Raw genomic sequence first — 288,358 nt, forward strand, 5'->3', positions numbered from 1 at the left:
GGTTATTGTAATGTTTATCATTACTTGTATGTATCATTTGTTCTGTCTGGGTTAACCTTTAGCATAGTATAGAAACAATTTCCCCATTCCTGACACTCATCTGAATTTTATGTAAAAAATGTATATGTATATTTTTTCTCTCTAATAATCTCTCTTTAATTATACTCTCAGATTTGGGGGGAAAATCTAAAAATGTAATACATATTTTCCCCCTTATTTTAGATTGTAAAGAAGAAAAAGTAAATATTTTTTCACTATACATTGCATTACTTTACAAAATGGGAAGGAATGATTAATGAAGTTTTACATCAGTTCTTTCTCAAATATAGCCACAAATGGTGAGAAAATTGAAAAAAATAAAGCAATGTTTATTTAAAGGTTTTAAATGACGGTGGCTCTGAATCTACACAAACAAATGATTTTAGATGAAAGGTGCTCCTAATAAATAATAATATTAATGTTAATAATATATTTTTATAATAATTATTTAAATGTCTCTTTCTACACTGCAAAACCAACACAATACAGGCTATAATATACTACAAACAAGATATGTATACAGTACCTGTCTGTTTGGACACACCTCTTCCCATTCAATGTATTTTTACAGCGTAAATGTAATATTGAAGACTATATTAAAGCTATACAGGAACATGTGGAATATATTTTTAAACAAAAAACAGAATATGTTTATACTTTAAATTATTCTAAATAGCACATTTAGCTTTGAGGGCAGATAATTTATGCACATTTTAACTTCAGTGTCTCTACATGAGGGAGAGTCACCTGGAATAGTTTTCTCAGTCTTAAAGGAAGGAGTTACTGGAGGTGCTGAACAATAGTTACTGCTTTTCCTTTACACTGTGAAGCTCCAGCTCATCCCAAATCACCTCAAATCACCATCTCAGTTCATCAGGTTTAGATCATGAGATTAATGTGGAGGACAAACTCTTTTTTTTATGTGTAAAATTTCGTATGTGTCCCTTAATTGTTCTTCAATTAAGAAGTAAATACATTAAACAAAAAAATAAAGACATTAAATGAGAATGTGTGTCCAAACCGTTGACTGGTACTGTAGGTAAAGTACAAACAATACATATAAACAATGTTGAATCAAATTGAATCAATGTAAAATAGATATGCACAAATAAATCAATTCTGACATCAGAGATGTCATTGTTAAAATGTCTCTTGCTATCTGGGTTGGTATAGAGATTTTACACAAGATATACACAGTGAACTCTGTAGTTTCCAAGTTTAAGGACATTGATTGATAACCCCTGCTCCTTGGTGGATCTGTTGATGATTGATTATTGATGATTTGTGCTTTATTTTTCCAGCGTTACCTAATGCTGAGTCTTAGCTTGTCTTAGTTTAGATTAAAAGCAAACTCTGAGGAAGCCCAATCACATCTAGTTTTATAATATATCTTCCTCTCTGTTCAGTCAGATGAATATTAAAACAGACTGGTGTTAATATTTTATGTCAAAGCAGTTTAAAGACAAGGTGTGCTGCAATTTACCATTGACTTCCGTTAAAACTGAGCGGAATGTCCCCCCGTGGGGGTGTGGTTTTCCTCAGATGACGCGGCGTGCTCTGTCTGCGCAGATGTCTGTACAGTGGCTCTCACCAGGGCACTCTATTTTTAGCCCACTCTGCAGCCCAAAGCCCAGGCAAAGTATTTCTAATCTGCTCACTTTCCCTGCCTGGAATTACAGGAGGAGCCATAATTAGTCTGGGCCAACAGCTGTAGTGTGCGTGTGCCTGTGTAAGTACTTAGTAGTCTGGTTTATGTATGAATTCATTACTGATTATTGATTTTGTGCAGATTTTACAGTGCAGTAAAGTATCAGGATATTATATAGCTAGAAGTCTTACATTTTACAGAGCAAAATAGGGATTAAGCGATATGGCTCTAAAATAATATCATAATATTTCAAGTTTTGTTTAAAACTGGTTGATGGTCATATCTAAGCTGTTGGAGCCATCATAGTGTAGGCTTTTACAGTATGTCATTAATGCTGAACAACAAGATGCTTATTTAGTTCTAGATATGCTTTGGTTTAAATACTAAGAAGAATCATTGTTTTAATTGATTGTTCTTAGTGTTGTTGTTTTTTTTATATCAAAAACCTTTAGAAAACCATCAGGCAAAACATGTTATTATGAGCCTGGCAGTTGTTCTTTACACTGTGTTAAAAGTTCAAGAAGAACTGACCTATAGAAATGTTCTAAAAATGATGCTATATATATATATATATATATATATATATATATATATATATATATATATATATATATATATATATATATATATATATATATATATGTTTTACCTTGATTTACATCTAAATGTACATGAAAGTTTTTTTCTTCCAGAAAACTTGTATTTTGGAGCTATATGGAGGTTTCTGTTCAGCAGCAACAGTATTAGGCTTGCAATTGTGTGTTTTATTCATGGTATAATTGTCGTTTTAGGACTAACTGTATCACAATGTACAGTATTTCACAATTCTTTCTCTTGTTATTCTTCTTCTTTTTATTATTATTATTTTACATTGGCCCTTAATGTAACAAAAATAGGGTATAACCTACTATAGTTAATGTTTAAAATCAATTTAGTAGATGTAAACAGATGTTTATGCAAGTATATATATATATATATGTATTATTATAAAAAAAATATCATTAATTGTTTTATATTAATAGCAATTTTGAGGGATTCTCAGTTTGGGTGCCTTTTTCGTGTACTGGTATTAAACAAATGTACGTGGTATGATAATGAATTTTTATACCACAGTATATCATTGCAACCCTATATGACATTTTTAACTGAGGTTTCCCATCAAAGTAAAAAATATATATATAGTCTAGGACTAGGCTTAATTCCTGTCCAGGAAACTGACACATCATCTTTTAACTTTTAAACTCCGGCTCATTTTTTACAATAATTTATACTGACAAAGTGAAAATAATCTAATACAGCTCTGGAAAAAAACAAGAGACCACTTAAAAATGATGAGTTTCTTTGATTTTACCAAATTGAAAACCTCTGGAATATAATTAAGAGGAAGATGGATGATCACAAGCCATCAAACCAAACTGAACTGCTTATTTATTTTTTTACACCAGGAGTAAAGCAGCACAAAGTTATCCAAAAGCAGTGTGTAAGACTGGTGGAGGAGAACATGCCAAGATGCATGAAAACTGTGATTAAAAACCAGGGTTATTCCACCAAATATTGATTTCTGAACTCTTGAAACTTTATGAATATGAACTTGTTTTCTTTGCATTATTTGAGGTCTGAAAGCTCTGCATCTTTTCTGCAAATAAATGCTCTAAATGACAATATTTTTATTTGGAATTTGGGAGAAATGTTGTCCTTAGTTTATAGAATAAAACAACAATGTTAATTTACTCAAACATATACCTATAAATAGCAAAATCAGAGAAACTGATTCAGAAACTGAAGTGGTCTCTTAATTGTGTGCTGTAAACAGAGACAAACTCTCACACTTACACACATTATTGTTTTAATTCTTTTATTATATCAAAATACAAAACATTTCTGAAGCAGAGTAAAGGTTACATGACACTATAGCATCTGAGCATGTTAACTCGATGAGCTTTGGAGCGTGTGAAATAAAAGAATGAAAAGAAAAACCTGGTGTTTTTAGATGATAGTGTTTAGTGATAGCTCTTTCTTTATCAGGGCTACAAGTTTCAAATGACATGCCACGGTACGAAGTAATGAGTCAATATGACTGACCCTGGAGATGTTCCCAAAGGCTGAATCACTCCAGGCTATTACCGCACTGACATAGCTTGTGTAACCCTAGCTGGATTAAGGAAAACGTTCCGTTCTTCACCTTTTAGCCCTCTTTTCAGTGTGTTTTCACAAACTGAAAGGGGAATAGAGACACTACAGTTATAGAAATGTTCTTTTGGCCTTTTGGCTGGGCCTTGATCCTCTGCCTGTGTCAGTGAGTACAGAATAAACGGATGGAAAATGTAAAATATGCTGGCTGAAGTACAATAAAAGACAAGCTTTTCACATTCCATCCAGATCCTCATCATGATTCTGTACTAGGAATTGGGCTATGTATCACCATGTGATATAACATAATTTATTCTGTGAATATAACTGTGAATAATAAGTAATAATAAGTCATTACTTCAAGTCACACTTACAGTATATGATTCATTTTGCTTCTAGAAATTCTAGGCCTATTGTAATAGGCTATAATGAGCGGAAAACAGGTAATAAACGTTTTCAATACACAATATCCCGTTTGATACAATTGATAGTCGTGATACTTTGCTATATCGTAGTTTTGGGGCGTAAGGAGATAAGAGCAGATAAGAAAAGAATGATTAAAAAAGAAATTCAAGACATAAATTAAACAAAGAGAATATGAGCAGGAACATGTTGGATGGAGCTTACTGCGTAAAAGCAAATACTGCAGTTTCTAGAAGAGTAAACATTCCTATAGGAGATACAGCAACTGTAAGAAGAATGAATCAATATCTGGTTGGGGTAAATATATATTAAAAAAATAAAACGTAAAAGACCAGGTTAGGTAACAAACAAAAAAGCATGAACAATGAACTTTTCTGTCTTTCTTTCTGATATTTAATGAAACTTTCATTTTTTCTTGTATAATCTGCAGTATAAATGCATTTTTATTATTTTAATCACCCTACACATACAGTATGTGAGTGTTTATGTATTTTCGTCGATGACAAAGGCTCTTTTACAGCATTTATTTCATTTTAGTATCATTTATGCATCATTATATGTTGTTATGTTTTCTACCTGTTGTTGGTAAAACTGCAGAAACAGCAATAACAGAATTTTTATTTTCTGTTTTCTATCAAACATGATTCTCAGCTGAGTTTTCTGAGATGTGGGAACCTGTACGTGTGATATGGTGTATCGCTGGGACATTTCATTAGAGATGGAGTACCTACAATGAGAGTGCGTACCAGAGCCCACTCTCGTCTAGACCACAAAATGGATCAGAAATAGCACCATAATATTCATAAAGTGGTCGATGGTTCAGCTGAGTAAATATGCACCACATCGATGTTTCTAGAAAAGGTAACTGTGAGTGTAAGAGTTATTCACTACAAAAGCAGTTTTGTAACTTCTGCTGTATTAATAACCGCTAATAACCACACTTTCGCTACCACTGCAGCAGAAAAAGGAAACAAGCAAAAAAAACATACTTTTCTCTTTTTTTTTCTCTTCAAAAACAAGACATCTAACTCGTATTACACGTTCTTGACTTTTATCTTAGTACAAAAGTAAGATTCCCCCTTTTTTCTTTTAATATTTAGCTATAAATATCTGTCATTTTTACATACAGTACACTGCCAAAATATCTCTACTTGTACAGTCTGCTTACTAGAAGAATACATATTACACATATCTTGCACTGTGCTGCTATACATATTGCATGTGCCCCACACCTCCCATCCATCTGAGACTCATCTACAGGACATCAGTAGCTAATCTGAGCAGACCAGCCACTGACAGCATTCGACAGCGTTAACCTACAGGACAACAACACTTTGTGGCAATCAATGATAACATGTGATAAACAGAGCAATAAAAAAAAAAAAAAAAAAAAAAAAAGATTTCTGCAGCTGTAGGCAGACTACACCTGTAAGAAGAAGTGTTGAAGTGTGAGAAGACAAAACTGATCCTTCACAGTTCAGACTTTTGCACAAATGAGAAACAATGGTACAATGTGTCACATAGTTATGCTGTTTTTGGTCATTTTTAAAAGAAAAGAAAAGAAAAGAAAAAAAAGAAAACAAACAAACATGACAATCAAACGTCTCATAAAGAATGTCAAGCCTAATATTAGGATTTAATTTTCTTCATTGTTTTAAAAAAGAACATACACATATATAATAACGAAAACATTTAACTCAAAAACTGCAGCATGATGTTTTATCCTCAAATAAAGTAAAAATAAAATTTAAATAAGGCTCATTTATACTCAGTGTTAAATATCCAGGTATGAATACAGCCAGAGGATACATATCTCTTCCGTATTTGTAAACATTCTTTAAAAGTTTATGGAAAACAGACACGATTAAGAATAAGCTCAGGCATTATGCTGTGTTCGAGTGCTCATCAGAAGGTTATATATACTGTATCAGATAAAGACTGGTTTACTAGTTAATATAGCTTCATTTAGTTTGGCTTCTTATTGGAGAATCACTTTACCCATTAAGTATTGAGATATCTATCGCCCTATCGCCCAACTGTACACCCTGCACAAGGCGTGTTGTGATGATGATCTTTGAGTTGAATCAACTAATTATACTAACTGAGTTTAGTCAATGAAGTTGCCACTGGCAGCTTCCTTAAGAATATTATTAGCAAACTGGGCATGTCCCACAGTTTCTCACACTCATCGTCAATGTGTAGTCAGTCACTCTATAGCATTTTCTTTCTCTATTTAAAAGTTCAAATCTATATTAGTATTTTTATATCTGTATTTTAGTTAAATTAAGTGAAAAAGTTAAAACAGCATATCCAGGCTTACAGTGCAGCACTCGAATGCAGCATAATGGTGGTGTCACGGATACCCAGGCAGGTAGACGAGGAGGCGGACACAAGTGCAGGTAAGAGCGATATAAATAATTTATTAAATAAATAACAAATAAACAATGAAACAAGAAACAAGTAAACACTTAACAAAGATAAACGAATAACCAAAAACCAAAACAACCCAGTGAAACTAGAGAACATAAACTAAGTCAACAAGAGATAATAATAATAACAAAAATAAACAAGGAATATATATATAAGAAAATTAACGAGGAACAGAATAAGTACTAAACTAAATAAGGCAGGGATATATACAGGGAATATATTTACACAGCAAAAACAACAAGAAGCAAAACACTAAGCAGGGAACTAGGGAGCGACGAATGAAATAATGGATAAAAAAACAGGAAACTAGAAATAAACAGAAAAACACAGAATAGGGAGCAAGGGAAACAAACTATGAATAAACACTGAACTAGGGCTATAGCAACACAGAAACGCGGAGAGACAGACAACAGAGGAAGGTGCAAAGACCGACGGAGGACAAGGTGGCAGAGGAGGGCTATTTATAGTAACATAAAACACACTAGAATTGGAAACACCTGGGGAAGGGGCGGAGCTACAAATGAGAAACACATGGTGGAAATCTACTGACAGGAGACACAGAGAGGCACAGGTCACGTGGGGAAGACACACAGAGACATGAGACAGGGCTAAGACGTGACAGGTGGAATTTTTTGAAAGGTTTACTCAATGCTGCTTACACAACTGTCTCTTTTGTATTTTTGTAGTAAGTAAATTATAACCACCTCCCTGATTGCCACACTTGTCACCACGACTCTGAACTGCCCTCTCTAGTGGATGGGTTGTTTTACCATCCATGCCAACATAAAGGAAGCAAAAAAATAAAAAAAGAAACGTATGTGGGCAGTGATGGATACAACATTTAAAAATCAATATATTTATTTTAATTTATAAAAGGAGTATAAATGAGCCTTATTGATGAAATTGCAATTGCGAACACAAAGTTACACTTTCAGATATTGCATCTGCATCTGTGTTTGTGCACTATTCTAAAGCCATTCAATATAAAGGACTGAAATTGTTTGTACTAGAAACGTAGCGTACCAATCTTAATCTTAACATACCGTATCGCTAAAAGCAGAGCTGTATGTGGAATTGATGAAGGGATGAAATGCTTTTAACCACAAACAAACAGGTTCTTCCCCTTTCCCCCCAATAGTAGATAAAACCATCCACTTTGGTTTGTACATACAGTAATCATTCACATTGTAAATATCTGGAACTGAGGGCCTGCTACATGTTTCACTATACAGACCAGTCTATCGTCTATCATTCATCCATCAATATCCACAGTGCAACAAGTTATCACGTACAAAAAATAGATATATATTGCAAGATATGTGTTCTTTTTTATTTACACCATGTGATAAAAGTCCTATTGTTTTGTTTGTGTCCGTTTGTGTGTGGTACTGTAATCTTGTCTTTTGTATATGTAAGTAGCTATATCTGCTGTGGGTTGATGTCCTGATAATTTCTACGTATTTCCTGCAAGAACACGGAGTGCCAGATAAGGACAGAGCATCCCATAATGCCCCCCGTTCTCCACATTGTGCTGATCCCGCGCCTCCCTCTCCCACTCTCTGAAATGTACACTGAAACGATAAGCAGCATGGTTCTCCTTTGAATCCCTGATGTTCTTTAAGAGGTCAACTTTCAAAGGGACAGATCAACCACACATGCTAATGTTGCTAAAACAAATGGAAAGCTAGTCGTCGCCAATTAGCATGATGTCACTTGCTAATCTGAGGCATTTCACGCTTATTCAAGTGGGCAATTTGCAGATAGTATAAGATATCTGTATTAATGTCAAGCATTAAGCCAAGCCCTACACAAATGTATGGTTTATTTTTCAAGAATTATACGTAAAATGATTAAAATGTGATTCAGATCTCTATACCGAAGTGTATAAGGTGAACAGGTAGTAATGAAACAATTTTATTGATGTGCAACTGAATAAAACAATATGGAAAATGGATGAACGCAGTGTTTCGAACATCTACACAAATTATAATTTCATTGCAGACAGATATTAACCCAAGATATTTTATGTTTCTCATTTGATATTCAAATACAAATCCAGTCCTGCTTTTTAGTCCTGCTACACATTTCCCCCAAAAAGTTTCAATTTCAATTTCAGTAAACAACAGCTGATTGAACTATAGTTACATTCAAACAGCAGTTCCAAAGCCTTAAGCCTTAAGTATAAACCGTGTTCAGAAGTGGAGTCAACTTCTCTGAGCTCTGAGGCATCTGGGATCAACCATCACACAGTGGAAATATATGTTCTCTAGTCAGACATATCAGTATCACTATCCCAGATCTTTTTTTTTGGTTGAAATAATAGACACTGTGTGCTCCAGGTCAAATACAAAAAGGATCATTTAAACTGTTACTGCCTTTGCAAAGGTAATGTACACTTCTGTGATGCAGCATTAAACAAGAAAAGTGCAAAAAGATCTTAGAACAACATGCAGATATCCCAAGTAGTGGGCAAGACTCATTTCATTGTTTTGTACTTTTACCAGACATGGATATACTTTAGAGTAGTGAGAGATGAAAGGAGTTTTGATGGGAGCCATGATGCTCCTAAACGCATCCCATCCAGGAGGGAAAAAACACTGCCCGCCCACACTAAAAACTGATTGACTGACTCACAGACTCTTTACAGAGAACAGGCCAATCAGAACCCTGTCTGTTTTGCAAACGCTTTGGCTTGCAGGCATCAGGGAGACGTTATTAATATGCGGTAGATTCCCGCAACTACTGGGAGACTTGGGAAGTCTGAACATGTGCTGATTTTAAGACGACATCTTTTCCAGAGCTGCAAATATTTATTGTTTCAATTTTTTTTTAAATGTGTTGCAGACTTGAATTGCAGGAATGAATGAAAACATGGGTTAATAATATCTGTAATGAAATAGAAGTCAAATATAATAATGTAAATATAAGAAACACTGCCTTTTTGTTTGCATTTCCCATAATGCCCCAACTTTTTCTGACTTAGGTTTATTTCAAGTCAAATAAAATCTAGATACAATTTCTAATTTTCAACTAAGACAACGAAAAACAAAACTTTTTTAAGTTATCCGCACTTAAAAAAAAAAAAAAACAGTGTTTTGAAAGTTTGTCATTTCATGTTAGAGTACTGGTGGCAATAACTAACAATAGGCAATGTTGGCAGTTTTTTTTTTCTCATTAGAATATCTCACCATCTCTGTCATCATCGCTATAGGTGATATAAAAAAGAACAAACAAAAAAACAAAAAGAATCTACTTCATTCAGGCAGACCAATAGCAGGCAATGCTCTCCACGCATACTGGCACACATCTGTTCTGCTTACTAACATTCAACCCAACTGCAAAATCATGCAAAAACATCCACCTGCTACTCTATATGTACATCTGTTACATCTGTGTCAAGAATGTGACGAGTGACAACTAAGCTTCAGTTAATAACATGAACTAAATCATAAGAATACGAATCATAAGCTTCACATTAAAATCACATTTCAATGTTTCAGACCCCTGCTCTGAAATGGAACTAACTTATATATCTTCTAAAGTATATTTATATGAATTGAAACTAGTGTATTTAATTATTTTTGCTCATATATGTCATTCATTTAGCCTATGTTTGCCTATGTCATTTTAGAGAGCAAACAAACTCGTAAAAAACTATGTAAAAAACAATGTAGAAATGCAGAGGTGGGAACAATCACATGGCATCTCACAATAATGATGATATCATGATATAGTGATTCTGATATGCGATACTCAATATATCGCAAGACAATTCACTCACTATGATATTTTACAGCATCACAAAATCATCCTAAATAAGCAAATACCAGAAATTATGGATTTATTGGTGTCAGTTTCACCGAATTTCACAACCAATATTCTTCATCAAAGCTTTACTCTATTCATTTGATTACGAATATAATATGATATGATATGAAAAAGATATGATATATCGCGATATCAATATTTTGTCCAACCCTGTATCTAAACTAGATAAACCAGAAGTTTGTTTATACCATAGACTGTGTATAGCTGGACAGAGCATAGTCTCTCAAAAGTGAAGCCACCACAGGTCGGACGCCCTCTTCTGTTCGGTTTCAGAAAGCTGTGTAACTCCACCCATCCCCATAGGTTTCAATGGCAAAACAGACAACTTTCAATCACGTTTTTTTCTAATATACTGTAATTCTACCTCCATTATTTAAATGCAACAGCTAGTTTAACCTCTGCTTATATTGTCAATTTATTATATCCCCACAGAATTCGTTTTTTTTAAAACGTTATTCAGCTCTATTCAAAAAAGGTGTGGTTATTGTAAAAGGGCTGGTTATGGGCGGGGCCAATAACAGACCGTGCGCTCCGCTCTGCAGCCTGTGACCGTGAGGCAGCCCTCAGGGGCGTGGTTATTTAAATGAGTAGGCGGTCTCTTCACAGTCTTTCTCCCTCCTCTGGTCTCTACTGCGCAGACTCGGGTATCAGGATCGCCAACATGGCGGAAGATTTTGGCTTCATTTTCATTAAATGAATGGGAACAGAGACACGGCGTCCATCTTTTTTTACAGTCTCTGGTTTATACATGCACTATAGTCTAATTACTGCAGAACATCTGAGTTTGTCAGTAATCTGATCAAAGCAATTACATGATCTTGGGCAATCAGGTAATTGGAAATATTTTTGATTTGCAACCAGCCAGTAAACTCAACATTAAGTAAAACTTAAACTTCTGCTGCTTTGAAAGTGATTTGTATCCATATCACAGGTGCTGTATTAAACGCTGCTTGTTTATTGACAGTACAGTTATCTAGGTCTGTTTTCACACATGCACAGACTGAGATATCCGAGAACACTCTGGTTGAGAAATACATTTACTAAGATTTTGTCAGATTTCTTAATCAGATTTTCAGACCATTCGCTAATCTAAGAAATCAGAGTATGCTGTTTTTATGTCTACTTGAATTATCAGATTCAAACAACAGAATTGCATGTAAACACACTCACTGAATCACTGAGTGGATCTGCTTATAAAGTCATCTAAAATTAAACAGGCCAAAAACTGTGTTGTTTAGAATTTAACCTAGCTACATTCTCCCACACTTAGCACACTTAGGCCTGTCAGAATAATTACATTATTGATTTACCATACTTGATTGATGGACATGACCTCAATCCTTTTTTGCGGACTTTATATTATAATATTGTCAATTATGTTTTGCTTAGCACAAAGAACCATGTAACATTAATTAAGTTTATTTCAATACGTTTAATTTATTTCTATTTCTATTCTAATTCCAGTGTCTAAATATAACTCTAAATAATTAAACATTCATGTGCATTATTTGTTATGCTGTTATGTATCATTATATCAGTGGCATAAAATATTTATAAGTCTTAAAATGACAATAAAATCATCTATTCAAAGTTTTTGGGACAATATATTGTACAAACAACATACATGGTTATCGAGACAGGCCTGCTTGGCATCATATAAAACACATAAATGAGACAAAAAATGAGATGAAAAATGATTCATGCACAATCAAAACTCAAAAGACTCAAGCTTTACTAAGATGATCGTTTTATTCAAAATTATGCAAACTCAAACGATGGCTTGAAATGGAAAACGTTTATCTTGAAATAAAACTGTAAAAAATGTCATTTAATGTTTGTTCTGTGTATCCATATATATATGTATATAAATGCCATGTAAAATAAATAAATACAATGCAATAAAAAAAAATAATAAAAATGTTCTATTCAGCTCTATTAAGCTCATTGCCACTCTAGGACGTCTACAGTGCTACTGAATGACACAATCAGCTGTGAGCTCCAGAGTTCACTTTATCATACCCTCAGAGTTTTTATTGCAAGTGTTTTAGTTTTGATTCTACACTGATGGTGAATGTGCCAGTTTTATGATAATCATCCAGACGTAGGTCTGTAAGAGCGTTCACACACTTCCTGCTTGGCACAGTCTCTTTACCAGGAGACGCTGCTACACAGAATATTGTTTAATTTATAACGGGGCCTAAATGATCTTATTTTCCACTTGGATGCGTAAAAAAAGCTCTATATGACTAACAGCAAAATAAACCCACCCCAGTTCAATATGAGACTGATGAATATTTCAAACGCAGGGTCAGCTGAAATGTTTTTTTTCTTCTTCTTCTTTTTCTTATTCTCTTTTTTGTTCTTTCTCTTTTTTTTTGTTATTCTTGCGTTTTTCCGAAGCTTAAAAAAATGCTTTCATGCATCGAAACCCTCATGAAAAAGTAATATACAAACACACTGTTAGAAACTGAATCCAAAATATGGGAATATGTTTCATGAATATATTCAGTTGCGTGCATATATTGTCCAATTTATTCAAAATTACTAAAATTTTATCATACATTGTGCAATATATGCTATATTATATACAGTCTTTTGACATAGTACAGTACATTCCTAGTATTTTGGATATTCCTCTTGATATTACTCTTTTGAAAATAACAACAAAAAAAACAATATATTTGTATTTATATATATATATATTTTTTTTTCTTTCATTTAGGTAATTAAATAGTTCTATATCTTTTACAAAGCACCATATTTGACAAAGAATTGCCCAGATAAATGTATTGTAAATACTTGATGAGCACATCTTCAAACTGAACTACGTGACCTATACTGAACGTCTCTATCTAAACTTGTGTTGCCACTTGCATCGTGGTGGCGTTCCTAACTCAGCTCCCTATAACTGGAGGAGTAACTCCTTTCTAATTAGACATGTTTTATCTTTTCTTTATTATAAATGGAACAGCAATTACAGATGTTAAAAAAAAAACAGAACTGAAAAAATACAAAAAAAAAAAGATACTGAAAACAGTTCACACAACATAAAAAGGTAGCAAAACTTTGTGCCAACTTAAAAATAAAATTGTGTTTAGCTTAGTACAGTACATCTAGATCTATAAGCTTAAATGGAAAATGGTGTTGAACTAATAGACAATCAAAACCCCCCCCTGACCAAGGCAAAGTGAATTTTTCGTCTTTATCGTCATAATGTCTACACGTGGACACTTCTTCTTTATTCTAGTGCGCTGGTCTCGATTAAGCAGAGAATACATCAAAGGACGTCCTGTTTTTAACAAAGTGCAATCACAACAGAAAGGACTAAAAGGGAACTGCATCGGCAGGCAGTTTCCAGCAGGCGCTCTCCCTACTTCAGCTCAGTCTGAGGTACAAGCCAGCTCTAGTGTTAACATCCACATGTTCTCAACGTAAAATGCTGAAAACGTAAATGCAAGTTGGTGATCACATTCAGCACCCAGGTGTCAAGTCAAGTATGAATACGGAAATCCATAAAAACAGAAAAATACACGTGATGCTATCAAGATGCCACGGTAGACATCAGAAGAGTTGATCCGAAAAACGTACGTGGATGATGTCATACTCCTAAACATCGAATACTGTGGTGTTAGAGTGACGAGCAGTGGCCACGTCCGCTGGAAGATCAACTCAGTTGAACTTAAGCAACATCAAGTGATTACAGTCTCGTCTGAAGACTCCCGAAGTTGGATAGCACCTGAAACAGGCTGTTTAAAAAGAACTAAACGCCTGGATTGGCCAATGGGAGGGGCTTAATCATGATCGTGAACAGTGAACGCCATTGACTCGCGTTTGAACCAACCAAAAATCTTCTTAATCCTATCTTTAATCTTTGCTCTATCTTAATTTCTGTTCTGAGTTCTGTTAGGGTGACAGAAGAAGTAGCAGCAAACTGTTCAGCCAAGCTACAGTACATACAGTACACCCTTCTGAGCTTTTCCATGACCGGGAAAAACTACCAAAACTAATCTGAAAAAACAACAAGCAAGCCCACAAGTGGAGCACCGTTATCATTTTTTACCAGCACCAGCAATAGCATCAGCACCAGCATCAGCATCAGCATCAGCACCAGCACCAACAACATGCTCCTTCATGTTAAAACACATTGGCCACTAAAAGTGAATGTACATATGAGCCCAGATATGTCTGTCTGTCCTGACAGTGAGAATACATATTAACCGGTAGAAAAGAAGCACCCTTGGATGATAGATAGATAGATAGATAGACAGATACACAATAAAAAACTTTGGCCACACGGGAAAGCCTTTGTCATCTCGCAGGCGTTTCCCTCTAAGGTCTTTCCAGAGGAGACAGACCGGCGCTGGGGTGCTGCTTCCACTCGCAGCCAAGTTAAACCACACACACAAAAAAAAACAAAAGGCTACAAAAATGGCCCACGAAGGCAGTCGGTTTACGTCTGTTTGATTCAAAACTTGATTATAAACGAACGTGAGGAAAATTATGGTAAAAAAAAATAAAAATAAAAATGGAGGCAAGCATTCAGGAGCCCTATTAAGGCCTAAACATGCCTGTTTTTTTGGATAGAATAGGGATAAAGGGAGTATCTCATAGATCTCACATATAAATCTCACATATAGATCTCATACAGATCTCATATAGATGGAAAAGAAATACTACAGTATAATATGGCACAAAATCCTATCCTCCTCACAGTACAGTACACTTAATAGGTTTATTGATTAAGAAAGCTGTAGTATTCTTATATAATTTTTTTTTGGCATTTCTATAGCATGGTTGGAATCGGAGCTCACAAAAACAAAAACCAGCATCAACTAGCATCAACTCAAAACATCACATCAATCACAGTGATTACCAAGATTTTGCTCCAATGCAGACAGAAATTGAAACAAGAAAATGAGCGAAAACGATGAGTATATTCAGAATAATGCACATTCATGGCCATAGCAGCTTTCTGGTTTCTGTGGAAATTAGTCTGTGTGCATCTCTGGGTAAACCTTTTGATCCCTTTACAGTATTATTGTATAATTTCTTCATTAGTGCTTCAGCGACAGCAATACAGACCCTCCCCCATCATCATCATCATCATCATCATCATCTCTTCACTTCTCGTCTTTCCCTACCTACTGCTCTACTTCAGCGGAAAAAAAGAAGAAGAAGAAGAGAAAAAAAGGCGTGAATCTGTTGTGCTTTGAAAAAGTGAGGCCCCTTCCTCTGCCAGAATGGAAATACTGATCATTCCATGTGTCTGGAGGAGCAATGAAGGATCCTACGCTCCCTGTGTAAATTAAGAAAAAAAACATAAAAGTACATAAACATAAAAAGACTAACAGAACAGCTTAGCTTAGCACGGCACACACATATATGTACATGCACATACATACATACATACATACAAACAAATAAATAAACACACACACATGCACACACAATGCTTATTATTACTACATACTTTTAGCGTATGTAATAATACCATCCATAATGAGCATAACAGTCATGGTGCCTTAAAGAGACCTGAAACGTATCTATTCTTTATACTCTCAGTGTAAATCCTCTATCAGAGACTCTAAATCTCTCTAAATGCCATGTATATGTATGTCACTTCTCGAAAAACGAATGAATCTGAACCTGACGCTTGGACTTGCCCGGAGGTTACGGTTTGTACTGAACGCTTGTCTGTACAGCAGTGTTGAGCTGATGAGTCTCGTGTGACTCTGAGGTATATTTGGTCTACGTTCGAGAACCCTGTGTTCTACTGAGACAGAGTGAAACTACTGGCAGAGTGGTGGTGGTGGAACAGGTGCAGGAATGTGAGGAGTCGTGAGAAGTCACGAGGAGCCCGGAAAGCTGTAAACTATACGCATGAGCCGAAAAAAAAAAAAAAAAAAAAAAAACTACGCTGACCTTGGAAGAAGAAGAAGAAGAGGAGGAGAAGAAGAAGAAGAAGGGGGTGGAGCCAATACTGAGGGGAGTAAAAGTGTAAAAAAAAAATAATCTACCAATTCTTTATTTGAGGTAATCTTGCATTGGAGCAAAACCTTGGAACACTACTTGCTAACTAACTAATTATCTAACCAGCAACTGACAAATAAACAAATGTCTTGGTGAGTCTTGGTGAGAAAAGAAGAAAAGAATCGGACAGTAAAAAAGAGAGGAGGAGGTGACGGAGGTGTGGAGGTGTAGAGGTGTAGACGTGGAGCGTGGCTGGCTGAGCCGAGGTGCCCGGATGAACTCAGTGCAGGATCTCAGTGGGCTTTGGGAAGAGTGTGCGGCCTGGTCTGTGGGCCCTCACAGGAGAGTGGCGTGGTCCGAGTCCGCTGTGTCCATGCTGGCCAAAATGGCCTTCTGGTCCTCTCGCGGCGGGCGGCGGTACAGCAGAGCGGAGAAGCGGGTGTACGGGTCCTGTCTGGTCAACTTCCTCTTCTTCTTGCGGAGGTAGAGAGCTTCTTCTGGCGGGAGGACCTGAGAGGTGTGGGGCTGCTGGGTCTGAGAGGGCGGCACACCTGCATCCAGTGAAGGGATAGGAATCACTGAGGTTACAGAGTCGGACGGAAGTGGACAAGGGGTGTAAGAAATAAGAAATAAGAAAAGAAACAGAAATCTAAGATGAAGGAAAAAAAAGCAGGAGATTATAAATGAGTGAAATATTAGACATGACTTACACAAGCTATTTTGGTACCACTTTAAAATAAGACTACCCTTATAAATGGTTTATAAATGGTTTATAAATGGTTTATTAACTAGATTATTAAGTATTATCGATTTGGTTGTAAATGCCTTAAAACCATTGATAAGCAGTTACAACACATCAATTAAAAAGACAACAGTGATCTGTTGTTTGCTTACTCATTTAATTCAACTGAGTAATTTAATTTATAGTAAAGAGTTAAACATACTTACAAATATTAAAATATCAAAACATTAATATGACAAGTTTAATGCTGATTGATGGAAAACACAAAGTAAGATCAGTATCTAGAAAGATCTGAGGTTTGACAGTAGAAATGAGTGTGAAATCACTACTTTGCCATTTTTGTTAACTCACTGTTGTCATTATTAACTGCTTATTAATTTGTTCTAAAGTATTTGCAGCCTAATTAATAACCATTAGTAATCTCTCCATTCATTAACCCTTTATAAAGGTAGTCTTATTTTAAAGTGGTACTGCTATTTTTACTCAAGTGATAATTTCACAGCTCAGTGAGGATTAAAAGTAATATAAATCTAACAAAAAGAATTTCCAGCATCTACATGAGCTTCTGAGAAGGCATGGAAATTAGGCTAATCTATAAATCCGCTGGAAGTAATACGAGGAACGACTTCACTTGATAAAGCTTGACAAGCGTTATTTTAACCACTTCATACTGTGTGTGTGCGAGCACTGCTGTTAAGCCAGCATCAGTGCTTGCATACTCTTAAGGCTCTTTCACATCGATTGAGTGACTTTATTGGTTAAAAAAAAAAAACTCATATATTAATGTTATTTTTCACCTCAAGCCAGACATCAAAGGTTGTTCAATTTTCTGCATTGTCAGATATGTCAAAATCAGGCTGACCAATCTCTGCTGAGCTCCAACGAGCAGCAGAGCTCCACTGTCATGGTTGTGGACCAAACAAATGAGCCAGCAAATTAAGAAGGCAGCAAAACAGCTTATTATGTTCGAATCAAAAGACAAAGGAATATATGATGAGCAACTCGAAAATCCATTCCAGACCAGGGCTAAAAAGGCTGAGGAATGAGGTAGTAGGTGCACCTTAGTGTGTTCATGTCTACAAAGAAACTGCTCGCTATTTAACAGCATAGAAATTAAGGAGAGAAGCTAAACTTTGTGACTAAAATGTCACCATTATCAGAGTTTCTTCACTTCACTGTAGTGGGCAGAAACATTTCATAAATAGATCGAAACATGGCTTTTGATTTGATGCATTTTTACACCTCTAGTAGTATGCAACCAACATGAATTCTCTCAGTCCACCAATTTTACTGGGCAAGACATTCTACTTCCCCTCACTGGCTGCCACAATTCTGTATGGAAATGAGGCTAACAATGGTTACGATACATTGATTTCAGAACTAAGAACAATAGTTGTTAAGAAAGCATTATTGTTAATATTGCTATTTAGGATTCATGTATAGCTCTTTATATTACAGCACTGCTAGGGCAACTACACAAGCATGTAGCAGTTAGAGAGACCAACTGGCTCAGCCCCTGATGTCTTTACTTTCAAAGAGAACTGAGACTGCAATTTTTAGTCATGTTGATGCAGTTCTATTGGTCCATTCATCACGTTTTTAATTTTGTGAAAGTTTGATATAATGTAAAAACTGCAACTGCAATGAACACTGGTGAAGTACACTACACTCTAAGAAATATAAGTACAGATTTGTACTTAAAAGAGTACAAAGCTTGTCGCTGGGGCTGTACCTTATATTAAGGTTCAAAAAAGTACCTTTCAGTGAAAGTACTTTTTTGTACCCATGGTTTTTGTGCCAGTATAGATTATAAAGATTATAAACATTGTCATCAACTAAAAATAGCTCAAAAACTTGATGATACAAAATTGTCTGGCTTTCAAATAAAAAATGTGCAATTTAAATATATACTGTTCATTAGTACAGTGATGCAGAATACTGAATGTACCCTTTGGCTGGTTAAATGGTACAAATTTGTACTTATTGCTGTTAGAAATGACTTTGTACTTCAGAGGGAACAAATCTGACCCTGTAAAGACCAATATTGTACCTTTGAGGGTACAATTATAAAGAATGTACCTTCGAGTACAAAAAAGTACTCATATCGTACCTCTGTTTTTTAGAGTGTATGTATTATATACAGTCGTATGTTGTGTGCAATTTGGAACACAACCCAATTCTTTAAGCATACATATGATATGTGTGCACACATACATACACGCACACATTCGTAGGTAAAATCAAATATACAGTAGTGTATGGTATATATTTAAAAAAGTCTAATTGGTTTTCTGGAAGCCAAACTGACTCAGACACTTGAAAGTGATGATTCAGAACATTATGAGTTAGGGCTGCAATGATTAGTCGATATAATCATTTAATCATTAAATTGTAACAGTACCAAATTACACAAAGTGCTGGGGACAGAAACGCTATGGGAGATAAATGGGGTAAATGGCTCACTCACATAGTTTATACTCAACTTAGTCTGTGTCTCCAAAAGTGCCCAAACTCAACAGATTACATATTTCATCACTAAATATCAGTACTTTCCACATTTAAATAACATCTAGACATTTAAGTGCCCTTTAAATCTCATGTCCAGCTGTTTCTATTGTTTTAGAGGTGGAGGACATTGCAGAAATAATCACTGACTAATCAACTAATCAAAAAAAAATAATCATCAGATTAGTCGACTACCAAAATAATAATCAGTTGCAGCCCTATTTTGAGTAAGAAAGTTGTGAAAAAGTTTTGGTCCCACACTGAAGAGTTTTAGAAAGATAGGATATAGGGAGCAGTCACTGAAAGCACTAACTACTCACACCTCTGTGTGAGTGCTGTGCTGTAGCTGCTTGGATGCAGTCAGCTGATGTATATACTGTAGACTATGTGACTGAGGCCTGCAAAACAGGACGCATTTGTTAAATGTATGGGGAAACAAAGTTCCAGAACCAGGGACCTGTAAAGAGAGCACCTTCCTGAGTGGATCATCACTACAGCATAAGGCTATCATTGGCTATTTTGGATAGATGCATGGCGCTTGTACACTGCATCATACCTTTACTAATGAACTTGACTCTGCTCTGCTTGTTTGTAGTTTCACTAGGTACTTAATTTGGTACCTGGTACCTAAAACCGTGTACTTTTTTCAGTGCCTGCTCACTTGTGGTTCCTAGCAAGCTGTAATGGGACTAAAATGTGATTTGTAAACCTTGCAGGGCACTGATTGATCACAGAAAATCAGCACTTATACAGGAAGAAATGCAGACATCCAGCCCGAAACCAGCAGTTTGTAAAATCTCCAACCTACAGTGGCAATCACATTTTTTATTTAACATTATTTTTATTTTTAATGAGATACAAATGTTTCTTAAATTGGTGGCTAAGGAGTCTAACCTTACGACAACAAAAAATTGGTCCTGGTCTCGTCACAGTCTCAGAGTGAGGTGGACTCTTTGAAAATGGTTGTTAAGAATTGATGTAGTCCTTCTGTTCCCCTATGAACTTTATTGACCACCATAGAGCTGCTATTATTTGGGTGGTGGATCATTCTCAGCACCTCAGTGACACTGGTGGTATTGTGTTAGAGTTTGTGGATCAGACACAGCAGTGCTGCTGGAGTTTTTAAACACTGTGAGCACTGTGTCCCTGCCTCATTCACCTACGTCGCCATCGTTTACCAAAACGAGGCTGTGGGGGACGGAAGCAGCGTCAAAGCGCTGGGTCAAACCTTTTATAGTTTCCCCAAAGATTGCGTCCTTCACTGTGAATGGATTCACAAAATCAGTCTAGATCGCTATTTCAATTTAAGATGTATGTTACTGTGCTAGCTATCTAGCTAGCTAGGGCTAGCTATATCAATATTACCCAGCCAGCCAATCTAGCCAGATTATCGTTAACAGAGAGAGACAGCAAGCTAGCTAAACCCAGTTTTCCAGCTAAGACTTAATAAATAAGAATAAATAATTGATTAACAAGTGTATTTAACGGTCAGTAAAAACAGAATATAATAGTTAACTAGCTACAGTATCAAGTTAGCTAATATGAGAGTGTTCAATACAGCAAACAAAGGCAATTACCTAGCTACCTTCCACGTACTGCACATTATCCTTTAATCCAGTTGCTGAAGTGTTTCAGTGAAACAGCCCGGGGAACCTTGCACTTATTTTCTGCCCATTTTTTGACCGCTTTCACTGTTAATTCATGGAGGTGTGCTCCTAAACTACCCACCCAGCCTCACTTTCGTTTAAACATGGGCATGGATTGAATAAGGTGCATTATGTACTCCTTTCTAGCTGCTCCACCTTATGGGTGTATGGTCGTCCTCAGGACACAAGATGCTGCCCTGAGGACATCACCTCCTCATGGTGAACTATTTTCAGTCCAGCAGTGACTCTAAAGTGTTTAAAAACTCCAGCAGCACTGCTGTGTCTGATCCACGCATACCAGCACAACATGCACTAACACCTCATACACCACCACCATTTAAATCAGGGCTAGTCAATGTAGTGCTGAGAATAACCACCCACCACCCAAATAATAATAATAGCAGCTCTGTGGTGGTCTATCCTATGGGGTTCTGATCACTTAGGAATAGGGTAAAAGGAGGATGACAATAATAATAATAAAGTATACAGGACTACATATAATATATGGCACCACTTTAAAATAAGACTACCCTTATAAATGGTTTACAAACTAGATTATTAAGTATTATTGATTAGGTTGTAAATGCCTTAAAACCATTGATAAACAGTTACAACACATCAATCATTAAAAAGGCAACATTGATCCGTTGTTTGCTTAGACATTTAATTTATAGTAAATAGTTAAACATACAAATATATTAACATGACCAGTTTAATGCTGATTGATGGAAAACACAAAGTAAGATCAGCATCTAGAAAGATCTGAGGTTTGACAGTAGAAATGAGTGTGGAATCACTACTTTGCCATTTTTTTAACTCACTGTTGTCATTTCTATCCATGTTGTTATTTATTTATTAACTGCCTATTAATGAGTTTTAAAGTATTTGCAGCCTAATTTATAACCGTTAATAATCTCCTTTATAAACCATTCATAAACCCTTTATAAAGGTAGCCTTATTTTAAAGTGGTACCTAATATATATATAATATGATTATATAACTACAAAGTGTCCTATTTGCTCAGTGGAGATGAAAGATAAAAAAATAGATAATGGGTGTACAAAACAAGGAGGTGGTCATAATGTTATGCTTGATCAGTGTATGTTATGCAAAATGAATGATAGTGAATGCCTTGATTTGAACTCAAACACGCACAGAGTGGAGTAAAGTCGAGGAGTGTCGGTACAATTCAGTGGGAAAGCGCCAACAGAGGGCATCCTGCAGCACTCTGCTGATAAAAGTTTCAAAGAGCGAATCCTCACCTATTTTCCGTCTGGTCTTCGAGTTGTTGTTGTTGACAGCAACCTTCTTGGCTTTTCTGACTCGTTGGTATCTCAGTGCTTCTATCCTCTCAGACCCTGCAGGGCCACTCGGCATACCTCGACGTTTTCTGCGCAGAGGACAAAAAAGAGGCAGAGCTATCACACAGTGGCAGAGCTGCCCAGTGGCCCACTACTGATAAAACACTGGCCACATATGGCTTGGCCCAATCCTTCTTAAGTTACTGCTGTCAGTGCCAAGCTATAGGCGCACCAGATTACCTATAAACCAGTCCAAGACATCCACACTGTCAGAATCGGGCTTGTTTTAGCATGACAATTATGGAGCAGAAAGTTATTTGAGTGGAAAGAGAGGTATACTTTTTTTTTTTTTTTTTTTTTTACTTTTGCTTTTATTATATGAGCTACAGTATCAGTGTACAGTGTCTTTCTGCATGCTCAGAAAAACAAATAAATCAGTCAATTTTGAATACTGAGCTTGACATTACTGTAAGACATTACTTAATGAGGCATGCCTTACTATATAATACAGGGGTATCCAAACTTTTTTTGTTGGGGGCCAGAAGGAGAAATATATTTGAAGTCATGGGCCACACTCTGTAATAAAACAAATAATGAAATATACCACTTTAAATAATACTTTTTTCCTGATTATTTCATTTACACACCATTTTACTTGACTTACTATCTTTATCTTTGACAGTGTTGTGTAAACTAAAATTTTTCAAATTCATGTTTAATTTCATGATGTCTCTTAATATTAAACTCTAGACAACTTTTAGACACTTTGGCCTGTTTTTCTGCGCTAGAAATGCGCACTCTCTCCGCTTTTAGACTCTTTTGCCCCGTTTTTCTGCGCTAGAAATGCGCACTCTCTCCGCTTTTTGACTCTTTGCCCCGTTTTTCTGCGCTAGAAATGCGCACTCTCTCCGCTTTTAGACTCTTTTGCCCCGTTTTTCTGCGCTAGAAATGCGCGCCCTCTCCGCTTTTAGACTCTTTGCCCTGTTTTTCAGCGCTAGAAATGCGCACTCTCTCCGCTTTTAGACTCTTTTGCCCCGTTTTTCTGCGCTAGAAATGCGCGCCCTCTCCGCTTTTAGACTCTTTTGCCCCGTTTTACTGCGCTAGAAATGCGCACTCTCTCCGCTTTTAGACTCTTTTGCCCCGTTTTTCTGCGCTAGAAATGCGCACTCTCTCCGCTTTTAGACTCTTTTGCCCTGTTTTTCTGTGCTAGAAATGCGCACTCTCTCTGCTTTTAGACTCTTTGGCCCGTTTTCCTGCGCTAGAAATGCGCACTCTCTCCGCTTTTAGACTCTTTTGCCTCGTTTTTCTGCGCTAGAAATGCGCGCCCTCTCCGCTTTTAGACTCTTTGCCCTGTTTTTCTGCGCTAGAAATGCGCACTCTCTCCGCTTTTAGACTCTTTTGCCCCGTTTTTCTGCACTAGAAATCCGCACTCTCTCCGCTTTTAGACTCTTTTGCCCCGTTTTTCTGCACTAAAACTGCGCACCCTCTCCGCTTTTAGACTCTTTTGCCCCGTTTTTCTGCGCTAGAAATGCGCACTCTCTCCGCTTTTAGACTCTTTGCCCTGTTTTTCAGCGCTAGAAATGCGCACCCTCTCCGCTTTTAGACTCTTTTGCCCCGTTTTTCTGCGCTAGAAATGCGCACTCTCTCCGCTTTTAGACTCTTTTGCCCCGTTTTTCAGCGCTAGAAATGCGCGCCCTCTCCGCTTTTAGACTCTTTGCCCTGTGTTTCTGCGCTAGAAATGCGCACTCTCTCCGCTTTTAGACTCTTTTGCCCCGTTTTTCTGCACTAAAACTGCGCACCCTCTCCGCTTTTAGACTCTTTTGCCCCGTTTTTCTGCGCTAGAAATGCGCACTCTCTCCGCTTTTAGACTCTTTGCCCTGTTTTTCAGCGCTAGAAATGCGCACCCTCTCCGCTTTTAGACTCTTTTGCCCTGTTTTTCTGCGCTAGAAATGCGCACTCTCTCCGCTTTTAGACTCTTTTGCCCCGTTTTTCAGCGCTAGAAATGCGCGCCCTCTACGCTTTTAGACTCTTTTGCCCTGTTTTTCTGCGCTAGAAATGCGCACTATCTCCGCTTTTAGACTCTTTTGCCCCAATTTTCTGCGCTAGAAATGCGCACCCTCTCCGCTTTTAGACTCTTTTGCCCCGTTTTTCTGCGCTAGAAATGCGCACCCTCTCCTCTTTTAGACTCTTTGGCCCGTTTCTGACACCTGGTGTCCAAACTTTGAATCTCACATTATAAAAACCTGTTTAACAGCGGGCCAACTTTCATTCTATTTCAAAAATACCTCGCGGGACGCTCCAAAAAAGGAAACGGGCCGCAAATGGCCCGCGGGCCGTAGTTTGGACACCCCTGATATAATATATAAAAACACAATTATAATACTGTATATAACTATATATAATACTGTAGCAATTGAATATAATATAATTAAGCATTGTCAAACATTTAGGGTGTATTCACAGTCTTCCCATCCAAATACAATATGGAGGCAATAAAAATGGCAGCCCACATACTCTGCCACTCGCACGCACACACACTCGCACACGCAAACACACACACACACACGCACGCACGGCTCTGACGAGGCACGGTAAAACAAGAAATAGATATAGCATTATAGAGAGAGGGGCTGTCCTTCTGCCGGGGCTGCCGAGAGAAATGAAGAACCATTAGTAGAGGGGGGAAATCACAGCTGAGCGACAAAGCATCATCAAAAATGTGTTCATAGACATGAATACTGTCTACAATGGGCTTCACCATGCTGACAGGGGGAGAGATGGCGGGAGGGGAAAATGGCTACTTGGGAACAGTCACATAATGAAAAATAAAACAAAGCACTCGGACAACAAATGTAACAAGAATTTAATCAGATATTTCTTCGTTTTTCAACTGAAGAGCAATATTTAGCGATGGCATGCATGGAAATTTTGCACATGGAACAGAACTTTAAAGGGGAATACTCTGAAAAGCACTTCACTGGGCAAAAAAAGAAGGTAAATCAAAAAGCGATGGCTGATTTGGTGCCCAGAGCCAGTAGTATTTTCCCCATTACAAAGGTAAGTGCATGAGCTGAGTGTTCTGCAGTCCAAACAGTTTTGGTACAAATGTACTTTTTGACTTTATGGCGATGTATATGTGAACGTGAGTTGTGAACACAGTAAATGTTTAAAAACATTTCTCCTTAATGTGCTGGTAAACAGTGTAAAGTGACTCCTGGACAAAGCACTTACCCAAAATGAACCACAATATGCAACTCAGTCTCATGCTTGAAAAGTCCAGAAGGCAAAACTGCTGCTTTCCTACTTTGAAGCTGAGCAATAATTCACAGTAAATGTACTGCGAATGCTGCTTATAGTGTAATTAACCATGCAAATGGAATACGGAGAACATTTTACTCCACTGTGTGTTTTCAAGCCCTCATTATCTTGTATGAACTTACACTCATTGACCAAAAAATAGCGCACCAGGAAGGAGTTGTTGAAATAGAATTATACATGGATATACGGGCTCTATTTTAGAGATCTATAACACATGGTTCAATTGCGGATCACGCAGCTGGATTTAAGGCTTGTTGGTGTGTCGCTCAAAACGTGCAAAAGGTATGAAATAATTCCCTTAATTAATCAGGAGTGTGTTTTGACAGGTGCACTCTGATTTTGGTGCGTTCGTATCTTAACAGCACGGTACTTTGTGTGTCTCAGCAGGAGATTTTTTTTTCTTTATTCTTTATTCTGTTTATTGTTGAGTTAAAAGTCTCAACAATAGTAGCAGTTTTCTGCTGCTAAAAAAGCAACATGCCAGAAATTTACCTGAACACACCTCACTTACCAGACCATCAGTGTAGATTTATTCCTAAACTCTGACGCTATTTTAACAGCGCGGTTGGAAGACTTGAAAATAGACTGTTAACAGGGTGTAAGGTAGCCAAGAGCATTGTGATGCTCCTTGCACAGGGTGTACGATAGGAATGTAATAATGATATATGTAAGAGAGTGAATACAATTATTGCTAAAAGATACAAAATAAGTTAAGGTTGAGCATGGAGACATGACAGATTTCGTATGCCATCCTGCGCCACGGCTTTCCACAGATGTTTCAGCTGGGCCTGTAGATCCTGCACATTCTTAGGTTGGCTAATCTGGCATCCAGCAAGTCCCATAAATGCTTGATTGGCAATGGATCAATCTGTGAACTGGGAAAAATGTACAAAAAGTACACTACCCAAAGCAACCACTGAGAGACTTTATAGGACTGTGGAATATAGAATTTTATTCCCTCCTGTGGCAAAATCCAGTATGTAATCAGACCACATCTGTAATAACTTTTAAATCCAGGTTGTGTTATTTTTTGTCAATAAGGGTATATCAATGGAGTTTTTCAAAATGTACTTCCTGTCCCTGAGCAGTTCAAAGCATGAGGTTGTGTTGACCACATGATATATGCCAGATTTGCTAATCGATAACTAGGAAATTCACATATGCATACCAAGATGAGAATGCATATAGGATTCAAAGACTGCAGAACGTAAATGTGTGGCTACCTATAAAACAAAAAGAGAACAAAATTGCAGGTTGGTGCAACAAATTAAAGAAATCAAGATCCACAGACTCGTATTCCCCTTTAAAGAACAAGGTGAATAAAAGCCCCACCTGCTGCCCCCCCCCTTTCAGACATGGATCCAACCCTTACCTATTGCGGTGTAGAGGACCTGGTCACAACAACGCTGCCCAGATAGCTGAGATCAATCAAAAACAAAGCAGGTAAGACTCCAGGAGTCATCAAGAATGACCAACTGCCCCTAATTGAGATGATGACGACATTGCAACAGATGAGAGCGGACAGTCCCTGCAACGCGATTCGCCCAACAAGCCTCCCCCTGGCAGTCAGAGCTGGGGTGACCTGGGTGATGGGGCGGGGGTGGGAGAAAGGGGGTGTGTGGGAGAGGCAATCATGCGGTCAGATTAATAAGGAACAGGCGATGAGCCCTGTGCCTGCTGTGCTGGACACGTCTAAATCAACCTCGTTTCATTCATACTGTAAATCATCCTAAAAAGCCTGGAGTTAGTCAAAGCAGGGCTTCATTTTGACTTCATTTTGAATGGTCAATTGGGATGCACATGTGGGGTTCCTCCTGTTGGGTGAAAGGCAGGGTAAAGCATGACACAGAATGGAAAGGCTGGGGTCCAGTGGTGGTGTCCCTCTGATTCCAGGCTTTTAAGGGGCTTTGGTACTGCATTTTAAATGGACTTAAAATGGCACTTCTCCAGAGACTGAGCCCCAAAAGGTCTGTCACCATATCTGTGAAGCAAATAATCCATCCTGCCTTGGACTGCTATCTGCAACGTCCTAATCTCACAACGTTAAACTTTTGGTAGTTCATTTCCTTTTTAATCTAAGACAAGTGTCTTTAAGTGCTTCACAGACCTTATGAATGAAATTTGATGTTTGACATGAAAAGCAGCATTAGTGAGACTGAGAGCTACATTGCTGTAAAGCACGGAATCATCTATGTAGAGAATGATTTTTGAATGGTTTGAAAAATGTAAGGCATCTAGGGCAGTTTAGCATAGAGCACATGACTTTTCAATGCATATTTTTTCTTTGGCATACATTGCTAAATCTGCTGTAAACAATATTTATTAATATTTATTTTAGTTTTATTTAACAAAACTGATACATTTATATAAAAGCTATTGCAGTATGGTCTTAAGAAAGTGTTAGACAGAGGACAAATGGTAATTGAACCATTTGACTGATTTCCTGTAAGTCCATTGCACCTACCCTGAAGCTGATAACTGGGGCGGAGAGGGTTCTGATGGAAGGATCTCCTCCTCAGTCCTCCTCTGGCTTGGCATCTGCCCAAAAAGGTTGCTGCTTTCCATGGGGGGTGATGGGGACTGGGATGGATAGCTTGTTGCTGAGGAAGCAAAGGCCATGTGGGAGCGGTAACTAGGACTTGCCCTTCGGCTGCCCTGGCCTTGAGCAGGAGAGGAAGAGGGCGAGGACCTCCTCGAGAAGGCGACAGAAGAGGGGGGCTGCAAGGTAATTTCAGCCATCTCGGGAGGGATGGGTGGGTGGATGCTAGGACGGGGCCTGGGACGCACTACAATCTCTGGTGAGCCCTCGTGAGAGCTAATGGGGCTTTGAGTAAGAGGTGAGAGGCGGGAGGGCTGGAGAACCACCATACTGGGTTCCATCCTGCGGGGCTGTCTGGGGCTGAGCCTGGGAGTTAGCTCGTACCAGCGCGTATCCAGGCTTCCGAATGAGCTAGGGCCAACCATGTGAGACGCTGGGTCAGGGTAAGGCAATACTGGCACACCCAAACCGTGGCTTGTGTGTCTTAGCTGCCCTAGACTCTGTGCCTCTTGCATAGGTAAACGCTTGGCTGGAAGGCCCTGAGGCTTGACTTTGCTGGGAGACTTGCCTGGCCGACTTTTTGGGGCCTCCAGCTGCAGGATACCAGGGTAGGAGGGTATGTGGATGGAAGCGGGTGGGAGAGCACTAGGAGGGAGAACAAGTGGAGGAGGAAGAGGAGGTTCCCGGTGAAACTGCAAAGGGTGAGGGGGTGGGAATATGAAGTGAGGACCCTCGATGGTGGCAAAGGAAAAATCAGGCCGTTGCCAGATGTCCGGGGAACGGGATGTGTGCGTCAAGGGAAGGGCGCAGCCAGAGACTGCATAGTGTTGAATCTCTCCCTCGCCAATCTCTTCCGGTATTGTGGGATGACCAAAAGGCCCTTCGATGTGGTAAGGGGGTGAAGACATGACCGAGCTAAGCGGGCTGGTTTCGGGCATGTAGAAAGGAGGAGGAGGCTCAGGTTCTACATGACTGCCCAAATAGCCGTAGAACTGGCCATGGGAAAAGGCTCGAAAATGAGGAGCACCACGGATTTGCCCTGTGGCCTGAAGTCGGCTGCTCTCCATGATGGTCATACCTTCCAAGGGCCTCTGGAAGCGAGGGCTATAGGCTGGAGGCTGCAAGTAAGACTCCTGGCTGGAAGAGATAGGAGAGATTTGATGGGGTCTGAGAGTGGCCATCATTGGAGGCATGGGTCCTGGATCATCGTTCTCTTCGTCCGACTGCCGGAATTCAGGGTAGAGGTCTGACTCTTCCACAAAAGGGAAGCCCTCGATACGCCTGGGCTTGACAGGCGTCTCCATGTCAGTGGGATCCATGACAAAGCGACCGTCCGGGCCGCGGCTTATCAACTCAATAGGTGTGGTAGCCTCAGCTTCATGCTTAGAGACACTGTATTTCTTGCTAATTATTGCTCGTTTGGTCTTCTTGTATAAGGACAGCTCTTTCTCCTTGGCAGGACTCTGAGGAAACTTCTTAGCTCGTGAGCCGTCCTCCGAGGACTCGGATGGTGGTCCAATAGACCGGACACTCTCTGGACTCATCTTTCCTGAAGAAGACCTGAAGGAGAAAGAAAAATACGATTTGTGGTGGCACCATAGTCAGAACTCTTTGCATCTTTACCACTGACAACATCCACATCAAACACATTTGATCCTGTTGAGACTGTAATAGTCTGGGCTTTCCTTAGATGGAGCATCCAAACCTATTTCAATTCCTTGGAAAGAAAATAAATCATGTTAGCCGGAGTCAATAATATAAGAGATCTGTCTCTGATGTATGATATGCAGCTTATCAAATGAGCAGCAAATGTTGTGAGTACCATTAATGTCATACAACAAGTCTTGCCTCTTTTCCTTGAACTAGAAAAATACCTTAACAAATTACTTTAACCAGAAAGAGAACGTATTCATGGTAGAAATAGGGGATGGAGATCAACCTATGCACCTTTTAACAAATTTCTCTGCCTGAATATGTCCATTAAATGTGGTAATTAAGAGCTGAATTGGATAGGGTGGGTTTGAGCAGGAAAATCACCAGCCCTCCGGGACTGCAGTTCTCCATCACTGGTTTATGAAGTCACCTTGTGAGTAGAGTAGTAGAGTAGGTTGGAAGGTTTGTTGTCAATGAACAAGACAAGGTGTCACTTAAAAAAGCAGATTTATTTGACTGTTATGATTATTTAGGCCATTTGAATGAACTTACACACAATCGACCTATTCTGTACAGTTCTCTGTACACTTTTTTTATGAGAGTACTGTTTCTGTTGTGTTTCATCAGTTTCACCCAGATGCACAATGTTAGCTGCTAAGAAATAACTTAAGATGCCACAAAGGGTTCTTTGACCATTGCCATGGAGTGGGGTGTCTGGTCTTACCCAGAAAGTTCCAGTGTGTGAAGCTGCAGGTTTTCATTGCACACCTTCTAGTTTTTTGCCAAATCTGCATCTAAGCTATTTGACCATGTGATTTTTCTGGTTATAAGACTGGACACCCTTGCCACAGATGCTGTGTATGCCACTTTATGTTCTCTTATGAGCCGTGTTTGACATGTGTCAGTTTCAAGAACCTTTGAAAAGCTTCGTCGCCAGGTAAGGACTTCCTCCAATAGCTTTTACCTTTATAATATATGGAGAATCCTAAAATATTTATTTTGAACCAATTAAGAGTGGCCATTTTTATGCCATTGCATTGCATTAACATTGTGGGCCCTGAGTGAAAGCTGCTGAATCTTGCATGAAAATCTCTTCTTTCTGGATATGTCTACTCATATCTCTTTGATGAGAAACGCTGAGAGCATACTTTTCACTTTTTATTAATATTTGAGTGTTTTTTTATTGTTTTAATTTCATGTTTCATCCTTTATTCGAAGAAAATGAAAGAATAAGAATTCTAAACATCTAAAACATATAACTAAAGTAATGAGAATTTTAAGAAGGATTTTAAGAAGAAGTGAATCAGATTGTGGGCTAGGAGAGCATTTATTACACCAAGAGAGACAAAGCAAGCAAAATCCAGAGAACAAGAGATAAAATCTGCAGATTTAAGGAGCCAGAATGTTTTTTTTATCATTAGTAGTAGTAACACCATGTCTTCGCTGAAGCTGCAGTTTCTGCTGAATCACTACGGGTTGGACATGTGCTTTTAATGGCTGCAGTGACGAAACTGGGTTTCCACAGCAACTGCCTACTGATGATCAACTCTGGAGGCAGTGACGTCACCCCGGCTTCAAGAGACAATATGATGCACCAAAGAGGAGAATCCAGACTCGTCTTTAGGACGGAGATACTGCACGCTTACACAGAAATAGAATCAGAGCACTTAGGTCTATCTATTTCAACAGATTCATTTATAATAGGAAAAATATGTATTAATTAAAAAGATTTGCTTATCAATAGTCTTTTGTATATATTTTTTGTATATAGTTTTCCACATGGATTAAAAACACCTCTCAGGCAATGTAAAGACACAATAATTTTTTTTGGTTGTCAATAAAACTCGATAAACGCATTACACATCTATAACACATTATAATGCACTCATAAGGCATTGCTGTAAACATGGCTGTAAAAATATAAAACAAGCATAATACTTATCTGGATTTTTTATGGAATGTATTATCATAAGTTCATAGTGTTCATAGTATGTTCTACATCAATAACTAGAAATGCTTGCATAGTGCATTATGCTTTATTTATTTCTAACCACCAATCTTATATACTATGAGAAATATACTAGACTCTGACATTACAATAGCTTATAGTCATTTATAACATATTATAACATGTCTTCATATACTCCAAGTAAAAAAAAAAAAAGACTTTCGTAATGGAAATAGACAGCTTAATACAGCTTATGATGCATTATGATGCATTTTAAATATATAAAATTCATTAAGCTTAATAAGCAAGGATATAATGTGTTACGCATTTCTATAAATACTTCTATAACCATGTTTATAATGCATTATATGTTAAATGCGTTCATAGAGTCTTATAGACATGACACCATAGAAAGTGATACCTGAAGCACATCTAACTGACGTTGTTGTAGTTGATACAACATCAAGTGATTGTCAAACAGATTACCGTCATACACAATAAAAATAATACAGCATAAACAATAAAATAGAGATAATAAATTTTATCTCATTTCAATATTTCAATTCTCTGCTTTCATAAAGTGTCAGAAGATTAAAGTTAGGATTGTCAATGCAATTTTTTTAGTGAATATAAGGACAATAAGATTTAAATACAGAGACAAATACAGCTCCCTTCTCTTAACCCATCTTTTAAACATGAAAATATATAGCCATATAATACATTATATTACAAATAAATGACCCGTGTAAATTGGCCCATCCTCCAGACTCTCCAGACATACTCCTGCCATTTCAGCTGATATGATATGATATAATATGAAAAGTTTAACACTGGAGATGTACTTTTGGAAAAATATATCTGCAAAGATCACTTGGCACTAAACAATAACTGTAGAGTAAGCTCAAATTGAACACTATCAAATTATTATATTACCAAAACAACAAACAACCACACCTTCTTTACATTTCATTACACAGTGTACTGTAAATAAGAGTCATATTTATGGAGCTTAAAAGCTGACACAAGTACCATATGATATGTATTAATCTACATTTTGTATGTTTGAATGAAATGCACTTGACTTTTGATTAACCTGAAATGTTTAATGTCGCAATTAATAAATGCTTTGAACTTGTGAAATTTAATAACTTGAAAAATAACAACTTAAAATTGTAAGATAAAAAATGTTTCAAATGTAAAAAATCCAGATCCATAATTTCAAACCTATTTCATTTTAAAAGTCAATACAAATGTAGTGCGAATGTTAAACCTATGGTATATTTAAATGTGATGTTCACTGTAACCAATTTCTCTATTTTTACAGTAAACTAATACAGTAAATAATGATGTTTAATGATGTTCTATTATAAATCTGTAGATAAAGATATGCAATGTATATTGGGATGCCTGATAAAAACAGCTACCACACCTCTATATATAACAGTAACTTTTGGGGGGAAACATAGGTGATTAGAAGTGATTAAAAACGTTACCCAAGATTTACCATTAGTTCCAAAACTAAACACCAGATAAAAACACACAAATCTACCTTATGCAGAAGCTCCCCAAACACATTTCCACTAAATACATTTGAATCAACAGTTTACACTTATTTGGGTTGGGTAGAATTTACTCCATATTTTGACCAAATATTATCTTAATTAAACATTTTTTTTTTTTTTACATTTTATACAAAAGTTACATCTTTCCTATTGAATCCCATTGGCATTTGATATTATTCAATTAACTCACTGTCAGTGTGAACTCTTGCCTACCAGGACGACCATTGCCTGGGTATTCAGTTATATAGTGTTGTAGGCAATAAGTGCAAGTTGCAGTTTTATTTACTGCAAAGCATGACTTGTGTTTATGTTAACTGCAGTGTTTCTGCTGCCACAATTTTGCTGCTAATTTACAGAGAAATGTATTTTACAGTGTATGGCTAGCTCTACTTTTACAGTACTTCAGTGGCTACTAAAGACCCCAAATATTAAAAGTACGTATTGTCACTGTCCTATGAAGAACACTTATCTCCATTTTTGTAGATTTTTTGTTTACAACATAATTTGAACTGGCAAACTGTCCCTTACGCTGTGCCAAAATTTCTTGATGAATGGACCAATAGAAACTCTTCAAAATGACCTGAAATGAACTCTTTTTTACATTGACTTCTATTGAAAGTTTACAAGTTTTTTTCTCCCTCTGGTAAAGTTGCTGTTTTGGAGATAAGTGTTTTTCATTGAACAGCGACGATATGGTTATTGTAAAGAGTTTTATTGTGCATTTACTTATGACAAAAAAATCTGTAATACTCTTTAATTTATTTACAGTGAATTACTATTCTTATTATATGTTAATATGCTGAAATCTTTCTCCACAGTCAATTACTTTATTTTATACTCCTTTATTGGTAATTGTTGCTGTTATCTTACTGTATGATTTACATTAAACTTTTTACAGTGTAAATCTGATCCTTTAATGTGAAAATTGTAAGTTTGTTCATTTCACCACCTCACAAGTTCAAAACACACACAAAAAAAAGCATTCTTAAAATTTAAATGTGTAAATTACACCATTAAATATTTCACATGTATCAAAAGCCAGGTAAACTTAATTCAAATAAACAAAATACAGATACGCTTCATATATATTCAACACATTACACCTGTATTATATCTGCAACATAAACATCAAAGTGGAAAATGTAACATTTAAGAGGTTTAGACGCAGGAACGCACGTCGCAGCGCGGTCACGCTCGCGTATGCAGGGGTGTGCTGGTCACAAAGAGGCGGTACAGAGGACGCTTAGCAGCGAACTCTGCAAATCTGAAATGGAGATGATGTGGGATGATGATTAAAACACTAGAAATTGTGTTTCAGTGCATCCACCTACACCACGAATAAAATAACACAGAATAAAATCAAATAAAATACTAATAACTAAATATATGATAAAATTCAAGATTCGGCTACAGAAGAGAGGTAGATTGCATTTCAATTGACATTAAAAGTGTTTACTGTCTAGGAAAGGCTTTCTAAAGGACTTCGGAGCATTGCTGCAAGAATTTGATTGAATTTAGTCAGGATATTGCATAATCACTACCCCAACTTCCACAACCCCCATCATTCTCAGTTCATCCCAAAAGTACTGGATGGAGCACCATCATTCCAGAAAACACAGGGGGTGGGTGGGGTTTGGGTGCTTCATACCTACAGTACATGGTGCCAACTGGTTCTTCTCTAATCTTCTCTAAAGTGGTGTTCGCGAACAATGGGTCATACTGTATGGTATATCAGAATTGAAAATTCTAACACAGTACCTGGCAAAAGTCTGGACACATCTCCTCTCATTCATTGTGATTATTTTTATTTTTTGATTTTGTACACTGTAAATTTAATAATGAAGACTTGAGGAACAGTCCCCTGGAATGGTTGGTGTTGTGTGACACACTGGATCACATCACTTCCTGCCTGTGAGCTAGCACATCATGTTGGAGACTACGGTTAAATTCCTGCTCTGGGTAAATAGATGCTGTACTACACCAATTAAAGTCCTTGGGCAAGACTCCTAACACTTCATTGGTCCAATTATGTAATAATAGGAACAACCTAGTAAGTTGCTCTGGATACATGTGTCCACAAAATGCCATAAATAATTAGTTAGGTGGTATTAGGGGGGCATGGGCTCTGGGTCGGTTTGTACATGAGCTGTTACTGGGACTCTGTTGGACTTCTCTAATTGGCCCCATCATTAAAACCCACTTTAATCTAACATAGGTCCAATATAAGCCCCATGTGCAGTGTACAATCCAGATCCAGGACCCATGTTTAACTCTGCCTGGTTCCATCACTGACACTAATAGGGTCCATCAATGACATCCATGTATGGGGCCAAAATGGAACCCATTTACCCACCAAAAGACAAACCCTGATTTGTTTGGCAATGGACCATTTTTACTGGCATGCAGGTTTTAGTGCACTAGGATCACTGCATAAGAGACTTTTTTTAAAACTTTGGTACATTTGCCTTCTTGGTACACATTGTAGGTGTTGAAACCATGTTTTTGTCTTGCCATTCACACTGCTGTACACAGTGTTTGCTACCATTCACCAGTTAACTACAGTTGACCACAGAACCTGTGCTGGTTGGATATTCTGGCTTGTGGTCTATTTTTAAAGGTGGTGCACACTTTGCAGCAATACCTAGACATGTTGTAAAAGAACAGCACCTACAAAACATCAGGCAGGTCTTACATGTTTTTTTTTTCTGGTTAGCAGGGGTTAGTACCTATTAAAAGTGGGTCACAAGGGATAACCTGCAAATTGGCAACAGGATCATGAGCATCTTAGTGGCAAATCTGTTGTGGTAGCATACTGGGACCTACTTAATGTTATGTGGTATGTTTGATTTGTGCATACTGTACTTATCAGCCACTACCATGTTGGTGTTACTGCTGTGCTGAGAATGGCCCACCACCTCCCACATGGTATCCAGTCAGCGTGAAGTGTGGCTGATTAAACCACATGCATCAATAGATGAGCTATAGACAGTGACCAAAAACCTATATACCTACAGAGGTTACATATAATACAAAAGGAGTACATACTATGTATAGGTACAGGTAGTTTTAGCTGACACTGTAGATAAAAGTAAGCATGTGCACGTAATAATGCGTCTATGTACACTGCCTGACCAAAAAACATATTCCCCATCTGGATTTAAGCAAGTAAATAATGTGGGGTTGGTTGTTGCTGCAGTTGGTCTGCAGGTTTAGGTTCAGCAACAGTATGTGCTGAAAGAATGAGGTCAGCTGACTACCTGAATATATTGAATATAGACCAGGTTATTCCATCAATGGAAGATTTTTTTCTTCCCTGATGAACACGGACATATTCCAAAATAACAATGTCAGGATTCATGGAGCTGGAATTGTGAAAGAGTGGATTCAGGGAGCATGAGATCATCATTTTCACAAATGGATTGAGAGAGTTCACCACAGAGTCCAGATCTTACCCTCATTGAGAATCTTTGGGATGTGCTGCTGCAAGATCTTGATGAAAAATTAATGCAACACTGGATTGAAATAAATCTTGTGGCATTGCAGAAGCTTATTAAAACAATGCCACAGTGAATGTGTGCCCTTTTTTTTGGACAGGCAGTGTATTGAAAAAAATCCAGCATACCCTGTTTTTATCTTCCCTGTTTGCATTACATAAGGAAGCAGGATCTCTCCAAGCCTTTCCCTGTAAATAAATCATTACGTGGAGCCTGTGTGGGGATTCCGCCACGAAGAAACTACGTGAAGCAGCATTGCCCTCTGCTGGACATATACGACAGCTGCAGCAGTGAAGGTCAGCAGGCTTGTTTAGAGCTAGGTGTGCGTGCGTTATAAAGACAGGCAGGCGTGGTAAGAGGCCGGGGTCTCCTCTGAGCGCAGCAGGGAGTGAGCGGGGGGTCACCTCGGGGGCAACAGCCCCCCACAACAACCGTGCCCAGCAGCGCATATGCACAGCACGAGCCCCACTGTTGAACTAACCCGTGCAGTGTTCATTTCAAACTTACACTTTGAAAAATAAAGGTGCCAGGCAAGCATGGTGTAATGTTCTGTGTAGAGAGATGCATTAAATGAAAAGGTAAAATGTGTGCATGTATAGTTAAATAGTTAGTTTAACCTAAAACCCTACAACTGAGACACTAAGAAACCTTTATTTCTTACGAGTGTATCAACTTGAATGAACACTGCACGTGTTAATTCAGCGCTGGGGATTCCGCTGTGTTGGGGCATGCGGCCAAGCCAGCACACACAGCTGCAGGAGGTGCAGGCACTCACTTAGGGCTTGAAGGTGGGGGCTTGTAGCTGCTCCCATTAGTCCCCTCCCAGAAGGGCTCTACGCCAGGCAGGGGGGTCAGAGGAGTCCTGCGTTGGGAAACATAACAGAAAGAGGAGGAAAAAAAGGGGAAAAGGGGGCAGGAGAGGATGAGCGCCATCAAAGAGCTTCAGCTTCCATAAAACCAAAAAGAGCAGGAGACGAAAAGTGACAGGGGAAGAGGGAAAGCAAAAAAAAAAAGGAAAAGAAAAAGAACTAAAAGGCACACCAAAAAAATATGAGCACTTTGGGTAATTCTGCATTTATTATGTTACACCATGAATTATATAACACACACATCTGAAAGCCTGGGCTGATATTGCTGGTTTCAGGACACACAGGTAAGACTGAGTCACATCCTGTAGCTTCAAGGCCACTGGAGACATTCCTTAACATTACTACACCAACATTCACAACACTTCACAACACAACTTTATACTGTTCCAGAATAACAACCACCCAGAGACACGGTTAAACAGGCCACTGTGAATAAGAGGATTCTGAGGCAGTCTAAAAAAAGAGGAGAGCATTATACAACAGCAATGATAAAAAACAAAAAGAACATTTTAACCATTGTGAAAATCTCTATCTGGACAGGATTAGTTTCTCAGGGGGTCCTGAGGTAAATTTCTCTTTAATAGGAGGTCCTCTGTGATTTTATTCCCGTCCAGAATGACCATGTATCTTTTTTTTTCTAAAACATCTTCTGAGAAAATTACAGCCAGAGTTATGTACTGTTTTTCACTGAACTCTGTGGTCCTCCGGTAGTTTTACTCCCATCCGGACGACAGAGTTTCGTCTCCTCGCATTTAATAACACACCCACTCTCCACTCAACATCGACGGGTCCTCTGTGGAGATTGTTCCTTGGTGTCCACTTAGCAGATAACCTCACCTGGACCCTGAACACCAGCTCTACAGCCAAGAAAGCCCAGCAGCGTCTCTACTTCCTCCGGAAGCTGAGAAAGGCCCGTCTCCCTCCACCCATCCTCACACTCTTCTATAGAGGGACCATTGAGAGCATCTTGAGCAGCTCCATCACTGCCTGGTTTGGGACCTGCACCGTCTCTGACCGCAAGACCCTCCAGCGTATTGTGAGGACAGCTGAGAGGATCATCGGCGTCTCTCTCCCCTCCATCACGGACATTTACACCACCCGCAGCATCCGCAAAGCAACCAGCATTGTGAATGACCCCACTCATCCCTCACACGAACTGTTCTCCCTCCTGCCTTCGGGAAGAAGGTACCGCAGCATCCGGTCCAGCACGACCAGATTCTGCAACAGCTTCTACCCCCAAGCCATCAGACTCCTTAACTGCAGAGACTGAACTGATGGTTACCCCACTTACCCCAGAAAATGGAAAGCACTAAAACCCCTACTACCTCACTGGACTCTATTGCACACTGTGTAATAGAGTAATTACTACCTCACCTGGTCTTTTTTGCACACTGCAAAATTTGCACACTGTCTTGTTATTCATTATTCTTTGTCTGTATTGTGTTGTATTGTCTGTCTGCACTTTTGTACTGTTGCACTATTGTTCTGTCTACACTGTGTTTATGTGCACCATGGTCCTTGGAGGAACGTTGTTTCGTTTCACTGTGTACTCTGTATATAGCTGAAATGACAATAAAAACCACTTTGACTTTGACTTTGACTTAATAAAATAGCTATTTATCCACTGCCACACACCACAATTACACTTTGGGTGTGTGCTTCCAAGGAGATCCACGTAAACACAAAAGCGAGAGGAAATCGAGGAGCTACTGAACGTGATGTCGTGTGAACGAGAAAGCAAAAAAAAAGTCAATGGTCATCCTGTTTATCACTGAATATAAGTGTGAAATATTTTTCACAGACTTCCCCCTGAGAAACTAATCCCGTCCAGATAAAGGGTTAAAGAGATATACGTACCCCATTCTTCACTGGATACTCTGATTTCTTAGATCAGATTAAAAATTCTGATTAAAAGCTGAATTAAAGCTAGGGACACACTGAAATAAATAATTTGGCAAAAAATTAATTTTTTTAAATAAAGATTTTAGCCTTACTTAGAAAAAACAGTTCACGTTTAATATTAAAATGATACATGAAATTAGTTTATCCAGCTCTGATAGCATACATTTTTCAACTGTTTTTTCAACAGTTCAGTTTGTGAAGAAGTAAAAAAAATACAGTACCAGCCAAATGTTTGGACACACCTTCTAATTAAATATTTTTCTTTATTTAATGTATTTCCTTCATTTTAGATTAATATTAAATGACACATATGGCATAACTTAGTTAACAGTAAATAAAATAGTTTGTCCTCCACCTGACCCAATCCCCTGATCTAAACCTGATGAACTGAGATGGTGATTTGAGGTGATTTAATTGGGATGAGCTGGAGCTTCACAGCATGAAGGAAAAGCAGCAACTATTGTTCAGCACCTCAAGGAACTCCTTCCTTCAAAACACTGAGAAAACGATTCCAGGTGACTCTCCCTCATGAAGACACTGAGATTAAAATACCAGGATCTGTTTTCAAAGATAAATGTGCTACTTAGATGAATCTAAATTATAAAGCATATTCTGTTTTTTTTTTAACACTTTTTATTCACGGAATAATTCTGCATGTGTTCCTGTATAGCTTTAATACAGTCTTTAATATTAAATTTGCAACGTAAAAAAATCTGAAAAAGTGAGAAGAGGTGTGTCCAGACATTTGACAGGTACTGTATACCAAGTGTAATAATGAAGTGATGGTAAATTATGTGTGCAAGATAGTAATTGAGTACCATTGGCATTACAATCACTTATTATTTGATTATCGTGTAAAGAACTGAAGAGGCTAGCATTACTACAAAAATCTGACTTTTAGAGTTTAGGTAGTTCTAAGTAGCCAGAGGTCATAATTCACACCACATGTCTTTAAAAAAAAAAAAATATATATATATAAAAAATAATTGTGATACCAAATATGGTAAAAAAAAGTGATCACAGCTGCCAGTATTTGGTGCTGGGTTGTGCATTATGAGAACTCCCAATTTTATTCAGTTAACGTACAGTAAATGAAGGATTATAGACAAAATTAACATCCCAAGATCAACCCGTTGTATAATATCAGACACTAAGTATCAGACATTCTTAGGCAAGGCTGAGGGTTAAAAGTGCTCCAAAAAATCTCTAAGAGAAAGCGTAACAATGTGCATATCTATTTCTTTAAGCTTTAACGTTTCTGCATAAAAACATTCTGTTATACCATCAACACAACAACAAAACAACAGTGCAGGAGGTAAATGCTGTACATAACACACACATACACTAAACAAACAAGCACTCACTGTATACAGTATATAATAATATGATTATTTGTGAAATTACCACAGGTTACAGTTAATTTCATTACAGGATGAGAAACAGAAATGACAGAAGAGAAAGATTAGTCCACTCACAATCCTGCCTCTATATACTGTACAGAGGAAAAGAATGCAGCCAACTTTAGCAACTTTATGATTTACCTACCTGATAGTGGTTACATATTATTGAAAATAATTACAAATATATATTTTAGTGGTGTAATATTAGGATAAAATTGTGAATAAGCCTGAGCAGGGAGTGTCAATGATAAAAGCAAGGTAATGACATTTTTAAAAACCAAAGCAAAGCAGAACTCACACGTTTACCATGGTAGGACATTTTCTTTTAAATACTTTATACAAAAATGAACAGATCTTAATGCATTTTACACCTATAATTGGTTAGTTCTGGTCCAAATTAATTAATTAATTAATTAATGAACTGCAAATGTTAAGTGTTTTCTACTTGGTTCTGTTTGTTTTTATACAGGGAATAGTGTCTGGGGGCGGAGCAAGAAAGTAAATACAGGAAGAAACGTTCTGTTTTCAATTTAACAATGGAGTAATAGCAGAGATGAGCATTTTAGCTTAAACTACTGTAGTAAAGCTCATAGTTGGATAAGATCAAGGTTCAAATCTTGTTTTTACCATAAACAAACCACTCCAGAGTTTGTTTGAGACCAAACAGATCTTATCTTAAGGTTTCAGGTGTGGTTGTTTTGTCCATATCAGGATGCAATAACTGTATTCACACCTGCCCAAATGAATCACACCATGGTGGAAAAAATATTTGATTCTATTAAATTTATTTTTATTTTTTTATTTTTTTAGACTATTCTTATCAAGGGCTTATAAATGATTTATAAATGAGTTATAAAGGGATTATAAAGTGTTTTACTTTAATGCTGTTAAAAGTTTAATACTATCGTTGGGTTATCAATACTTAAAATGCTTAAAAATAAGTAAGAACCGGATAAAATAGGCAACAGTGGCCAATTTGTCAAATTGTGCCTGGCATTTATTTACACTGTTAAACTTCAGATCCTTGTCCTTATTTTATAAGCTACTTATTCTAGTTCTAATCTTTTAAATCAGTCTTTATTAAACTATATTATGTTTAGTAATATGTTTAATCATCAAACTACCTATAACTAAACTATAATTATCTAATAAGTAATGATGGCCCTGATTTTGCAGAATTTATTTCTAGTTTTATTCTATTTTATTTTATTTCATCTTCAGTTGCTCCTTTGAGTGTAACTGGACTGTGAGAATACAAATTTGTTCTCCTTCATTTATCACGTGTGATGTGAAGAACAATAAAGTCTCCTTAAACCCTTGAATCTATGAGCATGCTAGCTGACAAATTGTTGTGTTTAACTGGTTTTTAATTATTTATAAAAACCTAATAATTCACTTTTAATATACTTATTTAGAAGTATAGTCTATTTAGAAACCATATAGTGTTAGTCTAAAGTGATACCTATATATGATATACAGTATGTGATAAACAAACCAGTATAAATAATCTAAAATAATTTTCACATTAACTTACATTTAAATACACAATTAGTTTAAAATCAAATAAAGTCTTTTTAAGTTAAATTTGATGCACACAATCTCCCAGTTTCTGACAATCACCATCAGTGTGTATTGATTCCCCACCAAGCTACTTTAGGTAAAATTTTAGATTATTTGTATTTTATGATTAACTGCCTGGCCTCTATGTTGTAGGCTGTAAGGGCAAGCAACTCTGTGTTGGCTATACTATGCTATACATTTTACTCTTCATCATTTTCTTTCTAAACCTAATTTATGTAGTGTTTTAGATCTTCGTTTAGCTAAATTAAATCTTATCTAGGCTTACAGTGTAGATTACATTGAAAATCTCCATTCAAAATAGAGATTCAATAGTCAAAAGCTAAGCTTATTTCTTCTCTGGGAAACTTCCCCTAGATGTTTAGAATATAATGTTTTATTATTTCCTGGAAAGCAATGTAAAGCACTATTACACAGAAGGAGACTTCTAATATTGTCTTACTTAAGCAAGAACAGTGGAGGACAGCTTACAACAAAATACATTTAGTTAAATTCAGTTATTTATTACCCACTCCTGAACCTGTGTTTACTACACTTGAGAACAAGCCAGCAGTCATAATGATCCATTCTTTCATGCACACAATAATCATTTTAAAAACGCATTCAAAAGGAACATAAAAACATGAGTGTACTCTTTATTGAGTCCCTACTGTTTTTCCATTTGTCTGCATATCCTGTTAGTAAAATTAAAATAAATGCCTTAGAATAACCAACACACCATCTCCACAGGAAAACACATATACACCTCCCTCTCACTGAACTCAATATGCAGAGCTAATTAAAGAAAACGCAGAGCTGCTTTTTTCAGGACTGTATTTACCTGCATGACAGCAGTATGGCACTGAATCCCTGCACTGTGCAGGTTTTTCTGCTTCTGTTCTGTTTTTTAATTCTGCTGTGTAACTACCCACACTGCACCTGGCCACCTGAAAATCTATTAAAAACACACACATACAAACTGAACTCACCACCCAATGCTCTTTTAATAACAACCAATAGCACAGAGGACTAGACTGAAACTGAGCATGTCTATAAGTAATCAGAATATAAAAATGTATGGGTCATTATATCAGAATATTATAACTTTTGGCTATTCATATTTATAATTTACTTCAGACTACTATAAATCTTATTTTTACATATTAATCACTTTATATTTTTTTATTTTCTGTCATGCATGCATGCATGTGTCCAACCAGTTATCTGTATTTGATTAAAACATAATCGACCTATAGTTACCAACATTACAAACTGCGCATGGTGACCATGTTCTGTTTCAAACATACATTTTATATTTTAAAATAATTTTAATTATTGTAATATTTTACCACAGTAATAATTAAGTAAAATTAATGTTATTAATTGCTAAACATGCAGACTCTTGTAAATAAAACAGCATAAAGGTTGTGATGTGAGGTTATCCCAAGATGATTGGATGGACAAAGAATTCTTGGACAAATATTAATAGTTTGATATTTATAGTAAAATAGCTAAATATAAATTGAATAATAAATAAATGTTAATAGTAAATTATTAAACCACCTTCAGAACAGAAATAATTATTTTTTTCAAACAATTATGCTATTTATTAAGAATTAAGATTATTAAGAATTGTTCAACTTAACCAGGCAGAACTTCAAACCTGGCAACCCAACATAAAAAAAAAACTGCAATAAATGTACTAAAGGTTAAATACTACTTGAAATCAATATTAAAATTTCTCTATATACTGTATGTAATAATGTGTTTAATCAGAGTAAATCTTTAAAAAAAACTATGCTGCGGCCCATTATATTGATATTAAAACATATAGTGCATAGTGTTAATTGTAATATTTTAAATTGTAACAGTTAATTGTAAACTGTTAAAATAACAGTTATTTTTACATTTTTAGATTAACACTTTTTAAGATATTACAATACTTCAACTGCTAAAGGAGAAATGTTCACCACAGAGACGTTCAGAACTGGTGTTATACTGGTGTAATGGGGCATGTTGTTGCATACAGTATACACTATTAACTGAAAACTCTGCTTTATAGTGACATTTACAAGAAATCATTTACAGTAAATATATTCTAGAGTAGACTCTACAAGTTAAGACATTTTTTACAATTTGTTTAAACTGGATTATTTTATAGTTTATAGTTATTTTGAGAGTTTATTAACTTGAAGCAAATAAAAATAAAAAGAACTGCATGTAGAAACAGTAACAGTGGGAAACTGTGTGCTTTAAGTACAAATTATAACAGCTGAATATTTTCACTTATTCAAAATGTATGTTAAATATGTTTTTTATGTACTGTTATGCAAAATGTTACTCAATGTATTGAATCAATCACATTCCATTACCTTCTGAAATAAATTTACACAATTTTGAAAATATTCAGTAGAATATGATGATAATGGTATTAAAAAAGTAATTTATAAGACAATACAACATGTCATCATATTCAGTTTTATATGCATATATACTCAACATCAAATATGTACTCAAATATATACTCAAATACTATTCCTGAATAGTATTAGTGCAGATTTAATTTTTTCTAGTTTTATGTCACCATATTGAATCAACATATCAACACATACAAATTATTTTTAAAAATGTCCATATTTACTTTGGTCCTGAGGCTTTAATATTATTAATTCATGAGCTGATCTACTTCATTTAGGTGTTTAATTTAACTTTTACATTATTAACGCAGTGATTTAGGCAAGCAAATGTAATAAAGACTCTACTGGCCACCAGTGGAAAACCTGCTACTCTGCTATTGGGATTTAATATCATGAATTTGGGTCTACTTTACTTGGACAGTGATCACTGTATGTCTATGAGTTACTGACCAATCACCAACCACTGACCAGTGATTTATAATTAAGCCAACTGGGGCTTGAATTGAGGGGGTAGGAAGTTTAAGAGTTTACTTACGGAGTTTCCACGCTTTTCCTGGTGTGTGTTATCGAGAGCGGAGGATCTGTGGTAAAATGATAACATGGTCAGACCAAGAACAAGAAGTAATCAACAGGATATTTTATTTTATTTCAGAAATCAAAACATGCTAAAAACGGATGTTTTCTAATGTCATATGATATAGAAAAAAAGGTATTTTACATGACTTTTACTCGAAAACTGATTACTAGGTATGATCCAATAGCTCTTAAAACTCTCACATATTTTTATCCATATGCATTTCTTTTAAAGATAAGTAGTATCCTTTAAACATATACCTTTATCAGTTTTTGCTAAATAATTCATTTTTTATTCATATTCATATTATTTTTAATAAACATATTTGTACAGTTTATAGCTGAATGAATCAGGCATGATATAGACTCTGCTGTTAGATATTCTTACATATTGTTACATATAATTGATATATTTGTGTATATCTTGATCCTATTCTCTACAAACTAGCTAGGACTGTTGTAAGTCGCTCTGGATAAGGGCGTCTGCTAAATACCTTAAATGTAAATGTAACTATTGTGATGCCATAAAATACACAGTACCACTTTAAAATAAGACTACCTTTATAAAGGGTTTATAAATGGTTTACAATTTGTTTATTAATGGTTACTAGTTAGGTTGTAAATGCCTTAAAAATCATTAATAATCAGTTATAACACATACATAGAAAGGGCAACAATATAGATGGCTGTGAATTCACTATTTGGCAAACAACAGGTCATTGTTGCCCTTTCCACGTATGTGTTATAACTGATTATTAATGATTTTTAAGGCATTTACAACCTAATTAGTAACCATTAATAAACTAATTGTAAACCATTTATAAGTCCTTGGTAAAGGTAGTCTTATTATAAAGTGGTACCCAATACACTAACAAAACTGTGAGAATAAATAAGCTAAAGTATTAATTAATAATTAGTAGACACATAACTTAACCATTTAACAATTTTAAACAATATTATCACAATGTTATCATGACACTGGGATTCTGGGATACTTAATGTACAGCTCTTGAAAAAAATAAGAGACTACTTAATAACCTCTGGAATATAATCAAGAGGAAGATGGATGATCACAAGCCATCAAACCAAACTGAACTGCTTGAATAATGTTATCCAAAAGCAGTGTGTAAGACGGATGGTGGAGGAGAACATGATGCCAAGATGCATGAAAACTATGATTAAAAACCAGGGTTATTCCACCAAATATTGATTTCTGTACTCTTAAAACTTAATGATATGAACTTGTTTCCTTTGAATTATTTTAGGTCTAAAAGCTCTGCAGAAATGTTAATTTTCTGCAAAAAAAATGCTCTAAATGCTCTAACAATCTTTTATTGATACTTCCCGGCATCTGTAGTTACTGAAGAGGATAAAATACTCCTAAATAAGCAAAAATGAGGAATTATGGATTTACTGGTTTCAATGTTCACAAGTACTCTTCACAACAGGTTTACCTCATTCATTTTAGATTATAGCGCCACCATGTGGAGTAATGGAGCACAGAGGCGAGTCTTAGGGAGTTTTGAGCACCTATGTTTCAATAAAAATAGCAATATTTGACGGCCCGTATCGATAATACATTGCAAAAAAATACTATACAATATATCGCAATAGCAATATTTTGTGCCACCTATATTGTATAAATGTCTAATATGGTCAAAATACCCATGACTAAATTTGAACAGACAACATTATCACTGCTATCGAAAAAAAAAAAAAGTTTTTTTTAATTTTTTCACATAATATAAAAAAATTCAAAATCATTTTACACTGATGTTCACTTAAAGTTTGGAACTTTTCTGTCCGACAGCGATGCTACGCTAAAGATTAGTAAGCGATATGCTGTATTATTGCACGGCCCCGGCGCAGGCCTGTTCCGCCGGCTGTGCAGCAGTGTGTGACGGGGAGCAGCAGTGGGCTGAGCTGCAGCATGTGTGTCAGGCTGGGATGAGATGGAAGGAGACGTCTGAACTGTGAGGGCACCACTGACCTCGTCTCCTCTTGAGCTTGCGCCGCCGCTGCTTGTTGACGAAGCAGGCCGCCAGCGTGCTGAAGAGGATGGCTGCTGCCAGGAAGCAGATGGTGGCCACAATGCCCGCCACCACCGGCCGCGCCAGCCCCTCGTCTGGCATGTCTGGCGGCGGGAAGAACTCTAAAAGACACAAAGGGTCTTCTTAGGGCAAACACACTGGCACAGAGATCAGAGGAGGCACTTTACTGCACATACAGGCCTAACACACATGCTTTAGTACGAACACGTAAAATCTGTTATGGCTGGGAAGTTTTTAGTATTTAAGTACATTCACTTAACATAAAATTCACTTTAGAATTTTTAAGGTATATGGTATTTTATAGTAATTTAAGGTACAAAACATATGCTGTTATCTAATCTGACCTACTGAATGGGGAGTAGCTACACACTAAGAAAAGTAAGTACAGATTTGTACTTAAAAGAGTACAAAGCTTGTCGCTGGGGCTGTACCTTATATTGAGGTACAAAAAAGTACCTTTCAGTGAAAGTCCTTTTTTGTACCCATGGTTTTTTTTCAGTATAAATTATAAAGATTATAAACATTATCATCAACTAAATATGGCTCAAAAACTTGATGATCCAAAATTGTCTGGCTTTTAAATTTAAAAATGTGCAATTAAAATATATATTGTTTATCAGTACAATGATACAGAACACTGAATGTACCTTTTTTTCGGGTTAAATGGTACAAATCTGTACTTATTGCTGTCAGGAAAGACATTGTACTTCAGAGGGAACAAATCTGACCCTGTAAAGACCAATATTGTACCTTTGAGGGTACAATTATGAAGAGTGTACCTTTAAATACAAAAAAGTACTCATAACGTACCTCTGTTTTTTAGAGTGTAGTGTGAACAGGTACGAGTTCAAAGAAACCTTTAAGCTTAGATGCCATACAGTGCATACACTACTGCTGCTTGAATGTCATTAAAGTGTCATTAAGTGACATAAAGAATGTCATCAAGCCTTACATAAAGGCAATATTACTGTTAAGCTAAATCAACCTCATGTGGCCATTCTATCTCCAGAAGGCAGGAGTAAATGTATCACAATCTACTGTTCACAGAAGAATATAGATTAACCTTTACCAATGTGATGAAAAGGCTAAAAAGCAGCAATTGGTAGCCAGTGGAGCTCAGTGAGAAGTCGGGTGACATACTGTATACTGTAAACATTTGGTACAGAGTCATTAACAGTGGATTATAAAAAGATAAGCACTTTTTACATCTTCTTGAGCATATATTATTAGGTTCTCACACTAGCTTTAAGCTTTAAGCTGAATGAACAGGCTGGTGTTGTTCCTGTGTGTGTTTTTCCTTGGCTTGAATTGAGAACCACCATAATTACAGATCATGTCACACGTAATTAGCTGCTGACTAGTATCTTACTAAACGCTACTCTCCAGCAATGCTCTTAGTGCTAATAGTGAGTATCATAGAGAATCTTTTGTATGAATAATTCATCTCAGTAAGTCTTGATTATACAAGATAATCCTTAATTCTTGAAGCTGCATTAATCTGCTGTTAACTGTGGTTTGAATTGGACTGGGGCAGTTTATATTATAATGGCTGTACAATAACTTTGAAGACCAATGCAAAACCATCACTGATTGTGGAAACTTCACACTAGACTTCTTCTCTCTTCCTCCAGACTCTGCTCCCTTGATTTCCAAATGAAATGTACATTTTACTGATGGTCACTGATGGTTTCGAGAGACATGTCATCTGCTGGTGTTGGTCCACTGTGTTCTATCAAGTCCAAAGTCAGTGCAGTTTTGTTTTCCTAGAAAATCTTACAGCACTTCATGCTTCCCTCTGCTGACAACTTTTATAGAGACGCAGATTTCATTTTCCAGCAGGACTTGGCACACTGCCCACACTGCCAAAGGTACCAGTTGGTCTTATATAATATTCTAATTAAATGAGACACTGATTTTTTTATTTTTTTATTGGCTGTAAGCCATAATCATCAACAATAAAAGGAAATATATGCTTAAAATAGATTACACTGTGTGTAATAAATACATCTATATAGTATATGAGTTTTACATTTTGAACTGATTTACTGAAATAAAGTAACTTTTCAATGATATTCAACTTTTTTGAGATGCACTAGTATACCCTTATTTTATTGGCCAAAACTAATGTCAGCAATTGACTCTACAACTTTCCTTACATGATATTTATCCCTCAGACTTTGGAAAGAGTGTTATTATTTTTTATTATTTTTCAGCAATTGTAAGCAAGTGAGTACGTTCTATAATAGTAATAGTGACTACAGAAAAAATATTATACTAATATTTACTTGCAATGTAAGGGTTGGTTGGACACAGAAATTAACCCTACTCCTGCACTATACGGCACCACAAATGGAGATTATCCATTGAAAGTATGGGAAACCAACCCTAAATCTTTCATAATAAAGCAGATCAACACTACATTTAAATAATGCAATAATGTAATAATGTAGTCTGCCCAAAAGTCCTGTAGGTGGCACTAAAGTATCATCAAACATGCTGAAAATCTTCTATAACGTGGCCTTTAGTGTGTAAACAGTGCAACAGCACTTCCTATGATGTACAGTGAACAAAATGAACACAAATCCACTGTATAATCAGGAGTTTCTGTATACTGCATATGTGTGCACTGTTCTCCACTGACCTGTACTGGAGACCCCAACTAAATTACTGGGTTCACTGATGAGGTCCTCCATTACTGCCATAACTCTGAACTCATACCATGCCTCCTGGAGAAACACAAACACACAAAGGATTACTAAATTCAAATTATAATCCTCAATAAACCTTTTTTTTGCACAAATAGAGGAACAATTTGCTGAAAAAAAGATTTGATTTGATAAGATTTGATACACATCCACACGCAACAATGCAAGCCGCTCCGACACACCAACAAGAGACAAACTTGAGGGGAAGTGAATGACTTGTCACCTGGCAGTGTGAACACAATTTTGGTCTGTTTTATTATAGCCAGTTAAACTGTGTGTAAACTGAAAAATACATACATTTTTAATGCATTTATTGTCATTGCTGTTTCTACCTGATCTTCACATTTTATCTCTCACATTGCATCTTCTAATGCACTTGGGGCATATACTGTAGCTAAACAGCTTTGCTTTCCCTGTTTAAAGTATTCTGGGAGCAGAAACAGGACAAAACACTCCAAATTTCTCTTACATCCAGTCTTTGGAGACGTCTGCCTCTCCATAACGATTTCCTCTTCTGTTCCAGCTTCATGTTTTTAGATGGATTTATCAGGGGCTTTCTGTTTTTTTTTTTATTAGACATTTTCTTCACTTCAAGACGTTTCAGACTAAGCTGATACGAGTGGATTAATAGAAAGACAAATTTGACTCTTAATTCCAAAGAGCCGTTATTCCTGATAAAATGGAAGTTTGGGAAATGGGTTACAGAGTGACTGATGAGCAGAACAAAGCTCTTGCTTTGGGCTTTTTTAAGAGTGACACAAAATCTTTCCTCATCCTCCATCCCTAGAATATATAACAAGTAAGCATTATGTAAATACGTGGTGTGACAGAGAGCGCTGTGCTGCTTAATCAAACGCAGTCGAGTCTGCAGAAACACATGAATCTGCACATTCTCTGCACAACTTCTGATCTGGAGAACGGCATTAAAAGACGTGTAAATAAAGTGCACACAGTATAAGAAGACACTGTGTCAGCTGACACCAGTCACACATGTACCTGAACAAGATCTCTGGCCAACAGCTCCGTCTCTCCAGCAGGGATTGCATCATCCAGGACTTCCCACCTCTCCCCGAGGCGAAACTCCATGATGTAATGATCAATTGGCGACGTGTGATTGGCTGGAGGGATCCATGTTAGTAGGACTCCCTGTTGTGTCCGGTTGGCTGTGAGGCACCGTGGTGGGGTAAGCAGCACCAGTGGTTCAGGGGTACTTATAGGAAATACTGCAGAGATAAAAAAAGAATATCCACCGGAAGTCAGCGAGAAGTGGGATATTTAATAGAATTAAGAGAAAACACTGGGGACTGTTTATGGTTCTATGCCATGGTGTTGCCAAAGAAATCACTTTGTATTTCATAATTGAACTGTCCCATCCCCTTTATTTTTATTTGTTTTGTTTATATATATATATGACTCGGAATTCAAACTTGTGACTCTTGGATCACAGTGTCAGCACCTTATTCTGTAGATTTACCATTTTAAACATACAAGGGGCACTATCTTTGCGATCTATCGCACACCGGTCAATTGCAGATTGAGCAGCTGGATTTAGTGCCAATGTGTCTTTGGTATCGTGAGGGCGCAAAAAATCTGCATGAACGAATTATCTTAATTAATCACAGGTGTGTTTTTTGGGTGTAACATAAAATAAACCAATCAGTGTATCACATGTCATTCTCTTTAAGAGCCAGGTGCACTCTGACTTTGGTGTGTTTGTTTCTCAGCAGTGCGGCGCCTTGCTGACCTGCGTGTTCACGCTGTAAAAGTACAACAGCAGCTCATTTAAGGGAACAGCAATGTTATTTTGTTCTTTGTTCTGTTTATTGTTGAGTTAAAAGTCGTGTTTTTGCTTTGCAGCCTGTCTGTGGGTGTGTGTTTTTAATAAGTGGTGGTATACTCAGCATTAAGCGCACCTATAGGAATGGACTCTGACGATTGACTGTTGTCTGGGTTCATTTCAGTCAGTGGAGCCCCTGTGTTTTCCACCACCAAAATAACAACACGCCAGAAAAATAACCTGAACCTGACCTCACTTCCAGACCATCACACCCATCAGTGTAGATTTATTCCTAAACTAAATAACTGATGCTATTTTACACCTAGCGCAGGGTATCGATAAGGTCCAAGGTCATTTTAGAACGACCATGAATGACTATATTGTATTGTATTGTGCAAATTATCCAGGTGCACCAACCTACCTAGAGTGTTCACAGTGACGACCTCGCTGAAGGGCCCTGTCCCCAGCTTGTTCTGGGCCAGGACGCTGAACTGGTAGGCCGTCTCGGGCTCCAGGCCCTGTACCAGCAGCCAGTGCTGCCCGCTGGGCACAGGCGTGGAGAGCCAGTCATGTGGACCCAGCTGCTCCCTCTTCACCCTGTGGAGGGAGCCACACGCACAGAAAACCAGCTCAGCTCTGAACCCTAACTCTCTCTTATAGACACACACACACACATTCCTATGCACACGCGCGCACACACACTTCCTCAAATAACGATCATCATGTCACTCGTCGTATTGATGAAAGCGTTGCCTGCAGCTAGACACGTTCTCAAAAAAAAAAAGAGTAAAGAGAAAGCCTGTTTAGCTGGCGGGGTTTAGGGGTAAGAGCCTGGTGATATCTAATAGCGCTGAAGAACCTGCCAGGAGAACAGCATGCATGGGCCAGTGGACTATTTTTGGGCTATTTTTTATATCAGTTGCAAAAAATGTATGTGAACTATTTGGGATTACTTGGATTTCTGCATAAATTGGTCATTAATTGGTCAAATTTGTGTAAAAGTCACAACAATAGACAAACACAGTCTGCTTAAACTAATACTACACAAAAAATTATATTTTTGCTTGGTTTTATTAAACACAACATGTTAACTCTTAACTCTCAGTGCAGGGTGGTAAAGGATGTGAAAATTTGGATTTAATAACCGGTTGACCCTCCTTTGGCAGCAACAACCAATAATCAACCAAAGACCTGAACAATGGTCAGGAGGAATGAGTCACAAAACTCAGCAATATTCTTGGGATATCTGGTGTGAATCGCTTTTTTGGGTCGTTGTCCTGTTGCGTCATCCATGCCCTGTTGAGCTTCAGGTGGCAGACAGATGGCCTTAAGTTGGTCTCAAGTCCTTACTGTAGATTTGCAGTCATCTTTACAGGACTTTACCACACCTAGGGAGAGTAGCAACAGTGCTGAACTTTCTTCATTTGTAGACCGTCTGTCTTACAGTGGACACATGAGACACACCAAGGCTTTTAAATATATATTTTTAACCCTTTCCAGCTTCATGCAAGTCAACAATTCTGGAACGTAGGTTTTCTGAGAGCTTGATCTTTTGTGCGAGGCATGATTCACATACTTTCCCCCCCTTACTGTAAATGTTAACATGTTGTGTTTAATAAAACCATGCAAACATATAGTTTTTGTGTGGTATTAGTTTAAGCAGACTGTGTTTGTCTATTGTTGTGACTTAAATGAAGATCAGAACACTTTTAACGACCAATTTACGCAGAAATCCAAGTAATCCAAAAGGGTTCGCATACTTTTTCTTCTGTATACAGTGGGCTGAGACTTGGGCTGAGACAGCACTCATAACGTGAAGCAGAATCAGTGCATTAGCGTAGATTAGGGTGAGTCATGGAACGGCAGGAGCTACTCCTGACAGTGTGTGAACACAGACATAACTCCAGGTGACAGACGTGAGCGGAGGACAGTGATTGTGTGTATGATAGGGGCGGAGGCCTGGGAGGGACATAAATCAGAGTGTGCTTACTGTGCGCTTACTGTCAGCATGCTCTCTGCTCTGATATACTGCCCACGGCATGCACGGTGAACCTGAGCCTCATTTCAGCACAACACTCATTCATCCTGCACAGCCAGCAGGGGGAAGGCGTGAGGGGCTGCTGCCTCATTCTGCTGATGTTAACCCACACTCTGCTCCTGTCAGTCTGCGTGTCTGCTTCTGTCTGTGCTAATTATGAGAGCGGGAACATTTCACAACTGATTGCTTGAGAGAACTAATCAGTTAATCATAGCAGGTATCAATATTACAATACTGAACTCACTTTTTGCAGTAATTTAAGTAAAGTATTAGTTACAATGTCATATCATTGTTTTTATTTCTCTATATCAGAGTATCTTAGGGTAACATAGTTCCTAGGGGTCACAAGAGTGATGCTATACTCAGGGATGTATAAAGTACTAGAGGCCCAGCTTTGAAAAAGTAAAAGTACTCCGTAAAAGTGCTATATCAAAAAAACTCACATGAGTAGACTTGAGTGGAAGTACTCAACTCAATTACTCAACTTTTTTTGTACTTACATATTGCTTAAGTAGTTTATTGTAAAATGTATTACTGAAGTACATAAGTACGGAAGGTTTATTACAGAAAGCAGTGTAGCATGGCTGAACAAGCAGTCTACTAATTTTTAAATAAAAAAATATTACTATAAATATATTACAAGATTGGTCAAACCCTAATACTTTATTAATGGTCACAGGGGGCTGCTGGAAGTTGTTTCTGTTGGTTTTGGAGGTGGCGGCAGTGCATAAATCGAGCAGCCACTCCCATCTCAGTCAAATAATTCAAAAGTTTTCATAAATTTACAGACACCCCATATTGAAATTACATTACTCTGCTTGCCCAAGTAAACTGAATTGCTAATATATAATATTTAAGTGCTTGGTTGTGTAATTAATCTTAGTAACAGTAAAAACATATATACATATATTTTTATTAATTTATTTCCTATTTATTTCATATCATACTTTGTCCTTATGTGTGCTTCATAATTTGGTGTCACATACAAATTCTTAAACAAAAAACCTAATTAATGAATTACTTTCCACATATATCTTTCTGTAATTTAATTGAATTGCTTTTTCAATTTTTACAGATATATTTTCGATATAAATTATGTACAGTAACAAAACGCGAATGCTGTAATTTTAAACTGTGACAGGATGTGCTCTACTCCACTACACAAAATACTTAATCCCATGTTGCTTTTTAATACTTAATCTCGCAGTGCTCTTGTCGTAATAGCTCTGTATAATAGAAGAGCTGTGACTCCGGCCTGTGTGTTACTCACACCGGCACAGCGGTCGTCCGCGGCTGCATCTCGCACAGGAAATGGCAGCCGCATGCCAAGGGTCTACGTCAATGGGCCTGATGTGGGCTGCTGTGCAGAGTGGCGGAGGGCACCTTTAAAGGTTAGGCAGGACGGCCATTCATTCAGAACCTTTACAGTGTGAGTCACTCGGCTCCACTCTTCCTCCGACACCTTTACTCAGTCAGCTCTTGGCAGTGGCCTCCGCTCAGGAGGGGCTCCCGCTGCGCACAAATCAGGCCGGAATGTGCCAGAGTCGGACGCAAAGGTTGAGGGAAGTGTTCCGGAGTTCTGCTGCAATTCAGTCCTGGCTCTTTTCTGTCATTTTTCACATTTTTGCTAAAAGCTAATGTACTTTCCTTTTTCTTTTGATTTCACTCTTCCTGTTTTTAAATGCTGTATGAATTGCTTATGTGCTGTCACGGTGTTCCTGCAGGTTTCAGTGAGTTAAATTCAAGACTTTTCTAAATGTAGACTTTTTATGACCATTCTAAGTGAAATTTTAGACCCGAGTTATTACTTTTACCACCAATCTTAGCGTGTGTCAAACTGCTTAAGCCTGCTGAGTCTTTTCGTGGCAAGATGGTATTTTTCCGACTTGGCGTGAGACTCATGCACCATCACGACTATACATCGTTTGCATCAAGCTTCACATTGATTACTGGGGACCACTTGAAACCAACTGTTATCAAGCCAAGACTCACTGAAAACACATTTTAACATGTTTTTCATTACCATAGGTCTCAAAAAACCTAAGTACATAAATAAGTATCTATTTATCTATACTTTACTGGAGGTATTATTTTTCAGACAATGAGACACACTAACAGCAGTTCAGTCTCACGCTGTCCTGCCTGGAAAAACTGAAATCTGCTGCTGATCCTTACAATATGAGTAACTATAGCCCTTTTAAATATATTAATATTGTAGAGTGAAGAATAATCTTAATGCACACTGAACAGAATTTATTTGTTAACTGGAGAACCAAGGAAAACTGCAATAAACTGATAAACAGCTGCTTAAATATACTTTAATGTCTCTAATAGCTTCAATAATAACATATTGTAAATTGATATTAAACTTTTATTGTTTTATTTGTGCAATAAAGCTTTTGAGAAATATCTATTTTTAATACTTAAATATTGAGTATTTTAGGTCTGTTCATATTGTTTATGAAATCATGTAATATATTTAGTTTTGTAGGAAGGAAGCCGTGTAAAAAGTTGTTGGCGTATCTTTTTGTAAGGTCTATTTTTGCATTCTTCAGCTGTTTTTCTGCTACTGAAGTCTGATTTCTTTATATATTATATAATTCTGTAGGACAAAGTAAACCCTATAGTAATCAAAGCCTTAATTTAAAGACATAATGTTTATTATTCATTATTTAAAGTATAAATATATAAAGTAAATACATAATAAAAATACCATGATATACAGTAAAACTATCAGAATCTTAAAAAATATCGTGATATTCATTTTTGGTCATACTGCCCAGCCCTACTTTAAATGCAATTACATAGCACAGCAGTGGGGAGAGTTCTCATAAGGTAATAGAGCAGTTTAAAAGTAAAAGTGTTGAATTATTATAATACAGAAACACATGAAATCCTCTGTGGTTTCAGACACTGTTCTGCTAGAAATGTATCTGTTTTCTTCAATTTTACATAAATGAACAAGATATGGTAATTAACTCTATAGTACAGATGCGACAGACAGTGACAGTATTAGTATTGGCTTCTGATAAATATGCTTGGTATTCTATACAGCCCCTCACATTAGGGGTGGGCGATATGGCTCTAAAATAATATCACGATATTTCATGGTATTTTCACAATAATGATACTTTTGGTGATATGAGAAAACACTGAATTAGAAAAAAAATATTTAGAATTTTATTGTTGCATGCAATATGATATGGCTAACTGAGATATAAAAAAATAAGAATTTTATCAGATTTGTAACAGAAGTCAATGATTCAGAATGTCAAGATATTAGTAATGCACTCCATATATTAGTATATCTCCACATATCCAGAATTATAGTCATATAATCTGTCTCTAGTAGATATATAATATAATATTTTTCTTTTGCTAAAAACGGCAAAAAAGTAGTACTCTGATGCAATAATTAGGGGTGGGTGTCATGGCATGATATTTCAGGGTATAATATCATTCACGATATTCAAAATGTTTGATGACAAAAATGCTGAAAATGACAATGATGATGAGGTTAAAGGACTTTTATTTTGCCTTTTTTCCCCTAAAGCTGCTCTGCTACAGGTTACAGGATGTAGGACAGGTTGGCACTCTGCCCAAACAACAACAACTGGGACATATTCAGGCGGATGTAAGGCGTATAGTCTCTTGTATATGGGTGTGTTTGACTGTGTGTGTGTGTGTTTGACTGTGTGTGTGTATGTGGGAGCTGCTGCATTAGCTGAAGGGCTCAGAGATTAGGCTGCTGGTCTTAATCTGGTGGGCGGGGAGGGCATGTGTCATGAATATTGATGCTGACGCTGTCCTCTATCAGTGCCTCTGCCTGCAGTTCAAAGGCACAACGTGAGCAGCTCTCTAACACACACACTTTCATCCACCAGCAGGGCCGCACAATTCTCAGCATCACCCTTACAAAGTGTAGTGAGCAATTATCATACTGCAGGAAGTGCAATATCACGTCGCACTACTGCTTGAACTTTCTGTTCCATATTTATCAGGTAGATTTTACACTAATCATCAAAAAAAACCACTAATTTAATACCCAAAAAGTAGTGTAGGACTGTAATGCTGTTAGGAACACTGTTCAAACAGGAAAAAAAACACATAAATACTACAAAATTCTTTAATATTGTAGAATATAGGCCACGGCTGAACTATACAGTTCCGGAAAAAATAAGAGACCGCTTAAAAATGATGAGTTTCTTTGATTTTACCAAACTAAAAACCTCTGGAATACAATCAAGAGGAAGATGGATGATCACAAGCCATCAAACCAAGCTGAACTGCTTGAATTTTTGCACCAGGAGTGCCATAAAGTTATCCAAAAGCAGTGTGTAAGACTGGTGGAGGAGAACATGCCAAGATGCATGAAAACTGTGCTTATAAAACAGGGTTACTCCACCAAATATTGCTTTTTATATGTTATTTATAGGTATATATTTAAGTAAACTGAACATTGTTGTTTTATTCTATAAACTACGGACAACAGAGTTCAGAAATCAGTATTTGGTGGAATAACCCTGGTTTGTAATCACATTTTTCAAGCATCTTGGCATGTTCTCCTCCACCAGTCTTACACACTGCTTTTGGATAACTTTATGCCACTTCTGGTGCAAAAATTCAAGCAGTTCAGTTTGGTTTGATGGCTTGTGATCATCCATCTTCATCTTGACTATATTCCAGAGGTTTTCCATTTGGTAAGATCAAAGAAACTCATCATTTTAAGTGGTCTCATTTAGCATAATAAGCCCACATTACTAGATAAAGCCTTACCTAATATCAATGATTTTTTTTATATCATATCAATTAACTATGGGTTTATGGTTAAAAATAAGACAGCATTTAAGGCAAATATAACATATAAACACTAAAACATTACAGTACATATATATTGTTTGTTGTTATTTTATCGCCAACAAGTTTCTGCATTCACTGCATTCACATCAGCAGCTGTAACTGTGGCATTCCTTTATTTAACCATATTATCTGCTTACACCACAAAGACAAATAAGCAAAGGCACTGCAAAGCATGTTTCCATTCTATAGGGAAGAGAGCAAGGGGAGCTATAGAATGCTGATATTCATGGCGAATATCACTGGGGACTGCGCCAGTGCGGTAGCAGAGCTGGGGGCAAGCGCAGGCAGCATACACAGGAGGAGAGAAAACGAGAGAGAGAGAGAGAGAGAGAGAGAGAGAGAGAGAGAGAGAGAGAAAGAGAGCAGGGGAAAACAGAGGCAGCTCAGTCGCAAAACGTGCTGCTAGTTAGTTAAGCTGAGGCAGGAGCTTGGCGAGATGAATCCAGTCATTCTCACAGCAAGAAATACACCCCCAAAACATCCCATAATAGTCCCTTTTACAACACTGTCCGCTCACCCACATTGAATGGAAGTTAAGCACATTCTTCGATGTTATACTTACATACTGGGGAAATATGGCCTTTTGTATAGGATTCACCTACTGTAGCAAAAAGTGTGTGTTTCACTGGATTGGGAGAGGGCATACGACACAGTCTGCACATTAATACGTCAGATTCATGCATTCTCAATCTCGTTCATTCTTAATATCTGCTTTATAAAACTCTAAAGAGATGGAATACCTTTGTCTGGGTCATGTTGGACACTGGACCAACCCATTACAACCCATAACCAGATGAATTAGACTACATTTTACATAGAGGACAATATGTCAGAATAAAAGAGATAGTTGTACAGTATAATGTTAAAGCTCCACTAGGTAGGATTGAGATTTTGTGCTCGTGGGCTCCCCCTACAGTTGTAGAGTGTAATAAATGTTTCAGGTGGATTAGTTTCTCTTTCTCATTTTCTGGCTTTCACAGACATATTCGGTCTCTTTCCAGCTTCAGCCAGAAGTGTCTGTATGTTAGTTTGTAAAGAATGAACCAGTAGTTCTTGTAGAACTGTTAGAAATAAAGGTCGGAAAGCAGGTCGCAGTTCTCGCGAGCGTTGGTCGCGGCCGCCTCGGTAAACTTACAGAGTCTGGTTTGAGCTCAGAGGAGCTCGGGCACAGACATGAGAGCACCGCTATTCCTCCTATTACACCTCAATGCAGCGCTGCAGTGAGTTTCAAGCTGTAATTTTACTTCTTTAAAAAGATCAAAAATCAAGGAAATCCTACCTAGTGCTGCTTTAAGTGGGACAACATAATCAATCTGTCCACAATGGCCCTATCCTGTTACAATAACCAATATAGATTTTTTAATGCACCCAAAATATACAACATTATAGGCTAACTATTGATATATACCTCTGGTATGTCTTTTGTCTGATGTCAACATCTTATACGTATGTCCATTCCTCATCAAATTAAGTCTTTAGTTTTAATTATTGATTCTGTATCTAGTTTAATATTGTCTGTATGATTTCGCTTATTTTTTTGTTACTTGTCTCAGTAGCTTGCATATGAAAATTAACTCTTGAGTCTAGAATTATCATATAATGCACACACCTTTTATAATGCAATACTGGTAATTATGCCGCATATTGTACAACAGTGGATATTGCATATTATATAACGATCATCATGCTTCTCTTTTATTAACTTTCATTAAGTCAGTTATAACTCAGGCAAATCACATAGACACTATTTCTCATACATTAAAAGTTGGGCCACCACCCTTTCTATAAAGCTCATATTTGTACAGGTGTACAGTAGTACAGTACAATAGTGACCCCCCCCCCCCCCCCACTCAACCTGCCTGCTCTGTTAACTCATTAATCAACCATTCTCAATACTAATAAACATTCTCAATACTATTAAAATTTTACCTTCAAATATCAGTTTCAAAATCATAAAATGAGGACTGAAACTGTAATTTTAACATTTATAATTTTTCATTGAGATTTTTTTAGAATATTAAAAAAAAAAAAAAAAAATCATACTCAGCATGAACTTTAAAATTTTTACCTAACAGTAGGGGTGGGCAATATTATATCGTATACAATATATCGTGACAGAAATATTGTGATACTAAAAATCCATATCGTGATAATAGGGCTGTTCTGTCTTAAAAGTAGTCTATTATTTACTGTGAAGCTTTAGGTGTATTTATTGTATAATTGTTTTATTTGCAGTTTATATGCATGCACTAAATATTCTGCAATATTATTTGCTGCATTATATTATTTTATGCTATACTATTTATTTTGCCACATTATGATTATGCTGTTATTCTCTTATACTATATTCCTGAAATGTATTAATTATTTTTCTGTTTTCCTATATCGCCAAGTATATCGTTATCGCAGAAATACCCTGAAATATCGTGATATTATTTTAGAGCCATATCGCCCACCCCTACCTAACAGGCCATTAAAGATAATAGAGATATAACCCCTAATTTTTTTTTTTCTGTGGCCCTCCTTGCACCAAATTGTGGACCCCTAGGGTGCCACAGCCCCCCGTTTCTGAACAGCTGGTCTAGACAAAAAAAAAAAAAAGGTTCCAGACAAAAGTATTCCATTTCCATTTATTTTCTCATCTCTGTTAAAAGCTAAACTGCTATAAGGTAATCTGTTCTCTTCTGGTCTCTTCAGGCCAATGCAAACCTTGTAAAGTAGAAAAGCCCCCCCCACCCCACACAGATGCAGCAGTCTTTCAGCAGCAGCACAGCTCAGAGTCTGTATGCATCAAACGTCTTAGTATGAGAGAGCTGATCTAGAGTCAGTATACATGAAGAATACATGACCTTAGATCATAGAGGTGGGAAAAAAACTGATTTAACTTTTTATATTTAACATTAATAACTCACACATTTCAAAAGTTACGAGTTGAAAAGTATGTTTTAAAGTTTTAAAGTAATGAATTCTAACCTCTTACACCAGAAAAAAGCCAGAAACCACTTTGATTGGACAAGCGTACCACACCATTAATTGTGTGCGTTAACGCTTTAACTTTGACAGCTCTAGATAAAAGTTTAGCAGTTTAGTTAATACTTCAGTTATGGCTCTTTCACAAAGTTTATCCTCTTGAGACCCTACGTCCTCATAAGTGGACATTAAATTTCTGCTTCTCTGCACCATGATAATAAATTATTATAATATTTTTTTTAAAGTTGACCCTTTGGCCTCATATAGAGATACTGCCCATAGCAGCAGAGATACAACATTATACTCAATTGATTAAACAAAAGATGAGATGAGAATCCCAATCAAAAGTTAAACGGTCCAGGTAACAATTCTCATTGAATTTTATGATTGAATGTAGTTCATTTTACTTACTGTAGAGTTGGGTCCTTCTGATCCCAAATGGCAAGGACATTTTTTTGTTTTGTTTTACTACTGTCCCCATATAAGGACATTGTTTTTTTGTATTTTTTTGTTGCAAAAACGATTTCCTGTACAAACACAACGTTCAGTTTTTATACTTTGTAGGTCCTGCTAATCTCAAATTGCTAGGATAAATTTAAAATACACACTAAGCAAAAGTCTGGGTCTAAGGAGGATATATATAAAAGGGTAGAGTTTTTAAAGATGGTGCCAGCATCTTCAAAAGCAAGTGTAGCTTTTGATCGGGAGACCTTTGGTTCGAATAATCTCCGGTCATGCAGCTTGCCATCAGCTGCCAGAGCCCGAGAGAGCACAACTGGTGTTGATGCATCATTAGTGATGGGGATATACAGCTGGCTAGCAGCAGTTTAAGTAATTGTTGCTTTAAATCAGCTAAATGACACTGCAAAACATCACTAAATTAAAAAAATTACTGTATCATGATCCTCTATTGTATCATGGTTCCCACCTCTACTAGTTCAGCCCTGTTTTCCCAAGACGTGTGATAAATACCACCACTGAGGAACAGAGTTAGGAAAGGAAGCAGAAAGCAAAGCATGCTGGGATGACTCACACATGGCCGTACCAGACTGAGAATGTCTGCTCGAAACCTCCGTCATAGCCGGGCTCCCATGACACGTTGGCCGAGGTCGTCGAGACCAAAACGCGGACGTTTTTTGGGGCGTGAGGGCTTGTGCCTGCGGGAAGTGGACAACGTGTGTCAGAAAAACAAGTTCTAAGATCACACTCCCACATGTTAACACTGATACTGGCCTGTGTATTTCATTCTCATACTTGTCTTTTGGCACTTTCTGCAGACAGGGGTCCCTTAGCTCCTTTAGTCACACTAGGATTAGTTTAGTTACTCCCCCTTATACACCCACAAGCCCATGCAGAAACACACACTCACTTACACACACTTACACACTGGAATTACAGTATATCAACAGTAAATGGACACAGAGAACAAAAAGACGGAGAGTGAGTCAATTCTACCGTATCTTTTAACCAAAGCCAGCAGGCCTGTTAACAACCAGATGGTTTGAAGTCAATTACAATGAACAACATGCCTTTAATTAATGAATCAATTAAATCACTCTTTTGAACAGAACCTTAAAACAGAAGATGCATTCTTCTGTGAAAATACAGATAAAAAAAAAAACAGGTAAAAGAGGCAAAGATAGAGACAAGCTGAGCCACAGATCGGGTATCGAACACCTGCAAATTGCCCATCCAGCTGCAGCCCAGCTGCTAATGACAGAGGCTGCAAAGATTTTGCCTCACGCTGCCCACTTCTTTCTCATTCATATGGAAGCAGGCCCCACACAAGCAACTAAACCACTAGGCTACTCTGCACTGAAAAAAATGATGAGTAAAATTTACTTTAAAAAAGTTTTACAACTTTCTGCATTTGCTTTTTTTAAGTAAATTTATTTTCAGATAAATTTAAGTAACTTCAACTTGGTTTCAATACTAATAATTAAGTAAATAAATAAGTGAACTGAACTTTTCTTTTCTTAAACTTTACTTAATTTATTTTTGCTGAATCAAACCTTACTTTAGTTCGCTTTACTTAATTTCTGTATACAATATTACCTAATTACAATTACTTAATTTATACAATTACTCAAAAAATGGATGATACATAATATATTATAATTCGTGAAATTCAATTTTTTTGTTAAAACACACATATTACACTCTCTTAACACATGGATGGCATGTAATGCATTCTTTTTAGTATATGTAAATTTATCTGAAATTAAATTTACTTTCGCAACTTTCTGCATTTGCTTTTTTTTAAGTACATTTAATTTCAGATCAATTTAAGTAACTTCAACTCTGTTTCAAGACTTGTTACATAGTGTTACATAGAGTAAATAAGTGAACTGAACTTCAGTCAATCCTTTCTTTTATTAAACTTTACTTAATTTATTTTTGCTGAATCAAACCTTACTTTAAGGAACCTTCACTTCATTTCTACATACAATGTAACCTAATTGCAATTACTTAATTTATACAATATTACTCAAATCATTTATGATAAATAATATATTATAATTCCTGAAATTTAAATATTTTAGTTAAAAAACATGGATGGCATGTAATAATTTTTTTTAGTATACTTAAATTTATCGGTAATTAAATTTACTTAAAAAAGCAAGTGCAGAAAGTTGCCAAGTACATTTTACGCATCATTTTTTTTCAGGGTGGACTTCTAAAACTAGGCTGATGAACGAACCCTTCTGCAGCTGCACCGCTAATACAGGCCCCATCTAAATCTAAGCTGAAACGAAACAAGCACAACACTATCTGTGCTCCACTCAACCAACACAAACCCCCTCTCACAAACCAAATTGGACTGTACGCCTCCTTGTGTACGCTCCCAGCCAAACTAGATACTTGCTCGTCTGTGATATTCAAATGGCAGCGGCACTGCAATTCACTGGCCTGGCAAATTGCTCCTCACTATGTCTACCAGGTGCTGCAGTTTACAAATTGAGCTTTCGCGAAGCATCAAATCACGCTGATACGACGATACCGCCTCCAGAGCCCAGAGAGAGAGCCACAGAGCCGCCTCCGCTTTCAATTTAGTGAACGGAAACGCCTGGACTCTGGAAATACATTCACTCTAATTATAAAACCACCCCCCCCCACAGGCAGGAAACGTCAAATTAGCCCACGTAGACACGTCACAGGTTTGCATCATCAGCGAGCCTCGTCCGCCGGCTCCTACCGATTACGAGGAGGTGCGTGCTGGCAGTGATGCTTGTGGCGACGTTGCTGGCGACACACTCCCACTCCCCGTGGTCCTCCTTGCTGAGAGATTTGAACTGTAAGCTGCCTCTCGATAGGACGTTGTGCTTGCCCCTGCTGGGCTTCCCTACCTTTGTGAGAAAGAGAGAGAGAGAGAGAGAGATATCAAATGAAAGTGTATTAATTCTGTTGAGGAAGACATAGAATTAAAGGGTTAAATTGTGCTTAACGCTTTGATGCACAAAAAAAAACAACAAGATATTTAAGAACCTAAAATAGAACAAAGAATACCTCAGCCAGTATGAAATAAGCTAGGAAAAATAATGCGGGTAATTTTTTACTTATGCTGTGCATTAGAGGGGGTATGCATATGTTGTACATTAAGGGGTTAATTGGCTGATATGACTGTGAGTAGTGTGACTTTTTTTTAAGTATGATTAGGCTAGGTCACAAAGTTCTTTACATGGTTATGTCTGTGTTTCATGCCTGTCTCGTAGCCATTCACAATCATATGACACTGCACATAGTACTTCCAGAAAGTAAATCACCTGAGTATTGATTTCACCTATTCACCACAATATATATATATATATATATATATATATATATATATATATATATATATATATATATATATATATATATATATACACACACTCTTACTTTACATACGAGTATTGATGGATTTTCCTCGTACAAAGGTGGCTTGCCTGCCCTCTGATATTGTATTGCCTTGCCTGTGTATGAAACTTGGACTGTTTATCGTTTATGGTATGTTTACTTCCTCTTGCTGTTGTTGATTCTTCTGGTTTTGACTATTCTTTTGGCCACTACTTTATTTAATGAAGTACTTTATTTGCATTTGTGTGTGTCTGAGTTCTGTACGTGTGTAAATTAAAATCTGTTATCTGTAGAGACAGATGCATGATCAATATATTGGATTCTGGTCGGTCACTATACATATAAATATATATATTTTTTTCACCAGCTAAATGTGCAAAGCAGAGGTTTTGACTGTGTGTTGAGATGACTTTCTAAATGAAATAAATCTTTCAGTCATGTTACCTTTCTCCAGGTAATGTTGGGGAATGGGTCTCCTTCTGCCTCACAGGGGATGACCAGCTCTCTTCCTGCTTCCTGCCTGTACTCTCCTCCAGGTACCACCAGAAACTTAGGGGGATCCTGCAAATGAGCAAAGACTAGAAATGTACCAGTATCAAATACATACCACCATCATCATCATCATCATCATCATCATCATCATCATCATCATCATCATCATCGAGCTCAAACTATGAAACAAATTTCCGTTACCACTTTAAAATAAGACTACCTTTATAAAGGGTTTATAAATGGTTTACAATTAGTTTATTAATGGTTACTAATTAGGTTGTAAATGCCTTAAAATCATTAATAATCAGTTATAACATATACGTAGAAAGGGCAACAATATAGATGGCTGTGGGTTCACTATTTGGCAAACAACAGGTCATTGTTGCCCTTCCTACTCATGTGTTATAACTGATTAATAATGATTTTTAAGGCATTTACAACCAAATTAGTAACCATTAATAAACTAATTGTAAACCATTTATAAACCCTTTATAAAGGTAGTCTTATTTTAAAGTGGTACCAAATTTCCTACATTCCTCTGTCTGTAGTCTGTATATGCAAGTACCTTTAGCACCAGGGGGGCGGGAGAGGACGGTCCCATGGTACCCAGGGCATTGTAAGGCACGCAGGTGTAGGTGCCGAGTGAGTCCTCCGTCACCTCAGCCACTCGAATACTCCCATCCTCCATCTGGCTCCAGCCAGGGTACTAAAACACACATACAACAGCACTGTTACTCCAAACACAGGATATATGGCCTTTAAAATATGTAATTTTAGATGCTTTAAACTTTTCCCAGTGTATTTGGATCTAGGGATGACATTTTGCAAATATTCTTGAATATAAGTCCCAATCATTTACACAGAACAATGACTAATTAACTATATCTGTTGGAGACAGATGTCAGGGACAGGTAAAGCTAATTTTTACATTGTACTCAGACAAATTAAATGAAATAAGAAAATTAGAATCACTTTTCACTCAGTAATCTCAGTGTCAGTTTAATACCTTTTTTCCATCTGTAAGATACAAGCTGTACAGGGCTAGAAGAGTAACGTTAGCTAAGCTAACCTAGTCTTCGCATTTTTTTTGCTTATGTAGTTTATTGTGGGATTTTTTGATAATTATTAGTTTATCCATTTAAGATATTTAGAATTTAAGGCCCAGTAAAAAACATATGTCCCACACAGACTCACGTTACATCAAGCCAGGAAGTATGAGCAATAGTGTGAAAACAATTAGTGCTGGGGCGCCTGGCACATCCTGGGGGAAGAAGACTAGTTTATGACCTAAAGACCTGACTTTTGTTCAAATCAAGTTTGCATGTATTTTCCATGTCTATGCGTGAAACCATATGTTTCTTATGTGTGTGTGTGTCCCCTGGATTGAATAAACTTGCTTTTCTCTGAACCTGAACTTGTTTGATAAAGTACGAGTAGAGAATCGATACTGTTGAGGTCAGCAGCAAAACAAAACCCAACATTATCTATGATTAGAACAGCAATACTGAGGTAAATGTATGACTAAAATTGCAATGTTAAGGTAAAAAAGTGGCAAATTGAATGAAAACCCATAGAAAACCACATAGGTGTTTTGTATTTGGTATTCTGCCTTTGGCCAAATGTCCCATTTTATTCTGATTCAGCAACAATGTTCGTTTTGGTGCATCTCTAAGTATCTCCTAAATATTAACTAAGAACAATAGTTCTATACAGTATTATAAACAGTTCACCAGAAGTTCCTTAAATAACCCCTTTTTCATGTAATTCACCACAGTAAAAAAAAAACAACAGTCCAACCAGGCCAATAACTATTTAAGCAACCATTGAGATTCTTGTCTCTAAGCTTGTAGAAGAGAAGAGAGGATGAGATGATATCCTGTTCTCTGAGTGAATGGTGAGTCATTGATCGCTGACAGCGAGAAGCTAGAAACCAATGTGAAGCTCTGAGTCAGTCCCACCTCACACACTCCTTCTCAAAAGCCTCCAGACATTTGTTGCTAAAGCAGAGCTTCACAACACAGCCGAAGCACGAGACGGAAAAGATAAACAAAAAAAGCAGAGGATACCCTTCTTCATAAAATCCTCCCCACAGCCTCGCTGCTTTAGCCGGCCTTTAGCAGCCTAACCTTCTCTATCCGCAGAGGCAGGCCGTCTTTTCTCCACTTCACTGAAGTGACAGGTGGGTTGGCATCCACCGGGCAGCGGATGAACCCCGGCAGTCCGATGGCCACATAAATGACGGGTGGCATGTTCACCACGCGGGCAGGGTCTGCAGGAAACACATAGAGAGAAAGAGCGAGAGAGAGAGAGATACTTGTTTTAATAACATATACTTAAAAGTAAATCCACAGTGTCTGCTTATAAGTCATAGAAGTACCACCCAATACAATACCACCCACAATAAACAGAGCAGAGGGTGGTAATGATTGTGTCCGGCAGTGTCTGGCTAAAACTGTCCATGTGAACAGACAAGCAACTCAAGCAATTCAATACAGGAGGTCCTGTATTCTGCACACAGCGTTCTTTAGCTTCTATGAGACAAGGCACAAGCCATGGAACAGGATACTAGTTATTATCTAAGGACATTTGGCATGTCAATGTATATAGCCCTACATTTTCCAAGGAAGTATAACTAATATTAATAATGTCCAAATGACAGTGGATATCCATTCTAATGAATGCATTGAGCCATTTTTTTTATGTTGCATCCATTGCTGACACAGATGTGCAAATCTCTATGTGCAAACCCACAGAATGTATATCTTTGTAAAGAGGTACTGTCAATAGAAGGAGATTCTCTGGAGCAGATGAACATACATCCATTGTCCTGATAGAGGGGACTAGCATTGAGCTATGGAGCAGTAGAACTGTAAAGCAGCAGCAGAGCTTTGGGATGAGTTGGGAAGTTAGGGATGATGTGGGGTGGTGTACATCAAACTCCTGTCCTCACGTATGCTCTTTGTCTTGTTAAATGCCATCAAGTTCTCACAGTAATGCTCCAGAATCTAGTAGAAGTCTTTTATGGATGTTAGAGGCAGTTACTAGGACATTTACTAGTTATAATACAAGGGATGCACTCAAATGAACAAAAGACAAGGAAAATGAAACATCTGGTTGAACACAAACATGGTTTTTGGTAGGTATTTTTTTTTTATTAATTTGATTACTTTTTTTTTTTTTTTTTTTACAATTGAATACATTAAATAGCCTAAATAAACTTTTTCTTGATTTTCAAAAAACAAAAACAAAATTGTTATGTATTTTGTATACCAAAGTATTTTTGTCATTTTTGTTACAAAAAAGGTACAAATATTTGATGCATCCATAGATAATACCCTTGAATTTAGAAGAAACATTTTTGGGCAACACTCTGCAATAAGGGGTCATTAAATAACAGTACTATTGATATAATGTGTTATCGAATTATTAATTGACACTCGTTAAGACTTACTAGTTAATCATTACAAAAATGTCTCCATTTACTATTAAGCAACAGTATTTACAACATTCTTAAGCATTAATACAATGTTTATTACTGTCATAAGTACTGTTACTACGTCATAAGTAGGGTTTCCCATGTTTCTATATAGAAGGATGTAGACTTTTACTACATCCTCTTGAGACCCTTTGTCCTCTTAAGAAGACATTACATTTCTGCATCATGACCCTACATTTCTAAAAACGTTAACCCTTTGTCCTCATATGGAGACACTGCCTGTACCGTCTGGTGGTTGCATGACAACATTACTCTCAACTGATTAAAAATAAGATGGCGGGAATCCCAGTCACAGGTTTCTACAGCCAGTGCAGACTGAAACATGGGCCAGGTAAAAATTCTCATCCAATTTTACGTTTGAAACTAGTTTATTTACTTACTGTAGACTTTCTGTACAAAGACAACATTTAGTTTTTAAACTTGTTCAGTCCTACTGATCCCACATAGATATGATAAATTAAAAATGCACACCAAGCAAAGGTTCAGGTCTCAGGAGGATATAGAAGAACCTAATAAGAGTGTATTATGGTGTATAAAGGGTTCTTTAGGGAATCAAACTAGTTCTTGCTTCATTTTTTCAAGATTACAAGAAATAGAGAAAGCTGTTGTACTGCTACTGGACTTTAGCAGTCATTAGGCCTCGCTGTTGAACCATTGGCCGCCTTTCAACCATTAGCTAACATGGAGATGAGAGAAGATAGTCCCATCAGATTCCAACAGCGGCAGCAAGCAAGGGGATAGCCATCTGAGTGATTAGGCTGGCACGCATGACACAGATCCTCTAATGATGGAGTAATCCCCTAATCAAGGATCATGTGCTCCCGTGCTGCGGCCAGAAATATGGATGACGGTAGCTCTGCTGGACGGAGAAAATGAAAAGCGTATTGAGCCACATGTCTGACCTTGTATGTATGAAGCAGCACCAGAAAAAGCACCAGAAAAAGCACCAGAAAAAGCAGACAGGCGTGAAAGGGACGGACGGGTCCTGCTAGTGCAGATGGGGCTTCTTCTTCTTCTTCTTCTCTTTTTTTATTCTGGTTAGTGGGAGAGTGGATATCTTAGACACCATCGCAGGTACGCAGTCAGTCATGTGTAACGCACAGCCAGCGTAGATCACTGTCTCTCATTAGAGTGCAGCCTCCCACTGTAGGAGTCGCCGGCGGGGGAATATGCGCCAGAGCACTTTGAAGAAATCCACTGCTCCATCTTTACGCTCGGCAAAGTGCCGGGATCTATTTTTAGCATTGGTGGAAGGAGGAGGAGGAGGAGGTGGAGGTGCGGGGAGGGAGGGGGGTGGTCATGGGTGCAGACGGAGGGATTGGGATAGGGAAAGATGCGATAAGACCAAGAGGAGACCAAGAAATGGATAAAAAAAAGAGAAAAGAAAGGGGGACGAGAGACAGAGAGTTAGTCTGAGAGAGATAGAGAGAGATACAGAGAGAGAGAGAGAGAGAGAGGGATCAGAAAAAAAGCAGGTTAAAAAACGGTGCTGAGTGTAGGCCAGAGCTGCACTGCCGCCAGCCGCCTAGTGGGGGTGCCAGTGCCCATAAGCGCCAGCCTGCCAAGTGTCTGCAGGTGACGTCACTGCAGAGGAGAGGGTTTCCACACAGGATGATGTCACCCTCTCCTCCACATCGCCCCCTCCTCTATCTTTCTCTCTCTCTCTCTCTCTCTTCACACATCAGAATAGAAATCACTTTATTGGCCAAGTGCATTTGCATGTGGGAAGATTCTGTCTGGCTGAAAATGGTGCTTACATAAATGGGCAGAATGCAAATGTAACACAGAAATAGCACATATGCATAAGCACATCTTATCATATAGAATCAAATCTGAATTATGACCTATGTGTCATATGTGTAAACATACCGATGAACTTTGTGGATTAGTTAAAATGGCACAAATGCAATAGATTAATATATTTATTTTCTGCATTATGATACATTAATACGTAGACGTCAGTTTAAATATAAGTACAGGTTGAGAACTAAGCAATGGCAACAATGGTATGACAGCATGACAATGCACTACACTATGCTATAATACACTGCAGAAATGCTGTAGAACATGCACAGGAGTGTCCAAAGCTAATTACTGGTCCACGAGACCCCAGAACATCAGGGTTCAGAGACTGGAAACAACCCTGAGACTCTTCACAATACCTCAGCACCCACACAGCACCTGTCCCTTCTGCTCCAAAACCAGATTCCTGTCCAAAAACAGCCAGGAACGGCACAAAACCGCCGCCACCAGCTGTGCCTGTTCCGCAAGACAGCAGGGGGAGGAGGTGTTGCATAACTGGAGCAAACAGATCGATGCTACGGTTCTGAATTAGAGCGCTGATTGGGTTTTTATAAGCATGATAGGATGAGCCTCCTGCAGCCTGCTCAGCTAAACTATGATGTAATGCCTCTTTCTCTCTCTCTTTCCCTCTCTCTCTCTCTCTCTCTCTCTCTCTCTGTTTCTCTCTCTCTTTCCCCACCGCCACACTTCCACAAACCGGCGCAGGCCAATCTCGTGCCCGAGACTGAGGGAATTCAAAATGTCTGTTGCCTTGGATACCGCAGTCACCACCAATGGCACGCCGTCTCCTCAGGACAGTCACGGCGCGAGTGCACCCACGTCCTGATAGCATTCTCCCTAAAATAAAAACCTCTGGGTTCAAAAATAAGACTCAGGTAGACTCTCAATACGCTGAACATTACCTGAATTCAGTCTGTGCTAAATTCTGAATTCCTGTACATACAGTATATAAACATACAGCACACTGAACCGTGACTGACTGACTGATCTCCTGGCTTCCGCACTCAAGGTCACTGTTTCAATTCAAGCCCTGACCCCAGGGACAAACAGCCATTCCAATCTCCAGGCTGCAAGTAGAAAGCGCCGGGCTCCTGGCTGAAGCTAACACGCCCCAAAGCCTGAAGACCAGCGCACGGAATTGGCTTGGAGACTGGAGTAACCTCCGATCAATTACAACACAAAAGATCCTAATAGAAAAGAAAGATATATACTGCATGTATTACAGTGTAGCTCTATTGTTCAGCATACAGGAAGTATGAAGATCAAGGTAATTGAATTACACGTGTTCCAACCCAACCCACTAAAGTGATAATACAGCCAAGAGAAAAGAAGATTTCACTTAATGTTCTTACAGCATAACAGCATATAAGGATACAAAATATATTTACAAAAACACGCAAAAAATGAATATGAAATAATAATAAAAAAAACAGACAAGAAGCCGAACTTGATTTAGATTTTTCACCAGCGTCTTATTCAGATTTTCGTTCCACCTTAAACGCTTACTGTAGTAACACACAGACAGTCATACTTGACCAGTAAAAGTTTCTTTTCTTTATTCAAAGAATAGAGCCACTCATAAAAAAGAAAAAAAAATATTACGAGAAGAATATTACGAGATTAAAGTCGCAATATTAAAAAACTAAAGTCGTAATATTATGAGATTAAAGTCATAATATTATGAGATTAGAGTTGTAATATTACAAGAATAATGTTGTAATATTACAAGAGAATAAATTTGTAGTAAAATGAGATTAAAGTGGTATTATTACAAGATTAAAGTCATAATATTACAAGATTAAAGTCATAATATTACAAGATTAAGGTCTTAATATTACAAGATTAATACAAATGTAGTTGTAACTGCTTGGGCTGCAGTTTAAGAGCAGCATTGAAGAAAAACATTTTTTTGCTCATGATCTGTAACAAGGCTGCTGTGATAACCATAAGTTATCTACACATCTAACCTGCTGATTATTAATGCTTTGGTGTTATAGTTGACATGGTGTTGTCGCTACAGATATAATACATTTTTTTATTTATTTTAATTCTTTATTTGTATATCAAATTGAACTGGTATGAGGAAACTAGAGAGGATCAGCTGTTGTTGCACCACAGACATTACCATTCTCTGTTATAATAGTAGTCATAAACATTACCAGAGGCTGCTGACCCACATCTGCATGATGCCGTTCATGCACCGCACAGCTGTCATCTGATTGGACGATTAAAAATCTGCTCAGTGAGGGTATATGTGCAGGGTATCTGAAACAGGATGTGTGGTTTTACTCACATTGCACTATCAGGTATGCTGATGCTGAAGGAGGCCGGCCAAGGCTGTTACTGGGACTGCAGGTGTATTTCCCAGCATCCTCAGGTTTCACCTGGGCTATGATGAGGGAGCCATCGATCAGAATGCTCACTCTGCGCTTCAGATCACTGCAGAGAGAGTAAGAAAGAGCACTTCAGTAACATTACCATGACCATGCTGATAAATACTTTTATATTTATGATATTTAACTATTATCTAAAAGTACTCTGGCCAGACACTCTAAACGATCCTAAAGACTCTTATAAATAAAACACTCTCCAAATGCTATCCTCAGCCAGCCAGAGAGAGGAATACAGGGGAAATCAAAACAGCCTGAGCACACGGAGTGCCAGAGCCAGCTCTATTCATACCCCCGCTCTCCTCCCCTGTGCTTTCAGCACAGCAAAAAAGCCATAAGATCCTTTTTCTATAGAGTGTAGAGGCCACGCATGAGGGAGTCGAGGATAGCTCAGGGCTACGCTACTTATAATCAGTGCTAGTGGAGCATGTGATGACACAAGCACCGTGTCACTGGAGATTTCTGTCAGGGGAGCACAGAGAGCAGAGGCCATGCGGCCTGAACCTGAGCCTGCTCACACTCACACTGAGATCAGATCAGACCGAGATCAGATCAGACTGAGATCAGATCAGATCAGATCAGATCAAGATCAAATCAGATTGAGATAAGATCAGATCAGAGTGATATCAGATTAGATTGAGATCAGGTCAAAGTGGGGTCAGATTAGACTGAGATCAGATCAGACTGAGATCAGATCAGATCAGATCAGATCAAGATCAAATCAGATTGAGATAAGATCAGATCAGAGTGATATCAGATTAGATTGAGATCAGGTCAAAGTGGGGTCAGATTAGACTGAGATCAGATCAGACTGAGATCAGATCAGATCAAGATCAAATCACATTGAGATCAGTTCAGGCTGAGATCAGATCAGAATGAGATCAAATCAGAGTGATAATAGAAAAGAGTGAGATCAAATCAAAGTGAGATCATTTCAGGCTGATATCAGATAACTATGAAATCAGATCAGATCAGACTAAGATCAGATCCAAGTGAAATCAGGTCAGAGTGATATCAGGAAACAGTGAAATTAAATCAGAGTAAGATCAGATCAGAGTAAAATCAAATCAAACTGAGATCAGAGCGGACTGAAATCAGATCCAAGTGAGATCAGATCAGAGTGACATTAGAAAAGAGTGAGATCAAATTACATTGAGACCATTTCTGGCTGAGATCACATCAGACTGAGACCAGATTAGACTGAAATCAGATCAGAGTGAGATAAGATTCAAGTGAGATCAGATCAGAGTGATATCAGAAAAGAGTGAGATCAAATCAAATTGAGGACAGATCAGGCTGAGATCAGAGCAGACTGAGATCAGATCAGAGTAAGATCAGATCAGACTGAGATCAGAGCAGACTGAGATCAGATCAGAGTAAGATCAGATCAGACTGAGATCAGAGCAGACTGAGATCAGATCAGACTGAGATCAGATCAGAGTAAGATCAGATCAGACTGAGATCAGATCAGACTGAGATCAGATCAGAGTAAGATCAGATCAGACTGAGATCAGAGCAGACTGAGATCAGATCAGACTGAGATCAGAGCAGACTGAGATCAGATCAGAGTAAGATAAGATCAGACTGAGATCAGATCAGAGTAAGATAAGATCAGGGTGAGATCAGATCAGAGTAAGATAAGATCAGGGTGAGATTAGACCACAGTAGCAATGCCAGAGGAAGCTGGTAACTGGCATGCTGTGGTAGCAAAGATGGATGAGGCCAGTAGTTGGCATTTTAACACTGAAGTAGCCATGTTGGATAAGACTGGTAGTCAGTGTGCAGTACCACTTTAAAATAAGACTACATTTATAAAGGGTTTATAAATGGTTTATAATTAGCTCATTAATGGTTACTAATTAGGTTGTAAATGCCCTATAAATCATTAATAATTAGTTATAACATACGTAGAAAGTGCAACAATGACCTGTTGTTTATAAACTTGGGATTTAAATGGTTAAACTGATGTTAAATGATGAATATGATGAAGAATATGGAGATGTTAGATGTTAGCAAGTTGAGTTAGATGGAGAAGACAACATAAGTTGAGTATCTGACAAGATCTGAAGTGTAATAATATGGATGGCTGTGGGTTCACTATTTGGCAAACAGGTCATTGTTGCCCTTTCTACGTATATGTTATAACTGAATATTAAGGCATTTACAACATATTTGGCAACCATTAATAAACTAATTGTAAACCATTTATAAACCCTTTATAAAGGTAGTCTTATTTTAAAGTGGTACCCAGTGTGCTAATGCCTCAGTAGCAATGCTGGATGAGTCCAGTTGCACATCCTGCTTCTGAATTAGCAACACAGTAAATAGAAAAAGATAATAGATCCGTAGCAGAACAGTATGGCAAGGTCTTAGTACCTTTTGGCCCTGTAGTGGAAACAAGGCATTTGAGCAATGAAGAGAACTGTTTTTATTCCATACAGAACCACTTTGTAAATAAGTATATAACATGTGTCACTCAAAGAACTCTCTGTTGTACCTTATTTTTATATTAACAGTGTTTGAAACTGAGGATTATCTAGTCTCTACTTGAGAACATCATTAAACTCAAACCACAGGCAGAACCGCCTAAAGAACAAATAGCAGCTTACACTTAATTACTCAGTAATGACCTGTCAAATTACAATTACAACTACACACAGAGACACATAAGAGAGACGTGTGAGAAAGCTCAGAGGAGGATATGATCCAGAGGCAACAAGCTCAGTGACACGCTGACACATGTAGACAATGTGAGGTGGATGAGTGAGACATGCATCAGCAGTGCAATAATTCAGCAGCTACACTCAGTGACGGCTGTGTGGAGATCTGCTGCTCAGTGTTTATTACAGTGCTCTTAGTGACGGAAATGAATTAGATACGTTTTCAACTCAAATACAGCTAAAAGATGGTAAATTAACTAACACACTGAGTTTAAGTGTAATACTGCTCAAAAAAAGAGATTTTTTTTTATTATTAATTATTAATGATGACCCACTGTTGTAATATTCCTTTGTTTGTGCCTGCTGCTGTTTATTCTGGGTTTTTTTTTTGTTTGCAGTGTGCAGTACCATGATTGACCACCAGTTAAGCTGTATAGGTTCCCTGACCCAAAGAGAAAGGTTCAGGGCTCCTCCCCTTTCCTGACCTGGAAAAATATCCTGCTCAGACCAGCAGCCAATTCCAATTTTGTTGCAGCCTGACCCTAGATCAGATTGTCTCATAAGGCAAAAATATCAGGCTACATCTGATTTAATAGATAGACCAATTAAATTATTACCAATAATACAGCTATTAGTAGCAATTAGATAGATAGATCTAAGGGGAAATTAAAGAGGGTTTAGAATGTTACATCTCTCAGTGATTGAAGAAGTTTGTACACATAATAAAGCAATATATGGTGAAAACCCTACATTTATATGGAAACAGCAAATGCTTAAACAGCTTTGCCACTTGGAGAGCCTTGGAACCTCGCTTATATTACATGATAGCAATATATGTCCTGGTTAATCATATCAAAAATAAGGCAGAACCTACATTTTTTATTCGTGGTAGTAACTGACATCATGACAATACTTTATCATATTGTTATTTTAAAAATGTGTTTAAAAATACTCTGACACAGTATTTTTACCATTTCAAACAATTACTTAAATTTACGTCTTTTTAAGAGCCTATAGCAAGTTAAAATATATCAATACAAATGGCTGGAATTTTCATTCTCTTAAAATAGTAATCACATGTATCAATTCCACAAAGAATGGCACAAGTTCATCCCTTTTTTTTAACCAAATAACGTCCATTGTAACCACACAGTAGCTGTTTGTTGCAATCAAATTTAGTAAGTAAGTAATTCTTAAAAGAAAACCACATTTTCTTGTTAATCTACACAGATTTCTCTACTGAAAACTGTTTATTTGGGTGAGTAAAGTGCCTCCATTTATTTACAGTAAGCTTAGACTTCCAGTATTTTAGTGTCGTTGTAGCAGCTCTAGCAGTAGTTAGCAGTACTTAGTGCTAGTAAACGCTGCCCGACAGCGCTATACTGATATCTATCTATCTAAAAGTCTGATATACGTATTTTAGTGAGCCTTAAAGTGTGAAAAATAGGGTAAATGGATTAATATTTTTGCAAATGTATTTCTTAGTGTGATTGTTAAGGATTTAAGCATCCTAAATTATTTTTGACACAGGAGATCTTTAACTGCGTCCTTTATGTGGAGCATCTTTAAGCTTCTGAAAGGTTCATCTTCTACATCTTATAGATAAAAACTAAAGCATTCATTAAAAAACTAAAGTTTCTTCACGTATGAGGAGGATGGTCAGTGCATGGACAGCATGTGGAGAGTGTAAGGAAGATGCATGGAGAGTGTGTGGGCAGTGAAATAGCCCCAGTGCTGCAGTGAGGTATGGTACAGTAATGAACCCGATCATAACTTTACTTCTTGAAGAAGACGTTATCTTCCTCCCAGAACCAGGTGTACGTCAGGTTGCCAGGATACGCCTCGGCCTGGCAGGTGAAGAATGCATCCTGGGATATGTTTACGGTTATGTTCTCTGGAGGGGACACGATAAATGGAGGTCCTGCAAGCCAAAGCGAAACACATAATGAACCAATAGGTCTTGCTTTATCACATTCGCTGGGATTAAAGGTTGAAGGTTAAAGAGAGAACAGCAGGATCAAGTTGTTGGTTCTCATAAATCACTCACAACACATCTTCATAACCCTGACAGACTGAGAGCTCCTGGACACTGTGAATCAATCACACGATAAAATCTGTCACGGCTCGAGCTGGCAGAGCTCAAGTGTCTGCTGAACCTTGTAGTCAGTAGTTTCTTACTGCAGAGCTTAGATATAGACAACGTTAATAAAGATGAAGCTTCTCTCCATACAATAAATACATACATTAGCAAGATACAGTAAATCATAAACTTAATATAAGCCTGCTAACTAGGGCTGTGCATTGACAACACAATATATACCCCTCATAATATCACAATACAGGAGTTATAATTGAATATAGCACAGTATAATGCTCTACTGTAAGCAAGACATATATAGTACAAGAGTATAACGTACAATGCTGTTATTTAATGGGTGGGGATTAAATTCAACACAAAATGTACCTTGAACATAAATGTAAAAAAAAAAACATTTGATAGCTCTGAATGATGCTGTTTGTCACTATTTTGGCACATCTACAAAATAATCCAAATCACAAAAATCACTCATATATAATAATATGTAATAATATGTCACATACAGTTCTGGAAAAAAATAAGAGACAACCTAATAATGATGAGTTTATTTGCTTTTACCAAATTAAAAACCTCTGGAAAATAATCAAGAGGAAGATGGATGACCACAAGCCATCAAAACTTTAAGCTGAACTGCTTGAATTTTTGCACCAGGATGTAACGCTGTGTGTGAAGGCAGGACGAGGAGAGCGGACGCTAATGCAAGCAACATTTATTATAGAACAGAAAACAAAACATAAACCAAACAGAAACTCAGAGACAGGAGACTAACTAACAGACGGGATTTAACACAGCCGTGACAGAAGTATAAGCGCACAAGAACCGACCAACTAACACTAATGACAGAGATGCTTAAATACACACACAAGGCGGGAAAGAGAACAGGTAACACCTGGGGACTGACTAATGAGGGGCGGAGCTACAAATGGACACAGGTGAGTGGAAAAACACCAGGGAAGAAACACAGAGAAGCCGGGTCACGTGAGGATAACAGACATGAGAATAGACAGAAAACAGGCAAAAGATGTGACACAGGAGTGGAATAAAGTTATCCAAAAGCAGTGTGTAAGACTGGTGGAGGAAAACATGATGCCAAGATGCATTAAAACTGTGTTTAAAAACAAGGGTTATTGCACCAAATACTGATTTCTGATCTCTTAACACTTTATGAGTATGAACTTGTTTTCTCTGCATTATTTTAGGTTTGAAAGTTTTGCATCTTTTTTTTATTTCAGACAATGTTCCATTTTCTGCAAATAAATAAATGCTCTAAATGACAATATTTTTATTTAGAATTTGGGAGAAATATTGTCCGTAGTTTATAGAATAAAACAACGTTCTTTTTACTCAAACATAAACCTATAAATAGCAAAATCAGAGAAACTGATTCAGAAACTGAAGTGATCTCTTAATTTTGTCCAGAGCGGTATTATATTTATTTTATTTTTTACAATATATATACATATGTATATATATATATATATATATATATATATATATATATATATATATATATATATATATATATATATATATATATATATATATGTATATATATTGTAATTTATATATATTTACAAATAGATTCTATTACAAATATCCATCCATCCATCCATCCATCCATCCAATTATAAAAATAATACAATAAAGAAATGACATTAAATAAAATGGGGATTTTTGTAGAAAAGAGATACAAACTCACATACATTTACAAACAGATATGTCTGAACTCTTCATAGTCGACCGCACACTTGGTAAAAATAGTAATTAAATGCAATGTTTTCTAGATTTAACAGAATCAAAGGGTACATATAATTCTGGAGGGCACTCTAAATATATCAATACACTTTACACATATGTACTGTGTGTATCAACACAGTCTGTGGCTGAGTGTTTGTAAGCTAATATGGGCAGCGCCAGACTGCACCTCGCAGGCCACAGACTGAGAACAGACGCTAGATTTGAATATCAATGGCTGAGGTGATGATCAGAGTCATCCCCAATGGGAGTGTGTATGTGTGTGTGTGTGTGTGTGGGTATGTATTTGTGTGGGTGTTTGTGTGGCTCTGTGTTGGCTTCTCCACATATCACACTTTACCCCCTAACTGAAGAGAGAGAGAGAGAGAGAGAGAGAGAGAGAGAGAGAGAGATGGGGGGATTATGAGGCCCGGAGAGAGCTTGCCCTGAAGACAGGACACTGTGCAGCAGAGCAAAAGAAGATACAGATACTCCATGTTCCTTTCTACAGTTCTACACTCTTCTACAAACACAAACAAACAAGCACACACACATACACACCCCAGCCTAACAGCCTTCAGACACCCACACCAGCTCACAGAAATCTCACATATATGGACACATGCCATTTACAGTCTGTGTGTGCATTATGGAAGCACTCGCATGTACTAAACAGCGACATATGAGGTGTCATTACTGAGTACTTCACCATATGCATCCAGACAAGCCCAGGAACAAAACAGCATTCTGTGTAAATTAAAAGAAAATGCCCCAAAGCTTACATATACACCTGTTGGACATAACAATTCTACATTAAGGGAGTTACCTCCCAAAGCACGGCTCACTTGACTAGTGTGATCGCTCCAAACTGTGCCCAGGCATGGTCATTAAAAACTTGCTCTGGCCCACTTAAAGAGTTCTCTTGGATTCCCTTGGAAGAGCACGCTATGTTATCTCTGCACTCCCGAGAGAGGGTGCTTTTCATAGCAGGGGTGCTGAATTCAGCACAACACCGGCTAGACCACCTCGGGCACGGATTCTTTAAACGCAGAGATCTCACCAGCTCTATTCTCGCCAGTTTCAGTACCTTTCAGAAAGAGCCGTTTAAGGGCTCTGACACTTTTATGCAAATAAGCTGTTGCTGGCCGCACTAATGCTGTTAATGCTGAGTGTTTACTACACAGATAAGCTAGTTCTTGCTTGACTTTAATAGAAGCACAAAACTCATTATTTGAGTCTTAAAGTCTTTACATCTGTTAACTAGCCACCGACCCACCCTGACTTGCCACAGATCCCTCCCTCAGACAAAGTCTGCTGGCTAATAGTGTTGTGTACTGAGGTTTGAGGTTCTCAACCTTTAACTAATCTAGTGTGTGGGGGTCTGGTGGGGGTTAACAGGTGAGGGGTCGTGCCAGGGAGGTTTTATACATCCACGTGGCTCATAGAAGCATATGATTCCTGACACCAAACTCTTTCAGCTGATTTACAGAAACTACATGTATGTTCCCTTTTTATAGGGGCAGTCTAGACTAAAGTGAAAATAAAGTGAAAATACTAAAGCAAGCAAAAAGTGCATTTTGCAGAATATCCACTTTAAACATTAGGGTTAAATGTGGAGCTGCTATAATAATAATAATAATAATCCTGAATGAATAAAATCTATGTAGATGTATGAAGACTTTTTAAAATGAATTTAAAAGTCGTTTCACCAGTGGTAGGATGGTCCCACCTTAAATGTGAGTCTTGGTTCTCCCAAGGTTTCTTCCTCCTCCTGCAGCTCTGAGGAGGTTTTTCTTTGCCTCTCCACACTTGCTGGGGGTTCTGTATTCTGTATTTTCTATGTTTAATGTTTTGCCTGATTCTGTGTCATGTGATCATGTTTCTGTAAAGCTGCTTTGTGAAGACACCAGTTGTACACAGCTCTATCCAAATAAATTTGATTTGATTTGACATTTATGTCTTGACTAGTGACAATTAATAATTTTCAGAAATGTAAAAAAAATAAAATTTATTTCTCTAAACTACTGGTCCAACTTTATAATACGTGTCCCTAAGTACTATGTAGTTACACGATAACAATCCCTGTAACTACAGTGTAACTACTAATGAAGTACACATTGTTACAGATTAACTACAGAGGTGCAGGTTATGTAATTACACATGTGTATTAAGGTTAATTTTAACTTGTTTAAGTACACATTTGTACCAGGGTGAGTGTACTTACACAAGTAATAGAGTAAGTGTACTTACACATGTGTAACAATGTGTGTGTACTTACATGTATGTAATAGTGTGTGTGATAAGTTGAGTTTAAACTTATCCAACAGCTATTGTCTAGTATGTAATTAGGGCTGATTGAGTACACTTGCTCTATTACTTGTGTAAGTACACTCCCCCAGTACACATGTGTACTTACACAAGTCAAAATTAACCTTAATACCCATGTGTAATTACATAACCTGTACTTCTGTAGTTCATTTGTTACAATGTGTACTTCATCAGTAGTTACACTGTAGTTACATGGATTGTTACCGTGTAACTTAGGGACACTTATTATAAAGTGGGACCAAACTACTAAATGACGCAAGGAATCTCAGGGGGTCTACAGAGGGTCATGCAGTTAGTTGAGTTGACTACAGCACTCAGCCTTGTTGTAACACCCTCCTCACAGTAAACACACCTCACACGAGTGCCTGGAGACTGTCCTCAAGATTACCTACTGAACCAGTGTGTGCTAGAGTGCATGCCTGGACAGCATGTGTGTTACATAAGCCTGAGAGTGACTGAGTCTCCGTTCACACACACACACACGCACACACACACCGCCTCAGCTCAACTCTTCTTCAGCTCCGCAGCATAATGTGCTTAGCCATCTCCATCCCTCTGGCCCTGTGTGTGCAGGAATCCCACAGGAAAGCTGCCAAGCTACAATTACCTCTTTGTCATAACTTTGTCATGTTGGCTCGTACCTCGTGACATAAGAGAGGCCTAAATAAGTGAAGCCCCTGGCTACAGAGTCTCGGAGACTTGGAGAATTGCAATTTTTAAAAAGAGGCATGTCTAAATTGAACACTAAACCTCCTTTACCCAGTAGACAGAAAAACATGACACGTTGCACATACTGCTGCACATACAGGAGTCTCTGTTGCTGGAGCGACACTGATCTGTCCCACAGAGGAGATTAGAGTTCGGGGACTAAATCCTGACCGATATGTGGGGTTCAGCTGATAAAATCAGCCCAATATTAAAGTATTATAGATTTATGTAAATCCCTCAGATAAAGCACAAATATATCTGATGCTATTTTGAATTATAACCAAAAACAGAGGCTTAATATTTTGGCTTAAAATTTTGAGTTAAAATCTCTTACAAGCTATTCCTGTGTGAGGACGTGAGGAGATTATATAATAATAAAATACAGCAATATAAAAAATATAATTCAAATTTGTCAGGGATAATGAACTGCTCCAATTTGTCAGATCAAGTTAAATAAATGGAGCACTATAAATACAGTACTCTGGGATCTCGAAAAATGTGCTATTCACATTTCCAAAAAAAAAAAAAAAAACTCTTTACTGCTGCACAACTTATAACTTTAACATCCCCTCAACTGTTTTGGTAGAGCACATTTTAGTCACTGGGCCCTATTTTACACCCTGCGCTGGGTGTGTTGCGATGCTCACCACTATCTTACTATCCTATCATTTTCATGTCTTGCACCTGCATTGTTTAAATAGTGATGGAGCTTATGAATATATCTATGCTGATGGGCGTGGTGGTCTTGTGGTCGATGTGTTCAAAAACATTCCTGGTGTATTGATATCTCGGCAGCAGAAAATAAAGGTGCGCCACTGACTAAATCGAACCCTAACAACATACAAATGGACGCACTACAGTACACAGAGGCTGATATACAGCAACAAAACTAAGGATTAGAACTGGACTGTGCCTTAAAAGCTGCTGTCAAAAATGGCTGGATCAGTTCGAGACATCCCTAGCTTTAATCTTTACATTATAAGGCTAGGTTCTGTAGCTTAATTTGCTGCTTTATGAATTATGAAACAGCTTGGGGCAGTGAGAGGGTTTGGTGTCCACTCAGTCCAGAGATCTGAACCCACAAAATGTGGTTTCCAGCTCTCATCAGTTTCCAGAATAATCATATCTGACAACTGACAACTAGAGATGCTTTGGAGTGACAGTAGAAATTTAATGTATTTTTGGTGAGTTTAGCTGTTATCCTTTTAGCTGTTGCTGACCTACATTCATATGCATCTGTGGAGGATTTAACAGCACAGCAAATAAGAAAAAGAAACTGTGAGTGCTTTCAAGACTTCACACAGCACTCTGAGACCCATTAGCTGCACTCTAAAATGACTAAATGATACTTTTTCTTACTCATAAAATAATTGCTTATTAATTCTATCACTACATAAGCTGTTTTTTTTTTGTTAAGATAATTTTTAACTCGCTAAACAGTTTCAACTGAAGCCCAGTGATTATCAGTGATATATGTATATATATTTCCCTTAAATGTATTACTACATTACTGTGATATCAGTTTCATGGGCCCCACAATAGAACCATGCAGGACTCCACAAGATCCAAAACCAAACAGTTACCAAAATTTTACAGTTAATGTAGTTTCTGCATTAGGACTCATTATTACGATAATAAATGTAGTCATCTACATTGCATCTTTTGTCAAGCAAGAACTTTAAATCCCTCTAACTAGCACATTTATTTTTGAGGACAGATCTGCACACTCTTGGTATTTTAATCTCAGTATCTTCATGAGGAGAGTCACCTGGAATAGTTTTCTCAGCGTCTTGACGGAAGGAGTTCCTGGGGGTGCTGAACAATAGTTGCTGCTTTTCCTTCACGCTGTGAAGCTCCAGCTCATCCCAATTAAATCACTTTAAATCACCATCTCAGTTCATCAGGTTTAGATCAGGGGATTAATGTGGAGGATAAACACTATCACTTACTGTATACTACTTAATTCCATATGTGTCCCTTAATCGTTTTCATGTTTTTAATATTAATCTAAAAAGTAGAAAATAAATTAAATAAAGAAATAAAGAAAAAAAAACACTGAATGAAAATGTGTGTCCAAACTTTTGACTGCTACTTTATCCAAGTTCTGCCCCGTGGTGAGGGGGCTCTCCCACTGTCAATTCATTACCTCCTGACCCTCTTTCACACAGCCAACATACTGAGACCAATTAGCTGCTGCTCTACTGCTCTACTGCTTGGACACCATGGAGCTGTAATGACAGGAAATACACACACTCTTCCTCGAAATAGATTCACACACTTTATCTCTCTCTCTCTTACACACATACATAAGTACACTGCCTGGCCAAAAAATCGTCACACACTCTAATATTTGGCTGGACCGCCTTTAGCTTTGATTGCAGCACACATTCACTGTAACATTGTTTCAATAAACTTCTGCAACGTCATAAGATTTATTTCAATCCAGTGTTGCTGGATTAATGTTTCACCAAGATCTTGCAGCAGCATTGATGATGGTAGAGTCTGACCACTGCACAAAGCAGCACTTCTCCATCCAGCACATCCCAAAGATTCTCAATGAGGTTAAAATCTGGACTCTGTGGTGAACTCTCTCTCAATCCATGTGTGAAAATGATGATCTCATGCTCCCTGAATCACTCTTTCACAATTCCAGACCCATGAATCCTGACTTTGTCATCTTGGAATATGGCCGTGCCATCAGGGAAGAAAAAAATCCATTGATGGAATAACCTGGTCTATATTCAGTATATTCAGGTAGTCAGCTGACCTCATTCTTTCAGCACATACTGTTGCTGAACCTAAACCTGCACACCAACTGCAGCATCAACCAACCCCACATCATTTACTTACTTAAATCCAGGTGAAGACTTTTTTATTTGCCAGGCAGTGTACATACACACAAACCTTGTTAACCTTCCCTATAGATATCACTCCGATACAACCTAGAATATGATAGCATGATATTTTAATGTATTTTTGCGATATCGATACTCTTGGCAATTTGACAAAACACTGAATTAAAAAACAAATATTTCAAGAATACACTACCGCAACAAAATAAAAATAACATTTTATTATCGGATATGATATGATATGGCACATTAAAACATTAAAAATATTAAAACATACAAGAATTTTATCAGATTTGCAACAGAAGTCAATGATCCACGATGCCATGATACTAATAATAATGCACTCCAAATATCTCCATATATCCAGGATTAAAGTAAAATAAATGATACTGGACAGATATAATCTGTGTCTAGCAGAAATATAATGGGAAATGAAAACAGTGTGAATTTTTCTTTTGCTAAAACAAGCAAAAAAGTATTACCCTGATGTGATATTCAAAAATGTTGGCGATATTATCGCATACGATACGATACACCTACACCTGCCCAAAACTAAGAACATCCAAAAGTCAATGTCAAAATACACACACCCGCACACACTTGAAGATGTGAAATGCTGTGGACTCTACCTTGGACGAGTAGGCGTGTGGTATGGATGGCCTCTCCCTGCACACTGTACGCCCTGCACATGTACGCTCCTCTGTCCTCCCGGCTGATAGATAACACAGTCAGACTGCCGTCACTCACCTGGAGACACAAACAACAGGTTCTCATCCACAATCCATTACACTTCAAATGAACTGAGCTATTATGATATGTGTATAGTCATTCGTCTGCAACTAAATACATGCAGAGATCAGCAAATATGCAAACAACTACAAAATGTTATTCAAATCTGTACAAAACTGGTTAATATTTTTTTTTTCATGATTTTTCTTTATAAAGCACTTTCAGTTAAATATATCATATAGCAGACAAATACAGTGATAACTGAGAAGTGAAATAAAGTTTACAGGATTTACAGAAAGTGTGCAATAATTCTTTAAACAAAATTAGGCAGGTGCATAAATTTGGGAACCCTGATAGAAAAATCCATTATCATTTATTAGATCTTTCTTTTGCAGAAATACCAGCCTCCAAACACTTCCTATAGCTTCCAATAAGAGTCTGGCTTCTGGTTGAAGGTATTTTGGGCCATTTTTCTTTACAAAAACATCTCCAGTTCAGTCAGGTTTGATGGTTTCCGAGCATAGACAGCCCAAATGTGCTTTAGCATACCTCAAGCGACTCTGTTTGTGGCGTGTGCACAGAAAAGGCTTCTTCTGCATTACTTTCTCATACAGGACTCCTTGTGCAAGGTGTGCTGAATAGGTGATGTAGATCTGTAATCGTTGAGATTATGAGATTTTTGCATCCTTTCTCTAAACCATGATGTTGAACAATCTTTGTTTTCAGTTCATTTCTTGAGTTGTGTTTTGAGGCTCACATGTTTCCACTCTTCAGAGAAAATGCAAAAAGGAGGAAAATGTGTATGTGTATGTGTATGTAGGTCAAGGGTCAGTGAGCTTACCAAATAAATTTTGTGTTACAACAATTAGTGCTAAATGTATTTAAATCAATATACCGACAAAAGTGCCCAAATTGATGCACCTGCCTAATTTTGTTGTAAAAAATTATTGCACACTTTCTGTAAATCCTATGAACTTAATTTTACTTCTCAAATATCACTGTGGTCATCTGCTTTATGATATATTTAACTAAAATTGCTGATCCGCTTGGTCTCATTTTAAGAGTGTATATGATGGGGCATTTTATTTGTACATTTTTTTACACTTTATAAACCTTTAGAATTTAAGAATTTAAGAATCCCTAAAGCAGCACTATCATTACATAAGCACAAATAAAATGCTTTGCATACATTATTCACTGTAACTTGATCCATGTTTAGCAGGATAGTCATTTTAACAAATTGCCACTATAATATTTCAGCAGGACAATTTTCGCCCACACACACCAGAGTTTCCCAGTAATCAGGATCAGGTATTTTTTGATACTTTATAAAAGTGACTTGACTCTAATATTCCTTGATGAGCAGCAGAAGCAGCTGGATTCTATAAGCCCAAATGAAAGACTTTTACTAATACAATATGCAGTGTAATATGGTCCATCTGTCAATGAAACTTTTAATTTAATCACAGGTCTGCCAGCGAATCAGAAAAAGGCCCCACTGCCACGAGGCATGGAGCAAAGGCAGCGAGACGCGTAGGAGAGATCAAACAAACCAGGCCACTCCATCAGAGACTTAAAGATCAATGTGCTGCTGTTCCCTCTCTCACTCGCCCCGCGCCCACACATGCACCATTTCCATTTTATTATAGCCCCCTCCTGCTGCTGCCACTACTACCACTGTAACACAGCTCTGAGACCACCCCCCCCTTCAAACACACACTCACAGCTTCTCCAATACACTCTCACGTCCCAGCTGAACCAGGAGGACTACTACACTCCTACCAGCACATACAGCAGTGATATAGAGAACACTTTCTACAATGTATTTTTTCCACTAATTCACTGAATTATGCTCATAAGATAAATGAATAATTATTAAAGTGTTACATAAGTGCTTTGTAAACACTTTCTATAAAACTTTCTTTTTGGCCAGGCAGTGTATACAGCTCTGGAAAAAAATAAGAGACCACTTAATGATGATGTTTTCTCTTGATTTTACCAAATTGAAAACCTCTGTAATATAATCAAGAGGAAGATGGATGATCACAAGCCATCAAACCAAGCTGAACTGCTTGAAGTTTTGCACCAGAAGTGGCATAAAGTTATCCAAAAGCAGTGTGCAAGACTGGTGGAGGAGAACATGCCAAGATGCATGAAAACTGTGATTAAAAACCAGGTTTATTCCACCAAATATTGATTTTTTAACTCTTAAAACTTTATGAATATGAACTTGTTTTCTTTGCATTATTTGAGGTCTGAAAGCTTTGCATTTTTTTGTTATTTCAGCCATTTCTCATTTTCTGCAAATAAATGCTCTAAATTACAATATTTTTATTCGGAACTTGGGAGAAATGTTGTCCATGGTTTATAGAATAAGAAGTTCAAAGTTCATTTTACTCAAACATATACTTATAAATAGCAAAATCAGAGAAACTGATTCAGATATAACTGGTTTATATTATAGCAATGTTAATTATGCATTGTAAACATGATGCATCATCAGCTGTGTTTATAGGATGTTTTATGTCAATAAAAACCAAGAACCTTAACAAAGCTGCCCTAACAAAGTATGCTATAATTATGATTTCTAAGCACTCATAATTACATTTACAATAAAAAATTATAACAGCTGATATTCATTTATAATATATAATAATGTTTCATTGTATACTCCAAGTAAAGTGACAGATTACAGATGTCCATCATGGGGATATACTGTATATTAGTTGTAACAAATGTTTATAATAATTTGATATTTAATGCAGAGATGTAATATACTGTATTACAAGCATGTATATAAGTATATGATGCTGCGTTATAATCACAATTCATAATGCATGATAAACATAGCTGTAATATGTTATACATTTTTATAAATGTGTATAATCATGTTTATAATGTTTTATGAATGCACTATAATGTGTTATAAATATGTGTATAGATTCAAACAGACACAACATTCATAGAAAGTGTTTTCTAAATATTTAGATATCAGCCAATACTGATATAATTTTGATATCACTTTTATAAATGTGTATAATCATGTTTATAATGCTTTATAAATGCTTAATAATGCATTATGAGAATGTGTACAGAGTCTAATAGACACAACATTTATAAAAAAGTGTTACCGAAATATGTAGATATCGTCCGATACTGATAACACTTCTATAAATGTGTATAATCATGTTTATAATGCTTTATAAATGCATTATAATGTGTTATGAGTATGTGTACAGAGTCTAATAGACACAACATTCATAGACAGTTTTACAGAAATATCTAGATATCGGCCGATACCAATTTAATTCCGATATCATTGTGCCTTCCTATCTAATATCACATTTTTTTTCTTCAATGGCCGTACAATATGTCCACAACCAGACCCTGTTCTGTGCCTCTCAGAGCTCAGAGGACTATTACAGCTTTTTGCTATTTTTCCTAGACAGCTCTGTGACAACAGAGCTTTAAAAATGTATGAGGAGCTTTCTGAGGAAGGCCTACACTGAAAAGTATTGCTGTGCAGAAACTGGGCGAAGAGCAGACAGACCACAATTCAGGTAGGACAAAATATCAGTATTGTGATACATTGTATTGTTTTTTGTTTACGAAATTGCATTATTAATATGTGGCATCATCAAATATAGATTTTTTTAACTGAAACATAGACACTCTAAACTACCTTAGACTATATTTTGTTCACAAAATTACATTATCGATATATGCCGTCATCAAATATATCAAATGTATCTTTTTTATTTTATTATTCGAGTTTGATCTTGGTTTATCTGTTTTTTTAAGGTCTTAAGGTAAATCTTAAGGTAAAGAATTTGAGGCAGCTTCCCAGACAGGATGTCAGTCCTGACACTGTCTGCCTACCTGCACTTGTCACTAAAGACTCCATTTCCCAGCTTACACCCATACTGGACTTCCCACAACACTTCCGTGTTCCCGCTCTCCAGGCTATTGATTGTTTTCACCTGGTCTCCCCTCTATTTATACCCCTCAGTTTGTCTTGCTCCTCGCTGAGTATTGAGTATTTGTTTTTTGCTCCCCACACATTTTTGTATCAGTTTTTCATCTTTCGCCATGCCCATTCTTTTGACTACCTGTTGATGACCTTTTTGTATTCTTCACTCCTCTTTTGCCTTCTCCCTTTTACTGCTGGATATACCATGTATGACCCTGGTTTGCCTGACTACTCCTTGGTATGTTGTTTATATTTTCTGTCATTTTGTTACTGCCCCTGCCTGCCCCTCACTACTCCTGTAAGCCTAGTCTGTGAGTGGCTGACCTAAATCTGGCCTGTGTAACACAGGGATTAAGCCTAGTCTTGGATTACTCAGCATTTTCAATAGAGACTTTCTATTGAAAAGAAAAAAATATGGTCTCTAACTGTTTTTAACCCCTGTCTGGGAAACTGAGCCCTATTATTTGATTGCAGGACAATAATACTCTGAAGTGTTCTTGACTTGACTAGATCAAACACACCATTTGTGTACCATAATGTACCACATTATGTATTAATCCACTACTAAAAGTTCTGCTTCTTCTCTTATAGGTTTGGTTTGATTTTTTCAGCCTAATGATGTCCTCCCTCACTTTCATTGACACTTTTTTGGACAGGATATTGACCGTTCCCACGGACAGCTACCAAATGCAAATTCAACACTTGGAATCAACTCAAGACCTTTTATGTCCTTAATTTGTCATCGAATAATGAGGGAACAGGCTGCACCTGACTATGAAAGTGCTTATCAGTCAATCGTTCAACTGTTTAAGCCAAAGAACCTGACTATAGACTCATGTTTATGTAAGGCTCTGCTCAGAGAACGGGAAGCTCTTGGATAAATATGTCACCTCTCCACCAGAATAGATGCGAAACTACTAGCATGCTTATCACAAACATATCGCAAACATATCGCAATCAGGGGGTTCTGTATGAATCAAGCATGTAAGATTGAAGACTAGCCTAGGATAAGCTTTCTGTGTTCATTACTGTACTTTACTATGAATTGTAAAGTTGCCACTATGATCGGAAGTTCGCTGGTTGAAATCCCGGTCATGCAGCTTACCATAAGCTGCCAGAGCCCAGAGAGAACACAACTGACCTCGGTGGGAAGATGAAGTTCTTTTCCCTCTGCTATTTTTCACCCTGCGTCACCAGTGATGGGGAATATACAGCTGAGTGAGTCTAGGTGGCCAATGGCCACCTACAATTACAAGCAAATACTTATGGGCTGATAAATTTAAAATGTTTTGGCATCCTTTTTGTTTATAGCTTATTTACCAAAAAGCATTTTTTTATACCATTCAATATGAATGGTGTTGTTAACTTCAGTGGCAACCTTAGATATTGGGGTAGTTTAAGCTTCTGACGGGTGGGAGATTTTTGGCTGGACCTGGACCTGATCATACTACCCCTCCCACAGGATGCAGTCTCCTTCATCACACATTAATGACTCATCAATAATGAAATTCAACAAATTGTCAACAAATTTGTATAGTTGAGAAATAAGATACCACTAAAAATTTGAACTCTTTAATTTTACCAAATTGAAAGCCTCTGGAATATAATCAAGAGGAAGATGGATGATCACAAGCCATCAAACCAAGCTAAACTGCTTGAATTTTTGCACCAGGAGTAAAGGCATAAAGTTATCCAAAAGCAGTGTGTAAGACTGGTGGAGGAGAACATGCCAAGATGCATCAAAACATTTTTTTTCCAGAGCTGTATATAGGAAAATATATCATATTGCCAGATTCTTGACAATACAGAGCTCTAACAGAAAATTGTAATTATGTTCACAATATGTTTGAGATGTCTGAGAGCCCCACAAAGGTGTGATAAAAACTTCTCATGTCTACAGTGCATATATTCCTGCATCTAGAGCTTCAGATGGAAGTCTTCTTCTGGGCAAATCCTTGAAAATAACATTGAACATTTTCAATTATGTCATCTCACATAAGAGCACTACAACCCATAAAGCCACTGAGAAGAAGAAAAAAAAAACAGCCTGAGCCGAAAATTGGACAATGCCTCTCTTAGCACACAATATACGAGCACACAGGGACACACACGTGCACGCAGAGTCTCCGTAAGGCAAGAACGCAGATAAGTGCAGCCCATTTACTCAACAAACAGCGACTGTCTGAGGCACAGTAATTACTCTAATTACACAGATGGAGACACATGGCCAGGCTACAGCAGACCCAACAGCGCAAAACCACACACACACACACTTTTACACACACTCTTCACACACACATTCATGTAGACATGAGAGTACCGCAACCTAGAGAGCCACAGAGCACCAGTCTGAGAGAATGAGACGAGACACAATAACTAGAATACTGATCAAAGACATCGATCCCTAATTAGCCTGATTGAGTGTGTGAGTGTTGACCCATTAGGTCAATATTGCTTTAATTAGCATTCACAAATAAGGGACCAGCAGCATCCTGACAACAACAACAACGGCAACCATACATCTGCATCAACCATGGACACCAACTAAGATCAGTGTTGTTCATAATTAAGTGGTCTAAAGCAGGTAACTACAGGAAGTGTGATCAGAGCACTGCTGCTCGTACCAGAACAGGGCAAGGGCATACTTATTATATGATGTTACCAGGTGTAAATGGGGAAAAAAATGTTTCCAGTCATTGTCAGTCTGGATCTACTGAATCATGGTTGTAAAAACACTTTTCCAAAAGTTGAGGCAGGCTGTCCGCAGCCTTAAAATAAACGACTCCCTCTGGCATGCAGGTGCATCACACAGCTCTATGAATGAATCAACACTTACACTGTTGATTCCTCTATCTACTGTAACTGTAGATTAACTCGTATCTATAAACAGAAATAACTGGAATGTGTAGTTAATCTTTTAACTCTCATTCTGCCATGTGAAGGGACCACAAAAGGAGCAAAATCTGGCAGAGAGGTAGAAATCTAGAACTTAATTTCACACCTACGAACCTTGTATGGTTGGGATCTTTAGGCTCTTCCGTTTGGATCAAACCAAAAGAGGCGATTTAAACTAAACTACAAAATGGAAGGATCTATCGAATGTGTGCCGAGGTATTAGCTGATTTTTAGCCCATGGTCATATAGAATTGATGATAAGCTATTCTGGCAGAGAGGTAGAGATCTAGAACTGAATTGACAGCATTCTACAAACCAATTATTATGAAGTATGGGGGGACGCGGCCCATGTAAGCTATGGTGATAGTTCTTTAGTCCGCTCAGTCAGCTAAACTGTAGTAGTAGTGCTGAATCCAACACTAACCAGACCAAATGTATACAATGAAATAAACACATGAACCTGGTTCAGACTTTTAGGTGTGAAAACACCATTAGGGTGCTGTCAAACTTACAGAACTCGTTTGGTTATGACCTTTAGGGTCTTTAACTTGGTTAAAACCAAAATAGCAGGTCTGAAAGGAGCAACAAAGCACAAAAATTAGGTCAGACCAAAAAAGTAGTCTACTGAACCATGGTCCACTTTGTCTGCAGTGTGAAAGCACTTTTCTAGATGGTTTGGGAGTATTTAACCAATTACTGAAATTTGAGGCAGCCTGTCCCCAAAAGCAATCCAGAGGAAAAAAGGACCGGTGTTGTGCCAAAATAAGACTCCCCTTGGCGTGTAGGTGCATCACACAGCTGTATGAATGAATCAACACTTACACTGTTGATTCCTATATCTACTGTAACTGTAGATTACAATCTGAGGCAAATCTGTTACGCTCATTCTGCTGTGTGACGCATTTCATCTTTAGTCCGCTTAGTCAGCTAAACTGCAGTGTCAATCCAAAACTAACCAGATTCAATGTATACAATGAAACAAACATATTCGTCCAGAATTTTAGGTGTGAAAACCAATACCATTAGGGTATTATCACACCTACGGACCTTGTATGGTTGGGATCTTTGGGCACTTCTGTTTGGTTCAAACCAAAAAAGCAGGTCTGAAAGGAGCTGCAAACCACTTTGATCCTTAGTCTAGAATTTCAGGTGTGAAAACCTTTACTATTAGGTCAATGTCTTATGGACATCTATGGACCTTGTATGGTTGGGATCTTCTGGCTCTTCCCTTTGTCTCAAACCAAAAAAGCAATTATGAAAGATGCCTCAGTCCACAGTCTGAACCAAAGGACCAAAATTCGGTCCAACCTAAAGAGGCGATTTAAACTAAGCAACAAAAAAATGAAAGGATCTATCGAAAGAGTATTGCTATATCAGCTGATTTTGATAGCTCAAATATGGAATTAGTCATTTGCAAATAATTTAGTCAATCCAGACAGATAAAATGTCATGGTTGTATGGGAGTGATGACTAGCTAAACATCATAATCAGAATGCAGAAATTCGCCAATAGGGCACCAGCTGCATCCTGACGACAGGAACAATGCATCTGCATCAACCACGGACACCGACTCCGATGAGTGTTGTTTGTAATTAAGTGATCTAAAGCAGATAACTTCAGAAAGTGCAATCAAAGCACTGCGGCTCGTGCCAGGCCGGGGCGATGGGGGTAAGATCTATTTAAAAATAGATCACTTGTGAAATCGATTGCAATGTTCTCTGCGGCGCAGGAAGGGAGAGTGTGGATGGTAAATGCGTAATTGAGCTGTCGTTCGCCAACCTCGACATCCATCTTCAGAAACCGTAACACGTGCAGCTTCCAGCCTGCAGTCACTCACTTTCCCCCTCTCTTTCTCTCTCTCTCTCTTTCTCTCTCTCTCTCTCTTTCTCTCTCCATCCTCACACAGACACAGTCCCTCTGACAGCTGCCTGCACACTTCACTGCAGAGCTCATGAGCAGCCGTTGCAGTGCTGGAACACTCTGTGTCTTTATGGGAATTCCTTTCTGCGACTCTTTTAGCACCTGTCACTCACTCCGCACGCCTGTGCTCACACTTCACAACTGACTCAGCTCAATTCCATGTGATTTCTGCTTTATTAGCACAGCTAACTGGATCTGCAGCAGGCGGATAATCATAACAATTGAATCGAAGGTGTGTGTGTACAATACACAAAGTACTGGGCCCTTTCCAAACGGACTTGCACTACACACCCAATACCTGCACTCCTTGCACTGTCAATACACACTTTAATTCCCCAAAAACTGTGAACTCTAAGTACTTTATGCACTCATTCATTTTACCAGCCTTAAGCTATATAGCATATTTGCACTACTGTTATATACTATTTATACTGTCATTCCATCTCAATCACCATCAATATTGCACTATTGTCTTTGTCTTACGTATGTTTATTGTGTCTTGTTGTATTGTACATATAGTGTCTCCCACTCTTTTATATTATATATCTATTTCTTTTTTTACTTATATTTATATATCTATTTCTCCCCCACACTACTGCACCTTGTTTCTGTCTCATGTACGTCTATTTGTGTCCCTGCTGTATTGTACCCATAGTGTCTCCCATTCTCTCTTTTATTATATCTATTATCTGTACTTGCTGTAAAATTGGGAAGGAGAGTAACGTAATTTCAATTCTCTGTATGTCCTGTACATATGCAGTATTGACAATAAAACTACTTGACTTGACTTGACTACTGTAATGGTATTTGAATACAATACTTTTTTATAAGTACAAGCAATCAAAGAAGAAATTGACTTTTTGAGTTGTCTCTAGATCCAAGCAGATCACACAAAAATGCAGATTTCAATCTGATCACACAAACAAACCACTCCAGGAGGTGATTTGTGATGTTTCACAGCAGTGTAAACACATTCCAAGACGCATTCCACCCCAGAAAACCTCCAGTTAGGGATAGGCGATATAGCCCTGAAATAATATCACAATATTTCATTGTATTTTCACGATAACGATACTCTTGGCCATATGACAAAACTATGATATTGGTATGATATATGATATTTTGCTAAAAACAGAAAAAAGTAGTACCCTGATGTGATAATTAGGGGTGGGTGATATGGCACGATGTTTCAGGGTATAATATCGTTCCAGATATTCAAAAATGTTGGCGATAATATTGCTTACGATTCCAGAACAAGTGAAAGTGCTGCTTTAGTAGCTGCTTTGTTATTTTCTCATCCCAGCAACGACTTTATTACTGCACTTCTTCACCTGTCAGAATTCTTCTCTTCACTGCTAAAACTAAAATTTAATCCAATCATGATAAGCTGGGCTAAAGGCTAAAGCTGTTGCCATGTGGGTCAGCCAGATGTCTTCCTCTAGCAGCTTTCTCCAGTTTCCAAGAGTCTTTTAAAGATGTCGGACTCTTCGCTCACTGGCTTCATCTGTAATTTCTCTAAAGAAAAGACTTCTACTTTTAATAGTTGCAGAGTTTTGTGTGTTTTATCTGTATCTTTTTCTAGTTATTATGAAAGTGTGAATGTGCTGTGTTTAAGTGTGTAAATGCTACAGTAGAGAGTGCAACAACACAGTCTGTTCCAGCACTGCTTTACTACAGACAAAGACTTTGGAAATTTCCAGTTTAATCAATTGTTTCCTAAACATTCCTCTTTCTTTTCCTTTTTAATACAATATATATAGTTTTCTTTTTTATTTGTTGATTTGTTGTACAATCTACATTTTTCAGTTTTTTATTTGCAATATACATTTTTTTTAGTTTGTTTCTTCTTAAAAGCCCAGACAGTTTACTGGTAAATTTGGACCAGTTAAGTTTTTTTTTTTTACTTTTTTTGATTGCATCATTTCAGGTTATTTCCCTAAACCTGAAGAGCGTAAATGGCAAAAATAAACTGGGAGTGTTCTAAAACTTTTGACCATAGTGAAAACTGTAATTTTTATGGCTACATCGACCTTTAACACGTCAGCAATTGAATTTTAGTCAAACTAACTGGAGGGCATTTGATTGCCATATGTAAATAATGCATGTGGTTAAAATCTTATCAGTATCAATCCAGACACTTAGTACTACTAATTAGTACACAGGATATTTTTTCCTGTATTAATTACATCATTTATTATTCTGCAAGAGTCTGCTCAGCTGACTACTTCCACATTGCTTATGCACAGCTTTGAGTGATGTGCTAAGACTAAGCACTTTCTGATCCAAATCCTGGGCTTCCTTATGCATATAACCTTGAGGGAAGATTTAAGGCAGTGTTTCTTGTTTTCCTACAGCAGGAGTGGGGAATCCATCACATCCATTTATTTATTATCCATTATTAATCATTAATAACACGTTTAACTGTTTCAATTCATTCTTAAGCATTGAAACTAGCAATGTTAAATACCGTATTATACAACAGTTAGTTCCGACAATCTGATTGGTTGAGAAGTGTTCTAGCCGTGATGATATTTCATGATAACATCATGGCCTTCTCACACTAAACCTGTATCACTCCGCTGACGCGTTGCCGAGTAACGGCGTATATACACAGAACAGTTTTGAATCATCACCTCCACCGGCACCAACAGCAGCGTTAGCGTAGCACAGGCTAGTGCTCAGCCGCGGCACACTTGCCCGCAGCGCTGACTCGTGGAAAAAAGGGAAGGAAAATGGCTCGGCTAATGCCGTCTGACAGCCAGAACGATAACTCAACCAGCCAGGCTAGGCTAAACTAAGTTAATGCTGAGCTAAAGCTAAGCTACGCTGACTGGGAATTTTCGAAGCGCGGATAGCTTGACTCCGGTCACCTACCCACAGTCCAGCCACCGGCAAGCTAACCAACACCACCCAGCAAAACAAACAGAAAAAAATGTGCAGCGTTCACCTGAAGACAACTCCACAGAGCAGGAGAGGAGAGTATTAGCGTTATTTCACCCTCCTAAAATTACTATCTTCACAGTTTGCTTTCAAGCTAACTTTCGTGGTGTTAGTCTGCCTGAACCATACACTGTTTTGTAGTTAAGTTGTGGTGGAACTACTTTTTGGCGGAAGGCACAGTCCATATTAAAGCATTTTCAAACTGAATTTCTTAAAGTTCTTTGATTTATTCTCTTTATTCATTTTGTAAAAAATAAACTGTTGTATAAAAGCAATAGAACGCTCGAGGTCGTGTGTTATCGCGAAATAACATCACGGCCGTAATTTTATTTCGCGATAACACACTCCCTCTCGTGTTCTATTGCTTAATTAACTACTAGTGTATCTCCAAAAATTAGAATATCATTGAAAAGTTTATTATTATACTTTATTTCAGTAATTCAGTTCAAAATGTTAAACTCATATATTATATAGATGTATCACACACAGAGTGATCTATTTTCTCAGAAAAGTTTAATATTATATAAGACCAATTGGTGTTTTTGGCAGTGTGCCAAGTGCTGCTGGAAAATGAAATCTGCAACTCCATAAAAGTTGTCAGTAGCAGAGGGAAGCATAAAGTGCTGTAAGATTTTGTGGGAAAACAAAACTGCACTGACTTTAGACTTGATAATAAAACACAGTGGATCAACACCAGCAGATGACATGTCTCTCCAAACCATCACTGATTGGGGAAACGTCACACTAGACCTCAAGCAGTTTGGACTCACTTGATTTACAAATAAAATGTAAAATTTACTGATGATCAGTAATAGTTTGGTGATCCATGTCATCTGCTGGTGTTGATCCACTGTGTTTTGGGTTTTCATTGGCTGTAAAAAAGATTAAAATAGATAAATGTGTGTGTAATACATCTGTATAATATATGAGTTTCACATTTTGAACTAAATTACTGAAATAAAGTAACTTTTCAATGATATTCTAATTTTCTGAGATTCACTAGTAGTCTCAATTAATAATTTGTTGAGACATTATTTAACCATGTAACAATGTTCATTACTGTCCTGAAAACAGGACAATAATGAGTGTCAGTATTACAATGTCAGTTATCAAGTGGATTATTATTTTACACAATGCCAACAATTGAAATTGATGTTATTCTCTCCAATTTAATATCTGCATAAATACCCTGTATATTCATATTTTAATTACAAAAAATACATAATCTTCAAACGACACGTTCACTATAATGTTGCCTGAGCATTAAAAGTTGATCATAATGCTTCAACTTCAAAAAGTGTACCCAGCATTAGGATTTTCTCTCAGTATGAAGCCACTGCCACTGAGGCAAGTAATACTTTCTATTACAGTGTGTGTGTGTGTGGTATAAAGTAAGTGTGTGTGTGGGATAGCCAGTAAAAGCTTGGCTCTGCTGAGCAGACTACATTGTGGAGTGATAAGACTGTAGAATCTCTAGAAATACAGTTTAACTTTCTTCTCACAACAATGCTTTAACCCTAATGAAAGTGTTTCATCTGAAAGCCAGAGCTGTCTATCACCAAACTGCCTTTTTTGAAATTCGGCTTTTTCCCATGAATATTCATACATGCAAACATATCGCCTCTGATTATCTAACAGCACTGCCAAAACAGTCAGATGGACAATAGATAGAAATTAAATAATCTTTAAAATAAAGACATGTTTACACAAATAACAGTCTTTGCAATGTCATAGACACACACAGAGGTGGGTAGTCCAGGTCCAGAAAGTAAAAATCCACCCTGAGGTTTTGTTGGCTTAGATGCCCAGGCAGTTGGAACAAAATCACGGGGTGGATTTTTACTTTTAACTAGTTTAAACACAACTGTTATGAACACACCTAACTATCTCAATTCTACTTTGCTGGTGGTGTTCCATAGACAAATTATAAACATGTGTTCCTTAGCTCTAAATTACTGGGTAAAGAATATAACACTGATGTGTTATTTGCACAAATAACACAGGAACGACCTGCTATACTGTTTCTAGTGCTGTTAGCTACTATCTGAGGAGACGGCCTCGCTGCCTGGCTGCAACTTTGCCTGTGGGTGGTCACAAGCCAAGTTGGACGAGGCCATGAACTCACAAGTTGACGTAGACACGGTGCATTTCCTGATCGACTCGTTCGGTTTTTCTTAATTTTTTTTTTACCAGCTACTGCAGACAATGGAGGCTGAGAAAGAGTTTCATGTGCAGCATGCATTTACAGTACTGTGCAAAAGTTTTAGGCACCAATGCAAATTACACTAATCCATTCATGTCAGAAAAAAGCACCACATTTATGTCTGAAAAAAGCACCACATATGATTTGAACAGATGCAAATAAACATAAATACAGTAAAACGTAAAAAGGAATTCTCAGTTGTAACTAGTAATGTTATATCCTGTAAGCCAAACTGAAGAACAAAGTGTAGTTCCAAATCAGATTTCTCCTGGATGCTCCTCAGCCAGCATGTATATACGTATGTTCAGTTTACCAATATACCAAACCAGGTGTTGATATAATGAGAACTTAAAATAGCTCTATTAAACTCTATTAGGACTCCATTAACTCTATTAAACTCTAGTATAACTCTATTAGGAGAGATTAGGAGATGTTTTAAGAAAAACAGGGCTGTAAAAACTCTGCTTTTTGTAAAATTGCTGTTTATATTTTTTTGTAATGCTAGTGTTTTTTTCTAAGCTAATAAACACTTACTTCACAGATAAGAAGCTTTTTCTTTAATGAAATGTCCTACAGGTGCCTAAAACTTTTGCACAATACTGTACAACAAAAATGGATTTAGGGGAAGGAAACCTTTAATAATAATTTTATTAACTATTAATATCCACCACTTTTTTCTCACCAACTGAAAACAGCAGCCGTTTACAACCTCTCTGCAGAAACATAACCTACATTTAGCATCTAATTTCAGGGTCAGCATTCTGCGGAAAAAAAAAAAAAATCTGTTGTACATCCCTCCAGGCTCATCTGAGCAAAAATAAAGAGCTTATCACTCCACTCCAGATATCCCACACTGGAATCAATGACTATTGTTTGGGTTGCGGTGACTTCACATAATCACCCGGTGGCAGAAACTGAGCAGGAGCAGGGGACGGATTTCTGACCCGCGCCACAAATGAGCATAGCAATTAGCCGAGGGTCCGGAGAGCGGTGAAAGCGGAGGACGGATCAGTGGTGAATGTTTAAGAAGCAGGAGGGGGTCTTCAATGCCTGTCCTTTATAGCTGTGAGATTAGCTTTTCTGGCAGCTTCACGCTTCATCTCCTGCTTGACCGGCACTGAGAGGAGGTCATGGATCCTGAAGCTCTTGTTAGAAAGCCTTCTATCTCAGAAAGGGTGAAATGGGACCCTCGTATTAATGAAAGTTCCTGAATTATTCAGTTTGAATGTGTATAGCTCTAGAAAAATAAACTTAAAAATTACATTTATTGTTATTTCCTCTAATGACAGATATGAGGAGTGAGAAATTTTTCAAATGTGATGTAATTGTAGATTCAAAACAGCATTTGTGCAAAAAAAAAAGTCACATTCTAAGTCACATATTTCATTGGACCGCCTTTAGCTTTGATTGCAGCACACATTCACTGTGGCATTGTTTCAATAAGCTTCTGAAACTTCACAAGATTTATTTCAACCCACATCCCAAAGATTCTCAATGAGGTAAAGGTCTGGACTCTGTGGTGAACTCTCTCAATTCATGTGTGAAAATGATGACCTCATGCTCCCTGAATCACTCTTTCACAATTCCAGCTCCATGAATCCTGGCATTGTCATCTTGGAATATGGCCGTGTTCATCAGGGAAGTAAAAAATCCATTGATGGAATAACCTGGTCTATATTCAGTATATTCAGGTAGTCAGCTGACCTCATTCTTTCAGCACATACTGTTGCTGAACCTAAACCTGCAGACCAACTGCAGCATCAACCAACCCCACATCATTTACTTACTTAAATCCAGGTGGAGACTTTTTATTCCCCAGGTAATGCAGTTTAAAAAATTATTTTATGAAACAACTACACTTCAATCCATGGTTTTTAATTTTGGTCCTAGACCCAATGCATTTATTGCTTAAAGCTCCACTAGGTAGGATTGAGATTTTGTGCTCGCGGGCTCCCCCTACAGTTGCAGAGTGTAATAAATGTTTCAGGTGGATTAGTTTCTCTTTCTCGTTTTCTGGCTTTCACAGACATATTCGATCTCTTTCCAGCTTCTGCCAGAGTGTCTGTATGTTAGTTTGTAGAGAATGATCCAGTAGACCTTGTAGAACTGTTAGAACTAAAGGTCAGAAAGCAGGTCGCAGTTCTCTCGAGCGTTGGTCGCGGCCGCCTCGAAAAACTTACAGAGTCTGTTTTGAGCTCAGAGGAGCTCCGGCACAGACACAAAAGGACCGCTATTCCTCCTATTACACCTCAATGCAGCACTGCAGTGAGTTTCAAGCTGTAATTTTACTTCTTTAAAAAGAACAAGAATCAAGAAAATCCTACCTAGTGCTGCTTTAAGCCCTTTCAGAGTTGCAATGGGTGTGTTAAAGCAGAGAATATACTAAAATGTGCTGGATCATGTTCCTTCTGGCCAAAAGTGGACCACATTCATTGTTTTTTTGTTTTTTGTTTTTACCAGAAACCTGTGGTATTAAAAAAGAGCAGTAACTGAAGTGTCTCTAATGTTCAAATAAGACTTGAGGATTTGATTGCAGGGTGATTGCAGGGTGATTTTTTTGGGAAAAACCTGAATTAAGCAGAGACTATACTTTCTAGCAGAGAGAGAGAGAGAAAGAGAGAGAGAGAGAAAGATTATACAGTGTGCTTTGGCTTCTTAGCAGCCTTAACTGCAGTGTTAGTATTATCACAGCATTATCATAATGTTTGGTGTGTAAGTGGTGCATTAAAATGTTTCTCAAAGGGACGCCCATCTGGTACAGACTGCAACCCTCTCACAAAGCACAGGGATGGAACTGAAATGTGAACTGTGTTCTGTCCCTGAAGATCAGTTTAAAAAGTTCTACAAAAGTAGTTTTTATCTGGCATCTCTGCAATGAAGCAGCAGCTTTATTTTTGGAAGCAGAGAGGCCTGGTTACACTGTGCTATATTATCTAATATATTGTTGGTACATACAATATATTTGCATAAACATATATGGTCACTTTTTTACGATTTTTAGTTTACTACACACAAACTGTCCCTTACACTGTGCCAAAATTTCTTGATGAACAGACCAATAGAAACTCTTCAAAATTACCTGAAATGAACTTTTTTCACATTGCGACAATATATATATAAAATATTTGAGATCTATATACATATATATAAAGGTACATTGTTGCTTTATTCCATAAACTATGAACAAATTCCCGCAAATTATTCCAAATACAAATATTGTAACTTGAAATGGAGAAATGGCTAAAATAACAAAAAAGATGCAGAGCTTTCCGACCTCAAAAAATGATGCAAAGAAAACAAGTTCATATTCATAAAGTTTTAAGAGTTCAGAAATCAATATTTGGTGGAATAATCCTGGTTTTTAATCACAGTTCTCATGCATCTTGGCATATTCTCCTCCACCAGTCTTACACACTGCTTTTAGATGAACTTTATGCTGCTTTACTCCTGGTGCATAAATTCAAGCAGTTCAGTTTGGTTTGATGGCTTGTGATCATCCATCTTCCTCTTCATTATACTGTATTCCAGAGGTTTTCAATTTGGTGAAATAAAAAAAAACTCATCAATTTTAAGTGCTCTCTTATTTTTATTTTTCCAGAGCTGTATTTTTTGTATGTTTTTAGCTTGGAAGGACCAGCAATTATCTCTCAGCTTGTCCAGAAATGCATGTATAAAGCATGTTCTGTATATAATAAGTGAAAAGGGTGCAAGAGCAAGAAAGAGATTATAAATTGCTCAAATGCTGTATGCTGACATTCCTCTTAGGTAGAGAACAAGCAATACAAGCTCTCGCATTGTCAATAGAGCCACACACACACACACACACACACACACACACACATTTGTGTAGGAGAGTAAGGAGAGTGGATGAACACTATTGAAAACACAGACAAGTGCTGCGTTCTCTTCTCCCCGAGTCAACAGTACAATTGTGTAGCGTTCTCTATCTGACAGGGGAATGATGTGTGAGGATGAGGACGGTGATAAAGAGTATATGTTCATGTGCGTGAAAGAAAAACAAACAGACAGCATCCGCCTGTCATTCCCAGCCACACTATACTCCCTCCACTCATATCCCTCCCTGCCAATATAAGCATTTCTCAATAAAGTGAATGTGACAGTTTACCATGACGCGAGCTTCAGACCTCCCTTCGGCTCTGGATGATGATCATCACTAATTTCCACATCAAATTAAAGCTCAGTCATAGAAAAACAAATTGGCTAAAATGTGGCATGAATGCTTGTAGGCTAAACACAGACTCACAGACAGACTCGTACGCTGCTGTAATGAGATCCAGCGCATGTTACTGAGCAGATCTAAATCACAGTTAAACACAATCATGACAAATTACCAGCCTGTGCACGTACAGCACACTGTTACAGTCTATATGTGTGATAATCTCATTTTTTGTGATGTTATAAAGTTAGTTTCATGACTGGATTAGGATAGTAAGACTTTATTACACTTACATTTGTATGGCGTCACAAAAAAGAAAGCTGTGTAACCCCACCCATCCCCATAGGTTTCAATGGCAAAACAGACAACTTTCAATCACGTTTTTTTCTAATATACTGTAATTCTACCTCCATTATTTAAATGCGACAGCTAGTTTAACCTCTGCTTATATTGTCAATTTGTTATATCTCCACAGAACTCGTTTTTATTCAGAAAACGTTATTCAGCTCTATTTAAAAAAGGTGTGGTTATTGTAAAAGGGCTGGTTATGGGCGGGACCGATAACAGACCGTCAGCTCCGCTCCGCTCCGCTCTGCAGCCTGTGACCTCGAGGCAGCCCTCAGGGGCGGGGTTATTCAAATGAGTAGGCTGTCTCTCCACAGTCTTTCTCCCTCCTCTGGTCTCTACTGCGCAGAGTCGGGTGTCAGGATCGCCAACATGGAGGAAGATTTTGGCTTCATTTTCATTGAATGAATGGGAACAGAGACACGGCGTCCATCTTTTTTTACAGTCTCTGCTTTGACCTGAATGTGATTGACTTTCCTGTAAAGTTGCCTTTTTGGAGATCATCAAGTTATCTACAGTTAAAGTCAGTTAAAGGCAGACTAAGTTGTGGCAACATTTTACAAATATAATTGTTGTAATTGTTTTTACAGCATATTCTGGTATTTAGTGTATAATAATAGGTTGAGTAAAAAGTTTTTTTTCATAGAATCTGTTTTCACAAACACTGTTTTCGGACTGTAATAAATTAAATTTCTGCATTTGCACAGAAAAAAAAAACACATTACATGACTAAAGTGATTTAAATCAGATTTTTTTTCTCCTAATGTGACACAATTAGATTTTTTCAGGCATTTTACTTTTGTAAAAGTATATTGGGAAAAAAATAAGAGACCACTAAAAATGATACATTTCTTTGATTTTACCAAATTAAAAATCTCGGCTATAATCAAGAGGAAGATGGATGAACACAAGCCTTTAAACCAAGCTGAACTGCTTGAATTTTTGCACCAGGAGTAAAGGCATAAAGTTATCCAAAAGCAGTGTCTAAGACTGGTGGAGGAAAACATGCCAAGATGCATGAAAACTGTAAAATATAAATGTGATTCAGACCATAGAAACCATAGAAACTACAGTGTGAAAACACCCTAAATCATTGATAATGTTTGTACACAAAAAAAACTCATGAATTTATTAATAGTTTGTAGCATAGTGCCTAATAACAAGCAAAAGTACGATTTTTCATCTTGTTCTGGATAATGAATTACATAAATCTCCACACAAATTGACAGTCCTTTGCTCATGGCATAACAAGGATTCTTATGGTATAATAAAAGCCTCAGAATATAAGGGGTTAAATCATAGCCAAAGAAGTAGTCCATCAACAGAACACTGTTGCATTGCAGCACAAAAAATAAATAAATCGCACCGATTTCCCTCTTAAAGGTGAATAAAGGTGAATAAATGAAAAAAGCCGGACTCACCTTATACTTGGCGCTGTCCTGTAAGGGCTCTCCCTCCCGTAACCAGCTGACCGAGGGCTTGGGGTTCCCGAAGGCCGTGCAGCTCAGAGTGATGCTGCCCCCTTCCTTAGCCTCCACGTACTGTGGCGGTGTGTCCGTGAAGGTGGGAGGAGCTGAAAAAACACAGAGGAAAGTCTTTAGGACATCGATACTCCTCACAGAGCTTCAAACGCCTGCTACCAACTATTCACTCCCACTGTAACACGCCACATACACCACAACACTTCACACAGACAACAGCCTGTACACGAGTGAGTTACTGCACAGCCATAACCGTCAGCAGACCCAGGAGACAGCCTGTGCTGTTACTTCATACCTGTACTACACACACACAAACCACACACACACGAATACACAGCTCTCTCTCTCTCTGTTTCTGTCTGTCTGTTCCTCTCTCTCTGTTTCTCTCTCTGTCTCTGTTTCTGTCTCTCTCTCTCTCTCTCTCTCTCTGTTTTTGGCTGTATGTTACTGCCTCTCTCTCTGTTTCTGTCTGTCTGTTTCTCTCTCTCTGTTTCTCTCGATGTCTCTCTCTCTGTCTGTTTCTCTCACTGTCTCTCTGTCTGTTTCTCTCCATCTGTCTGTTTCTCTCATTATCTCTCTGTCTGTTTCTCTCACTGTCTCTCTGTCTGTTTCTCTCCATCTGTCTGTTTCTCTCATTATCTCTCTGTCTGTTTCTCTCACTGTCTCTCTGTCTGTTTCTCTCCATCTGTCTGTTTCTCTCATTATCTCTCTGTCTGTTTCTCTCACTGTCTCTCTGTCTGTTTCTCTCCATCTGTCTGTTTCTCTCACTATCTCTCTGTCTGTTTCTCTCACTGTCTCTCTGTCTGCTTCTCTCCCTCTGTTTGTTTCTCTCTCAGCCTCTCTGTCTGTTTCTCTCACTGTCTCTCTGTCTGTTTCTCTCCATCTATCTGTTTCTCTCACTGTCTCTCTGTCTGTTTCTCTCCATCTGTCTGTTTCTCTCACTGTCTCTCTGTCTGTTTCTCTCACTGTCTCTCTGTCTGTTTCTCTCCATCTGTTTGTCCATCTGTCTCTGTTGTTTCTCTCTCTTTGTCTCTGTCTTTTTCTCTCTCTGTCTCTGTCTTTTTCTTTTCTCTCTTTTTCTCTGTCTGTTTCTTGATTGCACAGAATTTTACATGGCTACTTGATGGACAGACGTTTAAGGGGCTATGGACATTAATGGGGCTATGGCTTAGTTTGGATAGAAACTGAATTTTAGTAAATTTTTAGTTTTTTTGGCTATGGTCTGCTTTTCTGCTTTTCAGACTCAAGCTCCATCAAACTATATCATCCTACTTAAGGGTTGTGATCTTAAACTCTGTATGTGTGGTGGACAAGAATTGTATGTGTACACTCCAAAATACGGACATAGACTTTGCACTAGTCGCTACTATAAGTATTGGCTAGCTGGGGGACAGTAGGTGTCTGGAGAACCGCACTGTCTAAAGGAAAGTGTTAGGATTCACGATTCATCTTCCTGAAGACGACTTATAGAGGAAGATGTGTTGGTATGTGGTAATGTGGCAACTGTTGGTTATAACGCAGCTGGTTTAGTGCATGGCCCTCAGGCGATAATGGATATACACTTTAAAAAGTGTTCTGTCATAGATTCTCACTGACAGTGCATGCTGTACTGAAAGCCTTTCACATCCTTAATAAAGCATTTGGCCACATTTGTGTGAAGGCTGAGAGAGCGAGGCGAGAAGCTTAAGTGTGGAGCACAGTGGGGATGTTTTAGGTGCATGAAATATTTATAGTGGTGGGAAAGCACTCTGGAGACTCTTGAGTGTGGAGTCCTGCTCCGGGTCCACCAGTACAGTGTGAACACTCAGGAGACAGACCATAGACAGGCCTGCTGAAGCCTGGGAATGTACCTCAGACCTGGATTATAGCAGCTAAAATATACTTTCTGTCCAAATTTGTGTGGACATCCTTTCTAATGAATGCATTCAGCTATTTAAAAATAGGTGCATTTGTAATATAAAGTGGTGCAAATGAGTATACACATCCCTTATCTAGTCCTCGTAAATACTTATCACCAGTAAAATAGGATTCTCTGGACTGGAGCAGATAAACATAAACCTACTGGCACCATTCTTAATGTCAGGCATCGGCTAGAGGGGTTTAAACCCCCCAGCATTGAGCTGTGGAGCATTAGAGTGTACAGTGTCCTCTGAAATTATTTTATGGAGGATCATCCAACATCCTGACCTCACTAATGCTTTTGATGCTAAATGATCAAGCCAATCTATTTCTCGCAGCAATGCCAAACTAAAATCTGGCAGAAAGTCTTTTCTAGACATTTTTTTCTAGACATTGCCTCCAGAATTTCCCTCTGGAATCTATTAAAACAGTTTCTGACCAAATTGTGTTACAGGTGTTCAAATTGTGTAACTGTATAATATAAGATGAATGAATGAAGTTACACTTATATAGCGCCTTTCTAGGAACCCAAGGACGCTTCACAATTTACACATTTTACACACAACCATTCATACTCAGCACTTATCCACACACTGGTGGAAAGCGGCAGCCAATAGCGCACAGCCTACTCTCAACCGGAAACAACTGTCCAGCACTACAGCATCTACCCAGGACAAAGTACCAATTAATACCTGAGCACAGTCATACATACATTTACATACACAAACTTATACACATACCACACACTGTACTCATACACCCCAGTTTAATTTTAGAGTATCAATTTTTCTAGGCAATTTAGAGTATCCCATTTACCTAAACTTCATGTTTTTGGACTGTGGGAGGAAACCGGAGTCCTTAGAGGAAACCCACACAGACACGGGGAGAACATAAAAACTCCACCCAGATAGGGACTTGAACCAAAGACCACAGTGCTGGGAGGTGAACGGGCTAACCACTAAGCCACTGTGCCTCCTCCGAAAGCATTAATAATAACTATAATATGGATCCATGCTTGCATTCTTAATTATTTACAATTTTTTTATAGTAATTACAGGTTAATAATTAAATAGAAATGTATGACATAATATGCTTTTCACACCTGGTGCCAAAGGGGCTCCTGTCTCTCCCACACTCAGCTCTACCTGCAATCTTTAGCCTCTGACTACGATACCCAGAATGCACCACACACTGACATCACACCCTCACACAATCACATCAGTGCACAAGGCACTGTTAGGAAGTTAATCACCAGAATATTGATCACACCTGTTCATACCACTACACTGAAAACAAATAATTATTGGCTCAACTTAACTCAGTCATCATTATGCTTTGACTCAGTTGAGTTGTAAATGTATACAGTTTTAAGTTTATTCAACTTAACTGAGTCAAAGCTAGAAGATAACTTGAATCAGTTAAGTTTATTTAACTTCACACAACAATAGCAATACATAACAATTTAATTAAATTAATTAACTTTAAATAACTCTTTTTTTCAAGTATTGTGGGGTTAAGAAATTAAGTTTATTATATTTAAAATATACACATAGGTATTCTCAACATATTTAGCATATTTTTGAAGAACTGCCAAGACAGCGTAATACTACAGCGACACAAGAATAAATACTGTAGCTCCAAGAAAACTTACTGTGACAAGTAGGAGCACAGAATGAAGGTAACTTGCTCTTACAGCCTACAACACTGAGGCCTCGCAATCAACACATATATCACACTAATGTGTATGATCTCTGGACTGAATCTTGTTTATGGTATGCTTGTTCTCTGTTGTTACTGTTTACTGGTATTGATTTGAACATTTTGATACATCCTTTAATAAGGTATCTTATTTGCATCTAGGCGTGTCTGAGTCCTGTGTGTTAAGGGGGCAATTTAACATTAAGAGTGTTGATTTAACACTGCTGACTTTGCTGTGTATTAACCAGTGATGTCAGTAACTGTCATCACTAATCTGACCCTTTTTTTCAGTAACGAGTAATCTAACGCGTTACTATTTCCAATCCAGTAATCAGATTAAAGTTACTTTTTTAAGTCACTGTGCGTTACTCTCTCTCTCTCTCTCTCCACCTCATCTCCTCCACACACACACACACACACCGCTCCCTTACCCATTCCCCCTCCGCTCTTCCCCAATCACACGCGTCTCGCTTTCTCCCCTGTCTCTCTCTCTCGCGCTCGGCGTGTCTTTAGTTTCCGCCCGTTTTCGTTTTCCGCCAGTTCTCTGGCTCCCTATCTCTTTATAAAGGCGTTTTTTTTGCGGCCGCGTCCCAATTCACTAGCCAGGGCAGCGGTCTGCCACAAATTTGATTGGCAGAGGAGAGCATTTAAAGATTTTACACCACACGTGATTGGAAGTTCACTGTGGCGCAGAGCGCACATACCGTAAACACAAGAAAAGTTCCGGTGCTTTAAATGAACACTGTCAGAATTAAATCCTTCTCAGTAGTTGGGTCCGGTATGGGTCCGTATTGGACAACGTCTGGGTCCGGACCCGGACCCCAGTCTGCAAATATATGATCCCTGGTCTAGACCATATACACGGTTCTGTTTTATAAAACCACTCCTTGCTGCCCTGCAGAGAACAACAGGTTCAATGTTCAGTTTTACAGTGTTAAATATGTCAGGTCAAGAAAGACTTTCTTTATTTTATATATTTTTTATAAAAACAAGTATTTATGTTTAGTAAAATCAAGAAAGACCAAATTTTATTTTTTATAAAAAAAAAATATTTATGTTAAGTTAATTTTTTTTATTTTTATAAAAAAAAAAACTTATTTTTTCAGGAAATAGTTCAACTTAATAGAGATAAATTGTTGCTGTTAAAAATGCATTTTCCAATAAAGGGAGTATTGGCAAAACTGATCATAATGTTTATGTTAAGGCGGCGGGAGGTGGTGTCTGCAGCTGCTGAAAGTAACTAATAAAGTAACTTGTACAGTAACTTAGTTACTTTTAAAATCAAGTAATCCATAAAGTAACTAAGTTACTTTTTAAAGGAGTAATCAGTAATCAGTAATCGGATTACTTTTTCAAAGTAACTATACCATCACTGGTATTGACTGTAGAAACTTATAAGATCTTAATATAATACAATCTGTCTGACTGTCTGTTGTCTGCTGGTCTGCCTATCTGTCTGTCTGTCTGTCTGTCTGTCTGTCTGACTCTCTATGAAATAAAAAGCTGCTGCCAAGGCCAAGTTATTATTTATTGAGTAAGAAAGAAAGGTGGTCATGTTTGTTAAACAGACACTGGGGTGAGAGAGATGTGCAGTGTGAAATCCACAGCTATATATTTTTTACCCCTTTATTAAATCCTGGATCTTTGGGTGTCTGTGGAGAGAGTGGCGCCTCCTTAGGACCTGGAGGAAGCAGCGGCCGCAAGGCCAAAAGGCATCCAGACATCTGTCCGCTTAGAGAACTCCATCTGCTCTCTGCTTCACTCCACACACACAGACTCACACAGCATACTAAACACAGAGCATACTCTCCCAGCACTGACCTGTGATACTGACCTTACACACAAAGCTTACCGTATTTTAATTATTACCGATTATAAGGCACACTGGATTATAAGGCACACTGGATTATAAGGCGCACTGGACTATAAGGCGCACTGGATTATAAGGCGCACTGGATTATAAGGCGCACTGGATTATAAGGCGCACTGGATTATAAGGCGCACTATCAATGAATGTCTATTTTCTGATCTATTTTCATACATAAGGCGCACTGGATTATAAGGCACACTGGATTATAAGGCGCACTGGATTATAAGGTGCACTATCAATGAATGTCTATTTTCTGATCTTTTTTCATACATAAGGCACACTGGATTATAAGGCGCACTATCAATGAATGTCTATTTTCTGATTTATTTTCATACATAAGGCGCACGGGATTATAAGGCGCACTGGATTATAAAGCACACTGGATTATAAAGCGCACTGGATTATAAGGCGCACTATCAATGAATGTCTATTTTCTGATCTATTTTCATACATAAGGCGCACTGGATTATAAGGCGCACTGGATTATAAGGCGCACTATCAATGAACGTCTATTTTCTGATCTATTTTCATACATAAAGTGCACTGGATTATAAGGCGCACTGGATTATAAGGCACACTGGATTATAAGGCGCACTATCAATGAACGTCTATTTTCTGATCTATTTTCATACATAAGGTGCACTGGATTATAAAGCGCATTAAGCGACACTAGTAAGGATGCCTACATTGATGTGAGCAAGGGTGTCAAAACTGTGGTAAAAAAAATAAAAAGCTGGATGTAAATGCTGCCCTATAGTGCTAGACTGAGAAACCCTGAGTGTTCCGGTAACCCAGGGCGCTATCAGCTAGCGGTTCTTCCCACGTAGCTTGTTTTAACATGGCAAACACGCAGTCTAGAGCCCAATATACTCACCTCTGAACTGCAAAAGAGCTAACGCTGCAGTTAGCGGCTAATGCTAATGCTGCTGCACCCAGCCTTAGTGCTGGAGAAACTTTACAGAAAGCTCCCCCTTATAACGCTGTTCTTCGGTAGAGTTTCTTTACTGCTCCTTAATACCTGACTGGTAGAATTCATGCATAGACATGCACTGTCATTTTTTTTTTTAAATTAAAGGATTTTAATTGTGTCTTATATTACGAAAAATACAGTAATTTTTTACTTTGTCTTTTCCATGTAGTCATGAACTGAATTGAACTTCAGTTACAATTACAGTTATGCATCTTAAACATTTGTGCAACACAATTTTTTTTTTTTAATATTACATTTTATATTTATGAAGCTTATGTAGTACTGTTGGCTGATGATTTTTTCTGGTAAAGCATGCCATTTTTAGTAGTTAATAGAAGGAGTTTTAAAAAGCATACCTACAGAAGTCTGTCCTTTAATCCTTCAATTTCTTAGCCCTGGTATTCAAAATACTGATTTGAAATACACATAGAGAATTAGATATATTAAATATTCAATGTTTTTTTAATTGCAATTCAGAATTAAACACAAAATAAAGGATATGGCAGCATTGTTGCTGAATAAACTCTAATGAAAAAGCGACTTAGAAAATGATGCTTGCTTTTACAGCACATACTACTGCTATGTATAAAAGGTTGCCTGGGGAGAATGACTACACACTGACAGTGTAAAGCCAGGCAGACAGGAGTGACACTTGCCGAGTAAAAGGTAATGACAGGTTTATTTACAGAATGGAAAACAGGAATTAACAGCCAGATAACAGGATGAAATATGTACACTCTCACCGAAAACAGAAGTCATAGTAGGGTAAACAGTCCAAGATGCGTAACCAGAAAGACAGTTCAATGATACAACAAATCGGTAATCGATAAGGGCAAAGACAAAAGGCAAAAACCGTAATACAGAAAAATAAGTCCTAACAAAAGGCAGACAGGATAATGCAGGAAAAAAAGCTCAGTATGCAACAAAAGTCGAGAAAAACCTCGCAAAGTATAAACGCAAACTGAAACCTTACATACAGGATGTAAATTATTTTGAACCGGAACTTCCTAGAACACCAGGTGACTCTGAACGGGGGAGCGTAACGCGATTGGGTGAAGGTGAGCGGCTGACGGTGACGTCATCGCCAGTGGGTTTTTGGGAAATGGAGTTCGAGAGTGTGGAAGGAGAGCACTGTGGCCTGACAGAAGTAAAAACAGAACTCAAACTCAAAAAGTTTACTATGATTCAACTCAAATATCGAAGATATTCAGTATATAAAGTGATGCCAAATGTTCAATTAACTCAAAATAGTCAAGCAATGGTTGGTAATATTTTTTTATAGTTTTTTTTTTTACATAATAAAGACTCTTTTTAAGCCATTTATAGTTTTCATTTAATTTCATTTCAAGTTTAACCCTTGTGTGGTGTTCATATTTTTGTTACTCGTTTACTTTGTTACTTGTATTTAATTCAGCAAAATTAAGCAATTTTACCTTAAAATGCTTTACACATGCTTGCTTCACCTAAATTGCAAGCAATATAAACAGCTTACATGGTTAATATTTGCCCTTTACCTTTCTTATGTTACATTTCTTTCAAAAAGTGCTACTCTTTTTTTTATTAGTTTTTTAATAAAATGTAAAAGAAAATTAATTTAACTCAAGATATGAGTAGAAAATTTGTTTAGTTTCAAATTTACAAATGAAGCAAAGTTTATTAGCCCTTGGCCAAATATTCTGTATGTAATATAAATGTGTGGTGGGGGGGGGGTGTACAGTGTGTGTTTATCGAAAATGTGTTTTGATATATGTTTTTCACAAAAAATGAGCCAATGCCAATGAGTTTGAGTTAGAAAAAATATTTTTTTAGTATCATTTGATGAAAAATGAAAACGGGTCCCACAGACCCGAACACCACACAAGGGTTAAATAAATTTGGGGTTTGCAAGGTAAAGAAACAGTCCTAACACTAATAAATAACTGGACTACAAAGTTAAAAACTGCACACTAATTGTGCTATGAGCATGTTGCAGTGAGCACAGACGCATTTATGCATTGATCTTAAAGCCTGCCTCAGCTTTTTAATCAGCCTTTCACGATACAGCGCCACAGCATCCCAACGAACCCACTTGACACCGGGCCGAGCAATCGACACTCACACACACACACACACACTTGTAGACTGAAGAAGCAGCGCTTATTTTGCTGAATCAGACTCGCTCAGTCCTCCACCTGCAGTATGCAGAAATCACAGAGCCAGCACAGAACCAGCACAGCTCTCACACAGCCTGTGTTGTTCGTCTGATGGCAGACGTGATTCTCGGCTCTGGCAGGCTGGTGTGTTTGTTTGGTGCCGGTCACACCTGCAGTGTCAGTGAAGAGGCTTTCTGCTGGGGCTAAATAGAGCTTTCCAAACAGGAGCTGCTAACTACAGTATGTTCTTCACACATTTAGAGATGACTGCCAGAGAGAGGCCGGGAGTGCGCCCCAGAATAGAGCTGTTTCATTCGGCTCTGTGCCATCATCCATGCATGCATTCCATACAGACACACACATATCTGTATGCACACACTGTAACAAAAGGAGAGAGAGCAATACGTAAGCATTTACTCTTACTCTTGTCACCAAATATTAAAAAAATTACTTTATAGAAAATATATTTACTTCACTAAACCACTGCAAATGGTTATAAATTAATAAACGTTTTGCCAAAATGAATGAACAATTTAAAATGGATTTAAGTCAGTAAATGATGTGGGGTTGGTTGATGCTGCAGTTGGTCTGCAGGTTTAGGTTCTGCAACAGTATGTGCTGAAAGAATGAGGTCAGCTGACTACTTGAATATACTGAATATAGACCAGGTTATTCCATCAATGGATTTTTTCTTCCCTGATGAACACGGCCATATTCCAAGATGACAATGTCAGGATTCATGGGGCTGGAATTGTGAAAGAGTTCAGGGTTCAGGGAGCATGAGGTCATCATTTTCACACATGGATTAAGAGTTCACCACAGAGTCCAGATCTTAACCTCATTGAGAATCTTTGGGATGTGCTGGATGGAGAAGAGCTGCTTTGTGCAGCAGTCAGACTCTACCATCATCAATGCTGCTGCAAGATCTTGGTGAAAAATTTATCCAGCAATACTGGATTGAAATAAATCTTGTGACATTGCAGAAGCTTATAGAAACAATGCCACATTGAATGTGTGCTGCAATCAAAGAAAAAGGCGGTCCACTAATCAAGCTTTTGTGGGAGTTTGGAAAGTTTAGATGTGTTTTTCCATTGCCAAGATAGTAACATACCAAAAATTTACTGATTTGAAAAAAAAAACACACCTCACTTCCAGACCATCACGCCCATCAGCGTAGATATATTCATTAGCTCTAATGCTATTTAATGGTGCAGTTGTGAAAATACAGGGGTTGGACAGTGAAACTGAAACACCTGGTTTTAGACCACAATAATTTATTGTGGTGACGGACAGTTCTGGTGGAAACAGGAGAGTTGAGGTGCACATTGAATTCTGCCGTGATTTGATCAGCCGTGGTTTTATGTTTTTTTTTTTATACAATCCGGTTCAGCACTCGAACATCTCTTTCAGACAGCTTCCTCTTACAGCGTCCACAGTTAATCCTCTTGGATGTGGTTGGTCCGTCTTGGTGGTAAGCTGACATTGCCCTGGATAACGTGGCTCTTGATACATCACAAAGACTCGCTGTCTTCGTCACAGAGGCGCCAGCAAGACATGCACCAACAATTTGTCCTCTTTTGAACTTTTGAACTGGTTTGTCACCCATAATGTTGTGTGCATTGCAATATTTTGAGCAGAACTGTGCTCTTACCCTGCTAATTGAACCTTCACACTCTGCTCTTACTGGTGCAATAATGTGCAATTAATGAAGATTGGTCACCAGGCTGCTCCAATTTAGCCATGAAACCTCCCACACTAAAATGACAGGTGTTTCAGTTTCATTGTCCAACCCCTGTAGCATCTTTAAGTAAAGTACACTTCTCCTCCAAAGTGACTGTGGTTGTGTGTGAGTGTGAGTGTGAGTGTTTGTACTGGAGTCTGCACCACCAGCCACAGATAAAATCAGAAGCTCAGATCACAGGCACAGATTGTGAGAGGAGCTGGGCTATAATAAGGCTTTGTGGTGACACACAAGCAGATGTTCTTGCAAGCAAACAAACAGAAAGACAGACAGACAGACAGACAGACAGACACACACACACACACTGTTCCCTCACACAGGTGAGAGCTAATTGGCAGCAGAAGTGTGAAGAGCTGGACGGATCTGGTCCCTCAGAGGCCTTCATCCTCCTCCTCCTCATCCTCGTCCTGGCAGCAGTGAGTGAGCTGCAGGCCTGTGTGTGAACCCCATCAGATCACACACACACACACACAGCTAGTTTACTCACTCACATATGCATGAGCTGCTCTAGCTAAACATATGCTAACAGAGCAGGTCTCCTCCGCACAGTCTGCTCTCTGAGCTCACTGAACTTTCTTGGCCTCAACAGAACATTTAACACACCCTCTCATCTGCGTATAACCCATAATACTAAATGGCTTTTCAGAGCCTTTAACTGGTTTTGCCTTTAATGACACATACCAATTACCAAATTGAAAACCTCTAGAATATAATCAAGAGGAAGATGGATGATCACAAGCCATCAAACCAAGCTGAACTGCTTAAATTTTTGCAAAAGGAGTGAGTTAAAAAAAGTTATCCAAAAGCAGCGTGTAAGAATGGTGGAGGAGGAGAACATGCCAAGATGCATGAAAAACTGTGATTAAAAACCAGGGTTACTCCACCAAATACTGATTTTTTAACTCTTAAAAAAACTTTATGAATATGAGCTTGTTTTCTTTGCATTATTTGAGGTCTGAAAGCTCTGCATCTTTTTTGTTTACTCATCCATTTCTCATTTTCTCCAGACAAATGCTCTAAATGACAATATTTTTATTAGGAATTTGGGAGAAATGTAATATATATAAACTATAGTTCTATCACACTGTGACAAGTATTAATTAATTAATTAATTAATTAATTAAATAAATTTAGTTCTTTTTTTTTATATAAAAAAACTTACAGTGCCAGTCAAATGTTTGGACAACCCTTAAATTCAGTGTTTTTTTTTTATTACTTAAATAGTAGATTAATACTAGTCATCCAAACTATGAAGAGAAACATATGGATTTTCTCAGTCAGCTTTATGAGGTAGAGTCACCTGGAATTCAGGCGTTCAGCTAACAGCTGTGCTGAAGAGTTAATTACTTGAATTTCTTGCCTCTTAATGTGTATCCATATTTGAGAAATGTTCCAATCCATAGTATGGTAAGAACTACTCAACTAAGTAAAGACAAAATGAAAAAAAAAAAATACAAGAACTTATTCCTTTATAGTCTGGATGACTTCAATATTAATTAACAATGTTGGGCAAAAAAACAAAAAAAAAGTACTTTGGTACTGTATATTGTGAGAATATGTTAAGTAAAATGTAAAGTAATTATTTGCTATTGTTTTAATAAATACATGTTTTTTTTTATAAAGCATAACAGCATATTGAAACATTTAATTTGATTGAGTTTTGCATGTACTTCATTATTTGTACACTGATTTATAATACTGGCAGTGACTTTGTCAGGTACTGAATTACAGGTAAAAAGAGGACAATAATTGGGTGTATCTGATTATGATTTTAACATTCCACTCATACTTCCACCATCTCAGTAAGTGCTGTGTAAGATGTGTTTGCTTTAGGGATTCCTACAGGCACTGTAGCAGCATCTCCCAGACTAGAGAAAGCAGCACAGCTGAAATCTCAGAGAGCAGCAGTGCTCTTTAGATCTCACACAGTCAGTTCTGGACAGCTGAGTTTAGAATTATTCCCTCAGTGGACCGGGATGTGCTTTGTCTGAAACTTGATTCCTGTCATGACATCTGTAATAAAGTTGTCCAAGAAAGAGTTTAGAAAAAAAAAAACCCTGCAAAGCTCTACTTAAACATGAGTTCTGCTGCTACACTGCTGGTGAGGGACCCTTAAGTTGCTTCGAGGAACCTTTAAGAAAAACGTTTTAAAGGAAAATGTTTCTTAAAGTGCCTTTAGATTCCTTTAAGGTTCCTAAAATGGGCTCTAAATTCCCTGATTTTTGTTGACTGCATCCTCAGCTAAAATTTGAAAAAGGCAAAAAAAAAAAATGGTAGGGGTAGTTTAGGAGGGGTGCTGGGTGATGTATGGGTTTAGAGCTGCAGTAGCATCAGCCCACCACCTCTGATAGCAGTGAGACCCAGATTGTTGGACATCAGTAGAGGGGTGGTATTACTGATTGGTGTCTGATTTGCATATTGTGATGTGTCTGCGTACCAAAGTACACAAACACATCATCCTCGCCTATAGCACAGTTGAACCAATGAGGGTGTTGCATTTTTTAAAGGTTAGGAAAGGTTTAAAAAAAATTAAGCAAGACTGGCATGTTTCTTTACTTCTAAGGAATACATTTGTCTACTAGTTACTATTAATGAAAAAAATATAGTTTATGGTTTAGTGGCTCTTTAAAACACCTTAAAGGATTCCTCCACAGTTTTAAATTAAAAGCCCTGAACTGAATTAAAGAGTTAACTTAACTTAGTTTACTCCTACATTCTCCTAACACATTTTTTGTCCTGCATCCCAGTTTGGACAACAATGCATACAGAGTTAAGAGTCCAAAACATAAGTAAATGAGCTGCAGTTGAAATTGCTTAAAAGTCTTTTACAGCTCTGTTTACAGCTGCTAGATAATGTTAGCTATCTTGTGTAAGTAACTATAGGTTTAGATCGGATCTCCAGTGGATTTTGCGTTTTACAGAGACCTTAAATATATACACTAGGGAAGCACAGTTTGACAAGGTAGCACAACTCGACAGAACACCGGTCAAAGCGGGTGCTGTTCGCTCAGGTTTTATGATATAGAGAGGGACGGAGGCGGGTTTAAGGGTTAATTTTACGTATTACGAAAACATTTTGTCCTTTGAGTTTTAAAGCTGTAAAATTGATTGTGGGGGAAGGCAGGTAGGCGTTCTCTGCTGCAGTGCTGTTAGCCAATCAGAGGCGATATTTTTGCATGTATAAACATTCATGAGCAAGAGTCGAAATCCTGTCTTTCTTTAGAGACCACTACTTCAGTGAACTAAAGCATGGCTAAACAGAAACACCGAAACACTTTTTTTTTTTTTTTCTTCACAACATGGCATTCATTCATACTATCGACCACAACTACCTAAAAAAAAGAAAAAATGATGGAATGAGACCTTTAAATACTGTGCAATATATTTAGTTTACATAGAACATCCCATGTCCTCAGACTGTAAGGTTTTTGACAATGGAGCACTAAGCATTTGCTAAGTTTTTAATGTATGATATTTTTACTCTTGATTAGCAGCAGTTAGACTGTTGTGCCACCCTAAACTGAGTAAAGTTACCTCGGAAAACCAGCGGAAGGCATCATATAATACAGTTGATCTAAATTCTAATAGCACTCGTGTATGTTTAGCAGCACCAGTGGACACAGGACTGACCTTACTGTGACCTTGACATAAGTTTTGGCACAACAGAACACTGGCAGCGAGATCTACTGACACATGGAGGACGTTGAAGATGCTGTCCCATCATCAGAACAGCATATCCCTGACCACACACCATGGACATGTCTGTCCTGAAGATCAGATTTACTGTGGGATGCTGCAGTCATAGATATGTGATCTACCTGTCTTCTGATTAATCAATGGAGATATCTCATTCATTACAGCATTTCACCACCTCATCACCTACAACCACAGAACTGCACTGGAACTCTGTAGCCTGTATCACCTGCAGGTTCATATGAAGGTCCTGGACCAAAGAGACTTGGGCCACATTCACACGAATCCGGATATTTAGAAAAACTGAGGTTTTTGTCTCTGTTTTGTCACATGCAAACGCCATACCACTCAAATACGCTGAAATGAAATGTCACTCCTCAGCAACAACTACTTCATTTTCAAAATTTCCCACCAGGTGCTTGTTTGTCCAGACCTGGTGCAGAATCTCGAGTTTGCAGTAATGTTTGCAGGTTATCTCTGGATAGGAGAATCAGAAAAATCTGCACCCAGCGCATTTTGGTGCCTCCGCTGTGTTGGGTTATGTGAGAGTAACATTAAATTAAGCTGTAAACATGTTATTAATCCACAAATCGCAGAGAGAACAGAACCAATCCAGGTGCTGTCTCTGTTTAAGACACATTCTGAACAGGCTAAGCTAATGTAAACAAAACGCAGACACGTCCACACGGCTCTGCTGGTGTTGGAAGGCGTTTTTGAAAAGCTTCATTTTTAGAGACCGAAAACACTGTTTTCTTGTGGACAGAAGGCCAAAACAGAGACAAAAACTCATAATTTTATTTAAAATATATTTAAAAAAAAATTGGATTCTTGTGAACAGGGCCTTAGTGCGGTTCAGTTGAGCAGGTGTGAAAACACTAATCACACTCAGGTGCAAATCAAAACAAGCAGACCGAGATCAGATAGTGGACATGGGCGCTGTTCAGTCCCAAACAAACTCTGAAGCGGTTCGCTTGTGGTGAGAACGTGATCTAGGTTGATCCGACCAAGCTATCAAACATACGTAATTGATTTGAGCTAAACCGCTGATAAGACGCCGTCCAATCTGATATACTGGTCAGATAACAGCTAATTACCACAGCTATGAACAAACCCTGTCTCTGCTGCTCCATGCTGTTTACATGTGCAGTAATGTGCAGCGTTCATTGTTAATTGCACATCTGCGCTGCATGCCTCATTAAAAACACTGTGTTTGAGTGTGAAGCATTTCAGAGTTCTGTGTTAAAGCAGCTTCAAACTACACAGATATACACACTGGAACACAGAATCTTTTCACTATATTTACTTTCTTGTTCGAGCGCCAGACAGCTCTGACCAATCAGAGGGGACATTGTGCTCGCGTGGTTTGTTGGTGCACATTTTGGTGTGTTTAAGTTTGTGCCTGTGTGAAACCAAACCAAACATAGGGAAAAAAAAACACTCCAAATAAACAAACTCATCAACTGATCTGCACCATAGAAACTTTCACAACTACAGGTGTAAAAAAACGCCCTTAAACACAAACTTTCAGCACCATGAACAGACATCTCTGAATATGTCTATATAACATGAAGCCACAAACAGCCGGACGCTCTGGGATTTCTGCATCTAGACTGGTTTATAACACCCTCGTGTCCGGTTTGTTATTTGGGATTGGGATGATCATTTTGTCAAAATTTAAGAGATTTTCAGTGCTAGTAAGCACCAGCCTGATTGTAAGTTTAGTCACATATGAAGAACCCTTCAGCCCCAAAAGTCATTTTCTTATCATAGAGGCACTCCTGACCGCACACAGATTGAGAGTGAGGCTAAGCATACTGACGAGCAGTGGCAGGACCTTCAGGATGGTGCTCTTCCTTTACAGGAAAGCTTAGTGTCCAGAAAAGAGAAGGAATACTGAGTGAGAGAAACAGCAATACCAAACAAAAATACTGAGAGAAAAGAACAGGAACTGAGATAGATGGAATACCAAGAGAAGAAGGGAAACAGTGAGAAAACAGAAGATGAATAAGACACAGGAGAATAAATACTGAAAGAGAGAAACTGTAATACCAATTCCAAAATACTGAAATAACAGGAATGTAAAGGACAAATAGAGTATTAAAAAAGAGTATTAATGTTGAGGGATAGAAAACAGGAGCAGGGATACTGAATTAGAGAAACATCAATGCCATCAAAACTCAAAATACAGGCAATACTAAAAGAGCTAAAATAATAAGAGAAAAGAACAGGAATTAAGTGAAAAAGAGGCAGGAGGAGAGGTGAAATAAGTTATGGATGAAATAAGAAGGAATATAGCAGGAATACTGAGAGAAAACAGAGGAATATTGGGGGAAAGGAAGATAAATAAAACAGGAGAAAGCACCAAGAAAGCAAGACTATACTTTAGAACATCAGCTTTTGCCTGCCCTCAGTGTAAGAAATATGTAGTAATATAATGAGATAAGAGCAGAAATGTTCTGGGATAGGAGAAGGAATACTGAAAGAAAACAGAAGAAATCAAATTAGAAAATTTGAAAAATACTAAAATACTTGAGAAAAAGACAACAAAATAATAAGCAGGAATTTTTATTTTGTTGGTAAAAATAAGAGAGAGCTCAAAGATATGGAGATATGGAGAACTTAATAAAAAGAGAGTGAATGCTGAGAGACAGGAACAAAAGCAGTCATAAGAGAAAGCTTACAAACATTACAGAAATGCTGAAAAGAAAAAAAAAAAAAAACAACAACTGTAACACTAAACAACAATAGCAGAAAATGGGGAAAATCCTGAATATGTGTTATAATCAGGAATAAGAATAGAAATGACCAAAAAAACAGGGCGTCGAGTGGTCCAGTGGTCTAAAGCACTGCCACTATGAGCGGGAGGTCACAGTTTTGAATCCACGCTCATGCAGCTTTGCCATCAAGCTGCCAGTGCTCAGAGGGAGCACAATTGGCCTTGCTCCCTCTGGGTGAGTATATGGCACACTCTCCCCGCATCACTAAAGGGTGATGTCTGCAGCACAAGGCGTCTGTGAGCTGAAGTATCGGAACCGAGTCGCTGCGCTTTCCTCCAAGCACACAGGCTACTCGGTAATGCTGCTGGATGACTTCACATGTATCAGAAGAAGCATGTGTTAGTCTTCAGCCTCCTGGTGTGTTGGGGCATTACTAGTGATAGGTGGAGTCCTAAAGAGTGAGTTGAGTAACTGGCTGTGCAAAACTGGGGAAAAAATGGGAAAATTTTTAATAAAATTCTAAAAAGAAATGAGCAAAAACCAAAAGGAAGGATCAGAAATATTTCAAGCTGTAAAAAAAAAAGAGTTCTGAGAGAAAGGGGTAAAAATACTTAAATAAAGGAACAGCAATACTGAAAGTTAAACACAGGAATCCTAAAAAGAAACAGCAAGAAAATGAAGAAGATGGAGAGAATAGCAGCTTTGTTTCTTTCAGCTCTTGCTGGTCGTGGTACTGCTGCTGCCACTGCTGTAACTACTGATGCAATTACTACAGCCATCTCTCTCTCTCTCTTTCTCTCTCTCTCTCTCTCTCTCTCTCTCTCTTTCTCTGTGCTAATGAAATGGAGCTGGATAATAATTTCATATGACTTTGAAATGTACATTTGCAACAAACTAATGCAGAATACGAAATCAGAAGAGACCGTTCTCACCAGCATCAGAATAACGTGATTTGTGAGACAATAAAGAGACCCAGACACTTTCAGCATCACAGCGAGAGAGAGAAACACAGAGAAAACAGCCCAGAGAAGAAGTGAGAGAGCTGATGATAGAGAGATGATAGACTGATAGCCAGAGCTAATTACACACAAACACAAGCGCCATATCCCTCCTCTTACACACCATATATAATAAACCAATCCTCTATTTCCCACACTGACGGAGATCTAGATCATCCACACAGAATACTGGCACATCTCTGCCTTCCAGCTCTCTCTCTCTCTCTCTCTCTCTCTCTCACACACACACACACACACAGCAGATCATGAAATGAGACAATAAGGCACTCCAGTGAGGCTTTTAACTTGATCATACATAAGCACTTTAGCTATTTTGATCTACTTACATATGTAATCCTAAGTTTTTACACTGTTACTTATCCTCTAAAGGCAGTTTTACACACACATACACACACACACACACAGAGCAGAACTTTAAAAAGAAATCCTAATGTTAACCTAACCCTAATATAACCCAATCCCTAAAATTGAAACTAGCCCCAACCCCAATCTAATCCCAACCCTAACCTAACGCAACCCTAATCTAGCCCTAATCTAATCCCAACTCTAATCTAACACTAATCTAACCCCAACCCCAATCTAACCCTAATCTAATCCCAACCCCAATCTAACCCTAATATAACCCCAACCCCAATCTAACCCTTAACCCTAATCTAATCTCAAATTTAATCGAACCTTAATCTAACCCCAACCCCAATCTAACCCTTAACCCTAATCTAACCTCAAATTTAATCTAACCTTAATCTAACCCCAACCCCAATCTAACCCTTAACCCTAATCTAACCTCAAATTTAATCTAACCTTAATCTAACCCTCAACCCTAATCTAACTACAATCTAATCCCAACTCTAATTTAACCCTAACCTAACCCACCCGTAACCTAACCCTAATCTAACCCTAATCTAACCTCAAATTTAATCCAACCCCAGCCCCAATCTAACCGTCAACCCTAATCTAATCCCAACTCTAATTTAACCCTAACCTAATGCAACCCTAATTTAAACCTAATCTAATCCCAACCCCAAACTAACCCTCAACCGTAATCTAACCCTAATTTAATCCCAACTCTAACCTAACCCTAATCTAACCCCAACCCCAATCTAACCCTTAACCCTAAACTAATCTCAAATTTAATTGAACCTTACCCTAACCCCAACCCCAGTTTATCCTTAACTCTAATATCTAATCTAATTATAACTTTGTTAACCCCAACTCTAATCGAACCCTAATCTAACTCCAACCTCAATCTAAATTTAACCCTAATCTAACCTCAACTCTAAAATCTAATCAAATTATAACTATGTTAACCGCAAGTCTAATTAAACCTTAATCTAACACCAATCTAACCTCAGCCCTAATCTAACCCAATTCTAATATCTAATCTAATCATAACGATGTTAACCCCAACCCAAATCTAACCTTAACCCTAATCTAACCCAATCCAAATCTAACCTCAACTTTAATCTGTAACCTCAGCTCTAATCTAACCCAATTCTAATTTCTAATCTAATCATAACGTTGTTAACCCCAACCCTGATCTGACCTTAACCCTAATCTAATTATGTTATTATGTTAATGCCAAGTCTAATCAAAACCTAACCTAATCTAACCCTGATCTAACCTCAACTCTAATATCTAATCTAATTATAACTAAATTAACCCCAACCTTAATCAAGCCTCAAACCTAGTCTAACCCCAACTCTAATCTAACCTCAACTTTACCTAATCTCTAACTTTAACCTAAATCTAAACTACTGATGCAATATGCTTTTTAAATAATATAATAAGTGATTATGGAGCATTTTCAGATTGTTCATAATTTAAAGTTTTTAAAGAGCAGTGATACACACATATTCACCCCCTGACACAGACTTGAACAAACAGCATGTCTATCGTGCAGCTTATGTATTTATCTCACAATTATAACTCACAGCATCGATTTGCAAACTTTGCGGTGGCCAGCAGCTGTTAATGAACCCTTAATGAGTTGGAGAGAAGTGATGACACGAATGTATCACTATATAAACCTATTATATTAGTCACCCATGCCTGCTGAGAACATTACCGGAGCAGGATGGCATTGCTTGGGTTGCCAGGTTTTAATTAGTGAAAGTATTGAGCACAGGTTGCAGGGAGCAGAGCCAAATCACAGAGGTGTTCAGTCTGCAGGTTATAAAGCACTCTGGCAACAATAATCAGAGATCATACAATCAATAAAAGAGTAAAACAGCAGATCTAGATTTTACTATTGATAATAATATTAATACAGACATATGGTTTATGACACTGTAATTACACAGAGAGCAGCAATTGACCAAAAATGCCAATAATCCCCTAACAGAGGAAATGCTGATACACTACAGGGCTTTTTTACACCCAATACTACAGCATACACCATAATGCACTAAAAACATATAAGAGTCTCACCAGTGAACATGGGGGGCACAGTAGAATCAATAGTCTGTCTGATGGCAATAAGGCAATAAGAGGGATTTTACACCAACTCTGTTTAGTCTAGATTTTGGACCCTTCAGTTCTGTCTGATTAAAAATAGCGAGTGTGAAAAGTGCAGGAGCTTCTGTAGGGGAGTGCAATATCGTATTGTACACCATATTAGCATTACATTTACATGTATGGCATTAAATTGATACTCTTGTTTAAAGCAACTTTCAAGGTTATTCCTTTTACAGAGGTGGGTCAATGTAGTGTTAGGAGTCTTGCCTAGGGCTCGGTATTGTTTTAAAAAAAAATCGATACCGGTATCGGTTCGATACTTTGAATTTAAAACCGATACACAAATGATACTATTTTAGATACCTTTTTCTAAATTCTAACCAAAAAATACAAAAAGCGATAATTATTCTCACAAAACACATTTATTTAAAAGCTGTCATGAGTAATCTCCTTCTCATACTGCCACCGTGAGAGGCTACCATACTTTTGGATCTTGTTGGAACCAAAACTATAAGCTTGTTTATTTGTGGCACTTTATAAAGAACAAAAATAACAGCATTGCTTTAACTGTTTAAACTACATATATTTTTAAGAAAAAAAATATTTTTAAGAAATATTAGCATTAGATGGGCAATAGTGTCGTGTGGTTTAGATCTGGCATAATAGATGTATTAAAATATCTCAGGATAGAGTAAGCAGAGACAGAGCGAGTGAGTGAGAGAGAGAGAGAGAGAAAGAGAGAGAGAGAGAGAGAGAGAGAGAGAGAAAGAGAACACGAATAAGCTAAAGAGAGAGAGAGAGAGAGACAACGCTAATGAGAGCGATACAGGGGTTATGATTTAATATTTTGCAATATACTATGATATTGTAAACATTGTTTATGTTTAACTATTTAATACTATTACTGGAAACAAACTGTCATAATATAAAAAATACTATTACATAAAAAAAAAATATGAATAAAAGAAAAGTTTCTTTTTTTACTTCCTAACCAATTAGAACAGACAGATCTAAGAAAAAAAAAGTGTCCTGTAGGAGCCCACAAAGTCTTTTAGAATGGAAATAACACATTTTAAGGCAGAGAAAAGGGGGTTTTGTATCACTTACACTTGTAGCCCGTATACAGATTGAAGCCTGTATAATATCACAATACACAATTTTAGCCAATGAAAACCCAAAAATCAGTGTCTCAGAAAATGTTTATATTATATAAGACCAATTGTTACTTTTGGCAGTGTGGGCAGTGTGCCAAGTCCTGCTGGAAAATGAAATCCACATCTCCATAAAAGCAGTCAGCAGAGAGAAGCATCACTCTGCTTCCTTGATTTACAAATGAAATGTAAAATGTACTGATGATCAGTGATGGTTTGGAGAGACATGTCATCTGCTGGTGTTGATCCACTGTGTTTTATTATCAAGTCCAAAGTCAGTGCAGTGTTTTTTTTTTTCCAGAAATTCTTACAGAACTTCATGCTTCCCTCTGCTACTGACAACTTTTATAGAGATGCGGATTTCATTTTCCAGCAGGACTTGGCACACTGCCCACACTGCCACTACTTGCTAAATTTCCTTCGGGATCAACAAAGTATCTATGATATTTTCTTACATCCCTACTTTTAAAATGTCCTTAGTGTCAATTTTACATCTGTTTTGCTCATCTCTCTGCAGTGATCCCCTTGTTGCATGACTGTGGATCATGACTCCATCTGTAGAGTCACTGAAGCATATGGCTTAGCCCACTCTGATGAACGCTCAGCACCCACACAAGCCTGTGAGGCCACGAGCACCACGGACAGCTCCCCCAGTCCACAGCATCAGCACCACGGACAGCTCCTGACTCAACAACCCTGCCTGTGGCTGCAGCATCACCAGCCCATCATCATCATCATCATCATCATCATCATCATCATCATCATCAGCCTGAGTCCACAGTGCAGTCCACTTGACCTCTCTGTTCTTCGCTCTGTTCTCATATATATATATAATATATGAGTTTCACATTTTGAACTGAATTACTGAAATAAGGTACCTTTTCAATGATTTTCTTTTTTTTTTCAGATGGACTAGTATGCATTAAACTTATGTCCATATACAGTAAACGTACGTGGAACCGAACACATAAACAAGAATTTGACAAATAAGAAGCCCAAATGGTTATTGTTGCTGTAATGCTTCTACAAATACATGCCAAAAGTCTTGAGACAGCACTATGTCATTATACAGTGTTACCTTAGGGGACGGCTTAGAAACCTCCACACTCAGTACTGCTATAATTGCTACAAGAGTTTGCGTTGCCAACATGCACATGCCAACAGTCAAGGAACACCAGTGGACAGCTTGAGCTTGAGAGTGCACATACTTCTATAAGTTGTGAGGTGTTATCTTGTGAGCGAGGCTGATCAGAATGCTTACAGAGTTTAAGTGAGGCCTGATAGTGGGAGCTTGATGGCTAACAGAAGCGAATATTCCTCAATCCACAGTCTCATGTATTGCATCAGTAATATGTCATAGAAGGCAAGATGATAATGATCGTGACTGGTGGTGTCTGTCTAGAATTGACAAGTGACTGTCAGAAATCACATTCACATTAAATGCACAAAGACCCACAGGTCAGTAATGAACCAGTGACCTTTGGTAAGTCAGTTATATGGAATTACAGCCTTAAATAAACATTTTTTGTATTTATTGTTCAGTTCTGTTTGTGTTAGTGTGGCTTGGTTCAGCAGGCCAGGGTGGAGGTGCGGTAACAGTGTAGGTGTTTTCTTGGCACACTTTGGGCTTCATTAAACACACAGCTGTCTAGCAGCCAATTAGCACCTTTCTGCTCTGACTTCAACATACAGAACAGCTTGAGGATAAGTGCGGAAGGAGGCATCCTCACAGCTCAGCATTCTTCTACATTCATGTCCCACCCACAACTGCCGGTAGGATCAATTGTTGGAGTGATGCCACAGCAAAACCTATTTTTCAATAAATGTCTCCTTAAAAAACATCTTAGTTAATGAGAATTGCAAATATATGAAGCAGCCTTTTTAGTGTTTACAGTACCTTAACATACCAAACAATTCTACAAAAAGGAACATACTGACAGAATAATACACTAAAACCAAGTAGCATTAAAGCAGCATTATGTGAGAACTAGTATTTCTTGCTCCAGGGCTCCCCCTACATTTGGGAAGGGTTGCTCAGCAATGCATGACCCCTAGGTAGCCAATAGGAAGCCAGAAAAATTTTGTCATGGAAAAACCTCTATGCAGGTATTTATCTTTGCTGTCGTGCACTTTATTCATCTGGCTTATGAAACACGCTCTGAGAAGGTGGGGGCCGGGGAGTAGGGGTTACGGGGGCGAGTAACACAAAAGTAATGCAATAGTTAGTTTTACTGGTAACTAATTACTTTTATAGTGGAGTAACACAGTTAGTAACTCTGTTACTTTTTTGGAGAAGTAACAAGTAACTATGACTAATGACTTTTTCAATGTAACGTGCCCAACACTGTTCAGAACTCTATCTAGACCAGCATGAGGCTGAGTCTAAACAACAGCAACTCTCTCCCTGTTGGGGGATCTCTTTAAATCCCTCAGGATTAGCGCTGACTTGTTGTCATGTAGGAACAGATTTAACCGCTTTACTCTCCTCTCTGACCCGACACTGGAGAGGAAGTATTTAGACTGTGCTTCATGATAACTAAACTTCTGACCTCAGCAGAAGACCAGGATGTTGTGGCTACTTACATGGTTCCATTCAAATGGTCATCACAGGGTGATTAATTTCTATGGTATTGTCATCTTTGCTACTGGATGGTATTGTGTCTCAGGGCTCACTGAAATTATTCTTAGACACCTGTGATAATTAGTTTGCCAGGTGAGCCCAATTAAAGGAAAACTACTTAAGAACAACGTTCCACGTTATTAAGCAGGCCACAGGTTTCAAGCAACATGGGAAAGAAAAACGGATCTCTGCTTCAAATAGTGCAATGCCTTGGACAAAGTAGTAAAACATTAGATATTTCGAGAAAACTTTAAGCATCCCAAGGAGCACTGTACAATCCATCATCCAAAAATAAAAAGAAAGTATTCTACACCTGTAAACCTACCAAGACATGACCGTCCACCTCAACACTGACAGATCAAGCAAGGAGAGCACTGGTCAGAGAAGCAGCCAAGAGGCCCATGGTCACTCTGAAGGAGCTGCAGAAATCCACAACTCAGATGAGAAAATCTGTATACAGGGCAACTATCATAAGCCATGTACTCCACAAATATGGCCTTTATTAAAAAAGGTGTCAAGCTGTTTTTGTAAAGAAGAATGAGTAAAAAATCTCAATCTCTACATGCACAAAGCTGGTAGAGACAAATCCCAGCGAATGGTGGCTCAACTAAATATTGATATAGGAGGGCTGAATACTTTTGCATGCCATACTTTTCAGATTTGTATTTGATAACATTTAAAAAAACATGTATCATTTTGGTTCCACTTCACACTTATGAAATACTCTGTGTTTGTTTATCACTTAAAATCTCAATAAAATTAAAAGTGTACAAGGTGACAAAAGGGTTGAAAAATGTTGAAGGGGTATGAATACTTTTGCAAGCCACTCTATATCAGCTGATCACACGGTGCACTCTACTTTTACTACTAATGCCTTTAATTTGCAGAAATGTAAATCTTTACTCAGTAAGGCAGGGTTTTATTTACTGCTTAGGCAATGCTTCATGAGGAAACACCCCGCAATCAGGACTGTAATACCGGCTGACACTCAAACTGGCAGCTCCAGCTTGGACTAATGATGCTCATCCTCACACACACACAAGAAATGAGAAAACTGAACAAATAGGCGCATCCATTTCCAATCAAAACACACTGTTAGATATTTAAATGAAATAGCCAGTGCCTGAAAAAACATCTCTGTCAGGATCTGTAAGCAGGAGAGACATTAGACTGAATCTGAATTAAACAAATGCATTTAAATGGAATAAATACAGATATCTTAAATAAAGTTAAATAAAGACATATCGAGCTGTTTAACATAACTTAGTATCAGAGGTGGAAAGTAATGAATTACATTTACTCATGTTATTGTAATTGAGTAGATTTTATGAGTCATTTGTAATGTTTAAAGTAGCTTTTAAAATAGGTAATTTTACTTTTACTCAAGCACATTTTGACACAAGTAATTTACTTTGCTACATCTGCAAAAAACATGCAAATAGCAGTTAAAGCATAGCAATGGGACGTTAAAATATAACAATGACCTGTAAAACTATAAAAATACAGTTTATAGTCACCTATATTACCATATATATTAACTTTTTAATAGTAAAGAAAAAAAAACGGATCATAGAAACCTGTGCCACTTGTTTTATGGGGTGGTCTGAACAAATACTGCCTGAAAGGTCCAAATTATTATGTGGAATAATAGTTCATTAAAAACGATTTAATTTATGATTTGTTTTTACTTTTTTACATCAAATAATTAAAGGTAACTATGTAACTTTTACTCAAAGTACATTTTAAATTGAATACTTTTTTACTTTTACTCAAGTAAATTTTTAGATGGGTACTTTTACTTGAGTAGAATTTTAGCAAAGTAAAGGTACTTTTACTTAATTACAATTTTTCAGTACTTTTTCCACCTCTGCTTAGTATAACGTAGTATATATCTACAGTGGTGTGAAAAAGTATTTGCTCCATACAGATTTTTTTTTTCTCATACTAATGTTTTTTATATTATCAAACAAACTTTAACATCAGACAGGACGTCAACCTAGGTAAATATGAAAAGCACTTTTTAAATTATGATTTTATGTATTAAAGGAAAAAAAAGATCCAAACCAATAATTCTCGCCACTCTTGGTGGAAACAACTGCAATCAAGCTTTTCTGATAACTGGCAACGAGTCTTTCTCATCTCTGTGGAGGAATTTCGTTCCACTCTTCTTTACAGAATTGTTTTAATTCATATTTTAGAGAATAAACAACTTGTTTAAGATCATCCACAGCATCTCAATCAGACTTTGACTAGGCCACTACAAAATCCTTATTCATTTTTTTGTTGTTTTTTTAAGCCGTTCAGAGGTTCATCATTGTCCTGCTGCAGAGCCCAAGTCCGCCTGAGCTTGAGGTCACTTTAGGAGTGTCTGGTAAACAGCAGACATCCTGGTTCCATCTATGTATTAAAGCAATCTGTCCAGGCCCTTAAGCAGCAAAGCAGCCCTAGACCATCACACTACCACCACCATGTTTTACATTCAGCATGATGTTCCAAAGTGACTCATTATGTACAATCAGGGTATTAGTGCAACTGTTTTGAGAGTATTGGCATATTCGAACACATGCTCATTTATTTATTTATTTATTTATTCTCCAAAATCAAGGGTAAAAACTGGAGAGCATGCTCATCGCAAGGTCACATACCATATCAAAGTTTGAGTTTTGAGCAAGTCCCATGAGGATACTGGCCAGAGTTCAGCCTGACTCACAAGAGCACATCTCACTTATGCAGGTGTATGCCTTTCTCAAGCTGTCCCCTGATGCCTCATGATGTCTTTGGGCATTTCAGTATGTTGTTCATAGACAGGGGTTGGACAATGTAACTGAAACACCTGTCATTTTAGTGTAGGAGGTTTCATGGCTAAATTGGAGCAGCCTGGTGGCCAATCTTCATTAATTGTGCATTGCACCAGTAAGAGCAGAGTGTGAAGGTTCAATTAGCAGGGTAAGAGCACAGTTAGTGCACACAACATTATGGGTGACATACCAGGGTTCAAAAGAGGACAAATTGTTGGTGCACGTCTTGCCGGCGCATCTGTGACCAAGACAGCAAGTCTTTGTGATGCATCAAGAGCCATTGTGTCCAAGTTAATGTCAGCATACCACCAAGAAGGACCAACCACATCCAACAGGATTAACTGTGGACGCTGTAAGAGGAAGCTGTCTGAAAGGGATGTTCGGGTGCTAACCCGGATTGTATCACCTCAACTCTCCTGTTTCCACCAGAACTGTCCGCCAGGACAATAAATTATTGTGGTCTAAAACCAGGTGTTTCACTTTCATTGTCCAACCCCTGTACTTTCCTTAAGGAAAACATACAATCTCTCATAGCTTCACTGTTTATTGATATACCGTAGATCCAATATATAAATCAAAAGAGCAGGTCAACAGGAACGTGGAAAATGTCCAAAATAAGCAGACAGCATCTCCTCCTCTCTGTGTGAAACAGCAGCACCAAAGAGAGAAGCAACCTTGACAAGCATGTCTGAAGATCAAATGGAAGTAGAGGATGAAAGACTCCCTGCTCATGCTCCATAAACGGATAAAAAACAGCCGTGAGCCGTGAAAATTTCCCCTCCGCTCGCGATATTACAGCCCTTACCTCCTGTCTCCTTACTGTATACTTCTGGATTTCTGCAAGGATTTTTCTTCCTTAAATAGCTTGACCTTGCGTGCACCGTTCTGGTCTAATAATGCTGGTGGCACACGAGCAAAAGCGGCAAGCGAGTCTCTGAGCTCTTTCTAAAGGCAGGCGTTTGATTGCGGTGGATTTGGAGAAAGAAGCAGAGAAATGCTGCGCGCTATCCCCCCTGTCTTACTTGGCCAGATAATAATCCTGCGGAGATTAGTGATGAGCAGGGGTCAGGAGTAAATCTGTTCAGCAGGCAGATTTACCTACTGCCCTCTGCAGCAGACAGTTGCACTGGGCAGACTGAGACCGAGGGGCAGATCAGCTTCATGGAAGCGAGGGCTAGTTCAGTGTCAGCAGTCAGTGGAGCAGAGATACAGTACATCAGGGGTGTCCAAACTTTTTTTGTTGGGGGCCAGAAGGAGAAATATATTTGGAGTGACGGGCCACAGACTCTGTAATAAAACAAATAATAAAATATACCAATTTAAATAATACTTTTTCCTGATTATTTCATTTACACACCATTTTACTTGACTTACTATCTTTATCTTTGACAGTGTTGTGTAAACTAAGTTTTTTTAAATTGATGTTTAATTTCATGATGTTTCTTAATATTAAACTCCTTAATTATGGCAACTTTAAGACCCTGTTTTTCTGTGCACTTTCTCCGCTTTTAGACTCTTTGGCCCGTTTTTTCTGCACTAAAACTGCGCACCCTCTCCGCTTTTAGACTCTTTGCCCTGTTTTTCTGCGCTAGAAATGCGCATCTCTCTTCACTTATAGAGATGGGATACTATCCAATGCTTTTTAAAAGACTATTCATATTTTTAGGTGGTCAGTTGGTCTTCAGGTAAATTTATCTTGTATCTTTACAATAAAGGTCATGATTAACAACACTTACAACAATAATACACGTTATTTAGTTGTTAAATAATGCCTAAACGAACTAGTTAAGACACTATTAAACATTACTAAATGTAACATAATGATAATAATTGAGAATGATGTCTTTTTTTGTATCACATTTTGTAGCGCACCGGATTATAAGGCTCACTATCAATAAATGTCTATTTTCTGGTCTATTTTTTACACAAGGTGCCGCAGATTATAAGACACATTTTAAGCGGCACTAGTAAGGAACAGGGGTGTCGCCATGTTTCCCTTCTAATTCAGCTGATCTCACTGCTAGGGGGCGAGACCTGTAAAACCTGTGAAAAAACTTAAGTAAAGCCAATTTTTGCACCAGGAGTAAAGGCATAAAGTTATCCAAAAGCAGTGTGTAAGACTGGTGGAGGAGAACATGCCAAGATGCATGAAAACTGTGATTAAAATATGAACTTGAAGCTGATCTTCCTAAATTTCCTTCGGGATAAATAAAGTATCTATCTATCTATCTATCTATCTATCTATCTATCTATCTATCTATCTATCTATCTATCTATCTATCTATCTATCTATCTATCTATCTATCTATCTATCTATCTTGTTTTTGTTTTTTTGCATTATTTGAAAGGTCTGAAAGCTCTGCAACTTTTTTCTGCAAATAAATGCTCTAAATGACAATATATTTATTGGGAATTTGGGAGACATGTTGTCTGTAGTTTAGAGAATAAAACTACAATGTTAATTTTACTCAAACTAAATAGTAAATATATTTTTTTTTCCAGAGCTGTATGTACTCCTAACAGGAGTAGCAAGCCACAAACCTATATCAAAGCCTAATCATGCAAAAAAAAATGTGATTTTTGATCATATTGCCCAGCACTACTGCATGTGAACACATATGCACGCACCTACACACCTACCTACACACTCTCACACACCTTTACACTCTACATCGAAAACCCTGCAGCGCTGATGCTGAATTACATCATCTCCCTCCCTCCCTCCCCTCCTCCCCTCCTCCCTCCCTCTTCTCCTGTGGCATGTGCCTCACACTTCGAGCTTGTGAGGGTGAGAATATCACAGGAACGTTACGGCAGAAGCAGCAGCGTTTCTGAGGCGGGCAGCAGCAGCTAACTGGGATCAAATCTCCTCTCTTGACAGGCTGGTGGAGCGCCACTCACTCAGCGTCACTCTTTTGCTCTCACATTAGCCTGTGCCGCACAGCAGCTCCAGCACAGCACAGCACAGCAGAACCTGCAGCGCACTCCACACTCCCCTCACTCTCCTCACTCTCCTCACCCGCCTGCGCCGTTATGAGCTTTCCCCAAGGCTCAGGAAAGAAATTCATCACAGCGCCACATGCATATATTCATGCCGTTACGTAAACGCTTTTTTGGAGTGCTTCTGGAAGCAGGAGCGGTGGGCTGCCGGAGTGTCACACGGAGAAAAAGATAAGCCTGCAATTACACCGGACACGTATTAATGACATTAATAAATGACCTCATCTAACGTCCTCGTGCCACCGCTAATTGGCCTCTTCCACAGCAGAGATTAAGTGTGAAATAAAGGCATAAAGTGCTCTGTCAAATACTTAGAATTAAGCGAGTACCACATTGTGTAGCAATACAATGTTCACAATAATATCACAATATATACATTTTTAACAATACAAAAAAAGATCGCTCAGATATGGAGTCTTTAAGGTGAAGGCTTTAATTCTGTCTCTGCTGTGGAACAGCACAGTGCAAAACTCATCTGTTGGTGTAATAATTTGGGTACTGGATAGGCACTTCATACAAAAGTCAGTCACCCCTAGTAGTGATACAAGGAACACTAACAGCTCAGAGATATGTTTGCATAGGCTTCTAACTGCACTGAAAAAGTCAAGTTATCATTTTGCTTTGACTCAGTTAAGTTGTAAATATATAAAATTTTAAGGTCATTCAACTTAACTTAGTCAAATTATCATTTAGTTAAGTTGCAGATATATACAATTTTAAGTTAAATTAATTTAACTTAGTGAAGTTATCATTTTGCTTTGACTCAGTTAAGCTGTAAATATATAACATTTTAAGTTTATTCAGCTTAACTAAGTCAAAGCAAAATGATTACCTGAATCAGATAAATGTATTCAACTCAACTGAGTTTTGTTTACACAGCAATAATTAATAATAATAATAATAATATTTTTTTTCAAGTATTTGCCTATACAATTATCTACATTGGTGCTGTCTGCACTATTGATTTGAAATTAACCTGTGATGTACTGTCAAAATATTTAAATCTAGACTGAAAACTGACTTGTTTAGTTTAGCTTTTGGTTTTAATTATTATTTTTCAAACATACGGCGCACTGGATTATAAGGTGCATTTTAAGCGGCACTAGTAAGGAACAAAAGTGTCGTCATGTTTCCCTTCTAATTCAGCAAAGTCAAACAAGCACTGGATGTTAATCTACACAGATTTCTCTCCTAAAACAACGCTAGCAATGCTAGCCGAGGTTAGCAGCACTTAGCGCTAGTAAACACCACCTGATAGTGCTACACTGAGGAACCCTGAGTGTTTCGGTAAGCCAGGCTGCTATCAGCTAGCAGATCATTCCACATAGCTTGTTTTAACACGGTAAACATGCAGACTACAGTCCAATATACTAACCTCTGAACAACGAATGAGCTAGTGCAGCAGTTAGCGGCTAATGCTAATACTGCTCCAGCCTCGGTACTGGAGAGACTTCACTGAAACACTGTTCTTCATCCGAGTGGCTTTACTGCTACGTAATACCTGACTGGTTAAATTCACATATAAGGTGCACCAGATTATAACGATCATCACCATCTCAAAACCATCTTAAAGCTGCAGTTGTTGCATAATTTAAGACTTTTTTGTGTGAGGAAACCGCTAGAACAAATCTAACATAACTGCAATAAAAGTGAAGTAAAGCACAGAGACTAGAAACAATACAACAATGATCTTCGTATACAAGAAGTACTTCAGAAAAGTCTTAAATTTTTTTGTTTTCTACCACAACTAATAACACATTTGTAGCACAAAGGGTGAAATAATTTCTGGAGCCACTGTATTGGGAGATTAAAAATGTTAAAATGTTTTAATCTCTGTGTAGTTGATTAATATGAATGAACGAATGAATCCTCCTTCAAAAGAAAATCAGAACCAAAACAAAACTGAAAAATGAGCCAATTCCAAAACCATCATCAACTCTAGTAATGCTAGTTATTGCAAAATTAATTCCTGCACAAGCCAAACAAAGCGACCATAGCTTTCCCTGTGCCAGTCTACACAGATGGAGGTCTGAATTCAGCCACAGAATTTAGGAAGTGCTTGGGCAGACAATACTGCAGAAAGTGCCTTTTAGAAAAGTGCATTTTGGGGAAGAGAGGTTCAGAAAGTACAGCCAGCAGCCAGGAAAAGCACCCCTCAGGGAAGCCCCACAGACACAGGCTAAAAGAAAACCTGAGCCGAGTGGGTCATTTCTTCATCTCTCACCCACCAAGAGGACTGTGGCATCTCTATCTTGCAAACTTAGGTAATAATTACAACATATATTATATTACATTAAAACAACATATTGGGCCATTTGTCATCTTGTAACTTTTAGAAAATAACTTTTTAAATGATTTATAATTATTTATAATTATTATTTATATTTATAAGTCTTTAGACTACACAGACATTCTAGATTGTTTCCAGCTTTACCACTATATGTCCTGTCATGCACATATCCACCCTGTTATGGACAATAGTGAAAACTGGCAATTGATTAAAATGTTGATGATCTAGTCTTACAAAGATTACATCATTTTTCATGGTTGTGTTTTAAATATACATTTTGATTTTTGAAAAATATTTTAATTACTGTAATATATCTTAGACATGTTTAACTAGCTAAGGGAATAATTGAATATGCTATGGACACATTTAGGTATGTTATATTGATACTGATCCTCTACGCCAAAAATTCTATTTTTGGAATTTGTCTATTTAGGCATTTTGAACATAAATTTCTATTTTGACTTTTGATAACAAGCTGATTGTTTGAATCAGGTATTTGAGAGCAATGAAGCATCCAAAACACATGCAGGGTAGGAGGAGTAGGTCTCCAAAAATCTATTAATACCGTAAATATATTAATAGGCATTATATACTTATTTACATAATCTTTCACAAATATATATATACTTTTTAATTTAGGACCAACTTTTACATTTCACTGGGTTGGTGTGTCACACCTGGTGCTGCAAGCACTCCTGTAACTGACCATGCCTAGCTGGGTATTGTAGTTTCTCCCACAATCAGCTCTACCTGCGATGTTCAGTCAACAGACTACAATTCCCAGAATTCACCTCACTCTGACACTGCACCCACTTCTGATCACATGACACCCCACCTGACACATTCAGGAACTAATCACACAGATTCTTAGCACTCTATAAGCAGCTAATCTCTCGCTCTACCTTTTCCGAGTATTGATGGATTTTCCTTGTTTGTGTTTTGCCTTGCTGTAATTTTTGACCTGTTTTTATTTTTCCGACCTGCACTCTCTGTATTGTTACTATTTGCTAGTTTCGACCCTTTTCTGTCTGACCACCTCTTTGCCTCACGTTTCTGTTTTTAAAGCTCTGATTTTATTATGTCTGCAAGTGCTTGTATTCTGCCCATCCATGACAGGATGAAGATATATCTTGTAACATTATAATAAATATAAATAAACAAATTAATACCTTAATAAAGGAACAGTATGGAAAGGTTTAGCAGACAAAAATTTGATTTGTTTCTTGATGGCATCACTGTACCATAGAAGGTTAAAGTTACCCAAGACTAAGCTTAAGCTTTACTGAAGTACCTGCAGTATGTGTTTCCTGCTCTGAGTGCAACACTGTGACTGATAATAGAGCTGAGTTTTGCTCTCAGAGACAAACAGCACTGATTTTAGTGTGTTAGTCACACTGGGCTGAGGGGGTATATATACACACACACACACACACACACAAACACACTCAGACACAGCTGATAAACTGGCCTGTCAACACTCCACCTTGTCTGTGCTGAGCTGCCAGATTTAAGACCAGACTCAGTACACACACACACATTCACCCAAGTCACTCTCACTCACTCAGTCACACACACACACACACACACACACACACACACACACACACACACACACACACACACACACACACACACACAGATTGCTGCAGGGCTCCTGTCGTTTCATACTTTCTCCCTCTGTTGCAGGGCCAGCCGATAAGGCAAATCTGTGTTTTTCAATCTGCCCTCACACAGACAGCTACTGCTCTCTCTCATACACACACACACACACATATACACACACCCAACAGCCTGCTCCAGTATACACAGTATGAGACAGCAAGATGGGCCATCCAGATTTAGAAATGTGATCCAGCGACCTCAATACGCAGCCACAATAAGCAGGACCTGCCTGCCTCCCAGCGCAATCACAGAATGTAAACGCACATTAGATGTCCCCCCAGCAGCTGCTGAGCTGAGTACTTATTAGTGCTGCGTCGATACTGATACTGATATATGATACTGATACTGATATCGATACTGTATCTGTAATGCCATCCTCACTCAGTATTAGTATCAGCAATAGAGAGTACTGATGCCATAAAGAGGTTTCTGATACACACGATACGCACCATTAGATGACTTGTGAATTGTCATGTTCTTACATGTTACTGCTAGGCCTGTCACTATAAAAACATTATCAATTTATTGTACAGTACACTTCCTGGCCAAAAAAAGTCTCCACCTAAGTAAGCAAATGATGTGGGGTTGATGCTGCAGTCGGTCTGCAGGTTTAGGTTCAGCAACAGTATGTGCTGAAAGAATGAGCTGACTACCTGAATATACTGAATATAGACCAGGTTATTCCATCAATGGATCAGTTTTTACTTTCCTGATGACACAGACATATTCCAAGATGACAATGGCAGGAGTTCAGGGAGCATGAAATCATTTTATTATCATTTTCACACATGGATTGAGAGAGATCACCACAGAGTCCAGGCCTTAACCTCATTGAGAATCTTTGGGATGTGCTGGATGGAGAAGACTTTGTGCAGCGGTTGGTCAGACTCTACCATCATCAATGCTGCTGCAAAATCTTGGCGAAAAATAAATGCAACACTGGATTAAAATAAATCTTGTAACATTGCAGAAGCTTATTGAAATGATGCCACAGTGAATGTGTGCTGAAATCAAAGCTAAAGGTGGTCCAACCAAATATTAGGTTATGTGACCTTTTTTTTTGTTGTCAACTTTTTTTGGCCAGGCAGTGTATATGAATACATGTTAGCTATGTATATATTTTTTAACAATGTTTAAAAAGAATACGTGACATATTTTAATGATCTATAGGTGAGCCGTCAACCACACAGGTTGATTTAGGGCATGTCAGTCTGTGTTTGGTTTTGTGAGGAGGCAAAAAGTATGCAGTGTGCAGCTTAAAATCTGCAAAAGGCATGTATTAATTCTCTTAATTAATCATGGGTGTGTTTATTTTTTTGGGGGGCCTAATGTGAAATAAAGCAATCAGTGTTTCACTTGCCATTTCCTTTAAGAGTCAGGTGTGCTCTGACTTTGGCAGATTGGTATCTCAATGGTGCAGTGCTTCTGCACTTCTAATCAGAGGAAACTGACTTGCTCGGTTATGTTGTGAAAGTATGCCAGCAGCTTATTTACGGGAACAGCAATGTTATTTTATTTTGTATTGAAGTTTAAGGGTTCGTGCACCACTGCACATCCTTGTGTGTACAAGCGCACATGGCGCACCTGCGTTGCCAAAATAGCAATGAACTTCTGACTGTTGTCTGACTGGTTCTAATCAGTCAGTTTTGCACCTGTGTTTTCCATTAAAAGATAGCAATACACCAGAAATTTACCTGAACACACCTCACTTCTAGACCACCACACCCATCAGTGTAGATTCATTCACAAGTGTCTTTGCCATTTAAACAATGTAAGGTATATTCCAATTTCAATGTCTGACCAGTGCTCTTTATAAAAGGATATCATTGTATTGTTATGCCGCTTTATTATCATTACATCAGCTCACAAATGGTCTTAAAATGACAATATTGTCTTGATTACAATTATTTTGGGACAATATATCGTACTAGCAAAAACTGTTATTTTGACAGGCCTAAATACTTCATTGTGGCACGTTTTTTTCAACCAGTAAATGCTGTTCTTTTTAAGGTTGTTTTATCTATAGAACACTGCATTTACCAAAATCCAACATGCTGAAAATGGAACACTACTAAATATAATAAGCTATGAATTTAGCAGAAATAAGAGACAGAGTTTTTTATTGGTATCGGTACTCTGTATCTACAGACACTTCAAAATATGGCATCAGTATCAGTATCAGAAAAGAAAAATGGTATCGCCGCATTCCTAGTATTCATTACATCATCCAGACAGCATGGAGGGAGTCCCCAGTCTATAGCTGAGCAGCCAAGGGTTAAGCAGAAGCTAATGTATTTCAACCAGTTTGGGGAAAAGAATGTAGGCTGGTGAAACAGGTACACTGGCAAACTCAAGGGGGGCAGGGGGTAGAAAAAGGAGTAGCCAATCTGTCCTCTAAAGTGGAAAAATCATGCCCAACTGTCTGCACTTCTCCAATCTACTGCTAAAGCTCTGCAGACACTAAATGACTGATGCCCAGGATACAGTCTTTTAAAAATCTGATTCAGAAACTCACCATTCACTGTGAGATGCACCCAGCTGCCATTGTGGAAGGTGTCGTACTGCTGCTCCAGCATCAGAACCTTACACTCGTACCAGCCCTGGTCGTCCGAACGCACCCTCTCAATCCGTAGAGATGACTTTCCATGCAGACTGGCTCGTCCTGGGGAGGGAAATGCGTTTCATTAACTCTCTTATTCCATTATAATACATTTGTGCTTTTTTGATACAATTGTGCTTTCAAATAACAGTACTTCTACTTTTACTCAAGTGCTAGATAGAAAATAATCTTTAGAAAATATTTTTTTCAGAATATAAGGCACACTTAAATTCCTTTAAACTACTTTATAATCCAGTGCTCCTCATGTGTGAATTCTAGTTAGGTTGTAAGGAGAGGTAAAGCCACTCCACCGAAGTACAGTATTATAAAGACGTTTCAGTGAAGTTTCTCCAGCACCAAGGCTGGAGCGGTATTAGCATTAGCCACTAATTGCTGTGCTAGCTCTTTTGCCGTTCAGAGGTAAGTATATTTTGGACTGTATTCTGCATGTTTACTGTGTTAAAACAAGCTACGTGAGACAAACCTCATGGTTCCTCAGACTAGGGCTGTTGGGTGGCATTTACTAGCACTAAGCGCTGATAACTGCGCTTTGTAACTTTAGAAAATTTAGAGAGTTCAGGGCAAAGTTCTGCATAATGCTGCGTAAATAAAGACATATTTGTATTGACATGTTATAAAGGTAACAAAAGGTCTAACAGATTTTCTCACTAAAGCTTTGGTTTAAGGAGTTTCAGGGACTGACGGCTGGGCTTTTCACAGAGAATGTGATTGAGTTCACTGAAAAAATGGTCTGTTGTTTGTCCAAGGCCAATTCTTTGGTTTGTGCTCTTGGTTTTTGTTAACTTTTTAAATGTTTTTAAGCTTTTTGTTTACCTTTAACACTGCAGCCACAATGTGATCCTACATTTCTTTAAAATGTATTCTAAAACACTGAGAGGTTAAAACATGTGCCTTTGTATCAGATTTCAATACACCATACGGAATGGGACAAATCAAAATGAAAAAATGTCAAATATAGTGTGCTTTTGATCATTTACGTATGACATAAAAGATTTGATTTTAGCTTATATCAGAGAAAACCAATAGAATCAATAGACAACAGGTTTTTCCTGGTTTTGGAGAGGCGTTGAGGCGGGCTGTCAACTGTACACTGAGCAGCTTGATATAGGGCGTGCTACTGATCATTGAGTCTTTGCTATCGTATAAGGCGCACTTAAATTCCTTTAAACTACTTTATAATCCAGTGCTCCTCATGTGTGAATTCTAGTTAGGTTGTAAGGAGAGGTAAAGCCACTCCACCGAAGTACAGTATTATAAAGACGTTTCAGTGAAGTTTCTCCAGCACCAAGGCTGGAGCAGTATTAGCATTAGCCACTAATTGCTGTGCTAGCTCTTTCGCCGTTCAGAGTTAAGTATATTTTGGACTGTATTCTGCATGTTTACTGTGTTAAAACAAGCTACGTGAGAGAAACCGATAGCTAATAGCGACCTGGCTTAACGGAACCCTCATGGTTCTTTAGACTAGGGCTGTTGGCGCTAAGCACTGTTACTAGCGCTAAGCACTGTTAACTGCGCTTTGTAACTTTAGAGAATTTAGAGAGTTCGGGGCAATGTTCTGCATAATGCTACATAACTAAAACGTATTTGTATTATATCCAATAATTTTACTCTACCACCTCTCTAAATATATTTCTTTTACTTTCACAGATGGTTATATATATATATATATATATATATATATATATATATATATATATATATATATATCTACAAGCATTTTATTTCTCCAGAAATGACCTTCAGAAGTGGATTAGAGCAGAGTATACATGTTCACACTTCTCATTTTATAGCTTAAGCATTTTATTTTAGTCTAAAAGGTAACAAAAAGACAATAAGTCTAACAGATTTTCTCACTAAAGCTTTGGTTTCAGGAGTTTCAGTGGCTGACAGCTGGGCTTTTCACAGAGAACGTGTTTGAGTTCACTGAAAAAAAACGGTCTGTTATTTGTCCAAGGCCACTTCTTTGTGCCCTTGGTTTTTGTTAACTTTTTAAATGCTTTTAATATTTTCCTTTAACACTGCAGCCACAATATGATCTGACATTTCTTTCTAAATTTCTAAATGTCTTCTAAAAAAAACACTGAGAGGTTAAAACATGTGCCTTCTAGTTTCATAAGACATCAGTCCAGACAGTATATATGAGGTTATCTCACAATCCCACCACTACCATCCTCCCTCACTGATGTTTTCTGTTTTTCCTTTGCCTTAGCAAATGTGTTGATGTGAAAGTCATGTGTATTCTGATCTGGCTCTTCAGACAGATGGTTATTTCAGGCTGTTCACACAGTCTTTTTAATGTAACCCATAATCTGACATTTGTCTGAACAGTTTGTGCTGTGGAACTGAAATAGCATTGCTTGGCATTAAGTTTCGGTTTAATGCTTGTCAGAATCTTAAGGGCTATGAGTGAGTTTAGGCTGCAGTTGGGCTTGTCACCAACAATTTACTTCTGTCTCGCTGAAAAAAGGACAAGCTATTTAGACACAGACAGACAGCATTCCTATAAACTTTGCTTTTTTAACTCTTTCAGACCTAATTTATATTCAAGTTATGGAAAAATATGTAAATGCTGTTTTCATCCTGCAATGCAAACAACATTTCTAAAATGACTATACTAATAATAAATCTAAATAAAAATAAATCTAATTCAATATTTGTTTTATTCCTAAACATGACAGTGTTCTAAACCACAAATAATTAGTAAAAATAAGCTGGTATTATTTTGCCTCATTTGTTCTGTAGTGCTGACATTTCATTTGATCCCAGTGCAGTGGGCGGGGCTAAGCTTATGTTTTATTGGCTGGTTAATGAACTTTTCTGATAGACAACAGGTCTCTATTAGTGTTCTGTGCAACAAAACATCTGAAAAAAGAAACTACATAATATACACTGTAATTGACACAGGGTCTAAAATGGTTAAGCTGTTCATATTCCTTGGAATTCCCTTGAATTCCAATCTGGTTGTTCAGACTCGAGTTGAAGCTACATATCAGATTTCAATACCTCATACAGAAAGGGACAAAATCGGAATAAAAAAATGACAAATATAATGTGTTTTTGGCCATTTATGTATGACATAAACAGACAACATATTTTTTCCTGGTTTTGGAGATCCACTCTGCATATTTTGGTGCCTTTTTTCACCAAAACAGAAAAAAATAGTGTCCTATTTTAGTGGCATTGAGGGGGGGCGTCAACGGTACAGCGAGCATCTTAAAATATAGGGCGTGTCATTGATCATTGAGTCTTTGCTATCGTAATGATGGGAAAAGTATGCCTTGTTCATCTTGAAAAGCACCAAAGGCATGCACTAATTCTCTTAATCATTTATAGATGTGTTTTGGGTGTAAGGTGAAATAAACCCATAAGTGTGTCACTAGCTATGTCATTTAAGAGCCAGATGTGCTCTGACTTTGGCGGATTGCTATTTCAGGGGTGCAGCTACATGAACGTTTCATTCATTTTGTTTATAAATGATATTAAAGTTTGCATAGCTGCCAACAGGCTTGCGCTATGGGTTTGTGCACTGCTTTGTGCCTATGGTATATGCATGCTGGGGATTCACCTGTGTTGACAATTCACTGCCAAGGTAGCAATGAACATCTGACTGTTGACATTTGCCTAGGTTCTATTCAGTCAGTGGTGCACCTAAGTTTCTCTGGTACACTGCCAAGATAGAAATACACCAGAAATTTACCTAAACACAACTTTTCCCAGACCACCACGCCCATCAGCCTAGATATATTCAAAAGCACCACAGACGGAAAACGCAACACAGACGGAAGGCGTGAAAATAGACTGTTGGTAACCTGAAGTGGCCTCAAAACAACTAGCACGTGCCTGATGGTGACCTGCTGGAACTTGCATATGTGCACAATTGAGCGTGTTTAATTACACCCGCAACAGAAAGCATCAACAGTACGACACATGTAAACACTGAGCCCGAGCCCTGCGTGTGAAACAGTGTGTGTAAAATGCTGGAGGATATCACGCAGTCCCGCTCCAGTAATGAAATCTAAGTGTTTGTGTTTCCAGGCGAGTGCACACACAGCCTGCGCCCGCTGCCGCAGCACCCTCGCACCCTGATGAGGGGCTGGTTTGATGACTGCAGCATTAGGTCAGGAGTCTGGGCTGGAGTCTCTGTATGCTGGGAGAAGAGCAGTATGGGAGAGCGGTCGTGGCCTGTGGCCATTTCTGACACTGTTTCCAGCTCAGCAGAGAAAAAACACAACTCCATCCACAGCAGACGCAGACAAATCCGGGTTTGCAGCACGGGTTGCCAGCTACACTTGCTGTTTTCAGGGGGTTATGCAGTGAAGAGGATTTACGACTCTTTTTCTCTAAATTCTGGCAACCACTTACAACAGATGGCAGACAAAACTATAAGCACAGGCAGGAATACTATTCCAGCATTTAAACTTTGTTAACACTTTACAATACGGGTCACAAGTAACAGTACTTCTGACAGTAATACAGATTTTTCAATAGTAAAATAATGTTTTAACTAATTATCTAACTAACTAACACTAGATAAAAGGTGATATAAATTATGACAATAAAAGGCATATAAGTTTTAATGCTTAAGAATAGAGTAATTAATAAAGAATTAAGACAAAAATTTGACAAAAACAATTGTTAATGATTCATAACGTTTGAACTATTACCAATTAATAATTAGTTGAGATATTTTTTTTGCAAGTACTGTGAATTAATATAACCTTAACAAATTAAAAATACTGTTGAAAAGTTTGTATTCATATTTTATTTTTACTAGTGGTGTGGATCCATTTAATAAAAGAATCGTAATAATCAAGATTTAAATCGGAATTTAAAAAGTGAAAATACTGTTACTTCCTTGTAAAAAAATATTTAGAATTTTTTAAACACACAAACTGTTTAAATCAGGATGTCAGCATGTGGCATCAGCAATTTGATATGAAGATAACACATTTCTGTAAAAAAAAAAAAAAAAAACTTTGCAAAATCTTCAGCTGTTTCACCTCCCTCCCCTTATTGAATAGTGTCAGTGTGTAATTATGATTAAACCACCCAAATGCTGGTACTTCCTAAATTATTTTTATTTACAAAAACTTTTAAATTAGAATATTTTAGGAAAGTTAGGAAGTTTGAAGCTTTTTTATATAATCAGAATCTTGAAATATGTTGAGTAAAAATTTAATGGAGAACTTTAGCATCGAAGATGGACACAGAAGCTTTAATGGAGGAAATGAGCTACATTTACCATAGCTTAGATCACACTGGTCAGACAGTAACACTAACAGTAACCTCTTTTTTTAAACATGACTACTTTTAACAGATAAGCAGAAGATTCATACAGGTAGGAGTGTGAGAGTTAGTTATGAGATTTAATCTGTATTTCAGCATAAACAGTAGTGACCAGTACTTAGTAACACGTTACTCTAATTACCCTAATGACCATTTTTTCAGTAACAAGCAATCTAACATGTTACTGTTTTTTAATTTATTTATCAGATTAAAATTACTTATCCATGTCACTGTGAGTTACTTTTTTTTAAAACATAATTTTCCTTAGTAAAAAGATTGTAGTGTCTGGCCGGACATAAAGGGACATGAATGGATGAACTAGAAAGACAGTCACATTTACAGTTGCTGGAACTGTTGGCCGCAAAAATGCCAAAATAACAACAGACTAGCGAGCTAACAGGCTTAAACTTGCACTTGGGCAAAACACACTCACACACATACAGACACTCCACCCTGCGCTCTCTCCACCTCCACACACACACAGCGAGCCTCCCCCTCTCTCCACCTTACACACACTCACGCACTTACACAGCGAGCCCTCCCTTCTTCTGCTTCTCACACACACACACACACACACACACAGACAAGCCAAGTCTCCCTGAAGCTGTGGGAGTCTCCCGCATTTCGGTAGCGGCTCCCTGACGCCCGCGAGTCACATATAATCTCCCGGAATTCAGAACGAGTGCCCCAAACGCGCACACAGGCGACAGACTTTTATTCTCTAATCGCGCGTGGGAAGGAGAGAGAGAAAACAGAGAGGGTTCTGATTGGCCTGTTCTCTGCAAAGAGTCTGTGAGACAACCAATCAGTTTTTAGTGTGGGCGGGCAGTGTTTTTCCCCCCTCCCGGACGGGATTTGTTCAGTGAGTGAGAGAAAGCAGATCATGGCGGAGGCAATATTAATAATAATTGTAATATGATATGAAATGTTTTTGATGTTGTGCAATTTTTTGTGATATTGTAACTGTCAATTTTTGTCAAATAAAAAAAAAAAAAAGGAAAGCAGAGGCAGGGCCTTCCAAAAAGATAAAACTCATTTCACCTCTGAATACTCTAAATTTAATTAAAAAAAGTAAAATGAATTAATATAAAAGTAAAGTTTCGTTTTCCTTTGGTGTGTGTGCAAGTTTTTTTTTGTGGGGTAACCTCCCTGAAATCAACTTTTGCAACTTGCTGTGTTTTCAGGCATGGTTTACAGGCATGACTTGAGCAGGAACTCTTCTATTAAAAATGTAAGAGGTGGCAAGTGCTACCAGGACAAGTACTTTCAAGCTCAGCTGAGGACGCAGGCCACCACTCTCCTGAGACACACAGATCAATAAAGCTGAGCTGGAAATGGGTAACAACAGCAGGGCAGCAAAATAAATAAATAAATAAAAAGAGAGAATGGCGGAAAGTCTTGGGACGTCTTTCTGAGCCGTGCTGAAGTGGTGACACGAGCGGGAGGAACAACACTGACACACGCTGCTGGATAAAGATAGTCCTCAGGTACAGAGCTATATAGAGGAGGAGCTATAGAGGTCACAACAGCAACCTTGCTTGAAGCTGCACTCTCTCTCTCTCTCTCTCTCTCTCTCTCTCTCTTTCTCTCTCTCCCTCTCTCTCTCTCTCTCTCTCTCTCTCTCTCTGCTGTGTGCTTATGTAACTCCAATGTTCTCTTTATAGAAAGAGGACTAAAGAAGGTGACTGTTTCCTCTTTAAAAATATAGACTCAGACACATTCACACAACAGTTTTGCTGCCAAAATCCAAAAGCATGCCTATATACAGCGCCTTGCAAAAGTATTCGGCCCTTGAACTTTTCAACCTTTTGCCACATTTCAGGCTTCAAAGATATAAAATTGTCATTTTCTGTGAAGAATTAACAACAAGCGGGACACAATTGTGAAATGGAACAAAATGTATTGGATATTTAAAACTTTTTTTAATAATAAAAAACAAAAAAAAGTGGGGCGTGCAATATTATTCGACCCCCTAGCATCAACCCTTGTGTGGTGTTCGGGTCTGTGGGACTCGTTTTTATTTTTCATCAAATGATACTAAAAAAATATTTTTTCAAACTCAAACTCATTGGCATTGGCTCATTTTTTGTGAAAAACATATATCAAAACACATTTATATTACATACAGTATGTTTGGCCAAGGGCTAATGAACATTGCTTCATTTGTAAATTTGAAACTAAACAAGTTTTCTACTCATTACTTGAGTTTAATTCATTTTCTTTTACATTTTATTAAAAAAAACAAATAAAAAAGAGTAGCACTTTTTGAAAGAAATGTAACATAAGAAAGGTAAAGGGCAAATATTAACCATGTAAGCTGTTTATATTGCTTGCAATTTAGGTGAAGCAAGCATGTGTAAAGCATTTTAATGTAAAATTGCTTAATTTTGCTGAATTAAATACAAGTAACAAAGTAAACGAGTAACAAAAATATGAACACCACACAAGGGTTAATACTTTGTAGCTCCACCTTTTGCTGCGATTACGGCTGCAAGTTGCAAGTTGTCTCTATCAGTTTTGCACATCCAGAGACTAAAATCTTTGCTCATTTTTCCAACAGCTGGAGCTCAGTGAGGTTGGATGGAGAGCGTTGGTTTGTGAACAGCAGTTTTCAGCTCTTTCCACTGATTCTGCATTGGATTCAGGTCTGAACTTTGACTCCTGGATACGTTTATTTGTGAACCGTTCCACTGTAGATTTTGCTTTATGTTTTGGATCATTGTCTTGTTGGAAGATAACTCTCCGTCCCAGTCTCAGGTCTTTTGCAGAAACCAACAGGTTTTCTTCCAGAATGCTCCTGTATTTGGCTCCATCCATCCTCCCATCCATTTTAACCATCTTCCCAAATCTGTCCCTGCTGAAGAAAAGCAGGCCCAAACCATGATGCTGCCACCACCATGTTTCACTTTGGGGATGGTGTGTTCAGGATGATGAGCGGTGTTGCTTTTTAGCCACACAAAGCTCTTTGTATTTAGGCCAAAAAGTTGGACTCATCTGACCACAGCACCTTCTTCCACATGTTTGCTGTACAAAAAGCACTTCTAATGTCTTTCTTTTAACAGTGGCTTTCTTCTTGCCACTCTTCCATATAAGCCAGAGTTGTGGAGTGCACGACTTATAGTTATAGTCTTATAGTCGACAGATTCTTCCACTTTAGCTGTAGATCTCTGCAGTTCATCCAGAGTGATTATGGACCTCTTGGCTGCATCTCTGATCAGTCTTCTCCTTGTTTGAGGTGAAAGTTTAGAGGGACGGTCGATCAATATGAATATTGCACGGTGCTCCTTGAGATGCTTAAAGCTTGGGAAATCTTTTTTTTTTGTATCCAAATCTGGCTTTGAACTTCTCCACAACAGTATCTCGTAGACTTGCCTGGTGTGTTCCTTGGTTTCATGATGCTCTCTGCATAGCTTTAAACAGAACTCTGAGACTATCACAGAGCAGGTGCATTTAAACAGAGACTTGATTTTACACAGGTGGATTCTATTTATCATCATCAGTCATTTAGATCAACATTGGATCATTCAGAGATCTTCACTGAACTTCTGGAGTGAGTTTGCTGCACTGAAAGTAAACTTTTCAGTTTTTTATTTCTAAAAAAAGTTTAAAATAACCAATAAATTTCGTTCCACTTCACGATTGTGTCCCACTTGTTGCTGATTCCTCACAAAAAATTACAATTTCATATCTTCATGTTTAAAGCCTGAAATGTGGCAAAAGGTTGAATACTTTTGCAAGGCTCTGTAGCACAGAGTAGCAATTAAACACACATGTCCAGGCACCAAAAAGACCACAAAGACATCATGCCCACTGCAATATATTTGCTACTAATGAACCTGGACAAAGCTCTTAGTTATCCACCATCTTCAGCCAGTTCCAGTGCTAAACTGCTCCCTCTGTATGCCGTGGGTTTAGCTCAAACAGAGGCCTGTCAAGCACACTCTTTAGCTGCATTCAGTGAGAGGCTGATGAGCAATGGCCTCTTTGTGAGAGATGAAAGAGCAAGCTTGTCTGGAGCACATTGACCGGCCTGTTCACTGTGAGACGACTCTCTTTACTCTACACTGAACTGTGACCACTGACAGCACTGCCCATGTTTCAGCCACACTGACCCAAACAAAGCAGCAGTGTGATGGAGAGAGAGAGAGAGAGAGAGAGAGAGAGAGAGAGAGAGAGTGAGAGAGGGCATTAGTCTGGAGCGATATAGACGCCAGCCTTAGATCACAGCAGCAGATGTGGGGATCTATAACAGAGCTCTATAACAGGATCACTGAGGCCAAATGCTGCTTTATTCTGGACATAATGCACACACACACACACACACAAAAACACACACACACACAAAAACTGTGATTTAAATCAGGATGTCATGATGTGTCGTCAGAAATATGCTGTATGTACAGTACAAGTAAAAAGGTTTGGACACAACCTCTCATTTCATAAATAACAGACCACTTAAAAATGAAGCTTGAACTGCTTGAATTTTTGCACCAGGAGTAAAGGCATAAAGTTATCCAAAAGCAGTGTGTAAGACTGGTGGAGGAGAACATTCCAAGATGCATGAAAACTGTGAAAAACATCCAGGGTTATTCCACCAAATACTGATTTCTCATTTTCTGCAAATAAATATTAAAAATGACAATATTTTTATTTGAAATTTGGGAGAAATGTTGTCCATAGTTTATAGAATAAAACAACAGTGTTAATTTTATTCAAACATACACCTATACATAGCAAAATCATAGAAAAAACTGATTCTCTTAATGAACTCTTAATTTTTTTCAGAGCTGTATATTTCCTATGTTGTAAATTAACACTGAACTCATCCAGATTACGATAAATAATCGATAAATACGCGTTTATATCTTAACAATGCTTTTTGGCGGAAGATACTGGCCAGCACTTTCACACTGTGAAGGTACACTAGCAGGTCATTTAATGGAATAGCAATGTTAGTTACATATTTATCTGGTTATTTATTGATGTAAAAGCAGGTTTTGTGTGTTGCAGTGCACAGTGGTCCTGCATGGCTAAGTAAAGATTGGTCAGCTGGCTGTTGACTGTAGTCAGGGTTATAATCAGTCAGTTGCGCACCTGTATTTCCCATTATCTTACTTTCAAACCACCATGCCCATCAGTGTAGATGTATCCCTAAACTCTGACGCTATTTTAACAGCACAGGCACAAGACATTAAAAATAGGCTGTTGACGAGGTGTAAGATAGCAGCTAGCATCTTGCCACATCTTGCGCAGGATGTACAAATGGGAACCAGGTGTGAACAGTGCATCAAAGAATACCCAAGAATACATTCACTTCAGAAAGGTAGGTTATAATGTTGCAGAGTCCACAGCACATTCGGATAAAGCACATTTGTATGCAGTACACTCCATCTGAAGCTAGGTGTGCAGTGCTCGATGGAGCTGCTGGGGGTCTGAATATCTTAATCCTTTCGCCAACATTTCAAAATTTCCACTCGGCTCTGAGGAACACGTTAAAGCACTTGCAGGAAAAAGCAGCCGGGATTTCAGGACTGAGAGTAAAGAAAAAGATTTCCTCTCCATCTCATTACAATTCAGCGCGAGTGTGAGCCATTAAAATTGCATATCCTGCCCCTAGCGACGTCTGATAAACTATCAGAGCTTCTTTGCTTTCACAAATCTGACATGCTCTTAAATGATGCCCTTTCTGTCTCCGACTCCATATCAACGGTGTAATTCTTAATCTCGGAGAGTAAAACAGTACATTTGATCTGCCCCCTCCTTCTTCCCCACACCACTATCCTAAAGCCTTCTCTGATCTGCAGAACTGCATCTCACACACCTGGCTGAAGGTCTGAGCTGCTACAGACTGTGCTACCAGAATAGAATGTAGAATAAAGGGCTCTTTAAATCTGTGTTTCCTCTCTAACACCACATCCTCTTTATTTGGTATCGTATTTCTTGCACTATTGGCGCATCAGATTTTAAGTCGCACTATCAATGAATGTGTACTTTCTGGTCTATTTTCATAAATAAGGTGCACTGGATTATAAGGCGTATTTTAACTATAAGAGACACTATAAGGAAGTTCTAATTCAGCAGGTCTTGCCGCTGGGTGGGTGGTGGTGGGGGGTAGCTAACTAAGTTAAATAAAGCTAAGCTAAGTAAACAAAACTGTAATAAAAAAAGTTTTTAAATTTCTTTTAAAGTCAAACGAGCGCTGGATGTTAATCTACACAGATTTCTCTCCTGAAAACTGTCTTCTGTTTATTTACAGTAAGCTTAGATTCACAAATATCTCCAGCACTAAGGCTGGAACATTAGCATTAGCGGATAACTGCTACCTGACAGTGCTATACTGAAGAACCCTGAGTGTTCTGGTAAGTTATGGCAATATAAGCTAATGTTTTTTTTTCCACGTAGCTTGTTTTAACACGGTAACCGTGCAGGCTACAGTCCAATATACCTCCCTCTGATTGATGAAAGATTTAGCAGCTAATGCTAATGCTGCTCCAGCAGTGCTAGCCGTGGAAATAGCGATTAATGCTAATGCTACTCTAGACCCGGTGCTGGAGAACTAAACTGAAACTCCTGTATAATGCCGCACTTCAGCAGAGTGGCTTTACTACTCCTTACAACCTGACTGGTAAAACTCATACACAAGATGCACTGGATTAAAAGTTGCACTGACGATTTTTGGGAAAAAATTTAAGTGTGCCTTATAGTGCAAAAAATACGGTACTTATTGTTAGTAGAGGTGCATAATATGGTGAAAAAATGTGATGTGTGGTATCTGGAATGATGGAGCTCTATGCAACACTTCTGGGATGAGTTCGGGATAAGGTGGGTCCATCCAATATCCTGATTTTAATTATGATTAATGTTCCAAAATCTAGGAGCCATCTCTGGACAGCTCTTTTAATACCCCTGATTTTAAAAGGAAACAATAAATTAGCAGATGTCCCAATGCTTTTCTTCATTTAAAGTGTAAACTCTGGTGTAAAATGGACTTTTGTTGTAGTAAAACATGATAAAATGTACTTACCTTTGATGAATAGCACACCTCCGTTCTCCCACAGCGTTCTGAGATCCAGAATTTTAACTGTTTGTCTAAACACCCTTCAAACTGGGTGACACGAGGCGGACGCCAGCTGCTACGCTATGCGTAGCTTATGTATATGTCGGTCATTATCAGCACAGTAATGGCGGTGCTCGGAGCTGAGACTCCCGTTATAGTATGTAAACAGTGTTTTAATAAGCTTCTTGTGCAGGTTTTAAGTTATTAATGCCTCGTTTTAAATGTCAGGGCTCTCCGGATTAAAAAAAAAAGTGATTTATCAGGGCAAATTATGCCCCTTGTCACCCAGTCTGAAGGGTGTTTGGACAAACTGTTAAAATTTCTGGAATACAGAACGCTGTGGGAAAGCGGAGGTGTGCTATTCATCAAAGGTTAGTACTTTTTATCATGTTTTACTACAACAAAGCTCCATTTTACACCGGCGTTCTCCTCCTTTAATGCAAACATCTAAACATACACAAATGGAAACCTGCCCTATCCCCTTATCTATACATCATAGACGATTCATTAGAAAGAAATTAAACAAGCTGGGGTTTCAAGGAGGCCTTCAACTTTACTCCACAAGCTCCTGTTAGTTAGTTTACTTTTTATGCTCCTCCTCCCAGGGCACTGTCAGCTGGTATTTGAGAGGATGAGGAGGAGTGGAGGCTAAGTGTTCTGGGAACATCAGCTGCTTGCCCAAATCTACAGTGAGCTGCCAGTCAGCGAGAAGGTGCTCTGTGTTCCTCCTCACCTTGCCCCAAACCTCATCCTGGATTAGATGATGTTTCTCTGTACTCAGGGTTTTCTCTACTGAGATCCAGGGGAAGTAACCAAGGCCTGCCCAGACAACAAATGGGGAACTAAATTCCCCACTAGAGACTAGAGCTGTGTATTGCCAAGGCCTTGCCGATATATATATATATATATATATAAGCATCACAATACAGGGGTTATGATACAATGTATTGCAAGATACCGAGATACTATACGCATGGCGCTATATTACAATTGTTTGAAACTGTCGTAGTATTAAAACAATAACATATTTATGAAATTAGAACTGTGGAGTTCAACACTGTTATCTAGCAGATGGGGTTTAAATATAACACTATAAAGGAATCACTGTTTATCTTTACATGTAAACTAACAACTAAAAATGTGTCAGAATGTTCTTACATCCCTACTAGAGACGTTCAAGTGCCTTTTTTAATTCTTATTTTTATTCTCTGCCTGTAATTTTCAGTTTGATCTGATCCAAAATAGCCAAAATATCCAGACCACAGGACCAACATTTGGTCTCAGTTCTTGCCTACTGAACAATGGCTGGTTCGTTTGCAGTGTAAAAGCACTTTTACAGCAATTTACGAGCCCGATTTACACCAGACATTTTTTAGTAAGTAAAGTGTTAAAACTTTTAAAGCTTTTAAAAAACATTTTCAGGCAGTTTGAATCAGTGAAATCTGTTCAGAATGATGTTAACATTAACATGGCAACACTGAAGACGCATAGACCAATTATTATTTAAGAAAAATGTTTATGAATAACAGCTACACACAGCGCTGCAAATAAAATGCAAATCAAGTGGAGAAGCTCACGTGTGCGTGAGCCCCAGAGCTGCGTGATAACACTCTAACTTGAAAAATATAAAAAAAAAAACCAAAGCCAATGACCACAGCCCAAGGAAAGTGGTAGAAAATCTCGGACCGACCAGACCCAAGTTCGGGTCGGCCATCGGCTCGGGCTCGGGCAGAAATTCTAAACTCTACTATAGATTAACACTTATTTCTAAAAAGTGTTAAAAGAAATATGAAAGAAATCTGTTTTACTCCAACTATTACAGGACACTTGCAAGGAATCAGATGCTGGCAGGAGACACTTGGAAAGGCAACTCGTCCAGACAAAAGGACCAAAATTTGGTTAAACAAAAAGAGATGAACTTGGTCAACCTACTTTGCAGTGTGAAAATGATTATAATTTTTTAAATACAGGACATTGAGGAGGGCAAGATTAGCAGTAGTGTGTGTGTGTGTGTGTGTGTGTGTGTGTGTGTGTGTGTGTGTGTGTGTGTGTGTGAAAACGATGCTCACCGGCGTACTCCGGGTCCACATGGGGAGGGTAGAAGCGGAAGTTGATGAAGAAGGGGATGGGCACTCCGTACTTGAACCACTCCACCACGTAGGGCTGGCCGTTTAGCGGGTGGGCCACGTCACATCCCAGTACCACGGTATCCCCAGCACGGGCTGTCACAAACTGGGGCTCCTCTCTGACTCCGTGGGCACCTGCAGCAACACAGCAACAAATGCACACATATTAAATCAGCAATATCTACACAAAGACACTGGCAAACATACGGTTTATATTTATTCATCCTGCTTCATTTACATCTTTAATTCTATTCACTAGATTTATACTATATTTTTAAGCGTTTGTATGAGCATTTGATTGCATTCGATGACAAGAGCATTAGTAAAGAATGCAGAATGTTCCATGATCACCTCCCACCTCATCCAACAGCTCAAGTAAACCTCATGAAGCCAATTGGTTTAACTGGCTTTCTCCAGAGAGAGAGTCCTATTCTATCAGCTGCTCTTCATGCATTTGCACATACTCATCAGCAATGGGTGCAAATTAAAGTAGGTAAATGTATTAATAATTCACTTCATTTTAATGCAACTTCAATTTTGGTACAATTCTGGGACTTTTTTAATATTGAAAAATGAGTGCTACACACCTCATTGAAAAAAGAAAGATTGAAACTGCAGTATTTGTCTACAGTATGGGTGCATCTCAAAAAAATTGCATATAATTGAACAGTATATTATATAGATGCATCACTTATGTAAGTGATCTATTTTAGGCGTTTATTTTCTTTTATTTTTGAGGATTATGGCTTACAGCCAATAAAACCCCAACAGTCAGAAAATTTAAATATTATATAAGACCAATTGGTTCTTTTGGCAGTGTGGGCAGTGTGCCAAGTCCTGCTGGAAAATGAAATCCGCATCTCCATAAAAGTTGTCAACAGAGGAAACCTTTATTTGCATTTATTGCAATATGAACCACCATATTTTACCAGATGTCAATGATTTCACAACATTGTGATATTTAAAACACACTGTTTTTCAAATCTGAACACAATCCTTAAAAAAAGAAAAAAATAATTAAATATGATAAAGTTCAAACTTTTTGTCTGCTTGTTAAAATATTTAGTGTTTGTATTTCCCAGTCTTTAAAATACAGTAAAACCTTGTATCAAATGACAACATGGTAACATCATAACACTAACCACAAATAATACAATGTAATAATAATAATAGTAAACGGTGTGTTGTGTAAAAAAGTTATATAATTCCATTCATTAAAACCTTTTAAAATTTTATTACACTGAAATCACTCAATGCTTACCTTTAAAATTCCAATTAAACAATCCACATGTGGGTAGTGATTTACAAATTTACAAATTTACAAAAGACACAGAAGCCTATAGTGTTCTTTTAACTTTTAACGTATCTCGGCTGATTGGTAGAGATGGAAAAATCAGGCTGAGTCAAGATCAACAGCATCTCTAATAAGATACAGTGACTTAAATGTGCAACATTTGATCTGAGCAGATATAATGTGCTTCTGGTAGATCTGCTAAGAAAAGGGAGAAAATTATGATTTTCCTTTATCTATTCTGACACTGCATGAGACAGGATACTGCATGTCCAGTGATGTGGCTACTGGACTGGGTTGGTAGCAATCTTTAAAAGCTCCACTAAACTCTCTAAAGCCACTGATGCACAAACAAATCAAACAGGACCTCTCGTGACCATGGAAATGTGCTGCTTGTTAGTGAATCTATGTCAGTAATAAGACTGCAGGCTATGTGCTTCACCAGAGCACTGATTCTCAGCTCATTCCTGCATGAGTAAACCCCAGAACCGGATACAGTGTAGCTGTTTTATAAATCAATACACACTCACTCATTCATGCCTGCTTACACCACCCTGCCTGAGATCTGCTGCTCCAAGCAGTAACCACACTCAGCACCACACGCACACTCTGCACTGCTCCACCTGTCCTTATCTCAGCACCGACTAACGCATACACACCTACACTATATCATCTGATCATCATAATCACAACATTTCATCAGTCATGAAATCTATTTTCTATTTATACAGCGTTTAAGTCTACAGCTCTGGACAAAAAAAATAAGATACCACTTAAAAATGATGAGTTTCTTTGATTTTACCAAATTAAAAAAGCGCTGGAATATAATCAAGAGGAAGATGGATGATCACAAGCCATCAAACCAAACTGAACTGCTTGAATGTTTGCACCAGGAGTGGTATGCCAAAAGTTATCCAAAAGCAGTGTGTAAGACTGGTGGAGGATTAAAAACCAGGGTAATTCCACCAAATATTGAAATCTGAGTTCAATTTCACTACTAACCACAGCAAGGCCTAATTACTACCAGACCTGTAAAATAAATCAATAACCTGTCTGACATCATGAAGCAGATAAAAGATCTCAAAAAGCAACAGATTATGCCCCGATCTGAAGAAATTCAAAAACAGATGACAAAACAAAATCACTGATTATCTATCAGTCTGGAAAAGTTTACAAAGTCATTTCTAAGGCTTTTGGACTCCAGTGAATCACAGTGAGAGCTATTATTTACAAATAGAGAGTACACGGAACACTGGTGAACCTTCCCAGGAGTGGCCAGCCAACCAAAATTATTCCAAAAGGGCACGAACAACTCATCCAGGAGGTCACAAAAGAACAAAGACCAACATTTAAAGAACTGCAGGTCTCATTTGCCTCAGTTAAGGTCAGTGTTAATGATTTAATAATAAGAAAGAGAAAAATTGTATCCATGGGAAAGTTCCAAGGGAAAAAACAATGCTGACCAAAAATAACACAACAGCACAAACCTCTTGATGATCCCCAGGACAAAACTGGAAGTTTTTAGAAGGAATGAGTCCTGTTGGATCTGGCATAAAACTAACACATAACTTCAGCAAAAAACATCATACTGAACATAAAACATGGTGGTGGTAGTGTGATAGTCTGGGGCTGCTTTGATGCTTCAGGTCCTGATTTTCTATTGATTTGCTATATATTTACATGTGCATCTACATTTACATTTACATATACACTCTGTAATATATGAGTATAGTTTCCACAATACCATTGCTGTTTATAACAGAAAAAAATTAATAGCTTCAAATGCCTCTTGCACTTGACCCTACCGCAGGTTCATTAGTCCATTCTGCAAATATATATATATATATATATATCTGATATATATATCAGTAGAGAATCACTTAAACAGACACAGATAAACCCTGCTCTTCCTAGCAGAAGCACAGGATGCTAAAAGCACACATTTCTGTTCTCAGCTCTGTTAGTAAGAGGAGTCACCTTGGCTAGAGGTCACAGCTGAATAAAAGACTGACTGACATAATCACTAAAGCACACGCTGTAACCACAGATAGTGATGCCATTCAACAATATTCATTTTTAGTTTGAGCAGTAAAGGTGGACAATCAAAATTACATCTATAAATGTCTCTGTGGACCATTGGTGTAATTATAGAAAGAAAGAAAAAAAAGAACAAATCAGCCCAGTTAAATATGCCAGGCTTACAGCACATTTAGGAACACAGTGAAAAATAAGGTTATTAAAGGATTATTACTAAAAATAACAGTTGTTATAACTAGGCATACACCTAATGTTGGGTAACTGACAATATTCAGCTGAAGACGGCAAAAAAAGCATTTTCAATGTTCAACCAAATGAGAAAAAAACAATCAAATTAGAGAAAATTAGAGAAAAGACCAAATTATTTACACAGGTGTAAAAAAAACAAGCAGCTAGACGTGCAGACGTAAGGAGGATTGTGGGAGATAAAGTCTCTGAAGTGGAAAAGGCCAATGGAAGAGAAGAGTACGTATGAAAGACTAAGATTATTGCAACATATTGTATCACAATATATTGAATCATAATTACGTAGTACTTATGTAGTAGCTTCTTGCCAATTTACAGCCCTAATATTGAATGGAATTTATCTATCCACAGTAAATAATTATGAATAAAAAAAGAAATCAGATACACAGAATCTGGGATGTGCAATGGGTTAAACAAACAGTTAACAAAAAAAAGCAAAAAATAAAAAAAAATACCAATTTCATATTATATTGCAATATTTGTTTCGATTTTCACACAGTTATGACTTTTTTCAAATATTAGTTCACATGTAAAATTGTCCTACAGTGGTTCATTTTGTGTTGTGTTAAACCCTGGCCACTAGATATTTAACCACGATTTTAAAAATATAATACTATGGTTTTTTTTTTTTACCCTGACGATTCAATATATCACAATATATTGTGAATGAATGCTCCAAAATAACTTCCAATGAAACAAAAAAACAGTTTTTTTTTTTTACCTTTTTGTAAAACAATTTTCGCAATGTTACGTTTTATGTATTGCCTTTATTTTTATTTTTTTGGCTGTCCTAGTTTGTGCTTCATTTAAATGTAGCCCACATAGAAACCAATAGCTACACAGCTGTAGAGGGCATGTTATTGCGACATTCATGAATGAATTTAAATTATGAATTAAAATCAGCTGCATTTACAGTTTTTACTGTATGAACAATAATTTGAATGACTTTCTGATAAGGCCTTTAACCCAGCCATACCGAATATCTCTGTACACAGAAAATTTGGCAGTGTTAAATCAACACTGTTAGTGTTAAATTAACACAGAGAGTGTAAAGTTTAACACTAATTTGTGTTAATTTAACATTAATTTAACATTTCCTGTGTAGCAATGGCGGCTGGATTTAATTTAAAAACAGCATATCATCATTAAAAATGAGCAAACCAGCTAAAAATTGATTGATCAATACATGTTTTTGTTGCTGAAACTGATTTCTGATCACACTTTAGCTAGATTGATGCCACATTTATCACTTCATCACAGGCAAACCTCGAAATGCATCATCATGCAGAGCTTCTGCAATGTGTTTCTAAATGAGAAATACTTGACTTTTTGGAATCAAGCACATTTGAAACACTATTAAACTCTAAGCACAAGCTGAGAGCCTGTGTATCGCCATGCAGAATATATTGCAATATACTGTAGTGTAAATCATTTACCAAAACATAAACAGCCCTAGAGCTAATGCTACCTGATCCAGCTGCCTCATTTACATATCAAGACATGTCACAAAAAGCTGTGCAGTCAAATGATGAGGCTCGCAGTGCTGATGAAATAGTCCCAGTTGCTCCTGCTACCTCTGTTTCTCTCTCTCTTTCTCTGTGTGTGTGTGTGTGTGCTCTCCATCCATCGGCCATAATGATGTGCTGATGAGCGGCGCTGTGCTGCCCGCACGTCCCCATGCATATACCCCTGACTCCCCCCTGCATCCTCTACCTATTGCAGCACCGCCTGCTGATTGGCTGCCGATGACATCACCGGTGAGCAAAACAAGCCATGGAAGGTATGACTTCACTGTATATACACAGACAAGAGCAACAAGCGGTTAACAAGCTCCTCTCCTGCTCTCTCCTCCAGGACTGCTGCCGTTTACAATGAAAGACACAGGGGAGCGGACCAGTCAAACCATTTGATCTCTGAGGGAAAGAGAGAGAGAGAGAGAGAGAGAGAGACAGAGAAAGAGAGAAAGAGATACAGAGAGAGGAGGAGTTTTACATGCACATAGACATCCCATAGAGGGGGCTCATATACCCAGTCTGCCTCCTGAACATCACAGACATTAAAGGGTCCATATCCTAGAGTGTCTGTATTTTATTTTATTTATACACTGATTGATTTGAATCTAGCAGTAACCTTTTGCCTTGGTCATGTTACATTTTATGATGATGCCGCAAAATGCACAAAATGCCAAATAACAATAATAACTACAATGCATAATAATAATTTTCTCTTCTCCTGTAAAGTTGTTATAATATACAGCTCTGACAAAATAAGAGACCACTTAGAAAACAATGGGTTTCTTTGATTTTACCAAATTAAAAACCTCTGGAATATAACCAAGAGAAAGATGGATGATCACAAGCCATCAAACCAAACTGAACTGCTTGAATTTTTGCACCAGGAGTAAAGGAATTAAGTTATCCAAAAGCAGTGTGTAAGACTGGTGGAGGAGAACAGGATGCCAAAATGCTAATAAATGCTGTAAATAACAATATTTTATTTGGAATTTGGGAGGAATGTTGTGTGTAGTTTATAGAATAAAACAACAATGCTGTTGGGAAGACATTTTTTGAGCATCATTTGGGTCAGTAATCACTTGGGTCACTTGTTCAGCAATATTTTTATTCTAAATCAGCGTAATGATACAGCGTCACTGGCGTTTGAAGAATACTGATGTTCATGCAAAACAAATTTACATGTTTTTTACCAAGAACTTTAACATATTAAAAATGAGTAAACCAGCTGAAAAGTGGTTAGTGGTGTTTGTTAGCTCTGCTGTGTGTTGATTCTCACTGCACTGAGCTGAGGGATGCACTCTTCATCTGGTTAGTGGTGTTAAAAGTCACTTTACGAGATGTTCCTTAGCTGCTTTTACTAAAATAGTGAAGCCAGGTACAGTGCTGGCTCTTATGCCTCGTTTATACTTGACATGTTTAAGTTACAGTGCACTTTAAGTGAAACATCTGCAGGCATTTGCAAGCTCCATATTTCCATCTATTTTTTGGACAAGGTACTGCAATTCTTTTATCTTAAATTAGTTAACGTTAAAGTCTTATTTAATGAGAAATTAATTATGTCTTGATTTTGAATTACATGCATTTTGATGCAGAATTTGATTGATTTAAGGCATTTTACACCAATAAATCACATGATAAAAGATCAAAACAGCTTAAACTAACATATTGATGCCCGAAGTTTATGCATAGTGGCAAAGAACATATCTTTAAAAGGAGTGAATCATGATCATATTATGAATTAATTATGCATTTAAGATACATTTACTGTAGCTTTAGTTTACTGAAATTTCAAAAGACCTTTCATGACCATGATTAGAGCGGTTTAAAAAGTCTTTTTTCATTAGCATCTAAGAAAAGATCCTATAAATAAGAGAATGACAGTCTTTCAGCACTGACTTCTGTGCAGCGCTATGGAAACCAGCCACTTCATCTTAAAATACACATCCGTCTTCATTAGCTAATACAGACACACAATGGAAGAGATTAAGTGTAGGACAATTAAACAGAACTTCAAAAACTATCATTCTAAAAGCTCAAGCTGTGATATTACGCCTTCGTTTGACGGTTATGCAACCCAGAAAAGCTTGAAGATCAGTCATCTACGAGGAGACTCTTTCAAGTCTGAGCCCCTGAGATCAAAAAAGCTCTGGAACGAAGCTTTCAGATCGATAGAGAGAAAAGGCACGCGCCGTATGAACAAGATTGCTCCTGACTGTGCAATTACTGCTGGCCTGTCCACACTGCAATAGGATACAATCAAAGAGAGGTGTACATGTAACGCTCCATCTCTCTGTAGACAGTTAAAACTGTCTGTATTAGTGTGAGTATTGGAGAAAAAGAAGAAGCAGAGGGTGAAAAAAGCACCAAATGAGAGACAAATTGCAATGTTTGACAGAGCATTAATTTCCATCAATGTCCAGCATAATGGCATCACTCATCTGCATTTACACCAGCACAGAAATGACTGATGAAGACTAAAATATCAATCAATCAATCAATCAACCTTTATTTCCACTCGGTAATAATTTTAACGCAGCCAAGCATTTACAAAATGAATGGACTGAAAAATAAGTTTAAATTATTAAAACAAGCAAACAATAAAAGATTAGGACTGTCACAGTATATTGTCCCAGAAATTACTGCAATACACGATACTTTTGTCATTTAATGCCACTGACATAATGATAACAGAATAGCATAAAAATAATTTATACACTTTTAAAAGAAAGCAAGAAATTTAAATAATCATTTTTTAATAAAATTAGTGTGGGAATTATATACTTATTTTTTCATCTACTTTAGTCCACACTATGTGTATGTTATGGAGTCACAGTTATTGAAGCATGACTTGCTTGATGAAATATATCACAATTAATACAATTTATTGAGGTTGTGTTCATTTATTGTACGATAAATCGCTACTGCAATTATTGTGAGAGGCCTATATAAGATTTAATTCAAAGGAAATAAAATAATTTAGAATAAAAGGATATGCAGACAGACTTTTAAAATATAAAACTAATAAAAAAAGAGATAAATAATTAGAATAATAATATATGAACACAATTAAAGGAACAGAGGATTAAAATAACGCCAAAATGATAAAAAAGGTAATTGGGTGAAACTAAAATAAATAAATCATAATAAATAAGTTAGGTATAAAAGTATAAAAAATAAAAGGGCAAAAACAGGCCAAAATTAAAACCAGTAATAAAACAAGTAAAGAGATGAAATTATTAAAATAAATGAAAAAAGGCTAAAGGGTAAAACACTTAAAATTAGATAAATAAAAAGACAAAATAAATAAAATAAATAAAGGGTGGTTAGAGACTAATAGTTTAAAATGATTTAGTGACACCAGTGATCTGAGTTTTAGAGCTTCCTGTAGTGAATTCCAGCTGTAGCTAAAAGCTTGTGAAATATACCCCCCCCCCCCCCCCCCATGTTTTAAGCAGCCCCTGCTGAGCTCTGTTTACAGCCCCCTGTTCTCACATTGCCATGTGAAGCACTGTGAGACTTGCTACTGATGGTTATGGATTATATTAACTAGAACTAGTGATTACTCTCTTGAACCCCACTCTAAACATCCTTAACAGAAAGCAGTAGGGCACGTGCAGGAGTGCAAGTGCACACTGGCTTCTACTGTAAGTGTGTTTTAAGTCAGCAAGCTTTTTGATTTTTCTAAGTAGAGGACAATGCAACAAAATGTCTGTGATAACAAGGGCTGGGTGGTATAACAGTAAAATCATATGAAAATTATGACAGTATTTCTAAACGAGGACAATATTTTAAAATTATAATCACATTATAAGGCACACAATCAATGAACGTCTATTTTCAGGTCTATTTTCAGAATTACGGCGCCTTTTAAGCAACACTAGTAAGGAACTCGCCACTGGGGGGCGCTTAAATAAACAAAACAGTAATTCGTAAAAGTTAAACGAGCCCTTTCCAGTATTTTAGCGCGGTCAACAGCAGCTAGCCTCAGTTAGCAGTGCTTAGCGCTAATAAATATCATTACACTGAGCCACCCTGAGTGTTCCGGTAACCCAGGGCGCTATCAGCTATCGCGTCGTCACATCAAACTTATTTTAAGACCGTAAACGCTCAGGTTACAGTCTGATATACTCACCTCTGAATGGCAAACGGAGAGCTAGCGTTGCGGTTAGCGGTTAATGCTAATTCTGCTTCTTTTTTGGGGGGGAAATTAAAGGGTTTTTAGTGCACCTCATAGTGTGAAAAATATGGTATGATGTGTCAGATGTGTGAAAATTTCAGTTCTGTTTATGCATCTAATTTAAAGGGGCATAAACGGACCTTATATCAAGTCCAACGTTAGCACAGTGTTTTCCCAGAAAATTTTACAGCACTTCACGCTTCCCTCTGCTGACAACTTTGGAAAAGGGGGATGCGGATTTCATTTTCCAGCAGTACTTGGCGCACAGCCCACACTGTCAAAATTACCAATTGTTCTTATATAATATTCTAATTTTATAAGACACTGATTTTTGTTTTTTTATTGGTTGTAAGCCGTAATCATCCACAATAAAAGAAATAAACGATTAAAATAGATCACTCTGTGTTTAATACATCAATAAAATATATGAGTTTATCATTTTGAACTGTAATACTGAAATAAAGCTAGTGCATCTATTTTTTTGAGATGCACTAGTATAAGAGAGCTTCAGGATTTAACTGATATATTTAGATATCAAAACAAAAGACAGGCTTATTTCTGCTTCATGGTTTTTCAAAGCTCAAAGTCTTTGTGGTTTCAGAATGATCTCTTCTGACACGCAACACAACCTGTCAATTACCGTCAAAACGATGGACATGTCAGCTGACACCGAGCAAAAAAGCAGGTGGTCTGATTTAAACACAGCCGGTGGCAGAGAAAGTGTCAGAAGCTGAGATTGGCCGCAAGCACTGAGCACTTCCTGTGAAAGTGACTGCACCTCAATGGATTTCCTATTTACATTTACACGGCTGCAGAATCATTTTATTGATCTTATTGATGAACATCATCTCTGCTCTAATGACTGCGCCAATAAAACACACACACACACACACATCTCAACATTTTGCTTGGAAAAGGAAACTATTACTTCTCGTAGCTTCTATAAATAACCATAAATAACAGTAATAACCTCAGTAATAACCATAGAATACGATGTTAAAAGGTTGATGTACCATTAACCCTTAGAACCCTACAGACGGAAAATCACACCTTGTGTTCTCAGCTTAATTACTCAGAAATCACTTCACACATAAACATAATCCATATATGGTCAAAAAGGGTGGAACTTACTCTTTCTAAAAATAGTGATGACATCTCAGTGCAGTAAAGCTAAATCTCCAAGAAACCCATTGAGAAAAACACCTAAAAAAGTGAGATCTCCTTCACCAACCAATATTATTTACCTTTAGTGCTTCAAACATATTTATATGATGTTTCAAACCAAATAATATCAGTAAATGACTCAAAAGTTAAACTACCTGCTTTACTCAAACTAAAGCTAGATAAGGTGTGCGCACTACTTTATAGTTTTTATTTAACTTGCACATTTTTACTAAGTAGTTATTTTGCACTAAATATTTTTTTTTTATTCAGACTAAAAAGTTTACATTTTTGTTTTCTTTGTGTGTCCTGATCAAAATACTGAGAGGTGTGATTATTGATTATCAAGAAAAATAACTCCGCCTGATGCTCTTCATTTATTTTGTCAAAGTAATAAAAAGCCATGTAATGAATTATCATCAATATTCTTATGCTTTCAACTCATATACACTCTAGTCTAATCATTCCTGAAAATATATCTTGGGTGTGAATATATATAAAGTGCATACAATAAAAAATAAGTTAAAAATAAACAGGCGCTTTGTAATTTTTTTACCAAAACAAGGCCAGTTCGAGGAAAATAGAACAATTCTGCTTCCTTTTGCATTTTAAATGATTATATTTTTGAGCAGCCGTATGTCTTCTGGAGTAAAAGAGATCAGGGCATGTGACTGTTTGATATAATTGCTGTGTTATAAGACCTCAAAAAAGAGGAACTGACAAAAACAGAGAAAAAAAACAAACAAAACAAAACAGCCTAGTGTTTAAAGAGTTAATTGCATGGATAAGGATAAGTGTTGACAGTGTTTAACTCATCAGCAGCGTGACCTTTGACAGCTGGGGTCACACAGGCACACAGCCCCAGAGCAGGGTGACGGCCTCTCCATAACCCACTGACGCCCCAATGCAGATTCATTGAGAGGATATCAGTTCTGACAGTTTCCTGAGTTATGAAGATCGCTGAAGTTCCAGAAGATACCAGCAGCATTAGCATTAGCAGGGCGCGACCTTTCACCTTTTATTTTAGCTAAATCATTTAAATGTCAAGTTTGATGTCAAGTTAACTTAACACTCATGACAAGTAACAGAGATTTTGGCTGACATAAGGTCGTGTCATAACACTTTCGGGGGGGAAATGACACGGTTTGTTCGAGTGTTAACGATTGAACTTGTTGCTCACTTCCTGTTCCTGGTACATGAGGGGTATAATGGTGATCATGTTCAAACTTGAGAAGAGAGGCAAAATGAAGAAAACTTAGAACTGTGCAATAAGAGAGCTAACCGCAGTAAGTGCTAGCTCTTTTGCCTTTCAGGGGTTAGTATTTTAGGCCTGTAGCCTGCTTCTAACCCCGGCTAGCACTGCTGGAGCAGCATTAGCAGTAGCCACCAACCGCACTAAGCACTAGCTCTTTCGCCTTTCAGGGGTGAGTATTTTAGGCCTGTAGCCTGCTGCTAACCCCAGCTAGCACTGCTGGAGCAGCATTAGCATTAGCTACTAACCACGCTAAGCACTAGCTCTTTCACTGTTCAGAGGTGAGTATTATCAGCCTGTAGTCTGCTGCTAACCCCGGCTAGCACAACTGGAGCAGCATTAGCAGTAGCCACCAACCGCACTAAGCGCTAGCTCTTTTTAATGCTAGTGCTGGAAATCTAAGCTTACTGTAAATAAACAGAAGTGCTTTACTCAAACTTTACCCAAATAAACAGTTTTCAGGAAAAACCTGTGTAGATTAACATCCAGCGCTCCTTTGAAAATGTTTTAGATGCTTAGAATTAGAAGGAAAACATAGTGAAACCCTGTTCCTTACTAGTGTTGCATAATGCGCTATATAGTGTAGTGTCTGTGTTGTCTGGATATACTATAATATATTTAGAATTTACATTAACATTTAAATTTCCTGAGCTTGTGCATCTGCTGCGTCGAACTTCACATCACACATTCTATTGAAAACAATGTGTGTTTGAAAGTGCACAGGCTAATTTTCTGTTTGAAAGCAACTTAAAGTAAAGCTGTGGTCTGATTAATGTTCCACCGTGAAAAAATCTGACGTCAGAATATTACAAATGAATTATTTTCCAGGGAACTCAACCATTGCATCCACGTTTTCTACAATTATCAGTTAAAGCTAACTAACAAACAGCTAGAAAATTTAAACATAGAGCTATCTGTCTAATACTACTGCATTTTATCATAAACACATCTCAGGAGGACAAGTCGACACCTTCACATCAGGCAGGTAGGTGTGTCTTAAAATGACCAAACATCCTCAAATCCTGAATCTTTCAGTGGATAAAGTTATTTATGAATGCTTATTTACTATTTACTACAATAAATAAATCATGTAATAAAAATAGTGATAGAGAACATCTGTATTGTTCGCCAATTTAAAAAGGGATGTCTTAGATGTGCAGTATAGTAAATCCCTCTTCTGCAGTCTTATATAGGAAGAAAGGGGGTCTTATGCAGAGCCTCTTACCCCCTGGTGCATGCTGGTATTAGGGGCAAATGGCTAAGGATGGATCAGAGCTCTCTTGTTCGAGGGCAGTGATGGTATGCAAAGCGCTTCATACAGCACTGCTCACTTTAGCTCAGAGCTCTGTTTTTTTTTTTAAAGTGACAGTCTGTCAAGTTTTAGGCATTTAGATCTGTCTAATGAGAATTTGTAATTGCACAGATTGAGTGGAATGTACTTTTAAAACGTGCATTGTGATGAGGTCTCCTTAAGAGTTGATGAATCTGAAGATTTTAGTCACACTCTCTTTTAGCCCACCAGCTCTCTTCAGTTCTGATTTTCTGTTTATTTGGTTTCACGATGTGTAAGTAGCAGATAAAGACTATTTTTGAGTTTGCCATTCTGATATCTTTATATCCACAGTAGTAATTTTTTTTTTTTAAAAGAAAGTAGCACCATGCACAGGCCTGTTAAAACAAGACTGGTTCCCCCAGACAACAACTGATTATGAATTGAATGCAATAGCAAAATGTGTGAGAGCTGTTATAGGAATCCTCCTCAAGGAGCCCCCCCCCCCCACTACATGCTGACAGTAGAATATAACCAGAATGGAACATGTTTGTTTGACAAAGTATTAGGGGCAAATGGGGCAAAAAATTTGACAAAGATGGCGGCGCGCAGTAGTGCAGCGGCTTCTCACGCTCCTAGCGAACACCCTATTTTGAGCTGTTTTTACGTCGGTTCTGAATCCCAACTTTACGCGCCCCACGCGTGTGAGTTACAGCAGAACCGAACTTCTGAGGATTAAGGACAGTTTGGTCAGTAAAACAGCAACTATGGACAATAATATCCGAGCTACGCTGGGCGAGCTGCAGCTCCTCCGCGCTCCGGCGTGGGGGAGCGGATCGCTGCAGACAAAGGGCAAGAGGAGGAGGCGGTGCGAGCGGCGTCAGAAGAGAGGAAAACGCGCTGGGGTGCTAGCCAGGCTAAAGGCTAATGCTAACCGACCCCCGATTCCGTCGCTTTTCCTCTCTAACGTCCGCTCTTTGGATAACAAGCTGGACCTGCTGCGGCTGAGGATGAATGTTTCTGAGGAGATGAGGAACTGCGCTGTGATTTGTCTCACGGAAACCTGGCTGAACCAGACCATGCCGGACTCAGCCTTCCAGCTCGCCGGCCGGCAGCTCTTCCGAGCGGACCGCAGCCAGCTATCCGGGAAAGCCCGGGGGGGCAGCTTGTGCGTCTACATAAACAAAGGTTGGTGCACAAACTGCGTGTTGGTAAACAGCCACTGCTCCGAGGCGACAGAACAGCTGACTGTGAAGTGTCATCCCCACTATCTGCCTCATGAGTTTTCGGCGGTGTTCGTGATTGCTGTTTACATAGCACCGGATGCTAATGCTAACAACGCGCTTAAGGAGCTTTATGACAACATCATCTCGCTTCAGAACAAGCATCCGGACGCGTTCTACGTGGTAGCGGGGGACTTTAACCACGTAGAACTGAAGAACACGCTGCCGAGGTTTTACCAACACGTGAACATTCCAACGCGAGGTAATAACACGCTGGACCGTGTTTACTCCTCTGTGAAAGACGCTTACAAAGCCTTCCCCCGCCCCCACCTCGGGCTATCGGACCATATCTCCATCATGCTGGTCCCCGCATACCACCCCCCACTGCGACGCTCAAAACCCACACAGAAAACCATCACGGTGTGGCCCAGTGACGGCGCCGCTGTGCTGCAGGACTGCTTCGGCTGCACAGACTGGCAGGTCTTCAGGGATGTTGCTGAGTGTGAGGGGGAGCTGGATCTGGAGGAATACACATCTGCTGTTCTCGGGTACATCAGCAAGTGTGTGGAGGATGTCACTACTACCAAGACTGTGACTTGCTACCCGAACCAGAAGCCCTGGCTGAACGCAGAGGTGCATTCCCTGCTGAAAGCCAGGGATGCTGCCTTCAGATCTGGAGACTCAGATGAACTCAGGAGGGCTAGAAGAGAGCTGACTGCTGGAGTTAAGAGGGCAAAAGCTGCATATGCTCAGAAAATCCAGGGACACTTTTCCTCCCAGGATCCACAGAGCATGTGGAGGGGCATCAAGTGCATCACGGACTACAAATCTAACGTTGCACAAAGCTCCAAAGACCCATCCCTGCCTGAGGCTCTCAACACGTTCTACGCCCGCTTTGAGAACCCTGACACACCCCCCAGTACCAGACTCCCACACTCACCAGGAGAGGAGCCCCTCAGCGTGACACCAGCAGAAGTAAGGAGGACGCTGAGGAGGATTAACCCCCGGAAAGCTGCCGGCCCGGACAACATCTCCGGACAGGTGCTAAAAGACTGCGCAGACCAGCTCTCGGACGTCCTGGCCGACATTTTCAACGCGTCCCTCATCCAAGCAGCTGTCCCCACTTGCCTGAAGACCGCCACCATCATCCCGGTCCCCAAGAGCTCCACAGTGACAGGTCTGAATGACTACCGGCCAGTAGCTCTCACTCCGATAGTCACAAAGTGCTTTGAAAGACTGGTTCAGACCCACATCAAAGCCACCATCAACATCACTGTGGATCCACACCAGTACGCATACAGGAAGAACCGATCCACAGAGGATGCCATTTCCTCCGTGGTCCACACTGCCCTCACCCACCTGGAGCAGAAGGATTCCTACGTTCGGATGCTCTTTGTGGACTTCACATCTGCTTTCAACACCATGTTTCCTCAGACACTGATAACCAAACTCTCCTCACTTGGACTGAGCTCTTCCCTGTGCAACTGGGTCCTAGACTTCTTGACCAACAGGCCGCAGTCTGTGAGGATTCACAACATCTCCTCCCCCTCCATAATCCTCAGCACTGGCTCCCCTCAGGGCTGTGTGCTGAGCCCCCTCCTGTTCACACTGCTCACATATGACTGCTCACCTCTCCATCCAGGCTGTCATATTGTGAAGTTTGCGGACGACACGGCAGTGGTTGGATGCATCACGAACAGAGATGAGTCCAGCTACAGGCAGGAGGTGGAACACCTGGAGGATTGGTGCAGAGAAAACAACCTCTGCATCAATGTAAAAAAGACAAAGGAGATGATTGTGGACTTCAGAAGGGGCAAGCATGCCCACCTCCCCCTGCACATTGGAGGATCTGCGGTGGAAGTGGTTGACAGCTACAGGTACTTGGGTGTGCACCTGACCAGCAACCTCACCTGGAGCAACAACACTTCCACTCTGGTCAGGAAGGCACATCAGCGGCTCTACTTCCTCAGGAGGCTGAGACGAGCTGGACTCGGGAGCGTAGTCCTCACCTCCTTCTACAGATGTGTGGTGGAGAGCGTCGTGTGCTCCAGCATCAATGTGTGGCATGGAAGCTGCTCTGCTGCAGACAGGAAAGCACTGCAGAGGGTGGTGAAGGCTGCACAGAGGATTGTTGGAGTTAGCTTCCCCAGCACCACAGACATTTACACCTCCAGGTGCAGGAAAAGGGCCACCTGCATCAGGAAGGATCCCACCCATCCAGCACACGCACTTTTTGTCCCACTCCCCTCAGGCCGGAGGCTGCGGAGCATTAAGTGCAAAACAACAAGACTCAGAAACAGCTTCATTCCGGAAGCTGTAAGACTCTTAAACTCCACTTAACAAACACACTGCACTGACACCAAGGACAAATTACTGTTTACTGTTTACCAACATGGTCACTTTACTTGCACTGAGACACTTTATCTCCACTGCTCTAATTCACATTATCATGCTGCTATAGCACACTTGCACTCTGGACTTCATGTTGCTGAACCTTTCTACTCTCTATTTATTTTTTTATTCTTTGGGATATTTATCTATCTATTTTGTATATTCTATTTCTTTTATTGTATTCTTTTTTTTATCTATATATCTATTAATAACAGCTCTTTGGGTGTAAAACTGGATCGTGAGAGCACAATTTCGTTCCACCTCATGTATCACATGTGATGCGAATGACAATAAAATCTCCTTGAATCCTTGAATGTTCAGCAGTATCCATATCTATGCACAACAGCTGTTCACTGTCTTCAACACTGAACAGACGAATTAACTGACGTTAGTTTTACTTTCAGATCATAGAAACAACACACCAAAACCTTACCCTATCCTTTATATTTGATAATATTTAATTAACTTTACATGTCCTTATTCATCGTATAAGTTTATTTAACTGAACTGAGTTTTATTTGGTTATGTTTGTAGCCGTGCTCTCTCTGAACTCAAGAAAGAGACAAGGTGCAGGGCATTTTGCTTCAATCTTGGTCAAACAACAAGATTACGTTTAAGTAAAGATGGTGGTGATAGTGTGTTTTGTAATCCTCCTTAAGAAGGCCGTCCCACTACTTGCTGAAAGTAGAATATAACCAGACTGGAACATGTTCAGCAGTATCCATATCCATGCACACCAGCTGTTCACTGTCTTTAACACTAAAACGGATTTAAAGCTGCTAACTGACTAACTGACATTAGTTTTACTTTCAGAATTATGGAAACAACAGACCAAAACCTCAATGTATCCTTTATATTTGATAATATTTAATTAACTTTACATGTTAATTTACTTATCTTTTCAGTTTATTTAACTGAACTGAGTTTAATTTGGTTATGTTTGTAGCCGTGGTCTGTCTGAACTCAAGAAAGACACGAGGTGCAGGGCATTTTGTCTCAATCTTGGTCAAACAACAATATTACATTTAAGTAAAGATGGTGGAATTACAATTGATTTGATGTTATTTATTATAACAGTATTACATTTTTGACCAAGACAGAGACAGTCCAATGATATGTGGTGGGGTCCATCTTGCTTGGGTCCCCCAAATGCCTTGAAACAGCCCTGACTATGCAAAAGTTTGCAAACTTTAAGATCTGAGATCTTATCAGTGGTTTCTTGCACAAAACAAACAAAAAAAATGTAAAAAAAAAAAAAAAAAAAAAGAATGTTACATTTTTAACTCTTTGCCTTTTGGAGATTCACTATTTTGCATACCACTGTATCAAAGTCAAATTACAGCACATACAAGCTTGGCACCCACTTTTACATCATGGTTAATGATGGTCATTAAAATCAAATCCTTACAATCTGCAGAAACGTGTAAAGAATCACCAAAGACTTGCATTTTATTAAATGGCTTTAAAACAAATCTATTAGCGTAGTGTCTGTAATTGATACTGGCATTGTTTTTTGACATGTTTTTGATTTTCATTTTGTTTCACACAGTGTTGCATTAATTTCTCCCTTCCCTTTGATATTTCCTTCCAAAGGGCCTGAACGTATCAGATAGCAACTGGGCCTCCCCCTTTAATCCTCTCTATTCAACAGAGGACCTAATCCACTTTATATGATTAAGCTTGTGCAGTGTTTGGACTGAAATGGAACAGATTCAATCAAGCGGCTGTTCTAAAAATGGTAGAGTTTGTCGGTAAATAGTAGCTTTCGTCATTCAAAACCGGGGAATACAAAACAAGCTCAGTGTAAAAGGTCACAATCAAGCAAATCAAAGCAATGAATGGTCTGTGGGTTTAAATATACCTGAGGATGTTTCTTTATTTTAATTGTGGAACATGAATGCAATCTGTATAAAATATGCATGGGTTAGGGGTGGGCGATATGGCTTTAAAATAATATCACGATATTTCATGGTATTTCCACAATATCACTACTTTTGCCGATATGACAATTATTATTTAAATTATTTAGAATTTTATTATTGTATGCAATATGATATGGCTAACTGAGATATTTAAAAAAAGAATTTTATCAGATTTGTAACAGAAGTCCAGAATGATTCAGAATGTCATGATACTAATAATAATACACTCCAAATATCTTCATATATCCAGGATTAAAGTAAAATAAATGATACTGGACATATATAATCTGTCTCTAGTAGATAAATAATGGGTAATTAGAACAATGTGACTTTTTCTTTTGCTAAATTAGGTAATTAGGGTTGGGTGATATGGCACGATATTTCAGGATATAACGATATTCACATTTTTTGGCGATATTATCACGTACGATACGATATGACACACCCCTAGCATGGATAGAATTTAGCGTTGCTGATTTTGCTCTGAAGAGCAGCATAACTTTTTTAAAAATGATCTCCTTGTCATGGTGATAAACAGTCAGGGTAGTGCTGGACGATAATGGCCAAAAAAAAGAGAATTTCCTTTATAATCAATGTTTGTCCCCCTACTAAAAATCAGACTACAGATTAGGGGTGGGCGATATGGCCCTAAAGTAATATCACAATATTTCATGGTATTTTCGCGGTATCGATACTCTTGGCGATATGACAAAACACTGAATTAAAAAAAAAACATATTTCAAGAATACACTGCTGCAACAAGATTAAAATATTTTTTTTATCAATGCATTTGATATTAAATATGGCACACCCCTAACTGAGATATTCAAAAATACAATAATTTTATCAGAATTGTAACAGTAAAAGTCACTGATCCAGAATGTCATGATACTAATAATAATGCACTCCAAATATCTCCATATATCCAGGTTTAAAGTAAAATAAATGATACTGGACAGATAAAATCTGTCTTTAGTAGATAAATAATGGGAAATAAGAACAATGTAAATTATTCTTTTGCAAAAAACAGCAAAAAGTAGTACTCTGAAGTGATAATTAGGGGTGGGTGATATAGCACGATATTTCAGGGTATAATATCGTTCATGATGCTCAAAAATGTTGATGATACTATTGCATACGATACGATACGATAAGGCACATGTCTACTACAGATGACAAAGAAAATAAATGGTTCGAAATATATATATAGACTGACAGACACTGGAGTAATAATTCAGAACAAGTTTGTGACTGAAAATTGAGAACTAATGCACTAAACGAATCATTGAAGGAGAAACTATTATTGTTTTCCACAATTAATCACAGATTTTCACTGGAGAGTGATGATGCTGCAGTTTTTAGAAACGGTAGGATGTATTTCTAGCTAAACATATATTTTATCCTACCGGGTGTTTGTGTTGAAAGTGCTGAAACAGTGCTGAAACTCTTTTCGGTACAAGCTCAGTCCTCAGACTTAGTGAAATGTTTAAAAAATGTGTGCGCATTAGTCTGTGGAAGGCGTCAGTAACCAAGGAAACACGGATAAACACTTCAGAAATGAGGAGCGTTTTCAGATATTTTAGATTAAAAAGATCGTGATTACTCCATTTTAAAAATTGCATTTACACTTTAATTCCAATGAACCAAATTAATCGTGAAAATCGCCCAGCACTAAGTCAGGGTGGATTCTCATTTACATACGAACCTCAGTAACGACCCAGTTGTTCACTCTGAGAACAAGAAAATAAGCGGCCTTCCCTCGTTACACGCTAACAACAACGCTAAAGACACAGCAGTTAGAAAATAATGAGAGGAAATCACTTAATCGTGTGCTTCATTCAGGCCCCTAGGACAGTGCAGTGGTGGAGACGGCGGTGTGTTTAATTAATACAGTGTGTTTACAGTGTGTCCTGCAAGGCAGAAGAATCGGCCCTCTCAGCGGGACTCAGGGCTTTTTGTGTGACCCGCTGTAAAGAGAACACCCAGAGGACACAAACACTGCACACTGCACACTGGCTTCAGTGGCATTTCAGCATACTAGTAACACACATACATCCTATACACAAAGGGTCCCTATCGCAAGTTGCGTTATGATACTTATTGCTAACATACACCCAGCAAAAACTGTGTATTTCCACGCCTTGCACCTAAACGTTGTTTAAATAGCCTTCAAAGCTTAATTATATCTAAGCTAATAGGCATGGTGCTCTGGAAGTTAAATGTGTCCAGGTACATTTCTGTCGCATTGCTATCTTGGCAGCAGAAAACAAAGGTGCACCACTGACTGAAAACAAACACCAACCGTCAGGCGTTCATTGCTATCTTGGCGGTGCAGGTGCACCACACACGCTCAACGTGCACACACCCTGGCTTTAACATACACAGCAACACAGTAGTGCACAAACCCAACTTTTACATCAACAATAAACAGAATACAGAACAAAATATCATTGCTGGTCCCATAAAAAAGCATGAATGTGCAGGTCAGTTTTCTTCACTGAGAAGTGCAGAAGCACTGCACCGCTAAAATACCAATGCACCTCTAATAGCCATGTCATGTAAAATGAATAATGGCCAGAAAATAGATGCTCACTGATAGTGCGCCTTATAATCCAGTGCAATATAATAAAGATGTAATAAAGATCTGGCAGCATTACGCCTGTCACGATAAGACTTTTTTTGTGGACGATATATTGTCCCAGAAATTATTGCGATACACAATATTTTTGTCATTTTAAGACAATTAAATGCCACTGACATAATGATAACAGTATATCATAAAAAAAACGAATTATACACTTTTTTAAGATAGCAAAAATTGTAATAATCATTTATTATAATTAATTTGGGAATTATATGCTAAATATATACATTTTTTCAGCTACTTTAGTCCACACTGTGTGTATGGAATCACAGTTATTGAAGCCTGACTGGCTTAAATACTGTTCACTCTTTTATGTGCCGAACAAACATACAAATAAACACAATATACGATATCACGACTAATATCAAAAATATAAATTGAGGTCATGTTCATTTATTGTACGATAAATCGATATTGATATCGATATAATTATTGTGACAGGACTAGGCAGCATAGTGTTTATATACAGAATTAAGAGAGGTAACAAAACGGTCCTATTCAAAGCAAGTCCACTTTCTCACGTTGATGTTATTTATATAATAATTTATGTTGGTTTATGCTGTATTTTATGCTGTACCTTTATATTTATTATTCAGTCACGTGACGCCTATCATCTCTACTACTTTAACTTTCACCATATTATAAAATGTTGGTGATATTATTGTGTACGATACGATACGATATGGCACACCCCTACCACCGATGTGGTTTAGAATGGTTTAGAACTAGGTTTACCAGTAAAGAAAAAAAATATATTTAATATGTTTGGTGTTCAGACGCTTTGGGTTGAGTCAACTCACACTTTGAAGGAGAGACTATTATTGTTTTCCACAATTAATCACAGATTTTTACCGGAGAGCGACGACACTGCAGTTTTTAGAAACGGTAGGATGTATTTCTAGCTAAATATATATTTTATCCCACTGGGTGTTTTAGTTGAAAGTGCTGAAACAGTGCTGGAACTTTTTTCGGTATGAGCTCAGTCCTCAGACTTAGTAAAATGTTTAGAAAATATGCACGGGTTAGTCTATGGGAGGCGCTGGTGATCAAGGAAACACGGATAAACACTTCAGAAATGAGGAGCGTTTTCAGATATTCTAGATTAAAAAGATAAAATGTCTGAACAGATGACCCTATCATCTCTACTACTTTAACTTTCAAACAAGCTCATCCATTAAACGCCAGGCCATCTGTAGCAGACGACACCGTGGTGATGGGGCACATGTAAGAGGCTCTATCAGTTCTTTGATTACTTGCCAGCAATTAAAAAAGCAATTGTCACAGAGGCTTTAAAACCTCATTAGTGAAATCCAATATTTTGTTTCTTTCTCTGCCTGACTGGGTATTGAGTCAGCCCCTAACATCATTACTGCGAAAGAATCCCAACAGTAGCTCGCTGTGGAAAGTTGGGGAGGAAATCAGACGATGCCCTCCGAGGAGTTTGGGAAGCTGAATCTTAATCATACGTCTCCCATCTGGAGGACATATTAACCTCAGCAGCCCCGACAACACAAGCGCACAACAGCTGCCGGATATTGGAAGGAGAATTGCTACTGTTATAAGATATGAATATGTGTCTAGCAGATTACACACCAAGAATTCAGCAGCATATTTTTCTCTCAGCTCTCAATTTGCTTTGTAGTAATTTATACGCTTGCCTTAATCTAACAAAGAGCATATTTGTCTGCTAGCCTTAATCCAAGCAGATCGTGTTCATGCATTTTTTTTATGGTATATACTGTATCTATCCTTCAGTGGAGATTTTAAAGGCACATTTCTGCTGGTTTAATTAAACACATTACATTTTAAAGGACCTGAATGTGAATCTGATTCTTCACGCTCACTGCAGAACAAATTACAAAAGAGTTCCATACTAATTAATAAATAATTCATTGGAGCTACCATGATAATGATAAGAATTAAGACTTAGTATTAGAAGCTTACAGTAAGAGTAATCACATGTAATTATGCAATTACAATTTTAATTATTCAGTTTAATAACACAGTTAATTGCATTTATAATTACATTTTGGAAATGCTCTGACCTAGATCCTCAGATCTTCACGCGTTGTCATGCGTACCTATCTTTCCCACACTCAGCTAGCTCTACCTGCGACTATAATACCCAGAATGCACCACACACTGACTTCAGTCCTTCTCACGATCACAGGTCACTGCACACGGCACCGCCAGGGAGTCAATCACCTGAATATACTGTGCACCTCTCCATACTGTATATACACCCTCACTCCACACATACTGTGATGATACCTTGATCATTGGATACCACTCTACAATACGTTTATCCCTTGCCTGTGTTTTATTCTCTCGTTTACGACTTTGTTTTGTTTTTCAACCCTGTTTCCTGCCTTTCCTCTGATGCTGTATATCCTTGCCTGTGTATGACCCTCAGACTGTTTCTCGTTTATGGTATGTTTGCTCCCTCTTGCTGCTGCTGTTCACAGTTGTTGACCCTGCTTGTTTTGACTACTCTTTGTACTTGTATTGATACTTTCTAATATTTCTAAAATTCTTGTACTATCATGGCAGGCTTGTTCATTTTTCCTGTTTCCAACACATCAATGTCAAGAACTGACTGTTCACTTGCTGCTTAATGTATGCTGTAAATCCCATCTCTTAACAGATGCTATTGTAATGAGATAATCCCAGTAAATCACTTCACCTTTCAGTAGTTGTACCGTTATGACTGATTGGTGTATGCTGCTCGTACGCCAGTGTTGCTATATGCTGAAGAGTGTTTCAGCTGAGCGGGCGGATTGAGGAGGGTCTCTGAGGAAAAGAGGAGTGTTGGTAGGATCAGGTTACTCATTCTTACTGTCAGCATTTCCCTTTAAAAAGCAGCTTGAAGTATGAAATATATTACGGAGTTATGAAGGTCAAAGACAAGACCTGTACATAGTATAATATTGCATAATATTGCAGTATGAACCAAAAAGCAATGAGTAATTTAAAAGCATCACAAAGAGCACAAACAATCAGCACTCATGCTGATGCTGATGCTAACGACAGTACCGGTGGTCTAACACACAAACGCATGCTGCCCCAAGAATCCACCCGCATTAAATTAAACCGATTGGTCGATTAGTCAACGATTATTTCTGCCATGCTCTCCATGTTTGCTTGCTGTGGGTATGGCTCCAGTTTCTAGCTTTCTCTGTCTTCCCTTTACGAGGTACCTGAATGGCCTCCACATGGCCGGACACAGGCTTGTTAATGCAGCACAGACAGCCTGTCTATCCAAGCTGCACATCTCAGTTCCATGTTTCCAGTTACAGCCGAAATCACACTTTTAATCCCAGAAAAATGTGGTTATTTACCTCTTTAAAGGCCATTTAAATGCTTGATTATTATTGTTTTGCTGTTTTCCTCAGGTTTTGAGTGCTCGGCTGACTCTTAAGCACTGACTCAGCTTTCAGTTGGTCTGGATCTCTGTCATAAAGCACCCCCGCACGGGTGGGGGCGGGGCCAGTGCTGTCACAGGTCCTGCATTGTTTAATATTGCGATATATATCATCGGAAAAAACAACAATGCACTTTAGGAGACGCAGGCTAAATTGAGTGTAAACTGTGTTTCTGTCCCCAGTACTTTGTATAGCGCTGAAAATTAACTATTAGTCAACAAATTTTTATAATCAACATTGTTAATTATATCAAATAATCATTGCAGCCCTACCAAACACAACCTCTGGAATATAATCAAGAGGAAGATGGATGATCACAAGCCATCAAACCAAGCTGAACTGTTTTTGCACCAGAAGTGGCCTAAAGTTATCCAAAAGCAGAGTGTAAGACTGGTGGAGGAGAACATGCCAAGATGCATGAAAGCTGTGATTTAAAACCAGGGTTATTCCACCAAATATTGATTTCTGAACTCATAAAACTTTATAAATATGAACTTGTTTTCTTTGTATTATTTGAGCTCTGAAAGCTCTGCATCTTTTTTGTTATTTCAGCCATTTCTCATTTTCTGCAAATAAATGCTCTAATATTGAAAATATTTTTATTTGGAATTAGTTTATAGAATAAAACAACAATGTTAATTTTACTCAAACAAATACTTATAAATAGCAAAATCAGAGAAACTGATTTGGAAATTTAATTTTTTTCAGAGCTGTATGTAGAATTCACCCAAAACCAAGAAAATTGTGACTAATCATCTACCATTTTATAACCAAGATATAAAATAAAAATGTTTGTATATTCTGCAACCGCTTCATGCAAACTAAGAGCCAAGCAGTCTCTACACTATTTAAAGTCTGTATTTCCTTCTTTATGTATAATAAAATGAAAACATTTTTTTTATATTTCATGTTATATTCCAAATACATTTATACACATTTAAGGTCATTATGTCCAGCCCTCATCTAAAGCAACAGCTCTAGTTTACTGTGTGTGATTGTTAGTAGAGTACTGTTAGTGTTGTGTAATTTGCGTGTTGTTTCTTAATCGATATAGCAATATTGACACGTGAAATATTGATTACACAGCAGGCTGTAATTTGCAGACCAGCTCTTAAACACTCGAGATCTAAATGAGTTTCTGTGTTTAATTGATTCAATCCGGTCACATGACCCTGTTACTCCACCTCCCACAACCTGCCCTGTTGACACAAAGCAGGTTGACTCTATGGATTCATGCTGGTGGCGCCAAAATTCTGACCCTACCATCTGTGTATCTCAGCAGAAATCCAGATTTTACTGTGTTGCATCATTCTGAGCAATTCTAGAGACTCCCAGGAGATCAGCAGTTGTAAGAATGTTTAAACCAGCCTGTCTGGCATCGCCTATCATGCCAGGCTCAAAATTATACTTGTTTTTTTTTTTTGTTCCACTGTAGCAAACTCACACCAAACCATGACGTAAAACTGCGAAATGAATCAAACCCTAAAACTCACTTTTATTTTACAGTGTCACAGTCCTGCCTTCCTGAGGTATTTAATTTAAATGAATATAATACACCCCAGATTGCTGCAAAACTCCTCAGCATCCAGTTATGTCTCAGTCAGATATGTAAATGACCTGCGGAGTAGGGGTGGGCAATATTATATCGTATACAATATATCGTGACACAGAAATATCATGATATTAAAAATCCATATCGTGATAATAGGGCTGTTCTGTCTTAAAATTAGTCTATTATTTACTGTGAAGCTTTAGGTGTATTTATTGTATAATTGTTTCAGTTTGCAGTTTATATGCATGCCCTAAATATTCTACAATATTTTTTGCTGCATTATATTATTTTATGCTATATTATTTATTTTGCCACATTATGATTATACTGTTATACTATTATACTATATTCCTGAAATTAATGAATTATTTTAGTTTTCCTATATCGCCAAGTATATCGTTATCGCAAAAATACCCCGAAATATCGTGATATTATTTTAGAGCCATATCGCTCACCCCTACTGCGGAGCCATTGCATAGTAAAGTCGGTCATCCCTACTAGTGATAAACAGGACACTAACAGCTCAGTGATATTTGCAGGACATCCTGCATTCACATGTTTTGCCTCTCCTGGTAGGGATTTCCATTTTTCAACAAGATCAGGGCTCTATACTAACTCTTTGCCCTGGTTGCACTGTTGTTGCACAAATGTTAGGTTTTACAGTTTTACAGGTTGACTTTTTTTTTAGCACTGTCCATCTAAGAAATATTGCCAATATGGTAAATAATAATTAACTAACAATCTGGTCAGCATAAAGTTCTTTATTTGAAGCATAATTCTAGAGGGCAGGTAATATATGGAAAATGGGTTGGTGTTTAAAGGGCTTTACTGATCTTAAATTTAAGCTTAAATCTCTCAAGATAAATGAAATAAAAAAATAAAATATAAAAGTTTTTTAAGGGCTTCAAACCAGACCTCTAATAGCTCAATATCTTATGGATTGTCCTCCATGACCCAAGACTAATTTTATATAGTTTGATGCACCTTTATTCACATAAATTACAAATAATTATTATAATATATTAGTCACACATGCCAGAGGTTACTTAAATATGTCTTAACGAGTACCCATACTCTAAGACATTTTTACCATGATAGTTGAAATGTGTTGCACTGTAGTAACAATCTAAAGCAGCCCTGCTTAAAACGCTTAAATTTAGAAGCAATTATCAAGAGAATTTAGATATTTGACAATATTTTGATCAAAAGTGTACTTAGTAAAGTCAAAATAACTACCGTATTTTTCGCAACATAAGGCGCACCAGATTATAAGGCACACTATCAGTGTTAAAGTTAGTTAAAGCTAAGCTAAGTAAACAAAACTTTAATTCGTAAAAAAAAAAAGTCTTTCTTTCACAGTCACACGAGCGCTGGATGGCGTACTGACTTATAAGGCGCACTGATGATTTTTGGGAACATTAAAGCATTTTAAGTGCACCTTATAGTGTGACAAATATGGTACTCCTAATAGTATTGTTCAAAATCCTTTATAAATACATTTTAAATTTGTTAAATGATTGAATAATTTTGTTTTTATTTATCAGCTCAGAAACACCACCATGATGTTTCCCGACTCTCTACTCCACTTCAGACAAAATTTACAGTAGCTCAGACTCGCTCTTCAGCCATACTATCACCGGCCCCATCTTACGTCTGCTAAAGAGTGCCTGATCAGCACTGCTCCTGTTCCAGCGCTGCTGTACAGGCTGCAAATCTGACAATGGCGAGCGCACTCTAATAAATGAGATTGTGAACATGCTGGGGATCTATGGCAGACGGCGGCCACAAATCCTATACTGCTGGTGAAATGTTGACCGTATCCAATCCTCTTAGTCTGCAACTTTTCCTGAGTGGAGGATCTCTCTCTCTCTCTCTCTCTTAATCCCTGGCTCTCCTGCAGCACTAACTTCCTCAACTTTAAACAACGCAGGGGAGAGAGAGAGGATCTGAATAGAGTACAGCGCTTACACACACACACACACACAGTCTAACACACACACACACACACACACACTGATTCTCAGCTGAGAGAGGAGGTCACACAGCTAACCTGAAAACAGGCTGTTCTCCCTCCAGGGAATGAACACCACGGTCATTACGCAATACACATCCTCTCTACTGCAGTCTGGTGTGCTGGTGATGATCTAGTGACAATCTTAGTGGCTGGGTAAAGGACTGGGCGATACACTATATTACAAAAATATAATCTCAATATTTGTCAATTCAATTCCACTCAAACCTATTTATATAGCACTTTTTTACAACAAATCACAACAAGTCACAAGCGGCCTTACAGAGATATGGGTCCATGCCTCTTTGGAGAAAGCAATAAGCAACAGTGGCAACATTGGTAAGGGAAAAATTCTTCAGACAGAGAGGAAGAAACCTTTTTTTTTTTTTTTTTGGTAAATGAAGTGTAATGGGATGAAGTGCTACAGACTAGTAGCTCTCCAGCCCAGAGGGTTGTTGAACCCAACTGCAGAATAGTTCATGTCAAAGCAGGTAAACTCATTAAGCAAGGAAAAAATAAACTAATAAACACACCGCTTCTCACGTGGGATCAAACCCGTGACGTCAGGGTTGCGGTCCAATACACTATTGCTGCCATGGCTAGTGAATTGGGACATAGGCGAGAAAAAACGCCCTTATAAGGAGATAGGAAGCCCAAGAACGGGCAGAAAAACAAAACTGGACGAAAACTAAAGTCACAGGAATGTAAACAAAAGCTAGTGGGCCACATCTGGCCCCTGGTATAGTTTAACATATTTTACTTAGGTAAATTACTTAGGAAATGACATAATATATTTTACATCATTTTATAGGCAAACTATTTATTATTAAATATTCCATTTAATGTCACATTAAAGTCACAGTAAAGCCCAGCGCATGACAGCAGCACAAGCTCAGCATCAGCCAGCCTTACATAAGCTGTATTTTGATTTGCTGGTAATATATCTCTCTATTTATATCTGACAGTTATTCCCTGCCCACCTCCCCTCCACCTTTCACTGAGCACAAGCCTTGTTCATATTCTACACCTCGTCCCTATGTGCACCCTGCAGGGTTGGAAAGAGTGTGTGTTAGTCGGCGAAACATTCGCCATTCATTCGGCCTCACGATGGTTAAACGTGACAGGAAGGAAATCGAGGTTTGTAGCATGTTGCTATGTAGCATTAAGAAAAAATGCAGAGTTATCTTTGCAGAGAACAGGCCAATCAGAACTCTCTCTGTTTTTAATGCACTTTAAGAATATGCAAACGAAGCGAACGCCTTTCTCTCCTTCTGTTTCCCTTTTCCTTTCCCTAGTTGTGGAAAAAATTCTGGGAGATTTTATCAGACTTGCGGACATCAGGGAACCGTTATTGATATGCGGTAGACTCCCACGACTTCCGGGAAACTTTCACTAGAGGTGTAACGATTACTCAGGTAATTCCTGTGTAGAGTTACTCGATAAAAAAAAAATTGATTGCTTAATTTTCTGTGCTTCAAATAATTGTTAAACTAATTTTAAAACTAATTTAGTGCGGACTTTTAATGTGAAACAGCGCTTAGCGTTACGTCACCCACGCACAGAAAGCAGATGGAGGAGGCAGAGTTTTTTTGGAGCGGATACCAGGAGAATTTAACTTCTAATAAATCAATGAGATTTACATTAATGCACTTTAATAACATATTACAACAGCGCTGTGGAGTGTGGATTATTAGGAATACTGCCTAATGTGTGTGTGGTTAGTTTATTACAACAGAAAAAAGTTCTCGACTTAATACAAGTTTTATGTAATCAGTAAACACAGCGCTGTTGGGTTAAGAATATAAACAAATACATGTTAAAGTTAGCTGAGCTAACGTTACTCTGGCCGGAATACAAGGCCATGAACTTACTGTATTGTCATTTAGTCTTAGTGATGGAAATTAATTCGATCTGAATAATGTAAAACATGAATAAACAAAAAAACAACATTTTTATTATTTTATTGTCACAATTATTCCACAGATCTTAATGTGTTTCAGAAAACATCCCCTGTTCAAGAAGCAGAATCCACTGACTTGGTGGTAAAAGAATGCAGCACGTTTATCCAACACTGACAGAACTGGCAACATCTCTGCTGTTTAAAAGCTAAGATGCACAACATAAAGCCAATGTTTATGCCTTTTTATTGATTAATGCCCTATATTTTTGATACTTACAAGAAATCCTAAGTTGACTTTAACTTAATTTATTAAATTATTACTTTATGTCTATTTTGTGTTTTACTTATTTATATTTGTGTTTGCAATGTGAAAATGTATGTTGTAAATTTAAAAATTAAACCAATTGGTCATTCATTATTAAGTGAAATTTCTTGTTCGAAGTTTTTTTAGGCGAGCAAATATGTTTTATCCGATTACTCCATTAATCGAGTCGATTTTTTAGTAGAGTACTCGATTACTAAAATAATCGAATGCTGCAGCCCTAGATTTCACCATAGTATAACGCCAAAACACTGAGGTTAATATTACTTAATATTAGATATTTTTATTTAAGATATTAAGAATATTAACAACAATCGGTAAATCAGACTAGGATTGCTATATTGGGAAGGACAAATTAAGGAGATCTGGTTGAATGTGAAAACAATAGTAATTAATAATTAATTCATGTTAAATTCTTAATAAAACATTAATAAGTATAAGAGTTAGATCTACACTAACTAAAAGCAGCTGCAGTACATTCATTTTCCCTCCTCCATCTCTGCTGGTGGTTTCCCTAAGAGAGACATACCATCTGAGGAAAACTCAGCATTTTTTCATACCTTAAGTGTCTCAGTGGTACAGATGAGTTATTCAATTATTCAGACATAATACCCCACGGTTTCCTACAGGCACTGAATTTCAGAGCTGCTCAGCTCTAACGACAGAGAAGACTTTTATTTTATTCCTATGTAGTAAAAAATGTAAAAAGCCAAGAATCTCCATTAACTGGAACTCACAAGCACCATCATCCAAAAAGGCTAAATGAATAAATTCCGAAAAGATATTAATATATGAATATTAAAATGTGCATAGTATGTAATATGTGGATTGCACAATGCAACTAATAAATAGGTTATAAGCTAATACATTCTGATAAAAAAATGTTGGTTGGGGGAGGGGTTTTGGGGGCTTTCTTAGTTACAATTTTTAGAGAGAATTACATATGGTATGTTTGTAAGCATGGGTATAACAAACATCACATTAAATATGACTAAATACAAACACATTTTGACTGACTACAGACTAGAGGTGGACCTAAAATAATGTCACAATATTTCATGGTATTTTCACGATAATAATACTCTTGGCAATATGACAAAACACTGAATTTAAAAAATCTATTTCAAGAATACACTGCTGCAACAAAATACAAAATATATACATATATATATATATATATATATATATATATATATATATATATATATATATATGTATATATTTAATTACTACATACATATGATGTGGCACACCCCTAACTGAGATAAAGAATACAAGAATTGTATCAGATATGTAACAGAAGTCAATGATCCAAATATCTCCATATATCCAGGATTAAAGTAAAATAAATGATACTGAACAGACATAATCTGTCTCTAGTAGATATATAATGGGAAAAATGTAGTACCCTGGTGTGATAATTAGGGGAGGGTGATATGGCACGATATTTCAGGGTATAATATTGTTCACCATATTCAAAAATGTTGGCGATATTATTGTGTACAATATGATATGGCACACCTCTACTACAGACTAACTAAAATAACACAATCCTAAAAAAAAATATTTCCTACCATAGTCAAACTATCATGTCTCTCAAAGATTGTTTTCACACCAGCACTATTTAGCCTGATTAAAACTTTGATTCGATTAAAGTTCATTTCAGCAGATCTAACTGTCACATTTTCTTCTCATGTTTGAGCTAAATGGCTGTTCAGGTGGAGTTTAATCTGATTTATTACCCAGATAATTGCCACAGATTCTACAGCTATTAACTAAAAGCATCTGCTGCTCCATGTTAAATTGCACTGTAATACATGCTAATCTGTAACACAGAACCTTCTTACTGGATTTACTCTTTTACTCATAGCTCTGACCAATTAGCAGAGACACCATGGTTTTTTCTTGGGCAAACATTTTGTTGCACAAAATCTGCTGAATTTTAAGCTATTCTGCTTCTTGTAGCAGCACCTTAACCAAAAGTTAATTTACTCTGGTGTAGCAAAGTATCACACGCATCCGAGACCATCTTTTCTTCGTTTTTAAACAAAAAAGCGAACAGAACTCCCGCAGGAATGGCAGTTGGTAGAGAATAGGGCATGAGGTGCAACTGAAAGGCTAAAAGTGAATGGGCACTATCATAGTTTAAAACATAGTTTAATCATTTTTCTATTAAAAACTGTGGCCTACTTTTTTATAATAGGCCTACTTGAACAATATCAAAGGTTTCAGCACTGCAGACATACATTTGAAATTAATGATTGAAGCGAAATAAATGCCACTGAGTAGATATAATAGTTAATGTGGTAGATACTGTCATGCAAGATAAAAACAGTGTTTTTAAGTTTTAAAAATTGTAATTTAAAGTTTTTTAAGTTAATTTTAAGTTTTTAAAATTGTAATTTAATACTGCACATCCTGCAAAATGACTACGGAACATGTGTATATATAAATTATGCAGCCATATTATCTATAAAAAAATCAGTTAATATCATGTCATCTTGAAAGTGGACGTCCGTATTATTTTGTCTCTAAACTAAAAGCTGAAGCATTTCTGACTGGAGAAGTGGCAAAATATTGTGTTTAATGGTACCAGTGTGCTGGAATGACCATCTCTGCTAAGCCTAATATATTAATTCTAAAAACTGGGGTGTTGGGTCACTTTTCGCTGGAGTTCTTCTGGCCACGTCACACGCCTTTATGTACTTACATCACATGTACAGCCTCTAAAAGAGGATCCGGCTCAGTTTTACTGAACACGAGCTGCTGGTGGAGCAATGGAGACTTCAGAAGGGGAAACTCAGAGCTCAGTAGCTCATTCACTCATAGTAAAACCAAAGTGAGTGGATGAAGTGAAGTTTCTGACTGAGCGCTCTCTCTTTCTCTCTCTCTCTGAATGAACATAACCTGGAATCGGATTCATCAGCATCACACCCGCCGAGTTTAAAATGATTCTTCCGCATGCTCTGTGCAACTACCCATTCTCACCAAAGAGGGTCCACCAGCTGTAAAATCAAATATAATATTTAACATTTTACAAGCTTTATAACAACGTCCATGAGACGTAATGCTTTCTAAGCCTATCCTATACTATATATATATATATATATATATATATATATATATATATATATATAAAACACATTTCATCTATATATTCAATACAGTATTCTGTGCATTAAAGCCGTATTGACCCAGCAGACTTCTACAGTCTTGTACACATTTATGAACATTAATGTGTCACCTTAAAAGTGTTGCTCCCACAGCCTCCCTCTTTCTGCCATGATTCTGTTATAATGGAAGAGGGTAATTACAGGACCAGGCAGCCCTTAATGGCAAAAAGCTAAATGGCAGCCTTAATTACAGTTCATAGTCAAGTGATAGCGGGCCAGAGAGTGGTGTACAGAGAGTGTGCTGGCTTTTCCATCATGCAGGAGACTCTTATATGGGCCAATTAGTAGCAGTGACCTGAACCGGTCCAGGGTTAGAACTGGTCCAGGGTTAAAGAGGACAAGTAGCGAGGCAAGTGTGTAAGAATGAATTTGTGAATAGATAAAATGATGGTACACACATCTCCTGGAAGTGTACATCCCATTGCACAACCATGTCAAGGTTGATAACAAGCTAACAGTAAGATTTAGGGCCCTAACGTACGCCCTGCCCAAGGTGCGTTGTGATGCTCTTTGCTATCCCCGTCAACAGTCTGTTTTCAAGTCTTGCACCCACACTGTTAAAATAGCGTCAAAGTTTAGGAATAAATCTACACTGATGGTCTGGAAGTGAGGTGTTGCTATCTTGGTGGCGAAAACACAGATGCGCCACTGATTGATTAAAACCATGACAACAGTCAATCGTCAGAGTCCATTCCTATAGGCTCACACGAATAAAGAATAAAATAACATTAATGTTCCCTTAAATGAGCTGCTGGAGTATCTTCACAATGTGAATGCACAGGTCAGTGTCCTCTGTTAAGACGCACAAAAGCGTCGCACTGTTAAGATATGAAAGTGCCAAAGTCCAAACACACACGGTTGTTAAAAGGGAATGGCAGGTGACACACTGATTGGTTTATTTCACGTTACGGCCACAACACACCCATGATTATGATTAATTAAAAGAATTAGTTCATGCATTTTGCGTGTTTCGAGCCACGCAAGGCGTAATTTTTGCGCCCTCACGATGCTAAAGACACTCTGACGCGTCCTAAATCAAACTGTGTAATCTGCCATCGACCAGTGCGCTATAGATTACTAAAACAGGGCATATAGTGTTAGTATTAGCTCATCTGAAAGAGAAAGTTCCCGAAGAAAATCCAGAGGCTGAAATACTATCATTTTATCTTGGTTTCCATATTTCGTCACTGATAAATGTTCCCTCCCATGTAGGCATTTTCTGTATCTGCCATGGTGCATACTCTCCAGACCTGACCACCAGCCGCTACTGCCTTACGCCTTACGCCCACATTTATCTTCTACACAAACACATGTTTGAATGGAATACAATAACCAAGAGAAAAAAATAAGACTTAGCAGATTTTGTCTGGCGGACCTGTTGTTCTATTGTGAATGTGTGTGAGGTCTACGCTGGGATGTGCGCCGTGAACAAAGCTATAATGCTTTCTGTTGCACTGAAAGCTGAAAGCAATTACCAACAGCAGCCTACCTCCTTATGACTGAGCTGAAAGAGGAACAGCAGAACAGGAGGAAGTTTTTTACCTCTTAAAAAGACCATATCCTTCATTCTTTTTGCATTCTATCTTTCACTTAGGATGTTTGTGTGGGTTTATCCCATTCATCTATTACAATACAGATTTGGCACTTTTTGATGTTTGATAAAAGCATTTTCTCCTTCTGGGATTCTAAATCTACAGTCAGAACCTGTACAGTCGCTTTTCACATGCATTTCTGCACAAGCTGAGAGGTACAGAACTGGCATCTGAAGTGAAAGAATTGAAAGACGCATGTAGACTGACATAGTACATTAATATTATAGCATACCAGAGTGGCATTATGCAGTTAGTAGCAGGCCAAGCCCAGAGCAACAATGATAGAAGAGCTAATCTCTAATCTCTCTATTACAGATCAGTTGACTGGATTTAAAACTGAAGATGTAAATGTATACATACAGCTCTGAAACTATTTAAGAGATCACTTCAGGTTCTGGATCAGTTTCTCTGATTTTGCTATTTATAGGTATATGTTTGAGTAAAATGAACACTGTTGTTTTATTCTATAAACTACTATTGCAAATAAAAATAACTTCATTTAAAGCATTTATTTGCAGAAAATGAGAAATATCAAAAAAGATGCAGAGCTTTCAGACCTCAAATAATGCAGGGAAAACAAGTTAAAGGAGTTTTAAGAGTTCAGAAATCAATATTTGGTGGAATAACCCTGTTTTTTTACTCAGTTTTTATACATCATGGCATGTCCTCCTCCACCAGTCTTACACACTGCTTTTGGTGCCCGTGGTGCAGTTCAGCTTGGTTTGATGGCTTGTGGTTTGATGGTTTATATCAAAATAATATATATAATATATATATTATCAAAATAATATATATATATATATATATATATATATATATATATATATATATATATATATATATATATATATATATATATATATATATATTTACATATTTAGGAAAAAATTAGGAAATGTATTATTTATTTATATAAGGACCAGATAAGGATGTAACATAGGGGCGTGTCATATTGTATTGTATCGTATTGTAAATTGATAATAAAGAACATATTGTGATTATAGTGGTATTCTGTCTTGAAAGTAAACTATGATGCAGTCTGAAAGCTTTGTTATTTATACTAAAATGAATAATGCCATTTTTGTTGAAACAGTATACTCATGAAATTAATAACAGGAAATTAATAATATCAGGAATATTGTAAGCACAAATTTACCTTTAAATATCTGGATTTTATTTTAGGGCCATATCTTTCAGCCCTACTTATACTATCAACCTACCTTTCATAGTGCTGGCACCATAATTCACATATATAACTACATATAAGTAAATGATAACGCTTAAGGTTTATAACAGAGTTATAAACACGTGGTATAATGGGGTTCAAAGGCAGCTGAATCAGAGTGCTGTGAGGGCACTGAGGGAACTGCAGCAGGAGGACACAGCTCAGAAGGGCCTGATCCATCAGCTCTAACCTTCGGCGAGTGACAGGCAGTGTCCCTCCTGTCCCAGGCACTCAGCAGAGAGGTCCACTGCAGTGCACTCCACAGCCTAACACACACACACACACACTCACACACTCACACACACACTCACACGGCCTGATGAATCTAATTTTAACAGATATAGTGCAGCAGGATAGATTGAGAGAGACGGATGCACAGAGAGAAATGTGGACCTGAATTGATCGTTCTCTGAAGGATCAATGAGGAGGAGAGGGAAATGGGCTAGGCCTTAAAGCAATGTTTCAGCCCAAAATCAAATTTACACAATTTACCCCTTTCCCCAAATGCAGTCGATCAACTAAGGCATGTTTGGAGTCTAATATTTACTTTAGCTATTCCCTGGAGCTGCAAACTAACGTGTAGCCGAAGCACTGACCCATCAGCCAGCATCACGCAAACTACATGCCTTAGGCTGCCTTCACATTTTCCTTGGAGGTTCACTCAAACTCAAACTTTTATTTTAGTCAAAGTCCTTTAAACTCACACTTTTTAATATGCTGAGCAATATTTGATATACAGTACCAATATTTATTTTGTTCTACATTGTAAATGAATACTGAAGTCCTCCAGACTATGAAAGAACACTAAAGAAATCAGGTAGTATCAGGGTACTACCGTATTTTTCGGACTATAAGGCGCACCGTATTATAAGACGCACTATCAAAGAACGCCTATTTTCTGCTATTTTTCCATACATAGGGCGCATCGCATTATAAGGCGCGTTAAGTGACACTAGAAAGGGTGCCTATATCAAAGTGAACAGGGGTGGCACCATGTTTCCCTTCCCCCACCGGGGGTGGTCGCTTGCCGGTGGAGCGTCTCAGTATACAAAATATAGCTCTTTCAAAGTCAAACGAGTGCTGGATATTAATCTACACAGATTCCTCTCCTGAAAACTGTTTATTTGGGTGAGTAACGTGCTTCAGTTTATTTACAGTAAGCTTAGATTTGCAGATGTCCACTAAGGCTTGCTGCACCAGCGTTAGCATAGCTATCCGCTAGCACGCTAGCTAGTCACCTAAACTAGTAAAGTTAACCCAAACTTAAACGACAGCGTTACACTGAGTAATCCTGCGTGTTCTGGTAAGACAGTGAGATATTAGCTAGCGATTCGTCCCCCGTAGCTTGTTTTAACACTGTAAACAAGCAGATTACAGGCTGATAAAACTCACCTCTAAGAGAGAGTTAGCGCTTAGCATCTAGCTAATGCTAGCCAGGCAAAGCAGCACAGACTTACAGGCCGATAACTCACCTCTGAACGGTGAACGCTTAGCGATTAGCATCTAACTCTAATAATACTGCTCCAGCAGTATTAAAAGTGCTAAATTTAGAAAATACTGATCTCTGAACAGTGAAAAAGCTAGCTAGCTAAGCGGTTAGCATCTAGCTAATGCTATTTATTGCTGCTCCAGCCTCGGAGCGGCACGGCTCTGCACGGAGTGTGTGTTTACTGCTCCTTACACCTGACGGGTAAAATTTAGATAATACTGATCTCTGAACAGTGAATAAGCTAGCTAATGCTATTTGCTGCTCCAGCCTCGGAGCTGCACGGCTCTGGACTCTGTATAGCACTGAAACTCTGTATAACGCTGCACGGAGTGTGTGTTTACTAGAGGTGTGCCAAAAAATCGATTCACATAAGAATCTTGATTCTCATTTACTACGATTCAGAATCGATTTAAAATGTCCCAAAATCGATTCTGAGGGGCGGGTTTTGGACTGATTTTGGGCTGGGTATTTTTGTTGGACCTGGCAACCCGCTTGTCCCTTCAAACCGAGGTCTTCCAGACCCACACAGAGCGTAGTAGGTGTTTGAGAATCACCGGTAAGATGGCAGAACAAGCACTATATTACCTTAGATTAACGTGTAGTTTTAATGTTTTATGGCAGAATGCTTCATAACAAGCATAAAAAAGATCGCTAGTAGTTAGTTTCAGTAACTGTTAGCTAGCTAACAAGCTAACTTTCCAGTTCCACCTTAAATAACGCTACAGGTGGCTGCGGGCTGCAGCATTTAAGGCGGAACGGAAAAATAACAATAAGCTAATCAGAGCTCATTTCAGCTCCTCATCACAGAGGAATTAAGGAATGGACAATATGAATTAATTTCTCCACCTCCTGCCCCCTTTCTGAAGAAATACAACGACCTTAAATTAACTAGTTAATCAGCAGCTGCTCCTGAACTTTAGCGCTCCACTGCTATCATCACATCAGCCCAGCAGCGTCACCTACACACCACCGCTAGTAGCCTGGTAATAAAGCAGTGTTATTTATTATTTATTTATTGTTCATTAACGTCATTGTGATATCCCAGTGATTCCTCTGTCACTGAGGACCCACATTCCTGCACATTTTATTGTTTTTGTAACACATTACTTGCTCCAGGACCAGTGTATATTATGGAGGGTTTTTTTTTCAATAAGATTCATAAGCCAGAAGCAGAAATTTTTATAATTCAAATCGTTTTGAATCAAAAATCGATTTTGAATCGAATCGTGGCCCCCAAAATCGGAATCGAATCGAATCGTGAGATAGTAATCGATTCCCACCCCTAGTGTTTACTGCTCCTTACAACCTGACGAGTAAAATTTAGATAATACTGATCTCTGAACAGTGAATAAGCTAGCTAATGCTATTTGCTGCTCCAGCCTCGGAGCTGCACGGCTCTGGACTCTGTATAGCACTGAAACTCTGTATAACGCTGCACGGAGTGTGTGTTTACTGCTCCTTACAACCTGACGAGTAAAATTTAGATAATACTGATCTCAGTGAATAAGCTAGCTAGCTTAGCAGTTAGCATCTAGCTAATGCTATTGCTGCTCAGCCTCGGAGCTGCACGGCTCTGGACTCTGTATAGCATTGAAACTCTCTATAACGCTGCACGGAGTGTGTGTTTACTGCTCCTTACAACCTGACGAGTAAAATCCATACAAAAGGCGCACCGTATTATAAGACGCACTGTCAATTTTTGTGAAAATTAAAAGTTTTTAAGTGCGCCTTATAGTCCGAAAAATACGGTAATTGTTTGGGTATTTTTAAGAATTATTTTACTTTAATCCTGGATATATGGAGATATTTGGAGTGCATTACTATTAGTATCATGACTAATATTCTGGATCATTGATTTCTGCTACAAATCAGATTAAAAAATATCTCAGTTTGGGGTGTATCATATCATATTGTATGCAATAATAAAATGTAATTTTTAATAGTAGTGTATTTTTGAAATATTTTTTTTATTTCAATATTTTGTCATATCGTCAAAAGTATCATTACCGCAAAAATACCATGAAATATCGCAATATTATTTTAGGGCCATATCACCCACCCCTACTGGTAACTCTGATGAACCTATCCTGTGCAACATAGGTAGATAGAAGTTTGCTCTTTCTTTCCTGGAGCACTCCTGATGAGAGCCAGTTTCATCATCGTGACGTTTTTAATAGTCTTTGTGACTGCACTTAAGGATACTTTCAAAATTCTTCAAATTCTTTCAATTGACTGACTTTTACTCCTTAAAGTATTTTGCTTTACTTACTTAAATAGTTCTTGTCATATTATGTATTAAGACATTACTCAAATAGAGCTATTCACTGTATTTAACCAACTCTACTTCTTCACAACTTTACAACTGATGCTCTCAAACACATTAAAGCATCACTAGCTAGGATTTTCTTGTTTTTTTTTATCTTTTTAAAGAAGTAAAATTACAGCTTGAAACTCACTGCAGCGCTCTATTGAGCTGTAATAGGAGGAATAGCAGTGCTCTCGCCTCTGTGCCGGAGCTCCTCTCAGCTCAAACCAGACTCTGTAAGTTTTCCGAGGCGGCCGCGACCAACGCTCACAAGAACTGCGCCCTGCTTTCCGACCTTTAGTTCTAACAGTTCTACAAGGAGTACTGGTTCATTCTTTACAAACTAACATACAGACACTCTGGCAGAAGCTGGAAAAAGGCAGAATATGTCTGTGAACGGCATTAAACGAGAATGAGAAACTAATCCGCCTGAAACATTTATTACACTCTGCAACTGTAGGGGAGCCCGCGAGCACAAAATCTCAATCCTACCTAGTGGAGCTTTAAGCATTTCTGGACATGCGGAGAGATACAAAACCAGCACTGAAGGTAAAACAGAAGCATGTAGACTTAGATGGTATTACAGGATTTTACAGTATTTTATCTATTTAATAGAACTTGAGTTACACTTCTTACACAGTTCTCTCGCGAGTGAAGTCCTGCCCACTTAAGATACCAAACATGCCTCGGCTATGTGTGTAGAGGGGTTATTTTGTACATTTTATGTCTGTCTGAAGCATCAAAGAGGTACAGATGAATGGATGTATGGATGTAGGGAAGGAGTGCGAGTTTCCTGAGCGCAGGGCTGATGGAGTACAGTAGGGGAGTATCTCATGGCCAGGGCATGAATGTTTAATGGGCATGGAGGAGCCGGGCGGGGGAAAGCTGAGTGTGCCGCATCAATGGCCGGCTGAAAGATGAGCCACGGGAGGAAGCAGACCAGTCGAGGGGGCGGGGAAAGGGAAGAGAGGCTGTCAGCACGCTGCCCGCCACCCTGCTGAGCCCACACGCGACAGCGGGCTAACACACAGCCCCACACACTCACACATTTCCTGTACTGTGTAGAGTTCTGCACTGTTTAGCCATGCTTCCACACACAGCAATACTCATCTGTGAGCACTTTCTTAAGCATTTACCCAGGCCTGTCACCATAATTACATTCTAAACCTACATAATGCCAAAATGTATGAACTACAGGGCATCCTACAAAAAGATATTATCACAATATATTGCCCACTACAACAATATCATGCGATACTCAATATATTGCAAGACAATTCCCTACAATACTTTAAAAAAATGTCATAAAATGCTATACTCCTAAATACTCACATTTATTTGTGTCATTTTCACAGAATTTCACAACCAATATTCTTCACTGCAGGTTTACTCTATTCTTTATTATGATACATTATTTCTATGTTATATTGTTATTCTGTTACATTATTTTTGCTTTATACAAAATCCTTGGTTTAGAATCTTAGTCACTTAAAAAAAAGACAAAAAAGGAACAAACTTTTACTAACTAATATGTTTACATTTATCCTGTGTAATAATAAATATTAATATATACCGTATTTTTCGGACTATAAGGCGCACCGTATTATAAGACGCACTATCAAAGAACGCCTATTTTCTGCTATTTTTCCATACATAGGGCGCATCGCATTATAAGGCGCGTTAAGTGACACTAGAAAGGGTGCCTATATCAAAGTGAACAGGGGTGGCGCCATGTTTCCCTTCCCCCACCGGGGGTGGTCGCTTGCCGGTGGAGCGTCTCAGTATATAGAAATCTAGCTCTTTCAAAGTCAAACGAGTGCTGGATATTAATCTACACAGATTCCTCTCCTGAAAACTGTTTATTTGGGTGAGTAACGTGCTTCAGTTTATTTACAGTAAGCTTAGATTTGCAGATGTCCACTAAGGCTTGCTGCACCAGCGTTAGCATAGCTATCCGCTAGCACGCTAGCTAGTCACCTAAACTAGTAAAGTTAACCCAAACTTAAACGACAGCGTTACACTGAGTAATCCTGCGTGTTCTGGTAAGACAGTGAGATATTAGCTAGCGATTCGTCCCCCGTAGCTTGTTTTAACACTGTAAACAAGCAGATTACAGGCTGATAAAACTCACCTCTGAGAGAGTTAGCGCTTAGCATCTAGCTAATGCTAGCCAGGCAAAGCAGCACAGACTTACAGGCCGATAACTCACCTCTGAACGGTGAACGCTTAGCGATTAGCATCTAACTCTAATAATACTGCTCCAGCAGTATTAAAAGTGCTAACTTTAGAAAATACTGATCTCTGAACAGTGAAAAAGCTAGCTAGCTAAGCGGTTAGCATCTAGCTAATGCTATTGCTGCTCTGCACGGAGTGTGTGTTTACTGCTCCTTACACCTGACGGGTAAAATTTAGATAATACTGATCTCTGAACAGTGAATAAGCTAGCTAATGCTATTTGCTGCTCCAGCCTCGGAGCTGCACGGCTCTGGACTCTGTATAGCACTGAAACTCTGTATAACGCTGCACGGAGTGTGTGTTTACTGCTCCTTACAACCTGACGAGTAAAATTTAGATAATACTGATCTCAGTGAATAAGCTAGCTAGCTTAGCGGTTAGCATCTAGCTAATGCTATTGCTGCTCAGCCTCGGAGCTGCACGGCTCTGGACTCTGTATAGCACTGAAACTCTCTATAACGCTGCACAGAGTGTGTGTTTACTGCTCCTTACAACCTGACGAGTAAAATCCATACAAAAGGCGCACCGTATTATAAGACGCACTGTCAATTTTTGTGAAAATTAAAAGTTTTTAAGTGCGCCTTATAGTCCGAAAAATACGGTATATATATATACATTCTACAACTTTATTCTTAAGAGCAATAAAATATTAAGCTGTGTACATCTGAAAACATCACATTGTGTAGCAAAGTGTGGATTAAATGCATGTCAAGGGCCCTATTTTACCGATCTATAGCACACCAGTTAATTGCAGATTATGCAGCTGGATTTAAAGCATGTCTGTGTGTCTTTCGTATTGTGAGGATTGGAAAAATACACCTTGTGCAGCTCAAACTGCACAAAAAAGCATTTACGTATTCTTTAAATTATTAAAATCATGGGTGTGTTTTGGGTGTGATGTGAAATAAACCAATCGGTGTGTCAGCTGCCATTTTCTTTAAGAGGCAGGTGAGCTCTGACTTTGGCATGTTTGTATCTTAACAGTGCGGCACTTTTGTTGAGGATGCGCGTTCACCCTGTGAAGGTACTCCAGCAGCTCATTTAAGGGAACAACAATGTTATTTTATTCTTTATTCTGTTTATTGTTGATGTATAAGCCAGATTTTCGTCTGCAGCGCATCTGTGCATGGCTAAGATAGGATTGGGCAGCTGACTGTTGACTGCTGGCAGGGTTTTAATCAGTCAGTGGCGCACATGCATTTCCCACCACCAAGATAAAATCATGATCATCAGATATTTACCTGAATACACCTCAATCCTAGACCACTAAACCCATCGGCATAACTATATTCTTTAACTTTGACATGATTTAATGGCGGGATGCAAGGTGTGAAAATAGACTGTTGACGGGGTGTAAGATAGCAATGAGCATTACAAAGCGCCTTGCAGGATAGGGCCCCAAATCTGCACAAAAGATCATTACTGACCCAAAAACACATTACATCAGTCAAAATCCATAATACAACTTGGAGATTGTTCTCTTCAACACTTGTGATGTATGTGTTTAGAATATGAATCAGTGTGCACGGAGGAAGAACACTGTAAAATGCCTGCAAGTCACATACAAGCACAACACAGCATGCCATCACTGGGTCAGAGAATGCAGGGTCAGATGAGGTCAGTGTGCCTCTTCTGGCGGTGCACCCAGGGCTGTTTCTCTCTAATATACAGAATATAAAATTACATGAACCCAGCAAACCCATATTACACATTTCTCTACTGCATTCTGCTATACTGGGTTTCGATTGAACTTCATTTAAACCAAATTTTCTAAACCAAACCACTATATGTGGCTTAACAAAGAGAAATTTATGAGCAGGATGGAGGAATTCATTTAATAACTCAGTAAAAAAAAGGCCAAGTGGAAACATGAAATAAAGAAGAGTAAATATTTGCTGATAAGGAGCATTTCGAAAGGCCTGCGTACCCTCCCCCAGCACAGAGTACACCCCTGCACAAGCAGAATCATCTCTGATTAACAAGCTCAGCCCAAACAACCTTTACCCCAACACAGTTTACCCTGTTTAATTTATCATTTCATTCCCTCAAACAAACAAATAACTGCATCATCTCAGGGTTATCTGTTGGTCCTTGGTCTAACTTGACCTAATGCTATTCCTGAATCTATAAAAGGCTTTAGCAAATAAACAAACAAGATTCTATTACTGCACTATAATTTCATCACACCCCGAACACACTGAACTTTTATTTATGTTTTATTTACATTTTACAAGATTTGTATTTATGAACAGTGATATATGTGCATAACAACTATTTAATTTTGTACAATTATAAAAAGTGTTCCTATTTTTTAACAAAGAACACTTTTGATTATCCTTTTTTGTTAGAATTGTTACATAAAAGTCGTTAAACAGATAATTAATGTATTCTATGTATACATTTTTTTACTAGTCAAAAGTTAGGACACACCTTCAATTCAGTGGGTTTTTTTTAGCATTATATGTAATACTAAAGTCATAAAAAAACGTGGAATTATTTAATGAAAACAATTTTAGATTCTGCAAAGCAGCACATCTTCTTTAGATGACAGTTTTGCACATCTTGTCTGGATTTTCTCAGTCAGTTTTATGAGGTAGAGTCACCTGGAATTCAGGCTTTCAGTTAACAGCTGTGCTGAACTCCTCAAGAGTTAATTACTTGAATTTCTTGCCTCTTAATTTAAGTGTTTGAGAGCATCAGTTGTAAAGTTGTGAAGAGGTAGAGTTACAGGTATACAGTGAATAGTGAATATTTGAGTAATGTTATAATCCATATTATGGCAAGAACTACTCAACTAAGTAAAGAAAAATGTACTGTAAGGAATGAAGGTCAGTCAATCCCAAAGATTTTAAGAAAAAAGTTGTGATGATGAAAAAACATGATGATGAACCTGGCTCTCATCAGGACCGCACCAGGAAAGCAAGACAAGAGTTAGCTCTGTTGCACAGGATACGTTCATTAGAGTTTCCAGCTTTAGAAACCACAAGTTAGTTAAACATATGGACTGTGCCTTCCGCCAAAAAAGTAGTTCCACAACAACTGTAACAGAACTGTAACTACAAAACGGCATATAGTTTATACAGAGTAACACCACAAAAGTTAGCTTGAAAGCAAAATTGGGAATAAGCGAAGATGGTAAACGGTAGGGCCGTGAAATAACACTAAAACTCTCCTCTCCTGCTCAGTGGAGTCATCTTCAGGTGAAAGCTGCACGTTTGCGATCATTTCTGCCTGTTTGCTAGGTGTTGTTGGTTAGCTAGTCGGCTGGACTGTGGTTAGGTTAGCGTAGCTTGCTTTAGCTCAGCATTAACTTAGCTTAGCCTAGCCTGGCTGGTTACTGTTCTGGCTGTCAGACTGCTGCCGAGGTGATTTTCTTTCCTCTTTTTCCACAAAAGACGAGCAAGGCTGTTGGGCGCTAGCCTGTGCTAAGCTAATGCTGCCGCTGGTGCCACTGGAGGTGATGATATAAACTGTCCTGTGTGTATAAATTTGCCGTTACCCAGCAACGTGTCGGCGGAGTGATACAGGTTTAGTGTGAGAAGGCCGTGCTGTTATCACAAATATCAGCATAGCTAGAACACTCCTCAACAGATTGTGAGGTCGGAACTAACTATTGTATAAACTGCAATAATGTAGCTTGCCACAGAATAGAATTTTAAAATATAAACTTGTACAAAGTTGAGAAAGAAATGATTAAGCTTTTTAGCAGCACTTTCACACCTGCTAGTTGAAGCTACCTCAGGATTCCAGCAGGCCAGGCTGAACTTCCCCTCTGTGAGTCATAATGAGCACCTCCACACACACACACACACACACACACACACACACACAGCCCACTCCACCACCATCACACTCCTCCATTACTCACCTCCAGCATCACTACTCACTACTCTTATACCTGTCTATTAACTCTATATTAATCTTGTCAAAGAAATATTGAACCAAATAACAAAAAAAAAAATCAGTTCAGTTTAGTACCGTGAAACAGAGGGTCTCTTTAACCTTTTCTAATAGTTAGTGATCAACCCAGCTATATTTAGAGTATGTTAGGTCATTTATGCCAAGTACCAGTATGTGGCATTTGGGCACAGAAGGACTAGAATGATAATGATAGCACTGACCAGCATGTTCACTTGGACAGCAGTTCTATGACCTCATGATTTCTGTGAATCAATTTGGGTTGAGCTGACTCATTGAGTGACTCAATGATTTTAAACATTATTTTTAAGCCCATGCTTAAAACAGATACAGATGTCTGCTGTCGGGGGTGTAAGATAGCGATGAGTATCACAACGCACCTTGTGCAGGGTGTACAATAGGGCCCATAGTAAATAACATGCAGTCTGAAATCTGTCAGCAAAAGATATTAGCCTCCTCTACATGCTGTCAATCCTTGATAGGAAATCAAACAACAACGGTGGGATGCTTTTTATTTAAGCTCCAATGTTTGAGCTCAAAATAATTAATAAGTGTCAGAAAAGTGGCAGGTCTGTAAAGGTCATCTTGATCACCAGAGACAACAAGAGAAGAGCCAGTTTTCTAAGTAAACACTACATAACAGCTGAAATTTAACAGGAAGGTGAGAAGGGCTCCATGCTTCACTGCTATGACTGCTATGATCTCCCAGTAGAGCCCTGGGGTTCACCAGTGCATATCAGGCATATCACAGTGAATATACAGTGAACAAATCGATCAATAGCTCTGTGTTCCTCATACTGTAGACTAGGGGTGGGTATCATCACTGATTTCCCAGTTCGATTCGATTCCGATTCACAAGGTCTCGATTCGATTTTCAAATCGATTTTCGATTCGATTCGATTCTCGATTCAACATCGATTAATTTAGGGAAATTTCAGTTACCATAAAAATTGTAGTTTGAATATGAAATGTAATTATACAAGGAACACAATTTCATTATTAAAATATTAGTTTATATTATGAACACTCACTTATGAACTGTATATCCTTACATATAAATGTTACCAGAGCTTCAGATATTTTTTTAGCACGAGGAGAACTTGAAGGTAGTTTCATCGCAAATGCTTTCTCTAGTGGAGTTTGTGTGGGTTCTGCCGTTTTCTGAGTATCAGGATGGTGTCGCGTTAGATGATTTCTCAGATTTGTGGTATTTCCACAATATTTCAGCTCCTTGTTGCACAGTTTACACACAGCTTTGCTTTTATCCAGCTCTTCCCTACCGCCATAGCTTCTGAATCCAAAATGCAACCACACGTCTGCCTTCAGGTTCTTGGGCGCCTGCACTCCTGCTTCAGCCATGCTTAACTGATCACCCCAGCCAGAGCGCGCTGCTCGGAAAAAAAGGATGGTCTCGCGAGATCTACGCGAGACGTTAAAGCTACGCATACACGGGGAAAAGGGGCTAGTTATAAAGATCGATCTCGGGTTTATATAAATCGATATCGGATCATTCAAATGAGGATCGATTTAAATCGAATAATCGATTTTTTTTAACACACCCCTACTGTAGACACAGGGTTTTATGCTCAGTGTTTTTTCTCGCTACTAAACCAGATGTGAAGTTTCATAATGAGTCATCTCTTAGCCCATTGGACAAAAGCCAGCCTCTTCACTCCCTGCCTGGCAGATACATAATTTAAGCCATACAGGAAGGTCACAAGGTGAGTAGGTTCTTTTCTCTGGAGAGACACTTTTTATTAGGACCCTGGGGTGCGTTCCATCACAAAGGGAACAAGAACAAGGCCGCATCACTGGACTGAGAGAAGCAGGTTGGTGGTTTCTGCTAATTGCCCACCTTCTTTTTGTTTATTTATTTAAATAAATATCAATTTTTTCCCATTTTCTCTGCAATTTTACACAGCCAATTGCCCAACCCACTCATTAGGACTCCCCCTATCTGGTGATGCCCCAACACACCAGGAGGGTGAAGACTAAAGGCCTCGGTATACTTCCAGCTAAATGAATTTCGTGAGCATTGCAAGAAGTCAAGCGCACTTTCGCGAGCTTTAGAGCTGGCATACTTTCTGCGGCTTTGCTTTGCCTTTCTCATATGCTCCACAACTGCAGGTGGTGCTGTGACATTAGTAAAGTTAAGTTTCATGACTACAGGAAAACTATCACCCATTACGCTCTGTCTAGACAAGCTCCGGTATGTATCTTTCAATGAACAATCATAAAGGTAACGGTTACGCTGTACCTGCTCAGCGAGTCTCTCTTCGAAATCGTCCATTTTTGTTTTCTTGGCACGCCTCTTTTTTTAACGACCAATCACAGGCGTTGTTGCGTTGTGTGTTCGGCCGTGGAGTTCGCCCAGCTTCCATGTGCACGACACAGCGACCGAAGCCCCTGTGCGGCGCCCGCGGCTGATCGTTTTCTCCGCAATTGCGTCACATTGTTCGCTAAAGCCACATGAACATCATCTCCGCATGAAGTATGCCGAGGCCTTAAGGGTATAGGGTAAGGGTACATACAGTACTTGCTGCTTGTCCATGCGTTTGCGTAGAGAACCGGCTGCAATGTGAATTTGTCTAAGAACATACTAGCCTATGTGCAACGCATGTAACTGGAGGCTTCCACTAGAGGGCAGAACGTAAAAAGGGCTTCAGGATTTACACAATGTAAACACAGCAAAGGGCTTCTGGATTTGAACGATGCAAACATGCTGGTTAGAGGCTACTCTGCCCCTAGCGGTTTTGTTTGTATTGCACCGTGCGCACGCGTCATGTTCATTTTTGAAGGACGGATTTTACCTAATAAACTTGTTCTAAACATCTTGTTCTAATACTGTAACAACTTAGATACTGAATATCAACCAACAACTCCTCCGACATTATTGTCAGTAAGAATATTTCTATTGTTTCAAGAGCTACATCTGATTTAGCGCAGCACTGTTTAGTGCACTGTTACCTGCATGTTTCACAAGTGTAATGTCTGCAGGAAACACACAGATGGATTAATGTGCTGAGCAGACATTTATAAAACAGGCATCTGGCATTTTCACACATATAAGAGTGGTGTTTTCATGTGTTGATGAGCCAGAAATAGTAACACACTGACCTTAACTACTACACCCACACAACTTCATGAATAATTAACCAAGTTACACAGGGCCCGGTGAATGTGTCTATATATGGAACATCTTCTTCTAGTCTTACTTCCACTGGTTCCTCCTCCTCCTACTATTAGCCAGAGGAAGAAAGATGATGATCTGCAGTATAACAGCAGAGGGGATACAGCAGGGGGAGGAGTGTATATGTCAGTGTTGGCCCACATACTGTACCAGTTGACTGACACGCTAGCTGTAGGCCAGAGCAGGCCTGCTAATAACCATCAGTACCAAGCTAATGGAGTTCCAACAGAGAAGTATGGGAAATTGCCGATAGTATGGAATGAAGTATAGTATGGAGTGCTAGGACTTGTTACTAAAAGTGTCAATAATAAAGGTAAAATACAGCTCTGGAAAAAAAAAATAAGGGACTACTTAAAAATGATGAATCTCTTTGATTTTACCAAATTGAAAACCTCTGGAATATAATCAAGAGGAAGATGGATGATCACAAGCCATCAAACCAAGCTGAACTGCTTGAATTTTTGCACCAGGAGTAAAGGCATAAAGTTATCCAAAAGCAGTGTGTAAGACTGGTGGAGGAGATCATGCCAAGATGCAAACTGTGATTAAAAAACAGGGTTATTCCACCAAATATTTCACCAAATGTTATTTCTACAAATAAAAGCTCTAAATGACAATATTTTTATTTGGAATTTGTGGAAAATGTTGTCTGTAGTTTATAGAATAAAACAACAACGTTCATTTTACTCAAACATAAACCTATAAACAGCAAAAACAGAGAAACTGATTCAGAGACTGAAGTGCTCTCCTAATTTCTTCCAGAGCTGTATATGTATATATATATATATTATTTTATGTAACAAGCTTAAAATCTAACGTGAAAAATCATATACAAGTTTTGAATTTCCACGTTTAATCTAGAACAGTCAAAAAGTGCATGCATTGTTATAAACGGTGCTGTATAGGTGCTCTATAGGAGTTACTTAATAAATCTGAGGTAACAGGACAGTAACAGTAAGAAAGAACTCACTTTGTTTGAGTACAACTCATATTTTGAGTAAATATTACCTAAATTGAACAGCTGGTACACACTATAAGAAATAAGATAAGTCTAGAGAGTCACACACTATACACAACATTTATCATTACATTTCACAACTAATTACCTAAAATATTGGTAATGTTCACATGATTTCAGTTGGAAATTTTTAATCTACATTAGGGGTGGGCAATATTATATCGTATACAATATATCGTGACACAGAAATATCATGATATTAAAAATCCATATCGTGATAATAGAGATGTTCTGTCTTAAAAGTAGCTTTTTATTTACTGTGAAGCTTTAGGTGTATTTATTGTATAATTGTTTTAGTTTGCAGTTTATATGCATGCACTGAATATTCTGCAATATTATTTGCTGCATTATATTATTTTATGCTATATTATGTATTTTGCCACATTATGATTATGCTGTTATACTCTTATACTATATTCCTGAAATGAATTAATTATTTTTTCTGTTTTCCTATATCGCCAAGTATATCGTTATCGCAAAAATACCCTGTAATATCGTGATATTATTTTAGAGCCATATCGCCCACCCCTACTCTACATTATATGTATTATTAATCAAACAGCATGACTAACACTTATGACTTATTGTTTTTTTATTTTCAGCCACAGTCAAGTCACACAACAAATGGTAGCTCTTACAGCCTACAACACTAAAACCAAGCAGCCAAGCATTATGTAAACCACAACTCAGGGAGTGACTACACACTGACAGTAAGCCAAAAGTAAAAGTTAGTAATAAAAAATTTTTTTTAAATAGAAATCAACCTCCACCTCAACGTCTTAATTTCTTAACTCTGATCCATATAACTTCTAGAGATAAATCACACAAAGTTTTATAGGTTTAATATCTTCATTGAAAATAAGCCTAAGCTGCACCCGGCCCCTGTGGGAGAGCTCTCTGGAACACATGCTCCTCTCCCAGGCTGTGGCAGCAGACTAGAGGCAGACTGCTCAGGAGAAAGTGTATCAGAGACAGGAAATGGCCTTTGAAGTGCTGAGAGTGGGGAAATGGAATCCCGGCACAGAGACAGATAAGGCTCTCTCTCTCTCTCCACCTTCCAGAGAGCTCAGGGCCGAAAGGTGCTCTGAGCAACTTTTCACCACTCATATGAAACAGGACTTCCAAAAGCAGTTAATATGGGCAGTGGAACAGAGGAGTAATAAGAAGTATTTAAAATAACTCTTAAACTTCTGGTTTTGAGAACTGCACCTACACAAACTACAGCATATCTCTCCATTTTAACAGCTGATTCAACTGAGCTGTTCATTATCCAGCTGAACCAGATGAAATATCCCATTTTCTCCCCAATTTAAAAAGCCTATTACTCCACCCACTCATTAAGACTCCCCCTATCACCAGTAATTTAACCCTCATGACTTGAAGTCTACCTCTGTAAAGATTAGTACTCTTCAGACACATATACAGCTCTGGAAAAAAAATAAGAGACCACTTCAGTTTCTGAATCAGTTTCTCTGATTTTGCTATTTATAGGTATATATTTGAGTAAAATGAACATTGTTGTTTTATTCTATAAACTACAGACAGCATTTCTCCCAAATTCCAAATAAAAATATTGTCATTTAGAGCATTTATTTGTAGAAATAACATTTGGTGAAATATTTGGTGGAATAACCCTGTTTTTTAATCACAGTTTTCGTGCATCTTTAGATTTAGAGCTTTTATTTGCAGAAAATGAGAAATGTATGAAATAACAAAAAAGATGCGGAGCTTTCAGACCTCAAATAATATAAAGAAAATAAGTTCATATTCATAAAGTTTTAAGAGTTCAGAAATCAATATTTATAATAATAGGGAATAACCCTGGTTTTTAATCACAGTTTTCATGCATCTTGGCATGTTCTCCTCCACCAGTCTTACTTACTGCTTTTGGCTAACTTTATGCCTTTACTCCTGGTGCAACAATTTAAGCAGTTCAGCAGATGCTGTGAAGTATCCTAGAGTATTGTCTTGCAATATATTGTATATTGTGGGGATACAATATTCTTGAGATAAATTTCCCATGATAACAATATATCAAGACAATTCCTGTTATTTGGTTATTTAGGGTTTTATCTTTGTTTTAAAGTTCCACGGCTCCGGTGTGGGAGTATTTTGGCTTTAAGCCAAATGAGTGCCGTTTTCTCAGAACCCACAGAGTCCCATTGTGGTTGTACTTTACTGTTTTAATTGTTTAGGATATTAACATATTTTTATATTGGAAGCCCAATGTCTGTTCTTAAAAATAAAAAGTTATTTCACGTTAAAATGGTGTAATAGTATTATCATGCTACTCTATTATTACTGTGGCACATTGTCTTATAGCTTATTTGGGAAGCCCAGAAGCAGGAAAAAAAGCATTTTCTATAGTGGCGCTTTAAAATTATAATATTATCATTTATCACAATAATTTCTGGGACAGTAAATTATCTTATTGAGACAGGCCTAGAGGGAGGTGATGATCATGACCGGCGGCTTCTGACAAAACTGTCCATGCAAATAGACAAGCAACTCCCGACAGAAATCTCATCCACATTCAATGTGGGAGGCTAAACACACATACTCCACAAATCAGTGCAGCATTCTTACACTTTTTAAATGTTAAATATTGACTATTGACAAATGTACAATGAGCCTTGTAGCACCAGTGTTTGCTTTTGCCGAATCATTCCTCCAATACAATATTTGTTTAAATGGTGACCTTAAGATTTATTCCTTTAGATTTATAACCTTCCCTCCACTGGTGAAACATAAGAGCCAACAAAATACATTTGGAAATTCCTTGTCTGGCCTGTTTTCCCCATTGTGGTCAGTCGACTCTTCTACAGCTTTCCACTCAATCAGCCAGTCAGCTAAATTCCATCTTCTGACTGGAACGCTCGCCGTGAATGAGTTAGATGGGTAAAACCTGATATTGTAAATCATAACTACAGCATAGGGCTGCACGTTATATCGTTTAAGCATGTGCACTTGCGCAACAGTCACATCACAGGAAGTGCAATGTCGCTTAAGGAAATCAAATCAAACACGTCATGTTGCAATTGTTTGATTCTTGACACAAGAAGTAGATACATAGCGCTGTCTCTGTGTCTGTGTAAGTGACAGGCTGCTGCTGCCTGAGAAGCGCGAAGAGGGGGTTGGGTGCAGGAGTAAACACGAGGTAACAGCATGTCCTCCATCCACATGGGCACCTCAGTCCAGCACAGTTTTGTGCAGATATTTCCAGTTACATCTGAATTCACGTTTTTAATCCCAGAAAAATGCTCTTATTGACCTTTTAAAAAGCCATTTAAATGCCTGATTAAAGGGCCGATTACTGTTGTTTTGTTGTTTTCCTTGGATTTTGAGTGCTCAGGACTGACTCAGCTCTTGATTGGTCCGGGTGCGACACAGTGTGTGGGTGGGGGCAGGGCTGGTGATGTTATGGGTCCTGCATTGTTTAATATTGCGATATATATATTGTTGAAAAAAGAACATTTGCCATGCCAATTTTTTCCAATATCATGCAAGCCCTACTATAGCACATTTCAAATATTGCTTTATCAAGTAGTTATGATTTATAATGTCAGTAAGGTACCCATTCAGTAAGGTAGAATACACCCATTTTAAGCCATTTTCTCCTTGAGCACATTCCATCTTCAACAAAACTCGCTACAGGATAATAGCAGTGATATGTACAGTGCTTTGTGTTGGAAGCTCGGCCATATTTGATGAGACGGCTTGCATTCTCTACATCAATGCACAATTTTAATTCATCCACTGAGGGAGAAAAAAACCCACACAATAATCAATCAGCCAGAGAACAGAGAAGTAAGGCATCAGAGAGCCAGCAGATTGGAGGAAATGAAGATATGTGGAAAATATGTCCATTAGCCAACAGGAGTGTAATAAAAGTTGCTGCAGACATTTGTGCTGCTTTTCTTTACTCTTAGAAATAATGCTGAACACTGGTCAGCAACTAGCATCACATCCCATGACTTTTCTAAGTCATGTGGAAGCTTAAGAACACAGTACTGACCTGTGGGATATGTGTGTTTGGACTCCAGCATTGAAAATGGATGTGATTTCGGACAGTTGCATAGACAGTTTGAGCCAGACGCTGCCAGAAATCAATATTTGTTGAAATAACCCTGGTTTTCATGCATCTTGGCATGTTCTCCTCCACCAGTCTTACACACTGCTTTTGGATAAATTTATGCCACTCGTGGTGCAATAATTTAAGCAGGTTCTCTTGGTTGGATGGATTGTGATCATCCATCTTCCTCTTGTTTATATCCCAGAGGTTTTCAATTTGGTAAATCAAAGAAACTCTTTATTTTTAAGTGGTGATTTCGTACAGTTGCATGGACAGTTTGAGCCAGATGTCACCAGCCACAATCATTAGCACCCACTGTTCTGTCCACTCTGTATGGAAATGCATTCTATGAAATAATCCCTGTTCACATGTGACTCAATGCTAAATTCCAAATGTAACTTCAGCAATTGAGTGCTTAAATGGCCATCTATACACATCTACATATCATAAACATTCTGACCAGTGTACAAGCTCACTCACAAGATAACACCTCACAACTTATTTAGTTATGGAAATTCCCAAGCCTGTGAGCTGATGTATTGGAACCGAGTCGCTGCCCTTTTCTCTGAGCGCGCTGTGATGCTACTCGGCAATGCTAACTACATCAGTAGCAGTTCGAAAAAGAGTCGGTGGCTGACTTTACATGTGTCGGAGGAGGCATGTACTAGTGTGAATCCTCCTGGTGTTGGGGCATCACTAGTGATAGGGAGAGTCCGAATAAGTGGGTTGGGTAATTGGCTGTGTAAACTGGGGAGAAAATGGGCCTTTGAGGCCTTTGCATGGCTTAAGGTGGAATTTGAAGTTAGCAAACAGCTAACTCTCAACTCTCTGTCGCTGGTACAGTACAGTATTAAGGGTGGACAATACTAAATTAGTATCACTTTTGAAGTGATAGAGTGCCCTACATTTAACTAAAGTCTAGCTCCTCTGCTTTCACAACAGATTGGCAGGGTAGCCAATTATTTTTTTAAAATGTTTGACCCAAAGAAAATGGGTTCTTAAGGGGTTGTTTCATTGTTTAGATGGAGGACATCAACCACCAGGGGAAGAGAGATACTCAAAAGGGGTAGGGGTACAAATAAGAAATTGGACTGGGCCAAAGAATCTTCCAACGAAGGCTTCCTCAGACCACTGCAAAGAACCTTAAACATTAGCAAGACATTTCTTCTGGCCTTCCCAACTCACCCAAGCTACCACCCAAGCTTGTCCCTCAGCATCTTCTACCATCGTCTTCAGCTCAGGCTGTCCACAATATGAAGATGCCTCAGCAGATGCCCCCACTGACCTCGACTCTCTATATCTGTCCTGATTTTCCATTCACTATTCCACCTCCATTCACTGCCACCATATCAATTCTCTCCCATTATCTTTGCAGACTGGAGCCAGGGTGCTGCATCTCCACCAGAGCGGCCTCCACTCGGGCATGCAGATTAGTCATAATCAGTTTAAAGGAGACAGACGTTTTTGTGCATATGCTCGTCTCACGCTTAAAGACGCACTGCTGCCTCAGGGAAGAAGTGAGAGGCCTCAACAAGTGCAGCCTTCGTACCAGACCTTACCTTGACCGCCTTCATCGGCTCATGGCGCTCGGAAGCAGCGAGAACCCTGCCGGAGTCAGGTTTGTGTCAACGGGGCAGAAACGCAGCAAAGCAGAAAGGCCGGCTCTGGCAGTGGGCCAGGGTTATAGCTGGTGAAAGTAGATGTGTGTTTGCCAGATGACAGCTTGAGACGGCAGCGAGCGTTAGAGCAGAGGGACGGAGAGAGGAACGGAGGGAGCTGGACTCAGTGTCTGTGGGTCACTCAGGAGAAAGATGTGGAGCATATGCAGCACACCACATGGCCAAGGTGACAGACTCTGAGACTCTGAGAGACTGAGAGAGAGACACGAGCCGACATGAGCTTCACAGCACCTTAGATAAGAATCTCACTCTCACTTCAGGCAGGGGATGACTGCTAACAGGGGCTCGAAGAAATGAGAAGAAACGAGCGCAGTTACAGGAAGTCGCAGCGAGAGAAGCTTCAGAAGTAAGCAGATTTGAATGCTGCATGTCTGGTAGCAAATTACAAATTGAAACGTGAGAGATTCATTTGAGCATTTAATGGCTTGTCCTTGCCTGCCTGCAATGTTCAGCCCTCTGGTGGACACTAATGAAACTGCGGGGCTATGTGAGTCCATGCATGCACCATATACAGCTTCCAACAATTCATATACAGTAAATGCATTGAGATGCATCCCTTTTTTTGCTTGGGTTTCCAGTAGCACAGCAGAGCAGCAGCATCCACTAGTCTACTTGGGCTTGCAGAGCCTTCTTCTAAGAACTACCAGTCTGTTAACAGATCAATCTTAGGCTGAAGGAAGACCTGAGCAGGAGCTCGCTCACTTTTCCATCCAGTAATATAAATGTATGTGAAAGTGACTGCAAGGAGTTTTTAATGCATCTTTTTATATGCATTAAGGAGTTTTTTTATGCATGTTTATAATGTAGGTAATCTATATAATATATAGGTGGACAATATGAATAGTGAATATAATATTTAATCATATTGTGTGTGTTTTTTTCTATATTGTGATACATAGTACACTTTTCTAAACAAAATGAGTGGATCTCATCAGTGCTTATACATAATAGTAAGATCAGTAGTCGACCTATAAGTAATGTAAAAGCATAATTAATTGTGAAAACTATAATTAATCTTGTTTAATTGGATGATGTGAAGCACATTTGGAATTCAAATCAATGTAGCCAAAGTATAGGACAGTATTTAAATAACAGGAATAGCAGAATCTACTGATGCTTCTGATTCTACTGCATTTACATGAGTCTGTGTACTGTCATCAAAGGCCTATATGATATATATATATATATATATATATATATATATATATATATATATATATATATATATATATCGTTTCATCATATCATCATCATCATTAGAATATGAGAGTAAGGCATGTTTAACACATTTCATTTAATGTTAGAACTTTTATCTGCTTGGTGCAACAAAAGAATCTACACAGTTCTCATTCTTTGTCTATGGCTATGTCTGCCCTTATGTATCACTTATTTTACTCCAATCTTAAATACACAGAATACATGGTCACTGACTTCTGGTAAAAAAAATATATATATATTTTTTTTATATTACAACATATATCTCGCCATGTATCGTCTTAAAATATTATAATACAATCATTTTACGATATATCGACCACCGCTAGTAGCATCAAACCAGTGCTACTACAAACTACTACTGTTATACCTCTATGAACAGCAATGCATCTAAAGACACCTATAGTCAAACTCTATTTTCTCAACGCTATAACTCAAGCAATATCAGATCATATCATAAGAGCTAAAAACAACACACAGGTGCAGTAAGAGAGAGGATGCACAGGTGCAGTAAGCACTGCAGAAAGCACAGTTCCACTAGTTCCACATAGTCCACACACAGCACAGTGCACAACACAGCAGGAGAAGCACATACAGCAACCAGCTAGCTAGTTATAGTTCCCAAAGCATGACACACATCATTCTCTCTCTCTCTCTATCTCTCTCTCTTACTTCACTTTATTCAGCTGAAGAACTTGAACTCATGTCTTGTCCTCCTTTCACTTTCACATGAACAGATTATTGCTTAACATCCATTAGATATACAGCTCTGGAAAAAAAATGATGAGTTTATTTAATTTTACCAAACTGAAAACCTTTGGAATATAATCAAAGGAAGATGGGCTGATGGATGATCACAAGCCATCAAACCAAGCTGAACTGCTTGAGTTTTTGCACCAGGAGTGGCATATAGTTGTCCAAAAGCAGTGTGTAAGACTGGTGGAGGAAAACATGCCAAGATGCATGAAAACTGTGATTAAAGAGCATTTTCTTTGCATGTTTTAAAAATGTAATTTCTCATTTTCTGCAAATAAATGCTATAAATGACAATATTTTGATTTGGAATTTGGGAGAAATGTTGTCTGGAGTTTATAGAATAAAACAAAAATGTTAATTTTACTGAAACTCAAACATATACCTATAAATAGCCAAATCAGAGAAACGTAAGAGATGAACAGAAACTGAAGCGCTCTTTCATTTTTATATTATTTTTCCAGAGCTGTATAAATATATATTCATAGTCTATTAACAATAGCATGCATCACTGCATCACAGATCAGATCCAGGGTCGTCCAGCAGGCATTACGCACAGAATTACGCACTCCAGAACTCCAGACGGCAGAAATACGACTGTTTTACAGTGTTTTTAACACAGCGAGCTTGATGGAAGATGGAAATGTCGAAGCAGCAAACTGAAAGTACACGAAGTACTCAAGGTTAAATCAAAAGCAAAAACACGTAACTCGTAAAGACAGCAAGACTGCACTTCAACTCACCTTGAGCAGCCGTTCCTCGGGTGCTGAATACACTTGCTATCAAAGTGGCCACATACCAAATCATAGTACTATTGGCCACCAGTGAGAAAGCTCATCATATCTCAAAGTGCCCCCTTCAGTAACCCGCTCATAGCCGAGCCTCGCGGACGTTAGACGCGCTCTGAGCCGCCGAGGTACCCTGGTTTCATGCCCTACACACACTTTTCTCTCCTCTTTTCTCTCCTCCAGCGCTTCCCTTCCTTCCTTCTTTCCCTCCCCGTCTCTCCTTTCGCATCCTCTCGCTCTCTCTTTCTCACTCTCTCTCTCTATCTCCCCCTGTCTTTCTAACCCACTTGCTCTCTCACACACTCTCTCTCTCTCTCTTTCTCCCTCACTCCCTTTCTCTCTCTCTCTCTCTCTCTGGAAGAGACGGAGCACCTGCCAGTGCCAGCGCCAGGCGGACTGGGGCTCCTCGGCTCTCTCACAGCGCGAAACCAAGCGCGCTGAGGGCTTTACGCGCCGGCTCCGCCCCCGCTCCGCGCTGATTGGCCGCGCGAGGGAGGGCCTCGGCCCCTCATTGGCGCGCGTCTCGTCACTCCGTGAGTCAAAAACGCTCGCTCCAAGGTGAGTTGGAGCGCGCGCGGTGGCGGGGCGAGCCGCAGTATCATGCGCAATAGCGGACAGAGGCAAGCAACCAAGCGGGCTCGTGCCGGCGGAGATACGAGCGCGCGGAAGGGCTCCTATACCTGCTCCAGAGGAGGGAGGAGGAAGAAGGGAGGGCGCCAGGCTGAGACTGAGGGTTAAAGGATGGGGAGGAAGGGTCATGTCTGTGTAATTACGCACACGGCCAGCCTCTGCTCTGCTGCTGCACTGACTGATTCACCGCGAGCGGGGCTGTGAAGAAGAGTGAAGATGTTGAATCATATTAGAGAGCTGCATCACGCGCATCACTGTGGAAGCAGAGCCAAGCAATGCCTTCAGTTCCAGCATTAGAGATTTACGTGATTAGCCTATATATACATATATAGGCTATGAAACTCATATATTATATTTTATATTTATTTTAATGTTGATGATTATGTTTCTTTTAGAAAGTTATTATATTATATTAGACCAATTGGTATTTTTGGCCAGTGGGCCTGCTGGAAAATGAAATCTCCATCTTCATAAAAGTTGTCAGCAGAGGGAAGCATGAAGTGCTGTAAGATTTTCTGGGAAAACACTGCACTGACTTTAGACTTGATAGAACACAGTGGATCAACACCAGCAGATGACATGTCTCTCCAAACCATCACTGATCATCAGTACATTTTACATTTCATTTGTATATCAAGGGACCAGAGTCTGGAGGAAGACTTTTCTGCTGACAACTTTTATGGAGATGCGGCTTTCATTTTCCAGCAGGACTTGGCACACTGCCAAAAGTACCAATTGGTCTTATATAATATTCAAATTTTCGGAGACAAAGATTTTTTGGGTTTTCATTGGCTGTAAGCCATAATCATCAGCAATAAAAGAAATAAAAACTTAAAATAGATCACTCTGTGTGTAATACAGTTATTTAATATATGAGTTTCACATTTTAACCTGAATCACTAAAGTTAAGTAGTTTTTCAATCGTATTAAATTTTTTGGATGCACTAGTGTATATATATATATATATATATATATATATACACACACACACACACACATATATATATATATATATATATATATATATATATATATATATATATATATATATATATATATATATATATATATAGATAGATATATATAATGTGCCGTAGAGAGTAAAGTAGAGTATAATCAGACCAAAGGCGGTAGTGTTGTTCTAGATCTACTGAACCATGGTCCAGTTCACCTACAGTGATGGTTCGGACTTTTGGAACAATTATAAGAAGTTGATTGTGGGTGTTGTGCCAAATTTGACTCTTCACCAATGGCATGAAGGCATGTCATGCAGAAGTATGGCCAAAAACATTAAGACTGGGTATGTGCAAGGCAATGGATATAACTCAAAAACAACAATTATATTAACTCTTAATTGTCTCAAATTACTTAAGTAAATTTAACTTATCCAGGCTTACAGTGCAGCCAGCAGGCATGCTGAGTGTGAATTGGCTTACCTTAGAGCAGCATTTCAGCTGGCCTGTCTTGTTTGCTGTTGTTCTTGTAGTATAATACTATACAGTTTTACTGAAATCTATAAACACATTGAGTTACGCCTCAGTGGAATGAACATGTGGCATCTGACTTCCATTTTAAGGGCTGGAATTTGCTGTACAATCCATTTGAGGCAATGCTTTTAATGGAAGGCCTGGTGTTGTGCCAGTGCTTACTTACTCTGAAAATGCCGTCCTCTGAGGAGTTTATGGCGAGGGAATCTTGGGTTGACAAGTAGCTACACGGTTCCAGTCGTCACTCGTGGTTCTGTATTCAGAAAAACACAGATTTACTGCCTTCAAAATCCATTTTACTACTTTCAATGTGTAGCATATAAACATTTTACTGTAGACTACAAAACAATGTGGAATATTTTCATTTAAATCCCAACCTACACTGTGCTGTGTTCTAACAGTATGTTCTAATGAATGCTTTCAGCTACACAAAATGCCACCCACTGCCGATACAGATGTGCAAATGCACATATATAGCTTGTCTACTCACTGTTGAGATGTATTGCCAATAGAGGGTAATAGTAGGGTTCTCTGGAAGAGAGAAATTTGAACTTATTGGCACCATGCCTAATGCAAGTATGACACATCTGGCCCATGAGGTTGTTTGAACTATAATGAACGATAAGGGAAAACAAAGAAGTAAAAATGCTTCTTGGGCTCCCTATCTCCTTATGAGGGCTTTTTTTCCCGGCCGTGTCCCAATTCACTAGCCAGAGCAGCAATAGTGTATTGGGCCGCGACCCTGATGACACGGGCTCGATCCTGCGTGAGGAGCTGAGTGTTTATTTATTTATTTTTTCTTTCTTCTTGGGTTTATCTTCTTTGCGATCAACTGTTCTGCATTTGGGTTCAACAACCCTCTGGGCTGGAGAGCTACTAGTCTGTAGCCCATTACACTTTATTTACCAAAACAGATTTTTTTTTTGTGGCCCACCAAATAATGGCTTGGAAAATTAACGGCCCGCAGCCAAACTTTTTGCCGACCCCTGGTGCCATTACTGTCCAATAAAAAAACATGTATCTCCAAAACAGCAACTTTACAGTAGAGAGTAAAAACCTTCTTAACTTTCAATAGAAGTCAGTACAATGTAAAATTTGTTTATTTCAGTTCATTTTGGATAATTCTCTTGGACCATTCATGAATTATTTTTGACACAGTGAACAGAACAATTGATGTGTTCAAAAACAGTAACAATATGTTAATGTTAATAAAAATTAGAGCTGAAAATGACTAGTGTGTAAATGTGTCACAGCTGAGAACTTTTTCATTTAACCGTAAGCCTACACAGGCATAAGAAATTAAATTATATTATAAATTATATAAACCCAGACATATGCTGAGAGGCTTTGTGTGGGTTGATCACACATTAGTATGCATTCATACTGTATAAAACTCCATATGTTCTCAGAGAATGATGCAGTGATCTTTAGTGTGTAGGCCTTTAGAATTAAAACACCAATACTGGACCAGCCACTGTAAAACTAATATTATATATATTTCTCACTGTCTTAACAAAACCTTTGAAATAGTAATGTTTAATGAAATATGAAATAGTAATATTTATTAAAATCTGAAATAGTAATATTTAATGAACGTCAGTTGCAAAGAAAAAATGTGTTGCTCTTGGACTAAAATCTTGCTTCTACAAAATGGCAAGTTTGTAGGAAAAGAAAAAAAAGTCCTCAAAATTTAGTGGAAGCCAATGTAAAATATTTTACTACAAAGTTATTTTGGAGGATTTCTATTGGTACATTCATTACAAAATTCTGCTATAATACAGTCCCAGTCATACTTTTGGACACAACTTCTTTCTTTCCTCATTCAGTATTGTTCATTGTCGATTAATGATAAAGATATGAAAACAATTGGGACACTTGAGCAATTAGGCAGTAAACAGTAAAAAAAAGTATTTGTCCTCCACATACTCAACTGAGATGGTGATTTAAGGTGATTTGGGATGGCCACGCCAAAGAGACACCGTACACACAAGTTAAGCTAGGCCAGGTAGACTAAGATAGCTCATCACTGTTGCTTTAGGAGAAAGAAGCTTCTTCTCCTTAAAACTGATAAAAAAATTTCGTAAAGTCTGTAGGTCACAGAACATGGAGGACATTATCAATGCGTTGCTGAAACCAAAATCAGGATGGTTCAATTCTGAGTGCATGAAGAGTATGAAGATTGAAAATAGTGCAAGGTGAGTCAATATTGCATATTGCTATACAAAAGAATGTATTTGACCAGGGCCCCCAGAAATAAAACCTTGCTTGGGGCCCCAGAACTTCCAAATTGGCACCCTGATTGATGTAATGTTACATTGATGTAAAAATGATATACTTGTGAATAAAGTAAAGTCAGTGCACTGCTGTTTTCACCATAGGCTCAGTAAGGTATGAGTGCAGGTACAGGTGATTCAGCAGTGGCTGGGGTTGTTGTGGGATGACAGTAAGAGTTGGTTCCCCGCAGTACACTCCGTCACACTATCTTCAGAAATCATCCAGGAGAAATGTAGAATCATGTAGAAGAACCCACTCAAATGCTGTCCTTATCGACCCACTCTCAGTGACACACGCTTTGCTCAGAGGCCTTGAAATAAACACACCTCCATTGGGGACGCTCAGTGAAATCGCACGGTCACTTAAGGCTCCCCCACTACATTATTTATGCTGTACCTCTGTCATCCACACAGGCCGGTATCAGCGCTAACGCTGCCTCCTTACATCTCTCACAGCTTTGTTTTAGGCGGGCCTTGATGCTGTAAATGTATCACTGATAAACAAGCAGCACGAATAATGAGTCATATGTACTTTGCTGTAAGCTATATCACATTTCAAAGACTGGTGCTCGGATAGAATTCAGAGCTCTCGTCTTCTTCTTCTTCTGCTTTTAGAAAAATGAAAAACAAAAAAAAAAACTTCAGACTGCAGATCTGTTTCCAGCTGTGAAAATAACAGCTTAGAGTTTGAGGGGGGAGTTGGATCAGTTTACATAGTTTCACACCTCAAACTAATCATTTTGTCAGAGATTTGGCGAATACAGTTCTGAAATGGAGTTCTAAAAGTTTTGGACCCATCTTCACATTCAATCTTTTATTTTTTTTCCTATATTGTAAATGAATACTGAAGTGATCCAGACTGTGAAGGAACGCATAATGAATCATGTAGTAACTTAAAAGTATTAATTACACCAAAATACTAGATAGGTGCTCCTCCTGGTTCTGTTAACTTATCCTGTGTAACAGAGGAAACTCTTCCACTTTCCTGGGGCGGTCCTGATGAGAGCCAGTTTCATCATCACATTTTTGATGGTCTTTGCAACTGCACTTTAGGATACTTTTAAGTTTTTTGGACTGACTTACCTGCATTTCCTTATTTTCTTTACTTAGTTAGGTAGTTCTTGCCATAATATAGACTACTCAAATAGGGCTATTACCAACTTTACCTCTTCACAACTTTACAACTGATTCATAAGATGCATACAATTCAAGTAGTTAACTCTTGACAAGTTCAGGTGACTCTACCTCACAAAGCTGACTGAGAAAATTCCAGCCAAGATGTGTAAAGCTGTCATCTAAGCAAGAAGTGCTACTTCAAAGAATCTAAAATATAAAACGTATTCTGGTTTGTTTCCTAAATTATTCCAAATTTATTCTTAAGATGAGGATTTAAGATATGCCCAAACTTATGACTGGTGCTGTATTTCCTACTACTAACATTCTTGTTTTTCCACATAGTGAACTTGGAATATTGAATCTAATGCTTGTTATTATTATACTTGTAATTTGTCTTTTTTTGGTTTCCGTTTTTTTTTTTTTTTTTTTCGGTTTAGTCATAACTTACAACTATTTAGTAACCTTCATGAAATGTGTTTGCCAGTTTTAGGTTTTAGACTTGGAATAAAAAAATAAAAAAAAGACACACATGCATTTCTGGACAAGCTGAAAGATACAGAACAAGCATCAGAATGTGCAGCCATGTCTTTCATACTTCACTCAAGTTGCAACGTGCAATTAGCACCATATCAAGTCCAGAGTGGAAATGATAGAGTGGCTATTCACCTTTTGAATGTTTTGAATGTAGCTTTAAGGCATTGAAAAATATTGGAATGCAATCATTCTTGGCCTTTGGAGCTTAAAAAAAGCCACGGAATGATCTGGATTCCTCTGGAGTAATACCTCAGGTAATGTATATGACTACAGTAATCACGCTCATGTCTTGATTGGATGAGCATGAAATCCTTTACGCTGTTATGGCAACAGAGCTGCAGTTATATAGGTGCCTCTCACATCCATCAAGGTCTCAACTAACACTGCCAAACCTATTTATCTTTGAGTGGAGGCTTTGGTCAGTCTGATTAAATGATAGAGAGTATAATGCTGAAATATTTCAACTATTTATCAACATTTAGGCATCTTACAATAATCAGAGATCTCTACAGTCGCTTTTCCACTGCAGGACTAAAAGGTTCACAGTGTAAACACCACACACTGGGACTGGGTTTCTCAGCACGGTTAGCTAACGGCACTTCAGGCCACATAACTGTGCAGTGGGAGGGCTTAAGGAATGAGGGATGTGCCTATTAGCTAGCTGTGCTGGGCGGCCCTCATAGCGATTTTGAAAAGCAGCTAACAGAGAATGATATAAGAACATTTAGCAACATTTTGAAAAGGTTCAAGGAAGGCTAGCATGTAACGTTACAGAAATAAAGTAAGGATATAATGTAATGTAAAAAATAATAATGGTTTGTATCACATTATTAAAACATTTCTCACAAATACCTTTTTCTCAAAACTAAAAATGTCACAATATTTACAGGTGATATTGCAGTAACATTACCAGAAAGTTTTTATTGTTAACTGTAACGTTCAGAAAAGGTTGTACTAACCAAAAACACTTTCAATTGAACTGGGTTGTCACAAGCATTGCTAATATGGCATTATGACAAACGAAACGAAACGTTAACGAAACGACATGCTAACGAAATATTAGCAGCATTGGATGATGTGGCGTGTATGAGCCCAGTCTCTAGCATGCTAATGCTACATTAGCTGCTGTAGGGCGATGCTGGTAGTAATAGGGAATGACTTTTGTTGGGAGACATTTGAAGGAGCTCAGTCATCAGCATTGCTAACATAGTGTTAATGATGTTGGGTGAGCATTACTAACACAGAATTTGCAACATAGAAGAAGACCAGTCACCGACATTACTTGCACAGAATTGGTGAAATTGGAGGAGCCCAGTCACCAGCATTTCTAACACAGAGTTTGCGACATTAAAGGAGCCCAATCATCGGTATTGCTAACATGGTGTAAATGATGTTGGGCAAGCCCAATCAGCGTCATTGCTAACGCAGAGTTGGTGACATTGAGGGAGCCCAGGCACCAGCATTGTTAACACAGTGTTAATGATGTTGGGCGAGCCCAATCACTGCCATTGCTAACACAGAGTTTGCAACACTGAAGGAGCCCAGTCACCACCATTGTTAACATAATGTTAATGATGTTGGGTGAGACAAATCACCGCCATTGCTAACACAGAGTTTGCAACACTGGAGAAGCCCAGTCACCGGCATTGCTAACATGGTGTTAATATTGTTGGGTGAGCCCAATCACAAGCATTGGTAACAGCGTTTACGACATTGGAGGAGCCTGATCTTCAGCATTGCTAATATGGCGTTAGTGATGTTGGATGAGCCTGGTTGCCAGCATTGCTTAGGCTGCGTTACTGAAGTTGCCAGTTGTCATTTTTTTGCTCTAAATTAAGCAATACTGCAAATAATAATTTTTAATTTAGTTCCGGATGCTTAACTGCATTAAATAAATTGAGTTTGTTATTATTTACAACATTTTCTGGATAATAACTATCTCAGCAGATAAAAATAAATTAAAAAAATTTAACTTTGTTGTTCTCCTGGGTTGTGAATATGAATGTGTGGGACTGTTTGTGTGAAAGTTGGTAGATTTTGTTTTTTAACCTTTTCATTTGAATGTGTAATGTGTACATGACATGATGTCGCACTTATGACATAACCTGGAGAGAGTGTAGGCCTGTCTGTGTGTCTGATAGAGAGAGAGAGAGAGAGAAAGTTATGATGATGATGATGATGATGATGACTGTGATGTTTGTGTGTTCACACTGGTGTAAGAGAGTGTTAGACAGGAGAAGCCTGTGCTCTGACAAACTGACACCATCTCTCTCTCTCAGGGATGTGCCTCCAGATTTTTTTCATAATTTGATCATATCTCTTAATCACGTGTCCACCTATGGTTGGTGTAATCATTATGGAATAAACTGTATTTGATGGTAAATTATATGAATAGGAATTATTTCCCACTTGCACCCTTGGGTGTCTACAAAGGCACTGTATAAGTGTATCTTCATTCATACTTAAACTGTTAATGCATCATTAGTTCAAATTCCTGAGATTCACAATGTCTAAAGGCAGTATTGTGTACTGAGTGCTGAACTGCTTATATACCCACATGAGATAATAAATAGAACTTCTGTGTTTTTCCACTCCATTAGAGGATTTGCATATTTCAGAAGGACAGAGAATGCCTCTTGTAGTAGTGTGTCGCTTATCCTTGCTTAGAGTGTATCTGGACTGACTGTGTTTCATAAAAAGTTAACTACTATCTCCATGACAAATAGAGGCTGTTTAAGAGACAAAGGGCAACATGTTTTAGCAATTTATAGCGCACTGGTCAATTGTGGATTGTGCAGCTTGATTTAGGGTGTTGGTGTGTCTTTGGTTTTGTGAGAGCGCAAAAAATATTCCTTGTGCGGCTCGAAACGCACAAAAGGCATGTACTAATTCTCTTTAAAAATCATGGGTGTGTTTTGGTCGTTACGTGAAATAAACTAATCAGTGTTTCACTTGCCATTGTCTTTAAGAGTCAGGTGAGTACCAGCTGACTTGCGTGTTCGTATCTTAACAGCGCAGCGCTTTTGTGCGTCTCAGCAGAGAACATACATCAGCTGTGAACCAGAGTGAAGATACACCAGCAGCTCATTTAATGGAACAACAATGTTATTTTATTCTTTATTCTGTTTACTGTAGAGTTAAAACTCAGGTTTGCGCTCTGCAGAACATCCATGTGTGTGTGTTTAATGAGCAGGGGTGTACAGCACGCTGGCCGTGCCTATAGAAATGGACTCTGACTGTTGACTGTTGTGTAGGTTCATTTCAGTCAGTGGAGCTCCTGTGTTTTCCGCAGTCAAAATAGAAACACGCCTCACTTCCAGACCACCACAATATGGATTTATCCACTACACCACACCAACTGACTAACTAAATGACTAAAATGTGAAAACATTTAGTCAAGATTTTAGTCAAGAGAATAAGTCTAAAACTAATTCAAAACCACTTGTCAAAATTAATACTTATGTAAACATATATATTCCTTAAATGGCACACATTCAGATATTAATATGTTTATGCATGTCCTTTGCAGATACATTGTAGTAATTAAGGTGAAAAGTCACTGGTTAAAATTTTACAATTAAAAAAACGTCCTGTTATGTTAGGGGTCCAATTGAACCGTTTTAAAGTTTAAATATCTACGAAAAACAGTTAAATTTATTTTTTTTCAGTATGAAAATATTCTGCTTGTCTTAATTAGTGTAATAAACATATAATATGAACATGGTTCATCTCACAAATTTGCAACCACCCCTGCTAAAAAACTAAAACTAAAACCAAACAATGTTATGTTTCACTGTTATGTAAAACTATTGTGTATTATATGTTGGTCTTTTGAAACTAATAAAGTAGAGAAACATAAAAAAAAAAGTTTGAACATAATTTGTTTATGAAACATGAGTGAATTATTCTTGTCAGGGCCAGACAAGGATGAGACTTGTGCGGATACAAATAAATAGCTTTATTAAAAGAGCAAGATCTTATATGGATAGTCGAGACAAACAGGTTCAGTACCAGTGAGACGCAGCAGAGAGAAACCATACCATAAACAGGTAACAGTCCAGAGATCGTACACGGGCAGGCAGTATCACAGAGAAGGCAGTAATCCAAAAACGAATAAACAGTCCAGGTCATACACAGTAATCCAATACGAGGGCGCAGGCAAAAATCAAAGTCGGAAAAACACAAAAACAGGATCATACACGGGATATCAAACAAGGGCTATAGAAACGCTTTGTATTGCAGGATAAACCAAACAGATACTCGGCGAGGTGTGTGCGTGAGCATGGTCCTTAAATACTGAGAGTATTAATCAGTATCTCGGGACTTCCTGGAGGTGTCATGCGGTGTGTCATGTGATCGGGAGTGAGCGTGATGTCATGGTGTGGTGCGTTCTGGGTATTGTAGTTGGAAGCTTGGAAATCGCAGGTAGAGCGATTTTCAGTTGACTTTCAGTTGAACCTTTTGACGATAATTCCAACACTCAGAGAGTTGCACTATTTGGGAGATATTTGCAAACTTCTCTTTGGCATGGCTGAGAACAACATGATGGATTGGCTGTGTCTCAGCAACTACAACATTTTAACAAGCATCAGCAGGATTGTTTGTCTTTGTCAAGAGTGCAGCAGCACAAAAACAGTTTAAACCGAGTTAATGGACGTCTGAGCTTTGTGTGTGTAAGTTTAATCCAACGAGCACGGTCACCCCTCTGAATAAAAATGAACTAAAAAAATAGAGCTCTCTGTTTAATAGAGCTCTCCTGAATTATCTATACAGCACCTAATGAAGCGAATCCTTTAGTGTTGATCCAATATACATGTAAATAGCTCCTAATTAAGCATGAAAGCATGTTAACCCTATAGTCATGACTTGAATGACTATTTTATTACTTTTAGATGGCGCTCTTCTTTCAGCAGGGTGTTCATTAACACTGTTACTGCATTAGGAGACGTTAACACATTAGACTGCTGGGTAATCTTGGGCGTACAGGGATTATTAGAATTTAAATGACAACATTTATGCGAAAACCCATGACGTATATGTTTTAGGGTTGTTGATTGACTAAAAAAAAAACTAATTTATCACACAGTTTGGTATGATTACTCGCAATTAATCACATTTTTCCTTCTTAACATTGAAACCATAATTAAGTTTCGACATAAGATAAAATAATTAATGTAAAAGCATCATATTATTTATTAGAATTATATTTAAATATATTTGTTTAATTATATCTTTTGAGCTTTAAACACACATTGTCTTCTGTGAACTATGATCAAGTACCCGTTGCATTACTAAGAAGTCAATTTATCAGTAAAAAAATAGGTTGAATCTGGTTGAAGCCTTAACCCTTTCAGACCCGATTTATGTTCCAGTAATGACAAAATTCAAGAATGCAGTTTTCTGTCTGTAATGCAACCCAAAACAAGATTTACTAAATAAATAAATGAAATAATAAAATAAAAGATAAATAAGGAATAACATGATCAATTATCAATGCAGTGGAATCATTTGTTTAACATTATTATTTTTATTCTATATATAACTATTTTTTTTTAAATAAAAATAATTTATAAGTAGTAAAATATGATGGGAGGAGTGTTTTCCTTCCTCCTAGGCTGGGATGTTGCCATGCTTTATTCCATATTTATGCTTTTTTTTCCCAGTGCAGAGTGCCGGAATAAGCTTTGGTTTGTTTGGCTGATAAAATATACAATAGGTTTTTTAATCTCTTTGAATTTGAATCCTTTCAGATATGAATTTTGTTTCCGTAATGGAAAATTATATGAAGGCTGTTTTATTCCTGTAATGCACACAATCCTTATATTAAATCTCTATTAAAATAAATCTAATTTTAACACATTTTTTTATTCCTAAACCTGATAAAAGTGTTCTACATCATAAAGACTTAGTAAAGATTAGCTTGTTTTTACTTTGCCTGTAATAATAATTCTGTGGTGCTGACATGCCCTAATATCTGAGTTGTGAGTTCCCAGTGCAATGGGCGGGGCTAAGCTACTGTTTTATTGGCTGGTTTAAGATCTATTCTGATGGACAACATTTAAACATGTGTGTATATGTGTGTGTGTGTATGTGTGTGTACATTTTGTTAGAGAAAGAGAGAGAGAGATAAAGAGTGTTAAGGGCTGGTGGCCGACCAAGCAGGGTCGTAGCAACAAATTCTGGGACCTGTACACTCTCAATGTCAGTGGGCCCCTATCCATGACAGTATGGGGCCACTTTTCCCCCCACTACCACACCCATGCGACCAAGGCATCCTTTGGGGCATAGGAGGGGCGCCAGGCCAGTGCTGAGGATTAATTTGGCTAATTATTAACACCTGCTATCAACACCTTATAATCAACGCCAACCAGCCATTCGCGCTGGATCTTTGAAGCTCGAATCTATGCTGAATTTTTTTCTCTGAGCGCTGGCTCTCTTTTTCTCCCTGCTCTATCCACGGCAGGTGACGTTTTCCTGCCTGTGCTCTGGACAGCATAGCTGGCTTTCTCCTCCCTTCTTTTTCTCTCTCTCTCTCGTCTGTGGGGCTCCCCTGCTCGGGGCTGAGCGTCTCTGTTCTGTTCCCCCCTCCCTCGTGCTCACTCTCTATCCAGCAAGTGGAGACGTGGGTCTCTGCAGCTCGAAGTAGGGTGCGTGTCGAAAGTTGTGGGCGTGTCGAAAGGTGGTCCTCTATTGGTCTTTTGGAGTTGACGTTTCAGCGTGGCTGCCATTTTGGAGTCGGCAACTGCGCGCCCCCAGTGGATTAATTTACACTGAGGAAGGAGTTTAATAAACCTATAATATTCACAACTCTACCAGTTTTTACCCGATTTACACACGGTTTGATTTGTTACAAACAGCAGAGATGTAGTAATGATTTAGGACGCTGTGACACATTGCAAATACATGCTTTCATGCTTAAATACTTTATATTATGCTCTTTAACAAAGACAGACATATGGTATGGCATAATAATAAGTGCATAAATTAATTAATTTTATATATATATATAACATATATATATATATATATATATATATATATATATATATATATATATATATATATATATACACATAGACACACACACTCACACACATAAATATATATTTTTTAATTAATTTATACACTTAATAATTAATATGCCATACCATATGTCTGTGTTTGTTAAAAAACATAATATAAAGTTTTTCAGCACGTATTTGTAATTTGTCACATCATCCTGAACAGTGTTGGGAGTAACGGCGTTAAAACTAACGGCGTTACTAATGCCGTTACTTTTTTTCAGTAACGAGTAATCTAACTAATTACTATGACTGTAACTATAACGCCGTTACCATTTCCAACACCCCGTTACTGCACGTTACTTTAGCCGCTCTATGAACTTTTTTTTTGTTGTAACTTTGCTTTGCCCTGGTTAACCCCTCTTCTTTCCGGTGAACTTGAGCTTCTGGCCGCTGTGCCTGTGGTTTGGCGTGGTGAAGTGAGGCACAATTGTGACGATTTGCGTGCTCTAATCAATTCAGTGATTGCCGTGGACAGGCCAAGTTCCGATTTAAGGACGTTAAGCTTTTTTTAGCTGCTCCGGTTTTGTGGTGCTGCTGCTTTCTCTTTTAGAGCTTAGATTCTCTGCCCGAACCCGACCTGACCCAAAGACCGTCCCAAAATCGGGCTCCTATTTTTATTTTATGTAAAGCTCTGGTGTGATTATCACAATGTTGCTAAGTAACCAATTATTATTGTTCACTAAAGTGAACGAAATAGCGAAAACTGAAAGTGAAAAAACATTTGTGTTACTGAATCTAATAAAAACGGTAATTAAAAGGAAAAAACATAACTATCTCGAACTGTATTTTGTGTTTATAAAACTAACTAAAACGAACTAAAATTACTGAATTTTCGTGTTTAATTTATTTATAAGCGCTGTTGTACAGGAGTTGTACAGCGGGCGGTGTTGCCGAGCGCGCATCACCTCGTGGTCCGTGGCGTTAGTTCTTGTGTAAAGCGCTCGCGCTAGCCGCAAAATACGTCAGAAAACACTGAGAAACTGCAGATTACATGGGATTACAATATGAGCGCAAGGCAGATGAAAGAGAAACAGGAGATACAGTATGTGAGAACATTTACCTGTGAGTAGCTCATTCCAGAACAAGCAAATCTCTCGCTCTCTCTCTCTCTCTCTCTCTCTCTCTCTCTCTCACGTTTATTAGATTGATCTCTCTGATGAGATGTGTGAAAACTAATAAAAACTAGCAAGCCCACCCTAAAAACAAATTAAAACTTACTGAATTAAACTATAATAAAATGAAAAATGTAATCACGTAGCTCTGGGCGCACGTGAACACCTCCACGTTTGACTTGCAGCATTGTGTGTAGCTGTTCTTAAAATCATTTTAATTAAATAATAGTTTTATGCTATGTTACAGTGTTAATTAACATAATTCTGATTATATTTCACTCATTCAATCAGCCCGAAAACAGACAGTTTATGGTTTGGGTCTCATAATGACAGTTCATGGTTCGGGCTTGGGCAGAACGTGCACGGGCTCCGGCTGGGTCGGGTCGGATTTTTTGGGCCCGATCTAAGCTCTATTCTCTTTTGGTGAAGCTGTTATATTAATACCATTTTAATGGTCATTAGATTGTTGTTTTCGTCCATTATTTTGTTTTGTTTATATACATATTTCCTTTGAGTGTGGCTTGGTTTGTTTAACTCCATCCCCAGACGCGTTTTTCCGTTTTTTCCGTTTTTTTTAGTATTATATGTTTTAGTAATTTTCTTTGGTTCTGTGAAGAATTTCGTTTTTATTTTTTGTAATTCGTTAGATTATATTTTTGTCAACATTTTGGGTTTATTTTCGTTTGTTATTTTTCTAATAATAATAGTAAATACATAATTGATTTCCTTTTTTTTTGACGGGCGAATAATAAAAGTAAAGCGATAGTTACTTTTACTGGTAACTAGTTACTTTTATAGTGGAGTAACTCCGTTAGTAACTCAGTTACTTTTTTGGAGAAGTAATGAGTAACTATAACTAATTACTTTTTCAAAGTAACGTGCCCAACACTGATCCTGAATCATTACTACATCTCTGCTGTTTGTAACAAACGATTAGAAAAACGATTAGAAAAAATTAATCACACACTTAAAGGGTCTATGAGAAAATTTTGGGCAATCTGGGACCCCTTTTTCTTTTATGTAAAACAACTGAATCTACCTGCAATTCCAGAATGAGAACCGTTCTTATTATTTTTATAAAAATATGATAATTATGAAATAATGTTGGAGACTGGATGCATGAATGCATGATAACGTTAATGGATGCAGAAGATATTTGGCACTTGCTTGTTAAGAAAATGTTTTTTTTAGTTGACCCACCCTCCTTTTTTTTCCTTTCTTCTTTCTTTTCATTTTTTACACTTGTTTTAGATTTGTTAGCCTTTGTGATATTTTGTACTTTGGCCTATTGTTATTAATATTAGTTTATCACTAATTCTTGATGTATGGTGCATTTGTACTGTATAAGTTATGAACATATCTATGTTGTAAATGCCAAGTACTTTAAAAAAAACTCAATAAACAAAGCTTTAAAAAAAACAACAACATTATTCTACAGGATTAATCCAAAATAAATCTTTGTTTTTAATGATGATGCTGAGCTTTCTTTGTGTGCTGCTTTGTGTATAACATTCATTGCATTAGCCTCGTTCACTACAGCACTAATGAACAGGGGTGGGTTTCCCGAAAACGATCAATCTTAGGGAATAACGAACGAACTAACGAATGACGTGAGTAAAGAACGAGGCAGTTCTGCGAGTGTTTCCCAAAGAGCTTCGCAAAGTGAAAATTAACGAACAAGGTTAAAGAACGTCTTTGTTGACTCCTCCCCCGACACAGCGCGCTCAATCGATCCACAAATATCGATTCAACACTGCATATATGCAGTATTTATTCACTATTAGGCCATAAAAAACGTAGAACTGTGTTGTAATCATCAACATTATACATATTCTGAAATTTAAATTACAAAAGGATGTACTTTGGCATTAATAAAATACTCCTAAAGATACATATGACTAAATAAATAATAAAAAATCTAATCTATTTTAAAACATTAAACTTTTCTTACTTTTTAAAAATTATTATAGTTAATATATATTATATTAATAAATATTATACTAATATTATTAATAGTAATATTGATAGTAATATTAATGTATTATTATTATTATTAATAATAATTATATAAAAATAATATAAAGATTATATAAAAAATAAATTATATAAAAATAATATAATAATACTTATACGTATGTACCTGTTTTTTTTAAACCAACCAAAATATGTTTTATATACACTCTATGAGGCTCCTGCTCATCCTAAATCACTCAGTTGAGTTTAGGTCAGGGGATTGTGAAGGCCATGCACCTTTTTGTTTACTAGACAATTCCATATGCGTCAATTAATCGTTTTCATGGTTTTAATATTAATCGCCAATGTAAAAAAATAAAAAATAAAATAATTAAATGAGACGTGTCCAACTTTTGACTGGTACTTATATATTTGCGAGTTGACACACCCCAGAGTTTGCCCAGATGAACGGCCACAATGTTGGTTAGAAGCACCTGAATAAGGAATTTTATTAAATATTACCTGCACATTCACCGATACCCTTTACAATACGTATAGGTGGGATTAAAGACACCGCAGGCGTCCCCTGCACCAGACCTACTTTGCAGCTTTGCTTAAACCGTGAGCATCATCTGCAGGAATTCACTGATTGCATTTCTTGCAGCATTAATGTCAAGAACTCTAGCATCGCTAATCTGGATTTTAATGATTTATTCGTGGGTTTGATTGGTCAATTCCAATATGCCCAGTTATACTACAAGCCACAGACAAAGTTGGCATTATAATATAATATAATATAACATAACATAATATAATATAATATAATATAATATAATAATATTGATAATTATATAATAAAATTGATTATAATTAATAGTAATATAATATAATTGTTCAACCACGGAAATAATATTTTTTCTTCTTCAAAATTGGCGGTCCCTGGTGTTTAAGGTGCTGAACTGCAAGTCGAGATCCCCTAAAGAAGCTCTTTAAGAATAACGACTGGGTCAGAGCACTCGTTAATCTGCGAGTGAGTTTACGTAGTACTTTAATTACGCACGGGTTTGGGAAACACTCTTTAATTAACGATCAATCTTAAGTACGAGTTAACGACGTTCTTAGCGTTACGAAGCTTTCGGGAAACCCACCCCAGTCAGACTTCTCTGGATGTGAGGGTTGCCTATGGCAAAACCAGCTCCAGCGGCATGAATGACAGCATGTTTGCTGGTTCTGTTGGCCTGTTTTTGAAGGTATATTGACAAAATAGATGTATTGCATCACACATCTCCCTGCAGGGGGAAGAGAATGAGCCTGCTCCTTTTCTGGGATGGATGCACAAGTGTGTGCTTCCAGCAATTCGAGTTAGGAGCTTGAAGAGAGACATTGTGTGTGTGAGTAGGCTTCCTATAGCTCACAGTGCATTATTTAAAGCTGAACTGCATACGCTCGTGCCCACTTCTAGATCCTCCTCACTCGCACACTTTTACTATTTATAAGATTCCCACTCTTCCATCTCATCCCTTATACTCACTGTGTTAGATCTCTCTTGGTTGAATAGGTGGCTAATGCCGTGCTTCCATTCATCTTCTTCACATTTGCAGTGTTCCTACACCCAGCTGGATAAGAAACAACAAAACAAAGCTTTTTAAACACATAAGTGTTATGTGATAAATACAGTCTAATTGTGGTATGTATTATAATCTCTTGAAATAAAACTGCATTTACTAGATTTACAGAATTCTGGCTAAAACAATCCTATTCTAGTTAGTATTGGGTGGTATACCAGTTTACCCAGTATTTCAAGGGAAACTAAAACCGGTATGCATTTTTCCCATACCGCCACACCACTAGAGGTGCTGTGGAGCGCCATGTAGAGTGGCACCGCCAAAGATAAAAGCAGATACGGCTTGCTAGTTATTGCCAGTCGGTTAACATGATAGTAGTTCAGCTCTGTGGATCAAATGCTCATCTAGTCTGTTTTGGAGGAAAATGAGAACAGCACTTTATTTGAGGAGCTCCTGCTGCTGTTCCTCATTGTAGGAGTATTTTTATCTCAGTAAAATAGAAAAACAACATCGAACATTAATTCATTAATTCACTATGAAAAACAAAAGGAGTGAAATTGTTCAATCAATTTACAGCTTAAGAAAAGTTCATCTTGCCCCCAGACGATCCCAGGATCAGTCCTGGGTACAAAATCACTTATTCAGCACAAGAGATAAAACTTCCTAAAACTCTGGATACAATGTGCAAAAAAACTTCAAGAGCAGTAAATATAGACCTTTTAAATATATTGATAATGTAGATTGAAAGATCATTTTAATGCACACTGTACTGAATGTATTTGACTGGAGAAAGAAGGGAATTGTGGCTGTTAATTTTAATACCGTAATGTGTCTTACTTGTGCAATAGAGCTTTTTGAATACTGACATGTTGAGTATATTTATAGATATCCATTTATAGTGTTTAAGGAACTATTTAAAACATTTATGTAAAGAAAGCTGTGTTAAAGTTGTTGGCGTATCTCATTTTTAATGCTTATTGTTTACATTCTTCAGCTGTATATTGTGTAATTTTCTATACTCCTAACAGTTCAGTTTGTCGCAAACCTATATAAAGGCCCAGTCATGCAAAACAAATATAATAATAAAAATGCCGCGGTTCAACTACCTTTCTGTAGCCAGTCTTGTTATCATCTGGGATGACACTAATGACTATGGTATCATTGATTTGACTTGATTGTTCTAGTGTCTAGAGAGAAATTCAACTTGAAGTCATGGTTTTGGTGGACCAGGGATCAAAATCCTCCAAACTCCCAAATAAAAATGCCCATGTGGTGCCTGTATGGGTAGCCCATTCATTCTTCTGGGAACCAAACTGGGTTAAACCTGGACCCAACTGGGTTGTACACTTCACGTTGGGCCTAAATGGAACCCATTTGGGAAGCCCAACTCTATCCCAGTAACTATGCATGTTTAAACTGAATCTAGCCTACATTTCTTCATGAGAACCATACATCATTGGAACATTGGTTCCAGTCATTTGCTATACCTCAAACAAGACCACACCAATTGATTGATGAAATCCATTGAAAATCCTGAAAGGTGTTAACAAGGAATTTGAATGGTAAAGACTTTGGATTATGACTTTTTCAATGTCACACTTTTTCAGTGTCAGTATTACTACAGCAAAGGGCACCTTTAAAAAAACTTTTTTCAAATAAATCAGCCATGCCAATGTAATCCCTCTTCATTCTGTCCTGGGCTCAACAAATAATTGCATAGCTGTCGGCTGGCACAGCTCCACCCCAGTGCCCAAGGGGAGGCTGGCATGGACGCCCGGCCCTGGCACTTTGGATTTAGGGAGTCGAGGGGGGGTTGAAGTAGGTCATGTGTAGACTGGGCCAACACCACTCTCGCTCTCCTGGCCCCTGGCTGCTTGCTGCTGTCTGCATGTGGCTGCTGTCTGTGCACCAACCAACCAACCAACCCACCTCCACCACCCTGTGTTACTGTAACAGCTCCAGAGTTACGACCCTACATTTGCACTTAACACTCTGCAAAATAAAGGTGCCAAGAGGGTTCTTTGGAGTTCTTCCATTCTCCTGGAGATGAAAGAAGGGTTCTGCAGTGTTTAGCTCCAACCCTGATCAATGTAATCGTTGCCTTTAGAAAGGCTTAATTAGTTAATTCAGGTTTGTTAGATTTGGTTTGGAAGTGAAGCCTGGGGGAATGCAGAATTATAAGTAATGGGAGAGGGAGGGTGGGGTGAAATCCTTTCATTGGACGAACTGTTTGCAAGTGTTACACAAAGCCAAATACACCTTTGCTAGTAGCTACTTGCATACTTTCCTCAATTTTGGTTTGACTTTCGCTTAATACTCTGTTAAAGCGACAGTCTGTACGTTTTGGGGATTGATGTGATGTTACAGCTTGGTTTAGATCAGCCCGATCCCATGAGATCCCATGCCCTCTTGGTTCCCCAACCACATATACACCTGTTAGTCAAAAGGTTTGATTTATTTAACAAATTGTAAAGAATGTAAAGCTTAAATTAAAAGGGGAGACAACAATTTGGGACAACAGAGAAAATAATAAACAAAACAAATCTAACTTAAAGATTAAGAAAAACAAAACAAATCATTAACCTAACTATCTAACTAAACAAATCAAGAGAAAACAACGAAAAATAGAAACTCTTTCTCCCCACTGAGAGACCAGAACAAACAATGCTTACACCAAAGGACAGTTTTTTTTACCATCAGCTTAGTTCTAACACTTCAACAGGCTGCAAACTTTGTATTGACCATGCGGTAGGGAACCAGGAACACACAGGAGCCATTTTGGAAGCCAAGCACACCCAGAACTTCCTCTTCCTGTTCCTGTTCCCTTTTTTATGGCTGGTTCCCCCTGGTGGTGACCAATCAGCTTGGTTGAATCAAGGCAGCAACGCAGAAACCTGCAGCAATAAGGCACACTCAAAGAAAAAGCAATAATCAACAATTGTTACCTATGAGGTCATAACATGTGGTCAAATGTTTTAAACTGTATTTAATTGTAATATATTAGCATAAAAACAGCATTTTTCTTGCAAAATTCTAAGGCTGGTAACTTCTGTGCAACAGAGGTAACTCTTGGTTACTTCCTGTACTAGGGTACAAGGGTCCCGATGAAAGCCAGTTTCATCATAATGTTTTTGATGATCTTTGGGACTGAACATGCGGATACTTTTTTTGAAGTTCTTTCAGATCTTTCATTTTGTAAAAAGTATTTTTTTACTTCTTTAATTAGTTAAGTAGCCAGATTACACTGGCTTGAAAACGGCTTTATTGAAATAAAAGTCTTTTTCTATCACATTCCTCCGCAGAACACTTTTTAAAAGTCTTCATTATGGGAATTCCTATTAAAAACACAGGGCAGCTTTCCTGGTTATTAGTAACAATTGCTGTTGCCTTGTCAGAACATTCACACATTTCCTACTACGAGTCGTGAGATGTCAGATTAAAAAAAAAAATAGAAAAATGAGACATGCTTATTTCAAGGACACTGCAGAATTATGAGCCTCCTCCACCTTACATTTAGACGTCACTTTCCAATGCAAATGCTTCCCCACAGCACCAGTGTGTAATCTGTTTCCAACCACAAAGTGATTTTTAAAAGGCCATCATGAATATGGAACTACAGGAGCAGACGTCTCCTGAATATTCAGTCTGAAAACGCTCTCAGACTGAAAGTGGTAGGCTGAAAACCACCGTTTTCTGTTTCAAACTATCAAATACCATACTAAGGTTAAAATAACACAAAAAAATCAAATCAAGATTTTAATATTTAAAGATTTATTTTTAAAAATAATTAGTTTTTCGCAAAACGCAATAAATCCATGCCAAGTTTTTTTTTCAAAATGTCTTATATATCCTTTGGCATCAATAGAATTTTTTTTTACTAATAATGTGCAAAATACAATAATAAATAACAGTAAATTGTACATCTGAATATAACAGTTTAACCATTGGGCCTAAAAACACAAATTTCAAAACATTTCTTTTCGAAAAAGTGCAAAATTTCATTAATGAACAAGACATTAAGACTATAAAATCCCCAAAATCACGTTACATTCATGTGCTGTAGTGTAATGTAGTGTAGTGTAATGTAGTGTAGTGTGGTGTAGTATAGTGTGTATAGAGTGTATGTGTGTGTTTGTGTGAACTGCAGATGATAGCCGGCATTTCCCCCCTCCTGAATGCCTCATTTTCTTTACCTTTTCACGTACATGAGACTTTTTTGATGGCTTTCTCTTTTTTTTCAATAACTGCTTCACGAACAGGCTCCTCTATACCATCAAAACCGCTCATTTTCGCGGACTTTGAGAGTGAAAAACGAAAGTGAAAGTAGGCTACACGAAATACCGGCACGCTCAACAGGGCGCGTGTTTACATTCTATAGCTCGTGGAATGCTGCACTGTGATTGGATGAGTGCAGATGTGGCGTTCTGCGGGAAAACAAGACTGGCGTTTGTCGCGTTTTGGAAAGAAAGAGAGAAAGCAGGGCAGTATTACACGGCGGATGGGGCGTTTTGATGAAAATTGAATATTGGCTTTTCAAGAGTGGTCACATAACATTCTGATTCTGGCTCTAACTCATTTTTTTTTAAAATGGCGTTTATCGCGTTTTGGAATCAAACTCTTCATATATATATAGATATAAATATATATATATATATATATATATATATATATATATATATATATATATATATATATATATATATATACAGTTGTGGTCAAAAGTTTACATACACTTGTAAAAAAACATAATGTTATGGCTGTCTTGAGTTTTCAATAAGTTCTACAACTCTTATTTTTCTGTGATAGAGTGATCGGAACACATACATGTTTGTCACAAAAAACAGTCATAAAATTTGGTTCTTTCATAAATTTATTATGGGTCTGCTGAAAATGTCACCAAATCTGCTGGGTCAAAAATATACATACAGCAACATTAGTATTTGGTTACATGTCCCTTGGCCATTTTCACGGCAACTAGGCGCTTTTGGTAGCCATCCACAAGCTCCTGGCAAGCTTCAGGTCGAATGTTTGACCACTCTTCTTGACAGAATTGGTGCAGTTCAGCTAAATGTGATGGTTTTCTTGCATGAACCCGTTTCTTTAGCACTGTCCACATGTTCTCAATGGGGTTTAAGTCAGGACTTTGGGAAGGCCATTCTAAAACCTTAATTCTAGCCTGGTTTAGCCATTCCTTTACCACTTTTGATGTGTGTTTTGGGTCATTGTCTTGTTGGAACACCCAACTGCGCCCAAGACCCAACCTTCGGGCTGATGGTTTTAAGTTTTCCTGCAGAATTTGGAGGTAATCCTCCTTCTTCATTATCCCATTTACTTTCTGCAAAGAACCAGTTCCACTGGCAGCAAAACATCCCCAGAGCATAATACTACCACCACCATGCTTGACAGTAGGCATGGTGTTCCTGGGATTAAAGGCCTCACCTTTTCTCCTCCAAACATATTGCTGGGTGTTGTGGCCAAACAGCTCAATTTTTGTTTCGTCTGACCAGAGAACTTTCCTTCAGAAGGTTTTATCTTTGTCCATGTGATCAGCAGCAAACTTCAGCCGAGTCTTAAGGTGCCTTTTCTGGAGCAAGGGCTTCTTTCTTGCACGGCAGCCTCTCAGTCCATGGCGATGTAAAACACGCTTGACTGTGGAGACTGACACCTGTGTTCCATCAGCTTCCAAATCCTTGCAGACCTGCTTCTTGGTGATTCTTGGTTGACTCTTGACCATCCTGACCAATCTCCTCTCGGCAGCATGTGATAGCTTGCGTTTTCTTCCTGATCGTGGCAGTGACACAACTGTTCCATGCACTTTATACTTGCGTATAATTGTCTGCACAGTTGCTCTTGGGACCTGTAGCTGCTTTGAAATGGCTCCAAGTGACTTCCCTGACTTGTTCAAGTCAATAATTCGCTTTTTCAGATCCACACTGAGTTCCTTTGACTTTCCCATTGTAGCTTTTGTAGCTGAGTCTAATCACTGGGTCAAATGAGCCCTATTTAAATGGGCTCATGAGAAGTCAACAGCTGTAGTCAATCAGAATCACTTACAAGAAGTGAAGAGGCCATGACATGAAGCTAATTGGATTGACACAACTCGCTACATCACCAAAATTGACAAATTTTGTTGCTGTATGTATATTTTTGACCCAGCAGATTTGGTGACATTTTCAGCAGACCCATAATAAATTTATGAAAGAACCAAATTTTATGACTGTTTTTTGTGACAAACATGTATGTGTTCCGATCACTCTATCACAGAAAAATAAGAGTTGTAGAACTTATTTAAAACTCAAGACAGCCATAACATTATGTTTTTTTACAAGTGTATGTAAACTTTTGACCACAACTGTATACAGTCCAAGCTGTTCTAGTCTAGTGTAAAGTGCTGACAACTTTTTATGGAGATGCGGATTTCATTTTCCAGCAGGAAATGGTACACTGCCCACACTGCCAAAAATATAAATTGATCTTATATAATATATAATATAATAATCAGCAACAATAAAATAACTAATTGCTTAAATGTATTAATCTGTGTATAATACATTTATATAATATATGAGTTTCACATTTTAATCTGAATTACTGATATCAAGTAACTTTTTTAATGATATTCTATTTTTTTGAAATGCACTAGTATTTGGGACATTCCAGGATTTTGGTACATTTCCTGTCCCACCACTTAAATTTCAAATGTACATATCCAAAATATCTAAATGACTATTTTTTTTTTGTGAAAAATGTACTTGTTATAAGACAAACTGTAAAATATGGTGGAAAAATAAGCTCCTTAGATATTATTCAAAAGCCCGAATACCTTTGGACCACCTCAAAAAATGTTGTTTTCCCACTCATTGGGTGACCAACTCCTTTGGCAAATTTAACAATTAAAATAAGCTCTAAATAAATGACTTCCTCTTGTATATTGTTGATATGCATCTCCTTTACTTATGAAAACATCTTCTTTGGTCTACATTGTTTTGCATGTTACAGTTTTTATGCTATTAAGTTGTGTCCCACAGCATGCGCACAACCCTGTTACCATAAGGAATTTTACCTGCAGAGAAAGAGTTAAAAATATTTGTCTACTGGCACAAAGGAAGTGACATCACAAGGACATTTTCTGCCCACATGGCGAAACCAAGAGTAAGTGATCTAACAATTTTTTCAAGTTTTTTTTTCCAAATCTGTTTGTCCAAGTTGTGTGTGTCGCTCAGTGAACGCAACCCTGTTACTCATATTGTAAGACTAATAATGAGTAGTCAAATTTTTCTTTATATATATTTATATAACCATGTTTGTCCTTGATCTTGTATACATAGCTAAATTTTACAGTTAGCATCTGTTCCTGGGTTAAACCACAACTTAGCCTAGATTTGCAACCCTGTTACTCACAACCCTGTTACTGTAAGTTACCAAATATATTGTACAATCTAACCTAAAAAAACTGCTTTGATACCTGAGCTTGAAGAATCAAATTTTTTAATAGTCTATTACCTGTATTTAATAAATATATGACTAAAAATGATCAAATTGAAGATAAAATTTTCAGAAGTGACCACCCCTGAAATGTACCAAAATCCTGGAATGTCCCATATAAGACTATAGTAGTATTACATTACATTTTTGGCAGACGCTTTTGTCCAAAGCGACTTACAATAGTCAAGCACAAAAGTAATAGAAGTTAAGATAAAACATTTTTTAGACAGGGCTTAAAGGAGGTCGAAGGGAAATAATGGGATATGGAAGTGAAGGAGGGGAAGAAGGAAATGAGGTTAGAAGTAGTTAGTGTGTTAGAGGTGTTAGGAGAGTAAGTGCTCTTTGAAGAGCTCAGTCTTCAGGAGTTTATTAAAGATAGTGAGAGACGCTCCTGATCTGGTAGTGGAAGGTAGTTAGTTAGAGGTGTTAGGAGAGTAAGTAGTCTTTGAAGAGCTCTGTCTTCAGGAGTTTATTGAAGATAGTGAGAGATTTTACTGATCTGGTAGTAGAAGGTAGTTAGTTAGAGGTGTTAGGAGAGTAAGTAGTCTTTGAAGAGCTCTGTCTTCAGGAGTTTATTGAAGATAGTGAGAGATTCTCCTGATCTGGTAGTAGAAGGTAGTTAGTTAGAGGTGTTAGGAGAGTAAGAGCTCTTTGAAGAGCTCTGTCTTCAGGAGTTTATTAAAGATAGTGAGAGATTCTCCTGATCTGGTAGTGGAAGGTAGTTAGTTAGAGGTGTTAGGAGAGTAATTGCTCTTTGAAGAGCTCTGTCTTCAGGAGTTTATTAAAGATAGCGAGAGATTCTCCTGATCTGGTAGTAGAAGGTAGTTTGTTCCACCATTGGGGAACTCTGTATGAGAACAGTCTGGATTGCTTTGTGTGAAGTATATATGTATGAGTGTTTTTTTCCACACCTCCAAACTATTAAGACTACTGGCATGCCAATACTTGACTCTAATTTACTAGGTTCTTTACGGTATTTAAGGTCATTTACACGAGGGTTCACATACTTTTTCCACTAGCATTATGAGGTTTTTATGGTGGTTCTTATTGAAGACATGAACGTTGGTGCAGTTAAGCTATTTTAATTTTAAGTATTTCAATACCTGCTGATTTCCTGAGATTTTCTCCTCAACAGTTGCTAAAATTACTCAGAATGATTCAATACAGAATAAAATCCAAACATCCAAAGAGTGGCAAACTGGTTTAAGCTGACAGAAAGTCTACAGTATCTTAGAAACCACTCTGTACAGTTGTGAGTAGAAAACCTCTCAGAATTAATGACATGTCCAACTGTGAGGTGGATGGGCTGCGTCTGCACATCTACTGTACTGTTAGATGAGAACAGAATCTAAGATGTTCTGGATATTTCCAGCGTTTTTATGACCATGGTGACAGAAAAAAGCAAGCAGTATTTATCACTGCACCCGCAAGAGAGTTTACATCACTCTGACTTTATTGGTTGGTTGCAAAGCAAAAAATCAGATTATTGTCTCTATTGACTCATGTGACCCAAGTTCATGTTAAAACTGATTACTGGATTACTGACAAACTCCAATGCTCTTAAGTAATACTAATACAATTATAAAGTGGATGTTAACACACTCAGGCGGTATAATGGTTTGGGTAAGGTAGTCTTGGCACACTTTGAACCTGTACATAGCAAGAAATCATCTATTGAAGGTCATCAGTTTGAATGCTGACCATGTGCGTCCCTTCATGGCCACAATCTACTTTTATTTTTTTCTTTCGCAAAAATACACTTACAAACCAAAAGTCTCTTAACTTGGTTTTAATGAACATGAAGATGGCTTCAGTGTTCACTTCAAGGGCCCTTCCAGTCCATAGATTGGAATCCATTAGATTGGTGTAGCTGGAGTAGTGTTGTACGAACACCTAAGGACATGCTAAAGCATGAGCATATGGATCAGTTCAGGCGTAATTAGTTAAGTAGAAGCAGTAATCTTGGCCTGAGCATGGTCCTGTGTGTGATTACATGCATGTAAGCCTGTTCTTTGGAACTGTACAGGGGGGGTTTAGAGGGGGAGCATGTGTGCATATGTGTGCCTATTCCCAGTCGAGCCATAAGCTGCCATGTCCTGTTTGCCTTGTGTTCTCTGAGTGTGGGCCGTGATGGAGTGTGTGTCGAGGAGCGAGGAGGCTGTCAGTGTCGCTTACTGTATGTAAAAGGCCTTCAAGGTGTGTGTGTGTAGGGGGTGGGGGGGGTGGGGGGGGGGTCACAGTTATTTTCAGCACCTTGTGTAGACTCTGGTCTTTCTGAGCATCTGGATTTAGACAATAGCTTACATATATTATATTAGTGTCAAACTGATGGTTCATAAAACTGACATTTAGAGATTTAGTCAAAGAGAAAGCTTGGGGTATGGATTTGTTTCAAGATCCGATAACACATTATAATACTGTTTTATAATAAATTGGTAACTAAGCAGTAACTTAGTAATAGTGCTGCATTTACTCCTAAATCCCTTCTATTGACTACTAGGAAGTACTGAGTAAATACTTAGTAGGTAGTACCGAAGTAATGTATAAAAAATATATATGTTTTCATGATTTTATTGAACAAAACATGATAACATTCACAAAGCAGGATGGAAGTATGTGAACCCCAAGGCTAATGAATTTTCTAAAGAGCTAATTGGAACCAGTATAAAAAATACACACCAGTTTTGAGTTTGCTTTTCTTAAGAAGCAATGCTTCATGTGAGAGAGAGAATTAGTTCATGCTTAGTTACCTGTTAACTATGAAACCGTATTATAAAGTGTAACCCAAGATTCTACTAATGGTCCTGCTGTATGATGTATTTTTATATAATTTTTATATAAGAAAGTATCTAAACATTGTGCATGTTTCTATATGTATACAGTATTCAAAGAAAAACATGTACCAGATAATAAAATAACTTGGACCAAAAGGGTTTTAGCACATGTGGCTTGGGCTGATTGTTGTATTATACTCAGCAAGCGGTGCTCTTGGCATATGTGGCACCCAGGACAGATGTGAGCCAAGAATTTGGGCCAGAAATGGTCTTAGATTCAATCAAAGCCTAACAGTGGCTTTGCATATGGTATTCGATCTGGTTCAAATTTTGGTCCAAATTTGAGCCGATTTGGGCTCAAATGCTCAACTCACATCTGGGCTGCTTGCTACATGTGCCAACATTGCCATTTGCTGAGAACAAAATGGCAATTGACCCATGCTGCTTGTGCCAACACCCCGGTTGCCAAGTATAATATAGGACTCTGTCCACTGTGTTTTTGGCAACTCTCTGGTTGCTGAGTATGCAGTACCAGTTAAAAGTTTGGACACACTTCTTTTCATTCAGTGGATTTTCTTTCTTCGTTTCAAATATGTTTATTGTGAAACATTACATTTAACATGTTTCTTTGAGAAGAATGTCACAGATAAGTAAGACAACCACAAGATAAAAGAAGAAGACCCCAATTCTACTCCTTGTTCCCCAGACCCAATACCCATGTCTGCCCTTCATTCCCTGGAGTGCCTTGCAATATGATTGCATGATTGGTGTCCCTATCAAGATAAGAGACCAAAGGTTGCCAGATTTTCTCAAAATGCTCAAAGTCGCTCAACTTGTCTTTCAGGATAAATCTAATTCTCTCCAAGTGGAGGGTTTCTGTCAATTCAGTCAACCTGTGTTTGAAGGAGGGCACCTCTTTCTTTTTTTCCAGAAAAGTAAAATCTATTTTTTTGCAGTCATAACACCATATGCTAGAAGATGTTGCTGTGCTACATTAACTTTCATACGTTCCTCTGATACTTCTAAAATTATTACAAAAGGTTCTGGTTCTATCTGACTCTTTCTTTTGTATGGTTTTACATTACATTTTATGTTTTTACATTGTACATTTTAATGCTGAAGACATTAAATCCATAGAGGAACTTTTGTATTTATTAAGCAAAAACTGTTAAACAAACCAGAATATGTTTTATACTTTAGATTCTTCTAAATAGTACATTTATCTTTGAGGACAGATCTGCACACTCTTGGTATTTTAATCTCAGTGTCTTCATGAGGTACAGTAGAGTCACCTGGGATAGTTTTCTCAGCGTCTGGAGGTGAGAAATTATCTATTATTACTATTATTAATCTCTATTAAATTAAAGCATTTACATACAGCTGCCTATTCAACCTGCATCTCCTCCCATTCTCGACTAAGCATCAGCAGGGGGTTCAGTCTGGACCACTTGAACTAAAACCTTTATAAAGAAATAGATGTGCTGTATAACACTGGCCCACAAACTCTTCTTAGAGAGCTACCTTCCTGTAGGTTTCAGCTCCAAGCCAAATCTAACGCTTCCTATTCAGCCAATCAAAGACTTCTGAAGGCAGTACTTAGTTGGATCAGGTTGGGAGGATTAGGACTGCTTCCAAAGTCTGTAGAAAAGCAGCTCTGCAGGAGCAGGGTTGGAGAGCACTGCTGTATAGCATTTGATATGTTTATGTTTAAAGCTGGATTTTAATGCTGGAACTAATTAATTATAACATTCTTTTTTAAATGAAGTTAAAAAATTGTTAATGACACTGAGACATGCAGCAGTGAGAAATGATTTGGTTTTATTTTTTTTTCGATGATATAGATATAGATAAATATGGTAGATATTCAAGCCTATTCTCTTATTTTTTTCTGCAAATGTTTCATAAAACTCATTCCAGCAAGTAAAACACTATTGTTACTTGTTGTTCAGCAACTGCATAAATCGATCAAGTTTTATCGATTTTTCCTCCATATTACTCCAATTGAACTTTGTAGAAAATATTACTTAGCAAGTACTTGGTAGCTCTTTATAGGTCCCACAGCATGTTTTCACATTTTACTCATGGATCTTTAAAGGAGGTTAAAGGAGAACATGAGATAAAAATAAAAAGTATGCTCAGCTAATGTAAACTGGTTTCTGAAACTGGAAAAAACTCTAATAATAGTAAGATTTTACATTGTAATATGTTGGCCTGTTGTTGTGTCATTTCAGCTCTATATGCTGTTACCAAGTTAAAGAGACTTGGTAACAGTACATAGAGCTGGAACTCTTCACTGAGTTTCTTTTTCTCAAATCTTACAAGTTGAGAAATAAAATAATGATCCACCTCTTACAGCGTGTTTAAATATTTTGCAAGCTTTAGTGACTTTGTAGTGGGTTTTAATGAATAACATTACTTTTTTTTAAATGTATTAGTTTTAGATTAGATTAGATTTTCTGAAGAAGGAGGGTCAAATTTTTTATTTCTAGGCAGCATCACCATCAGATTCGTTTTCTTATTACTCATTCATTATTTCATTAGTTCATTATTACTCATTTTATTATTTTGTTATCATTCGTATCATTTTACTTTACCTTTAGTATTATCTTTTCTTTATTTTATATTTTAAAAATTATTTACTTTTTATGTATACATTTTTATAGTCTTTTTATAATCCTTTTTTAATTAAATGTTGATATAAAATTTGCATTTCTTTTATTTGCATTTGTTTTATAATTTTGTTCCTTATTATTTTTAATTCCTTATTAAATGTTTTCAATCCCTTTTAAACTGTAAATGCTTGGGTGCACTGTAAATGAGGGTCACCCTCAATGTATTCCTGAGTGAAAATAAAGGTTGATTGATTAATTGATGGATTGCTTGCTTGCTTGATTGATTGATTGTTTGATTGAACAGAGTGGTTTAATGAATATCTCCCGTTCAGCCATTCAAGTGGAAGCCTTCATACATGATATGCCTTCTATGCCAACCCTACCAGACAGTGCCCCAGAAAGTGCCAACAAGCTCCCACTGCTATTAATGATGTTATGAAGTAAAAAAAAATTCTTATTATATTCGATTATATGCCACACCCCCTCTAGAATGTACAGACCCAATGCCATGCACTCAATGCCCACTTAATAATGCCAACATCATAAATGAATAAGCTATTAGATTCTTTTTTTTTATAAAGTAGCATTGCTTTACGATGGCAAAACTTCTGCATTCCAACTTGTTCACCAACTTCAGAAAAGCGTAGTATTGCAATATATCAAGCATCGCAACATCAAATTTCGCCAAAAATTCGCCACAGAGTATCTGGGGATTTCCCTGCTTCACCGTGCTTAATGATACACTACTCTCTAGCTGCCCACCTCTGGCAACCCACCTCTGGTGTCTGAAGCTCTGCAGTGCGCTGAGAGAGCTGAGAGAGCTGTCACACTGTGAAGATGAATGTGGACTTCCCAGCTCTCTGGCCTATATTTACTGTAGGGGCCAGGACTAATTGGTTTTTATTTGGAGGAAGGTGGGAGAGGATGGAGGGGTATGAGTTGGGGGGAGGGGGTTCTTTGAAGAGAGAAAGTGCTGAGCCACAGAAAGATGAGGGAGGAGGAGTGAGAGAGAGAAGAAGAGTGTGATTACCTAATGAAAGCCTAAAGCACAGAATCAGAATCTCCCCAGTGTCCAGGCAACACAATGTGTAAAGCATATTTAATTCTTAAAACTGAAGTGAAAAGCTCGTTAGCAAGCAAAGAGGCAGCTAAACTGCAGAGCTGGGAAGCGATTGAGAGTTGTGAACTAACGAGATAGACCATTTCTTCGTTAGATAGCTTTTAATACGTTAGTTCTGTATTCTGTAATGGGTTAAAGATAAAGGCATCAGTAAAGAGCAACCTGTTCTTTTTCTTCTTCTATTGTTTAATGCCTGACAAAACTCTGCTCAGGGTGCGAATTTACGAATTATATATTGTAGGGGCATATTTTTTCAGGGTGTAAAGGGAAAAAAATACACTGAGACATCTTTAAACTGCATGCACACTCTTCTCCAGACCTCCTCCTGTCTACTAACCATCTTCTTCTTTCTCTAATTTTCTAGTTCTTACTATTTTTAAGTGCAAGAAAAGTCTTAAAGTGTTAAAGCATACATTAAATGTTATTTACTGAGTATGTCTGTTACAACACTGTAAAAATATTGTATAAATATAGGAACATACTGTTTCACCTTCAAAAGCTAAAGACGATAAGTTAAAGGCACCAAAAAAAAGCATTATCAGCCACAGCAGCATTTAAGGTGGAATGGTAAATTTAAACAATCAATCTTCATGTTTTGCAGGAGCTACCTTAATTAAGATGCAAGCCACATGAGCCAATAATATTGGGTGAGGCAGGTAGAAGAGAGTAATATTCTCTTTATGTTCTATTTAGGGGTTATTATATATTTTAAAAGATTTGTACAGGCATGAATAGATTCAATAATATATTGTAATATTTAACATTATAAGATACATTACTTTAAACAAGAAAAATGAGAGCTAAATATTCTCATAAAAGCCTGATACAATAATGAGAAATTTTAGATATTTAAACTATACTTAAGATAATTTAAAGCTGTAGTTTTTGGGATTTAGGGCCCTCATTGCTGAGAATGGGTAATTGCACAGAGCATGCAAAAGAATCATTTCTCTTTTCAGAGCAGAAAAATCTAATTCCAGGTTATGTTTAGTCAGAGAGAGAGAGCACTCAGTCAGAAGTTTCACTCTTTTTTTGTTTGTTTTTACTAGGAATGTTAATGAGGTCTGAGTTTCCCCTTCTGAAGTCTCCTTTGCTCCACCAGCCGTTCGTGTTCAGTAAAACTGAGCCGGATCCTCTTTTAGAGGCTTTACGAGTGAAGTATGTAAACCCTTGACCTGAAGAGGAACTTGTTGTGACCCGACACCCCAGTTTTTAGAATGAATATATTATTAGGCTTAGCAGGGATAGTCATTCCACATTGGTACCATTAAACACAATATTTTGCCTCTTCTCTACTCAGAAATGATTCTGCTTTCAAGTTTAGAAACAAAATAATACAGACTGCCACTTTTAGTTGATAAGTTTAAAACTGAAAACGTTGCAGTGGTTAATTCTAGAGATATCTACTTGCTGTTAATTGCACATTTATGTTAGCACATCTTTAGAAATGAATGTGACATGTACCTCTTTAAAATATTGTTATAGAACTGTCTGTTGAAGCCAAGGACCTTTATTTTTCAGAGTGTAGGACGTGTCAGATAAACACATGAACACTCAGAAGTTTTTACTGCTTTAAAGTTCAGCTCAATTTTGCACCTCCCACAACTGAAGTCATTCCTCTGAATCAGTCATACTGCATTCACACGGCACTGAGACTGAGGTAAGTTCACACACACACACACACACACACACACACACACATACAGCCACGATGCCCATGGACTTGAGTTAAAAGCTCTTCATGACCAATACACAGAGGCTTTAATAGGATGAAGCTTAAAGACAGGAACATTATCAGCTAGGGTTATGATCCATCACTTGGCAAATATTGTGCATCATAAAAGCTGATTTCCTCCCTTCAGACTGAAATCTGCTTGATTTCCAGGCCCTCGCTATCAAACCAGTCAATATGCTAACCGAGATCATCTGGATTTATACCGGATTAACTTTTGTAAATCAGTGGGGTGACATTTTGTGATTAGTGGACATCTGTTATTATATTTTATTGTTTGTTTGATTTTTTTTTGTCTGTTTTTTGTATTGGTCACATTTTGAGACGTAAAAATGATATCAGTACTGCCTTTTAGTTGAGATTCTTGGGACCAATCATAGACTGTCTATAGCTGGACAGAGGATCGTCTCTCAAAAGTGAAGTCACCACAGGTCGGGCTCCCCCTGCTGTTCGGTTTCAGAAAGCTGTGTAACCCCACCCATCCCCATAGGTTTCAATGGCAAAACAGAACAACTTTCAATCACGTTTTTTTCTAATATACTGTAATTCTACTTCCATTATTTAAATGCAGCAGCTAGTGTAACCTCTGCTTATATTGTCAAATTTTTATATCCCCACATGTTATTCAGCTCTATTCAAAAATGTGTGGTTACTGTAAAAGGGATGGGTTACAATGACCAATGACTTTATGCATGGGACCATAGACTGTGTATAGCTCTGTGGAGGCAGCCCTCAGGGGCGGGGTTATTTAAATGAGTAGGCTGTCTCTTCACAGTCTTTCTCCCTCCTCTGGTCTCTACTGCGCAGACTCGGGTATCAGGATCGCCAACATGGCGGAAGATTTTGGCTTCATTTTCATTGAATAAATGGGAACGGCGACACGGCGTCCATCTTTTTTACAGTCTCTGGGACCAATTGAAGCCTTGGTTCGCTAAAAAGCACCACGGTCCTTATAACAGTAATCCTGAAAATTTTAAGTACTTTAAAAGTAATTTTATATGCAGTCGCAAAGATCATCGAATGCTATGATGAAACTGGCTCTCATCAGGTCTGCCCCAGAAAAGGAAGAGTTACCTCTGTTAAACAAGAGTTAAGATACACATAGTTAACCACAAGTTAACAGCACCCAGATAAGAGCCCCTAAAAGCTTCACAGAGTATTTTGGTTTGTTTAACACTCGTACAACATGTTACTACAAGTTACTATGTGATTCATTATGTGTTCCTTTATAGTCTGAATTAATTCAGATTTACAAATATAAGAAACAAAATGCGTTTTATGTTTTGCAAATGTTGCAAATAAGGAATTACTAAATATTTCCACAGGAAAAAAAAGTTATTTGGAATCAGATTAAAGATTAATTAGTAGAGGTATTAACAAAAAATGAAAGAAAATTTGTCCACTTATTCTTTTTTAGCATTTTCATTTATTAGGAGGTCAAAAACAAACTTTAATAAGCTGTGCCACAATCTTTTTTATCACTCTTTCACTTTTGGCTTTATTTGATTTATTTTTTTAAATTTATTTCAGTTTTTTCCCGTTTTTTTTTTTTTTTTTTCAGAATTTGGTTATCCAATTGTCCCACCCCTTTGTGTGTCCCCATCACCAGTGGAGCCTGCTGCCCTAGGATGGTGCAGCTAGCGCAGTCGGAGGAAAGCGGAGTGACTCGGTTCTGATACATCCACTCACAGACGCCTTGTGCCGCCCGGTGCCACCTTTGAGTGTGATGGGGAGAGAGCGCCATCTACCCACCCGGAGGGAGCGAGGCCAATTGTGCTCCCTCTAGGCGCCAGCAACTGATGGCAAGCTACATGAACAGGATTCGAACCTGCAACCTCCCGCTCATGGTGGCAGTGCATTAGATGGATGGACCACTCGACGCCCACTTTTTGGCTTTCTTGAAAAACTTTTTTCCAATATTTGTGTGTTTTTCATCCATTCAGTTTAATGTGCATTTTCCAATATTCTAAACCTTCAGCTAACACAAAAATGTTTCTCTACAGAGCTCAGTCACTCAAGATGGCCCAAACAGAATGTTTCACCATGTTAAAACTAAATCAAATTTACATTTAATTACAAATTCTGGTGCTGCAGCATATCTTCTCTTTCAGATAGCCTAGTTCTGTGTAAGTGACTGAAAGACTCCATTTTTCTGATTTACCCTTCTCCCATACAATTCCACAACACCACCAGTGGAGGATTAGACAGCAGCTATTGCTGTCCCAAGAAGCTCTGTTGCACGATAAGGAAAAATACAATTAACATGTAAATGAGATACACATAAAAATGAAACTCTTAAGACTCTTAAGCCTTTACACTAAACTTTAGTCTGTGGGTTTAGATGTCACTCTCGTGAGTGGACCACAAATGCTGCTGGCTTTTATGCTGTACATACCTTGTAAAAGTTGTCCTATAAATTTACAGTAATTATCGGGCATGCATGTTACTGTTATTCTTATACATAACAATTAACTGTTTCCTAGCATGTAGCTCAACCCATATTCTGAGTAATTAATCCAGCAGTTCTACAACTTTTTGCAGTTCTCAACCAGCATGACATCATGTCACAATAATGGTAAAGGTAACTTGCTCTTATGACCTACAACACTATGGCCAGGCAATCAAGCACTATATGGAATATAACTGACTACCCATGGGAAGGTACCCTGGTGGGCAAGACTACTATTGTCATTTATCTTTTATTCTTCTTATGTTATCTCTTTTTATTATTTTACTACTTTACTCAATTTATTATTTTTACATATTTCTCTTTTTTTCTTGGTCTGGGTGCCATGTGGGAGGGAGGGTGGGTGTGTGGGAGGGTGGGTGTGTGGGAGGGTGGGAGGGAGGGTTTACGGAGGTATGTTAAGTTGGAGTATTGGTGTATGTTGTTTATAATAACAATCCTGCTTCAAACTAAATAAAAATACTTGATCACAAAAAAAAAAGAGTACACACTGATGGTGCACAAGGGTTGAGTGGCACACATTATGCAAATAAATAATGTCAGGATCCAATCAGAAATGTTGTTTCTTTGATTTTACCAAATTGAAAACCTCTGGAAAATAATCAAGAGGAAGACGGATGATCACAAACCATCAAACCAAACTGAACTGCTTGAATTTGTGCACCAGGAGTGCAGGCAAAAAGATATCCAAAAGCAGTGTGTAAGACTGGTGGAGGAGAACATACCAAGGTGCATGAAACCTGTGATTAAAAACCAGGGTTATTCCACCAAATATTGATTTCTGAACTCTAAAAAACTTTATGAATTTTTCATTTTCTGCAAATAAATGCTCTAAATGACATTGTTTTTATTTGGAATTTGGGAGAAATGTTGTCTGTAGTTTATAGAATAAACAGAATAAATAGCAAAATCAGAGAAACTGATTGAGAATTAATTTTGTTCCAGAACTGAATAGATTTAATGTTACAACCATGTCTGTATGAACAAGTAATGAACTTTTTTTTTTTTTAACACAAGATCTTCCCACTACCCTTAGTATCCCTCACTATGCAGGTGATCTCCTGGCATCCATTGGTATTTGCAGTTACTGTAATTAGGAAACTCTCATATGGGGTCACTGTATTTACAGCAATGTTCTGTATTTGATTGAAACAGAACTTTATTTGATGATACTTTCATTGTGCAATTTACCTCTATGAACCAATAAATTCCACTCTATGTAATTTTCTGCAGAGGCATTTCTGTAGATGAAGGTTTCTGCTGCTACTTCTTCTCCTCATAGGGATTTACCTACAACAAACGGTACCACCCCCTGCCCCCCTGCGAATTCCAGGAATTGCCATAGTTACTATCTCCTCAGCTGTGACTGTGAAGCATGCCCCAATATCATTGTAAATTTCTCAGAGCTCATCTCCTATAATGCTGACACAAATGCCATCCTTTATGGATCCATCCACAGTGTTATGCCTTCAGGCCGGGATTATGGGCTTATCATTCTTATTGACAGGTTAAAGGTATGAGCAGGACTGGTTCTGCTGCAGGGCTTAGAAAGCATCAACAACAATGAGTGTCCTCATCCTGGAGGGCAACCATGACAACAACACAGTGGTTGGTTTGTTAAACTGTAGGATGGTAAACTTTGGCTGTAATTCCACAGATAATTAATGAATACATTTTCCTAAAGGAGAGAAATAATTTATATGATTGGATACTCAAGAGACTGTTGACCAAACGGAAGGGAAACATGTTCTATTTGGGTAATTTTGTGGTTGAATAACAGATCCTGCCTTGAGTTAATGTAATACTAAAGCTAATCAGCATGGTGGCTTAGTGGTTAGCATGTTTGCCTCCCAGAACTGGGGTCTCGGGTTCAAGTCTTTATCTGGATGGATAGAGACAGTAGTTCATACTGGGTGGATAGAGATAGTAGTTCATACTGGGGGGATAGAGATAGTAGTTCATACTAGGTGGATAGAAACAGTAGGTCATACTAGGTGGATAGAGACAGTAGGTCATACTGGGTAGATAGAGACAGTAGTTCATACTGGGTGGATAGAGACAATAGTTCATACTGGGTGGATAAAGACAGTAGTTCATACTGGGTGGATAGAGACAATAGTTCATATTGGGTGGATAAAGACAGTAGTTCATACTGGGTGGATAGAGACAGTAGTTCATACTGGGTGGATAGAGACAGTAGTTCCTACTGGGTGGATAGAGACAGTAGTTCATACTGGGTGGATAGAGACAGTAGTTCATACTGGGTGGATAGAGACAGTAGTTCATATTGGGTGGATAAAGACAGTAGGTCATACTGGGTGGATAGAGACAGTAGTTTATACTGGGTGGATAGAGACAGTAGTTTATACTGGGTGGATAGAGACAGTAGTTCATACTGGGTGGATAGAGACAGTAGTTCCTACTGGGTGGATAGAGACAGTAGTTTATACTGGGTGGATAGAGACAGTAGTTTATACTGGGTGGATAGAGACAGTAGTTCATACTGAGTGGATAGAGACAGTACTTCATACTGAGTGGATAGAGACAGTAGTTCATACAGGGTGGATAGAGACAGTAGTTCATATTGTGTGGATAAAGACAGTAGTTCATACAGGGTGGATAGAGACAGTAGTTCATAATGTGTGGATAAAGACAGTAGTTCATACTAGGTGGATAGAGACAGTAGTTCATACTGAGTGGATAGAGACAGTAGTTCATACTGAGTGGATAGAGACAGTAGTTCATAATGTGTGGATAAAGACAGTAGTTCATACTAGGTGGATAGAGACAGTAGTTCATACTGAGTGGATAGAGACAGTAGTTCATACTGAGTGGATAGAGACAGTAGTTCATAATGTGTGGATAAAGACAGTAGTTCCTACTGGGTGGATAGAGACAGTAGTTCATACAGGGTGGATAGAGACAGTAGTTCATACTGGGTGGATAGAGACAGTAGTTCATACTAGAACTAATCAGTATGGTGGCTAAGTGATTAGCCTGTTCGCCTTCAGCACTGAGGTCTTGGGTTTAAGTCTCTATCTGGGTAAAGTTTCCATGTTCTCCCTATTGTCTGTGTGGGTTTCCTCCGGGGACCACTAAAGTGAATACTCTAAATTGACTGTGTATATGTGTTTTATGTATGTAAGTTTATGTGTATGTATGTACACTGTGTATGACTGTGCCCGATATGGATTGGCACTCTGTCCTGGGTAAATGCTGTAGTGCCCGATGCAGTCCTCCAGATAGACGGTCGTTTCCGGTTGAGACTATGCTGAGCGCTATTGGCTGTCACTTCTCACCGGTGTGTGGATGAGTGCCGAGTAAAGTTATCCAAAAGCAGTGTGTAAGACTGGTGGAGGAGAACATGCCACACACTAAGAAAAGTAAGTACAGATTTGTACTTAAAAGGGTACAAAGCTTGTACTTATTGCTGTTAGAAATTACTTTGTACTTCAGAGGGAACAAATCTGACCCTGTAAAGACCAATATTGTACCTTTGAGGGTAAATTATGAAGAGTGTACCTTTGAGTACAAAAAAGTACTCATATCGTACCTTTGTTTTTTACAGTGCAGGATGCATTAAAACTTTGATTAAAACCAGGTTTTTTTCCACCAAATATTGATTTCTGAACTCTATGAATATAAACTTGTTTTCTTTGCATTACTGAGATCTGAAAGCTCTGCATCTTTTTTTGTCATTTCAGCCATGACACTATTTTTATTTGGAATTCGGGAGAAATGTTGTCTGTAGTTTATTGAATAAAACAACAAAGTTTATTTTACACAAACATAAACCTATAAATAGCAAAACCATAGAAACAGATTTTGAAACTGAAGTGGTCTCTTAATTCTTTTCCAGAGCTGTATATATCATTATACGTTTAAGCACATACATATTAAACACTGCAGAAAGTATAAATCATACACCCCAAAAAATTATTATTCTGCACAGCTTCAGTTGAGTCAGCAGCCAGCTAAGCAAGATGTTTAGAATTCAGGTCAATGCCGTAGTGAACAATAATTTTGATATGAAAAATGTCAACAAGCTGTACTCTATTGTGATCACTCCATTCAATACGTATATTTCAAACCATAAGCGAGCACTCTCTCAAGAAAAATCAAATCTGCCACAAACACAGTCCTCACTGCTGGAATCTTTCTAATCCATGTTTGTGCTGGAGCCCGCTAAGCCTCGGTGGGGTTGAACCTGCTTTTTAAGTGCACCATTTTGTTGTGGTGAGAACAGCTAGTGAAAGCCTTTAGTCACAAACATTGTTCAGAGGCGAGCGTCACAAACGTCCCACTTGCAGTTGTTATTTTAAGAATCTGAAATCATGCTTCTCCTCTCACTCTGCCCCCGAGAGATACAAACATAGCGATTTCTCCAATTTACAGTTTTGAGAAGAGATTCGTTTTTAATTAGTGTGTTCAAAGTGATTTTTTTCAGGCCCTGAATCCCACAACTGTTGCTTGTGTTTGCAGGAACTGGCTGAACGGGATTCGGATTTATTTGTTGACACTTGTCAACAACAGCCAACAGAACAGTAAGCCTACGAATAATTCATGAGATAATAGAGTCCTACATGTGCAATGTGTATGATACTGATACACAGTACAGCCCACACAATAATGACTCACTACAAACACACTCAATCAATCAACAGTGCTTCGTACACTGGGGGATAAAAATCAACCACATAGGAAATGATCTGTTTGCAAGTATTCATAAGTTCAGCTAACTAGACAAGACTTTTCTGAAAAAAAAAATCCAGTTCAAAACCAGCTGGTCATTCAGAAAAACACATACCCTGAGCTGGGGTCAGTTTCCCAAAAGCGTAGTTGCTAAGTATGTTAGCAATTTACATAGTCTGGACGATGCAGCTGCGATGCAGGTGTTTCTCAAAACCGTAGTTCCAGCGAACGTTCGCAACTATCATGGTTCACGATAGCTCTCGTTAGGAGCTTAGTTCCTGGTGAAAGTGCAGACGATGGACGGTTAGATTCCGAAAAGCTGATGAATCACAATAATATCGCTGCATGAATATGTTTTAAACATGTGCCTAGTTATTTTTTTAATGTTTGTGTTTATTACATTCATTGGGTCTCTTCACTTTTATCCATGTACTGCAACTCAAAATGCTTAGAGGTTTTGTCTTTATGGCAGAGGTCTAGCTAAAGATACATTGTGATACAATTTTCACACCACACACACTGCACTCATCACACTGCACTCACACTGCACTCATTCTTCTGAGGAAATTGTAACTATTTTTATTTACAAGTTCGTCTTTACACATTACTGTAGGTAGAAAAGAAAAAAATACAAAGGAAAATGTATCAAATATACTATGTATACAAAATACAAAAACCTGCAAAAACAAAACAAAATACATTACAGTATGTAAAAACAACAGTCAAGCATCACAAATGCAATACAGTAACATTCTGACTACTCTGTGTCACTCCCCTCTCTCTCCTGGTCATCTTCCTGGCCATCCATCCGCTGCAGTCTGTTTGGCCATAAATTCTCCTCAACATCACTGATCTGATGTGTTCTTTAGCAATGCACCGTGGGAAGAAGTGTTGTGAATGCCTGAGCCATCCTCTACACTGATCGCCTGTTATATCATCACAGGACTAGCATCAAAGTACTAGCACCAGGCCAAGCTGTGTATATACAGCAATGCCAGCATTCAAAATCATAGACAACACCTGTAAGGTAACAAACTGATGGATTGGTCACCTGTAAAATGGGACACTCCTCCTCATCAAAACCTGCTTTCATCTGTTACCTACTCACCTGATTGTCATGAATTTATGAAATGTTCCAAAATATGTGTTCTTTATTGTATTACAATTTCTTAACTCATTTTGAGAATTGAGCAGACTATTCTGCAGATGACGACTTATACGATGAGATTGTGCTGACATGTTTTGGAGAGAACAACCATTACACTGAGAACCAACCAATTGGGATAGATCTACAAGATGCATTCTTTTGGAAAATGTACTAAATGTAGGATGATTGTGTTAAGTGTGGGCTACTTGTACATAACCATTTGCAAATATGTACTAAGTGCTTGAGACGTGTACAAAGCATTTGAAATGTGATGAAAGCAATGAGAAATGCCATTCTGTTGTGAGGAACCGCAAGTTAGTTTGGGGATTTGTCCATGTTATTTGGAAAATGTCATTTCAGTTTCAAGAAATGAGCCAAACCAATCGAGAAAAACTGTAATATTGACATATAAACGTAAAATCCTTTGAACAAGTAGCGCTCACTGCACTTCTAAATGTATTTCTGTGTTTATTGGCAGCACGGTAGCTTGGGTTCAAGTCCCTATCTGGGTGGAATTCCCTTGTTCTTTCCTTGTTCTCCGTGTCTGTGTGGGTTTCCTCTGGGGACTCTGGTTTCCTCCCACAGTCCAAAAACATGGAGATCAAGTAAATTGGATACTCTAAATTGATCTGGTGTGTATGTGTAAGTGTGTGGTATGTGTGTAAGTTTGTGTGTGGGTGTAAATGTGTGTATGATCGTGCCCAGGTATTAATTGGCACTTTTTCCTGGGTAAATGCTGTAGTATCCGATGCAGTCCTCCAGGTAGACAGTTGTTTCCGGTTGAGAGTACACTGTGCACTATTGGCTGCCGCTTGGTTGTGTGTAAAATATGTAAATTGTAAAGCATTCTTGGGTTTCTAGAAAGGCGCTTTATCAAATACCATCGCTATAGGCCGTGTGTGCGCTGGCTGTGTAACATTATCCAAACTGTACTTTAATCCGTCAATTAACCATTTCTTTTTTTTTTGGGGTCAGCAGTAGAGGTTTGAACTCACGTTTTCTTTGTTCAAAACACTTTGTGATGAAACCACACAGGGTGTTAACACAGGTTTATCCCCCTGTGCCACTGAAGCACGTTGAGTAAAATCTACTTATGGTCATAATTTTATACATATTAATAGTGATTGTGCTTATGAGATGTATGATTGCAATATGAAAAAGTGAGTATCTCCTAAATAATTAACATATTAACATTACATATTTTTTCTTTGTTAGTTTATCGATGCATCGTACCCTATTAGTTTAATGCTAGCCTCGTTTGTTGTACGGAAAACGCACTCCAATATAGCTTAGCTTAGCTTAAATACAGAACAGGGTTTAAATACAGATCAGAATGTACTTGCTAAATGTACCAAAAAAAATTACACATTCAGGTCAAGCTCACTGCTCCACTGAAAATTCATTCCAGTATCATTAACTTCAAGCACTTTCAAATATTCATCAAGCAAAGAGCAGGCTCTATCTTCTCCAACTGTTTTATTAACCAGTTAAAAACCCTACATAGAGATTACACAGAGTACTCCCATTCAGAAACAGAGATTTCTTCAAACTTAATCTAAAGTATAGCAATTTTCAGTGAAGATTCAGCTGACTGTAGTAGAAGTAGCTGTGTCTCACTTGTGATAAAAGTCGCTCTCAGTCTCTGGAGGTCTGGAGGTATGATGCCAGTGCTCTGACTAAGTTGTAACAGTGTGTTCTCCTAAACAAATGAAAGGTTACCAGAAAGTGGAGCAGCATGTGTGTTGGATGTGATGAACATACTGTCGACAGACTGTGTTGTGAATGTGACATTCACAGATTTCTGATGCTGAGTGAAGAACCCTGCCAAAGATTAGTTGGAGGGGAGCAGCATCTCAAGAAAACACAGCATTATTCTGTTAGTGTGTCTGAAGAGCCGCAAACTTTTACTGCTCTACAAAACTTACAGAGAATTTTAGATACATAGATGCATGCATGGATGGATGGATGGATGGATAGACCAATCCTTATGGTCTTTTGCCAACTTTAATCTGGCTCTTCTTTGCTTCTCATTGATGAAGGGCTTTTTTTCTAGTTTACATGAACAAAAGCAGTGTGTAAGACTGGTGGAGAGCACAACAAGACACAAGAAAGCTGTGATTAAAAATGAGCGTTATTCCACCAAATTCAGATGGATGGATGTATGGATGGAAGGAAGGATGGATAGACGAATCCTTATGGTATTTGCAAACTTCAACCTGGCTCTCCTTTGCTTCTCATGGATGAAGGGATTTTTTTTTAGTTTACATGAACAAAAGCAGTGTGTAAGGCTGGTGAAGAGCATGCCAAGACACAAGAAAGCTGTGATTAAAAATGAGGGTTATTCCACCAAATATTCAGTTGGATGGATGGATTTATGGATGGATGGATGGATGCATGACTTGACCAGGTTCACTTGTCCTTAAAAGTATTAGATGAAAGGATGCAACAATGAATAGACAAATGGATATATAGACAAAGAGGTAGATGTGTGGCTAAATGGATATCTACCCATCTATCTATGGATAGATCTACCCAGTAAATAGATAGATGTACTATACACATGATGGATGGATGCATGGATGGATGGATGGATGGATGGATGGATGGATGGATGAATGGATGGATGGATTGACCAGGTTTGCTTATCTTTGGCTTCTCACTGACATTCAAAGAAGTTGAACTTGATTGAAAACCTCTGAAATATAATAAAGAGGAAGGTGGATAGTCACAAACTAACAAACAAAGTAGAACTGCTTGAATGTTTACAGCAGGAGTGGAATAAGGTCACCCAAAAGCAGTGTGTAAGACTGGTGGAGAGCATGCCAAGACGCAAGAAAGCTGTGATTAAAAATCAGGGTTATTCCACCAAATATTCAGATAAATAGACAGATAGACTTATAGACAAAGAGAAGAATGTGTGGATGAATAGATAGATGAATAGATGAATGGATCTACCCAGCAAAAATATGGATGTACTAATGGATCTGTAGATCAGTAGATGTGATTATGAAGGAACAGAGCAACCAGATTCACTATATTTTGATAATCTTATGTACATATATGTTAGCATAGGCGAATGAGTAGACGTATGCATGGATGGATGTCTGACTAGACGTACTGTATGCAGGATAGATAGAGAGATGAATAGATAGATAGATAAAACAGTCAGAATTTGTTTATTTTGATATGAATACAAAGTATTTTCACTGAAAAAAATCCTTCAAATCTCTGGGTCAGATGACCTTGATCAGGGTCATGTTTCTGATTGGTGAGATTTGGAGTGAGATGCTTTTTTCTGGGCTGGGTCAGGCTCCTCTTATCTGAACGGGTTGAGAGGAGTGTGAGCTGTGTGTGTGTGTGTGTGCTGACAGAAGGGTGATGGCCAGGTGAGGCCAGAGTGACCCAGCACTCAGCTCAGAAAACAGACATCAAGAGCCGAGCCCTGAGTGGCAGAGCAGAACATTCCTCCTGACTGCGTCTCCCTCCGGACTCCACGTCACTCCAGGCCTCAGGCTTTCTGCTGTCACTCACGCTCTGATTACACACACCAGAGTGCACTCAGACCGTGTGTTCATATTGACATGGCACACTGTTGCATTTCACTAACTGATGAGGAGTAAAAATTACATCTGAAAAGGTGAAGCGTTGAAACAGGAACAGCCCACATTCTGAAACGTAATTGTGTGTTTTAGATAGATTAAATAATGTTATAAAGTTTAATGATCTTTGCCAATACAACCCAGTAGAATTAATTGTAAAAATTCAACCTTAAACATTTGTTGAACCCACAAAAAAAGGGTTTACAACAATTAAAAGACAAAATGATTAGTTTCTCTGATTTTAATATTTATATAGCTTTGTTTGCGTAAAGTAAACATGGTTATTTTATTCTAAAAACAACTGTATTTATCAGAGAAGATGATCTTGCTGCAGTCCTCTATGCTCCAATCCTTATGTTTTTTTTTTGTTTGGCTCTTCTTTGCTTCTCCTTGATAAAAAAAATTCTAGCTTTGCATGACCTAAGCCCTGCCTCTAGAAGTCTGTTTCCAAATGTTCCAACTCTTTCTGTGCACTTCACCCCAGCTGCCAGTTGCCATTCTTTTTGTAGGTCACTTCATGTCATCCTATGGCTGCAAACTGATATTCTAATAAGTTGAACTTGATTGAAAACCACTGTAATGTAATCGTGAGGAAGGTATAGTGACAAGCCATCAAACAAAGCAGAACTTCTTGTCTCCCAAAATCAGTGTGTAAGACTGGTGGAGAAGAACATGCCAAGATTCCACCAAATATTGATTTCTAAACTCTTAAAACATGTCTCGTTTTATGCTAATAAAAGCTCTAAATTGCAATATTTGTATACAGAAATTGGAAGAAATGTAGTTTGTCTTTTTTTATATTTTATTTATTTGGGAAATTGGTTGTAGGCCATGGTTGTAGGTTATACCAGTAAATTACGTATAAATTAAGAATACTATTACCAAATGTATATATATATATATATATATATATATATATATATATATATATATATATATATATATATATATATATATATATATAGTTGTCAAGTTGATACAATTAAACTCTGTAATTACACAATACTTGAAATAACCAGTTGAGTAAGTGGAAAGATTGCTGTCGTAACAAAAACGGTGTTACCTTAATGTCTGAGTTGCTGTTTTTTTCTGATGCAGTGGGCGGGGCTAGGCTACTGTAAACTTTTTTCATTGGCTTTTGGGTTTAATGTTCTATTCTGATGGACAGTAAGCTTTAATTAGCGTTATTTGCAACGAAACATAAAAAAAAAAACATGCTGTCTACTGAAATAAATGGAGGGTCTGAAAGGGTTAAGTTGAGTCTGAATATTGTTTAGTGCAGTAAATTTTCTACTAATGTCTGACACACAAAAATCCTGGAGAACATTTAAGCAAACGCCTCCATCCACGTCTGTCTCAGTAAAGGCCTTGCTTGTTTGTTCTGGCCCAGTGAACTGTGGGATTGAAATGAGTTGCGCTTTCAACAGCCTCTGATGTTACTGTGAAAGACCTTCCAGAGAGTGAAAATGCTTAAGAGGCAGGGTCAGACCTCTGGCAGAGTGAGAAGAGAACCATAATGGCATTCTCTGCCTTTCCTCAGATCAAACCCTGGTTACCGACATATTTCTCCGTGACCACCTTCAAGAGCTTGTTTATATTGTATATAGAATTTCTGTTTATTTCTCATCAAATAGTTATAAAATATGGTTATATCATATTCAAGGTTAAGTAGGCTACTGCTATGGAGGCTTTTAAAGGTTATTTACAGCTATTTAGGGCATCCTTAGATAACTAGCTTTCCAATACAATACAAAAAGAGTGTTGCGGGGCACTATATAACTTACTACAACCATAGATTTTGGCTATTATATATATTAACATTATCACATTAACTTATCATTTAGATTTTATGCTAAATTCACTATAACAAACTGTACAGCAGGCAGGACTGTCATTGTATTTTACTTCTTACTGTTACCAGACGTGGATATACTTTAGAGTAGTCAGAGGTGAAATGAGTTTTGATGGGAGCCATGATGCTCCTGAACGCATCCCGTCCAGGAGGAGGAAAAAAAAAAAACTAACACTACACTACCCACACTTAAAACTGACTGGCTTACTCTGGCACAGACTCTTTGTAGAGAACAGGCCAAAAGCAGCGTGTAAGACTGGTGGAGGAGAACATGGCAATAAGCAACTGTGATTAAAAAACAGGGTTATTCCACCAAATACTGATTTCTGAACTCTGAAAATGTTTGAATATGAACTTGTTTTCTTTGCATTATTTGAGGTCTGAAAGCTCTGCATCATTTCTGTTATTTCAGCCATTTTAAGTATACTTAGAAAATCCAAAAAATCTGATTTTGCTATTTATAGGTATATGTTTGAGTAAAATAACCATTGATGATTTGATCATTCCAAATTCCAAATGTTAAAATTGTCATTTTGGGCATTTATTTGCAGAAAATGAGAAATTAACAAAAATGAAAAATAACAAAAAAAAAACTCAAATAATGCAAGGAAAACAAGTTCATATTCATAAAGTTTTAAGAATTCAGAAATCAATATTTGGTGGAATAACCCTGGTTTTTAATCACAGTTTTCATGCATCTTGGCATGTTCTCCTCCACCAGTCTTACACACTGCTTTTGGATAACTTTATGCCTTTACTCCTGGTGCAAAAATTCAAACAGTTCAGCTTGGTTTGATGGCTTGTGCTCATCCATCTTCCTCTTGATCATATTCCAGAGGTTTATTAATGTGGTAAAATCAGAGAAACTTATCATTTTTAAGTGGTCTTTTATTTTTTTTCCAGAGTTATATATGCTTAAATGCACTTTTCTTTTACTAGGGCATCTTTGATGCAGCATTAATGCAGTAAAGTACATGGAGCCTTAGAGCAACATATGCTGCCTTTAAGACTTTCCTTCAAGGCAGGAATTAATGAATATGAGCAAATGAATTTAACGCTAACAAATAAGTAAATTTGCCGTTTTCCAATTACTTTCACGTGCAAATTAATATACGCAGACAATTGTGCACAAATGCTGTTAATAAGCACTAAGCATCCTAACTAAACACCCAACCCCCTCACCCAAAAAATGAAGCACACTAAATATAGTTACTCATTATACCCAAATAATAATTTAGCTTTCAGTCATTAATGATGTTCCAAGTATTTCTGGCAAAATACTCGAGCGTGAGGAATGTGTTTGGTAAAACGCTTCAGAACACTGAAACGCCTCACACTTTATATTCCAGAGAGCTGCAGTTCAGATCCAGATGTTCTGTTAATCTAACATCTGGGCCGACATCAGTGCACCACAACACACACACAGGTTAGTCATACTGAGCATCCTGTAATACCTCTTGAAAGCACAGGTCTGAAGTAGTTATGAGAACCCTTGTAAAAGCAAAATGTATTTTTTTTATATTTTCTGAAAGTATACTTAACATGGAAAAATACATACTTAAACTAAAAACTAAATTAAAGTATGTACTTAAATACATAGGAAATGTACTATTTTAGAACAACTGAAGTGTAGAGCAACTTAAGTGTATTTCAGGAGTAATTAAGCTATATTTAAATACAACATAGAAGTATTAAGTAAACATTTTTAAATGATTTTGAGAGCTTTTTTCTTACAACTTCTGCGAACTTAAGTAGATTTAAGTGTGTTTTTTAAACACATTTTTAATACACTTGAAGTATATTGCAAATGTACTATTTTGCATATTAATGCACATATTGTGTACACTTTAATGCTACTAGAAAAAAAAAACACTTGCATTTGAAGCAGTATTTAAAGACACAATATATATATATATATATTTCTGTCAACACAATGTATAATTTAAAGCATAGTGCTTAAAAATACATTTTACTGACATATAGAGAAAGTATATTTAATGTGTATTTTCATAAAGTATGTTAAATTGAAAATGTACTTTTAGTATTCGGTACCACTTTAAAATAAGACTACCTTTATAAAGGGTTTATAAATGGTTTACAATTAGTTTATTAATGGTGACTAATTAGGTTGTAAATGCCTTAAAAATCATTAATAATCAGTTATAACATATACGTAGAAAGGGCAACAATGACCTGTTGTTTGCCAAATAGTGAACCCACAGCAATCTATACTGTTGTCCTTTCTACGTATATGTTACAACTGATTATTAATGATTTTTAAGGCATTTACAACCTAATTAGTAACCATTAATAAACTGATTGTAAACCATTTATAAACCCTTTATAAAGGTAGTCTTATTTTAAAGTGGTACCTAGTATTCTTTACCTAATTTGAACTTACCTACTTACCTAATTTTTAGTGGAGTTATTCATAACTAAATTTTGGGAGATAATCCACGCCCATTACTCCACCCACTAGCCCTATTTAAACCCCCACTTCCTCTCCTCCTGCGTGTGGTACAACTTGGCACCCGCCTCCTCCCCATCTCCCACCTTTTTCTCTTTCTTCTTCTTCTTTACCTCTCATCGCGGGGGGGGCTTCAGCTTCTCGCGTCCTTGCGTAGCTGCCCCGAACTCTAGCCCAAAATATCCACTGAGTTCGCCCCCCTCCTCTTTCTATCTTATTCCATCAGGGCGTGGGTTAATACTAGCAAAATGCTCTTAAGTACACTTTCTTTATACGAGAGATAGTCATAAGACATATATAAAGAAACTCTAGCTTAAAATATACACACACACATATATATGTATTTATCTTTTATTTATTTATTTATTTATTTTTTTTACTGAACGTTCCAGCCCTTCAAATCAGGATGACAGTGTTGGTGTTATCAGCGTCACTGAGAGGCACTGATAAGATGATCATTAACGAAAGCAGCTGAAAATATCTCCTCCCTGCTTATTTTCCCCATTACTCATCCTGATAAACACTGACCACAGAATGCAAGTTACATCAATTGCCCACCTCCACAGCAGCTGTTTCTATCTTCAAACATTTTGTAAGTAAAATAAGACACCGTTTTCTTACAGCCACGGCACATCACTGATTAAAGCATTTCTGATAGTATTTTTACATGGCATTTAGATGATGCTGCTCTAGGTTATTCCTATTACAGAGGTGGACCAATGTAGTGTTAAGAGTCTTGCCCAAGGACTCTCATAGGTCTAATGCAGAATTCAGTCAACCAGACCGGGAATAAACCCAAGTCTCCCACATGATGTGTTAGCTTACTAGCAGGTAGTGGTGTTATCCACTGCGCCACACCACCCACAAGCAGATTATTGTAATTTCAAATCCTCATAACTCATAACATCTTTTGTTTTCTTTTTTGGTCTGTTTAATAAAACACTCCTAAAAATAAAGATCTAGGTGACTAGAACTCAGATCGGGCCCAAAATACTCAGCTTGACCTGATCCAAACCCATTCAAGTTCTGCCCGAGCCCGACCAGACTTGAAACCTGACTTTTTTTGAGTAAAACTAAGCTTTTAAAAAAACATTTTCATAATGTTTGAATGAGTGAAATCCATTAAGAATTATGTTAATTAACATTGCAACACTGAAGAAGCTTTGAACTATTATTTAAGAAAACATGTTTATTAAGAACAGATCTCCGAAAGATTAAAACACAAACAATGCAAACAAGCAGTAAATTACGCTACAAGAATGATGTCCGAATGACGTTCCTCTAATCTAATATAATTTAACATGATTTAAGAATAGAAAATACTTTCTGAACAAACAATTTTTTATGTGCAAAAACAAAAAAAAAACAGACATGTGGAGTGTACACTGCACACTTGTGCAACTTTTTTAAGACACAGTTTGATTTGTTACTTTGCTGCATTGTGATTATCAAGCCATAGCTTTACATAAAATAAAAGTAACATTAAAAAAGAGACGCCTACGTCACAGACGTATGTATGTATTTTCTTGAGCCCAATTCAGGCAGAGAATCTCTACCCTACTGGAAAAACCAGCTCATACCAGCTAAAGCTCGTCAAGCTGGTTGACCAGCTTTACCAGCTTAAGCTGTGTTTTGGAACGTGGTAACTGGTTTCTAGCAGGTAACTGGTTCATAGCTGGTCAGAACGTCTAAAACCAGCTACCAGTTACCAGGTACAGACCAGCTACAAGCTGGTTTTAGATGTTCTGACCAGCTATGAACCAGTTACCAGCTAGAAACCAGTTACCAGGTTCCAAAACACAGCTTAAGCTGGTAAAGCTGGTCAATGAGCTCTAGTAATGACCTCACATAGTCCCGAGGTCGTCACGAGATGATGCTATATGCTATGCTGTGTATGTGACTGGAACTGTTGAAGCTCATCAGAGCAAATGCAGTTAAAATGTTTAAATGATGAAAAACAATAATACTGTAACTATAATTATGAATATAATCACAACCTTTGCTCAACTTTACTTTTAGTTTACAGCACTAATTTTATATTATCATATTTAAGCAAGACTGAGGCACAATACCGCCAATGCTCAAGCTTCTCTCATCAGAAGCAACCGGCCTTTAGGGACCGTAGGAAAAAACAAGTAGCGAATAAATATTTTCAACTTTTGAAAAAAAAAAAAAAAATAGGAAATATTTTGAATTTTTCAAATGTAACAATGATACAAATACTTAAAAAAATTAACTTCCACCATTTGACAACACCTGAGAAACCACCTGAGAGACACCATAGCGACCACTAGGCAACAGACATGAGAACAGGGGTGGGTTTCCCGAAAGCTTCATAACGCTAAGAACTTCGGTAACTCGTACTTAAGATTGATCGTTAATTAAAGAGTGTTTCCCAAACCCGTACGTAACTAAAGTATAACGTAAACTCGCTCGCAGATTAACGAGTGCCCTGACCCAGTCGTTATTTTTAACGAGCTTCTTTAGGGGATCTCGACTTGCAGTTCAGCACCTTAAACACCAGGGACCGCCAATTTTGAGGAAGAAAAATGATAATTTCCGTGTTTGAAGCAATTATATTATATTACTATTAATTATATAATCAATTATATTACTATATAATTATTAATATTATTATATTATATTATATTACTATTAATTATAATAAATTATATTACTATATAAATATTATACTATATTATATTATATTATATTATTTTATTTTATTTCCCGTGTCTGCGGGTCCTCCGGTTTTCTCCCACAGTCCAAAGAAATTAGTTCAGGCTAATTAGATGTCGGATAAAAATTGCCCCTTAGGTGTGAGTGTGTGAGTGAATGTGTCTGTGTGTCTGTCTGTGTCTGTCTGCCCTGTGATGGATTGGCATCCTGTCCAGGGTGTATACTGCCTTCAGCCCGATGCCAACTGACTCCAGCCACCAAGCACCCCAGCCCCCCCACCCCCCCACCCCCCGCGACCCTTAACGGATAAAGCGGTTGACGAGTGAGTAAGTGAGTGAATAAGTTATATTATATTATATTATATTATAATGCCAACTGTGGCTTGTAGTCTAACTGGGCATATTGGAATTGGCCAATCAAACCCACGAGTAAATTATTAAAATCCAGATTAGCGATGACAGAAGTCTTGACATTAATTACTCTGGGGTGTGTCAGCTCGCAAATATCAGTCAAAAGTTGGACACGTCTCATTCCATGTTTTTTTTTTTTACATTGTCGATTAATATTAAAACCATGAAAACTAATTGACGCAAATGGAATTAGTAGACAAAAAGGTGCATGGCCTTGACAATCCCCTGACATTAACCCAACTGAGATGGTGATTTAGGATGAGCTGGAGCTTTACAGTATAAAGTACAAAACATATTTCTGTTGGTTTAAAATGTAATATATATATATATATATATATATATATATATATATATATATATACACACACACACACACAAACACACACAGGAACATACGTATATGTATTATTATATTATTTTTATAATATTAATAATTAGAATAATAATAAATTAATATTACTATCAATATTACTATTAATAATATTAGTATACTATCTATTAATATAATATATATCAACAATAATAGTTTTAAAAATGTAAAAAATAAGTTTAATGTTTTAAAATAGATTGGATTTTCGAGTATTTATTTAGTCATATGTATCTTTAGGAGTATAATGTTGTTAATTACAACACATTTCTACGTTTTTATGGTGTAATAGTGAATAAATACTGCATATTGGCAGTGTTGAATCGATATTTGTGGATCGATTGAGTACGCTGTTTTGGGGGAGGAGTCAACAAAGACGTTCTTTAACCTCGTTCGTTAATTTTCACGTTGCGAAGCTCTTTGGGAAACACTCGCAGAACTGGCTTGTTCTTTACACACGTCATTCGTTAGTTCGTTCGTTATTCGCTAAGATTGATCGTTTTCGGGAAACCCACCCCAGACTGGCTGAAATACAATAGCAATTACCTTGCCAGAAAATAGCACTCATCTAATACCTCATCTAATACACCATAGCAACCACCTGGTATGACATAGCAACCACCTAGCAGCAGTAAACATTTAAGCTGCTGTTATTTACAGTTATTTTATATATTTTTAATTATACAAATAGTAAAACACAGGTGTTCTGGCATCTGAATGTAAATAAAATAAAGATTAATATTTGATTTCCTCAAATGGAAAAACTGAACCGAGTCCAAGAACCAAAATACAGAAATCTAAACATAAACTTTTATTAATCACTTCATCGAAGGTCACTGAGATCAATACATTGGCACATGCTCCACAGTTCAGGGTATGAAACAGTATGAAACTGTAAATATAATGTAGTATGTGTTTACTATGCTGTAGTAGATTCATCATCTAATTTAAAGCAGAATTATTTATGTGTTTATCTCTGAGTTAGAGAAGTGTGACAAGAACTTTCACAGCACATGTTCACTGTCATTTGCTACTTGAGTCATCTGCAGAAGTAATTGGATGTTGAGCGGCCAGTAATTCAGTTAATGTTCCATTAAAATCCTGCCTTCAAACTTGATTAAATAGAAGACAACATATTAATGGTGCCGTGAGATAAGGTTCACAATTCTTAATGTCTTTATTTAAACAAAGAGGTCTGTTCCTTTTAACAGGCAAAGATAAGATAATGCCACCTTTCAACATCCTGTAAGCGATCAGTGGAACAGAAGAAGCACTAATGACCTTTATCTAAAATGCTACGTAAAATTAAAAACTCAAATAAAATAATTAAAAATTAAATTATCCAAAAGATGTCTGAAACAAACAAAAAAATCCTATCAAGCAATGTAAATAATTCATTACTAGCTCCATTGCTAATTATTCTATTAATATTTAGTGCAATGGTGTTCTTACAGTACCTCTAATAGGTAATGGTTCAATGGTTTTTCATAAATAAAAAAAATAAAAGACCACTTCAGTTTCTGAAGAAGTTTCTCTGATTTTGCTATTTATAGGTTTATGTTGGAGTAAAAGGAACATTGTTGTTTTATTTTATAAACTATGGACAATATTTCTCCCAAATTCCACATAAAAATATTGTAATTTGCAGAATTTATTAGCAGAAAATAAGAAATGGCTGAAGTAACAAAAAAGATGCAGAGCTTTCAGACCTCAAATAATGCAAAGAAAATAAAGAAAGTTCATATTTTTTAAGTTTTAAGAGTTCAGAAATCAATATTTGGTGAAATAACCCTGGTTGTTAGTCACAGTTTCATGCATCTTGGCATGTTCTCCTCCACCAGTCTTACACACTGCTTTTGGATAACTTTATGCCTTTACTCCTGGTGCAAAGATTTCAAGCAGATCAGCTTGGTTTGATGGCTTGTGATCATTGATCTTCCTCTTGATTATATTCCAGAGGTTTTTAATTTGGTAAAATCAAAGAAACTCATCATTTTTAAGTGGTCTCTTATTTTTTCTGGATTGGCATTGTTACGTGCAAGTCTAGCCCTAGGGTGCTGGATATGTTCTGTGTGCTCTCACTCTCTGTGTGTGTGTTTTTTCATGTTTCTCTGCAGGTTGCAGTCCACCTGACCTTCATGGGAGGAGCCATGGGCTATAAAAACCTGCAGTCACCACCAAGATGGCGGCTAGAGCTCACACAGGAAGTGGGGCCTACTGTGTGTGCTTCTAGTTCCCCTGCTACCTTCATTACTACCATCACTGCCATGTGCTTTATTCTGAGTGTTTGCTCTTGTAGTCATTCCTTAGGGAATATCTTTCAGTCCTGTTTGTGCCATACAAACTTATACCAATTTGAGGAGTCCAACAGGTAAGGTTAAGGCGCCTTATACATTTCCATCATGTAGCTGTCTTTGTGTATAGATACATTAGGTTAGCAGGCGGGTGCTTCTTTTGTACTTATGTTGTTAGTTTAAGTAGTAGTTTTTATTTTGTTCTTTTGTTTAGGATAAATAGTTTAGATTAAGTTTATGTTTTGTTTCTTTCTTTCCTTTGGCACCGTCACCGTTGGCTCCTCTTAGGCCTTAAGACTCTTAGGCCTTGGTATTGTTTAAAGTTGATGTTTGGCAGTTTTAAAATAAATCACTGATTGTGAAACATCTAATTCTGGTCTGGTCTCCTCACTTCCCTTCTGTTCCCTTTGTTGCAACCATTTTTAAAAACGAGCCAACTTGGGTTGTAACAGGCATGTATTTTATGTAGAGTATATGTATTGTTTTTTTTATGACATCTTACCATCACTCTCATACATTCCCATCAACCTCAAATGCTTTATAATTCACTTTTTCAAAATATAGGCCAGGTAAAAGCGTTCCTAAGGCTGTTGCTAAGACTGTTCCTAAGACTGTGAGTCTGAGCCACAAACTTTTATTTTTCACAGTGTAGGATGTGTCACACAACAGGAGTTTCTACTGGTTTTGCTCGTGAAAGTTCAGCGCAATTCTGCACCTCCTACAACTGAAGTCATCCCTCTGAATCAGTCATACTGCATTCACACAACACTGAGAGAAGTTCACAGTGGGCCACAGAGCACACAGTGTTCTCTATCTAATATAGATTCACTTTAAAGTATCCCACATCTAAAATCTGTAGTCTTTTTGGGTGGATGAGTAAGTGGTCTATTTTTACACCTCCTTCATATAGTAATAATCACATACAATTATGTGCTATGGGCCTTTATACTCTATTGTAGGAGTATTTAGTTCAAATTTAAAATACAGTAAATTCTTATTCCTGCAACCAGTGGTCCTACTTTTACTGACTGCACATTCTAGTGAGCTATTTCAGCAGGACAATGCTCATCCACATGCTGCTGCCATTTCAACAGTTTGACCTGAAACACAGACCTATTCCCAATGAAAAATGTGTGAGGAGCTATTGGAGGCACTATTAACACTCTTCCCACTGCACACTCTGCAGGTACTGCTTAAGAACATTTGAGTTGCATGGTATGGATTATCGCAGGACACCATTAGGAACCTCTACCACTCCATGCTGGGATTTCTGGAGAAATACAGTTTAGACCAAGTGCCACTGGTACTTTTCTTGGTTTAATTAGCCCTAGTTAAGCAGGACAGCTCTCTTTCTCTTTTTGCACTGTTTGTCATCCACTTTGTGGGGTGTAATTCATTTACATTCAGAACGCTGTACTTGTCACTCTTGCTCACCGCTCTTTCTTACCCTTATGCATTTAGCTCTTTTACCTGTAAAAAAATGTGCTTAATTCCCTGTCAACATTGTTCAAGAATGCAACTACTGTACTGTTGTCCTTGTCCTTGACTCAGAAGAGGTCAAATCAATTCAATTTTTTTTTTTTGCATTGATCATTGCAACTCAGCAATTTCTTTCTGGGTGCAACTACAGTACTTTACAACCATTGGTTTTATAATGAGCATTGGCCCAGAACTAGACAGGGTACAGCTTTATTTACTACATTAACTACTGGACATTTCTGGAAATTGTTGTACATATCAAAAATGTCTAATGTACATGCAGAACAAGTTCATCACTAGGGTAGATTTCTCGTCAGATATCCTTGAAGGCTTTTTTTTCTTTCCTTCTAAGTCATAAGAGTGTATGCATTAGTAAAAAAAATATGAAGCAAGAGTGGACATTTTTTTTTTCTGAAATGTACTGAAGCAGAAGCAAAAATCACCAAAAATGGAAGCACTCAATTAAAGCATGGCTGCTCTATAAAGCTTTTTTAAGTAGCAAAGTAAATACACTACTTTTCTCTGCTCTTGGAACGCTCTGATCTTCCAGCAAGTTGCTGTGTGAGCTGCAACATTGCAGTCGGTTTCGCTGAAGAAGAAGAAAAAGACTTCTCACATGTTCATTAGTGACTGGGGATTGCTATTTGTTTTCCACAGCATCAGCTATCTATCTGCTCTGCACTTCAGAATGTATGAGATTAGGCCTGGCCGTGGCGGCTGCACAGGGACTTCCACCATAGATCCATTCTCATTTTCTCAATGGAGACTGACCGATAAATCACAGCACTACATGCCTGGCCCCCACGGCTAATGTCTTATAGTGGTGCTCCAGCTTAATTACTCGTATGGGCAGAGCTGAGTGGTCGTCTTACTCTCTGCAGCAAATAGGTCATCAGAGAGTGTGTGTAAAGGCTTTTTAAAAGCTCTAAATGATCTATTTGGCCAGGTTGTACTGATTTGAGCAGGTGTTATTAGTTTCCTCCTTTTTTAAAAATGAGTATTAATATATTTAAAGGAGAACTCTGGTGTAAAATGGACTTTTGTTGTAGTAAAATATGATAAAAAGTACTTACCTTTGATGAATAGCACACCTCCATTTTCCCACAGCGTACTAAGGTCCAGAAACACCCTTCAGACTGGCTGACATGGGGCATAATTTGCCCCGATAAATCGCTTTTTCCACCGTTATCCAGCTCAACGTAGCTCCAGAACCTCCTTGCTAGCTCTGACATTTAAAACAAGGCGTTAATAACTTAACAAGTGCACAAGAAGCTGTTTTAAAAACAGGTGGTTGTGGTTTTGTTGGGCACAATATGGCTGGCCCACACATCCTATGTTATTTGGAATAGTGATTTTCAACATGCAACATTTGCAGTTTTGTACCGTTTTTTGATTGGACACTGATACTACAAAACATCAGATTTTTGCAGATTCTTTTCCATTTCGAATGAAAACGATGCAAATGGTTTAGCACCTTACTGATACACATAACAATCAACACTGGGTACCACAGCAACCACTTTGCAACCTCTGGGCAACCACCTGAGACACCATAGTAACCACCTGGGATATCATAGTAACTGTACAATTAAGGGAATAAGAAGTAGTTTTTTTGTATGTGATCACTGTGGACCTCTATGCATTTTGCTAGACAACACAAAGACACCTGTTTCAATAGTATCACTAGATAATTTCACAGTTGCAGCAAGGATGAGGTGGCACACTTAAAACTAATTACAAACTGAAAATAAACATAAAATATAGCCGCAAGCGGCAATCATCGGGTTCAAGCACCAACTTGCACAATGGTGCCTACTGGAGCATTGAATGGTGATGTGTAAGAAGGTCTAATATGATTGGAGATGCCCAGTCACATTTAGAAATTATCAAGTTTTTCACCTGTTATTAATGTTGAGCAGAGGCCTTTCAACCTGATCAGTGCTTAAATTCACATGTAAATCTAGTGAACTTTGTAGGATATTCATTAAGTGAGTTAGAACTAGTCAAAAGGTGTCTACATGTTATTGGTATTGATCAGGTGGCTTCAACCAGAATGTTCACAAAGTGGTATTCAGATTGACCTTTGAACCTTTGCAGAACAAGCTGAAATGTTTGACCAAACAAGTTTAAATTAACACAAAGGAGTGAATGTTCTGATATGACATGTAATTACGAAGTTATTATAAATCTAGTTCTGAATTAAATGGCGCTTCATCAAGCACCAACTAGCACAATGGTGCCTACTAGAGCATAGGATGGTGATGTGTAAGAAGGTCTAACACAATTGGAGACATTCTGTCACATTTAGAAATGATCAAAAGTCTTTCACCTGTTATTAATGTTGAGAAGAGGCACAAAGGAGTGAATGTTCTGATATGACATGTAATGTCAAGTTATTCTTAATCTAGTTCTGTATTAAATGGCGCTTCATCAGAGTGATATTGTACAGAGGTCTTTAACATTGTGAGATTACAGCAAATACTGCAGAGTTACAGCAATTTAGGTTAGAAATTCCAAGGACGCACAGATTGCTTGATGCCTGGAGAGTATTGTATGTGAAATTTTCACAAATGTTTTTAATGAGCATTTACCTAGAGACTCTACAGTGTGCAGCAAGACTGAAATGGAGGTGATAGGCCAAATATCCAGAGAGTAGTTTCAATATAGCTATTTTCAAACAATTAGCAATTATGAATGAACAAAGCACTTTTTAAACATAGTTGTATTGAGAAATTTGTCAGAGCCACTGTACTAAATATGGCAAAAACAATTAGATGTCAAAATAGTACAGCATGATTGACATATACTCGTTTTTTTGGAACAGCGCCCCCCAGTGGGCGGATTGTTTCAGCACTTTGCAGGTCACTACAGTGTCTCCACCTGAACATAACTGTCAAATATCATCCAGATTGGGCAACAGTCAGCCTGCCAAAATGTCTGCTGAATGCTGATTGGCTGATGGTGTTCAGCCATGTTGATTGATTAAGTTGCCCTTTGAACATCCTTTAGAGGCTGTATGATAGATTCTGCATGCAAAGTTTCAACTTGCTAGGTTGCACGGTTGCTGAGAAACAGTGCTCCAAATTTACCTCTTGAAGTGAATGGGGCATATATCCGGAAGGACTAATTTGCATATGGCGGCCATATTGTTTACATATTTCAACTTTTTCTTAATGGAAATTGAAGCGCATGCTCTCACGAGTGTTTTGATACCAAACATGCCAGGATTGGTCAAAATTCCTAGGACTAGTTTGCAAAAGTAGGTTTTGCATATTATGCAAATTAGCACAAAATCTATATAGACGGAAGTGCATGGTGCAAATTGGAAAGTTGTTGGTATTGACCCAAGGAATCCATCAAAAAAAGAATTTTGAATGTAGGTCTTATGTTTTTTGAGTTATTGAGAAAATTGTGAAAAATGAATTTCCTTGTTTATAGCGCCACCACTTGACCAATCGGTGCCATTTTTGTTGTCCACCGAGATGCACTGATCCTACATCTACCTACCAAGTTTCATTTCTCTATGACTTACGGTTTAGGCTGCACAACTGTTTTTACAGGAGAAAAAGAATAATAATAATAAATATAGCCGCAAGCGGCAATCATCGGGTTCAAGCACCAACTGGCACAATGGTGCATACTAGAGAACTGAATGGTGATGTGTAAAAAGGGCTAATATGATTGGAGATGCCCTGTCACATTTAGAGATTATTAAAAAATTTTCACCTGTTATTAATGTTGAGCAGAAGCCTTTCAACGTGATCAGTGCTTAAATTGTAAATTGTAATTGTAATGTCAATCTAGTGAAGTTTGTAGGATATTCATCAAGTGAGTTAGATCTAGTCAAAATGTGTCTACATGTTATTGGTATTGATCAGGTGGTTTCAACCAGAATGTTCACAAAGTGGTATTCAGATTGACCTTTGAACCTTTGCAGAACAAGCTGAAATGTTTGACCAAACAAGTTTAAATTAACACAAAGGAGTGAATGTTCTGATATGACATGTAATTACGAAGTTATTATAAATCTAGTTCTGAATTAAATGGCGCTTCATCAAGCACCAACTAGCACAATGGTGCCTACTAGAGCATAGGATGGTGATGTGTAAGAAGGTGTAACACAATTGGAGACACTCTGTCACATTGAGAAATTATCAAAAGTCTTTCACCTGTTATTAATGTTGAGAAGAGGCACAAAGGAGTGCATGTTCTGATATGACATGTAATTACAAATATATTCTAAATCTAGTTCTGTATTAAATGGCGCTTCATCAGAGTGATATTGTACAGAGGTCTTTGACATTGTGAGATTACAGCAAATACTGCAGAGTTACAGCAATTTAGGTTGAAAATTTCAAGGACGCTCAGACTGCTTGATGCCTGGACACTATTGTATGTGAAATTTTGACAAATGTTTTTATTGAATCTTAACCTAGAGACTCTACAGTGTGCAACAAGTCTGAAATGGCGGTGATAGGCCAAATATCCAGAGACTAGTATCAATATTGCTATTTTCAAACAATTAGCAGTTCTGAACAAACAAAGCACTTTTTAAACATAGTTGTATTGACAAATTTGTCAGAGCCACTGTACTAAATATGGCACAAACATTTAGATGTCAAAATAGTATAGTATGATTGACATGTATTCGATTTGTTGGAACAGCGCCCCCCAGTGGTCGGATTGTTTCAGCAATTTGCAGGTCACTACAGCGTCTCCACCTGAACATAACTGCCAAGTGTCATCCAGATTGGGCAACATTCAGCCTGCCAAAATGTCTGCTGAATGCTGATTGGCTGATGGTGTTCAGCCATGTTGATTGATTAAGTTGCCCTTTGAACATCCTTTAGAGGCTGTATGACAGATTCTGCATGCAAAGTTTCAGCTTGCTAGGTTGCACGGTTGCTGAGAAACAGTGTTCCAAATTTAACAATTGAAGTGAATGGGGCATATATCCGGAAGGACTAATTTGCATATGGTGGCCATATTGTTTACAAATTTCAACTTTTTCTTAATGAATATTGAAGGCCATGCTCTCACGAGTGTTTTGATACCAAACATGCCAGGATTGATCAAAATTTTTAGGACTAGTTCGCAAAAGTATGTTTTGCATATTATGCAAATTAGCAAAAAATCTATATAGACGGAAGTGCATGGTCCAAATTGGAAAGTTGTAGGTATTGACCCAAGGAATCCATCAAACAAAGAATTTTGAATGTAGGTCTTATGGTTTTTGAGTTATTGAGAAAATTGTGAAAAATGAATTTCCTTGTTTATAGCGCCACCACTTGACCAATCGGTGCCATTTTTGTTGTCCACCGAGATGCACTGATCCTACATCTACCTACCAAGTTTCATTTCTCTATGACTTACGGTTTAGGCTGCACAACTGTTTTTACAGGAGAAAAAGAATAATAATAATAATAAGAAAAATCTTAGCAAAAACAATAGGGTTCTACGCACCTTCGGTGCTTGAACCCTAATAATAAATATAGCCGCAAGCGGCAATCATCGGGTTCAAGCACCAACTTGCACAATGGTGCCTACTGGAGCATTGAATGGTGATGTGTAAGAAGGTCTAATATGATTGGAGATGCCCTGTCACATTTAGAAATTATCAAGTTTTTCACCTGTTATTAATGTTGAGCAGAGGCCTTTCAACCTGATCAGTGCTTAAATTCACATGTAAATCTAGTGAACTTTGTAGGATATTCATTAAGTGAGTTAGAACTAGTCAAAAGGTGTCTACATGTTATTGGTATTGATCAGGTGGCTTCAACCAGAATGTTCACAAAGTGGTATTCAGATTGACCTTTGAACCTTTGCAGAACAAGCTGAAATGTTTGACCAAACAAGTTTAAATTAACACAAAGGAGTGAATGTTCTGATATGACATGTAATTACGAAGTTATTATAAATCTAGTTCTGAATTAAATGGCGCTTCATCAAGCACCAACTAGCACAATGGTGCCTACTAGAGCATAGGATGGTGATGTGTAAGAAGGTCTAACACAATTGGAGACATTCTGTCACATTTAGAAATGATCAAAAGTCTTTCACCTGTTATTAATGTTGAGAAGAGGCACAAAGGAGTGAATGTTCTGATATGACATGTAATGTCAAGTTATTCTTAATCTAGTTCTGTATTAAATGGCGCTTCATCAGAGTGATATTGTACAGAGGTCTTTAACATTGTGAGATTACAGCAAATACTGCAGAGTTACAGCAATTTAGGTTAGAAATTCCAAGGACGCACAGATTGCTTGATGCCTGGAGAGTATTGTATGTGAAATTTTCACAAATGTTTTTAATGAACATTTACCTAGAGACTCTACAGTGTGCAGCAAGACTGAAATGGAGGTGATAGGCCAAATATCCAGAGAGTAGTTTCAATATAGCTATTTTCAAACAATTAGCAATTATGAATGAACAAAGCACTTTTTAAACATAGTTGTATTGAGAAATTTGTCAGAGCCACTGTACTAAATATGGCAAAAACAATTAGATGTCAAAATAGTACAGCATGATTGACATATACTCGTTTTTTTGGAACAGCGCCCCCCAGTGGGCGGATTGTTTCAGCACTTTGCAGGTCACTACAGTGTCTCCACCTGAACATAACTGCCAAATATCATCCAGATTGGGCAACATTCAGCCTGCCAAAATGTCTGCTGAATGCTGATTGGCTGATGGTGTTCAGCCATGTTGATTGATTAAGTTGCCCTTTGAACATCCTTTAGAGGCTGTATGATAGATTCTGCATGCAAAGTTTCAACTTGCTAGGTTGCACGGTTGCTGAGAAACAGTGCTCCAAATTTACCTCTTGAAGTGAATGGGGCATATATCCGGAAGGACTAATTTGCATATGGCGGCCATATTGTTTACATATTTCAACTTTTTCTTACTGAATATTGAAGCGCATGCTCTCACGAGTGTTTTGATACCAAACATGCCAGGATTGGTCAAAATTCCTAGGACTAGTTTGCAAAAGTAGGTTTTGCATATTATGCAAATTAGCACAAAATCTATATAGACGGAAGTGCATGGTCCAAATTGGAAAGTTGTTGGTATTGACCCAAGGAATCCATCAAAAAAAGAATTTTGAATGTAGGTCTTATGGTTTTTGAGTTATTGAGAAAATTGTGAAAAATGAATTTCCTTGTTTATAGCGCCACCACTTGACCAATCGGTGCCATTTTTGTTGTCCACCGACATGCACTGATCCTACATCTACCTACCAAGTTTCATTTCTCTATGACTTACGGTTTAGGCTGCACAACTGTTTTTACAGGAGAAAAAGAATAATAATAATAAATATAGCCGCAAGCGGCAATCATCGGGTTCAAGCACCAACTTGCACAATGGTGCCTACTGGAGCATTGAATGGTGATGTGTAAGAAGGTCTAATATGATTGGAGATGCCCTGTCACATTTAGAAATTATCAAGTTTTTCACCTGTTATTAATGTTGAGCAGAGGCCTTTCAACCTGATCAGTGCTTAAATTCACATGTAAATCTAGTGAACTTTGTAGGATATTCATTAAGTGAGTTAGAACTAGTCAAAAGGTGTCTACATGTTATTGGTATTGATCAGGTGGCTTCAACCAGAATGTTCACAAAGTGGTATTCAGATTGACCTTTGAACCTTTGCAGAACAAGCTGAAATGTTTGACCAAACAAGTTTAAATTAACACAAAGGAGTGAATGTTCTGATATGACATGTAATTACGAAGTTATTATAAATCTAGTTCTGAATTAAATGGCGCTTCATCAAGCACCAACTAGCACAATGGTGCCTACTAGAGCATAGGATGGTGATGTGTAAGAAGGTCTAACACAATTGGAGACATTCTGTCACATTTAGAAATGATCAAAAGTCTTTCACCTGTTATTAATGTTGAGAAGAGGCACAAAGGAGTGAATGTTCTGATATGACATGTAATGTCAAGTTATTCTTAATCTAGTTCTGTATTAAATGGCGCTTCATCAGAGTGATATTGTACAGAGGTCTTTAACATTGTGAGATTACAGCAAATACTGCAGAGTTACAGCAATTTAGGTTAGAAATTCCAAGGAGGCACAGATTGCTTGATGCCTGGAGAGTATTGTATGTGAAATTTTCACAAATGTTTTTAATGAACATTTACCTAGAGACTCTACAGTGTGCAGCAAGACTGAAATGGAGGTGATAGGCCAAATATCCAGAGAGTAGTTTCAATATAGCTATTTTCAAACAATTAGCAATTATGAATGAACAAAGCACTTTTTAAACATAGTTGTATTGAGAAATTTGTCAGAGCTACTGTACTAAATATGGCAAAAAACAATTAGATGTCAAAATAGTACAGCATGATTGACATATACTCGTTTTTTTGGAACAGCGCCCCCCAGTGGGCGGATTGTTTCAGCACTTTGCAGGTCACTACAGTGTCTCCACCTGAACATAACTGCCAAATATCATCCAGATTGGGCAACATTCAGCCTGCCAAAATGTCTGCTGAATGCTGATTGGCTGATGGTGTTCAGCCATGTTGATTGATTAAGTTGCCCTTTGAACATCCTTTAGAGGCTGTATGATAGATTCTGCATGCAAAGTTTCAACTTGCTAGGTTGCACGGTTGCTGAGAAACAGTGCTCCAAATTTACCTCTTGAAGTGAATGGGGCATATATCCGGAAGGACTAATTTGCATATGGCGGCCATATTGTTTACATATTTCAACTTTTTCTTAATGAATATTGAAGCGCATGCTCTCACGAGTGTTTTGATACCAAACATGCCAGGATTGGTCAAAATTCCTAGGACTAGTTTGCAAAAGTAGGTTTTGCATATTATGCAAATTAGCAAAAAATCTATATAGACGGAAGTGCATGGTCCAAATTGGAAAGTTGTTGGTATTGACCCAAGGAATCCATCAAAAAAAGAATTTTGAATGTAGGTCTTATGGTTTTTGAGTTATTGAGAAAATTGTGAAAAATGAATTTCCTTGTTTATAGCGCCACCACTTGACCAATCGGTGCCATTTTTGTTGTCCACCGAGATGCACTGATCCTACATCTACCTACCAAGTTTCATTTCTCTGTGACTTACGGTTTAGGCTGCACAACTGTTTTTACAGGAGAAAAAGAATAATAATAAATATAGCCGCAAGCGGCAATCATCGGGTTCAAGCACCAACTTGCACAATGGTGCCTACTGGAGCATTGAATGGTGATGTGTAAGAAGGTCTAATATGATTGGAGATGCCCTGTCACATTTAGAAATTATCAAGTTTTTCACCTGTTATTAATGTTGAGCAGAGGCCTTTCAACCTGATCAGTGCTTAAATTCACATGTAAATCTAGTGAACTTTGTAGGATATTCATTAAGTGAGTTAGAACTAGTCAAAAGGTGTCTACATGTTATTGGTATTGATCAGGTGGCTTCAACCAGAATGTTCACAAAGTGGTATTCAGATTGACCTTTGAACCTTTGCAGAACAAGCTGAAATGTTTGACCAAACAAGTTTAAATTAACACAAAGGAGTGAATGTTCTGATATGACATGTAATTACGAAGTTATTATAAATCTAGTTCTGAATTAAATGGCGCTTCATCAAGCACCAACTAGCACAATGGTGCCTACTAGAGCATAGGATGGTGATGTGTAAGAAGGTCTAACACAATTGGAGACATTCTGTCACATTTAGAAATGATCAAAAGTCTTTCACCTGTTATTAATGTTGAGAAGAGGCACAAAGGAGTGAATGTTCTGATATGACATGTAATGTCAAGTTATTCTTAATCTAGTTCTGTATTAAATGGCGCTTCATCAGAGTGATATTGTACAGAGGTCTTTAACATTGTGAGATTACAGCAAATACTGCAGAGTTACAGCAATTTAGGTTAGAAATTCCAAGGACGCACAGATTGCTTGATGCCTGGAGAGTATTGTATGTGAAATTTTCACAAATGTTTTTAATGAACATTTACCTAGAGACTCTACAGTGTGCAGCAAGACTGAAATGGAGGTGATAGGCCAAATATCCAGAGAGTAGTTTCAATATAGCTATTTTCAAACAATTAGCAATTATGAATGAACAAAGCACTTTTTAAACATAGTTGTATTGAGAAATTTGTCAGAGCCACTTTACTAAATATGGCAAAAACAATTAGATGTCAAAATAGTACAGCATGATTGACATATACTCGTTTTTTTTGGAACAGCGCCCCCCAGTGGGCGGATTGTTTCAGCACTTTGCAGGTCACTACAGTGTCTCCACCTGAACATAACTGCCAAATATCATCCAGATTGGGCAACATTCAGCCTGCCAAAATGTCTGCTGAATGCTGATTGGCTGATGGTGTTCAGCCATGTTGATTGATTAAGTTGCCCTTTGAACATCCTTTAGAGGCTGTATGATAGATTCTGCATGCAAAGTTTCAACTTGCTAGGTTGCACGGTTGCTGAGAAACAGTGCTCCAAATTTACCTCTTGAAGTGAATGGGGCATATATCCGGAAGGACTAATTTGCATATGGCGGCCATATTGTTTACATATTTCAACTTTTTCTTAATGAATATTGAAACGCATGCTCTCACGAGTGTTTTGATACCAAACATGCCAGGATTGGTCAAAATTCCTAGGACTAGTTTGCAAAAGTAGGTTTTGCATATTATGCAAATTAGCACAAAATCTATATAGACGGAAGTGCATGGTCCAAATTGGAAAGTTGTTGGTATTGACCCAAGGAATCCATCAAAAAAAGAATTTTGAATGTAGGTCTTATGGTTTGTGAGTTATTGAGAAAATTGTGAAAAATGAATTTCCTTGTTTATAGCGCCACCACTTGACCAATCGGTGCCATTTTTGTTGTCCATCGAGATGCACTGATCCTACATCTACCTACCAAGTTTCATTTCTCTATGACTTACGGTTTAGGCTGCACAACTGTTTTTACAGGAGAAAAAGAATAATAATAATAATAAATATAGCCGCAAGCGGCAATCATCGGGTTCAAGCACCAACTTGCACAATGGTGCCTACTGGAGCATTGAATGGTGATGTGTAAGAAGGTCTAATATGATTGGAGATGCCCTGTCACATTTAGAAATTATCAAGTTTTTCACCTGTTATTAATGTTGAGCAGAGGCCTTTCAACCTGATCAGTGCTTAAATTCACATGTAAATCTAGTGAACTTTGTAGGATATTCATTAAGTGAGTTAGAACTAGTCAAAAGGTGTCTACATGTTATTGGTATTGATCAGGTGGCTTCAACCAGAATGTTCACAAAGTGGTATTCAGACTGACCTTTGAACCTTTGCAGAACAAGCTGAAATGTTTGACCAAACAAGTTTAAATTAACACAAAGGAGTGAATGTTCTGATATGACATGTAATTACGAAGTTATTATAAATCTAGTTCTGAATTAAATGGCACTTCATCAAGCACCAACTAGCACAATGGTGCCTACTAGAGCATAGGATGGTGATGTGTAAGAAGGTCTAACACAATTGGAGACATTCTGTCACATTTAGAAATGATCAAAAGTCTTTCACCTGTTATTAATGTTGAGAAGAGGCACAAAGGAGTGAATGTTCTGATATGACATGTAATGTCAAGTTATTCTTAATCTAGTTCTGTATTAAATGGCGCTTCATCAGAGTGATATTGTACAGAGGTCTTTAACATTGTGAGATTACAGCAAATACTGCAGAGTTACAGCAATTTAGGTTAGAAATTCCAAGGACGCACAGAGTGCTTGATGCCTGGAGAGTATTGTATGTGAAATTTTCACAAATGTTTTTAATGAACATTTACCTAGAGACTCTACAGTGTGCAGCAAGACTGAAATGGAGGTGATAGGCCAAATATCCAGAGAGTAGTTTCAATATAGCTATTTTCAAACAATTAGCAATTATAAATGAACAAAGCACTTTTTAAACATAGTTGTATTGAGAAATTTGTCAGAGCCACTGTACTAAATATGGCAAAAACAATTAGATGTCAAAATAGTACAGCATGATTGACATATACTCGTTTTTTTGGAACAGCGCCCCCCAGTGGGCGGATTGTTTCAGCACTTTGCAGGTCACTACAGTGTCTCCACCTGAACATAACTGCCAAATATCATCCAGATTGGGCAACATTCAGCCTGCCAAAATGTCTGCTGAATGCTGATTGGCTGATGGTGTTCAGCCATGTTGATTGATTAAGTTGCCCTTTGAACATCCTTTAGAGGCTGTATGATAGATTCTGCATGCAAAGTTTCAACTTGCTAGGTTGCAAGGTTGCTGAGAAATGGTGCTCCAAATTTACCTCTTGAAGTGAATGGGGCATATATCCGGAAGGACTAATTTGCATATGGCGGCCATATTGTTTACATATTTCAACTTTTTCTTAATGAATATTGAAGCGCATGCTCTCACGAGTGTTTTGATACCAAACATGCCAGGATTGGTCAAAATTCCTAGGACTAGTTTGCAAAAGTAGGTTTTGCATATTATGCAAATTAGCAAAAAATCTATATAGACGGAAGTGCATGGTCCAAATTGGAAAGTTGTTGGTATTGACCCAAGGAATCCATCAAAAAAAGAATTTTGAATGTAGGTCTTATGGTTTTTGAGTTATTGAGAAAATTGTGAAAAATGAATTTCCTTGTTTATAGCGCCACCACTTGACCAATCGGTGCCATTTTTGTTGTCCACCGAGATGCACTGATCCTACATCTACCTACCAAGTTTCATTTCTCTATGACTTACGGTTTAGGCTGCACAACTGTTTTTACAGGAGAAAAAGAATAATAATAATAATAAGAAAAATCTTAGCAAAAACAATAGGGTTCTACGCACCTTCGGTGCTTGAACCCTAATAATAAGAAAAATCTTAGCAAAAACAATAGGGTTCTACGCACCTTCGGTGCTTGAACCCTAATAATAATAATAAGAAGAAGAAAAATCTTAGCAAAAACAATAGGGTTCTACGCACCTTCGGTGCTTGAACCCTAATAATAATAAGAAGAAAAATCTTAGCAAAAACAATAGGGTTCTACGCACCTTCGGTGCTTGAACCCTAAAAAATACAAACTGAAAGTACAGGAAATAAACTAAAACTGAGAACAAACAAGGAGTAACCATAACAGATGTATAACACAGAGAAGACTAGACAATGGAACACTGAGACAAAAGGGCTATACAGTATATAGACACTGAGGACTGGGAACACCTGGAGAAGGTAACAAAAGGGCGGGGTAACAAACAAGACAGGTGAGAACACTAATGACTAGGGCAGAGACAATGGAGGAGACAAGACAGAAACAAAACAGAGCCATGTGCTAAAGAGCACATGACAAGGAAAACAAGTAGACAGAAACAGACCAGAAATAACATAGAACCGGACAAATCAATGACAGATAGACAGTGTTGTTCTGTCAATTTAAATAGAAGAATCATTAAGTCTCTCAGCATGATAGCATGGTGTGTGACAAGGAAAGACCCAGACATAGTGGATGCTAATGAAATGAAACATAAAAATAAATTAAAAAATGGACGAAGGAAGGTGGCCCTTCAAATAATGGCCGAGAATAACCACTTTTGTCCTGTAAAGAACCTTTTTTTGTTTCTTTTTAAAGAACAGTATTTGTTAATAAAAAGCTTCTATGTATTGTTTTTTTTTTTGTACTTTTCTACTGTTTGTCTACCAATTTAGCTAGACCAATTTTCCTCTCATTCAGCTGCTACTCAGTTGCATATCCCCCATAAATAGTGATGCCACAACACCAGGAGGGTGAAGACTAGTACTTGCCTCCTCTGCCACATGTGAAGTCAGACTCTGCCTCTTTTTGAACTGCTGTGCTGATGCAACATTGCCGAGTAGCAGCACAGCGCCCTCGCAGGAAAGCGCATCGACTCGGTTCTGATACATCAACTCACAGAGGCCTTGTGCTGATCGACATCACCCTAGGAGTGATTAGGTGAAAGAGCGGCATCTACAGTACCCACCCAGAGAGATGAAAGACCAATTGTGCTCTCTCGGGGCTCCGGCAGCTGATGGCAGAGAATCTCAAATTTAAGAACAATGTACATATTATTGATGGGTATTAAAGAGTGTACAATCTGACAGTAAATGAGTAACTGAAGCACAGAGAGCATATGCATATGATATGTCCTCTACAGTATATGTTGTTTACAGATGACTGAGCATTATATAAGACAGCCATGCTAAACAGACAGATGCCCATATGCACCAAACCCTGGAGGCCTTTTTAATTTACAGTATAGCGTCTATGAGAGTCTGTAGGCAGCATCGTCATGAGCTATAGAACAGG

At 37.9% G+C, this 288,358-nt stretch overlaps 1 protein-coding gene across 5 annotated transcripts; it reads right to left on the reverse strand.

Moving 5' to 3' along the window:
* Positions 1-12,985: 12,985 nt before the first annotated feature.
* Positions 12,986-217,543, reverse strand: igsf9bb (immunoglobulin superfamily, member 9Bb). Of its 5 annotated transcripts, none has more exons than XM_049466492.1 (21): positions 217,099-217,543; positions 158,100-158,291; positions 143,583-143,729; positions 107,294-107,445; positions 87,323-87,440; positions 78,753-78,894; positions 74,217-74,362; positions 68,751-68,893; positions 67,190-67,330; positions 66,577-66,693; positions 65,492-65,642; positions 63,341-63,452; positions 52,849-53,024; positions 51,647-51,873; positions 50,587-50,671; positions 47,885-48,046; positions 45,857-45,902; positions 37,952-38,038; positions 28,445-30,079; positions 22,624-22,751; positions 12,986-17,019 (listed from the first exon to the last, which is right to left on the reverse strand). In XM_049466492.1, the coding sequence occupies exons 1-21, from the start codon at positions 217,160-217,162 to the stop codon at positions 16,805-16,807; spliced, it is 4,386 nt and encodes a 1,461-aa protein (XP_049322449.1). In that variant the 5' UTR covers positions 217,163-217,543; the 3' UTR covers positions 12,986-16,804. The 5 variants fall into 5 exon arrangements, with proteins under 5 accessions (XP_049322449.1, XP_049322448.1, XP_022531760.2 ...); XM_049466491.1 differs by having other exon boundaries at positions 12,986-17,046; XM_049466494.1 differs by lacking the exon at positions 12,986-17,019 and adding an exon at positions 27,353-27,398 and having other exon boundaries at positions 22,670-22,751.
* Between the last annotated feature and the right edge of the window lie 70,815 nt (positions 217,544-288,358).

The sequence above is a fragment of the Astyanax mexicanus genome, chromosome 17 (genome assembly GCF_023375975.1).
Source record: "Astyanax mexicanus isolate ESR-SI-001 chromosome 17, AstMex3_surface, whole genome shotgun sequence".
NCBI classification, from domain to species: domain Eukaryota; kingdom Metazoa; phylum Chordata; class Actinopteri; order Characiformes; family Acestrorhamphidae; genus Astyanax; species Astyanax mexicanus.

What these genes read in the sequence shown, in the direction of transcription:
- igsf9bb (XM_049466491.1), bottom strand. Translation starts at nt 217,162, where the DNA reads ATGATTTGGTATGTGGCCACTTTGATAGCAAGTGTATTCAGCACCCGA. An exon ending in TGTGGACCCGGAGTACGCCG is followed by an intron (nt 143,730 to 158,099) that starts GTGAGCATCGTT and finishes TTCCCTCCCCAG; the next exon opens with GACGAGCCAGTCTGCATGGA. An exon ending in CACGCACCTCCTCGTAATCG is followed by an intron (nt 63,453 to 65,491) that starts GTAGGAGCCGGC and finishes CACTTCCCGCAG; the next exon opens with GCACAAGCCCTCACGCCCCA.